The sequence below is a fragment of the Myodes glareolus genome, chromosome 3 (genome assembly GCF_982192425.1).
Source record: "Myodes glareolus chromosome 3, mMyoGla1.1, whole genome shotgun sequence".
Classification (NCBI taxonomy): domain Eukaryota; kingdom Metazoa; phylum Chordata; class Mammalia; order Rodentia; family Cricetidae; genus Myodes; species Myodes glareolus.
The window spans coordinates 14,995,119-15,238,911 of NC_142028.1; the positions used below are offsets into that span (position 1 = coordinate 14,995,119).

Here is a 243,793-nt window from a genome sequence, read left to right on the forward strand (position 1 = left end):
CAGAGATCTGGGAGTGTCAAGGAGCCAAATTTGACCAAGAAAGAAAGAACTTTGCAGAAGCAGCCAGCCTCAGAGTCTCCAGTGCAGCTAGTCACTGGCAAGAAGCTGTAGGGTACAGAAACTGTGGAGTGCATAGCATAACCTGTAGGGTGCAGAGCCTGCAGGGTGCAGAGCCTGTGGGGTGCATAGACTGTAGGGTGCAGAGCCTGTGGGGTGCATAGACTGTAGGGTGCAGAGCCTGCAGGATGCAGAGCTGTAGGGTGCGGAGCTGTAGGGTGCATAGGCTATAGGGTATACAAGGTGAGTTTAGAGTCAATACTCCAGACCTTCAGTTCATAATTTGCCCTATACTCTGAAGTGTGTTGTGCACTTTCTGATGTCTGACACAGCGACCAACCTGTCTCCATCTTCGTTTCTGCTCCCAAGCTTAGAGCTGGGCATGACCACCTCTTCACCCTTCACCTTTAGGAATTCATCCCAAAGAGAACAACCTCCATCTGTCCATTCTCTCACATGTGAGCAAATGCTTTCCTTTTCCCCCTTTTGACTTCCAGGCCCAGATAACTAACGAATCCTATTGTCCCAGCCTCTCTCTTCCCCTCTGCTCCTTCCGTGGGCTTTGGGTGTTACTGTTCAGTTTTCCTTCTCATTCCCTTTAGGCTACATTATCTGCACTGCTGACCTAGCCACAGAGATCCTCCTCCTCCACCTTGCCCCCTCTAATCCACTTAAAATGTTGTCGCCAAGTTAATCTGAAGGGTGGCTTTGGTTGTGTTATTTCTGTTCTTAAAAAAAAAATCCTCCAGTGCTCCACTCCTTTTAACAAAATAAACTTTCATAGCCTTCTATATGCAAAGACCTCTGTGGCCTGACTCCAAGGGAGCTTTTCAATTTTACCTCTCAAAATTCTTTTTATACACACTGTAGTCTCCCTGAGCTATAGCAACGGCACAATTATTCCCTGAACTTTCCCACCTTCATGAAATTGCCTCGCGGACCTGCTTTTAATTTTTCTAGTCAATGCTGTTTAACACCCCCCACCCCGGGCCTCCACAGCCTAGTGCAAATGTTGCTTTGGGATTTCCCCCAAATCTTTTCACTGGAAAACTAGTAGATGATATTTGCTAGCCTATAAAATAGTGTTTTTAATGAAACTTTTGTTATGGAAGCAGGGAGTGCACGTTTTCAGACATAGTGAAATTGGCTTTGTGTGTGTGTGTGTGTGTGTGTGTGTGTGTGTGTGTGTGTGTGTGGCAGGGCAGAGGTGTTGATTCATGTAAATACCAAGGACTATGGACACCTGGGAGGCCTCCACTTTACATATGCAAACTTTTAGCCATTAGCCATGGAAAAAAGGCTAAGGTTGTAAGTGTCAAAGAAATGTTCGGTTGGCAGTGGCTATTCTTTGTGACTTTTCCTGGGGAGACGTGAACAAGTGTCTGTTCACCTCAGAGGGGCATGGATGACAGATCAAAGCACCAATTCTACCCAAGTCCAGCTTGGTAAACCCGCGAGTTTATCAGGCTCACATTCAAGGGTCTAGGTGAGGAGTTGCAGGAGCGCGGGTGGCCCTGACCAGCTGCAGCAGCAGGTTTCTCTCAGCAGGCAAGGCAACCGCACAGAAGCTGCACAGGTAGTATGCCCCTCTCAGTCATGCTTCCACCTCCTGTATCTCCTAGCAACCCGCCCCGCCCAGCCACATGCAGCAGTGGCAGGATTTTGTGCATCTGTGCATGGGAGTGGGGGAGTGGCTGTAAGCTCTCCCCTACTCAGTCTACAAGGGAGTGTCAACATGGCCTGTCTTGTGGGAGTCTTCAGGCAAAGACTGTTGTTCTGCTGGTCAGGTCTGGAGATGGGAGAGGCCATGTCATGCCCTGAGAACAGCACTCCATAGCAATTCTGATATATAGCAGATAGTGGCCGGGCACACACGCTAGGAACTGGGGTTCAGATCACAGAGTAAAGCAAGGGCTACTCCAGTCTGCCACAAAAGACCTGGCAGAATTATTATGCAGACAGTCAAAGTGTGTACAGGAGTAATAAGTTGTTAAGAACAAGAAGCTGCATGTGTGTGGGGGGGGGCATATGTGCCGTCTCAGATCTTGGGAGGTTGAGGCAGGAGGAGCAAAAGTTCAAAGCCAGTTGGATGCAAGGTGACTCTGAGGACAGCTTGGATTGCAGAGTGAGACTTTGTCTCAGACAAAAAAGTAAAAAGCTAAAGTACACAAAGTACACACACATATACACGGACATGGACACACACATGGACACACACCCACGGACACACACAGACACACGGACATGGACACACATGGACGCATACATGAACATACACACACATGGACACACACCCACAGACACACATCCACGGACACACACACACAGACACACACATAAACACACACAGGTGGAAACATGGAAAAATTATAAATCACAATAACAAAGGTAGGCAAATTTTTAACTTTTACACAAAGCAGTAGTTGCTGAAGAGTATGTCTAGAAAAGAACATTAAGGAAGGAAATGTGTACATTGTAAAACTTACACAGGATATACCATGCTGTCGCAAATAACTGGTTATGTTAGTGATACATTTAAGTGTTAGAAATAAACTAAACAACTTTGTTTTATATACATATATGTATATATATACATATATATGCATGTAAGATTTTTTTTATTACTTATCTGCTAAGAAAAAGAGGGGTTGAAGATGTAGTTCATTTGGTAGAGTGCTGGCTTAGCATGCACGGAATCCTGGCTTCCATCCCCACCATTGCATAGACCTGGTGTGATGGCGTCGCCGGCTGTCTCAGTATATATGAGGAGGAGCAGGAGGGTCAGAAGGTTACTGTTGTCCTCAGCTACAGAGCGAGTTTGAAGCCTGGGCTGCATGTTATCGTGCTTCAAAACAAACAAAACAAAACAAAGCAAAAAAACAAAAGAAGAGGGAGGCTAGTTGTTAGTACAGTCAGCAAATTGCCTGCTGCAGAAACCCGAGGATCTGAGTTCAGAACCTGGGTACCCTTGTAAAAAGGCAAATGACAACTGTAACCCTAACTAGTGGGTAGAGGCAGACAGACCCAGAGTTAGATGGCCAGCCCGCCCAACCAAATGGCAGGCACTAGGTTCAGTGAAGGACCCTGCATCAGAAAATAATACGGAAGATCGACTAGACGACTCAGTGCAAGGGAAGGTGCTTGCTGCCAAGACTCATAACCCAAGTTCAATCCCCAAGACCTGCATGGTAGAAAGAGGAAATCCACTCCCATAAGTTGTCCTATGGTGTCCACATACTCATATGCACACAAACAGACAGATACATACATACATACATACATACATACACAAAGCAAAAACATTTTAAAAATAAGGCAGAGGTCAAGAGAGCAACACAGCTGATGCCAACCTTTGATCTACACACACACACACACACACACACACACACACACACACAAGCACTGTTAGGACACAAGGGCTCTAACCGCAGTATTCTTTGCCTTTTCCAAATGCCCGTGGCAGTACATGCATCGCTGGCATGCTCCACATGCAGACTGAACCAGCTATTGCCCCTCCACTGGACTTCACTGGGCTGCATCCTCAGAGGTAAGCCTCCATGTTGATATAGCTTTCTGTCTTCCCAGTGATTTGGGAATATGCATGGGTGAAAGAAAGGGGATGACTAGAACAGGCGACTGAGGTTGAGCAGGGGGAGAAAGAAATAGCAACGTGGGCTGAGAACGGAGCATATGGGAAAGCCATCAAAGGTGAGAAGTACATCCCGGAGTCAGAACACTGGGACAAGGGGCGAGCAGGGCTTGCACGTACCAGAAGGCTTCGCATGCCTCTCTGAAAAGCTTGGGTTTTATTTTTAAGCAGTGGGAAGCCACTCAAGGGAACGACAAGATAAGGCTTATATTTTAGATCAGCGTGCTGACAGGAGACTGGCCGGAGCTTGGGAGATGATTGGATGGCGGGGGCAGGGAGAGCGATGAGGACGCTGTTCGGTTCGGTGTATCAGACAAGACCCCATTAGTATTCGTCCCGAAGCCAAAGAAACAGGCATGTAGAGGAGTGGGACCGTGGCGGGGCTCTGGGAAGTGTCAGGAAACCTGCGATCCAGCACTCAGCGACTAACTTACACAGACGAGGAAAGGGAAGGGAGTCCAGGCTTGCCCTTGGATACTTGAGAGCTAACCCACACCTATAACTCCAGCACTCAGTAGCCACAGCTAGCTCAGGAGTTAGCGGCCCCATTGAGGGACACAGAGAGGCTGCCACAAGACCCTTCCTTTAGAAAGAAAAAAATAAGAAGAGTTATGATAAGCCAATAACCAGCACCAAACGCTCACTGGCCCCCAAAATCTATTTCATAAAAGATGTTTATGTTTACCTCCAAGACGGTCATAAATAATTTTTATAAGACTTGAAATTCCAGAACATGCTACCTTACTCTACCTCTCATTGGCATAAACTTGATTGATGGAGATTCTTTGTTCATTGTTAAAACCTATTGCAAATGGAAGAGAACTCTTTCCTATATAAGACATCTTCTGTGCCAGCCAAATGTCCTGTCACTGTTCAAATCTGGGTCCACCAAGTCTTTCATTGCTTTAAAAGCTATTTTTTAAGATTTATTTTTATGTGTGTGTGCGTGCGTGCATATGTTTGTGCGTGTGTGTGTGTGTGTATGTGTGCGTGTGTGTGCGTGCGCGTGCGTGCGTGTGTGTGTGTGCCATATGTGGGCAGGTTGAGACCAGAAGAGGGCATTGAAGCCTGTAGAGCTGGGTATACAGCACTTGTGAGCCTTCTGACATGGGACCAAGGGTCTGAATCTAGGCCATCTGGAAGAGCAGCAGGCACTCAACCTCTGAGCCATCTCTTTCTGTGATGAACTGAAATGCACGCATTTCCGATATCCTCCTTGGAAGCAAGGATCAGGGTACCAAAGCAGACAATAAGCACGCGTGTGAGAGGGCTGGGTATTCAGTCATTAGTCTCACAGCTGGCAAGAAGAACACCCTGAGTTCCACCGCTAGAACCCATGTGAAGAAAGGCAAAACTCTGGGAACTCACTGGCCAGCTAGCCTCATATAATTGCTGAACTCCAGGTCAAGCAAGACACCCTGGCTCAGCAAAGTAAGGTGGGCAATACTCAGGGGAACACCTGAGTGTGACTTCTGGTCTCCACATGTATCAGCACCTCCACCACCACCACCATCATCACCACCACCATCACACCACCAGCACCCCCACCAAAAAAAAAAAAAAAACCATGCCACTGTTTTAAGTTTTGTTTTTCCAGAAATAATGGGACTCAATCTCTGAGGTCAGACAAACAGATCTTGAACGGTGTCAGTGAAACACTCTAGAGAACAAGAGAACTTCTAAGTCACAAGCAGTATGCACGTACAATGTAATCATTTCCAAACCCTGGAGCTGATGCTGGAATTATCGGTGAAATGGGCCAAAATTTAAGTGTTTGGACTCTCCATGCGGTGATCATCTTAACACATCTCTCGACAAACAACCCGCAGCTGCCAAGGTTTTTGAGTCAGTCATGAGGCAATTGTTGAAACCTTTCCCAGGATCTCAGCATCCTTGAGGGTTACTATACAAGAGTCCAGGACGTTGGGGAAGTACATGAAATTACACTGGAGAATAATTTCATGAAAATACTAATTTTTCTGTCACCTAAACGCTAAGATAGTGACTACAATTTTTCCACTCCTACGACATGCTTAGCGCTAATGATTTTTTTCTTTTAATTCCTGAATTTTTATAAATACCCAAGATATGGGTTTCGATATCTGTTGATGATTATTGCTGAGTGTTGAATCTCTTTTTCCCTGTGTATGGATGGTGAGCACTTTAACATACGAGTTTGAAGATGATGGAAGCCATTTCATATTTCACAGACTGGTAGGAAGCAGAGCCCAGTCGAGGTTAGCATCTTCTACAGTTCAAGCTTTACACTAGGAACTTTCATGTCTATTTAATTGGCTCTGCTTATGTCCACTGTCATTTTGAGAGGCTTCTTCATTTTCTCTTGCTGCGCAACAAGAAACCTACCACAAACGTTGCAAGCTAAAACACTGCCTGCGTATTTGCTCATGACTCGGTAGCATCAAACCCTGATGCTACCTGTTGTGGAGGGTTCTCTGCTCAGGGCTTTATGTAGCTAAACCCAAGGGGCTTGCCTTACGTCTTTTCCTCAGCAGAATCTAGTGACTGTGGTTGGAGAGATGAGGTTTGACAGCTAGCATGATGGCTTATCACATGAAGGTGTTTGTCACCAAACCTGACTACCTAAACTTGATCCCTGGGATCTATATTGTGGAAAGTTGATTTCTGACCTCAGCATGCAGGCTGTGCCATGCTCAAAGACAAGTGTCTACACACACATGCATATACATGCATACACACATATGCAAAGATGTCATTTAAACTGTCTGTAAAAGAAATGAGGCCTGGACTAGGCATGTGGAACATTTTGTTATACTAGCAATTGAGAGGCTGAGGTAGGGGACCAGGGTCTGGGGGTCAGCCTGGTTTACAGTGTGAGTTCAGAACTAACCTAGAATGTGTATCAGGAAAATTGGCTGGGGTATAACTCAGTGTGCTTAACTAATGTGTACAAAAGCCTCGGTTTCATCCCAGCACCCTATAAAGTCAAGTATGGTATGGCCTACCTGTAATAATATAACTAAGGGGGTGAGGGAGACAGGAAAGCCTGAAGTTCAAGGTCATTCTGGCCTCCATAGTGAATCTGAGGTCAGGCCAGCCTGAGATGTGAGAGCGACCTGGGTGGGGGATCAGGTCTGCCTTCCCTTGCCGACATTCGTCCTGGGCTCATATAACTTCCTACATTTCCTGTCACAGTCTCCTCTACTTTGCAGGTAGCAATGGCAGTTACCAGTTTGGTCCAGTATTCCTCCCACTTCTGTCTCTCAGGAAAGGTCAGTCCCTTTTACAGGCTCACCAAATTGGACAGGCCAGCTAGAATGCCTTCAGCATCTTAATGCCAACTCATTTAGGTCATATTTACATCTGCAAAATGACTTCATAATGGTACCTGGATTAGTGCTTGATGGAATGGCTAAGAGACATATGGATTCCAGAGGACTGGACTGTTAGGACCATCCTTGATCATCTTTGCCACAGACCTACAGGTCTCCAGGGTACCAGGGAGGTTGTGTTCGCATACAGACCGAGGAAGAATTGCTTCCAAGCTCACAAAGAATGTTATCAGGATCCAGGCTTGGAAGGGGTGGTGCATGCCTTTAATCCCAGCACTCAGGAGGCAGAGGCAGGAGAATCTTTATGAGTTTGAAACCAGCCTGGTCTACAAGGGCTAGTTCCAGGACAGGCTCCAAAGCTACACAGAAACCCTGTCTCAAAAAAACCAAAGAATGTTATCAGGATCCATTTCTTTTTTGCATTTTTTTAAAAAAATGATTTTTACTGAGCTCTATATTTTTCTCTGCTCTCCTCCCTTCCTCTCCCCTCCCCTTCAACCCTCTCCCAAGGTCCCCATGCTCCCAATTTACTCAGGAGATCTTATCTTTTTTTACTTCCCATGTAGATTAGACAGGATCCATTTCTTTCTGGCTATGGAGTTGAAGGCATTGGCTTTTGTTAGCTGATAGATGGGAAACTCCCATCCATCCCTGCTAAGTAGACTCTTCTCACAAGAAGATGTCCCCAGAGTAGTTGCTTCACTCTGAAGGCCAGCAAGAGAATTCTCCAAATCCAGTATTTGCTAAGACTGGATCTTACCCGGTGTCGTCGAATTGCAAGAGTTCTGCAGGGTCAGGGGAAGTCACGTTTTCATCTCATGTACAAAAAGCAGAGTTTCTAACAGTGGCTGAAGGTCATGGTATGATGTGCCTGACACCAAAAGTCTATGCTTAGTATTATGGAAGAATTGAAAAATTAAGAATTTTTTTAAGGGGGGCGGGCAGGCAGTGGTGGTGTCACACACCTTTAATCCCATCCCTTGGGAGGCAGAGGCAGAGGCAGGTAGATCTCTGTGAGTTCCAGGCCAGGCTGGTCTACAGAGCAAGTTCCAGGACTGTCAGAGCTATTACACAGAGAAACCCTATCTCAAAACACCAAAACCCTCCACTGACACCACCACCACCAACAAAAGAGTTCAGGGAATAGAACATTTGCCTGGAGGTAATATCAGGGGTACAATTTGGGCAGGAGAGTCCACCAAAATGTCACCCAGTGGTTGAGACAGCGTTCCTCAAATCCCGGAGCAGATTCCTCTGAGGCTGAACCCTAACTGTGTCCTGGGTCTATTGCAGCTTAACTCTCCCTTGCCTTGTTTCCTCCTTCCTGAAATGCATGATGGTGCTGGAGTGAATGTGAAGAGATGGCCTCATGGGACCCAGAGCTAGGAGTACCCTCAGGCATTATTTCTACCACTGTTTATTTCCTTCCTGATGAAGGCGATACTGATTACCCACCTATTTATTGAATCTATTGTTAAGCTTACGTGTCTTTCTCTAATTCTCTTCTCATGATATATTTTCTCTAACAGCTATGTTGAGATGTAATTGACAACACCTGTCCAGGAAGCTAGATATGCGCGTACACCTGCGGTATGACCACTGGGAGCGTAAGGATTTGGTAACATCTCTCCTTGTGAAGTCTGATACGGCCCATCCCCATCCGTGAGAGGGTTTGGCGTAGCCTATTCGCAGGAGGCGTGGCTACGTCCTCCCCGTGCACTTGGTGGGGCAGTGAGTGCAGATTTTCCATGCTCTCTCATCATTATGCCAATTACACTTTTCAAACACTTAATTTCCCATCTGCTAATAGGACTCTTGAGAAACGCGAATGTTAATTAGGTCTCCTGTGACACGTTTTAATTATATGTCTCATTCTGTAGCTGAGGTTCAATGGTAGACTACGGTAGGGGGTAATCAGCCGCAGTTTGTAACCGCATGGTCTGTATTTACGTCTATGGTGGTAGAAGACTTTGGGAACTGTCCCGGTCTGTATGTTGGAAGGAAGGTGACTCAAATTTACTGAATTAAATCGAGTTGCACCAATTCTCTGTTTTGTTCTACTCCAGTGGGATGGGAGAAAAATGAGAAAAACTTCATTTCCTATTCCGGGGTTTCCAAGTTGCTAGGGCAACAAAGGCTCATGTGTATTAGCCAGGCATAATCTAATATGGCATAAGAGAGCATCAAAATTAGTTGTCTATTAGTTATCTAAGAGATATGGGAGTACACAACATCTCTTTTTATGACGCTAATTTAGCCCATGTGTGTGCATGTGAGGCCAGTTATTGTGGGAGTCAATTCTCCTTCCATCGTGTGGGTCCAGAAAATGAACTCAGGCCATCAGACTTGGTACCAAGGGCCCTTACCCGGGGAACTATCCTATCTTGCCAGATTGAAATATGAGAATTCAAAGAAGGAACAACTGATGGGGAAGGGCTTCCTATAACGGCCCCGGGTGGTGTTGTGTTAGTAGTATGGCCTCGGGAAGCTGAGTGCTGGAGAAACACTCAGTCTTGAATAACTGAGTGCTGGAGAAACACTCAGTTTGAACTTGGGTTTGCTTTACACGGATCCTCCTCTGTTTACAAGACAGAAAAGGGCACACAATGAAGATTGTTTACTAGCGAGGATGAACGCACTGGACCCTCTAATCATCGTGAGGTACCCTGGGCTTTAATTCTCTAGAAGGTCTTGGGGATGTGGAGATTGCACTGTCTACATAACGCACACGGAAAGTAATGACACAGAGGTGTGGTTATATCATGGAAAATCTGTTTATCCAGTCTGTAATTTTCTAGGTTTGTTTTTTTTTTCTGTTTAACAAAAATATTGGGCTGGTTGGTGCTGTCGCACGCCTTTAATCCCAGCACTCAGGAGGCATAGGCAGGTGGATCTCTGTGAATTCGAGGCCAGTCTGGTCTACAAGAGCTAGTTCCAGGACAGACTCCAAAGCTACGCAGAGAAAGCCTATCTTGAAACCCCCTCCAAATAAATAAATAAATAAATAAACCTTTTACAACCCTCAAAAAGGCATAGCTAGCCTAACATGTAGTTGCAATAAACATCGAGGCAATGATATAGAGCATAAATTTCCTATTCTTTTGAGAAAGACACACAGTGTAGAATATTTCATCTTGTCTTTGAAGTGTGTCTGTTCTGAAGCACCCTGATACCAAGTTTCTTTTGATTTCTACAACAGATCTGTGAAGAGAAATCATGGTTTACACACGGCTCCATTCTATTTGAATAACCTATCTGCAAAGTCACATTTCACTATACGGGATAGAAGAAAGCATCTTAAATGGCTATTTATAACTGGCATTATATCATATGGGACAATATTATTAGTTGAAAAAGTCAGTAAATGAGGGCTTTAATTCATTCATTTATGACCTTACCATTTTGCAGCATTCTTAATACCATTTTTTTTACAAGCTATTGCAAGTGAGATGAAAGCTAGTTAGACATTCTTGAGAGTAGAAGTCTGTTTCTCCCAGCTATAAATTCTTTGTCTAGTAAACAATTTCATCTTGTGAGCGTAAAATAGGAAACTACACTTCTCCTCAGCTGTTTAGTTCATTGTGAATGTGTTTCCTGTATAACTGAAGAAAGAACCATGCTCATAAATTCTCCCCGAACCCCTGGAAGCCATAGCAGGCCCTGCCTACCGAGAATCCATCCTGTACATAGCCCTGGGATCATATTGATTGTGACATTAAATAAGTGGCCTTGATCTTCTTTTTTTAAATGCTCAAGGCTACAAGTAATGGAATTTCAAGGAAACAGAAGGAAAGAGGCATGGGGGAAGGACGGAAGCCAGGCTTACTTCCCAATGTGTCAGCCAATGGGTTCGCTGTCTTTGGACACTGTCTCTAGTCTCCTGTCAGACTGGAGACAAAGGTGAAGCCATTTTCACATTCACTTCTAATCTAGCTAGACTGCTGAACTGGCAGGCTTCTTGGTTTGTTGTTGAAGGTTGTACCCCACCCAGAGAAGCCTACAGGCCAAGAATGTCGAAATTCAGCTCAGACTCGATTTGGCAATGTGGATGTCTGCCTGAGCCTACATCTGAGTGAAGGCAATTGGGGTTAGTTGCCTTTCTGCTACTGAGACAAGTGCCTGGGATGATCAGCTTATGAAATGAAAAGTTCTATCCTGGCTCACAGTTCTGGACGTTTCAGTTCTTGAACTCTGTTGCTTGGAGCCTATGTTTGTACGTCATGATGGAACAGAACCAGCCATCTTCTGAACAGAAAGTGTCAGTGGGAAGGAAAAAGACTGAATCCTGCTATTCCAAGCATCCAAAAGGCTTCCCACGATGTATGGCCTCTTAAAGTTACTACCACCTCCTAACGCTGCCAATCTGGAACAATGCTTTCCAAAGCACATGGCTTGGTGTCTTTCCCGCTAAGGCTGCATGGACCTACGACGCTCTTGCTGGCTTCCAGAGCCAAGGCACTAGCTGCACCCACAGAATCTCAAACTGCTATGATAAGTGTACCTGCATTGACTTCTCTAGTTAAACGTGTGCCCCTCGCTGTGTGAGCGCCATGCAAAGAGCCAAGAGAACGGTCAGCATGCGCTGAGACAGCCCTCACTCATCTCCTTCAGCGGGGAGGACGAGGAAGTGCTCCAGCTGTACAAAAGGCTATGGAAGGTGTCGGTTCTCCCCTTCCTGTCATGAAATGGGAAGAAATAGTTAGCTGCAAGACAAAACATGTCACCGGTCCTTTGCAGAAATCGCATCACCTGTTAAGCAGCTCTATTGTGTCACTTGCAAACGCATTTTGTAATTCCATAGCTGACATTTCTATTCAAGCTCACAAAGCTTTACTTTACAAAACTTTCCCTACCCTTTTGCAAAGCTCCAGGCAAATTCTACTTTATTGAAAACACATTTCCCTTTTCCTTCCTGAACACTGTAATATCCGTGCACTCTGTCTGTTTGTCTGTCAAACAATAGTCACCCAGTTGAGGTGATGCAACCCACGGCCCAGATCCACTTGTGGGGAACAGAATGCCAGTGGTACAGCACCTCAGACCCACTCGTGGGGATCAGAACACCAGTGGTACAGCACCCCTGACCCACTCGTGGAGAACAGAATAGAAGTGGTACAGCCCCCCAGATCCACTTGTGGGGAACAGAATGCCAGTGGTACAGCCCCCCAGATCCACTTGTGGGGAACAGAATGCCAGTGGTACAGTACCCCAGATCCACTTGTGGGGATCAGAACACCAGTGGTACAGTGTGAGGAGGAGCAGCAGCAACAGGAAGAGGGATTGGAAAGGGTGTAACCTTGGCATCCGTGACAGCATCAGGATAACGTTGAGATGAGGAGACTGGTCACTTGGCATAGAAAAACCCACCATACTTCATTCTTCAGGATCCCATAGAAGAGAATTGCCATTAACAGGACCTGTGGACTGACACAGAATCCTGAATCCTCAGAGTCTTCAAAGGATAGGCAGGGAGGTTAGCTAGGAGGTCAGAGTTCACCTGGTGTATATTCAGATATACTTTAGAGACCTGTGCTACGCTATGTGGTTACTCAGGACCTCTTGTTTATCCTGTGTGCAAATGCAGAGTGAAGAGTCATTTATAACCACCACCTCCACCCCATCACCACCACTTCCACCTCCCCACCACCTCCACCCCATCACCACCACCTCCACCCCCAACCTCTACCACCATCACTACCATCACTATCACCACCACCACCATCACCACCTCCACCACCGTCACCACCACCACTACCATCACCACATCACATCACCACCAACAATACTACCACCATAACCTCTGTCATCACCACCACCATTACCATCACAATCACCACCATCACCACCACCACCATCACCACCACCATCACTACCACTGCCACCACCCCATAACCACCACCACCACCATCATCAACAGCACCACACCCAACACCATCACCGTCATCACCACAAGCATCACATCTGTGCCAAAATTGCCTTTGTGCAAAGTTACTGTCCACTCAAGTTTACTGTATAACTATTTTACTCTCCGTCTCCAAACTCACCCTTTTCGCTGATGTTAGGGTACTTTGAGAAAGAGGCTGGAAACCAAACAGACCCAAGCATACAAAACCACTCTCTTCAGCACAGGGCCAGGTGGCATTTGTCTCCCTGAACTCAGAAGGTTGAAGCAGGAGGGGCAGGAGTCCATGGCTACGGTACAAGTTTGAGGCCAGCCTGGGTTATAAGAGTCCCTGTCTCAACAACAACAACAACCAAAACCCCCAAGACCAAACAAATAAAAAGTCCAGCTCCTTAATCCGGTCGGTCTGGAATACACCCTTTGGTTTTCTTTGATGTTTTGTTCCTATTAGTTCTGCCCTTTAATTTCCTCGCCCCTGTGACCTTGTAAAGTCAATCCTACTTTTAATATTTAAATAAAACATTAACACTTTCCTATAGTATTGTATGAAGTATGGCTTTAGTTTTGTATCTAGATACAAAGACAGGCAAGGACTTTCTCTAAAGGATCCTAATGCTTAGGGAAGAATAATAAGACCTAAAAAATGGATTGTATGAAGTGAAATGCTTCAGTGCAGCAAGCAAACAGTTGCAGAGTGAAGAGATGGTTTACAGAAGGGGTTCAACCTTTGCTAGATATCCGACAGGAGATTAATATCTAGACTATAGAAAGAACCCCTCAAACCAGACACCAAAATCATTACCTCAATGGCCCAATCAACAAATAGGTGAATGAAATGAGAAATGGTCAAAGGATAAAGTACAAATGACTAATAATCATAGAAAATGTTAGCCAGGCATGGGGTGACACACACCTTTAATCCCAGCACTCCAGAGATAAAAGCAGGTGGATCTCTGAGTTAGAGGCCAGCCTGGTCTACAGAGCAAGCTCCAGGACAGCCGTGAAAACAGACAGAGAAGGGAATGTCTGATCTGTGGTGCTGAGCGGTGATTTGCAACGCGATGGGATCACTTACCATTGAGAACTACTGAAGAGCACGTGTCAGAGGCGGAAGTCTAGGTCAAACGTAGGACACCCACATTGAGCAACCCAGAGTGTCACTTGTACCCATAACATCCTCAGCAGCAGCAGCACCACCACCACCACCACCAAGTTTCTGGGGTGGATCTCCAGGCAGAACTGAGACAGGCTTTCTTAGTTGGGACACCATGAGGTGGTTAAACTGTATTGAAACACCAAGGTGGTGGAAATCAAGGAAAACAGAACTCATTGCGGTCCATGAAGCTGCAGTCAAGCTTACGTTGAGAACCTGCATTATACCTTTATTTCTAGCTCTCCCCCAAGTATTAGGGATCTTGGGATTTTACTGCTGAGTCAGCTGCGGTGGAACAGCAATCAGGACTGTGGGTAAGAGTAGCAAGATGCTGCCGCAATTGAGATGTAGCCTGCAAGATGGAGGAATCTTCACTGGCACCTTAAGGCTTTTGACCAGCAGAAGAATCTGGTCCTCTGCGATTGTGCTGAGTTCAGGAAGGTCAAACATGCAAAACAGCCATACCACGAAGAAAAATGGGTTTGGGGTCTGGTCTTGCTACGTGGAGAGAACTTGGTATCCATGGCTGTGGAGGGTCTACCTCCTAAAGATACTGGCATTGCTCGTGTGCCACTTGCTGGCACTGCAGGTGGCCCTGGGGTTTGGAGGGCAGCTGGCAGAGGAGTACCAGCTAATGGACCTACTCCCCAAGCTCCTGCTGGATTGACATGCCCCGTCTGGGGAGCTGGAGGTCCATCCCAGCAGGGAAGAAAGCACGGGGGCAGCTGCTGTCGTTGCTGTCTCTGCCAGCGTTGCTGGAGCCCCCACCCAGTACCCACCGGGATATGGAACTCCACCTCTACCTGTAGACAGAGCAACCCCACCTCCAGGAGTTAGGGCTCCTCCACCTGGCATGAGACCACCCACGGGCCACCCATTGGCCTTCCCCCTGCATGAGGGACACCTCCAGGGGTTCCCCCTCGGGGAATGCAACCCCCTCCACCAGGAATTAGAGGCCTCCCTCCCCTAGGAGGTCTCACCAAGACTCTAAGATATGACTGATAAATAGCAGCCGTTCCATTTCCCTGCAATGTGTCTTGGAAGACTGTGTAGCCTGCAAGTTTTTTTTTTTTGAGCTCTCTTGCTGCATTAATTATAGCTAATAAATACGTAGAACAATTGAAAAATAGACAAAACAGAGGAAGCCAGAGGTGGAGGAAGGAGGAATAGAGTTCAAGGTTTTCTCAGTGATGTAGTGTTAGTGTTAATCCCAACTATGGGAGGAGAAAGACCATTGACCGAAACCATGGTCAAATTGATTAAAGCAGGCAATTAATTAAAGTAAGCTTTGTTATTTGTGTACATGCACGAGCTGCCTTCCCCTAAGGGAGACAACAAGCCGCGTGCTTCACTCCCCCAAACAAGTTTGTTTGACCCATGTGCACTGGTGCATAGGCAGGAAGCATGTCAGTATGTATGCTTGTCCCTGATTGGACCTGGTGGGAACTACTTAAGCCGCTGTGAAGCCTGATTCAGGGCCATCTTCTGGAAACCTAGAGATGGAGCTGGCCGGACCACATCCTCCCGGCCAGCATTTAGTTAAAGCTTGCTTCAAATTTGGCTTTAAATTGTGGTAGTGGTCTTATTCTCGAGCAGTGGGGTTAACACACTAACTAGGATGGGACTATTTGGAAGAAGAGAGTTAGCAGGAAGGGGGTGGGGATAGGAGAAGGTAGTGGACGTAAGTATGTCCAAAGCACATCATACCTGAATATAAACGTCACTATGACACCCACCACTCTGTACAGTGGGTCGATGCTAACGAATGCAGAGCTGGGAGTATAGCTCAGTGGTAGAGCACTTGCATAGCATTGGTGAAGCCATGGTTTTGAACCTGGCACTATAGAGGAGCGTGAGGAGAAGGAGAAAGAATTTCTACCATCAGGATCAGACTATCAAAGATCTTCAGTCCACCAGTAAAGAAGGAATTTACTCAGGGTAAGTGTGGAAGGAATGCTGACAGGGGTGTGACCAGCTATGGCATAGCATGCTTTAAGAAACAACGACACTGGAGAGATGGCTCAGTGCTTACAGACTGCTCTCCCAGAGGACCAGGGTTGGATTCCCAGCAGACATGGTGGTTCACAACCTTCTGCAACTCCAGTTCCAGGGGAACCAATTCCTTCTTCTGGCCACTGTGGGTATCAGACTCCAACATGGTGTAGAAACTTACATTTAGACAAAACAATCACACACACAAAATAAAAATAAATCTCAAAAGAAAAAAGATGAGGCAAACTATTTTATTGCCCCAGGGCTGGTGTGAGGAACATCTGTTTTTTGTGTGTGGCAAAGAACATGCATTTCCATTTCCAGAAAGTCTTGCATTGTTATTAGGTGTTTGCACCTCTCAGTACTTCTTCTTTTTCTCAGGGATCTTTTCTTTTTTTTCAGCCAAATGTAGTAATGTGAATAACGTAAAAGCTTTCATTGACATAAATTTATAAAGGAGAGATTGTAATGGCCATGCTAGTCTAAATCCCAAAGTTGGGTTTCCTATCAGAGCAAATTGCTCTTACTGGCGTTTACAGACACAACTCTCAGACAAAACTAAGTTTTCCTCACAATTTGGGAAACAAGTACTCAGGGTTCTTCAAGACACTGTTCATTGCCAGTCACTGTCTGTGAGATGTGACGAGCTTTGCTATTACCTAGGAAATGAAAACAAGAAATGTAATGCAAGTAAGATTTGGATAATTGGGGGTCTTTATGTTTATTTTTATTATCTAAAACTTACATGTAGATGTGGGGTGGGACTAGTATAGCGGGCATGTGGAAGCATATGCTCTCAGAGACCAGAAGAGGTGGTGGATCACATTGGAGCTGGAGTTCCATGCGGTTGTGAGCCAGCGGACGGGGCTGCTGGGGACTGAGCTAGGTCCTCTGCAAGAGCAGTATGTGCTCTTAGTCCCTGTGCCTTCACTCCAACTTCTTGCTTTTTTTTATATTTGTTTTCGAGACAACCTCATATATTCCAGACAGTCCTAAGAGTAGCTATAAAACCAAGACTAGCCTTGAATTCATGATTCTCCTGCTTCTACCTTCCAAGGCCTTGGATTAAAGGCATAGCCTGAGAAATTTCTTACATATTGTGCACCAACTGAGGGACATGATTTGATGAATATTTCGTAATTAGTATTAGAGAAATGTAACAGAAGTCCCATTAATTCTGTTTTATTTAAGCAAATAAAAAGTTTTTGATCAATAATTTAGCAATTGGTCTTATAACACATTGACCAATGTAGTACTGATAAATGAAATAAACAGTAAACTAAGAAAAACTGAAATTGTGTGTGCGTGTGTGTCTATGTATGTGTAGTCCAGAAGTCAACTTCCACTTTGATTTTTTTGGAGGGGATCTCTCACTAGCCCGTAAATCACAATGTGGTTTTGGCCAGTGAGCCCAGTGTCTCATATTCCTCTCTCAGCACTGGGATTAACAAATGCACCATCATGTATGACTTCTCTCTCTCTTTCTCTCTCTCTCTCTCTCTCTCTCTCTCTCTCTCTCTGTGTGTGTGTGTGTGTGTGTGTGTGTGAGAGAGAGAGAGAGAGAGAGAGAGAGAGAGAGAGAGAGAGAGAGAGGAGGGGGGTGGGAGAGAGACAGGGAGACTTGGGTATTGGACTTAGTTCCCAGCTTGTAAGGCAAGTGCTTACCCAAACTGATATATCTCTCTCTTAGTCCTTAAAAACGTTTTAGAAAGTAAGGGACTTGGTTGGTTTATGAAAAGGCCTTTCTTTGCCGAGCACTACTCTGGTTGCTGAGGGTAGAGCTGCCAGGGACACAGAGCAGCTCGGGACTGTACTCCTGTTTTAGCGGAGTGACCCCGTTATGGAGTCACAGATTCTGGAGAAAGATCCTGGGTTTGAGTCAGAGACGAGGACTTCACTGCTCTGACACAGCAGGCAGCGTGGGTTTCCTGTGTGCTCCTGCCAGTTTTCGACAAACCTCAGATTCTACGGGGCAACACCGGGAGGAGAGGCGGATGAACACTCTCGCCGGAGGAGGAACACTGGGTTTGGAGAACTCGTCACTTTCAGAGGCCACGGTGATGAGGTTGTTCCTGGTCCAGGGGAAGACATTACCTCATCTCTCCAAGGTCGCTTGCTGCAAACAAAATCCTAACAGCCAGCCCAGGAGAAACCTCTAGAGCCTCGCCTTTTCACTATGACCAGCACGGCAGCGCAGGGTCTCTCCGGGAGTCGGGAGCAGCTGGCCCGTCCCGGTTAAGGAACTTGGTTTCTGGCTGCCTCTCTCCATCAGAGGCACCACTGGTGTTATCTCTGCACGTGTTTTAGCCTCTTCTTCCTTTTTCACTTTTGTGCTTGCTGTTGCTGCGTCTTCTGTTGTTGCCAGCATCACATTTATGCATCCGTCAGATTTTGACTGCACCCCAGGAACCATACTGCTTCCCTAAAGGCCGCTCTCAGTCTCTCAGTGAATTACCAAGCAGTTTCCTCAAAGTATGAATTCCCTATTCAGGGGTGCTTTTTGCTTCATGAAAGCTGAAGAGCATAGATTTGTGTGGGCCAATATATATCTTGGGGTCTCCCTGAGCAAAGGCTTCATGTCTGAGTTTCCAGACAGCTGTTACATAGTCATCAAAGGAGATGACAGCTGTCTGCCTTTCCATTTCTATTTCTGACTTTAGTTTAGTTCCAGTTATTTTCCCTTCCCTTCCCTTCCCTTCCCTTCCCTTCCCTTCCCTTCCCTTCCCTTCCCTTCCCTTCCCTTCCCTTCCCTTCCCTTCCCTTCCCTTCCCTTCCCTTTCTTTTCTTTTCTCTTTTCCTCCAAGTCTTGTAGCCCCTGACTGGCCTGGCGCTCTCTCCATCGCCCACGCGGGCCCAGAATGTGCCATCATCTCCTTGTCTGTGTCGGCTGACTGCTGGGATTGCAGGCATGCACCGCCACACCCAGCTTGTTCTTCACGGCATGGCTGTGCATGGAAATTTTGCTTTGTGAGATGTTCAGAAAAAAGGAAATATATAGGTTTTTGAGATCTAGCTGGGCAGTGGTGGCACATGCCTTTGATCCCAGAACTTGGGAGGCAGAGGCAGGTGGATCTCAATGAGTTCAAGACCAACTTGCTCTACAAAGTGAGTTCCAGGACAGCCAGGACTGTTATACAAAGAAACCCTGACTTTAAAAAACAAACAAACAAAAAAAAAACCAAAAAACAAACAAACACACACACACACACACACACACACAAAAAAAAAAAAACCTTGAGACCCAGTTATATGACAGTTCGTAAGGAGCCATCATTTCCTGTGCTTTCTCAAGACAGAGAGAGACAGTGTATTTATTACAGGGGGAAGAATGACTGAGAACAGGACTAAGAATTCCTCGATGAAAGGGTCTAGCGGGTGACCCCAGAAGACTTGCTCTCTACCTCAAACGAGATGATGTGGTCCATTAATAAACATGCCTTATTGTTCTCCAGATTCCAGTGGTGCTCATTATGGTCAGCCAGCTTGTCTGCACACTATCCCTGATAATGGGGAGCTCAGTAACCAGCCACAGCGGCTTCCGATAGTGAGGAATATAATTAGGAACATGCCAGAAGAGAGGGAGAAAGGTTGGGAAGCAGGAGACAGTTGCTGCGTTGAGGCAGTTAACTTCTAAATATGTCAGGCTTCAAGTGAATCTGCGCAGAACACATGGTTGAAGGAGATGATTGGATATGTGCATCTATTTTATGGAAACAACTGTCTCTGAATATTAGTCAAAAGATACTACACTAGTTTGAAAAAGCTGAAGCAGTCAGTTTCTCCCTGGTTTCATCATGTCACAAGGCTGTATGGTCTGCGTGGGAAAGAAAATGTTGGGTAAATGAAGGAATTTATGAGAAAACTCCACAATCTCTGAGGGAGAATGAAGATATGCCGCAGAGTAAGGAAAGCAAGGCATGCCGCTTCTAGTACAATGCCTTTGCCGAGTCACGTTAGAAAAAAAATATGTCATCGGCAAGTCAAAGAAAATGGCGTTTGTATTCTAGGACAGCACAAGGGTGTGCATGTAGAACTAGATTTAGGGAGATATGTGGGGTGGGGGAGAAAACTAGAGGTGAGAAAGCTACACGCAGAGAATAACAAATAGAAGAAAATCCAACGTTTTGCTATACATAACGATTGCTAAGAATTATCAGGTTAGAGTCTCAAGGAGAGAGAGTTGCTGACAGAGGGTCTGGGTCTTGAGACCGGGCACTCAAGGTTGTCTTGGGATGAAAATCATGATCTCGGGCGCAGTCTGGCGCCATTATGACAGCACAGCTGTTAGCCATGGGGAGTGCAGGCGTGTGAATTGATCGTATGGAAATCCTTCCCATTTCAGAACACAGAGGCAAACTGTGGCGCTCCCACGTATGTGCTGCTATAGCCTAAACTAAAACACTGGCCGAACAGACAGTTTTTCCAGACTTTCCAGCGAAGAATTTAACCAAGGTTGGTCTTGGCACCACGCGCCTTTAATCCCAGCACTTGGGAGGCAGAGGCAGACGGATCTCTGTGCGTTCAAGGCCAGCCTAGTCTACAAGAGCTAGTTCCAGAACTGGCTCCAAAGCAACAGAGAAATCCCTGTCATGAGAAACCAAAAAAAAAAAAAAAAAAGAGAGAGAGAGAGAGATAAGCCAATCAAGGATGCTTATTAATAAAGGCAACCTCAGAATTTGTCATAAAGCTCCAGGTGGATTTAATTTCTAAATTATCCCATATATATATATATATGATTATCATCAAAATTATGATATATATGATAATTTAGAAATTATACATAATTTATTATATTATAAATTTAGATATATGTATATATCTAGCTTCTTGAGAAACAGTCCTTCATGGAGTGAGGGCTATCGTGGAGTGGCAGAGTGCTTGCCTAACACAAGGAGTTCCCCTAGGCTGGTGCCTAGTACTGGGTTGGAGGGACCACCTTTCTTCTTGGAAAAAAAAGTCACCTCTTGAATTAGATGAAGGTCACTCCCTCGCTGAACTGGCTGAAGCTAATCACCCTTGACATATGGCTGTGACTGTCCAGCTTGCAATGAAGCATTAGATCACTGGTAAGAGGAAATTCCTCCAAGAAAGCAAAGAAATCTCAGAGGCATTAGAGAATTATGAGTCATCTTCGGCACATATGAAGAGCATTGCTAGAAAAACTTTGGGGGCCAAGGAATGGGGGAGATTAGATGAGCATCTACCTGGTCCATCACTGAGGGATAATTGGGCTAACATTGAGTTCCAGTAACCTTTTAGTCAGCTCATCGATGAAGCATTTCTTAAGTATTTCATGTCTTCACGAGTCATGGCGGTCGAACTTGGACTTGGTACGTTAAAGTCATTCTCATTTGTCACAGTCCTGAGCAAAAGGGTGACATTGCTTGCCAGGTCGTCACAGATTTCCCAAGTGATAGGAATAATTAGACCCATCCAGCCCTGTCATCCGGACTCACACATGGGGAGACACAACACACATTCATTAGAAACAACTCAAGAAGTATCATTTCTAAGCACACCCACTTCCCCACTTCCTCAAGAAACTTAAAAGGAGAAGTTGGTGGCTTTAAACACATTTTTTCTTTTCTTTTATTTCTGTCTTATTGCCCTCCCTCATCCTCAGTGTTGTGCTGAACTGAAATGTTTAGATCATGTATAAAGCTCACGGTGATTTGAGACACAGACTTTAGCAGCACTTATGGGGGCAGAGAGGAGCAATCACAAGGAAGGGTGCTGGGTCCCTCATAGAAAAAAACAGGAACCTGGTAACTAAGTAGGAATGGGAGAGGAAGAGGAGGGGTCCAGCAGTCCTTGTCTAGGGAAGGAATGAGCAGAAATTTTGCGGAATGAAAAGGAAAGGCTGCCAAAGAAAAGTGTTGCAGAGATTCAGGACACTAGCATTTGTAAAATGTCTCAAAGAAGGACTTAATTAATGCCTACACAATGAAAATCTAACCCAAGTTTCTCTGTGAGTGTGCAGCTTAATCAAGCAGCTCTTAAAGAGTTCTGGGCTGCTGTGCAGGCCGGCCTGACAACGTGAGAAAGTGTGGAACAGAGGAATTTTACAGAAGGCCTAAACAAGCTGCAAACTGCAAAATCACCTAGTTCACTCTTCTCCGTTTCTCAGCGTGTGTGTGTGTGTGTGAAGTGGAGGATAAAGAAGGATGGCAGAGAGACGCTTCCTGAGTACAAGCTAATCAGTAGCAGAGACAGACTAGACTGTAAGGCCTGCTGACTCATAATTTGTGATCATATCCCCTTAGTCACTGTTAAGAATCTATTGCATCCACATGTGAAATGAAGGCTTGAGTTAAGCGCTCATTTGAGAGTGAAATGCAAAAGGCACGTCAGAGTGCAGTGAGGCACGAGTGGACAAGAGAGTGCTCTTCTAGCATGTGCAAGGCATGGGCTCAATCCCAGCTCTGCCACAGAATAAACAGCCCAACAACACAGCTGGTTTTGCCGTAGTTTCCTAGGGCTTCTCTCACAAGTTACCGTGGGCTTGATGGCTTGTAAGAATGTACATTTCGGGGCCGGGAAGGTGGCTCAGTGTTTAAATTGCTTGCCACACAAACCCTGAGCCCACAAAAAGTGGGCCACATCTGCCGGTGTCTGTAATCCCAGCACTCCCATGATGAAATGGGAGGTGGATCGCCAGAAGTGTGCAGGACAGATATTCTGACGTGGCAAACAACAAAGAGTGTCCGTTACAAACATGGCAGAAGGTAAAATCAACACTAGAAGTTATTGTTTGTCCCCTTTATATGCACTGTGGTGGGTATGTGCCCATACTCACATATTCACACACACACACACACAAACACAAGAGGGGAAGGGGGTTTTTATTTATTTATTTATTCATTTTTTTAAAAAGAAGAATGGAAATTATCCACTCTTCATTCTGAAAGTTCAGAAGCTAGAAAAGAGTTCCAAGGGGCTAAAGTCAGAGTGTGTCAGAAGAGGGCCTACTTCCTCCTCATTCCAGTATCCAGAGGCAGTACTATCTCTCAGTTCGTGAGTCTCTTTCATCTTCACAAACAGAAAGACCTTCTCCTGTCTTTCTGAGTTGGCCTCACTCTCTCACTGGCCCCCTCCACCTGCTATAGACACATGCACACAGGGAATATTCTTTTACACTCTGTGAATATACGTCACTGTGATTGATTGAATAAGGAAGCAGACTGATCAATAACTGAACAGGATAAAGTTAGGTGGGAGAGCCAAACTGGGAATTCTGGGAGGAAGAAGGGCAGAGTTGGAGGAATCACCAGTAGACACAGAAAGAAGCAAGTTGGGCACGCTGTACTAAGAAAAGGTACAAAGCCACATAGCAAGTATAGATAAGAAATATGGGCTTGTTTATTATTTGCTTATTTATTTGTGTGTGCACACGCATGTACATTTCTTATATAAATTATATATGTGCATTTTATATATTATTGTATATTTATTTGTGTGTGTGCATGCACTTGCCCATGGAGAGGGATCGTATCCCTTTGACTGGAGCTGCAGGCATTTGGAATTAACAGTAAGTCTCTATGTCTGTTATTTGGGAACTGGGGGGGGGTGTCTGCCTACACACACACACACACACACACACACACACACACACACTCACTCACTCACGCCAGGTATTACTATTTAGCACAGATTGGCTTCCAACTCATGGTCTCCCGCTTTAGCATCCCAAGTGCAGAGATTGCAGATGTGCGGCTCCTTCCAGTTCCCACTCAGTCACACGCCAGTTCCACCCATTGTGCTACAGCCGTAGGAACGGATAATTGGCTTCCCATCTCTGCTGATTTGACCATTCTGAGCATCTTATGTAAATGGAATCACATATGATGTGTGATTTTTTTTTCATGATTGGTTTCTTTCATTTAATACATGGTTTCCAAAGTTCATCAAGGCTCTAATATGTTTCAGTACTTCATATTTTTATGGTCACATAATATTACATTTCCTTGGCCAGAACATCCTTTTTACTCATTTCTCAGTTGGTAGGTATTTGGATTGTTTTAATTTTTGCTCTAATGAAAACTACTGCCATGAACATTGGTGTACATATTCTTACGTGAGCTTACGTTTTCCTTGTTGTAACATGAGGGGCCGGCTTGTTGGGGTTTCTGCTCCACCTGGTACCCCACAGCCGGCATTCCAAAGAAAATCCCACGTAGTCTACATTAGGTTATAAACTGATTGGACCATTAGCTCAGTCTACTTATTAGCTCTTATAACATATATCACCCCATTATCCTTATCTACATTAGGCATATGGCTTGGTACCTTTTTCAGCTGTCAGCTCACATGTTGCTTCTTCGGTGGTCTGCGTAGAAATGGCGGAGGGAGCTTCCTGCTTCCCAGAATACTCCCAGTCTCTTTACTCCACCCCTGCTTCCTGTCTGGCTTTCCCGCCTATACTGCCTGCCTGGCCAATCAGCGTTCTATTAAAATATGATTGACAGGATACAGACAATTCTCCCAACCACTTTGCCTCAGAGAGAAGCACTCTGTGTGTAACAGTCTGAGGACCTGCCAAGCCATTCACAAGTTACAGTCCCAGGAGTAGCACGCGACAGCTGGAAACTTGTCACCTCGTCCCCAACAGGGGCCACTGTCTAATATTTTATTATAACCATCCCCTTGAGTGGGAAGTGGTGCGTCACTCCAGTTTCGATTGACATGTCTCTGATGACTCGTGCCGCTTATCTTTTCATATACTGATTTTTCTAAGTGGGAAAGAACAAGTCCTTCTAACAACCCCTGCAAGCTAAGCATCGATATGGAGGCTGATGACACACAGAATTTGTTCACAACAATGTGAATGATTGTTGGAGATACAATAGCTCTTTAAAAGATTTTATTTATTTATGTATACGTGTGAGTGTGCATACGTCTCTGTGTGTGTGCGTGCACGTGTGCTTGCGCTTGCCCATAGAGGGAAGAAGAGGGATCGTATCCCCTTGGCTTGAGCTGCAGGCAGTTGTGAATTTTCTATGTGGGTGCTGGGAACTGAACTGCATTCTGCTGAAAGAGTAGCAAGAACTCTTAACTGCTGAGCCATCTTTACATCTTCTAGAATAATCTACGCCTTAAGAAGTATATGTATTTTAAGATGCATATTTGGGACAAAACTGCACAATATGCACGGAAAGTGTTTTATTCAGATACTGAAAAGGGGCAACCGCCAGAAGATTGTTAATCTAACTATGAAAACTCTGACAGCAGCCGCTTGGCAATTGGATGGGCACTGAGGTTGTGAGCGCCAGCAGTGGGTCACTGTAACCAGTCAGCGAAACACTGAGCCGACCTATTAGAAACAGTGAGACAGAGGGATGGGTGCTCTCCCTTGATATTTTCAAACGGAGAGATCATGAAGGACAGAAGTTAAGGAGAAAACAATTATTCTTAAACTGCATTTTAAAAATACAAGCCCGATCTGTATGAAAGATTGCTATCATTCAAATTCACTTAAGGTTTGCAAAAATTCTTTATTAAGTCAATTTCAACTTGTGTAACCCTTGCTCCTTTAAAAGAGTGGTGGTGGCAGAAAATGACATGGCCACACATGGATCTGGGTCTACACAGAGAGCTGTGTGGAGGCCACAGCCGGCTGGAACTGGAGGCTGTGTCCTAACCCATGCTCGTCTTCCAAACACTGCTCCTTATTGAAGAGGGAAATCTCTCTTTATCTGTGCATTCGAAAGGAACCTGGAACATCAGCAGAACTCCAAGACAAGACGCCAAATACAAGTCGCCTTCCCACAGTCTGAGAATGAAGAACAAGGGCACTAAAAGAGTTTGGGGTGGAGTGGGGAGGGGGAAGGGCGGGGATCAAGAAATCTAGGGAGCTGCAACAAGAAAGCTAAGAACAGGGAAGCAGAGAGAAAAATGCCTCCAGCCCTCCCGACCCAGCTTTCCAAGAGTATGGAGGTTTGAATAAAAAATGCCCTCCAGAGGTTCAGGTATTTGGACACTTGGTCTCCAAGTTGGTAAAGCTTTGGGGGACGTTATGGGACATTTTGCAGATGAAGCCTTGCTGGAGGAAGTATGCACTGGGGCAGACTTTGAGAGACCAGTGCTCCACCCCACTTCCAGGTCGCTTTCTCTGCTTTGAGTTTTCAGTCGCAGAAGTGATCTCTCAGCTTCCTGTCCAGCAACCTACTGCCGTGCCTCCCCCACCATTACGAATTCCCTCTGGGGAAACAGAAGCCAAAACAAAGCTCATTCTGTGCATTGCCTTTGGTTGTGGTATTCCACCACAGCAACACAGGGTGATCGCACACAAACACAAGGGAAGCCTGTCGAGTGTAAGCCATCCCAGTGACGACAGACTCCCAGTCCTAGCCACCTGAGCAACCCAAGGTTCCTGTGAACATCGGGTGCATTGTGGAAGCCGGGTGTGGCCACACAGACCTGCAATCCCAGCGCTCTGGAGGCTGATCTAGGAGGAGCCTGCAACCGTGAGAACAGCCTGGGTTCAATAGCAAGTTTCAGGTCAATCAGGACTACAGGACGGGACCTGTTTCAAAAAAGGAAATAAAGGAAGGAAGGCTAATGAGTGGGCAGGGGTTGATTTGAAGAGATTCCTCTTGCATGGCAGGATAGCAATGAAGAAGACATACCTTACATTGCTCCTATACTTCAGAGTGGTGAAGAATGGGGAGCCATCTTCAGAGAGGACCTCTGAGAGAGATGAAGTGACCTTGGGAACACACATCACAGTGACTGGGAGGTGTCACAAGGAACTGATGTGAAGAGGAGAATCTGCTGCAGAGGGAGCAAGGAAGCATGGTGGGCGACCCACAGGAGGACCCTATCCAGATGCTGCTGGTCCAGTGGGCCATCAGTCATGGTTCACTGCAGTGAAGGATGCATAGATGAGAAAGCTCTGACCCTGAGGTCCATGCATTACTCTGTTGTGCAGCTTCCTGATATCCAGAGTGGAGCTCAGTGGTCTGATTGTTTCCTGTACTCTCCAAGGTACCGGGATATACTGTGGACAGTGCACAGACTCCCAGTCTCTGTGGCCAATGGGCACCTGCCCAGCCTACACCGAAGATCTCTAGGACCAGTTGTGTGCCTACTGAAAGAAATACATCCTTAGAGTGAGTTTAGCTCTGTCAAACACAGCCTGCCTTTAACTGGCCCAGGTCACAGGAAACAGCACACTCAAGCATAGAAACACGTGGAGATGAGACTTTCACTTGTATGTAGGTGGTTGATTTGTTGAAGGTGGCATTAGAGAATCTTGGGAGTAAGAGAGCAAGCTGGACTAGCCCAAACTAGTTAGGTTCAGTGAGAGATTGTGCCTCAAAATATAAAGTGAACGAAGACCAATGAAGACACCCAATATCAATCTTGGGCCTCTGCGCGTGCACACACACACACACACACACACACACACACACTCAGAGGTACTTGCATGTGCCCTCATACATATGTCCGTGCATACACACACAGACACACAGGAGCACTTGCATGTGCCCTCACACATATGTACATGCATACACACACACACACACACACACACACACACACAGAAACCTTTCAGCATATTATTAGCACAGGTAAAGATTTCCAGACTAGTACTCTAATAGCTCAAGAAATAAAGAACTGACGTATGAGATTATACCGAAGTGAAACCTTTCTGTATGACAAGACAAGATCGACCAACAGTGAAGCGCCATCTTACAGATTAGGAGCTCAAGAAGATCAATGACCAGAGTATCTTTGTTTTTTGGATTTTTGGGGGGAGGAGTTGTTTGTTTTTGGAGAAAGGGTTTCTCCGTGTAGCTTTGGAACCTGTCCTGGAACTTGCTCTGTAGATCAGGCTGGCCTTGAACTCACAGAGAACCACCTGCCTCTGCCTCCCAAGTGCTGCGGTTAAAGACGTGTGCTACCACTGCCTGGCTTATGTCTAGACTAAAATATTAAAAATTATTTATCTCAGGACTCAGGAATCAGAGGCACCTGGATCTCGGAGTTTGGGGCCAATCTGGTCTACAGACTAAGTTCCAGGACTACAAGGGCTACAAAGAGAAACCTTGCCTTGAAAACCACACCAAACCAAACCAAGGTGTTCAATATGTTTGGTCACTGAAGATATGTAAGTCAAACTACATTGAGGTGGAAAAAAATTAAACAAAACAAAACCAAAACTACTTTGTATTTCCATTTTACTTCAGTCAGAATGCCTGTCATCAACAAAACAAGACATACAAAATGTTTGTGGCAATATGAGGGGGAAAGAGCCCTTGCGTGTCCTTGGTAGAAATGGAAACTAGTGTCATTACTAAGTGACACAGTATGGAGGGTCAGAGAACTAAAAATAAGCCTGCCATATGCTCTTGCTGCAGCACTCTTGAGTGTGTACTTGCAGGAAACAAAGTCAGTATGCATAAGAGATACCTCAGCGTCAGGTTGACTGTGACAATATTTTCAACAGCCTTTCATGGATTCAGTTCAGATGCTTGCTGGGAGGTGAATAGGTGAAGAAAACATAATCTCTGCATATAATGGCGTTTTAGTTAGCCATAAGAAAGAACAAAAGCACATTCTACACAGTAAAATGGATGGGATTAGAGGCCACCGTGTTAAGCAAAGTAAGCCAGATGCAGAAAGACATGCATTTCATATTCTGTTCATATGTGAATTCTAGAATAAACAATGTGGAGCTGAAATTGTAAGGGAACTGCTGGGAAATGGGAGGACAGAAGGGGTGGTGGAAGGAAAGCAGAGAGGGCAGCTGGAGGGGCAGATGCAGCCAGTACACAATATATGCTTGCATGGAATGCCACAGTGGAACTCACGACACACATAACTAATAGGCATTGATAATAATCAATACTAATAATAAGGAGAAAAAAAGCATTAATCATTACCATAAAACCCATGAAGTATAAACAAAATGTATGCTGCTTTAGCTTGTCCTGCTTCAAATAACAACATGTCTGCATGTTTAAAGCATCTGGACACATCATACGTAAAGACTGATTCCATTCATATCATACATGGAAGAAACAACAGTAAAGCCAATGATGACTTCAGCTAAGGAAGGAAAATGAAATACTGTCAGTGTTTTATCCCTTAACACCTTTCTTCCATCCTCAGTGCTTTCTAATCTAGTCAAATTAACTTGCAAATTAATGGGAAAACTAGCTCCTGGCTTACACAATTTCTCACAGAAGGAAAACCACATACAAATCTCGTAGGGCTGCAGCCGATACTATGCACAGGAATAATGGTTCATGGGCCATTCGGCCAGAGAATCTTAGCACACCCTCCCTGGACGAGGTCCTCCCAGTACACAAGCTGCCAAGAGGAAGCTGTCTCAGCAGGACAAAGGGACGGATTCTAAGGTATCCCACGCTATCCTCGCCAGCAAGAACCACGCGGAACACTAGGATCCTTCTGCAGGAATGGCTTTAATACCCCTTGGGAGAGCAAGCATCAGCCAACATGGCCGGGGACCCAGATATGATGGAACCCATCCCTTATATAGGAAACAGACCCTGCTTCGGACGTGTCACTCTTGGATTGGTCCGCTGCTCCCAGTCCTAGGTGATGCCTCAGGAGTAGGCGGGGACGCAGTGGAAAATTACCAACACGTGTGCGTTCACCTGGCGGTGAAGCCGGATGTCAGCGCCATCTTGTGATGGAGAATGTGGCTGTGGCCCTCTACACTAAGGTAGACATTTTCACCTAAGATTCTTAAGAGGACAGAGAGAATGGTGATAAGTTGATGTCTATCCATGAAAGTCTTTCTAGAAAAGGCAACTTTTGAGAGGGGAACCAGAGAGCGTTTTCCAAAGCCAGAGACAGACACGGGGATTGAAGAGATTACCAGCAGGCAGAAAGCATCTTGTATTCAAAGGCCAACAGGACAGAAATGCATTTGGGGAAAGGCCTGTTATCGGGTGTGTTTGCATGTGAATTCTGTGTGCCAGGGCATTGGGCTGGTGAGAGAGAACACTGCCAGGGGAGCTGTTCACAAATCGCCTTGTTTATGACAAGCTCAGAACTGAATTTCCTTTTGAATACACACAGGAAGCCATAACTATCCCAAAGAAATCCTGTAACATGACGGATGTGATTTGGTGTTCTTCACCAAAGGTGAACAGTCTATGGTGACAAATAAGACCACATGAATCAACTTCTATAATCACAGCAGCAAACATGCATATGCCGTTGTCTGTACAGCGGCTACAGTCCCCATATTCTGGGCATAGTAACAGGTCTACTCCAACCATCTCTACTTTGTGTCTGTGGGCTGCTGTTGTCTCAAGAGATATTGCCCTTGCTGACCAGAGGCTCCTTGCTCCATTCAGTTTTTAAGTCTGCAGAGCTTGCTCCTCTTCTGTTTGCCTGAACCGAGACTGGGTTCCCAGTTTCTCCTCACAGACCACCGGGGGTGAGAGTGTAACATACTTGGATCTTGTTGGGATCTGGGTAATTACAGAAGGGGAATATAGACATGTGTGGTAGTTTGAATATAACTGGTTCTCATAAGCTTATAGGGAGTAGCACTATTAGGAGGTGTGGCCTTGTTGGAGTGGGTGTGGCCTCATTGGAGAAGGTGTGGTCTTGTTGGAGAAAGTGTGTCACTGTTGAGGTGGGATTTTGAGGTCTCATATATGCTCAAAATACCACCCAGTGTCTGAGACCACTTCCTGTTGCCTGTGAGTTAAGGCGTTAAAGATTCTCAGATCCTGCTCTAGCACTGTGTCTGCCTGCACACCACCATGTCCCCCCATGATGATAATGGACTAAACCTCTGAAAATCGAAGCCACCCCAATTAAATGCTTTTCCTTTGTAAGAGATGCCATGCTCATGGCGTCTCTTCACAGCAATAGAAACCCTGAGACACCCTGAGAATTACAACTTGCACACACAGTCATAGTCTCATGCCTTCCTGGATCACTTCCTGGAGTGATGTATGTATCAAAGACAATAGCTCATATTAATTCCCCCTCAAACCATTCCACACTTGCCCTTCATTGGGAATCAAAATCAGCCACTTCCTGGCCCAGGTGAGAGACTTGTCACTTGTTGAAAGTCTCAACACTGATCTGTTCCCGGTTCTTGCCTTGATGTTTCCTGAGCAGGACATGATTGGCAAAGAGAGAATGCATCTCCTTTGGCATGAGCAGCAATCTCACTTTTTGCCTTCCTGGCCCCAAGAATGTGAAGGAAACACTTAGTTTGATCCAACCACTGTAATTACGAGACTCGGTTTTGATGTGATCTGTAATCTGACAGATTGAATTTTTGTGTTGCTGCGGATGGATTGCAAATTGTTGCTTCTAGATACCTGAAGTTAAGCCTAGTACCCCTCATAATAGAATGCGAATTTCAACATAATTTAAGAACTTAGTAAGCATGCTACATTTAATATTGCTTAGTTTCATGGGTTTATTTTATTTATTCTGTACAACTTAATGGATTGGTTGTCATGGACGGCAGCTTGACTAGGTGCTCCTGGGGCGTCATGGGTCCTGCCCTTGGAGAATGCATGCTTTTCTTGAGAAACAGACACATGAAAGGTAATAGAAATGCAATCTTAAAAGAGCCATAGCGAGGTTTTTGTTTGTGTTAGGCTCATTAGTAGCACAATCTAGTTAGCAATGAACCACCCGGAAGCAGAGGAGCAGAGGTGAGAGGAAGCTTCCAGGGAAGGTCATGCCTACTCTAGACCTTGACAGAGACTCTGTGCCAAGGAATGAGGGAAGACATTTCACAAAGAAGGTGTGCACGTGTGTGTGTGTATGTGTGTGTATACACATATGCCTGTCTCTGCATAGATACATACATAAGCATGAAGATATGGGACAATTGACAGGTTGAATCTTCTAGGTAGTTATGAATTGCTGAGAGGAATTAGTGAGGAGGTAGTGAAGCAGAGAACGGCCAAGGCCATGCTATGGGCAGCATATCTCATCTGAGCCCAAAGAGAGGGTTGTAGTGTGCAGGCTATAGAAGGTGGCATTTGGTAGTGTGGTAGAGTCACAAGATCTGATTTTCAATTTTGGTCCAGTTAGCCTGGCAGTGGTTTGGTTGAGGGAGGTTAAAGAGACTTCTAACAGCGCACAGGGAAAACTGAGCGGAGGCCTGAAGTACATCAGCAGGACACAGGACGAGAAGAGTGGCAAAACGTGAGCACGTGCCGAGGCAGAACTGATGGGACCTAGTGACCTGGTGGCTGCAGGTGAAGGGAGCAGCTCCTGGTAAATTTAGGAAGAATGACAGCTCGTATTTGGGGTCGCCGAGCTTGCAGGGCCTACAGGATATGCAGGTGGAATAGTTTAAATTTGCTTTTATTTAAAGTGTGTGTGTGTGAGTGAGCATGCACGTGTGCTTGATGTGCACATCTGTGCACATATGCATGTGAATTCCATGCCCACAGAAGTCAGAATCATTATCCCACGGAGACAGAGTTACAGGTGATTGTGAGGCATTTGATGTGGGTACTGGGAACTGAATTCAGGTCCTCTGCAGGAGTGGTATGCACTCTAAACTGCTGAGCCAGCCCTCTGGTCCCCACAGGTAGGATATAATATTGGCTCACAGGTATGGAACTCAGTGAGAATTTCATTGTTGATCTTGAACCCATGCTATCAGGCACTCTACTACTAACCTATACCCCTAACCATCTTTTTACTTTCTTTCTTTCTTTTTTTTAAACTTTTTTTAAAAAAGAAAACAAACTATCTTCTTTCATTATATATACCAATAAAAGTTCCCACTCCCTCCCCTCCTCCCATTCTCTCCACTTATCCCCTGCCCCAGCCCCATCCACTTCTCAGAGAGAATAAGGCACATTGCTTTGGGGAAGGTCCAAGGCCCTCTCTACTATATCTAAGCTGAGCAAGGTATCCATCCAAAGAGAACAGGTTCCCCAAAAGCCATTACAAGCAGTCGGGATAAATCCTGGTGCCGCTGCTAGTGCCTGCAGGCTTTCTCAGCTTTGCAACTGTCAGCCACATTCAGAATGGGCTGGTCTTGAACTCATGCTGTAATCCAGACTAGGCTTGAATTTGTGATGAGAGACCTTCTACCTTCCCAACAAGGTTGAGATTAGAAGTCTGTGCCACCAGGCCTGGCTGAGAAGTTGGCCTAGGAATACAGATATTAAGAGCAATTTTCAGGCTATGCAGAATTGCGGTAGAAGAGAAGCAGGAACAGAATGTTCATAATGTTCTACCTGTTCATAAGAAGCAGGTAGAAACAGGGCATGAGAGCATGAGGCACTGCAGAAGCCACTGGACGCAGGTAGAGCCCGGATACAAAATTCAGTATCATCAAAACCTTTAAGGAGTTGGGGATGAAGCTAAGTAGGCAGAGTATGTGTTAACATGCTGGAAGCCTTGGGTTTACCCCCAGGAACACATAAGCTGCGTGAGGGGGCACATGGTTGGTATCTCAGAATTTGGGAGGTGGAGGCAGAAAGATCAGAAGTTCAAAGTCACCCTCAGTTACACAGCAAGGTCAAGGCCAAGCTGGACTAATGAAACCCTGTCATATATAAAACAAAACAAAGCATTAAAAGAGGAATTCTTAGTGGTCCTCTGGATGATGCCAGTAGGAGCCTTGAGTTCTCGGAGGCTGAGACAACACCCGTGCAAGCACGGCTCGTAATTTCGGTTTCTCACCTCACTGCCTCCAGCGCTCATGGCTAGCCTTGTGCATTGCTGTTGAACAATAACTGACAGGCAATATTAATGATGCCCATAAAACCAGAGAACATAGACTTTTCCCCCAAATCACAGAAACAGGCTGCCTCTACCTCTGCCTTGGTATAATGGGAAGTACAAGAAAAAACCCATAAGAGCTTTCAGTTACTGCGTCATGAAATCTGGCAATTTCTATAAAGTCCAAGCACACCATACTCATAAAGCTGAGAGTTAATTGGAAACTACTTCACTATGCCTCATATTGAGTTAGGGTTAGTCTCTCACCAAGTAATAAAAAATGTCATTTATCTGTCATCAGAAGTTATCTGCTACATTCCATCTACCTCTACAAAGAAAATTCTAATAAACCTTGTAAACTTATGTTTTCAAAATGAAGTTCAAGAATATTTAGCAGATGGGAATTAAAATATTTTTAAAAGGAAAAAACCTCACAAACCTTATTAAAATTTATTTAATGTTGACATGGGCTGGAGAGTTGGCTTAGCAGCTAAGAGCCCTGGTCGCTCTTGCAGGGGGCTATGATTAAGTTCCCAACACTCACACGGCAGATCATAACTGTCTGTCGAGTTCTAGGGGGTCTGGAGCCTTCTTCTGGCTACTCTGAGCACCAGGCATGTTATGGTGCACGTACATGCCTGAAAGCAAAACACTCATACACATAAAATGAGATATCCAAATCTTAGGGAAGAGAGCTGTTTAAACAAACAAATGCCATGGGGAATGTTTCTTCGCTGACTTTGGCTGCCACGTTAAATAATCCAGCAAGGCTGCTTCCCAGTGAGACTGTTATCTCTACGACGGGTTCTGAGCAGGCAACAGGAGCTGAATACTGAACTTCAGTCCCGATTCTCTTGGTAATATTTTTAGTAATCTCAAAAAAAGTTCCCACCGCACCTAGTCTTTGATTGTTGTCTCCAACTGTGTGATAAAAATACCTTTCCCAGTCTAAGTCCTCAGGGCAAAGTGACACCAGAAAAAAGACTCAGGAAAAATTGATACCCTATAATTAGAAACCATTACTAATCTCAGCTCGAAAATAGAAAAGAGATGTTCAAATAACTTTGAAGGGAAATGTCAAATTGTGACTTTCTAATATATAAACAAAATAATCAAAATACATAACTTAGCATCATTTCTAAAACACAACCTATGTAGTTTAATTTTAGATGTATTGACGTTTCCAGCTTAGGCGTTCTTCTGGAACATTTATAAGACTGAACATTATTTTAATATCTGTCCTTAAACTCTGGATACTTCCATTGTGGTTTTAATTTTCAAAACTGGCTATCTTTGGGTTTTGACTATGTTATAAAGGCTCTAAAATGTCCGTGGGAGTAAACTCTGAAAAGAGAACCAGATCTTATCTACGAAGATTAAAGATTAAGGGTGGCCGTCATTCTCCCCACCCCCACCCCATCCCTTCTTTATTCCCATCTGAAGCAGGAACTTACGTCTATTTAGTTTAGGTCTAGGCAGGGTCTGCATCATTGCTTATGTGGTAGAACACAGCAGGCTTGATGCTATGGTAGAGTCTGGGAAACCTGTAAGATACTGACGGTGGTGACTTCCTATGACAACGCTTGCTTCTGGAATCCAGCTGTCAAGCTGTGATGAAGCTGGCACAAGCCCCTACAGGGGTCTACTCATGGGAGAAGGGTCCCAGTGCTCAGACAATAGTCCTGGTGTAGTTTACAGCAGAGCTAGCCACGTGTCCTAGCTGCCATGTGTTTCCCCCAAAGAGACCTCCTGCTATGATTTGCCTTTATAAGAAAAGGAAACACTGTGTCCTGCTTGACTTACTCTTGGTTCTTCTTCCCCAGGAGGACAGCCATCTGTAAACCAGGAAGTGAGCCTTCTCCTGTTCCATCACTCTGGTACTCTGGACTTGCAGCATTTACAACTATGAGCAAGGACAGTTAAGGCACCGCACCATAGCGATGCCAGTGGACTGTCTTGGGAGTGAGTTCATCCCCACTCAAGCTTCTTCAGCAGATATCGGGGTGGCTCAGAGTCATCGCCCTTCCCAAGCCGGCTCACGCTGCAGATTTGTGAACTGAATAAATGGCCACTGTTGTGAGTTGCTGAGTTTGAGGTGACTCAGAAGGTGGACGTGTGACAGTTGTAGACCTGTGTGAGTGTAAATGGCTCTAGCATTTGGACCGAAACTTCACTACTCACATGGTGTGAGAACAGTGTTTGGGTGTTTGTTTTCATGTTTTCAGCACTCTCATGCATGATAACAGAGTCGCCTGTTAGATACTTGGATCTTGAGTGCATAATAGAAACATAGGCAATTAATGCAGCAGATTCAAGGGGGATGGTGCATTAACCGTGCAAAGCTCTCAGGCATGCTGGTGGTGTTAATTTAGTCCCACCGAGGAAAGACTTGGCTGTGAAGCTCAATGACTCATATGGGTGGGTTTTCCTCCCGTGATTTGTGGTTAGAAACCAATGACTTGCCAGGGAGAGTGAAGCATGCCTTTGTGACCGGCACAAGGGAGGCAGAGGCAGGCAGCTCTCCATGAGTCTGAGGCTACTGTGGTCTACATATTGAGTTCCAAGACAGCCAGAACTGTATAGCGTGACCCTGTCTCCAGAAAACAAAAGTACAACAAAATCCCCAAAAAACAATAAAAAAAAAACACTTAGCAAAACCTTAGGAAAATAGAGTTGACTTAATAACAAAGAAATTAAAAAATAATGACCTTGTTGTGGTGGACTGAATGAGAATGACTCCTATAGGCTCAGAGATTTGAAGACCTGACACTATTTGAAAGGACTGGGGAGATGCGACCTTGTCTGAGGAAGTTTGTCACTGGGGGGTGGGCTTTGAGGTTTCACAAAGTCCACTCCAGGCCCAGCGTCTCTTTCTTCCTGCAGATCTAGATGCAGAACTCTACGCTACTTCTTCACCACCGTGGCTGGCTGCGCACCACCATGCTTCCTGCCATGATGATAGTGGACTAAGCCTCTGAAGCCATATGCCAGCCTCCAGTTAAGTGCTTTCTTTTGTAAGAGTTGCCGTGGTCATGACGTCTCTGCCTAGGATTAGAACACTGATTAAGACACTTGCTTACTCTTTTTTATTAAATGTTTATTTTTATTATTTTAATGATATATGTGAAGTATGTCTGTATATGTGTTGTAAGAGGAGCAGCGGGCTGCTTCCCACCACCCGGCTTTAGGCTGCCTGGCTAGCTTATACCCTGAAATAACAACACACAAATTGTATTCATTTAAACACTGTCTGGCCCATTAGTTCTAGCCTCTTATTGGCTAACTCTTACATCTTGATTCAACCCATTTCTAATAATCTGTATGTAACCACGAGCATGTGGCTTACCTGGAAAGATTTAGCATTTCTGACCTGGCAGCTTCATGGCGGGCGGCTCTCTCTGACCCTGCTTTTTTCCTCCCAGAATTCAGTTCTGTCTATCCCACCTACCTATATTCTGACCTATCAGGACAAACAGTTTCTTTATTAATTAACCAATGAAAGCAACACATAGATAGAAGAACCTCCTACACCATATATGTGTAAATGAGTGCAGGTATTACAGAGGCTAAAGACATCAGATCCCCTGGAGCTGGAGTTAGAGGTTCTCAGCAGCCTGATCTGGGTGCTAGGAACCACACTTGGGTCTTCTGCAGGAGCACTAAGTGTTCTTAAAAATGAGTTCTCTCCCCAGTACCTTCCCTTTTTTATCGATTCATTCCTTATTGGGGTCTAAAATAAAACTCATTTATTTGGTGAATGTGACTTTAACTATGATTAAATAATAGAAAAATCCTTGTAATAATTACATAAGAATCAGTCATCTTGCATTTCCAAAATCTGTTGAAGTATGTGGCTTGCTTACATCAAGGCACTGAGAGAATGAAGAGTGTCTGTAGTGTGGACCATGCCGGGGGCAGTTTGAATCTCCATCATTCTGGCAGCTCCAGCTAGGGAGTATGGAAACCAAGTGTGGTCAGGAGATGCTCTTCTCAGCACGGTTTGATCTTGGAACTCGGACTGGCGGCAGTGACGAAACAAAGGACAGAGACGCAGACACACCATAGAAAAGCCGAGTCAGGTGGGCTACACACAACTTGAGGGAGCCACACATGCTACGGCCTAGAACCTCGGTTTATTATGTTCTACACAAAAGCAGGATTTAGCTCGTCTCAGTAGGAGGTTTCTGTCGACCAGCGTCTTCAGGCTCTAGACATCTGGGATGAGGAAGCTGCAGTTGCTGGTTGTGTACACACTGATCAATCATCCTTAAACACTCAACTTTGGACCAGAAGAAGAAGGCGGCTTTGTCGGTTTCCACCCTGACCCATATTGAGAAAGGCTTTGCCAGTTTCCCATGGTTCTAGGGCATTGATCCTTGTCACGGCTGTGCCTATGTCAATAATACATGTTCACTTAGGGCTTCCTCTGTTTCCTACAAATAGCTATGGGGCATTTGTAAAAGGCTGCTGGACAGAAGAGCTCTTTCCTTACATTGTCATAATATGGAGAGGTTGTAGGGAAAATGCTTTAGCCATCTTGCAAGCTCCAAATTGGCAGGGGACAGTGGTGGGAAGGAAACTGGATCCTGTTTAACATGGAAGTCCCCCTTTTTGGGGCACACGCTCATGCAGCCCAGCCTGGCCTCAGAGGATGTCACCAAGGATGGCTGCTTATGATCCTCTGGCCTCCACCTCCTGCATGTGCCACCATGCCTATTATGGGGTGCATGGATCGAGCCTAGTGCTCCCTGCATCACAGGCAAGCAGGTACCAGCCAAGTATACACCCCCAGTCTCATGGTTCCCTTTATTTTTGAAGTGGATCCCTCCAGACTTCTTCTTGCATGAAACAACATGACTCATTTGGTTGAGCAAGCTGTAATAGGGAATTTTGATGTAAAGGTGCCCTAAAGTGATTTAATCATGCTGTAAGCCACCTACGCTGAGCCTGAAAGAGTGGTGTTTGATTCTTATCTCTAAGTGTGTGTGTGTGTGTGTGTGTGTGTGTGTGTGTGTGACCATAAGTCATGTCCAGGGTCTTCATCAATTGCTGTTCTCTGTATTTTTGAGACAGTCTTGCACTGAACCTGGACCTCACCGATCTGCTAACCTGGGTGGCCAGAAAACCCTTAACTTCCTCCTGTCTCCACCCATGAAGTATTAGGGTACCGAGCTGTGTCATTACGCCTGTCTATTTTTTTTAAATATCAATTTATTTTATTTGCGTGCATGCACTTGAGTGTGTGTCTGTATATCACATGCAGGCAGGAAGTCTGTAGAGGTTGAAAGCGGGTCTGACCCCGAGAACTGTTACAGGATGTTGAGGGCAGTTATGTGAGTGTTGGAACTGAACTTGAGCCTCTGGAAGAGCAGTAGCTGCTCTTAGCTGCTGAGCCAGCTCCACTCCAACACTGCCACGATGTCTGAGGATCTAAACTCGGGTGCTCATGCAGGCACTTTACTGTAGGCTGAACCATCTCCCCAGCCTTCCTTACCTGATTTCAGTTCATTCCTTTCGGTTATAATAGCAGAGAAAATATGAAAAATTGTTCATGCAATTAAGGTCAGATAATTCTTAAAGACTCTTCTAGATTTTCAATACTAGGAAAGAAACATCTGCCCATCAAGTTTCCAATCTCAAGCATTCAAACATTGGAGACTAATGAGACACAGGACTTGGTGAAGGGAGAACAGGAATTGAATGGAGCTAAGGATGTATAGACCCTGCAGGATGGGGACAGTGACAGTAGAGGCTTCTAGGCATGGGGAGGGGGGTGGACTGGAACAGGGTTTGGGCACTACGGTGACATATCAATTCTGCCTTAGCCAATCACAACAACAGAGGGAAGTGGCAGAGAGCCTCAGTGGCCTCCCTTATCTCTCACATTATTCATTAATGTGGCTTTGGAGATGAATAATTCAGAGCATCACACCTGTGCAGACTTGTCTACATTGTTTCTCTGCCTCCCTAAGAGTCTGTTTTCTCCGTGCAAAGAGAAGACAATAGGATCTACTGCAGAAAGTCGTGGGATTACATAAAAGAAGCCTGCATTTAGTTTATGTATTTATACGTATAAATTCCTCACAGTTCTTCAGACACAGTAAACTCTAACCCAGGCCACTGTTATTCAAGAAATGAGAGTTGAAAACCCTGTGGCTCTGGTAACACAGTAGTCAACAAATGTAACCCATGTTCTAGGAGATGAATGAGGAAAAAACGGGCTCATTACAAACAAATGACCAACTCTAGCACAGAAAGCACCTGCTTCTTGGCATTTGGAACTCACATGAAATACAGAAGTAAACAAATTGTAAGGTGTTTATGAAGAAAAAAACCTTAATGTATAATAAACTTTTTATGTTCTATTGGGAATTTCTCTTTTGAACAGACATTTTTTTTTCTGGATCAGAATGGTCCTGATGTTGTGGCCTTTTTGGGAACATTGTTGAAGAGAAAACAGGTAGTCTGGAAGACAGCTAGGGAGTAGAATGCGTATCTGATAGACAAAAGGACCTAGGCTTGATGCCCAACACCAGAAACCAGCAAATAACAACACAAATGGAACAAAAATACAGAGGTTTTAGAAACAAACCCTGTTAGAATAATACTCAGAAAAACCTCTGGGTAGAGGGAGGCAGAAGGGAGAAAGACGGTGATTTTTGGCAGTTGATCAGAGAGTAAATAATGATACTATGAAATCACAGAAACTACAAACATGGGGAGAGAAACTAGGAGAGAGCACGAGAAGCCAAAGAGTTGGCGCCGATGAGGAAAAGCATATGCAATGTCTCCCATGCTGTTTAGGAGTACTGAAGGGAAAGAGTCGATTCAATCGTGAGCATGCACGCGAGGTACACTGTGGTGTGCATGCTCATAGCCCAGCGGGGTAAACCATGGTATGTGAGCACACTCATGGCCTAGCAGGTACACTGTGGTGAGTGAGCATGCTCACAGCCTAGTGGGGTACACTGTGGTGCGTGAGCACGCTCACGGCCTAGCAGGTACACTGTGGTGTGTGAGCACGCTCACGGCCTAGCAGGTACACTGTGGTGTGTGAGCACGCTCACGGCCTAGCAGGGTACACTGTGGTGTGTGGGCACGCTCACGGTCTAAGGGTACACTGTGGCGTGTGAACACACTCATGGCCTAGTGGGGTACACCGTGGTGCGTGAGCATGCTCAAGGCCTAATGGGGCACACTGTGACATGTGAGCACGCTCATGGCCTAGGGGTACACTGTGATGTGTGAGCATGCTCACGGCCTAGCGGGGTACACTGTGGTATGTGAGCATGCTCACGGCCTAGCGGGGTACACTGTGGTGTGTGAGCATGCTCATAGCCTAGCGGGGTACACTGTGGTGTGTGAGCACGCTCACGGCCTAGCGGGGTACACTGTGGCGTGTGAGCACGCTCATGGCCTAGCGGGGTACACTGTGGCATGTGAGCACGCTCATGGCCTAGCGGGATACACTGTGGCGTGTGAGCACGCTCATAGCCTAGCGGGATACACTGTGGCGTGTGAGCATGCTCACAGCCTAGTGGGGCACATTGTGGCGTGTGAGCATGCTCACAGTCTAGCGGGATGCACTGTGGTGTCAGTCAATGAAAACGCTGCTGGGGACAGGGACGACAAAGGAGTCCACTAGCAGCAACCATTCACACTAAAAAAGATTGGGATTTGTTTTCTGTTCACACGATCTTCCCTCCCCAAAGACTGTGTGTGTGTGTGTGTGTGTGCATGCGCGCGCGCGCGCGTGCGTGCTTGTCTGAGTCAGAAAAAGAAACCTCAGAATACATTAATTCAAGGCCGTGTCTAAAATGTTTAGTTATGATAAACGTTAGTTTTCAGTTTTCATCACAGGCCTACGTGTTTTTGCAGCAGATGAACTTTCTAGAACAGATCAGGCCAGAAAGAATGCAGTTGTTTGGAGCTCCCAGAACATCTGGGAAATTACTCTGGAGAGCAGGATCAAGTCCATTAACAAAACAGATGTTTTCCACTGTGGCGGGAAAACAGAATTTTTTCTTTTTTAGATGTGTGTTTCATATGGTTCCCATCCACTTTAGAAAACATTGTGTACCCCTCAAAGGGTCTAGGGCCCACGGTGCTCTGGGGGACTCTGCCAACGGCCACTGAGGTGTTTGATCGTCAATGTTTTCTAATAATCTTTTCCACACAGCACGAGAAAACGAGTCTGCGGTGTCTTTGCAAGCTCTCAGCTGGAAAGCTGGCATTGGGTTGAAAGTAACTGGTGATTTGGCAGGACTCTTGGGAGTCCTGAGTGGGGGGACAGTGAGGCGGGACAGAGTAGAATGGCCCAAGAGCCACTGGGGCTCAGTTTGCACAGAAAGAAAAAGGGAGGGACCCTATTCCCACTGACCATTTGGACAGAGTCTCAGAGGTCCCAGGAGACGAGTGTTGTCAAAAACCCAGGCAAATTGTGTTCCAGCAACACAGCAAACGAATCCATTCAAAGCTCATTGAGGGGAAATTTTCCTTTTTCACATATTCTAGGTTGTTTCTTCTGCTCTTTTTGCAAAGGAGGTAAAACTTGTTAAGAGGCACTTCTCTGGCACTGGGAATACCGGCCTTGCCTCTCCCTGGACACTACAGCAAGAGAGATGGCCCCCACCCTTCACCACAGGCCAGGGTGAACTGACTGAGGGCATGCATGGAGGGGAACTGATTTCATCCACCCGCCCGAGGTGGGTGATCCCTGGGACCCAAGCCAGGCCTTGGGTTGACCCACCCTAGCATCTACCCCGTCTAGGACCTGCTGGAGCTGGTGAAGGGATTGGTCCTGTGGAAGGACACCCTCAAGATCTCCAGACTCACGGTAGTCACAGGATATCCCATAGTTCTGGTGAGGACCCAGTGAGGTTGGTGAACCAGAAACCAGAGACCTTGAACCAGATCAGTGATTCATTGTAATAGACGTTTGCCAGTAAAACTGACGGGAAGAAGATGTATACAGTATGACATACTAAAGCCACCATTGCCCCCAAGACAAATGAAGAGGTGTTGGAGAAGCAGGAAAGGAGGAGAAGCAAAGAGATCTTTCTGTTGTTGTGTTTTTTCTTTTTGATTTTTTTTTTTGCTTTTATTCTCTTGCCTACTTACTTTGATTTATTTTCTTACTGGGGAGGGGTGGCAGGGATGAAGGAGGGGAGGATGTGGGAATCAGGAGGTGAACAGAATCAGGGTCTATGATGTGAAACTCCCAAAGAGTCAATGAGTCAATAAAGAAGTTATAAAAAAAATTGGAAAAAAGAAAGCCAGTATACCACATATGCGCACACACACACACACACACAGAGGCGATCTCATTGTAATGCCCAGGCTACCCACAAACTCCTGGAATCACAATACCCTTGCACTTCAGCCTTCCAAATTGACATTCACCGTCACACCTGGCTGAAATAGATAACAATAATAATGATGATGATGATAATAATAATACCAAAAGCATTTGCATTAATCATTTGTCAAAATTTTAAAACAAGGGTATTCCACAGTCAGCTTTGTGGACAAACACTACCGTTCCAGCACTTGGAAGGCAGAGAAAGAAGCATCAGGGGTTCAGGTCACCCTATTAGTGACTTAAGGAGATAAGAAGGGGCTACACAGAGACCACATCGCAAAAGAAGTTCACATTCAACAGAACAATTTTCCTGGGAATTAGAACTGTTTCATACACAACATTTTCATAATTTGGAAATTAGTGTGATGTCTTTTTTTTACATTCTTTTAACCAAGAAAACCAGAAACAGAATGACTTTTCTATTGCAACAAGCAATGCAGAAGTAATTTGTCCAAGAGTGAAATGGAGGAACACTTAACTTGGACAAGTGGATGGAACGGGCTTGGGCTCAGAGGGTTGTCAGTATTGAAAACATTGTCTAGCTAAAGAGAGAGGAGTCTTAGATTGTCCCACATCATTGCAGAGCACATAAAGTTCATAGTTTCACAAACGCATCCTGAAGAGACGGATACCAATCTCTGTCAGAATAAGAGATAGAGATATTGGACTTTTATTTTGAGTGCTGTTACCTGCTGGCAGACTATCATCTGGTCTCTTCATAATGAATACTACTCTCACATAGAAAATAGAATTTAGAGGCTCTGTGTGCTCAGTTTACCTCAGCCTGGTACATATACCTGCCCAAATACCTGCTGCTATGAATGCTGGGATGCGGACCCAGAAATGACTGGGAGCAAGAACGTAAATGGAGACAGTTGTTGACTGTTGGCAGACACATCTTATTTTCCACTGCTTCTTAGCATAATAACCTAATTTATGATACCATCGCCATTCCAATGTTTATCCTCATTTCTGTCTGAAGCTAGCTCATCAGGAATTTTGGAAAGGATGCCTTTGAACCTTAAGCGTTTTAATTATCACCCCGCTGCAGGGAATTGTGAGCGAGAAAGATACAGTAGTTTAGAGAAGAAAACAAAGATCTTTCTATGAAGATTATTTGCATTTGTCTGGGAGATAAGGCTATTCATCTTTGCACTGAGTGCTGTGCAGAATAGAAATGAATACGCAGCAAAGACCTGTTAAGTCCAGAGCTTCCTAATTCCTCCTGAGACACTTCTCCCAAGGATAACTTGATTTTGCTTGCAGTATTGTCAATTTCCAAAATTGGCTGTGTAACAATTTTGATGAAAAATGAAAATGCACCCTAAAGTCTCCAAAGATGAGTTCCATATATTTATTTAAAATTTATTATTGTGTATATGGTGTGAGTGCAGATGTATGAATGTATGTATGTATGTATGCATGTATGTATGTATGTATGTATGCATGTATGTATGTATGCATGCATGTATGTACATATGGTGTGCTACAGAGCCTGAAGAGGCCAGATGAAACCTTGGGGAATTGCTTTTTTCCTTCCACCTTTTTACTTGGGTTCCAGTGAATGGAACTCAGGTCACCGGGTTTGCAAGGCAGGCTCTTCTATCCACTGAACCTTCTCACTGCCCCGGTATCTTTATCTTTTGTTGTTGATCATTTTTATGATTATGCTGAGGGGTAAATTGGAAATGGATGTTGTGTGGATCAGGGAAAGAGTAGATGAAGTTAGAAGTAGGCAGAGGAATGAGAGGATAGGGAATTTGTGCAGCTGGAAGATGGATGCTGGGACTGAGTTGTGCCGTGGCTGGGGTAAGGAGGTCCTGCTCTTCCACCCAACACTGTGGTGCTTCCATGACCGGTGCTCACAGGGAGGACCGGAGAAGACTTCAGGTCAGCACAAGAGCTAAGGCATTTCGGGGGACACGAAGTCGAGAAGCTGGCAGGAAAGTGTACCAGTTACTATCTTAACGGGGCTAGGTCTAACCTTAGTGCATCATTATGGTTTTTTCTACTGTTATTTGCATTGAATCTTTCCCCATCTTTAGGAGGAACAGGATAGAAGGGAGAAAGGGTCACAGAGAAGGATATGACTGTGGGTGTCCTCACTCTTCTCCCCAAAACCTGCAAAGAGGAAGGATGCTATTAGGTCAAACCCAAGACAACAAACACCTCTTGCTCCTGCTGGGAATTAAAAATGCCACAGAAGATTGGGGATATAGCTCAGCGGTAGAGCACTTGCCTAGTGTGTAAGAAGCCCTGGGCTCAAGCCCCAGTCCTAGTCAAACAAGCAAACAAGCATAAACATCCCATGCTGGAATGGGAACCACTAAGAGCTGGCTTGAGCATCATAAGGAAATTAGAGCAGGTCGCCCCTCGGGTTTCTATCTAAACGTCTTTCAAAAAGTTTATGGGATTTTGTTTTTCAAGTGGCATCTTCTCCCTGATCCACGAAGCATTAAGAGTTGTGGAGTAACTGGAGGAGGTTGCGCGTCTCCATCCAGCCCCCTCGGTTTAGGTTTCTCCTCCGCACGTTCGGAGTGTGATGTAAACAGAATCTATTCATTCCTCCCGCTTCACACTTGCTCACTGAAAACACAACATGGCTTCTGCCCCTCCTGGCGGCTTAGTTCCTAGCTTGAGTGTTTGCTGCAGCTGTCTGCACTGGTTCTCGCTACTTCCTCCTCACCTGCCAGTGCGTGGTCTTCCCGTCGACACGCTGTCATGTTAGTTACCTCACAGAGCACAGTCTTCCCTCCGTGGGGTCCTGAGCTTTAGCGTTGGGTAACTGTGTTTTTAGACCCTGTCACTGATGGAGAGAGCCAGCTCGGTGCCTCATTTCCATACCTGTGAAAGTTGGGACAGTAATGGCTGTAGGCAAAGCTCAGCTGGGAGAAGGCTTGGCTAGTGACTATGAAACCCATGGTTCGCTCTCCTGTGCTACATAAGCCAGCCGTGGTAGAGCTTGCCTGCTGATCACAGCACTTGAGTGGTGGAGGCAGGGGGGATCAGAAGTTCAAAGTCATCCTTGGTGACATAGGGAGTTCATTTGTGGCTGTTTAAAGAAAAAACAAAAACCCCCAAATTGGGATATTAATAATTCTTGCTCATGGGGTCAGGGTGAGAACGGAACACACACACACACACACACACACACACACACACACACACATACTCACATGCATAGACACACAGATAGACATAGGCACAAACATATAGAGGCACAAAGAGACACACAATAAATGTACAAAATGTTTTAGATATAAAAAATGTTTTTAATTCCTAACTCTTGATCTCTTAGTACTCTTGCAGGATTGCCATCAAGTAGCTCTGTATTTCCTTCTAGCCCACTCTCCAGCCCCCTCCTGCCCATCCTCCAGCCCCCTCCTGCCCACCCTCCAGCCCCCTCCTGCCCACCCTCTAGCTCCCTCCTTTCTTTCCCATAGTTTTCATGAGAATTTGAGCCTCTTCTCTGTGCATGGATACTGGGGCTCCCACACAGAGCAACACAGAGTGGTGTATTCTCAGGCGTGTGTCTCCAGGAACTTACACCAGTCACTTTCATGATCATATTAGCTGTCTCTTGCTTTCCAGGCAAAAGTTCCAGTCCCTTCCTTGGCCTCTAAACTTATTAAGTGCTCATTTGTTTTGCCTTATCTTCATATCCCACCCTAAAGGTGAATGCATCTGTCCCAGGCTGTCCATGTTATCAACTATGAGTTGTTTCCACCCGTTACAAACATATTTCTGCCCCCGAGTGCCCAGCTTGGGATCGATTCTTTCTCTGATGCCACCTCCTGGTCTGGAGCTGTGAGCAACAGCACTCACCTGGTCCAGGGTCAGCATCCCCTTCCCTCACGCTCAGGGTAGCACGAGTCCTAATAGGTCTTAATAATAAAATCCTGGAGTCAGATACTGGGGAAAATGCTGGGAGATCAGAGAGAAAAAGGAGCGAATCCACAACCACCTTACCTACTCAAGTTCCCAGCTGAGAAGAGACTGAGTTCCTGTCTCCTCCCGCCTTACCACTTCCTCTCTCCGCCAGCCATACCACTTCCTGCCTGTCTGTACAGACCTCGAGACCTCTATGGTTAGCTAGTGTCTAGCTCCATTCTCTGATCTTCAGGCAAGCTTTATTTGTACACACAAGATATCACCAGAGCTCAGGCTCATCCCGCTGGGGGCCAATCCACTTGTTCTTCCCAGGGGGCTTCTCCATTAGCTTTCTGAGGCAACCTCCAAAGTCATCTCCATCCCTGCTTTCCATTCTACCAGACTGAAAGGAAGCCATGCATCTTTCCCAGCCCCTTCTTGTTCTTTAGTTGTTTGGAGTGTGATGTTAGTGGATTGGGATTGCTCTTTAGAGCCCAACCCAACCATTTATTCTGTCATTTATCTTTCACTCATTTACTTCACAGTACTTCCGTACATCCACAGTGTGTTGGGCACGGATCATTTTATGTCCATCTTATAATTCCTTCAGTGTGCCTCAGCGCCTCTGCCCCTAATCTTTGAGCTTCTGTATTCTGTGTTCTCATCACTGATCCAGTCTCTTGACTTACTGCCTCACAGTCTTCATAATTCAGCTCCAATTTCTTCTCCTTCAGTCATTCATCCAGCTCTGCCCAGCATTGGGGACATAACAACAATGACAAAGCCCTGCTCATGTGGAATTTGCATGAGGCAAACAGACACTAAATTACTGACCAACATATCCAGACCATGATAATTAAATGCTGTGAAAATAAAAGGCAGTGTAATGCACAGTGGGAGAGAGGTAGGGGTGGTGTGTGTGTGTGTGTACATGTGCGTGTATGTGTGTGCGCGCGCACATGCATGTGTGGGTACTGTGTATGTGTGTACGCATGCACGCATATGTGCCACGTGTGTATGTGTGTGCGTGTGTGCATGTGTGTGTGTACACATGCATGTGCACGCTTGTGTGCACGTCTGTGTATGCATGCATGCATTGAGCATGCTGTGTGTGTGTGTGTGTGTAGGTGAGGTGGGAATGCCATGTTAATAGTGTGGTTAAGCAGATGAGGTAACATCTGAGCTGAGACCTTAATGAAGTGAGTTGCCAGCTGTGTGGCTTTCTGAAGGAAGGGTGTTTTAAGGCAAGGGAACAGTCTCAGCTCTGGTGTGGTGGTGAACAGCGCTGAGATCCTCAAGGGGCAGCGCGGAGGTTGGAAGCATTCACACAACGTAGTGAGAGTCTTGGGAGGTCACACTCAATTATGCACAGTGGAATTGGGGCCTCGTTTTTCAGTGCTATGGTAGGACTTCGCGCCTGTACAACATTGTGTACGGATGTTTGTGATTATTCATGTCCAACTGCTAAACTCAAGCCTTGAGGGTGGGTGAGGATCTTGTTCTCCCTTTCATGCCCCCAGGCTCTATCTGCACGCTTGGCAGGTGCCTGGACCTTTGTGGAATGGGTGAGTCAGAGCCTTTAAGCTGCACAAGGAAACCCTTGAGTCACTCCACGGAGGCCTGGGCTCCCACTGTTGTGTGTTCTGGAGTAGGGCTTCGGTTGTCTTTCCTGAATTAGCACTTAGTGCTGACGCTTTACCAGCTATGGCTCTTTCTCTCTGGGGCCAGGTACACCCCCTGTGTTGACTTCCAGGCATAGCCCTCCGCAACTCCCCATAGCTCCTGTGTATAGTGGGGTTAAGTGTGACCCGTGGCAGCAGGATTGAAGGACTGACATGTTGGAGCTGTGGGAAGGCCCATGCTGAGATTTTAATAAGTGAGGATAAACGCATGGTGTCGGGGCAATGCACAGGAGAATTTGCCAGTCCAGCAGAGAAGAAAAATACTGGCAGCTGACTGAGATTGTGTGCAACTATCAGCCTCATTTGGTATTTCTATATATGCTTTTTTATTGTCATTGTCTATTATTTTTGTATAATAGCAAATAAACTTTAGACTTTAACTTGATTTTATTTATATGACAGAAATGTCACCTCTGCATATATTAAAATAACACAGCTTCATAAAATGCCCTCTCTAGAAAATACAGCGGGAAGTTGGACTTAGTTTTTTTGAAGATAGCGATCTCAAAAATTGGGAATTCAGATGAGAAATGTGGCAAACAGAGAGGCTCTCAAGACATTCAAGTAGGTGTTATCTATCACAAATGTGAGGAGAGCTGGGACAGCCAAGTACTGTCACTGCGGGGGTTCTTGATGTATTATATCAGAGTGAAATCAGTGAATTGTTAGGATGTGGTAGACAGGAGAAAATGCCCTGACAAAAGAGATGGAAGAATGCCTGACCAATAGGGAGGCAGAAGGACTCTTCAGTGTACACATTTTAAGGGTACAAAATGGTAGCCTTCTAGGGCCTGCAAAACCTAGATGGTGGATTCAGTAACCTGCAACTGTGTAAGTCAACCACATGTGTGCAGTTCCCAGTGAAACCAGAAGAGGGCATGAGACCTGGAAGTAGAGTTACAGGCAGTTGGGAGCAGCTTTATGGATGCTAGGATCTGAACCTGGGTCTTCTACAAAGAGCAGCAGGTAGCCACCTCTCCAGCTCCTATATATGTATTTTGAAAGTTGTTGTTTCATTTGTTTTTTAAATTCCATTCAACGGCAAAGCCTAATGTGACTTGCACTTGCTTGTCAACACATTTGATCTGATGTGAGGTGGCTTATGGACTCCTCATTTGTGTGACAATGTTCTGCTGTGAAAACAACGTGTTAATTACAGACCCTGCTGAGGTGTGAAGAAGACCTGGTGTCACTTTTTACAAAATCCCAAGCATCTGGTGTCTTGGAGAGAGTTTGTGTATGTCAAGAACACTCATAATTAAACAATAATTATATTATTATTGTATAATTATAATACAATAAGATTAATACAAGAAAATAATACAATAAGACACCCTGTGCTTCACAAGGTGAAGAAGTGTGGGAATCATTTTGAATGCATTGTGAAAATGCTTATTCTGTAGATGGGAGATGTTTAGAGTGTTTGGAAAGTCAAAAGCATTCTCAGTATAAAAATTTCCACTTTTCTCTCTCTCCCTCTTCCTTTCCCCCTCCCTCTCTCCTTTCCCTTTTTCCCCCTTCCCGTCCCTCCCCTCCTGTACCTTCTGCTCCCTCTTACTCTCCCCTTCTCCTTCTCTTTCTCTCCTTCCCCCTCCACATTCCATCCTCTCCCTCTCCTCCTTATCCCCCACCCCCGTCTTCCACTCCTTTTCCTTCTCTCTCTCCCTCTCCATCTCTATTTCCTGCTCTGTCCTCTCCCTCTTCCAGTCTAGTGTTTGACCCATTTTACATTAGTTGTAAATGGAGATTGGAGGACAGATTTGTTTTGGTCCCCACCAAAATTTGGATATTGACATCATGAGCAGAAAAATTATCTTTAAAGTTGCTAAAAGATTTCTGAGTGAGGCATCAATTTAGAGATGCAGATTTGCATTTTCCCACCATCCCAGCTTGCAATAGGAATCTGCTTTGTTTTCTTTCCCTTCAGGATTCTGAAGTCAAGGAAGAAGAAAGTTGGAGTGCTAACTACAGGAAACAAGAGTCTGTGTTTGCAATACCAATGAGTGCACCCAAGGGGAATTATTAAATAGCCCAAAGATTATTCTAGCACAGCAAGTCTATAGCTATAAAAACAAAATAAACAAAACCCAAACAAAACAAAACCAAACCCATCCTGCTTTAGGCTTTAAGGTTGAACATAAAAAAACAACAACAACAACACTGGCTGAATGAAAGTTTTGATATATGATAGGAAAAAACATTTAGAAATTCAGTTCACAGAACTTAATAAACTATGTTAACTTTTTTCTACTATGAAACATTGTAGATTCAGAGTTGACAATTCTATCACTGAAGAAACAAATTAACTGAAGGCCTAGGGATACAGTTCAATTGCAGGCAGCTTGCTAAGCATGAATAAAGGCCTGGGTTCAGTTCTCAGAACTGTATGACCTGGGAGAGTCACACAGGCCCCAAATCCCAGCATTTACAAGGTCTGGGCAGGAAAGTCAGGAGTTTAAGGTCATCTTTGCCTGGCTAAGCAGTGAGTGTGAGTTCAAGGTGAGTCTGGTACAGATAAGGCTGTCTAAAATAAAACCAAATTAGGGTTAGAGAGATAAGATGGTCAAGAAGCTAAGAGTGTGTTCTGCTCTTGCCAAGGACCAGTGTGATTCCTTTTTGTTTTGTTACTTTTTGTTACATTTTTTTTGAGACAGTGTTTTCTTTGCATAACTCTGGCTGTCCTAGAAATCACTCTGCAGATTATGCTGGCCTTGAATTTAGAGATTTGCCTTCTTCTGCCTCCTTGCTGGAACTAAAGGTGTGCACAACCATGCCCAGCTGGAGTTTGAGTCTTAGCATCCATGTTATGTTGGGCAGCTCACAACTGCTTATATAACTCAAGCTCCAGGGCTCTGCTTTTGACCCCCTTGGGCACCTGCATTCATGTGCACCCCCTTATATAGACACAGAATTGAAGAAATACGTTAGTGAAAGTAACTCCTATTTTCATTGTTACCCTTTCCTCCAAAAATATTGTCAGTAATGTTCACTAGTATTTTTGAACTGTTATTCTTTTTTAACATAATGTAACTTATATCTCAGAGTTTATTCACCTAACAGATATGTATCTTGCTTCCCATCCAAGACAGGAAGCGATGCCACCCCATAATTCTTTGCAGTTGTGAAGTAGAATTTTATTTTATGCGTTAATGGAATTTAAAATATAAGCACTTTTGATGCTTTTTCTTTTCACAGATATTATCATGTCTATTTCTATCATTCTATTCTATTTCTGTTATTAATGCTACTTGGCTTTTTGTTGTTTCTGTCAACTCTACATAGGCTAGGGTCATCTGGGAAGAAGGAACCTCAATTCAGAAAAGACCTCCATCCGATTGGCGTGAAGGCAAGTCCGTGGGGGTGTTTTATTGATTAGTGATAGATATGGGACAACCCAGGCCATTGTTGCCTGTGCCACCCTTGGGTAGGTGGTCCTGGGCAGCACAAGAAAGGCAGCTGATCTTCAGCCTGGAGAGGAGGGCAGTAGGCAGTGCTCCTTCACGGTTCTGATTCAGTTCCTGCCTCCAGGTTCCTGCCCTGAGTTCCTACCCTGACTTCCCTCAGTGATGGACTGAGATCTGGGATATGTAAGCAAGGGAACTCTTTCCTCCCATGTTCCTTTTGGTCACCATGTTTACCACAACAGTGAAAGGCAAACGAGACTGTGAGGCAAGCGGTGTTTTCAGATGGCAGTTTTGCCATTTGGTGGAAGACACAGAAAAGCTAACAAATGGTGTCTCTTTGAAGGTTGAAGGAACATTCAGGTGTCGCTAGTATGTGGATCAAGAACTCTCAGGTTCCAAAGTCAAATTTTCCTCAATGATGTAGAAATATGACAATTTCCAGTTGGAGTAAATCTTGTCATTAGAAAATAAACTCACACTTCAAGTTAGGAACAGGTTGCCTGTGGTCATGTTGGGAAAGTAGCACTCATGGGCTATTCCAAGGCCATGGGTAACAGTCAGAGACCTTTGGGGGACTGATGTCCTAGTGATTGGATCACTCTCACTGCCAATTAGAGCTCCAATGGCCTAGTCCTGCTGCCTGCCAGCTCCCAGCTTTTCCCTCCTTCTTGCTGTCTCCCTGCATCAAGGTGCCTCAACCGCATGCAGTTTTACAAGGCTTTCCTGGAGAGGCCAGGCTGGTAATTAGGACAGACATACCTGCAGCTCCATACAGACTATCACAAGTTACTTCATTGGTCTCTCTGGCCCAGCCATCCTTAGTTCCCAGAAGTCAGCACTGTCCCCAGCTTTGCAATACCCTTCTGTTTGCCAGCTTATTAACAGAGGCAGGAACTGATGCAGAGGCCATGGAGGAGAGCTGCTTACTGTTGCTTTCTTATAGAACCCAGGACCGCAGCTCAGGGATGGCACCGCCCACAATGGCCTGGGCCCTCTCCCACCAATCACTAATTAAGAAAATGCCCTAAGGCCAGATGATATGAAGGCATATTCTGAGGTTCCCTCCTTTCAGGTAACCTTAGTTTGTGTCGTGTTGACATAAGAGCAGCCAGCACAGTTGGTCACATAGCAGGCTGCCTGCCTTCATTTTGTTACAAGTGATATGTCATCTGTGGTTTGTGTTCTTTAACTTGCGAGTAGTACAGTTAAGTGTTTACAAATGAGATTTTGTCTTCTAGCTGGAAGGTTTAGGGCATTTGTACTGAGATTATTTACATGTTTGAGTGGCTTCCCCTCAATCTTTTCTTTTAATTTTTGCACTTATAAGCAGCTTCCTTTTTGAATAGTGTAAAGAACTCACTGTTGGTCTTGAGTTTTGTTTGTTTATCTTTTTTTTAAAAAAATATTTATTTATTTATTATGTATACAATTTTCTGTTTGTGTATATGCCTGAAGGCCCGAAGAGGGCACCAGACCCCATTACAGATGGTTGTGAGCCACCATGTGGTTGCTGGGAATTGAACTCAGTACCTTTGGAAGAGCAGGCAATGCTTTTAACCTCTGAGCCATCTCTCCAGCCCTTATCTTTTTTTTTTTTTGTACTTCGTTTTGATTTGGGATATTAATTCCTGGACTTAAGGCTTTCTCACCACCGAAGGGCGCCTGTTAATGTGTTTATCTGTTTCACGTTTCTTTTCCCTCTTAGGGTATGAAGAACACAGCGGTCACACACTGATCTCTAGAGTTAGGAGAAACGAGTTGGAGTCTCACCCTCACCATGTAACAGCTACGCAGCTTATGGTGGATGTGTGTGCGTTGCCAATGGAGACTTTCAGAAGATTATTGAGGACTTAAGTGAATAAACGAAGCATTTTCACATTGCAATGTGCTTATGGAAAGGTTTTGTTGCAATGCTACCCTTAATCTTTTGCTTAAAGACATTAAAAAATAAATATCTAGCCCTCTCGAAACAATATAATCAAAACACTTTCACTCTGACCCCGCTCCTCCTGACTGGTGTGCTATGGGCTAGAAGTACAATTATGTCCCTTTATAACCCAATGTATTTCATCCTATTCATTTTTACTCTTTGTCAGATTGCCATAGATAAACACACATTTGTTGACACATCTGTTCAGTTCTCGGGCAGCACCCTCTTCCTCTGACTGTGGGCTCACTTTCCCTGCTCGGCAAGTGGGCTTCAGATGCTCAACTATGAAAGTAGATCTCAAAAGAGATAGTTTTTCTCAATCAAAAAGGTCTGAATTCTACCTTTGTTCTGAAAATGCAATTTTCTGGACACAGTTATAGGTTGGCGAGGACTTTTACTGGCACTGTGAAGACAACTCCCTGTCCTCAGACTCGCTATTGCTGTTAATAATCCTTTAGTTATTTCTTCCTCTTTTATAGAAAATTTTACTTTCTTCTCTTGATCTCTTTAAATGCTTCTCCCCCCTTTGCCATAGTACATACTGGCTTGTTTTCATGTGTATTATAAAAGTGCGTGTGTGTGTACACATACATGTGGGTGCATGTTTTATCCTTTTTTGTCAGTTGTTCCATTTGATACATATATAGCCTGCCAGAGCTCCCCGCCTTGGGCGTTTGTCCTAAAGCCGTCTCAGAACGTCATCAACTCTTCTCTCGTAACCTCTTACCTCCGCCGCATTCTTTGTGCTGTCCGTCAGAGCTTCTGAACAGCTACGCACTATGACCCAGACTCCTAATCTTACCTTCGCATCTCTTCATACCCGACTCACACTGTCCTTAGGAGTTCCCAACCTCAGCCGCTGTATTTCCCCTTACTAATGTCCCGAAGGGTCTTGTCTCATACATCCGCAGCCATTTTCATTGGTATTTTGCTTTGGGCTTTATTTTTTAGTTCCTATAATAGATCATTGCTAATGAGCTTTTTTTTTGAAGCATAAACCTAATCTTTGTTTATTTTGTTGCCACTCATTTTGATTAATTTTCTTATATGTCTTATGATCTTTGTGTATGAATTCGTTTTAACTGACATTAACTTTTGGGAAATTAGAAGATAATAAAGTGAAGTTTTCCCAAGAAAGGATCTGTGTGTAGCACTTGTTGGATTTCTCTGTGTGGTAAACAAATTATTGATTATTAAAAACCAAACAGCCAAAAAGTAAACTGTCTCACCCATGTGTGTGTATGTTTATTTTTAACTAGTAGAGTTTCTAATAGGGAAAGGAGAGGTCACATAGGAAAATAATACTAGTGATATTTCATTTCCCACCATCCTCCACTATTTCATGCACATAGGTGTTACACTGAAATAGTCTGAAGCTGTATCTTCAAAGTGTTTAACAGAACCTGGAAATGCAGATGAACCCAAAGAGTCATAACAAACAGGAAATATAAACAACAATTACAAAATAAGAGTCCAGAATGCCCAAGTGCCTCTAAGTGTGAATAGGTCTAATACCATAGCACTGGGCATGCTCTTTCAAGTACATGTAATAAAGCCAGCGGTAGTCAGATGGAGACTACTTGTCTACCAGATTACCCTTAGAAGACCAAGATCAGATCGTAACACTAATATTCTGAGCTACAGCACCCCTTTTCTACATTTACCACGAGAGATGTCTTATATTATGCATGTTCACAACTCAAAACTGGACTAGACATACAAATCAACTGTAAAACACTTGCCAAGCATGCTCAAGGCCTGAGTTCAAAGCGACCATACTGTAAACACATGCACATACGCACACACGCATGCACGTACATGCACATGTGTGCACACAGGTTGAGAGGCTTTAGATCTACACCCAGTGGCCCTGAAATGACATTCCCATATCAGGTTATAGGGTGGAAGTAGGGAGGGGCATTTGAAAAAGTGAAGGCTACTTCTGATTAAACTCCCCAGATAAAATTCTGTCATTCACAATTTACATATTAAAGAAAAAGTCAATTTTTACCACTTCCATTTGTATCAAAAACAACCAACCAATGAAACAACCTGTGTTCTTAGCATTTGTGGGGTAGTTTTAATATTTTGGTAGAAGTATATTTTATTATATTAACTAAATACAGTGTTTAGCATATATATTTGCAAGGTAGTGATATTTTGTTTGTGTTTTAAAAAATAAAGTTTGCCTGAAGATCAGAGTGTAGAGCTAAGCCACTAGAGGCCAGGCAGTCACACCTTTAACCCCAGGACTTGGGAGACTGAGGCAGAAGGATCTCTGTTAGTTCAAGGCCACCTGGGCTACACAAAATTGATCCAGTCTATAAGAGAAACAGAGCTCACACAAAGGTGATCCCAGCACTTAGGATCCCATGCTTTTAATCCCAGAACTAGGAAGGTGGAGACAGGAGTGATACGGCTGGGCGGAGAGAGAAATAGCTGCGGGAGGAGACAGGATTCACTGCAGTCTGAGGCAGCAGTCTGGAGACGCAGTCTGAAGAGGCCGTCTGAGGACACAGTCTGAGGACAGCATTGCCCCTTTGGTCAGAGCATTGGTAGAGGTAAGAACTCTCTAGTAGCTGGCAACTCTGCTTCTCTGGTCTTCAACATTAATCCCTTTATCTGACTCTGGGTTTATATTATCAAGACCAATTAGAATTCGTGCTACATGTATTACCTCAAATATGTAATATATCTTTGTGATGAGACTATTTAAAATACTCTTTTCTTGCTATTTTGAACACTAACACAAAGTTTTAATACCCCGATGTAGGCTCAACCTATGCCTGGAGTTTTGTGCTTCGGTCCATATTTGGGATGCTTGTCGACTCTATATAATTATACTTATGCTGGCCTACAAATTTTTTAGTTCCACATTCTGACCTTTACACTTGCATTTTTTTCTTTTGATTTTTTTAAACTTTATTTAACTTTATTTCATGTGCATTGGTATAATGATGTCAGATTCTCTTGAACTGGAGCTACAGACAGTTGCGAGCTGCCATGTGGGTGCTGGGAATTGAACCCGGGTCCTCTGGAGGAGCAGTCAGTGCTCTTAACCACTGAGCCATCTCACCAGCCCCCTTTTCTTTTGATTTTAAGAGATAAGATCTTGTATAACTTAGGCTAACCTTGAAGTTGCTACCTAACAAAAAATAACTTTGAACTCCTGGTCTTCCTGGCTGTGTCTTCGAGGTGCTATGATTATGGGCATGGGCCAAACATGCCTAGCAATAACTGAGGTCTTCAAACGTTAAAAACATGCATAGCAACACTATAAACAGTTAAATTTAGGCTGTTATGATGGCTCAGTGGGTAACAGATCTTATTGCAGTCTTGATATTCTGAATTTAGGCCCTGGGGCCTACCTGGTAGAAAGAGAGAATAGATGCCTGCAAATTTTCTTCTAATCTCCACAAGTGTGTTATTGACACATTTACACACACACACATACACACATGCACACACATGTATACACACATGCACATACACACATACACACATACACACATGCACACACACATACATACATATACACACACACGCTAAATAATAGAAATGTGACCAAAAAGTTAAACAGAAAATATGATTGAATCTTAGCAGAATTATAAACCAGATTACTTAAATGAAACAAAGAAGGCACATACATCAAGATATTTTAAGTTTATGGTGCTAGCTAATTTTTATATGAAATTATGCCCTAAAACAAAAATAAAACTTAAAGGGAAAATTAAGATTTAACAATATAGAATTACAGAGAGCATGAAGGTGGAAGATACAGTTTAATTTCAGTTCATAGAACGTAGAGTTGTTCTATTTGACCCTAGATAATCTGCTTGGTGAAAGAGAACCTAATACAGGTTTGGGATGTCGTGCTGGAAGGGTTACTAGGATCAAAGGACTCAGTGACCATTTTAGTGACTTAGTTCCCTACCTAGTGTAGTATAGGGTAGTATAGTGTATATATTTGTATTTATATAGTGTACATAGTGTAAATATATAGTATATATTTGAGAGAATAAAATCCTAGGTCATTTAAGACAGGGTAAAGAGTGGTTTTGACAGGTCACTGCCATTTGAGGATAGAAAAAACTTGAGGACAAGTCTCAAAACACCTCTGCTTTTTGCTTCTACTTTTTCAAGGCTTGTAATGTCTGTAAGGGGTAAGATTAATTTCTTGTTAAGTCCTGTGGGTAGGTCTGGACTAATCTATAGTTTAAGGAGACTTGGTTTCAATTCATAAATCTGTTTATGTAAGCTGTGGAGTAGGCAGGCCTGGATTTTAATTCTGATGTCAGTATTGGCTTTGACATAAAGAAAGAAAATTCTGAATATGATTTTCCCAATTTTCTAAAATGGCGATTCATTGTAAGGGTTAGAAATGATGTAAGAAACTCTCTTCGTCCCTGGCATAGATCGTCAACAAACAATCCTAGCTATTTATCTACACTATTGAGTCAAACCAGCTATTTCCAACACTGGGCATGCTCAAGTGGGTGTTCGTCTGTTGGAAATATTGAACAAAAGATTCTCGACGAAGGCGGGAGACTGAATTTAATCCCAAAACCTATCACTGCTCCCCTTTTATCCCCCAATCTTGGCCTGGTAAGTCAGTTTGAATGTGCTTTTGCTTGCCTCACAAAGCAGGTAGGCCCAGCTATTTAAGCCAAGTTTTATTTAATAGTCTTTCTTGGCTTCTGGAAGTCAATTGACTTGAAGTTAGAAGGGGCCGGCATGTCTGGGGGCGTAGCTGTGACAACGGAGGTATTGTAAAGGGTAAGAAAATGGGAGGTTCAGGAGAGAAGACCGGCTCCGTGATCCAGCAGGGAGCACTGAGATGATGAGGGTGAGCAGTTGGTCCTGGACTAGAGTCTCCCATACTTGAAACTACACTAGGCTCTTGGCAGGAGCTCCCATGAAAAATGGGATCCAAGGCGCCTGGTGAGACGGGTCTGGGCTTGTTGGCTGCATCCAGTGACTGGGGTTTGGAGCCTCTCTAAACCAGTGAAGCCCTTGGGTACCACTTAAACACTGCACGGGGTGAGGGGATGGAAAAGAAGGAAGAGATTTAGGGACACAGGTCAGAGGCCCGGAGAATACCTCCCGCTGGTGGCTGGGTAGGGTAGTGACTCCTGGATTGATAGTAGTCATCTATTGTACCCCAGGACCTGGTCCCAGTCACCTAATACTCTCCCTATCTGGGGCATCACCCCTGTCCCGGGCGGTGCTCTGCAGAAGCAGGTTAGTTCACCTGGAGAACTGTGGACACGAGTCTGAGGCTGGCATCCCCGATCTCCCCTGCCGGGTATCATGCTCACCTTGCCCAGGGCCTCGGAGGGACCCAGCCGGGAGACTTAGTTTCCTCCTAGAGACTCAACTGTCCTCAAGAGCCGGCAAACGGAGCCCTCTCCCGGACGCGCAGGGCAACGAGCGTTCCTGGCTCGCTGCTGGGCATGCGCGGCGCGTGCTGGCTGTGGCCGAGAGCGAGCGGCTCGCACACATTGCCCGGGCGGCGGGCGAGGCGGGCTCGCGGGGCGCGGGGCTCGGGGCAAGCCCCAGTGGCGTCTCTGTAGAGGGACACGGCGGGCTCTTCTCCTCGGGGCTCTTTCTCCCTCGACCACTCGCCACCTCGTGTCTGGGGAGGTCGCGGCACTCCGTGAGGAGCGTTGTGACTCGGAGGGCGGATCCAAGGTAAGAGCCCCTCGGACACCGGTGCGGGTCCTCGGGTGGGATTCCCGCGGCACGGGTTCCGTCTCGATTTTCTGGAAGCGCCTCTGTGCGCCAGGACCAGAGCGGTGCCAGGCTCAGCGGCCGCCGCCGTTCACTTGGACCCTTTGCAACTGGTGGCGGCGGCCAGGTGTGTGAGGGCGCTGCCGCCCCAGCGCGTCCTCGAGCCCGCTCTGCGCGGTCCGGAGCCACGAGACCCGAGCCCGCCGCGACCTGCTCCCCTGCAGTGGGCGCCTAGCGCTCCCCCAGATCCTACGCTCACCTGGGCTGCGCGGGGCGCACCTGAGTTAGGCACACCTGGACTCAGACAGTGCGTTAATGTCTTGGACTTGGGGCTTTCAGTGTGCCTCTCACCCCAGCCCGAGTGGGGACACCCCCACTCCCCACCCAGGAGACCCGTTAGAGATGGGGACCCGCCCTATTAGAGATAGATAGACACCCTACAGTTGAGGTAGTTCGCTGTGTTTGAGTAGTTGTAAATTCTGAATCACTTTCCAAGAAATACCATTTTACTTTGGGGAAGATGGCCTCTCTGTTGCTGTCATTAGGGCTTTGGAGGGGTTCCACACCCACCGAGAGATATTGCAGGCTCCCCGTGTCTCACCCCTTTCTTTCTTTTCAATGACTACAATACACATGCAAAGTCTTTGCAGGGCTCTCTGAGCCCTGCTGCTTAAATCCTCCTCCTCCTGTAGCCCCCAAGTGCTGCTGGCATCTCGCCTGGGCAGGAATCCCTGGTGTTTGGGCTTAAAATCCTTAGACGTTTGGAGCAGCGAGGCTTTAGAAGAGGAGGCTTCCCGGAGCCAATGTTTCAGCAAATGCATGGCTGCTTTTCTTCTCAAGGTTTCACTTCTCGCTTCAGACAGTAGGAACAAGAGACAAAATAGCGAATAAGTTCAGATACAACTTGGTTCAGACACGTGTGAGTACTTTGAATTTTTATTTGGATTTGCCACTTTGAGTAGGAGGTGGAATTAGGATTCCTGGAAGCTTTTTTTTTTATGTTAAAAAACAAAAACCTCAAAGTGACTGTATTGTGGGCTGTTTCTAATTTCTCTCCGTTGAAAGAATGTCATTTTACACTCCTTGGGTTTTGGCCCGCCTGCGCTCAGTCTATAGAACTGTAGATCCTGGAACAGCTAGTCTATTGGGATTAAAGTCAATGATGTCCCGCCTCACCTAGTGAAGATTTCTTTCCTGTTTTTTAAAATTGGGGACCGGAGGTTTCTGGGCATGCTGCGGTAGTTCTTAGTTTGGTGGTGTGGAGAATCTGTGGCTTATGGCTCACACCATCTGCAGACTCGTTACAAAGACGGTGTGATGTAGTGTCACAAGCTAGTAAGCTTGTGTGTGTGCGCGCGCAGAAAGCCCTTCCTGCTCAATAGTAGATTAAGACTGTGAAATTCCACAAGCCACTCACTTCCCTCCTAGCAAAAAGAGAAAACATCTTTTAATTCGGACTGCTGTGAGCTCAGTGTTGCTCACAGTATTTGGGAGGTGCACTTTGTAACTCTCTTCCCTTTCTAAGTGGCACTGAGTATCCTTGTAGTTGGGACGTTAGCCTTTTATTAACTGCGGGAATGCTGAGTGACCTTGTGTTGAGGGTGATTTTTTTAAAAAATAAAATTCCCCAACAGGAAACTGGTGTTTAATTTTGAACACTTTGCTTGTTTGTGTTCAAAGGAAAAACGAGCTCACTTTGTGTGTGTATCTAGCTCTATCCTGATTTATTCTCCCCTCATTCTTCTCAACCTCCAGGACTTTGTAACTGTGACACCCGTTGCCACCCTCTGCTTTCACTGCTTGTATCTGCCATATTTCAAACTGAAATCCCATTTTAAAACCCTACATTTCACATCTCTTTATCTACTCCTTTTTATCCCACTGAATCTCTTCTTCATTCACCTGTTTTTATCTTAAAAACATAAGCTCGTTCGAGCCAGGTTTGAGTAAGAAACTATAAACGCCAGACTCAAAGCTCTTTTTCTTGAAGTTTTATTAGATGAGTTTGAACCACTAACTTTATTTATGTAAATCTTAGGCTGGGCTTTCCAAGCCGTATTAAACGCATTTGGTAGTTGTGTCTCAGCCCTAAACAACCCAAGTATAGCTTTATAAACTTTCAGACATCTGCGGGGGTATCAGAGGGGAAGGGCTGGAACTTTAGCCCAACTGCTCTGGCTATACACGACATCCCTGCTGGGAATTGCTGCACCAAATTGCTTGCAGCTGTGAGGAACTGAAAATGTTTTTCTTAAGAAGCACTGGAGTGGAGTCCTTGCATACAATGTGAACTGAGTATTTAGAAGAAAGTGGTGGTGGTGGTGGTGGTGGTGGTGGTGTTCTCCAGGTCTGTACTGCCCCAGCACCCTCAATCTTTCCCGGGTGCATTTCTAAATGGCACTTTAAAACAGCCCCTAGGGGCTGGGGAGATGGCTAGGTGGGTAAAGTGCTTGCCCGTCCAGGATGAGTTCAGAACCTGAGCACCCACATAAAAAGCTGGGCATGCCTCTGCAGTCCCCGTGCTGCGGAGTGGGGGTGGGGGAGGCAGAGGGTGGATGCTAGGAACCTGCTAGCCAGCTGATCCACCTCAAACGGCAAGTTCTAGGGTCAGTTGTACACACACTTGAGTGCATGCAGACGCACCAATAAAATAAAAATAAAAATAATGAATGCTGAAAGTCTGTGAGGTAGTTAGAAGGCAGAAAAATGCAGCAAGGGTACAGGGCTTATAATAGATTCTCCTATTAACATCTTATGTTGTGTCGGCAATTGATGGGTCACTATTGGTGTTGTGTTATTAGTTATAGCTCATACTTTCTTTACACGTTCTTTTAACCTTTGTTTTTGGTGATCGAACCCAAGGTCTCATGCACAAAGCTCCTCCACTGAGCCACACTCCAGTCCTTCCCTGTTTTTATCTAACTTGCCTTCTCTCTCTGGACTCTGTTAGTCAGAACACTGGTCACATTTGATTGTCACTGTCTCTTCAGCTCAAGCTGACGCTGACCTTTCTCAGATTTTCCTTGTTTTTTTTTTTTTTTTTTGTAACAACTTTGACTACTTTTAGGAGCCTTGGCCATATAAGATTATAGCATGCTTTTCCCCTTTGGATTTGTCTTTTGTTTGTCCCAGGGTTAGGCAGTAATTACGCACACCTTTGATCTCAGCACTAAGAAAGCTCAGGCAGAAAGATGACAGGTTCGAGGCCAGCCTGGCTCCATAGTGAGTCCCTGTCTTAGTCAGAGTTGCTGTTGCTGTGATGAAACACCATGGCCCAAAGCAAGCTGAGAAGGAACGGATTTATTTGACTTCTGCTTCCACGTCACTGTTCTTCTCTGGAGGAAGTCAGGACAGGAACTCAAACAGGCCAGGAACCTGGAGGCAGGAGGAGTGCTGCTTACTGGCCTGCCTTCTTATAGAAGCCAGAACCCCTAGCCCAGGGCTGTCCCCACCCACAATGGGCTGGGCTATCCCACAGCAATCACTAATTAAGGAAATGCCCCCACAGGCTTGCCTATAGCCCAGTCTAATGGAGGCCTTTTTCTCAAAGGAGACCAAGTTGTCTCTGGTGTCAAGCTGAATATAAAGTAGCCAGGACAGACATGGTCACAAAGCAAGGAAACCCAGGCACTGTGGGCTTTTATTGGAAGATGACCAGGGCAAAGTGCCTTCTCCAGCCCAGGTCACAGCACACACCATCTCAGAGTTATCTGACTCATCTTGCTCACTGACTGAGATGGCCTTCGTCAGGTTTTTCTTCTATGTTCCTGGTCTCTACTTTTCCAGTACTGCCTCACGGGAAGGAGCCTCCTAGAGCAGCCTGGTGTTTAAGGAGTGGAGACTTCTGACTCCTCCCCGTCCCCGAGGTGAAATATCTGTCTACAGCTATGTGTTATGTATAGTTTGAATATAAAACTAGCCAGGACAAACCTTGTCACAAAACAAGGAAGCACAGCTACTGTCGGCTTTGGATTGGAAGATGATGAGGACAAAGTGGCTTCTCCATCCCAGGTCGCAGCATATCCTATCAGGAGGGCTATCGGACTCCTGAGGAATTTCCTCTTCTCCTTTACTTAGTTACCTGGTTGCTTGCTGTGAATCTGGAGTCCTGAATACTCACCATGCTCTTTGGGTGTAATTTAACCCTTTCGCAGCTCAGACCCTTACAGCTTGGTTCCTGCCTCCCTTTGATAAGTTCCTACCAGTGTGGTTTGTTTCTTTTTCTAAAAATCATGTTTCCATAAGATGTTCTAGGTTCTTCTTGTATGGTTTCTATCAAAATCAGCCATTTCACGACGTGATTGGTTTCTTAGTGTTTGGAACTTTTATTGGAAAGCCGGGCCTGACCCTGAATGATGGCTTATGCCTGTCATTCCCACACTCTGGGTGCAGGTATGGGAGAATTGTACGTTCAAGGTCGACTTGAGCAATTCTTTGAAAAAAACCAAGGTCTGGATATAGGCGGACTTGCTAATGGAATGCCATTTATTGTAGGCTCTCAGGTGAAAAATACATTTGTGTATAGAGATTTGAATATACACATGTATATGTATGTATATATATTTCTGCATACTGTGTGCATCTATATTAAAGTAGATATGAATTCATACTGGTATAATGCTGATTTTGGTAGATATTATTCTGGTTTCTCCCCTGTTCATCTGGAAACTCCATGCAGCAATGAAGAGAAACCTGGCTCCATCCCTCTGTTTGCTTAGTTGTTCATTTCCATTAAAGAAGTTTAGCAGTATTGTAATTGATAACCCCTGATAGCACGGACAGCCACTTGGCCAGCAGGAGTCCAGTGCCCATACGCAGGGCCTTCTGCTTTTAAGCTCAATCTCTACTCATTTTCACAGTTAGCTCGCTAGCATCTCGGCCTAGATCCTTTTGTGAGATGGTTTTACACACTTCTAGTTACAGTCTTATGTCACAGTCTGCTTTCCGTCTTGGGATCTCTTGACCTTATAATTTAACTTCTTATACATACTAAGATTAATTCTTGGTCTTATAAAGTTCTGTGGGTTTGACATAACTCTCTTGACAGTATCATATCGAATAATTTTGGCATATTAATGTTCCCTGTGCTTTTACCCATCATCCCCTTTGTCTCTTTCCTGTGAAAATCAGTGACCATTTATTGTCCGTATAATTTCACTTTTTCTACGTGTCTTATGACTTTCTCGTACTGGCGTCTTTCACTTAGCATTATAGGTTTACAGGCTGCCTATGTCCTCCGTAGTGGACAGCTTTTTGTTGTTGTTGCTTGTTTTAGTGTTTGGGTATTTTACCTGTATTTATGTCTGTGTGCCTTGTGTGTGCCTGATGCCCGCAGAAGCCAGAAGAGTGTGTCAGGTTTCCCTGGACGTGGAGTGAAACTGTCATGTGGGTGCTGGGAATCAAGCCTGTGTCCTCCGGAGGAGCAGCGAGTGCTCTTAACCACCAACCCATCTCTCCAGCCCCGGTTCATTTATTTTTATTGCTTAACATCATTGCACTGAGATGACGCAATTAGCTTAATTCATCTGTTGAAGGCTGCCTTGGCTGTTCCCAGGTTCTTGCTGAGTAAAGCTGCTGTGAAGATTCTTGCGGGGTTTTGGGGTAGATGTGAGTGTTGAAACAGTGAGGTGCACACCTGTGATTGCGATGACCAATCACAGGCGAGGATGATGTGGTTGGCTCTGTAAGACATGTCAGACTCTTTCCAAAGTGGCTGAGTGCTGCTCTCGCGTTCATGGTAGCGACGTCTCAGTTCCTGTCTTATCTCCTTGACAGTACTTCGTTTTTGGAGATTATTAATTCCCACAGCTAAATAGTAAGATCTTATTGTTATTTTAATTTGCCATTTCCTAATAACATTTATGTGTTAACTTTTGTTCACATAATATTTTCTGTTTATGCATTTTTTTTGATGATAGGATGTCTTTTTACCTACTTTTTAAAAGCTTTATTTCTTATTATTTAAGCCAGGTGTCTGTGTGTGTCTGGGTATGGGTATGTGCCTGAACACAGGTGCTGGTGGAAGCCAGAGCCATCAGTCCCTTGGAGCTGGAGCTACATGTGGTTGTGTGCGACTCAATGTGGGTGCCAGGAGTTGAACTCAGACACTCCGCGAAAGCACTCATTCTTAATTGCTGAGCTCACCTTTTGGTGGGCTACTTCTTAATGAGTTTTTAAAATATTGTTTAGAGTTTTAAGAGTTTTAAAATTAAGATTGAACTTTCTTTTTCAATGTTGGAGAGTAAACCCAGGGCCTTACATGTGCCCAACATTTGCTGATTTATTCTCTAGCACCTAAGAGTTTTGTAAACTGTATTTTGTATATAAACACCTTTTCAAATGTGTTTTGCAAAAATTTTCTTCTAGATTGTGTAATGTTTTTATTCTCTTGCCAGAAGCTGATTCTTGCTTTGTTGTTGTTGTTTTTGTTTTTGTTTGGTTTTTCAAGATAGTGTTTCTCTGAATCTTTAGAGCCTGTCTGGGAGCTAGCTCATGTAGACCAGGTTGACCTCGAACTCACAGTGATCCACCTGCCTCTGCCTCCCAAGTGCTGGGTTTAAAGGCGTGTGCCACCACCACCTGGTACCTTTTGTTGTTTTTCAGTGAAGGTCTCATTGTGTCGTTTAGACTGGTCAGAACTCAATCTGTAGTACAGGCTGGATTAAAACTCATGGTGAGCCACATCTTGCAGCCACCTGAGTGCCAGGATTGCAAGTATGAACTACCATACCCAGCTAGATGCTTAAAAGAATATATTTGTGTGTGTTCATGTTGTGGGTACACCGGTGGTCAGGTGCACATATGCATGCTTGTACGTGGAGGCCAGACCATAAACATGTGTAGGCTCTTATGCTCAGGACCCTTGTCCATTTGAGACAGGGTCTTTAACTAGCCTGGGGCTCACCAGTGAGGCTGGACTGGCTAGCCACGGATCCCCAAAGACCTTCTTTTCCTTGTCTCCCCAGTAGTGGAAGTACAAGTAAACATGGACCAGATGACTTCCTTCTTCCTTTGTGTTCTTTGCTGTGGAGGTTGGGTCCTCGCATTTGGAATACAAGTGCTTTGCTAACAGGCATCCTCTAAGCACTGAGTTTCAAATCTTGACAAAGTAAGTTTATCATCTCATGGTTTATGTCATATTTGAAGACTCAAGACTACTTTTTTTTATTTTTCGGAACCTTATGGTCTGTATTTCGTGCATTTATTTATGTATGTGGGGGGTGGGCTGCATGCATGTGCTGTGGTGTCCATGTGACGTCAGAGCCAGTTCTCTGCTTTCATCATGGGATTCCTGGGGTTTGCACTAAGGTCATCGGACCTGCCAGGAAGTGCCTGTATGTGCTAAGTGAAGATGACTCTTTAGACGGTGTGGTGCTTGAGATCCAAGAGAATATTTTCAGTTTCCCCGTCTACACCCCACTGACAGAGAGGTGTGTGGAACTGGGATGTGTTTATATAGTAGAGTTTTCTTAAACATGAAACTGGGGGATTAGGAAAAATGAAATACAGAATGGTAGAACTAGCTAGTTATTTATTTCTTCTTGTCCTTTAAATTCTGAATTTTTTGATGTCAAGTTCTGAGTCTCAACTCTATCGGCATAGTATCTAGTTAGGAACATCACACCATGTGGGACACACACTCCGAGTGGGAATGGGAGTAGTCCTGACTCAATGCCATTGTTATAGAGGACAGTAAGTGGGAAAGAAAGTGTGTGTGCGCGCGTCCATATGTGAATGTGTGTTTATGTGTGTGTGCACAGTGTGTATTCTTTCCAGTGTAGTAAGAAAGGAAAAGCTCCCCATGACTAAGGAATCATCAGAAATGGCCCATTGGGTGGCTTTTGGAGGCCGAGTGAGTGTCCTGGGTAGGACTGCGGGGCATTCCAGGCAGACAGGTAGATGTCTGTTCAGTGGTGAGTGGGTCACAGTGCTGGGTGTGGTGGAAACTGTGGGCGTTCTCACACCCAGAGCTGACAGAGGAACCGCCAGCCAGTTGTCCTCCATTTTCACACAGCAGCACGAGACCATTGCTTACACTGCAGGAGGGAAGATTGGGGCCATCAAAGCCGCTGAACAATGGTCGCTGTCTTCTCTTCTAATCACAGGGCTGTCTGTAGAGATGTGTCCTGTCATCTGCAGTGACGATATAGTATTTAAGAACATGACATTGGGGATTTTGTGTAGAATCATTCTTACGTTACTAGCCAATCAACTTAAGGATGTAATTGGTGACAAAGGTGCTCTCGGTCCTGTCCCAGCCAGTCCAGAGTTTTGAGCAGTGAACACTTTCTGACAGAGTCTAACCATCATACCAGAATGAACCAAGGTTGTTAAATGAACTATATATTTGATAAGAGGTCAGGCGTTGATTGTTGAAATTTATGTTTTTAATAAAAGAGAAGAAAAAATAGCTTAAGAAAAAAAGCAATAATCAATAGAAAGAAATTTTTACTTAAAAGGGAAATAGAAGCATTCTAAAGTCTGTTGCAAAAGGCTGTTTGGGTTGTTTGTGCTTAGGTTTATTTAGAAAATGTTAAGTTCATACCACTAGAATATTGCTTAGGCTAACTTTAGTCTCAAAATTTGTTCATATTATTGGCTGTTTGTGGGTCTGATAGACCAACAAAGTGTTTCCGATGTCTGAAATACACTTGCAGACATTAAACACTATATTTTTTCCAGATTTCTCTGGTATTTATATTCTATAACATTATAATTATTTATAGTATTTTCATCGACGATTAAGACATTGAGAACAGTTTAGGTGAAAGAATAAGGCTGTGGGGGAAATGAGTATGAATCTGTCTCTTTTAAAAGTTATATATATATATATATGATACATATGTTATATATAAAACATATGCATTTGCATATGCATATGCATGTATACATGTATATGTTTGTTTTTGAGATAGAGTTTCTCTGTGTAGCCCTGGCTGTTCTGTAACTTGATATGTAGACCATGCTGGCCTTGAACTCAGAGATCTGTCTCCCTGTGTCTCCTGAGTGCTGGGATTAAAGGTGTACACCACCACCACCCAGCTACTTTTAATATATTTTATTCTAGTTTTATATAATAGTTCTGTCATTCAGAACTATTCAGTGATGGTGAGTTTAGATAAATGCACAATATGATGGTTTTATGTGCGTCATCTTAACATTTTGAATTAATTTATTTATTTATGTATGTGTGTGCATATGCGGGTGTGCACACCACAGTGTGTATGTGTGTGCATATGCGGGTGTGCACACAACAGTGCGTGTGTGGAGGTCAGAGGACAACTTTCTGGAGTTGGTTCTCTCCTTCCACCATGTGGGTTCTGGGGATTGAACTCAAGTCAAGGTTTGGCAGAAAATGCCTTTAACCACCACACCATCTCACTAACCTTGATTTTTTTTTTGTTTGTTAATTTTGTTTTGTTTTGTTTTATTTTTTGAGACAGAGTTTTGATTGTTTGTTTTTTATAGCCCTGACTGTCCTGGAACACAGTCTATAGACTAGGCTGATCTTGAATTCAGAGATCTGCCTGCCCCTGCCTCCCTTATTATTGTTGGAATTAAAGGAGTGGGCACCACCACCAGGCTTGACTTTTAAGACAGAGAAAACACGCTTGCACCATGAGCAGAGGGCTGTCATATTTAAAAATCTGTGCTGCTTTCTCTGGAGGCTGGAGGAGGGACCCAGGTGTCCAGCAGCTCAGTAAGTTTCTTCTGCTAGACTGTGCAAACTCTACATCGGACATTCATATGAGAAGGACAAGCTTGTTACTGTATCGATGTGAACTGTTCAGTCTGTCCCCCCCCCCCGCCCCGCCCCCAGTAACAGTGTGCTCAGCTTTGTGTGCATGTACACACGTGAGTAGTCTCCAGCCCCTCTTTCCGGTGTGTATGAAAAACCTTCTTAACTCTGTTACAGCAAACCAACCTTCCTCCTCCCTGCTCCCCCTCCCCTCTCTCTCCTTCTCCCACATACACTACCAAATATATATATTTAAAACTATTCCTTTGCAGTGAATTTTCTTTTTGACTTTATCATGTTATCCATGCCATCAAAGATGCTGTTGTAGAATCCATTTTCAGTACTGTAAACTGTAGTCTGTCTCGTTTTCTCTCTTTCACACTCTCTCACACACACATACACACACACAAACTCACGCTTTTATCCACTGAGATTCTTGTCGTCAGGGGTCACAGGGAACATTGTGTTAGTCCTTCCACTTAGCTCTTCTTTGGGGCTTTGCTAGATCCTGAATAATTGAAAAGCCACGGGATTCTTTCTGTGATAAAATCTGGCCGTTGGGCCAACTCTCGTCATGTTATTCACACGACACTTGCTCATGTAAAGCTGTGGGCTGATGCATGGGGCTGGGGAACGTGTGTTGGATTGCTTTTCCTTGTTGAGCAAAATGACTCTTGGCAGATTTTTATGTGCATAAACTCATGGATTTGCCTAAATTATTGTCACTTCTACTTTGAAATAAACGGTATGTGAAGCCAAGCTCCGACAAATGTTTAGAGAATGACAGACAAGAGGCTGGCGAGCTGGCTGCGGAGGTACAGGGGTTGTTGTCAAGGCTGACGGACAGCTTGAATTCAGCCCCTGGGACCCTTATGGCAGAAGGAGAGAACTGACTCTCCCAAGTTGTCCTCCGACCTCCACCTGGGCGTTGCATCACAGATGTGTGCACAGGCACACAAACACACATGAAACAAATAAATACAAAAAATATTCAATATAAAACTTCACTGAAGCTTAGGAATCTTTGGGTTTGTTTTGGTACATTAGTCTGTTTTCTGTGTTTGTAAAATTACCCGGTGGGTCGGAACATCATGTTTCTTTTTATCTTACTTTAATTTTTCACATTAAAAAAAAACCCAGATAACTCGAAAGTTTCAGCATGGTTTGCTCCAGCATCTTCACATTTAGCCACATCTTACATTTCATCATTATCTTAAGCCTTGCTGTGTCCGTGGTCTGGCAAAGAAAATGGTCCTATAGATATCTTGACGCTGATAGATGGCTGTGTGGGTTCCCACTCCACAATTTCAGCCTTCAGCCCCCATCCCTGGCACCTTCTGCAACTTACAGGTAACTGCCATCAAAAGTGTAATTTTCCTAACTTTGATATCTTTTTCCTGTTCCTGTTCACATCTTTCTCACGCCTGGTGAGACACTGGTCATGGAATGGGCCATCTGAATAAAGGAGACATTCATGGTGGTTGTGACAGACAAGGTCATGTTTAGGCAGCTCAGAAAGCTTGACACAATGGAGTGATTGAAGCCCTTGTCACCTGAAATCTTACCTGGTTAGTAAGGAAGTTATTTTGAAAATAGCAAAATCTCATTATGAGAGGTTAAATCCCTTCTAGCATAAATGTGTGAGCAGTGCTTTAACCAGAATGGATTTTTGTATGTTCAAGACAGGGTCTCACTACAGAGTTCTGGCTGGCTTGTAACTTGCAATATAGACCAGACTGGCCTCTGATCACAGGAATCTGCCTGCCTCTGCCTTTCCAGGGCCGAGATTAAAGGCTTGCGCCACCAACTCGTCTCCAGAATGAATCTCAACACCATTCAGTTTTTATGCTAATTAGAAAGACCCCCACTGTGTGTGTGTGTGTGTGTGTGCATATGCACACAACTTATATAGGAGTCCTTTATTCCTGTAAGGAATTATGGAATTTAAATTGAGTTATATCTCAAAGGGAATTATATAAGAGGATGCCCCATGATATTGGAAAGGGTTTTCAAACAAGAGTGGTGAGCTATCTTACCTCCAGGACTTGCCTCCTGTCCCTGTATCCCTCATCTGTGATTAGTTCTATTTTCTCTCTAGGCAGGACAGCTAATGGAACAGTTAGTTAGGTGTGATTTTTGTCGGCTCTCGCTGGACGGAGGTGTAGAAGGCCTAAAGATATGGAGTGAATTAATCCAATAGATACCAGTTATATTTTGTGTTATTTTGTGATTTTCAGGGTCATTGATATAATCAAGCTATTGCTATCTTGAAATATAAAGGTTTAAATAAGACCCTGAACCAGTGGTTCAAGTGGAAATGGTTGGGTAAAAACTGGGGGTAGAAGCTGATAGAGACATACGAACCCAAAGCCGTTTTTAGCCTACTGTGCTGTCATTGTGTGGTCCAGGCACTTTGACCATATGTTATAAGGAACAGTATATTATTTGATTTGACTATATTAAATATTTGTTTGATAAATAAAGACAAAAGGACTTTGAGTCCCAAGCATGGACATAATTGTCCTCGGAAAACTTAACATCCTGCTATTTCTGAATAATAACCTTGACTTTAGGAGGTCAATGTGGACTCTGACTGTGTTTGGGGCATTAGGAGTCAAGGGTGCTTGCTCATGCCGAGAAGGTAGCCTTGCTTGATGTGAAGTCCCGAGAGTGTGGCTGGAAAACTGGGGTGATTTTCAGCTCAACTAACTCCAGCCTGCCCCCTCTTTCCCCTCTTTCCATGTACAGGAGAGCTCAGAACACAACTAAAGACCAACAGAAGGACTCAGCTGGGAAATAACTTTTTTAAAGACTTTAAACTGTGATCCTTTCAGTATATCCGCCCTCCTATGTCCTCTTGCTAACTTTTTTTTAGCATCAATTTTTCTTTACAGATTTTCACACATATATGCAAAGAAACATGGTCTTACCTACTCATTTCTCCCAACTTGGCCCCTCCCAACTTTATCCCCCCCTTTTTAATAACCCACTAAGTCTGGTTAGTGCTGCCTATGTGTGTATGGGCGTGGGATCATCCGTTGTGATATGGGCAACCTTCCCTTGGCCATACACTAACAAAAGAACGATTCTCCCCCTCCCCGCAGCTTCCAGCTGTCACTGTCTTCAGTAAGGTGTGAAGCCTGGAGAGCAGCCCCCTGTCTGTGCTGGGAGTTTGGTTGGATGGATCTTGTGCAAGTCTGGTGCGGTTGCTTTGAACTTATGACTGTGATATCCAGTCATGTTCAGAAGACAGTTTTGCCAAGTTCCTTCCTCCCTTCCTTCCTCCCTTCCGTTTTTCCTCCTTTCCTCCCTCTCTCCCTCTCTCCTTCCCTCCCTACCTCCCTCCTTCCCTCCCTTCCTTTCTTTCTTTTTTTATTTTTTGAGTCAAAGTCTCTCACTGTGTAGCTCTGGGTGGCCTGGAACTTACAGAGGTCCAGAGATCCACCCACCTCTACTCTGGAGTGCTGGTAATAATGGTGTGCCCACCACACATGGTCTGCTGTTGTTTTGCTTATTTGTTTTAACTGTTGTCCACTGCAGTTCAACTCTGTACCATAAGGTTTTTTTTTTTACATGCATTTATCTTTACGTATCTATTTTGTATGTGCACACATGCATACCATTGCCCCTGTGTAGAGATCAGAGGACAACTGGACAACTTGTAGAAATCAGCTCTCTCTCTCTCTTTCTCTCTTTCTCTCTTTCTCTCTCTCTCCACTATGTGGGCTCTAGGATGGAAGTGAGGTTTCCAGGTTTGGGAGCAAGTGCCTTTGTTCAATGAGCCATTTTACTGCCCAAGCAATATTTTAAAAAACAGGATTGTAGAAAAAAACTAGAATGTGTATATGCATGTGTGTGCATGTGTTCATGCATCAATATGTGTATCTGTGTTTTCAGCAGAAAACTTTACTTAGTACCCTGCAAGGCTCAGCAGGCAGTTAGTGCAGGAGTGCTCCAGGACTCACTGAATTACTTAAACTGCACGTGGAGCGCTCCTTTTTATGTGGGGCGTTTTGCCTGTTGTGGTGGTCTTGATCCTGGCCGGTCTCTGTCAGGCATCTCCAGCAATCTTCTCCGTGATGTGCTTCCACGCGATAGGTTAGAGGAGAGGTTGGCTCAGTCATTGATCGACCCTTGATTCGGTACAGCCAGTGTAATTTCTTAAGCTTACAGTTCAAAAATATAGCTTTATTTAGCAGAAGATAGTTTGGTTCTAGTTCATGAGATTTATCCATCATTAGGAAAATATTAAATAATTGTATATGAAATGCACCAAATGGTCAGGCTGGGTAACTAACAAGACAGACAAGGTTCTCATCCGGTGTTGGTGAGCAGTGGCAGAACTTTATGTTGTTTTGAGGTGAGGTCTCATGTAGCTGGCTTTAAATTTGTGCCAAAGCTGTGGATGACCTTGATCTCTTCATCCTCCTACCCCCACCTTTCAAGTGCTCTGGTTGTGAGCATGAGCCATCACGGCTGGCTAGAGTCTTAAACTGCAGAAGCATGGAAACCATGAAAGAAGGTGTGGGCCTGGTGGTGCACACTTATAATCCCAGTATTTGGGAAGCTGAGAGAGAACGATGCCTGTGAGTTTGATGTGAGCCTGGTGGCTATAGAGAGTCTTTGGCTAAAATTATTATTTTTTTTAAAGTAGCATTTTTATGTGGGTAAATGATCAAAATTATGGAAAGTAAGTCATAACCTTTTCCTGGCCTCTCTCTTTTTCTCCTTAATTGGTATCCACATTTTTCTTGTCAACTATTCAAATACTGGTATTTGATTTTCTAGATATATTGATACCGTAGGTTATAAAGCCAGCCCGCTTCCAAACGATGTATGCCTTTACCATAACCTCATGAGGATTATTTGTTATCTAGGGTTTTTTTTTGAAAATGTCTGCATATCGTTCTTCTTATGAGAGCAACCATATAAGATTTTCAGCTGCTAAGGGGAGGTTAATATCAGTGCAGACAAGGGTAGCTGCTGCCATCTTAATAATATACACTGTTCAGATTTCTCCTGGAAAACTGGGGGACAAAAGAGCCTTTATCCTTAAGATGAAGTCGTGCCAGAGATTTTGGGGCTGGTTGGAAAGTGTAAAACTTTTAGGGATGGGGAAGAGAAGATTATCTTGAAATTTGGATGGGAGGAACTTTAACATGGTTACATGAATTGCAAAACTGTCAAATCCTTTTTGCAAGAAAGAAGAAAGAGTGGCTGCCCCCTCCTTCCTTGGAATCAAGCCTTTCGGACATACCTCTTAAGTTACACATCGTTGAAATGATCCCCACAATGCCTTTGGCTCATATGTGTTTCTAGTTAGCTGCTATGAATGAACGGTTTATAACTGTCTGTTTCAAAAGCATTTTTATTTGCATTGCAAGAGCTTAATTGTTTGGTAGCAGGATCGGCAATTCTTTTTATCTTGTCTATAAGTATGGATTGGATCATGTATTCCAAGGAACTTTTCAAAAAACCATTTCTGTGCACAGAGAAGATTCTAAGTGAGCATTTATTGACTTATTGACCGGTATGTTGGCTCTGGGAGGATGGAGATGCCTGAGTTTTTTCAGGCATTTTTGATTCTGTGAGAGCAAACTCAGCTAACCTTTCTCTTATCTCTCCTACTGGGCATTGAACCATGGTATCACAGGGAGGCGGAAGTCATACAAAGTTGCCAGACAGATGGTTGGACTCCCCATGGCAACCCCGTGACCCAATTTCCCAAGCTTTGTGCACCTAACTGGAGAGTTCCAACCTTCACTGTTAGTTCGTTTGCCAGTTGAGGATGGGAGGGAGTGAGGGAGGGCTGGTTACAGAAATCTTCTCTGCTGGTGCCAAACCTACACCTTCTAGGCCTTTCTGTGGTAAGGGACAGTGGAGCCCATTAGTCTTCATCCTGCATAGTCCTTATCATCTCTGCAGGATCTTTTAAAAAAATTTAACTGATGAATTGATGGTGAATTAAAAAATGGTTATTTTTGAAGACTTTTTATTTTTATTTATTTATTTTAGCTAAAAATAGATTTTTTTCATAGTATATTTTAGTGACGGTTCCCTTCCTCTAACTCCTGCCATCATACCCACCTAACCATCTCCCCAGATCCTAACTCCTGCCAGATCATACCTACCAACCCTCTCCCCAAATTTACATTTTTTTCTTGGTATTTCTCATTAGGAAAGAACAGGCATGTTAAAAAAAAGAAAAAGAAAATGAAAGAGAGGGGAAAAGTCACAATAAAATAAGGTAAAATGAAGACAAACCTAAGTAGGACAGCTGATGGACAGAAGGGTGTGCGGGATGCTCTGCGGGCAACCGTGCAGCCGCCCCTTTGCTCTCAGCCGTGGGAAATTCATTTGACGATTGCCCACTTATCTAAATACGATGGCGTGCCTTTTTCATTTAGAAAGTGTTAATAAATACATATGATGGATTTCCAATGGGATTTTATAGTCCTTGTGATAAAGTGGCATGGAAGCTAGGCACTGATACAAATTATAACTTTTGTTCGGGCCCTGACGTCTAGTGGACCCACTGTGTCTGTGCACAGAGAAGAGTCTAGCTTATTGACTGCGTGCTGGCTAACACACATGCATGCATCTTTCTTCTTCACATGCGTTTGGTTTGTGTCATGTGTTCTGTCACAATCGTAATACATTGAGGACATTTGCTGGAATGATAAAATGGGTACAGATCATCACAGTTAGGTGGATTTGAATCACTGCTCTTTCTCAAAAGCATTCATTCTTAGAATATTTATACATTCCTATCATACTGTGACTCTCTTCCCACCTGGAAGACTTTCTTATCTCTTCTCAGTGTTCCTTGAAGGGGCTGCTGAGCTCCGTGTGAGTGTTCCCCTTGTCTCCTTCCCAGCAAGACTTGTAATTGTCCACATCTTTCCTCCCAAACTTCAGGGTGTCTGTCCGTTTCCTCGGCCTTCGAGGATGTCTGTAGTTCAGTGGCCTAAGAATTGCCTTTCGGCTTTCTGCTTCAGACAAGAGAGTTCTTGGTAATTAAGACAAATAGTTATTGAATGAAATTTAAAAAATTTAAGCATCTGTCTGTTGTGATCAGCATTCATTTAAAATGTTACTTCCCTTTCGTGTGACTGAGTCTAAGTGGACAGAGAGCTCCTGATGTCTCTCAGAGTGACAGTTTGCTCTTCTGGAAGATTTTCCTTTTTCATGTCCCTGTGTTCTTCCCATTGTGCTTCCTAAGGAGCCTAGACCTGTCTCCATGTCTTGCTTCTTCTGAATTAGTCAACCCCTGAGTTCAGGTGTCTCAGCTCATGGCTCTGTGATATCGGCACCATTTTCATCGAACCAAAGGAACCATTTGAGGTTTCCTCTTGCCTAGCTTTACTACAATGTGTACCTTAAGCTTTTGCCCTCTCCGGTGAATTTCTGGCAGCTAGAGCTTCTAGTACTTTCTAGACGTGTGTTGAATGAATGTGTGATGTAACCGTCTTTGCTGTTCAAGGCTGTCTTCTTTTCCTTTGACTCTTTTGGGGCTTCTGGCTGCTGGTTCCCAGCTACCCTTCTGTTATCCATATACACTTAGATGTTATTTCAGAAGCTCCGCTCATTGGACGGAACGGGTATCTCAGAGCTGATGGGAATGAGGCGCTGCTCCAGGGAGTTGTAGCACTGTCTGTTGGTACCGACTCAGTGTGTGGTGGGAGATTTTTTTTTTCCCTCTCAGTTAATGAAGTCATGCATTTCCTAGGCACGCACAAGTTGAGAAGTTTCTGGAATTATTTACTCAGGCCTTATCATGTAGCATTCTGTGTTTCATGACCCATTAAGAAGACTTCGGACCCATATTGTTTCAGTCACAACACTAACTCAGTTTCTTATCTGCATCCCATGCCTCTTTCCTGAGAGTTGACCCTTCGTTTCTCACAGGATCCTCTAGGCGTCACATTACCCCCAGAGAAAGTTTTGGCCACCTTCCCAACCCTTCTTCTTACTCCTTCTGCTCTGTCCCTCAGTATGAAGCTGCTGTCCCTCAAATGAATGTGTTAGATATCTGCATTTTCCTAGACCCGGGTTTCTTCCTTTACCCATCATTCCTTCCTTCCGTGAGTAAGCCATCACCAAATTCTATTGATTCTTCCTCCAATACGGCCTACAGACCATGTGCCATTTCCCCCAGTTTCCTGCCAATCAACACATATTTCCGCCTTGCTGAACGTTCTGCCTTGCCCAGTGCCTGCCTTCCGTTCATTCTTCGCCCATGTATTCCATCATAACTTCAGCTTCCTGAGCACATTTAGCCTCACTTTTCTGTGACATCACAAAAGCCATTCCCTCTGCTTTGATTTTCTCCTTGTGTGTATGAAGACCCTTCGTCTTAGGCTCAGCTTGAGGATCTCTTTCCCAGAAGACATTGCTCCCCTCTTCATGGTGCTGGACGGCTAGCTAGCTCATACCTACTGAAATTGTTACTGAGTTACAGATCATGGTTTGTTTACTTACTTGCTTTCCCGGCTCCTACCTAACCTCTCTCAAACACTTGTGAGAGGGGACTGTGTCTGAATAACTTTTTGTCTGCCTTGTACCTTGGCACAATGCAGGGTGCACAGCCCCTACCCAGGCTTTGTTTGGATGTGTGTTTAGTGAACGGGTGCTTCGGCTGACTTCTGGTGCTGGCAGTTCTGATGCTCCGTCTTCCTATGAACAAAGCATGGTAGGAGAACCAGAATTGCCTCGGTTTCCTGCCGAGAGCATCTGGAAGGCAACTGTCAAGGCCCCGGAAACATGTCTGGTGGTTGCGTTTCTCCAGCCTTTATTCCTCGGCAGTTTGAACCTCACATTTGAGTGTTACTTACTCTTCTGCTTAGTGGTTTAGTGCCTAGAGGTGAAGAGGAGTTGCCACCAGGTCAGGTGACACTTGCGTGTTGTGTTTCCTTAGCCTCTTGGATGACTTCCAGACCCATTTTCACTAATTCATTTCTGAAGCCTGGAAAAAGCAAGAGTAGAGAAAATATAACTCTTCCACTGGTGTCTATTCATTGTTCACGGACTGCGTTTCACACCCCTGTTTCTGTTTGTGTATATAATATTCTAGGACCCTGCTCTCCTTCCACATCCCCTACCTTCTTTTTAGTTTGGAAGTTCCTTTTGTGTTCATTATTAGGTGATATAGAGGATTTTTTTTTTTTTTACATTTTGAAATTGGCTCTCAATTTGGTCACAAATAACCCCTTATGGTGAGCTAATTTCAGTTAAACAGTTAAGTTCTAGCGGGAATTTCTTCCTCATTAGAAGGCCATGTCATTATTCCCATCTCTATTGTCTGACATCCTATTGTTGCCAAATCTTGTTTGCATCTTAAAATTTGAATTTTTCATGGTCCCTAAAATGCTGGGGAGAAAAAAGGAACTGAAAAAAGGGACAATGACAAAAGTCATTTTTTCCCCCTAGTCTCTCTGTGCCTGTCTCTGTTCCTCAGTTTCTTTTAGTGACTGCTTTCAAGCCGGTAGCGCTGAAGCCATGTCGCAGATGTCACTGGTGGGCTCCACTGCAGGTTTTCTGCTCGCGGTGTCCTTTCTGGGCTTTATCAGCACCCATACATCCAAATGATCCTTGAAAGTCTGTCATTGTAGACTCCGCTCTCTTCTCTTTGATGTCCCATTCCTCCAGTGTGCTTTCTGTAGCATTTTTTCCTGTCATGTGCTGTAAACTACATGCTTTCTTTTAGATTTCATGTTTTGCGATGAGGTATGGCTAAGTAATCCTGGCTAGCCCAGAACTCAGTATTCTAGCTCACGCTACCCTCAGAATCACTGTCCTGCTGCTCCCACTTCCCAAGTGTTGGGGATACAGACCCCTTTCCCCATGTCCCGTGAGTTTAAGTGTCTTCTCTGATGCCGGATATCGAGCTCTTTTTTCTGTTGTTTTTCTTTAACTTTGGAATAAGAGAGACAAGCACACAGCATTGCTTTTGGCTCTTACGTGTTTGTTAAGTGACATGCGAGAGTACATTTTTTGTCTTGCATATTCCATCCTGAGATTTGCGCCACTTAACTTCTCCAGTTTGCAGTCTGAGAAGGAATTCGATAATACTGGCCACGGTTCTGACTGGGCCTAAAGAGAAACGCCGTGAACAAGTTTCACCAAGATGACAGTGAGCACGCAGCATCGAGGACACAGCCTCAGGCGAGCACGCCTGGGTTTTCAAGTTCTCTTCAAGTGTGGGCTATGATCATTCTCTCTGACATTTCACAGGTTTTGTAAGTAAGTCGTTGTTTTAAAGTACTTTGTAACTTACTCCCCTCCAGTTAAGGAAGACGGGTGTCTTTCAACTCCTACCCTCTTTTTCTGTGCATCCCTGTAAGAGAGGACAGGCATTGTGGAGTTCCTATAGAAATCAGCTTAGGAGTAAGACTTTGAGGTCTATGTGACGACCGCCTGGCCAGCCTTGAGAGGAAGCACCACGGAAGCTTGCCTTAGCCACTTGTTTTTCCAAGCTCCGTTGTGATCGTCAATATTTTAAGTATGAATTGTGTTATCTATCCCTCCCTCAACTTTTAATGAATGTCTTTGCATTGTTTTATTTGGAATGTGAACTAGACTCACAGTCTTCCACTGGGGCATTCATAGGAGATTCCTAATCTAGGTTTTTACGATGAATAAAGCCCAATTAAAATGTGAAAATTGCACATAACGATAGCATTGAAGCCTTCTTGGATATTATTCAGCTGCTAAGAATAAAACATGCCTAAATGCAAAAAATCATAAAACGTGGCTTTGGTCAGAAATCTCAGGCAAGTTTTGCGCTTATTCAGTGTATTTTGCTCTGTAATCAGCTTCTCTGGCGTAAGTGTGAGAGCAAGTCCTGGAAATGTGGCTGCTATTTAGAGAGGTCATTGTCTGGAGCAATTCAGTGGGTCTTGATGCTCTCAGGACATGTGGAATCATTCCAGAGTGATTATTACCAGTCACAGATAATGCCTCTGACAGTTACATCTTAAACTCAGTTTTGCTTTTTCAGATGTAATGCTTAATGCATCTTAAAGAAAAATTAATTTTAATAGCTCACAATATTATTTAGTGCCATTTCATATTTTATACACCTTTCAAAGTTGATTAATAACTTTTATGTTAGTTTGCTTATTTTATATAAGGTTCAGAATAATCTAAAATGTGTCCCTGAAAATGCTAAGTCCTTATTTGTTCTTTCCATCCATATGTTTTTATACATGTATGTGTGTATTTATATACTAAATGTGGCACTTATTTTCAAGATTTATTATTTCTAAAATTTTACTAATGTGTATTTGTGTCTCCATGTGTATATGTATGTATTTGTGTGCCCACAGAGACCAGAAGAGGGAGCTGGTGATATGGGCAGTCATGACCCATGTAATATGGGCCCTGGGAACCCAAGTCAGGTCCTTTGAAAGAGTGGCCAGTGCCCTTATTGCCCATCTCTCTGGGCTCTGTGCTTGGATTAATGAGGATCTATTGATAACATTTACAGAGCAGAATTGCTATTTTGTGTTAATGATGCCAGAAGGACCTGTTACATTTGCATGTTTGTGTGCGTTTGTTAACTGCACGTCAATTTATACTGCCTAAGATATTTAATAGAAGGAGATTGCCTGTTGTTCTTGGGGGCAATTTTATGTTGGCTAATAGAACATAGAATGGGATTTTGGGTACCACAGAGAGTTTAGGTTTGACTTGGGAATATGTGGAAAAGGATAGGGGATATTTCTTTAAATATTTTTCTTTAGTTTAACATGTTTTTAAATATAAAAAGCTTTAAACATTTTGTAAGAGAGCTGTTTGTCACTACAGCTATGAACAGCTCTTATGGTCTGTTTTGTATGCCCACAGGATTTTAACTTCATTTATAGTACGCTGATGAAAGGGTGGTCTAGAAGTGTTTTGGCTCCTTTGACGGTTTGGTTTTTAATTTTCTTTCCCCGCCAGATCAAAAGGTGTCTAAACATGGCAAGTTTTCATTGTTCTAGCCCGCTCCCCGTATCTTTTCTCACTGTGGTGCCAAGCCTTCCTGATGCCACTGTTAAGGTGATTTCCGGTGGTGGCAGGTGTTTGAGGCCTTTAGTAGCCTGCCACCCGTGCAGGCGAAGCAGGAACCTTTGCTCCTGTGCCCAGGTGTGTGGTTAGGTACTCACCATCTGATGGAGGAGGGTGAAAAACTCATTTTTTCCTTACTCACCCAAGCAGCTGGCAGTTCTGTAACAGAGTGTGGAGACCCTACCTTTAGGCTCTGTGCTAAGCGTGGGTGGAGTTTCGAGCTGTGTGTAACTGGTCAGGCAGCTGTCACCTGAGTGTCTCTGCTCCTCCCTTCACTCGACCTGTGCCATTCATAGTGCTGTTCAGCAGTTACTGTTGGCGCTTTTGAATGGGAATCTCCAAGACCCTCCAGCTCCAATAGTATAGACACTGTGGTTTTTATTTCAATCAGTTCTCAGTAGTGATGGAAGAGTAATATGATTCCTATTTGCTATTTCTTTACATTGCTCAAAGGTGAATGCTAACTTCATTTGTATGGTGACAACCACCAGCAAAAAAAAAAAAAAAAAAAAAAAAAAAAACCAACCAAACAAACAAAAACAAAAATAAAAACAAAAAACAATCCATGAAGCTCTTTTTAAAAGGTTTTCTGGGAACACAGCACACAGAATTTACTAAGCAGGGCTCCCAGAGGCTCCCAGAGACTGAAGCAGCAACCACGGAGCCTGCGTGGATCTGCGCCAGGTCCTCTGCATGTGTGTTTTGGTTGCTGACTTGGTGTCTTTTGTGGGACTCCTAACAGTGGGAGTGGGGGTGTCTCTGACTCTTTTGCTCATTCTCGGGACCCTTTTCCTCCTACTGGGTTGTCTTGCCCGGCCTTGATGTAAAGGTTTGCGTCTTCTCTTATTGCATCTTGTTATGCTGTGTTCAGTTGACGTCTCTGAAAGGCCTGCTCTTTTCTGAAGGGAAACAGGAGGAGTGGATCTGGAGGAGAAGGGAGGAGAGGAGAGAGCTGGGAGGAGTGAAGGGAGGGGAACTACAGTTGGGATGTATTGTATAAAAGAAGAATAAATAAATAAAAAAGAACAAAGTAAAAAAAGGTTCTCTGGGAAGAGTCAGTTCTAGAATACTTTTTTCCTATTTGAAACTATTTTTACTTAAATTATTTCTGGGAATCCTAAAACTGACAACTGAGGTCTTTGATAGAGAGGCGATATTGGGAAGAGAGAGCTGACCGCCCATCATTTTTATCCCTTTATTACAGTAAATGCCACAGGTCAGGCTGACAGGTAGTGGTGGACACTGGGCACTAGTAACGTCATTTTGATGTATTGGAAAGGTAGGGCCTTTAACACCACACGCAGAAACAGTATTAGACCAAGTAGGTGGAACCTGTGAGCTCTTGTGCCCTCCGTTCAGTAACTGTTCTAGAGAAGGGATTGATTTCATACCGTTCTTTTTATTTATGTCTGTGGACAGCCTAGTATAGTGTAGAACATAAAGCATGCCTATAAGTTTTACAGCAGAAACAAATGAAAAAAGTTTCTTTTGTCCTGAAATTCCATTGAGCAGCAGACCTCAGGAATGCTCATTGTCTGTTCTTATGGACTTGATGTGTGAGGCAGGTCAGAGTGAATGCTGTGGCTGTTTGTGTCTTATCTTCCTTCTGTTTGGTAGATCAGGCACATCATTTATACACATACACATATACAATTATTATAATATATCATTTATACATGCATACATATACACATATAATCATATTTATCATCATATGTACATACATATAGCCATAACCATATGCACATATACATCATATATACACATATGCACATATAATCACATAAGTATACATGTGTACACATAGACACATATGTGTGTATATGTGCATGTTTTCTAATATACATATCTATAGAGTTATTTATATAGATACAATCATATTTATTTTACTTTTTTAAGGGCTTATGTAGCCCTGGTTATTTTGATACTTGCTATGCAGCCCAGGCTAGCCTTGAACTCATGGCATTCTTACCGATTCAGCCTCCTGGGTATGGGGACAATAGTTGTAAGCTACAATACCCAGTTCATTGACAGGTGTATTCTTTTAAGCCAGCTCCCTTTTCTTCTTGAATCATATATGCGATGTTATTTTTGAGTAGGTATCAGAAGAACTCGTGCATTTCTGTTCTGTGTCATTACCTGCCAGGCCCATGTAGGTTATTAGCTTCAGTCATTGTTTTTCTCCATCATCATCACCATCACCATCATCACCACCACCATCATCATCATCACCATCATCATCACCATCATCATCATCACCATTATCATCATCATCACCACCATCACCATCATCACCATCATCATCATCATCATTACCACCACCATCGTCATCACCATCATCACCATCATCACCACCATCACCATCATCATCACCACCACCATCATCACCACCACCATCGTCATCACCATCGTCATCACCATCATCACCATCATCATCATCACCACCACCACCATCATCATCATCACCACCACCACCATCATCATCATCACCATCATCATCATCATCACCATCATCATCACCATCACCATCATTATCATCATCACCATCATCATCACCACCACCATCATCACCATCATCATCATCACCACCACCATCATCACCACCACCATCATCATCACCATCATCATCATCATCATTATCACCATCATCATCACTTTATCACAGTTATCATTGTGGTTGTCAATGTATATACTTAAACACCAGATATTGGTATTTGTCCTGTGTAGCATTTGTGGAAAGTTTAAAATGTGGGGTCCCGTGGTTCAAGTTAGAATAATGAGGACTGCTACTGAATTTAACAGTGATTCCTTTTGATAATGATGGTAGTTTTAGGTTTTTTAGTTAATCAGTTGGAGACACATTTGGTACCCCTATAAGAGTTATATTTTATATACTTCAGTCTTGGGGACAAAGGTCTCAAAGTTAGCCTTGTTTCCCTTTGTTTGCACACCCCCTTTGGTATTTTGAAATAGGGTCTCCAGTAGTCCAGGCTGGCCTGGAACCCATTATGTACTGGAGGTTGTTCTTGAACTCTTCCAGCTTCTGCCTCTAATTATAAACTACTGAAGAGTATTCATTTTTCTTTGGAGACTTTTTACCTCCTGCAGATGAACAACTAAGAGCAAAATACATACAGCCTTTCTGAGAGTCGTTTAGAATACTAGTCACTACAGCCTAGTGTCCTAAGATGTTACTCCAGCGCGGGGTAGCCATTTCTCAGGCTCTTTGTCCACTCCCAATAATGCCAGTGTCTCACACCTGAGTGTGTGAGTGCTGGCGTGGGTATGCCATGGTACACTTCTGTGCAGGTCAGAGGACAGTTGTAGGTGAAGTTCCCACTTCCCACTTAGTTAGAGACAGCACCTCTCTTGCTCACTGCCCAGTGTGTCTTCCTAGCTGGCCCGTGAGCGTCCAGCTGTTCTGTCTCATTCTCTCATCTCCTTGTGGGGCATGCTGGGATGACAGAGGTATCTGGCTCTCCTGTAGGTTCTAGGGATCTGAACTCGGCAGCAGTTTTCCCGCCCAGCCATCTCAACACTCTTCTCTCTTGCATCGGTTTCCCTCTTCTCCTTTATGTCCCCGCTGCAAGAGACTGCTCTTCCATCCCTCCCCAGCATCTGACCTCTGAAAAACCTGCTTGGATAGCGTGTCAGAGTCGGAGCTGACGTGAGTGCCAGTGTAAATATGGATCTGTGCCTTGGCATCAACAGTTTTTATATGCAGCCCCGGTTGGTACTCTGATCTCTTAGGAAGTGAAGCGGCACGTTACAAGGTGTCAATTACTCTTTGGGAGAGGCCTGTTGTATTTTATGGAAGTGTTTTTTTTTGAGGTTCTCAGAGCAAGTTTGGCTAGTAAGTACCACGATTTGCACATTGGAAAGACTTTAAAATGCTCAAATGAGCCATATTCGTGACCCTCCCCCCATTTCCCTGGTGTCTTAATTTTCCTGTTCCTGTCTATAAGCAATTTGAGGGAGAATAGTTTATTTGGCTTACAATTCCAGTTACTGTTCATCATCACAGATAAGCCAAGGCAGCAGGAACTGTCGCAACGTGTTCCCATGCTACCTCTCAGCTCGCTCTGTCCTTTCTGCTTGGTTCAGAGCCCAGGACAGGAAATGGTGTCACCCACGTTCAGGATGCCACTCCAGTGAACTAGTTCAGGAAATCCCTCACGGATGTGCCCACAGGCCAACCTCTTACTCTAGACAGTTTGTCATTGATACTCCCTTCCGGGTGGTTCTGTACCATGCCAAGACCAGAGTTAAACTAACCATCATACTTGTGAACTTTAGGTTGGTGGTGAACCCAGAGCTCAAAGGGTTCCTCAGGTTAGTTCTCACCTACAGGCATCCTAAGTGTAGCTTAACCTTGGTTGTAGAAAGAGATGCTTCTGACGTGTGTGTGTGTGTGTGTGTAGCTTTATTTTTGTGTTTGTGTGTATGCCTGTGTATGTCTGCACACATGTTAGATACTTGTGGGTGTGAGCTCCCCCTAAAGCCGGAGTTGCAGGGGGCTCTGAGACACCCAGGGTGGGGATGGAGTTCGGGTTCTCTGAGAAAGCAGCAAATGCCTCGGTACAACTGACTGGAAAAATGATTAGTGTCCCCTGCTGATAGAGACGGACATGGTCACACATCAGCATTGCGGAGTTGCAGTAGGTATAGCTACGGCTTCTGAGAAAAGTTGATTTTCTCGTCTTAGCCCCTCGCTCCCTAAAAGCAAAGACCTCAGGTCTCTACTCAGGATGAGTGCTTGAAGGAGGAAGAGGTCAGGGTTCGTGATGAAGTTGTTGAGACCAAACTCGTTATTCCAGGATCTAGCCCCTTAGAATTATTGTCACCATGCCAGGCGGTGGTAGCACATGCCTTTAATCCCAGTACTCAGGAGGTAGAGGCAGATGCATCTCTGTGAGTTTGAGGCTACCCTGGTCTACAAGAGCTAGTTCCAGGATAGGCTCCAAATCTATAGAGAAGCCCTATCATGAAAAACAAAAAATAAAACAAACAAAAAAAATTATTGTTACCAGACATGGACACTGACTGAGAAGAGATGGCTTTACATGGCACAGTTGCTTTTGAGGCTCAGATATTGAGTCACAGAGAAGTTAAAAAAATCCATTATGTTTATTTATTTTGTGTGTGTGTATGTGTATGTGTGTGTGTGTGGTGTGCATGTGTGCACCCGTATCTACAGTGGTGTATGTATGGAGGTCTGAGGATAAATTGTGTTTTTTGGCTCTCAGATGCTCAGGCCTGGCTGTGAATGCCATTGTCCATTGATTCATCTTGCTGGGCTAGAAGTTTTAGCAAGTCAAGAAAACATCTGTAGGATTTGAAGTCTTAGACTCTTGGGGAGGCAAGGTCTTCACACTTCTGTTGCTGTTATAGTTTGCATGAAATCCTTCTCTGGTCCTGATAGCTTTTATCTGGTATGCCCCTTTCTCCTCTGAACCTGGGATATTCCCCAATTTTCTTTTGCTCGGGACTTTGTAGGACTTGAATAGATTTATCCCTAGATTGAAGACTTGAACAGATTGTCTCTTGGTCTTTCATCCAGATACTTCTAAAGCCCCGGTATAGTATTGTTTTTCAACTCCCATTTCAGGCAGATGTGGTGGTGAGCATGTTAGGAATAATGACCACAAAGTCAGTCGTATTTTTTTCATCAGGGAGAGAGATTTTGCAGGAGATAACTTTTGTGTGTTTTGATAAAGTTAAAGTAACAGAAATGAATGGAGGATACTTGGAATGGCTCTTAAGGATTCTTTTCTTCTACCTCTGTGTTAAATACTGTTCTGACATGGAGAGCTGCATTGAAATTGTCCTGACCTGAGCTAGAGAGAGAATGATGCTGCAGGCTGTATGCACACAGCTTCCTGAGAGCTTTGTGTTCTTATCATTTTCTAGTTGCAAGCTGTACAGCCCACATTCTAAATGCTAGGTAAGCTTTGGGGTCTCTGGGCTCTCCTCTGGGAGTAGGTGTCCCGTAAGATGCCAGCACAGCCTGGAGTAGCACTGCCTTCTTGTCCCCTCTGCTCGCCTCTGCTTCTCTAGCTCAAGATCTATATTAGGCAACTAAAGCAAAAGTCAATGTCTGTCTTCCCTAATCAGGCCAGTCTCTATGTTTAGTTTGGAAATGACCCAGATGTACCGCCTATTGTATTCTTTGGCTTTAGGAAATCGACTCGGAAGGCTTAGTGTTTGAACCCAGGTAGCTCCTATTTTCTATCCAAATATGATCATGACCTATCTTCTTAGGGAAGCCAAATCCAAAATCAAAATGACTCTCTATTTTAAAACACAGCTAAGCCTGTAACAGCAATGTCTAGCAATACTTTTTAAGTGGTTTATTTTCCCTCCCTGTGGCTTTATTCGTCCAGCCCAGGTCCTGGCTCACACAGGCGAGTCTCCTAGCATTCAGCTAAACCTGCAGCTCTGACCATCTCTTTACAGTGGAAATGCAGTGAGGGTTCAGAGAGCCCAAGAACTGTTTTTCGCACACAAAATTTAATTTGTAGATGATGGCATTCCGAATAGGTAAATACTAAAGGCAGTAGGGGGCTATTCTGATTATTGTTTTATTCCCTAAAATCAGATTGTGTCAATTCAGGTCTAAATTATGTAAATGTAGATGCTTGCTGCCTCCCAGGCCTGGTGTAACTTCATTTGGCAGATAGTAATACCACTTGCTACTTGAACTTGATTCCAGGTGTTCCTTCTAAAAACCAACCAGGTAAAATACATTCATTGGAGGTATTTTTAGTGTGTGGCATTTCTATGTTGCTTCTTACAAAATCTGAGAGAAAACCCAGGGGATATACAATACTGCATCCTGAAGCATTAAAGAATAAGATAATTCTGACAATGCAGTTTATATAAATAATAATGCATTGTTCTTAGTAGAGCATAGGGAAGACCATGGTCTTCTGTATCTTAAGTTCTTTAATGTCTGAAAAACCTGAACACTATAGTTTTGTACAGATTCCTCATATTTGGCCATGCATGGTGACTTATGCCTGTATTTCGAAGGCCGAGTCAGGAGAATTGCTATGAGTTTGAGGGCAGCCTTGGCCGCGTAGTGAATTCTAGGTTTCAAGTCAGCTGGGGCCACATAGCAAGATCCACTCTCCAAAACCAAAATCAAAACAGAATAAGACAAAAAAACAAAGAAACAAGAATCCCCCAAACAAGGACAGTAATCGGACCCCATTTGTCTCTTCGCCCCACAACGTGTGTGTGTCTCTATATATGTACGTTCTCCTCCACCTGTGGCACTTGGTAATCAACTGCAGATTCCAGGCATTTCTTTGCTGTGCCCTTCCTAAGAACAAGGCTCTCATTTAGCAAAGCCGCTGTACAGCTCTTCACACTCGAAAGCTGTGATGTATAGATGGAGTGCAGACAGGAGCTGTGCCGGCCATTTTGGAATCCCCTCAGTCATATGAAGGCCGCCCCTCTCTGGTTGTGTTACCGCCTCCCCAAGGCAAAGACAGTAGCCTTTGTTTGCGGTCTCTTCAGAACAGGCCTCCTTTAGTCCCCGTCAGTGCTGTCCAGTTTGGTCCATACCAGCCACTTGGGGCCACTTACATAGAAACTGATTGAAAGCTAGTGAAACTGAAAATTGCCTTCATCAGTGACAGCAACCGAATTTGAGTGCTCGCTGTCCGTGTGTGGTGAATGGCTAATCGATAGGACTCCACAAGTAGGGTCTGTTTCCATTATCCCAGAGCTTCCCCACTCTTGCTGTCTTCCATGAAGTCAGCGTTTTCAAGAGGTCAGTCCGGTGGTCTCATGGAATGTTCTGCATTTAGATTCGTCTTGTTTCGTCATGCATTCAGTGTAGACTGTGGCAGACTTTTCTTTCCAAAGATAACCGCGCTGGTACAGTTAGTCCAGCCACATCCATTCCAAATGGTGGGACTGTCGCCTGCTCCCCTTGTCTTGCTGCTTGCCCTGGATTCAGGCACGGACGTGTGACAGCTGACAACAAGGATGAAGTCATCCACAGGGATATAAGACAGATCCTTTCTTACCTAGAGCCACACTCTGAAGATGCCCAAGACTGTGAGCAGACACTGAGCTGGATTCCGTCTCCCAGCATTTACTCTTTGCAGTTGAAGCCTAACCTATGATGGAACATAACTGTGACAGCCAAGGATTGTCAGAATCCCGATGAGCAGAGAGCTAATAAATAACCACTCTTCCAAACTTGTAAGAACTGGAGATTTTTTGATTCAGTAGTAAATAGTGAATGCTCACGTTAAACAGTTTTGCCAAAAGTACAATATAAGTCAATAATCATTGGGTGGCTGTTACTAGTGGTGATGAGTTAGTTGGTTATGGTAATGGCAACCAGATCTCTCTGTCATCAATAAAAAATATTCTTTTTTCAATAAGAAGTAAAATAAAGGAAAATTTAACTTTGAAAAGAGCAATCTTGTGCAGTTACTTGTCAACATTTAATTTTATGCCATATAAAATTATCTATCCTATGTGCATGTGAGTGTACACACTGATGTGTGTGCGTGTGGAAGCTACATGTTGACATTGGATATCTTTTTATTGCTTTCCACGTTATTTTTAAATTCTATTTTTATGTTTTAAATAGTGTTTTTATTCTTTCATAATGTCACACGGGATAGTTTTTCTCAGCCAAATTATATTTTTGGCAATTTTAAAATATAAAATACAATTACATACCTTTAGTTCCCCCTCAAACCCTCCCATATCCACCCTTCCTTCTATTTTTATGTGGATAAGTGAATTTTTTTCTGTAGTTACTACTCTTAAATGCTTATCAGTATATAAATACAACCTACTGAGTCTGTTTAGAGCTGCTTGTATGTACATGGTTTCAGGACTGTTCACTTGGCATTGACTAACCAATTAATTTTTATTTTTATGTGTGTGTCTGTGCTTCTGAGCGTATGCCCCTGGAGGCTATGAAGGTGTCAGATCTGGGAACTGAACTCAGGTCCTCTGCAAGATCAGGAAATGCTCGTGTCCACTAAGCCATCTCTCCAACCCCTATACTGTAGGTTTTAAGATGTGGTCCCTCACTTAACAGGAGGTAGGTCCTTAATCTACAGAGCCATCTCTCTGACCCAGGACAAACCCTGCTTTGCAATTCCTGTTCTTTGATTCAATAAAATGCATCATTAGATAGGACTTCTCAATTTTGTTCTGCCGATAAGAACCACGGCTCTTCTTTATTTCTGCGATAAAGGGATAAGGCACCACTTTGTCTGACTTGGACTGCATAGTGGAAAATTCACTTAAACTTTTTTAAGATCCCAAATTCTATTTAAAGTTCTTGGTATAATATATAATTTAAAACAAATAAGAAGGAAAATTCCTGTGCACATTTCTTGTTGTTTCTCTCAGGCGAAGCCATTTTTCAGGGTTTTTAATTCTCTTGTCAGGTAGATGGTTTCCCTCTTCTTGATGAAATATGAAGACGATGTCTTACAAGTAATTTTCATCACAGGGAAAATCTCAGGTGAGAGTGGATGGATCAGTTAACAATTTCATAGAGCAAATCCGTGAACTACTCCTGCTAATTAGTGCTGTCTTATTATCCAGAGAAGTATGGTCAGAGAGACGACAGAGTATGGGAGGGCAGGGAAGTTCTGCTGTTTAGCGGAGAGGTGGGAAGCTCGAAGACTAGGGAGGGATGCTTATCTCTAGGAGGATGAGGTAAATAGCAGTGGATGTGGTCAGTCTGGAGTGCATCTCTCAGTATCTGTGGAGACTGGTTCAGTTTGTCCCCCCCCCCTCAAGACACAGACATCTATGAAGGTCAAATCCATTCTATACAATGTCATGGTATTTACTTGTAAACCGGCACACACTTCTATATCCCTTAGATGATCTCCAATTACTTAATAACACCAAACACGGTATAAATGCTGTGTAAGTGGCTGACAGACTGCCTAGTTTAAGGAATAAGAAGAAGAAAAATTAGTCGGGATGTTGTTTGGAACAATGTTCCTTTCAGTGTTGTTTGCATCTGTGGGGGCGGAAGTGATTGGTAAAGAGGGATGGCAGTCTGCGAAATGGAGTGACAGGGTGGAACAAGGAGAGGAGAGAGGGAGCATGGGAGAAGTCTTGACTGGTAACCGATGGGGAAGGAGACAAGTGGAGACCAAGGTTATTACATTTTGGAATGAACTGTGGCTTTGGGTACATCGGAGAAACCCATTTAAGCACTTTTTTTGAGCAGAGAATTCGATAGAAGATGTCACTGCTGTTCAGGTGGCTTCTGGAGAACTCGTTTTAAATGTCAAGGAGGAAGGCTTGCTGCCCTCAAACCTTGAAAACAATGTATCCGCTGGAAGTCTTGCAGATTGCTCTGACCATTTCCTGTGAAGGGGCTCAGTGACACTACTCCCGAGAGCTGTAATTTGACTGTATTTTTCCAGCACCTCTCGTCACCCAGATCAGACTGAACTGACTTCCACATGGTTTCAGGGTGTGTGTGCATCAGGCAGGTATGGTGTTTTATAGACAGCCAGTGTGGTGGACAGAAACTGCAGCCCCAAGGGCTTACATTGTGGGGGTGGAGGGGAGCATTCCCTTGGTTCCTGCAGGGTTTTAGCTCCCTTGAAACCTTTATTCTAACTCTTGAGAATGGAGAAAGCTAATACTGTGGCTGTTTAATGTCTCTTTTTCTCTTTTCCTTTCTTCTCTTCTTCCTTCTTCCCCCCTTCATCTTTCTTCTTCCCCTCTTTAGTTATTTTAAAGCAAGTTCTTATGTAACACCAGCTGGTCTCAAACTTACTATAGCTGAGATGGCCTGGAATTCCTGATCCGCCTATCCCCCCCAGGTGTTGTAATTATAGGCGTGTATGGTGGTTATACCATGCCTGGACAACTTGTTCCATTTAAAAATGTATCTTTAAACAAAACATTAAATATGTACCTTTATGTATATTAAGTGTTTGCCTGCATATATGCATGTGCAACATATGCATGCAATGCCTATGAAGGCCAGAAGAGGGTGCATTATCCCCTGGAACTGAAGTTAGAAATGGTTGTGAGCTGTCATGTGTTTGCTGGGAACTGAACCTGGGTCCTTTGGAAGATCAGACAGTGCTTTTAATGGCTGAGTCATCTCTTCAACCACAGCTCCCGGTAAGATGTGTGTGTGTGTGTTGGGGGGGGGTATGTTTGTGTGTACACACACAGGTCAGAGGACTACTTTATGCAGTTGGTCCTCTTCTTCCACCTTTATATGGATCCTGGGAACTGAATTCAGGTCATCAGACTTGTACAGCGAGCCATTTACCTTCTGAGCTATTTCACCTCTTCTTTTCCATCTTGTGGTAGTTTGAATGTAATTGGTTCCCATAATCCCATAATCTCACAAGGAGTGGCACTATTAGGAGGTGTGGCTTTGTTGGAGTGGGTATGGCCTTTTTTGAGGAAGTGCATCATTGTGGGGGCAGGCTTTGAGGTTTCATTTACTCAGGATACTGCCCAGTGAGTCAGTCGACTACCTGTGGCTTCTAAGTCAAGATATAGGACTCTTAGGTCCAGCCCCACCACATCTGCCTGCACGCTGCCATGATCCCTGCTGTGATGAACTGAACCTCTGAACTGTAAACAAGCCATCACAATTAAATGTTTCCTCTACAAGAGTTGCTGTGGCCATGGTGTCTCTTCACAGCAATGGTAAACCCTAATTAAGATACATCTAAATCTTGTAGTTGGTTTGCTAAGGATATAATAGAGTCAGATGTTTAGCAAAAGAAGTAATTACCAGTTGTGGAAAGTTATTTGATTGTCTCTATTGGTGGTAGCAAATGTGATCACTGTTTCCCTGGTGTGTAAAGATGAATGTGGACTTCTAATTCCTCTTTGACTACTGAGCCAGTCTAGAACAGGTCAGCTACTACACAGAGCGGCAGTGTTATGTGCACTTGTCTCCCTTGAGCCACTTTAGGTTTAAGATGGTGTGCAGTGGGAAGGTTCAGGATTTCCATTCTTGCTTTTCACCCTGCTGCCAGGAGTTCTGTCAACTCCAGCTTGCCCTTCATCTGCCTACTGTTTGGGTTTGGGAATTTGCAGAACATGAGTCATTGAAACTCCTTTTCCCCAAATGGGACAAGTGTCTTAATTGAGGTCATGCCAACACCTAGTGCGACAGAATCTTCCCCGTATCCTCCCTTGGCACACAGAGAGAATTTACACAGCCAAAGAATGGTGTGAAATTGTGTCTCCAACTGGGTCCATTGGGATAAGCCAAATGCCCAGTTGGATGCCCAGTGCACAGCTCCCTTGCCAAGTTATGTTATTCTGTTTGGTCCCAGGCCAGATGGCAACTTAGTGGGTGGGCCATCAGCCCTGGCCTTTCCTCAGCCTCCTTGGGTCTAGGATGAAGTTCCCAGCCATCTCTTATTGGGAGTAGGAGTGAGCTTACGGAAATAGAAATTGCCCTTGCTGTTACTTAATATTTACATAGCTTTCTTTACATTTGTAACTGTAGTGCCCTGATGTGGGTTTATTTGGATTATAAAAGCTTTGGGTTGTTTGGTAAAATTCAATGGAACCCATTTACCAGCAATTCGGCAAGATGAAAGAGCTTCCTGGGTGAGCATGCCATGGGAGGAGGTGGACAGGTCTGAATTAGACTGAACCAGTATTATGCTTTGTGAAGTATATGTAGGTACTGCGATTGTTAAACACACCCTTATTGAGCCTGTTAGCATTCAGCTATTTCCTGACGGCCACGTGACAGGGGCACGCTAGGTAAATGGATCCCCTGATTCTCATAATTCTTGGACTTTTGTGCATGGTTTGCTATTATTACACATAGATTGTCCATGCTTTCTTGGAATTTCACTAATGTTCGCTACAGTTGCTCTAATTTGATTTTTAGTCTCATCATAGTCAGATGCACATGAGAAACGATCAAGGAGCAATCCCCCAAAGGAGAGCCAAGCTCATCCCACGGGCTTCCTTTGGGTGCACCTTGCATCCCAACAGTAAGCTTGGCTTTCTGTGAGTACGATATGAATAACATTCTTACAACTCCATTTTATAATTTATTTTTTGCCTTTTTTTTTGTAAAATTACAGAGTAATATGGGAAAAAAAGCCCAACAGCTTTCTTGGTAATATTTTCAGGCACATGACTTTTTGAAATGAAGCTAGATGTGTAGGCAGCTTGGGGCTGACACATGGCTTCCAGCGGCTGCCTGGGCTGCGGTCCTGGCTTGGATCTGTGTCTTTGATGTACTCGGATTTTCCTCAGGCTGCAGGGCCTGCTGGAGCAGGAGTTCTCTAAGGCTCGGTGCTGTCTATGAATGATGGTTTACCCTCCATATGCCCCTTCTCGCAGAGCACAGCTCAGGTGACACAGCCCCTGTTGCTGCTGTGCTTAGGAAGGCACTGGCTCCTGCCGAACCTCCCCCTAGGCTCTTTTCACAAAGAAAGGAGATCAGATTCTAAAGTATTTTAAGTCTTTCAGTGCCAAATAATCAAAAGAAGCAAGAACAGGAGGGACAAACATGATTTCTATGAATGGTTATAATCAACCGACTGACTTTCCTTCTGTTATTGTTGTCATTATTAACATCACCACTGCTAAGGCTGTGACCGCTGGGGTCACCACTGCTAAGGCTGTGACCGCTGGGGTCACCACTGCTAAGGCTGTGACCGCTGGGGTCACCACTGCTAAGGCTGTGACCGCTGGGTCATCACCACTGCTAAGGCTGTGACCGCTGGGGTCACCACTGCTAAGGCTGTGACCGCTGGGGGTCACCACTGCTAAGGCTGTGACGGCTGGGTCATCACCACTGCTAAGGCTGTGACCGCTGGGGTCACCACTGCTAAGGCTGTGACCGCTGGGGTCACCACTGCTAAGGCTGTGATGGCTGGGTCATCACCACTGCTAAGGCTGTGACCGCTGGGGTCACCACTGCTAAGGCTGTGACCGCTGGGTCATCACCACTGCTAAGGCTGTGACCACTGGGGTCACCACTGCTAAGGCTGTGACTGCTGGGGTCATCACCACTGCTAAAACTGACCACTGGAGTCATCACACTTCTCATATCCATGCCCTTTAGCTCCTGATCATGAGTGGGAGGACCACGCCCAACAGCTGTGATGTAGAACTTTCTTTTTCTCTTCTCAGGTAATCTGAAACCTCAGAAATGTTCTGACACCAGACCCTCAGTTGTCTGTCATTCACTACTGGGAATATTTAGCTCTTATTGAAAGTCTCAGGTTATGGGGCTTACTCTACCTGTGAGGGGACGTTAGAGTCCAATATGAAGCTTCTGCTTTGAAAGAAACATTTTATGCGTGTGGGTGTTTTGTCCATGTGTTTATCTATGTACCACATGCATGCAGTGGGTGTCCTAAGAGGCCAGAAAAGCATGTATAATTACCTCGGCCTGGAGTTAGAGACATTTGTTAGCTGCTGAAACTCAAACCTGGGTCTTCTGCAAGAACAGCCAGTGCCCTTAACTACTGAGCCTTCTCTGTCCTCTAGAGCTTCTGCCTTGATATTTACCAGGACTGTTGCTGATTGGATATTAGCCGTGTGTCTTGATCTGGTACTGGGTTTCTGTCAGGTTTATTCGATGGAATCTTGAAATGTAGACCCAGGCAGTCACTTCCTTCCCTCTTTCTGCTCTGGCTCTTGGCTTTGGAAACCTGCCCCAGATGTCCTCAGTTCCTTCAAATCTCCTAAACTTGCTACCCCTTCCTCCTTTCCCACTGGGCAGTTCAGATGGAAGCCCACTTGAGTCTCAGTGTCTTCGACAAAAGTATCGTTAGCGTCTCTATATCGCCTGAACTCTCATTTAAGTAGAATTTGATAGGGAAAGAACATGGACAAAGCATAAAAAAGATTGCTTTGAGTGAAGTTTATCTTCATTGTCAACTGATGGCCTTTAAAGTTACCAAAGTTACCATGAAAACACCTCTGGCTGTGTCTGTGGGCATGTTTTTAGTAAGTTTAACTGCACAGGGATGACCTCTCCAAAGGTAAAGCTGGGGTCCTAGCCCGAATCACGAGGAGACAGTCAAGCTGAGCAGCCAGCAGCTTTCGTCTCTCTTTGCTTCCTGACTGTGAGTTCAAGGTCACCAGCCACCACCTGCTCCTGTTGCCTTGACTCCAGCAGTGATGGACTGCGCCACCTTGAACTGTAAGCAGAGAGAAAACCTTCCCATCTCAAGTTGCTTATTGTGAGGTGTTTGTTGCCACTAATAAGGAAAGCGACTAACGCAGCACATTTTTTCATCCATGAGAAATGCCACCCCACGGCGGACTGTGGCTCTGTGGCTCATGTCTGGAGCTGCGTCTGCATTTAGTCGATCCTGGCAAATATTTGCTGCAAGAGAATGGGGGGGGCACCCTGCACTGGTGGGCCTGACCGGGGGCACCTGGCTGTGACTGAAATGGTCATCAACGCGTTCACTGCTGTAACTCCACATATGTTTGGCTGGATGAAGGAATAGATGTTGGCGATGCTGAGATTGGCATGTGGAGTCTTGAATGCTGAGGTCAGGTTCATTCCTTGCTGTCCCAGGATTGACTGTGACCTCTGGATCTTTTCTCCTCTTTTTGTCTGTTGTAATCAGAGTTCTGTTCTTAGAGTGAGCACCCATTTAAGCTGAAGGATCCAGAAAGAAAATCATTATGATATATTTTTTTAAAGTCTTCTTTTTTATGTAAGGCATGGTTTTTTGAGTAAAGTCCAGGATGTAAATTGGTGGATATGACTCTGAAATATGTCTTTAAAGATTGCTTAAGTGGATAGCTGGCATGTTTGCACATAGCAATGCTCTAATCAATACTATTTGAGTAGAAGTTGTGGTTAAAAGTACCTTGTTCTCTAAGCACAAGAGATGAAATATATCCCCAGATTCCATGCTTGGCTGTTAAGGGGTTAATTGCAACTGAGGCTTCTGAATGTAGAACTGAGCAAGGTTTTCTTGGTGGCATATTCACCTCTTTGTGTACTGGACCTCTGCACTGTAGCCTGGTCCAGTTGATTTATCTTTATTAATTATTAATTAATTAAGATACACTCTTAGGCTGGCCTTACACTGGCTATCTAATCAAGACTGGCTTGGAACTTCTGATATGGCTGCCCTGCCTCGCAAATACTGGGAATACAGGCTTGTACTGCCGTGTCCAGCCAAGTAGATCTGCCTTAGACCTTAAGAATGTTTGCTTTCCATAGATCAATATCCCAGGGAAGTAAAAGGTACGTTCAACACAACCCATGATCGAATCAAGAGGGAGTGTGTGTCTTGATGGACATATGTGAAGTAATTTCATTTTTAGGTTTATCTTCATCAACTATTTGGACTTCTTATGGAGTCCCATTCTCCCAGACTATAATGAGAAGTTTCATATGAAAATAGAGATTTTTTGGGGGTGTGTGTGTGTGTGCATGTGTGTGATCTGTTTGCCATGAGGGCAGAGTGTAAAACTAGGCTTGCTAATCAAGAATAGTGCTTCTGCCAGCTATGAGCTAAAACCGGAGTTGGAATCAGGGCAGGGTCATGCCGAGCGCACACTAGATGCTAGCTAAAGTGGCAGGTGGGTACCCTGCAGGGTGGGAGATCATCGTCAGTCATGGCTTCTTGCTGTCGTCCTATCTTTATCCAAGAGCCCAGCTGGTTGGAAGCAGGTGTCCCCCGCAGGAAGAATCAGAAGGAGATCAGTATCTGAAGTCTTGGACCCAAGGGGCAAAGCACAGGAGGCTTGGGGTTTCTGCAATGAGAATGCCCAATAGTAGGAGATTCCCGATTCCTAGAGGAACAGCACAGGCTGCTAGGCTTTGCACAAACGCAGCTGGCTGACCCCTGTGCAGAGTTGGAAAGCAAGAAATAAAGGAGACTGAAGGTTCGCAGTCTCCGGTTATGAAGTTGGTCTCTTAATTTTGTGTTCATTTTGATGTATGCTGTCTCGGTCAGGTTCGTTTTTCTCCTTGCTGATACCATTACTGTCATCATCAAACATTTACTGAGTCCCTGCTGCGGACACGGTTCCATTCCCAGAAGCAAAGGGAAGAGAAATAAGGGAGAGATGCGGTTTCTTCTTTTAGGGAGGTTGTTTTCTGTTTGGAACTGAACTTAGGCACTAGAAAAGTTATGGCATTTATTCATTCTCCAAATGTGTACTGGCATAGTGCCGGCTGTGCGTTCCAGGTTCTGGACTCAACGTTTCAGAGGTGAGTCTAGAGGTGTCCTTCCTGCTCCTTGTCACCATCTGGATAGTGATGGTTGGTTGATTGACTAGTTCTTTCATTGCTTTGACCAAAATGCACAAGGACAAACAACTTAAGTAGGGAAGGGTTTATGTCTCTCATATGGCTCGAAGGGTGCAGTCCATCATGGGAATAGTACTTAGGGTAGTGGCAGGAGGTGGGGGCATCTGGTCACATTGCATGTATGATCGGGAAGCAGAGGGCAGACAGGAAATGGAGCTGGGATAAGACCTCAAGACCCACCCCCGGGATCTATTTCCTCCAGTGAGACTCCGCCTTCTAAAGGTTCCCCAACTTGTCCAGACAGTACCATCAGCTAGGGACTGTGTTTGAACATGTGTGGCCACTGGGGGCATTTCACAGACCAAACAACGTAAGCAGGTGAGAGTTTTGATGTGTGGCCTGTCAATGAAATACCACAGACAGAAATGACAATAGTAGCATGGTGTATTAAAATAATGGGCCACTAAGACATACATGGATCTAATCTACGTGGGAGGTAGTAAAAGACAAGATCTCCTGAGTAAATTGGGAACCTGGGAACTATGGAGAGGGTTGAAGGGGATGGGAGAGGCAGGGAGGGGAGCAGAGAAAAATGTAGAGCTCAATGAAATCAATAAAAAATGGCTTTAAAATAAAAAAAAGGGTCACTGTATGAACCTCAAAAATATATAGTTTTTTTTAAAATCTTATTTGTAAGGAGAACTCCATGCAGATTGAATCAAGCATGTGTGTGTGTGTGTGTGTGTGTGTGTGTGTGTGTGTGTATGGGAGGGGTGAGGTGTTGTGTAGGGGTACACCCATATGTACATGTGTGGAGACCAGCAGTCAATGTAGGATTTCTTCTATGGCTCTCCACGTTATCCTTTGAGATGGAAGCACTCATTGAACCTGGTAGTTACCACTTGGCTAGACTGGCTGACTGTGGGATCCCCCCATCTCTGCCTTTCAGCCCTGAGATTACAGGTGGTTACCATCATGGTAAACTATTTACAGGGGTGGAGTGGGGTGGGGAGGCTAAGAGGTGGGGGTGGAAGAGATCAGGACTCCAGGCCCTCATGTTGTCACAGCGAACACCTTGTCACAGGAGCCATCTCTCCGGCTCGAAACGATGCTGTTTTAACCACGTATTTCTTATGTTGCTTTTCAGTGGCAGCCTTGGGTATAATCACAAGCAGACATGCAATCCTATGTCTCATAAACAATGGGGATACCCGCAATTTATCTCTTCCAAAGAACACTGGTGTGGAGCTTGAGAACAGTTCTGTTCCCTTTCTGGTATGGGTTAGAATTCCCTCACCGCTCGCCTTCATCAGGCGCTTGACAGAACAGTAACAAGAACGTGCAGCGCTGATGTTTTCTGTGTCATAGAAGAAAGCATCCGAGAGCTTTGGTTAGCAGGTGTCGGCATTAGCATTCAATCATGAAAACTGAAAAGTCAGATTTCTCCTATTTCCCCTTCCGGGCTTTGGGCATTTATCCCTTCTCAAGGAGGAAATCTGAAAGAGAAAAAAATAGAGTCTGTTGTGCGGCATGCCTTTACTCGCTATAAATCGTGTTGCAGAATAGAATCAGGGTGTCTGGTGTTTTCAACCAACTGGGGGTATTTAATTTTCTTTGTATCAAATGGGATAATACCAAGAACTTGCCTGCCTACTTCTCCGCTGCCCAGGATGTTCAGATCCGTAATAAAATACCAAGGGAACTGCGGAACCTTTCTCCCTGGGGAGTTCTGTGAAAAGGTGTTCAGACACTTAACTGCCTGAAGTAATTGTGCAGAATTTTGCATGTCTTACTTAAAACAAAGCAAAGCAAGATGTGGAAACTGAGACTTAGAAAATAGGCATGATAAAAAGAATTCTTCTCTTTCTACTCTAAGCTTCTCCAATTTCCCAACGGGGTAGGTTAGTTTGATAATAGAAAAATTTGTTAGACTTGGTGAACATTGGCTTGTGACTATGGCTTACATAACATCCAAATGTCTATTTGTATAGCATTTTGCAATTTTCAAAACACTTTCATATTGTTCCACAGTGGGCTTATTCCAGTGACCACATATGATTGATAAGGACTCCTAGGCCAGGAGGTGATGAGTCTTGACATTAACTATGGGTTATTAAGTGATGGACTTTGGAATAGGCCTCTTGACAGCAAGTTCACTTCCTTCCTCAGTGTGCACGAGGTGCTACAGTCTTTCCTTAAATATGACCATTTGTCCCGCTCAGTGTGAAAGTCAGGGCCCCGCAGGTTCTGGATCGCTAGATGGCACTTCTGTCCCAGTGATCCTTTTGACTGGGAAAGAGAAGATTTTGAGGGGAGACGGGATCTCCCTAGGTTATTTAATCACTCATACTTTTTTAAAAAAATTAATTTCGTTCTTGGACACTTTCATACATGTGCTCTACTGGAGGCAGACTTTTCTGTCCTTCCAGCCAGTTTCCAAATAACCACACAAAGACTTCTCGTTAATTATAAATGCTTGGCCAATAGCTTAGGCTTGTTTTTAGCTAGTTCTTCTAACTTAAACGAACCCATTTCTATTCATCTGTGTGCTGCACCAGGCTCCTTTACCTCATCTGCACACTCTCCATCCTGCTCGCTCTGTGTCTCATGGTGTCTCCTCATACACTGCCCTTCTTCCCCCTAGCATTCTCTCTGCCCCAGAAATCCTGCTTGGCCATTGGCCAGTCAGCTTTGTTATTAACCAATGAGAATAACACATATTTACTGCGTACAGAGATTGGTCCACAGTACTCTACAGTTTCATCACACTCTTCCCAAACCCTGTTGTCCGTTTCCACTCACGGTTCTTTTATTTATTTATTTTTTATTATTTTGGTTTATGACTACTTCGTTTAACTAGGGACATCTGTGTGACCATTGAATCAAGGATTATCCATTAGAGCCTGGTAGGGTCACCAGTGGGTACATTACTGAAGGCTGTAACTCCCTGAATCAGTCCACAGGAAATAGCTCATTGGGGCCCCAAACCCTTCCTCAATCCTTGCCTCGCTGTTGGTGAGCCATTCTTATACAGAGTGCAGGCTTCTGCAATAGCAATGGATTTGTGATCACAATGACTTGCCCAGAACATGACATTTTGCAATCCTTCTCCATAGCTTTCGGCCCTTTCATACTCTCTACCCCCCTTTATAATGTTTGCTGAGCTTTAGCGGAGGTGGTGTACATGTCTCTGTCTAATTACTTTTTCTATTGCTGTAATAACACACTATAACCAAGGCAACTTATAATAGGAAACATTTGATTTGGAACTTATGTTTTTAAGGAGGCTAGGGTTAGACCATCATGTCTGGGAACATGGAGGTGAGCAAGCAGGCATGTTGCTGCAGCAGGAACTGAGAGCTTTTATTTTGAGACACAGCCATGAGACTGAGAGAAACTGGGAAAGGTGCTAGGCTTTTGAGTCTTCAAAGCCTGCCCCCAGGCACGCACCTCCTCCAACCCTTCCCAAACAGTTCTACCAACTGGGGACCAAGCATTCAAATATGAGCCTGTGGGAGCCATTTTCATTCAAACCACAGCCTTGTTTAGGGCGGAGCACTCATCTGCTCATCATTCTCTGTGCTCTCTGCAGCCCCGAGTCTCTGCATTCACTTACCACCTTCAGTGGGAAGAAGGGCTCCCCGCATGAAGGCTGAAGACACATTCATTAGTCTGGTGCGGGCTGCTGTTGGGGACGGAGTTCATGGAGAGCTACTCTCTTAACTAACACATTGTTGTTCATGTCGAGGGGGTTTCTCAGCACTGCTTCCCACAAATATCGTACTACCTACAAAATTTTTAAATTGGTCCTATTCAAGATAACCAGCTACTCATAAAATCGTGTGTTCTGATGCTTAAAAATGTGTAAGGAACAAGCTTGTTTATGTATGAAGAGTAAGTTCTTCCATATAACCTCACCGACTGTGTCCATTAACCACTTCAGTTCAGCATTAGTAACTGGACTCTTTACTTCAGAGAACCAAATCAAATCACTTAATCAACTAAAACTTTACACCCGAGCAAAGAAGCTTCTGAGTTAACAGGCCCACGTGTGTTCACCAATTCATTATCTCTAGGAAGAAAAGCTGGCGTGTCATGGAGGGCTACTGCGCTAGGCATCGTTTGCCGAGGTGACCTCTGTCACTCTGTGTGGGAAGTTACATCCCCCCCCCCCACACCCAGCACTTACTCCATATGAATTGACTCTAAAAGATGCAGGCCATGGTAAGAAAGCAGCCCTTGTTAAAGCAGCTGTTTGAGGATTTTTGAGGCCAGAGGAGAAGTTTCGGAACAGTCACTGAGTCCACTGTTAGAATGATGGCCATCATACGGGAGCTCCTGACCGTAGATGAGTATGGCCCCAGGGTCAGTCTCAAGTGACTTTCAGAAGCCAGATTTTCATGGACTGTGGGCTCCAGACTGTCCTAGTTTCATTTCTGTTGCAGTGATCAAACAGCCCATCAAAAATCAACTTGAGGGAGAAGGGGGTGATCTGACTTATAATTTCAGGTCATGCCCCATCACGCTTGGGAAGTCCCAGCCTTAGGAATGCAAGCAGCTAGTGACATCACATCCACAGGGAAGAGCAGAGAGAATGAAATGCATGCATGCTTAATACTCAGCTTGAATTGTTTACTGGGCCACAGTTTGGGACTCAAACCCAGGGAATGGTACCACTCACAGTAGGCTTGTTCTGAACTCAACTCAGTTAAGACAGGATCTCTCTTATCTGCTGATCAACCTGCCTAACCAATCCCTCGTTGAGACTCTGTCCAGGTGACTCTAGGTTGGTTCAAACTGACAGAAGTAACCATCACACAGGGGGAGAAACTTGTCTTGCCTCAGCATAGGGCACGCTAGAAAGCTGGATGCTAATTTAATTGTGCAAACATTGCCAATCTTGAATTATTATTATTGTTAGGAGGCAGGGTCTCTCTGTGTGTCCCAGACTAGCCCAGAACTCCCTGTGCAGCAGCATGAGGCAGCTTCTCTAGATCATGAGGACTGCCTTGTAAGACCGCATGCCATGTACAGTATAATTCTACAGTGTCTCGGTGTGACTGCTGCTGAGAGAGAGAGAGAGAGAGAGAAAACCACCACCACCAAAATGTTAATATATGTGTTGCTAAATGATGTTACCTGGTTAAGGAACTGGTACAGACTGGTTTGCCTCTGGAAGACCTTTGCTGGCCCTACATTCCCAATAAAAATATCACTGAGATTTACAGTTCCATCAGTCACCGCCACAGTGGCTTTGTGAGATTGTATAACATGAGCACACTGTTTGTCACGACTGTAATGCAGTTTAGTCGTGTTAGCCAGTTTCATTTGGGCAATGCATTCGTCATGGCCATTCGTCATTTGTTGTTCAAAATTGTATTTCTCTCTTCCTTCCTTTCTCCCTTCCCTTTCTTCCTCTCCCTTCTTCCCTCACTGCTCCCTCACTGCTGCCCTTTCCTCCTCTGCCCTCCTTCTCTGTCCTTCCCCTTTTCTATCTCTTCCTTTCTCCTTTTTTTCTTCAGATGTGGTTTACTTTATTTTTTATTCTCATGGATTCAAGACTGACCTTGAACTTCCTATGTAGCCCAGACTGGCCTTAAACTCGCGGTGATTCAAGCCTCTGCCTCCTCAGTGCTGAGATTATAGGTAAGCAGCACCCGACCTGGCAGCTGGAGTCGGATGCAGCAGCAGCTGATGTCTCTCTTAGAAGCTGGATAGCCTGGGCTATCTTCTGTAAGGTTCGTGGAAAATTTAAAGCTAGGAATAGTGACACTGTTACCTTCTTAGGCCTGTGAAAGGGTACAAAAGTCTATTTTGTTAGCAGTGATTGCTAAACAGCCTTGTTTTCTGGGGGGTTGTTAAAGGGTCTTCTCCGGAGGCTACCTAGTCACAAAGTTTTGGGCTCAGAGGGCCCCCACCCCCAGAGTGTCTAACACTTAGTGTTCCAGCCATCTGGTTCTCTGTTCTCCTCGTAAGTCGGTCTTGGCTATTTGCAGTGAAGATGGGGGTTTCCAGGCTTGTAGTTCCACGCTGGAGTGAGATGGTAAATATTGATGTCTTTTATGGCTGTGTGCTGGGGAGTGTCTGCACAAATGCTCGGACAAGCTTCCGTCTTCCAGTCTGTTCTCACACAGGGATTGGTGTATGTTGAATGATTAACTCAGCCTGTGGTGAGCACTTAGAGGTCTTTAAAGTCCTCTAAAGTCAGTTCTTTGAGGCAGGTAGCCTTTCCTCTGTTTGTACTATTTAAAATAGGAAACGGCTCAGCTTTTAGTTTACAAAAGATCTCGTGTGTGTGTGTGTGTGTGTGTGTGTGTGCGCGCGCGCGCGTGCGTGTGTGTGTGTGTGTGTGTGTGTGTGTGTGTGTTGCTCTTCATGGAAGCCAGGGGCAGCACATTGTGGCTTCCTGTATTACTCTCCAGTTAATTAGTTTCTTCTTGGACAGGGCCTCTCACTGAACTGGAGCTGGCCATTTTTCTGCTAGCTGCCTAGAGAATTCTGGGGGTCCTCCTTCCGATTCTACCCAGTGCTGCAGATCTGGGCAAGTGCCGTGCCAGTGGGTTCTGGGAGCTGTGCAGCAGGTACTTTACCCACTGAGATATTCCTCCAGCCTTCACACATACATGAAACAATATTTACTAATAAGAGCTCAGAATCTAATATCCTTTGTTTCTCCTGACCATTATCCATAACAACTTGTAACCAACATTCTAAACAAAGGCAAACATTCATAATCCATTTTTTGGGAATGTTGGTGCAGTTTTCCAGAGTATTTCCTGCTGGTTAGGGGCGCTGATAATCTTGTGGGGGACCTAAAGAAAATTTAGAATTATGATCAAGTCCTGACTGGAGTATCCTGTGAGGCTTGATCATCTCAGGCAGCAATCTTTGAATTGTTCTGGATGTAGAACTCAAAGACATCTGGGCCATTCTTCCTATCGGAAAATTCTCAGGGGGTCTTCCTTGGTCATACTTGATTGTTTTTAACACAGAATGAACCCACAGTCCATCATTTCCTGTGGAAACAAAAGCAAAACCTCTTCTCCAAAGTAACATATCTTTTGACTTAAATTTTAAAATCAAAGCATTTTCAATATATATATATATATATGATGGAGGAGGGTTAGCTGTCTGTGTGTTACTTTCATTGGTTAATAAAGAAACTGCCTTGGCTTTTCTAAGGACAGCAGCTTAGATGGGTGGAGTAGACAGAACAGAATGCTGGGAGGAAGAAGGCAATGAGGCAGACGCCATGACTCTCCTCTCCCAATCAGCCGCAGGTTAGAATCCTCCTGGTAAGCCACCACCTCGTGGTGCTACACAGATTACTAGAAATGTGTTAATCAAGATGTGAGAGTTAGCCAATAAGATACTATAGATAATGGGCCAAGGAGTGTTTAAAAGAATACAGTTTCCGTGTAATTATTTTGGATAAAGCTAGCCGGGAGCCAGGTGGCAGGATACAGCCCGCTGTTCCATCAACATATATATTGGATTAATCTAGCAGCATTTATAATCAAGTGTCCTTCCTCAGTAATCAAACAATTTAAAGACAACACAATAACACACAGTATCCAGATTCTCTGTGCATTTTTCATCTTTATGTGGATTTATTTTAACCTCTTATTTCTTTGGCTTTTTGAGACAGGGTTTCTCTGTGTATTTTTGGCTGTCCTGGAATTAACTCTGTAGACCTGGTTGTCCTTGAACTCACAGAGATCTGTCTGCCTCTGCCTCCCAAGTGTTGGGATTAAAGGTATGCACCACCATACCCAATTACTCTCTCTCTCTCTCTCTCTCTCTCTCTCTCTCTCTCTCTATTTTAAGAACTTTATCCTTTTTATTTCTCCCAAGCCTACATACATTTTTAAAAACACAGTAAACTGTTTAGAGGTTTTTCTTCATCTTTGAATCTTTTTACTGTATATCTCCCTTTTTCTGACCACATGAGTCTTTAATTTTCTAAGTGATATGACTAGGATTAAAGGCCTGGCTTTGATAGCTGGATTCAGCCCATTCCTTAGCTTTTTTCTGAAAGTCTAGTCTCATGGCAGAGGTACTGACCAGGGCCATGCTTATTGCCACAACTCTATGGTATTACATAGTCCCTGCCACCACCAAAAAGTATACAGTCAGTTTTTCATCAACACTATTTAAGTGTTTCATGGCAGGACCTCTTAAAAGAGCTGCAAGGTTTTGCAACTAAAGCTGAGTCAGGAAGCCTCTCTTAAATGAGATGCACTTGCCTCTAGCAAAGAAAGCAAACCTGAGAAATTGCTGCTACAAAGAAGCCATGTTTAACACTATTATTTTGTGTCTAGAATTACTTCCCAAGCTCACTCAGATTTTCTGTAGATGCTTTTGTCCACACATTGGGCACCATTTGTTGACAGAGATTTCTGTCCCACCCAGTCCTGCAGTCGTTCAATCCCAAAGAAATACACAAAGGTCTATATTAATTATAAACTGGTTGGCTTAGTATCTCAGGCTTCTTATTAACTCTTATAACTTATATTAGTCCATAATTCTTGTCTGTATTAGCCATATGGCTTGGTACCTTTTTGGGCAAGGCAGTGGCTTCTTGCTTGCTCTGTGTCTGGGTGACAACTGTAGACGGAATCTTTTCTCTTCCCAGAATTCTTATTGTCCCACCTCTACTTCATGCCTGGTCACCCCGCTTATACTTCCTGCCTGGCTACTGGCCAATCAGCATTTATTTAAAATACAAGTGAGAGGGTACAGACCATTGTCCCACAGCAGAGCACCAGCGTTCCTCCTGCTTCCTGATGTCACAAGAAGCATGGCCATCACATCCTCCTGCTGCCACCATGCCTTCCCTACTATGCATTATGGAATAACCTTTTTGTACACTGTGAAGATTGTCTTTGCCAAGGCGCCTTCTGATCGGATTAACAAAGAGCTGACTGGCCGGTAGCTAGGTGGAAAGAAGTTAGGTAGAAAAGCCAAATTGAGAGGATGCTGGGAAGAAGGGCGGGGTCGAAGGGGTCTCGAGGAAATGAGGAGAGAAGCCAGATGAAAATGCTGTGCTGGAAAAAGGTACCGACCACCATGTGGCAGAGTGCAGATAAGAAATATGGGTTAATAAGTTGTAAGAGGTAGCTCGTAACAAGGCTAAGTGTAATTAATATTAAGTCTCTGTGTGTTTATTGGAGCGCTGTTAGTCCTGAGGGAAAAACTCTGTCTATAATCATGACAGGCAACATTTTCAAGCCTTGAGCCCAAACAAACCCTTCTTTCTATAGCTGCTCTTTTGTCAGGGCAGTGAGAAAAATAACCAACACACCAACCTAGAGAACTGTGATACCACAACCCAGCTCTTCTCCCTGCTCCCCAGTCACAGACCCTGATGTGGAAGAGGCCAGAAGTGGGGCTGCATGCGAGCCTGGGTTCTAACCCTTGTGCTGTTGTGACAGGCACAGAAAGCAAGCTCAAAGGTAGATACAAACAATGTGAAGGTAGACGCCAGCATGGTGGGGCTCCCACCCTTTTGAAAGCGGGTGCCATGTCTCTAAGCACAGACGGGGCCTCACACCTGCCTGTGCAGGTCACACTGATGCACAGTTTTCTCAAGTCTTTCTTCCCAGGTGAAGAAAGAGTTACCTTCTTGATTGGTGTTCCTCCGGAACATGGAGGCCTCTGAATATATTTTAAATGTTCCCTTTTGCCTATGCTGTAGATATGCCCCAACTGGCTGTAGACACCATGATGTGTTACTGTACTTCTCTATTCTCCCGCTAAGAGGATGACTCCTGTCTTTTATGTACGTGGGAACTGAGCTCGGAGTGCTAATAAGTGGTTTCCTAAAGTAAGGCAGTGATCAACAGAACAATAGAACCTGGGAAAGACCGATTTCTTCTCGAGCTTGTGCCACTTCTCCTGGCTTTAGGCAGACTTCCAGTGGGTATCTAGGTTCTGGGGCAGCTTTGTACCTCAGAACCTTCTTTCTGTTAGCTAATTTAGTGTGTTTGCTTGCACATAATCGACAGGGTTCTTTTTAGCGTTCAAGATTTATTTTTCTTTTTAATTACATGTCTCTGCGCAGGTACATGCATATGAGTGCAGAAACCTGTGAAGGCCATAAGAGAGTCGCTAATTCCATGGAGTTCCAGGCTGTCCTAAGACACCTAACATGAGTGTTGTGAACCAAACTCAGGTCCTCTAGAAGAGCAAATGCCTTTACTCTCCAAGCCATTTCTCCAGCCCCATGATCTACAGTTTTTAAGCCTTACATAGATTTTAGTCGATACTGGACTTCTATGGAATGAGATGGCAATCTACTAATTTGAATTTTTCTAGTCTGTAGTCAGAGGGTTTCTTCCTTTGAGCATGATTTTCCTTGTCTACTTAGCTGCCACCCGAGACTAACTCCTGCTGCCCAGTGGTTTCTGTGTGTCAGAGAAGGAGCAGTGTTGGCTCCCACAAGGCCACTAACATGGCTGTTTAAAAGCTCATTAACACAACCGAAGTGACCTCAAGGGACCTTTCGAGGTTTTTGTGACAAGCTTTGTTTACTGGTATCCTGCTGCTTTAGTCAGGGGTCTCCAGAGAGAAGGAACTAAGAGCTACAGAGCTACAGACGGATGAGGGGATTTGTCTCCCAAGACTGCAGGCTCTGACAGCCCACCACAAGCTGTCTTCATGTTAGGGAACCAAGGAAATGAGTAGCCGTGACAGACAGTACAGAGCTCCAGTACTGGGGAAGACTAAGGGGCTCCTGAGCCTGGGATGGAAGACCCGAGTCTCAGTGTAAAGGCCAGAGAACAGGGAGCTCTGACATCCAAAGGCAAGAAAAGATACACATCCCTGATCCGGAAGAGAGAGGAGGAACTCACTCTTCTGCCACCTCAGTGTTCCAGATATACCTCCAGTCGCCTGGATGGTGACTGTCCACAGTCAGGGTAGATGAACCCCTCTCAGCAGACCTCAGAAACGATGCCCCACCAGCTCACTAGGTATCCCTCAGTGCAGTAAAGTCAATGCCCAAACTAACAATGTCCTGTTCAGGAGACAGATGGAGAATGTGAACTCCGCTGTCATGCAAATCCTGTTCTAGGACTCTGGGACTGACCTTGGGCAGGTTTTAGAACCTCCTTAGACCTCAGCTCTTCACTAGAACATGAGAGTAATGTGTACTCCCGAGTGACTGGTGACTGTGAAGATAGCATGCTCCAACATAGATCATGTGCCTGATGTATTGCGTGTGTAGAATCCTGGGGAGAAGACCTAGCAGTTCAGCTGTAGTTGCCTACATAGGATCTGTCCAGGTAAAGCCGGGAAACATTAGATAGTGGGATGGAGGGGCTCATGAGCCTCCACTCCAGCCGAGGAGCAGTGACAATTGATGACTTCTCTGTGAAGGGGAGTCAGTTTTTTTTTTTTGTTTTTTGTTTTTTTTTTTAAAAGCTGTGGCCCCTGATAAATGAATAGCTTCATACCCATGATACGGACAACACATATTGTACTTGGTGGGTCACTAAAGAAAAAAAAAACAATACATGAAGTTGGGAGGGGGTGGGAGTATGTCTAAGGATTTGGGGGGAAAGAATTGGGAATGAAAATAATCAAAATACATTGATTGTATGCATGTATGAATTAATTAAAATATTTTAAAGGAGGAATAAACATAAGTTACTGCATATCGAAGGTTCTAGGATTGGAAAGGTCTGACTGCAGAGACATAGTCTGTTCTGGTAGGAATAAGCGGAAGAAAATGTGGTCTCTGTGAGTGAGGGATAGAAGCAAAGCTCAAGTGAAAGTCTCCTGAGGTTCTAATCCCAGATTGGTAGGTTTCCACATGTAATATTTAATTATGCACCGCCTCCTGAGTTTCTGTTACACATCTACTTTCTGATGCTGTAATAAATACCTGGGGTTGGATATTTTGCAAAGAAAGAGGCTGATCTAGTTCATGGTTTTAGAGGCTGAAAGTCCAAAGTGGGGCAGCCTCTTGATCCAGCCCCTGGTGAGGGACTTGTGACAGGCCACGTTACAGGATGGGAGTGTTTGTGACAGCAATCATATGGCAGGATAGGGAACAGAGAGCTTCAGCAGACAGACTTGCTTGTTTTCTGAGATGAGCTAGTTCTCTTGTGAGACCAGCATTAATCTCTTCTGAGGACAAGGGTCTGCCCCCACCACTTAATCCACTTACCATCCACAGAACTCTTAGAGGTGAACCACCAAGCCTCCTGCTGTGAGCATCCAGGAGACAAAATCAGGCCATGTCCAGCCCACTGCGGATTTGATCCACAGGTCCTGGGAGTGGGTTGTGCTCACCCCAAGCATTTACTGAACACTTCCTGCTACCAGGCTTTCTTCAGGAACTGCTGTCAAAAGAAACTTGTCTGTCTTGTTCTCTCCTTTTGGCTCTTATATCTGACAGTGAGACAGAACTGCAAACAAATGCTGTTTGCTTCAACATGATGGAAGTCCTGTCACTCAAAGAAAGCTGTTCTTTGCTACCACTTTATTTCTGAAGGTGGGGACTTTCTAATAACAGGAGGCTGATCTCTGAGTACAGTTAATTATTTAGGTATGTTTTAATCTAAGTTCTTCAGGTGTTCTTTGGGTGTGCAGTATTGTAACTTTGGGTAGATCTACTGCAAGAAACCATCCTACTTGCTTTTCTGTTGCTGTGACATTGGCCAAAAGTAACTGGGGGAGGAAAGGCTTTGTTTGGCTTAGATATCTCATTCCAGCCCATCACTGAAGGGAGCCAGGGCAGGAACTATAGAGGAAAGCTGCTTGCTGGAAAGTTCTCTCTCTTTTCTGCCCTGTCTTCTACCCTCCTTTCCCCCTTCCTCCCGTTTCCTTCTACTTAAGTAACTTTCTTATGTAGCTCAGGATCACCAGAATGGATTGAGCCCTGCTACATCAATTAATCATGAAGATAGCACCCCAAAGACAACCTAAAGGCTGCTCTAATGGAGACAGTTTCTCAGTTGAAGTTCCCTCTTTCCAGGTGTGTGAGCATGACAGTCACATCAGCCACCAAAGAAGTCTATATTTAAATTTTTCTAGTGACATTTATGCATAGACTACAATTTAGATTACAGACAAAACCTTGTTGGTTACATAAGGTCTACTCATGCTTCAAATGCATTTCTTGATGTTCATTTATAATCATGGGGAATATTGCTCGCAGTTTTAGAACTGAGTATAATTGAGCTAGTCTAAGAATTAAATTAACTATTAGAACATGACTAGATGCTGATAATTTGAAATTTTGCTTTAAATATTTAATGTTAGGTATTGAGAATAATGCTGCTTATATAAAATATTAAAATATGTGAGATCTGTCATGTATATAATGTTCTATATTTAAGCATGATTGCACACAAGATGGTGAGGATTCTACTGTTGTCCCCTGATGGAGACGGGTCATCTGTCTATGTGTTACTTTCATTGGTTAATAAAGAAACTGCCTTGGCCCCTTGATAGGACAGAAAATTAGGTGGGTAGAGTAGACAGAACAGAATGCTGGGAAGAAGGCAATGAGGCAGACACCATAGCTCTCCTCTCTGAAATGGACGCAGGTTAGACTCGTCCCGGTAAGCCACAGTCAAGTGGCAATATGCATTAATAGAAATGGGTTGAATCAATATGTAAGAGTTAGCCAATAAGAGGTTATAACTAATTGGCCAGGCAGTGTTTAAATGAATACAGTTTTCGTGTAATTATTTCAGGTAAAGCTAGCTGGGAGCTGGGTGGCGGGACACAGCCCCGCCGTTCCTTTTACAGAGTGGCGCTTCAACGTGGTAACTAACTCCACATAAAATCTAAGAGGGCTTAAAAATAAGGGAAAAGCTAGCCAGGATCCGGGTGGGAACTCAGCTCGCCACTCCTTTTACAGTCCCCTGGATTCTGAGTCACCACATTGAATGCTGACTCACCATATTGAATACTGACTCATCACATTGAATGCTGAATCACTACATTGAATGCTGAGTTGCCACATTGAATGCTGAGTCACCACATTAAATGCTGACTCATCACATTGAATGCTGACTCATCACATTGAATGCTGACTCACCACAGTGAATGCTGACTTACCACATTGAATGAAAGAAAAATTTTCCACACTTGTAGGTGAAAGATCTAGAACCTGCTTGAGATAGTAAAAAGCTCATAAGGGGTTAAACCAAAATTGGACTTCAAAATCTTTGTTCTTTTCACCTTTTTATGTACAATTCTAGCTCATCATGTCAAACGTGTTTATAATAATTTAAATGACAATGCATCATGGAATCGTGAAGAATGTAAATCATTACTTACCATTTAGTTCATCTTGTGTCCTTCAGTAGGTATTTTGTGCCAGTAAAAGGTGACTAAAATTTTTGGAAGTGAATGGCACCCACAGGGGTCGGTTAGGAGCACTTGCTGAATTGACAGATGAGCCAAGTGTGGTTTCCAGCAGCCATGTTGTGTAGCTCACAACCATCTGTTACTCCAACTTCAGGGGTTCTATCACCCTCTTCTGGCTTTTCAGGTACCTGCGTTTACATGTACACATACTCTCACATAGATACACATGCATATATATGAAGAAATAATAAAAACAAATCCTTTTAAAAAAATCAACCACCAACAAAACCAAACCCCTAGAGCCTGGCAATTTTCTGATAGTTTCAAACAGCAATTACTTGGCAGTGAAATTGCTGTTTTTGATGTATCCATATTCCTAATGAAGACATCAGCTGTTACTGCAGGCACAATGCAGCACATCAAGCAAGCTATTTCAAGAAATACCTTCTAGCTGAAGAGTAGGCTACTGTTATTATTTAGTGAAAGCAAATATTTTACCTTCTGGGAATATGTGGTTAATTTTTAACTTATTTTTTTTTGTTTCTATTTTATTATGTGGGGTACCAGTTTTTGATGTATATTTTCTTGTTTTTTAAAAGTCTATATCATAGAATAATTCATATATATATATATATATATATATATATATATATATATATATATGTATGCTGTGGGAGCGCCTTCCGCTCTATCAGCCAATAGCTGCTGAAATACCAGCCCACTGAGGCGTGGTATATTTCTCTTTAAAAGAAGAGCGGCAAGCTCTGCTGGGCCTCTTGGTTCCGGCGCTTGGTTCTGGCTTCTGCTCCAGAGACTAGACTCCTTTCCTGACGGTTTATGGTGTATGTAAGTTTACCCCCCAAAATAAATACCCCTTTAAAACATAACTGGTGTTGGATTGATTCGCCATTTTATATATATTAGAATAATAGAATGAACCCAGTGTAAAGCATAGATTAGAAAGGTTGCTAATCCTTGACACTTTTTGCTTTGTTCCTGACCTGCTTCAGGTGGTTGTTGTTTGTGTTTGAGTCAAGGTCTCACCATGTAGCCAAGGTTGGCCCTGATCTCACAGTCCTTTCTCAAGTCTTTCCAAGTGCTGAAGTTACAGCTATGTGCCATGATTTCATTTATGTTCTCCCTTATGAAGTCAAACCAATTTCAACAATATTATTGCTTTTGTAAATGCTTTGTGATTTGACTCTAATTTCATTATCATAGCCCAAAGATTCCTAGGTGTTAGTGAACAGTGTGTTAGTAGTTTCATAGTGATCTTCTTGGCATAGACTTCGAGCCACCATCCTGACGCAGCCTTCTGACTCATATGAACTGGAAATGTCTCTCTGATTTCCCACCCCTCTATTTTTCCCATGGTCCACTTGCTGAAGCATCTTCATTGCACTGTGGGATTTCCTAATAGTCAGTGATTCCAGTCACCTCTTGAATAGTTTAACATGTCCCTCTCTCCTGGGTAAACTCTCTCTCTCTCTCTCTCTCTCTCTCTCTCTCTCTCTCTGTGTGTGTGTGTGTGTGTGTGTGTGTGTGGAGAGAGAGAGAGAGAGAGAGAGAGAGAGAGAGAGAGAGAGAGAGAGAGAGAGGAGAAAGGTCTAGAATTGAAAGCAAATTTGGGTTCTTTTTCCTTCCTCTTTGTTTCTGTTCACCTCTTTCTTCCTCTTCGTCTTGCTCTTTCCCTCCATGTCTTGCATCAGACTTGAAGCACAATACACTGCCCAGTGGATGCCTCCTTTCCCAGAGAGAAAATTTTGTGTGGTTGTTTTCCTCTGTCACTCTGCTGTCTACTCTTCTGCCTAATGTCTACTCAGGCGTTAGGGGTTGCCAATTTTGATATAGCCATTGCCAAGCTAACTCATTTTTTAAAACCTGGCATACTTTCATATAAAACTTTATCATTTGTTTCAGTAATGTGCAGCTTATAAGAAGGAGAATTGGATACATGCTTGACTTTTCATTTCTGAGTTTTTTTGTGGTAGGAGGTATGTGGAACCTGACATATTTATGAGAAGCACTCATGGAGTAAAGTCGTAGAGTGAAATTCTTTGTAAGGGTGTATTAAGAACTGATAGGACACTGGAAAAGTGTTGGTTCTGAAGGGACATGAAATTGTGCTGATAATAGCTTACAAGTCCACTCAATGTGTGTTGAGGAACACAGCTTCTGTAAATACAGTGACACTGCCACCTACTTAGTCAGCCCCGGGACCAACTGTGGAAGCATGAGTTCTGAAGACAGACTGTCCTGACTTCACAGTTTAGTTCTGTGGTGACCGTGGCCACTTTAGACAAGTGACTTAATGTTTGCATGCCTCATTTAGTCTTTGGCCACATCAGGCTAATTAAAGAGTGTAGTAAGGAGGCTGTTTGATCATCCCAGCTGCCCAGAACTGAAAAAATCACACAGAAACTGTAATACGAGGGCCGGCTTGCTTGGGGTATCTGATCCTCCTAGTACCCCACAGCCGGTAAGCAACAAAGAAAATTACACACAGGACTCCCTAAGATTATAAACTGATTGGCCCATTAGGTCAGGCTTCTTATTAGCTCTTATAACTTATGTTACCCCATTATCCTTATCTACATTAACCACACGGCTCAGTACCTTTCTCAGCTGTCAGCTTACATGTTGCTTCTTCAGTGATCTGCGCAGGAGTGGCGGAGGGAGTTTCCTGCTTCCCAGAATACTCCCAGTCTCTTTGCTCCACCTCTACTTCCTGTCTGGCTTTCCCGCCTATACTGCCTGCCTGGCCAATCAGTGTTTTATTAAAATATGATTGACAGAATACAGACAATTCTTCCACACCATTTCCCCCCTTTATTTTTAAACAAAGGAAAATACCCATAGTCCATTTGTTGGGAATGTGGGCGTAGTATTTCAGGCTACTTCCAGCTGGTTGGGGGCGCTGACAATCTTATGGGGACCTAAAGCAAATTTAGAGTTATAATCAAGTCCTGACTACAGTATCCTGTGAGACCTGATCATCTCAGGAAGCGCCTTGAATCTGTTCTGGATGTAGAACTCAGATATCTGGGCCATCTGTTCCTATCGGAGATTGCTCAGGTGGTCTCCCTTGGCCAAAGATGATTTTTCTTAACTCTGAATAAATCCAGAGCCTCTCATTTTCTGTGGAAACAAAAGCAAAATCTCTTCTCCAACGTAGCATACCTTTTGACTTCAATTTTGAAGCAAAGATATTTTTAAAATATCTATCTTAGATTAATTCAGCAGCATTTATAAGCAAATATCTTTTAGCAGCTGTTGCTCCTTCCTCAGCATTCAAGCAATTCAAAGAGAGCATAATAACATACAGTATCAAGATTCTCTGTGTATTTTCCATCTTTATGTGGCTTTATTTTAACCTCTATTTCTTTTATTTTTACTTTTACTTTTTGAGACAGGTTCTCTGTATATCTTTGTCCTGGAATAACTCTGTAGACCAGGCTGTCCTTGAACTCACAGAGATCCCACTGTCTCTGCCTCCTGAGTGCTGGGATTAAAGGTGTGTGCTACCACACCTTGAGGTCACAGAGGTCAATCTACCTCTGCCCCTTGAACTCACAGAAATCTGTCTGTCTCTGCCTCCCAGGCATTGGGATTAAAGGTGTGTACTACCACACTACTTCTCTCTTTCTTTTTTCTTTTTAATGACTTTAACCTTTAACCTGTATATATTTTTAATACACTTTAAACCATTTAGAGGTTTTCTGTGTCTCTGAATCTCTCTTTACTGTATATCTCTCTTTTTTTCTGACCACATGAGTCTTTAATGGAGAGGAATAAAGCCATGGCTTTGACGGCTAGATCCAGCCCATTCCTTAGCTTTCCAGCCTCATGGCAGAGGTACTGCCAGAGCCATTTTTATCGTCACAACTCTACAGTGTTTCAAGGTCCCTGCCAGCAAGCAAGCTGCAGCATTCTGCTCACAGACCACACTCAGCCAGACTGCCTGCTTGAAAGAGTCAGAGTTTGCCCTGGCAGGACAGCCCAGAAAGCCAGCATTTTAAAACGGCACAGTTTTTTTTCCTGCTACGACTGACAACCGAAAAGCATGCGTTCAGCTTTTCGTCAACACCTTTTAAGTGTTTCGTGGCAGGACCTCTTAATGAGCTGCAGGGTTTTGCAGCTAAAGCTGAGTCAGGAAGCCTCTCTTAGATGAGAGCACTTGCTTGCCTCTAGCAAGCAGAACAGACCCGAGAAATTACTGCTACCAAGAAAACGTGCTTTGCTCTATTTTCCCAAGCTTTCTCAAGCTTTCTGTGGATTCAGTTATCCACATTGGGTACCATATGTAACATGAGGGCCGGCTTGTTGGGATATCTGTTCCCGCCCAGTACCCCACAGTCGGCAAGTCCCAAGGAAAAATCACACACAGGACTCCATAAGATTATAAAGCTGATTGGCCCATCAGGCTACTTATTAACTCTTATAACTTATGTTACCCCATTATCCTTATCTACGTTAGCACATGGCTCAGTACCTTTTTCAGCTGTCAGCTTACCTGTTGCTTCTTCGGTGGTCTGTGCAGGAGTGGCGGAGAGAGTTTCCTGCTTCCCAGAATACTCCCAGTCTCTTTGTTCCACCCCTAATTCCTGTCTGGCTTTCCCGCCTATACTGCCTGCCTGGCCAATCAGCGTTTTATTAAAATATGATTGACAGAATACAGACAATTCTCCCACACCAAGAAACTGTATTATTTAAATCACTGCTTGGCCCATTAGCTCTAGCTTTTTAATGGCTAACTCTTACATATTAATTTAACCCATCTCCATTAATCTGTGTATTGCCACATGGCAGTGACTTACTGGCAAAGTTTTGGCATGTCTAATTCTGGTGGGGGCTCTATGGCTTCTCTCTGACTCTGACCTTCTTTCTCCCAGCATTCAGCCTAGCTTTCCCTGCCTACCTAAGTTCTTCCTTGCTATAGGTCCAAAGCAGTTTCTTTATTCATTAATAGTAATCACAGCACACAGAGGGGACTCCCACATCAAAAGAGCCTCCTGCCCAGGGCTGTTGTGGGCACTATGGAAGTCATGCATAGTAACCATGTGGGGCTAAACTCACACAGTGCCATGCTCAGTGTCTCGTGCTTTGTGGAATAAAGAGAGGGATCCTCTGAAGCTTGATTCATATATGTTCCAGGCTGCTTAATGCTGGCATTTGCAACCCTTGAGTTGAAATGTGTAGACATTGAATATTAGTAGCTGTTAACACTGTTACAGACAAACCTCATGCAGCCTCTTGCTCATACTCTGTTAAAGTACCAAGAAGTATTAAAATTTATGTATTTATGTCTTTGGCAGTATTTATTACTGAGCTGTGAGCTATTTGGGGGGAGTCTTTACTATAAAATTGTTTATAATGCATTGCTGATTCTAGTCATTGAGCTGAGTTCCTATTAATTATAGCAATGTCTCATTTTCAGGTTCGTCTAGTAATATGATTTTTAGATTTACAAACAGGTAGATTTTCTAGATATCAAGCCACACAAATTAAGATAAGGTTTTTGAAATATGAGAATTTCAAGATGATAAATAGTTTGTGATGTGCGTATGTCAAGTGTCTTTTCTGAATACTCTTTACCTTGTTTTTTAACACATAGTTCCTGAACCTAGAGCTCACTGAATTGGGGAGACTGGTGGTTCACAAAACCCAAGGATCATTCTTTCCATCTCTTTCACTGAGTCCACAGCGTGTGCCACTGTGCACAGCTTTTCCATGGGTGCTGGGGATCAAACTCAGTTTTTCATGCTTGTATGGCAACCAACTGGGCTGTTTTGCCAGCTCCTTAAAATATATTTTATAATATAAATTACAACAAAATAACATGAAATTTTGAAACCATGATATGTAATTTAGATAATTTTGTTGCTATGTTTGTCTAAAGATCTTGGGTCAAGCATACCTGTGTGGTTGCACATGGGACATATATAAATAGGCCTCTTTTACTTACAGTTGATAGAATGCTAGGAAACACTAAAATATGCAAATAAACTACCTGTTGCATTTAGGGTTAGACGTGCATTGAAATGCCACTTTAAATCCCAGTTCATGTGGAACATCTCAGATCCAGTAAGGATCAAGTCAGAGAGGATTCTGGGGTGATGAGCTAACCCCGGTACCTCACCCTTCGTGCTTGCTTTCCTCATAGTAGAAGAGAATCAAGCACTTAGCATGCAAAAGCAATTATTATTTGCATACTATCTTTCACAGTGATCATTTTATCATTGCCATTTATTTCTGTATGCAGGCCACCTATATGCAGCACTCACTGGATTGAAGGAGAAGCACAAGACTTGGAAATTCTTTTCCTCTTGAGGTGAGTCTGCTTATGGAATAGTTGATAAATTTTCTGAAAATGTAGCTCGGTGGGTAGCTCAGCATACACAAAGCCCTGGAATTCATCAACACTGCAGAAACTAGGGACGGTGGTGCATACCTGTTAACCCATCCATAGGGAGATAAAGGCCAAGGGACCGGAAGTTCAAGGTTATCTTTGACCACATAGAAAGTTGGGCACACTCATGAGACCCTGCCTCAAACCATAAAAGCCACTTGCCAGTTCTTTGTATTTGCTTTAAAATCGATGGCTTCGTTCATGTATAAGGTGACTTCTAGTTCTCTTCATACCCCCGTTAGCCTCGCTCATCCCCTCTGCCTCTCCCACTAAAGCCCCTTTTCACACCCGTCCCCTCTTATTTTCATGTACGTCATGTGTCACCACTTCCATGAGCATGCGTGGGGGATTATTTACTGGAGCTTGGGGAACTTACCACAGACGACACCACAGAGGAAAGTGATGTCTATTCCTCATCGTCCCTCCAGAGGCAGTGAGGCCCCTTCTCTTACCCATCTGTAAGGGTGAGGAAATGTTGATGTTGATGGGTCTAAACTCATTTTCTTCTTGGAAAATTTTATACATATATGCAGTAGATTCTGATCATATCTACTCTTCACTCTTCCCTGATTTTCCCCAGAACATCTCACGCTCAACTTCATGTCCTTTCTTTCTTTATTAAAATAAAATATAACTCTCTGAGTTCAGTTGGTACTACCTGTCTGTGCAGGGGTGAGGCCAAGCAGTGGGCATAGACAGCTTATTGGTGGTCACAGCCCCAAGGAAAAGTGAGTACTGGTAGACACGAACTACCAACAGCTCAGTTGGGTCCTGTGTGCTCCTTCTCCCTCTATGCTGAACTATAGACTGGGCTGATCATGTATGGGTCTGATGCAGGTAACCATAGATGCTGTGAGTTCATGTGTGTAGTGGTCCTGTCATGTTCAGAAGGCATCTCTTTGTTGGATACTTCCCTGCCGTCCGATTCTTTGGTTCTCCCATTCCTCCCTTTTCCATCTGATTCTTCGGTTTTCCCACTCCTTCCTTTTCTGTGTCATGGACGAGTCCTTAGACTGCTTTGTCATTTTCATGTGCTAAAGAGCACATTCCACATATCTACTGGATGCTGTTATGTGGATGCAGCTGAGCACTGCAGGCTGAGGGTCCACAGCTCCTCATTAGAACCTGCCTGCCGCCTCAGATGCTCCTTGCCATTGTCACTGAGGGATGCTGGCATCTTTGTCTCAGTGCATCTGTTTTTAACATGGGAGGGATATGGTCATTCTCCCCACTTACCTTGATAATCTGTGAGAATAAACTGATACTATCCATTTGGAAAACTGAGAGGTGGAGGCATTAACATTGCGAATTGCACAGCGGATCCAATGAGAGTCAGCAGAGAAAAGGCAGAGACTCTTTTTCAGCATGGAAATTTTCAGTGTTATTTTATTCTACTACCTCTAGGCTAGTAGTGAGGTGGGGTGTCTAATGCCCGTCACTAAGTGTGTGTGTGGAGCAGAAGAGGGCAAGTGTGAAGCGGTGTGAGGAGAGCAGAAGGAGAGGGAAATGTGAAGCGGTGGGAAGACAGGAAATGGACTGATTGCGTGGTCCTGAACTCATGCTCAGCGCTCTTAGAATTCTCTTACTAGGAAATACTAAGGGAATTATCAACCTATAGATTATGAAAAATAATTTGTTAAAACCCCACTCATGATATTTTCAGTGGCTTTCATTCGCCTGCTGTGGGAAAACACAGACTCTGCCTTTTTCTTTCTCTGGTTTGCACCATTCATCTGGACGCCTCCAAGCGTATACTACGAGGCCTAGGAGGACCAAGTAGGCGTTTCTTATCACCGTCAATATTTTTGTTTGGCTTCTTTTTACTTCCTTTACTTCTGTTGGTGTTCTTCAGCCCACTGAGCACATGTGGTCTTCTGTCTGTGTGGGCTCAGATTTTCACACATACCCACGCTTCCTCATTCTCTTAGAAGGTATGCCTAAGATTCAGAAGTGTGCCAGATTGTGTTTAGTGGGCAGGCTTACTCTAGTTCTTCCCAGTAGTTAGTTTCCTAGCACTGCCCTAATGACAGGAAGCCTCTTCTGAGACTTGTCATTCCTGTGTAGACAGTTGGTCTGGTCATCTTTTGTCTAATGGACTCTGTGACTGTTTACGGGTCATAGACTAGAACAAAATGTTACATTGTTTTCACGCAGTTTACCTGGTTCCTCCTTGAGGAACTGAGGAGTAGTGTTCAGGCTTTTAGCAACAACTAACACAGTGGGCAGTGTACTTAAGACCAGAGCAGGCTCAGTGGTTTTAGTTCTTTGTCCATTGACCTTCTAAATTATTGCTTGGCTGACTCATCTGGTAACTTTTTTGTTCTCTTTATGTTGTTGCAAACTCGATTCTTTTGTATCTTTAGTAAGTGTTGATTCTTGTCTCTTTGTGTTCTCCCAACCTGGAAAGAAAGAAATGGTTGCCTCAAAGGAACAGTTGTAAAGGTCATCCGCATTTTGCTCTTTTATTCAGATAATGAGTACGAGATGGGGGGGAGGGGCTTGGTTTCACAGTCTCCTTTATCAAATACTTAGAAAGCTTCTGGTATACACCATGTCTGTCTGTGGTGTCATAGCTGTAAGCCGGTATCATGTGTGACGTGGCGTGGCACGAGGGCAGCCTAAGTGTCAGAAAGGATTAGCACTGCTGGCCCGTCTTCTTCATAGTGGTTCTGTGGGCGGAGCCAAAGGACGTTCTCTTTAGGCGGACTTGCTCCAAATGGATGAGGCGTGCTAAGGAACAGTCAGTTCAGTAGGTCAGCTTGAGAGACGGTGCCTGGTGTACCATCTTATGTTAAGACAAGGAAGTTCAGGCCTGGCCACATGTCTTCTTACCTGACTGACATTACTGCTGCTGCAGAGAAACCGGTTAATTGGTCACTTATGAGCTGTGTGTTTGTGGCTCATGTTGACCTTATATGAGGTACACAGCTTAACCTTAGGTTTCCCTTCTTCCAGTTCAATATTAAAAAGGTGGACTTACCAACTTAAAAAAAATAACTTTAGCTCATTGTTTTTTTTTTCTCCACAAGATGAAAATTTCCACCTCAGACTCTGGTTTTTAAAGAATAATCATAGGGCTCAGACTGTAACTAAGAGGTATAGTGCTTGCTTAGCATATAAGTCCCAGGTGTCATCTCCCAAGAAAACACACAACAAAAACAACAGTACAAAATCCAGACCTATGGTGATTAATCGTGCAGCTCGCTTTGTCTACGCACAAGCGCAGATACACAGTTATCTCTGCCCTGCATATCAGGCCCTGAGAGCGCAGGCTGTAGGGTGAGATAACTTCACTGCTGCAGTAGGGCTGGCTGGAATCACCGACTCTTGCCAAAAGACAAGAGGAAATCATTTTAGCAGGAATACTAGAAAAATATCACCTGAAAATAATTTGGTACTTTGAGTTTTAGCATGACCTTCATATAAGTCTAAAAATCCTGAAAGCCAGCAGAGACAGTACTAATGGTAGAAAACAGATTTGAGGTTCTGTGTTTTCAGTTTAATTCCAAAATTCTTGAATGTTTTGCTTTCAAGATCACAAGTGTTCTATTTATAGGATTTGATAAAACTAGCAAAAAACCCGCATGTTATAAATTGCCTAGAATGTTTCAACTATTTTCTTCCAAAGATTCATTTCCTTGTCATGTGAAGACCAGCCTTTAGATCCTGTGATGAATATTGTTGACAGAGCTTTTTGCCTGAGAGTCATTGCTGAAATCAGTAAATGGAATATAGTGACTGTCATGTGGGGGCTTATCATTCATGAATTAATTTTAGAAGCAATAGCATTTTGTGCAAGTGAAGATTTGTCTTATTTATATGTAGATAAAGAATGATATGCAGTTGTCTCCACGTTTTCGGTCCTTTGGAAGGGGGACCTGTTTTCTGAAAGGCCAGAGTAGATGTGGGCTGTATCATAACCTGGGAATGTGATGGTTGTGGGGAGCTTGTTATAGGGACAATGGGAAGTGAAGGGTTGATGGGTAGCAGAGGACAGCGCACACTGGCATTAATTAGCAATGTGTCTGACCATCAGGTCTGTAATTGCCCTTAGTAACCAAGGCAGCTAATGTAGAGAACACATGAGAGGAAACGAAAACTCCACTTTGAAGAGTTCATCGTTTCACACACAAAATCAGGGCTGTTTGTCCCAGAGTTTTGGTTTTGAAGCTACCTCCAGGTTCCAGTGATCTGTGGCCAGCAGGTCTTGTTAAAGTTTGATTTTTCAAATTGTCTTGGCAGCTGTGGTGTATGATACTTCGTACTCTGAACTGGCAACATAGAATCAAATGCTGAGAGGCAGAGTTATTCTCACAGTGGCTGACAGTAGACATCTGAAGATGTGAATTTGAAGCCTGACACTGGCAGCGCCTGCCCTCGGGCAGGAACAAAGAATTCCAAGCCATTGCTTCCCTAGTTGCCAAAAGTCAAGACCAACACACCTGTGTTGTTGAGTGGATGTCTTAACAAGTTTCTGAGCATGCGTAGTCTCAGATATTGGTTAAATGATAGCTATAATTATCAATGTGATTTTTAATAGCCAAAGTTGAAAACCCTATAAAAATCCAGTTACAAACACATCATTTTAACATAGCTAGATCAGCCCTTTATAAACCAGGCTTACCCAGATGCTGTATTTTATGAACTTTTCATAAAAGCAGAAAATGGAAAGATACCTTAAATGAACTATTATTTGGTAATGAGTAGGGCCTGGTGTATAGATTCTAGAAGTTTAAGTCCCTCAAGACTATAGTGTGAAGGTCCAATAGGGATATGCAGTATATGTTGAAAGGATGTATGTGTATGTATGGTGTGGTAGGGCCCAGATACTAGGACAGAGTTCTCGGGGTCCTAGAAGTGTCCTTGGGATTTTAGTAGAAAGAATAAAATGTGAGCTAGGCTTGTAAAGGCAAAGAGGATAGGAAGGAAGATGTGGAAGGAGAAAGGTAAGAGGGAGGGAGGGGGAGAGAGATGGGGGAGAAGGAGAGGGCTTAATCATAGCCAGTAGGGGGCTATTTAAGGTTCTACGTCTCTGGAAATGTACTGTGTTGTACACACACACACACACACACACACACACACACACACACACACACACTGGCTTGAGACAAGGTACCACTATGTAGCTCTCACTGGCCTGAACTCACCGTGGAGATTGTGCTGGTCTTGGACTCATAATGATCTTTCACCTCTGTCTTGAATGTGCTGGAGTTACAGGCATGCTCCATTGCTCTTGACCCAGGAGAAATTTTGAAACAATACAGGAAGTGTGTGTGTGTGTGTGTGTGTGTGTGTGTGTGTTTGTGTGCAAAACTGGGGAGTTAGTCATATGAAGTGGAACTTTAAATGAATACCTCTGTACAACGTACTGGTTGAGATAACAGGGAAAATATACGTTGAATACTAAGGAATTTACTAGAAGTTAGCAGCAGAAAGATGATAGGCAAATCTCTAAAATGTTCTAAATAAACAATATGTGTCTCAGTCTAGGTTAAGAAGAAAGTCACAAGAAATAAAGTATGGACTAAGGGGTGACTCATGCCTTATGGCCACGAGGCCCTGAGTTTAGATCCCTAGCATTTAGGTAAAACTGAGTGCATCAGTGTGCATACTGTACCAGTGCACCAGTGTGCGTGCAGTGCCAGTGCACTAGTGTACGTGCAGTGCCAGTGCATCAGTGTGCGTGCAATGCCAGTGTATCAGTGTGTACAGTGCCAGTGTATCAGTGTGTGTACAGTGCCAGTGCATCAGTGTACGTGCAGTGCCAGTGTATCAGTGTGCGTGCAGTGCCAGTGCATCAGTGTGCGTGCAGTGCCAGTGTATCAGTGTGTACAGTGCCAGTGTATCAGTGTACGTGCAGTGCCAGTGCATCAGTGTGCGTGCAGTGCCAGTGCATCAGTGTGCGTGCAGTGCCAGTGTATCAGTGTGCGTGCAGTGCCATTGTATCAGTGTACGTACAGTGCCAGTGTATCAGTGTGCATACACTGCCAGTGCAGCAGGGTATGTGTACAGTGCCAGTGCAGCACTATGCATATAATATCAGTGCATCAGAGTGTGTACAGTGCCAGTGGATCAGTGTGTGTACAGTGCCAGTGCATCAGTGTTGTACAGTGCCAGTGCATCAGTGTGCGTGCAGTGCCAGTGCATCAGTGTGCGTGCAGTGCCAGTGCATCAGTGCCAGTGCATCAGTGTGCGTACAGTGCCAGTGCAGCAGTATATGCCTTGAGTGCAGGGCAGCAGAGTATGTATATGGTGCCAGTGCAGCAGTGCATGGTTACAGTGCCAGTGTAGCTGTATATATCTACAATGCCTCACACACACCCATGAACGCGCATTCCCCTTCTGCACATACATACACACACCCATGAAAATACATCCTCTTCTAGACATACACATTATATACACACACACCCATGAAAATACATCCTCTTCTAGACATACATACTATATACACACACACCCATGAACATATGCTCCCCTTCAGACATATATACACTATACAACATACACCTGTGAACTTACTATCCCCTTCTACAGACACATACACACAGACACACATAGACACACACACATACACATACGCTAAACCAAATTCAAATGAAAGCAGGATATACCAAATTACTCAGATCTGTAGGATAAAATTAAAGCTGTGTTAGAAATAACAAAAATGCTGTATCAGAAATGCCCTGTGCCTTTGACTCCTTTGCTTCCAGAAATAGCCTGCTTGAAGCTGAAGAAAGAATCTTTGGACTTGAAGAAGGAAATGGAAACTTTCCAAACTGAGAAGCAAGGAGAGAAGTGAAAAAACAATATTGAGCAGAATGTCTAAAACTTTGAGACACCCAGAGAGGCACACCCACGTATAATGAAAATATGAGAAAGAGTCAAAGAAACATTTGAAATTGAAATAGCTGAGAGTTTCCCCAAATCAATGGCTGTCATCAAGCAGGGGGAGGCGGCCTAGCATCCACAGGTAGCATGCATTCTTCAAGGTACAGGAAGAATGTACCCAAAGAGAAGCTCTTGAACAGAGTCAGAGGATAGGAGACAATGATACTTTTAGAAGGATGGGGTGAGAATTTCATACCTCCATTTTCAGAAGCTCTGAGGAGCAGGGCTCTGTAGTATCAAACCAAACACAAACTGGTGGCATAGAATTTGATATACAGCAAAATTATACCTCAGAAATGACAGAGAAATAAGAACTCCTTCAAAGAGTCAGCAAGTTGTCATCTGACCTCCATGTGTATGCCTTACCTGTGTGTTTACACACACACACACACACACACACACACACACACACACAAAATAAACACATTTGAAACTAATATTTAACAAAACCTCTCACAAACAGAATACTAGGAGTACACTAGGAATTTGTCATGAGTGGAGTGTATTCCACCTGGGGCGAGATGCTGAAGGAAATAAGATTTGTGCCAGTTTCTTCCATTCTGAGCGGCGTCTGTTTTGTTTTCCTAGCTGCGTGTTTCCAGCACATTTTTATTTACTTGCAATTGACTTTCAAAGCCTGGTAAACAAATACACCATACATTGAGCATTTCCGTGTGCACCATCTCTGCAGCCGAAGTGATCACCTCCCTGGAATTTCAGATATTAAACATTGTGTTTCAGAATCAGAATAAATTCACTGGACTGAAATGCAAACAGGAGAAGCAGTGTCCTTGGGCTTGGTGCTTTTGTAAGAAGTGATATGTTCTCCTTGGAAGGATCCTGCCTGGTGCTGAGAGCAATGCTGACCCTCCAGAACCCCCCTCAAGTTCAGAGGATTAGTATAGCACCCAGTAGGGTGCTCCCAAGGAACACTCCAAGAGTCTTTCTAGTAAGAAGCCAGTCACCTATCAGGACCTGGATTGTTAGAGGGTCACTGCTGTGGTTCTTCACTTCTTCACCTTCACCTCCCGGGTTGTCTGTACTTTGGCCCAGGGTACTGTGCGAATTGCACACACACACACACACACACACACACACACACACACACACACACTTCACTTCCTGGTTTCAAAATGGTGCCTGTGAGCTGAATTCTGTGTCTGTTTCTGAGCTTGTTACCATAGTGATGAATTATCTGCCCAGTTTAGAGTTGGCCCGATTCTCCTGGCTTGGGTCACCTGTGTTTTCTTATTACCCGTTGATCACCCTTTGGGCAACAGCTAAATTTCCATCACTAAGGAGCAAGGAGGCAGAGGGCCAGGCTAGCGATTTAGAAGACCTAGCTGTGCCAGTGCTTTTAATTCCTTGATGATTTCTTTTCAGTGGCAACTCGCAGGAGCTTCACACGTCCCGTGGTTCCTAGCAGCTCAGACCTGGTAGAGAATGGTCGTTCCCCACAGCTGATACAGAGTTGCTCTTCTTTGTAGAAGCCTTATGGGAGAAGCAAATAAAGGCTGCCAGTGGCGTTTGAGACAGGAAACTAGATTGCCCATTCTTTGTTTTAATGAGTCAACACCGAAGTTTTTGCTTTACTGTGTTTATATAAGCTGCGCTAGTGAGTCAGTGGCTTTAAAGTCTATGTGTGCAACATTAAAACGCACGTTAAAATAGGACGTAACAATGAGAGGCGTGAGAAGTAAGACCAGGCCTCCGAGAGGACAAAATAAACTCTTGAGTTTGGGAGATGTGTTCATCCCATCTGCCAAAGTGAGAGCTACCTGGCCAGGTCTCACTGGTGGTACAGCTAAGCTGCGGAGACCCCTTGATTTTTATTCACACAGACACCGGATAATCCGGGAGCCGCAGGTGGCATGGGGAACTTCATCAGTACAGGTGTGGCTGTTGAAGGGTGACTCAGAGTGAACCGAACAAGTTAAAAAACTGGGCGTGACGGTGATTTAAGGGAGCTGGTGAACTTTGAACTCTGAAAAATGTCACCCTCTGAATTCCAGTCATTGTTGTCTCCCCAAAAGTCTGTCTCTATTAGCCCATTGTGGATGTGACACATCTCCTCCGGCTTGTAACTCAGAGCACACACAGTGGCTTTCCTATTTCCCGTGCTGCGTCATGGACACTAGTCACCTTTACCTTCACTTCTGCATCATCCATGGAACGCAGCAATTATTTCTATATCCAGGATGACCATGTGATGTCATCGTTACCCAAGGCAGCATCAGCACAAAGGACTGTTTCTCAAGAGTCAGAAATTTAGGCTTTTGGCCAAACCTGGCCCTCCCCCCACTTTTTGAATTTTTAACACTTTTTGTTTTTTGAGACAGGGTCTTTTAAAAACCAGGTTGGCCTCACTATGTAGGCAGAGGTGGTCTTAAACGCTTGATTTTCCCACCTCCACTTCCCATGTACTGGGACTATAGGCATGTGCCACCACAGCTAGCTTCTGGATCATTTTTGTAAACCATCTGGCTGGTGTCATCATTGTGGGCCATCACTCAGGATGTCCCTGGAACTTAGGCAGCTGTCTTAGGTGTGTTGAGTCTGTGTTGCCTCATTCAGGGCTCTGCTTGTAAGGCTCTCTGCGCTGACATCACAGAGGCAGACTTAACTATCCCTACAAAGAGGAGGGAAACTCCAGGTCCCTCTCCTCTGGAGCCTGTCACTGGCAGTTCCTGTCCTTGCCATTGTTCTTGTTCATGCACTTTTCTGTGTAGGTTCTTTGTCCTTCGTATGAAACACCTTCCCAAGCCTTCCCCCATCTCCAGTGTTTTGGTTTCTGTTGGGAAATAATCAGATACCAACTCCCTACAGTGCCTTCCTAAGCTTACAGGAGGAGACAGTTGGCTTCCTGAGGCCAACTTGATGGTCCACTTTGGCTTCATGACCAGTTCTCAGTAACCATTGTGCTAAAGGCACTTCTACTGTCTGCTCCTCCTCACCCTCTCCTTCTCCTCCTTCTTTGAGACAGGATCTCACTAGGTAGCTCCTTGGATGACTCCAAATTTCTGGGTCTTTTGGCTGAGACTGATGTCATTGGTCACAATGCTAAGTGTCAATTTCTTTACCTTTCTTTATTGGAAGATTTTATCCTAGTGTTTTATTTGTAGGTGTGTGTGTGTGTGTGTGTGTGTGTGTGTGTGTGTGTATGTGTGTGTGTGTGCGTGTGTGTGTGTGCGTGCGTGTGTGTATGTGCGTGCGTGTGTGTGTGTGTGTGTGTGTGTGTGTGTGTGCGTGCGTGCGTGTGTGTGTGTGTATTCATGCGTGGGCCCCACATGTGTCCATGCCCTTGGAGGTATAAGGGAGCTGGATTGTAGGTGTAGGTGGTTGTGAGCTGCTGGGTGTCAGTGCTGAGCTGAACTTGGATCTCCTGGAAGAGAAGAAAGCGCACTGGACCATCTCTCCAGCTTTACGTCTAAATACAATTCCATCAGACTGGTGCTTCATTGGCTCTTTATTCTGCTCAGTGTTCCCATGCTGTTTGTGTGCTTCTCTCTGTGTCTTTTTGTCTGTGTTTTTGGTTAGCCTGAAGGGCGATCCCATGTCTTGTTACTACAGCAGTCATCCCACTCATAGGACAATCTCAGCAAACGCTTAGGATGCCTATGAGATAAATATACAATAAACCCATCTTCACTAAGGGAGCTGTGCTTTTCCTCGCCCATCTCGTCTTGGAAAGTGATGAATCAGGGCTGTTGTGATTACATATCTAATGACCAAAGTCAGGGCTGCATAATGCGTGAATTGCTATGTGACTAAAGGCCATCACATAACAACCCTTCTTTGTAATCTTTTATAAGGCCAAGTATATGAGTGTTAAGAATAATTGAAATGTGGGGATGGAGATGTAGCTCAGTGGTGAAGAACTGACTAGCAATGCAATGCCTTGACACACACGCACATGCACGCATGCACACATAAATAATGAAAAGAAAAGTACTGTGTATACTCAAGATGTGTGCTCACACATGCTTTTTTTTTTTTTTTTTTTTCGAGACAGGATTTCTCTATGTAACTTTGGAGCCTGTCCTGGAACTTGCTCTGTAGACCAGTCTGGCCTTGAACTCACAGAGACACGCCTGTCACTGCCTCCTGAGTGCTGGGATTAAAGGCTCACGCTTGCGCTTACACACACACACACACACACACACACACACACACACACACTCCCCGCCCAGTTTGCACATCTTCTTTTGAACCCTCTGTGATTTTCAGCAGTGCTGTGGGGTTCCTGAAAGTCTCCACAGAAGAACCGAAATTGCCTTAATTGCCCAGCAGAGGAGATCTACCACCTTCCGTAGATTTACTCCGATGAGGACAGCACTAACCCACTGGAGTAGAGACTAATATTTGCCTCACCGTAAACGAAGTATGTTTAAAAAGAGCATGTCCCACGGGAATACTGAGTTATGGGTGGTCACCTGTGATGGTGAGTCTTATTTCATTGTCATGAGTCAAAGTGACTGAAAATGAACTGGAGAGAGATGATTTTCATGCGCTTATGTTATTTTTTAAGCCTTTGGAGAAAAGAACGTAGAAGATTGGTAGGCTTTTAAGAAGGAAGCAGTCTGCATTCTTTCCATACTGTGCTGTCTGTTAGCACACCACCTTGCACAGCGCAGTGTTGCCAAGAGAGTTGTGTGGGTGTTCCATAAGTGCGCATGGAACCAAAGAAAAGCCTTCTTAAAAATCCACAGTGGCCATTTAATAAGTACTTACATCGTAGCAGTGGGCAGCCACAGTTTAAAATAGAATTATTGCGATTTGGATCAATGCCTCCATTAGTATTTAAAGACACAGCAACTTTGACCGAGCTTATCCATTTTCAAAAAAGCAAACTTGTCCTTTCTTACCTAATCTATAAATCTCCAAATTTTACATTCAACTAATGGTAAAAAAGACATATTTTGATGACATTTAAAAATTACTATAAAAGAGTGACTGTTGACATCAAATTCTCAAAGTTCATAAGTCTGAGGATTGATGGACTAATTCATGGTCAAGATTTTGATTTTAAGTTATAAAACATTTCTGTTATGTCAAGAAAGACTAGAATACTCAAACATAATAAGAAATAAAAGACAGCCCCACTGTCTTTTTTATCTGCCACCCCACCCCCCCTTTTTTAAGCAATGTGGAGGAAGGATTGAGAACACCTGGCATTGACCCCTAGACTCCTCAAACACCGACACACATGAACACATAATCACTCAACATCCAAAACACAAGGCTCCCCATAAGGTCTTGGGTCTACAAGCTAACCAAGATGGGCAGTTGGGTGGAAGAGTCACCATTTTATCTCCCCCAAATGAACTTGAAAGCGATGTTTAATATTTTGATCTCAGGAAGTCTTCACCATATTAACTTCCGGCCAAGTTTAACTGCCTGCTGCTGCCTGAGCAAATATGGTGGCGTGGTCTCCAGAGAAACCCTGCCGCTTTTCAGCCCTCCTGTGTTCTGTCTTCTTTCGGGCGACAGCCCTGTTGTGCTGCCAACTTGGCTTCCCTGATTTAAGCCTTCTCTGACTCCCTATTTATTAGTAACACACAAGCTTCAAGGAGCATTTGATGTGCAGATCTAATGGCAGGGTTTATTTTCAAAGGATGGCTTGAGTTGTATTGTCCCAGCAACTAGTGACACAACTTTATCTAGATTATGACTCTGAAAGCAGGTGTTTTGCTTTGTTTATTTCAACACTACCCGGCTTAATGTTTCAAGACCATGTGCATGGTGTTTGCTTGTTGAAACGAGTGAATCTACAGAACGATATTTTGCAGTGCTTCAATTGGTTTGTGGTTTGAAATTAAGCTTGGGCATTTTGCCTGACTCCCCCTCCTCCTCCTCCTCTTTTTCTCCCCCCCCCCTTGCTAGGATAACCCCACCAGCACGCACAGGCCCCTTTTGTATTCAGTAACCTGCCTCCTCTCTCTTCCTCTCCTGCTTCCCTTCCAGTGCTATCAAGCACATGATTGTAGACAGAAGAGGTTAGCGGTCACTGTGCAGCTAATGTGACACCTTTCTGACTGGATGAGTGTTGAGGTAAAAATACTGCGGCTTTGCTAACCTGTGTAGATGCCTCCGCTCCCCAGAATCTGGTTAGGGCCTCAGAGCACTTCGATTTTGATGGGCCAAAGTCAGAACATCTATCATTGTTTAAACGCCTTTAACATTTTGCTGAAAGGATGCATTTAAAATGATCGTGTTAAACATGTGATTTAACATGGGCAGTTCTGTGGTTCCTTTGATGTGCGTTCCCTGAGCCAGCTGCAGGGACACGGCCATCCTCTGTGTCCAGTGAGCTGAAGAACATGAAAGGAAACGGGCAGGGAAACTGTGATACCGTGTCCCCGAAGCTTTCATTTTCCTCCTCTCAGAAGTCCTTTGTATGCGGCCTGTTTCATTAGAGGCTGTTTAAAGGGACATTCTCAGCTGAAACGGGAGGGTCTGTGAAAAGGGTTATTTGACCGTTTCTGAGGTGAATTTATACGTATTCTCCTCATGCGTTTTCTTCCTCCAGCCTCTGGCTTTCAGAGTATTTGGGTATTTCATTTTTTTCCCCTTGAAAAATTACAGTTTGTTGAAGAGAGTAAAATTGCCAACCATTACTGCGTTTATCACAAAATCTAATGGAGCAGATTTTCTCTTCTCAAAATTGAATTGAGAAAATGTCTTAGAGTGTTAGCGCTCAGTAAGGCTTACCAACCAGCATCACATTGCAGGAGAGGAGTGGAAACTGGTAGAGGGCACCGCCGTTTCCCCAAGGTTGCAGATCTCTGACATAAACGCAGCCTTGCTGGTGCTGAGCCTCTACTTTCTGACCTGCTGTAGCCACGGCACACAGATGGGAGCAAGGCATTGGTTTCTCCTTCATTTTCTCCACTTAAAGAGTTGCTGAATTCTAGATGAAATTGCTCCACGAGGCCCCCCTAGCTTGCTGGAGGTGTACTGTGACTCTAAGGTCGAAGGTGGCTTTAAAGTCCTCAACTCACTTTACACTGGATTTCTCTGCAGAGGCGAAACTACCATCCTGTTCACTTATGTGTGGCCGTGTGACTTTGCAGTTCATCTTCCTCAGTGTCTTTGTAACTTACCAGTCTCATGCTTTCTGTAGACAAAGATTTAATTATGGTTTCACTCTTCTGAATAATGTGCAGATTGCTGAATTACGGTTTTCCTCCTGGAGTCTGTATATTAATGTATGTAAATATAACCAGAAACCTTCAATTCGGGTTCTGCGACAAAACCCTAGCTCCAAAGCCATTGTGACTTGTCTATTCTTTTTATATGAACATATTGGTTCTTCTTATTTTTATGCCATATGTGTTTGTTCTTTTTTATGTCTGTACTGTATTCCTAGCTAGAGATGATTCTCTCCATTTGTAACTTGTATTGGATATCCGTTTATCTTCAGATAGGTGGCATTTGATTTATTGGTCAGCTACCTAAGGTGAGTTAGGTAGTTTGCATAACATTGAAAGCTGGCAAGTATATGGTGAGGCTCTCCTCGAAACTCCTTTTACATTTATTCTTTCATTTTATTTGCGCCTCAGTTTCTCAGTGCCGTCCAAAGAGGTTTTAATGTGGGATGAGAATTAGAAATTTGTTTTTTTTTTTTAACTCTGCTTTATTCTCTGTGCGTGCATACATGTGTGCATGTATGTGGATGCTTGTGCATCGTGGCATGCGAAGGCCACTCAGGACATTTTCAGGAGCCAGTTTTCTTTCTACCATGTGAGTGTGGGAATTCAATCTAAGGCAATCAGACTGGGCAGCCAGCACTCCCCCCCACCCACCCCACCTCCAGCAACACCACAGGCCCCTAAGGTTAGAGAAGACAAAGCAGGTAGTGAAGTGAGGGAAGAGGTAGTGAGAGACAGTGGTTAACTAGGACCAGACCCCCAGGAGGGAAAAGGGAGGCTGTGCTTGTCCTGCTCAAAGGGTGTGTAGGCATTGTCCATCCATTCTGCTGGACTTTTTTTTTAAATTTTTATGAATTCTAAGGTTTTTTTTTTTTAAGGACTTGTTATGTTAAGTTAAAAAAAATGACATTGAATTGAATGTGGACTAGGTAACGGAAACCATTCGGGACAGCTGTGAAACTCCCTGGCATAGCTGTACTCTGATTACTTCAGAAGTGTCTCCGTGCTCTTGATTCATTTAGGAAAAGAACCTGTAAATACTAAGGTACAACATACTTTTGATTTATGGAAGAAAGATGATATAGAGAAAGATAAACACTGTTTAAAACAATGTTTTCCAGTTGAAGATAAAATTGTGACAGACCACTGTTGAGTCTGTGAGCTCTGCTACCTCGCAAGTCATTACTACAGCCTACAGGGCTCACAGGGGGGAAGCCTGTTGGTGATCCACCCTCCCCACCAGCGACTGGCATCACTCCTGCCACTGTGAAAGCTGGTCACCAGGAAGGGCCCTCCCTCGTCAGTACCAGCTTGGTACCTCCATGTTCTTGACCAAAATGTGTGGTGTCTTCAGTAATCGGGTCCTAACACAGCGTTCTGCTGGGCAACCAAGAGCAGTGGGAGCAGAATGTATCGCTTTGAGGATGTGCCTGGGGCATCCCCACTAGGAGCTTGGGGAGTGTCCTAAATACCTGGCCCTGGATTTTTCATTTGTCGCCTACGGCTTTTTGAAGTATCATTATTCCTTAAATTTGTTCTCTTTTTTATTGTTTTTATTGAGTTATATATTTTTTTTCAATCTCCTCCCTTCCTCTCCCCTCCCCTTCTACCCTCTCCCATGATCCCCATGCTCCCAATTTACTCAAGAAATCTTGTCTTTTTCTACTTCCCATGTATGTCTCTCTTAGGGTCCTTATTGTTGTCTAGGTTCTCTGGGATTGTGAATTGTAGGCTAGTTTTTCTTTGCTTTATGTCTAAAAGTCACTTATAAGTGAGTACATATGATATCTGTCTTTCTGTGTTTGGGTTACCTCATTCAATATGATATTTTCTAGATCCATCCACTTGCCCACAAATTTCAAGATGTTATTATTTTTTCCCACTGTGTAGTACTCCATTGTGTAAATGTACTGCATTTTCCTTATCTATTCTTTTGTCAAGAGGTATTTAGTTTGTTAACAGGTTCTGGCTATGACAAATAATGATGCTATGAACATAGTTGAGCACATGTCCTTGTGGTACGATTGAACATCCTTTGAATATATACCCCAAAGTTGTATTGCTGGGTCTTGAGGTAGGTTGTTTCCTAATTATCTGAGAAATCACCACACTGACATCCAAAGGGGCTGTACCAGCTTGCATTCCCACCAGTGATGCAGAAGTGTTTCCTTTTCCCCACAACCTCTCCAGCATAAGTTGTCATCAGTGTTTTTGATCTTGTCCATTCTTACAGGTGTAAGATGGAATCTCAGAGTTGTTTTGCTTTGCATTTCTCTGATGACTAAGGATGTTGAACATTTCCTTAAGTGTCTTTCAGCCATTGCAGATTCATCTGTTGAGAATTCTCTGTTTAGGTCTGTACTCCGTTTTTTTTTTTAATTGGATTATGTGTTCTTTTGATGACCAATTTCTTGAGTTCTTTATATATTTTGGAGATCAGCCCTCTGTCTGATGTGGAGTTGGTGAAGGTCTTTTCCCATTCTGTAGGCTGCCGTTTTGTCTTGTTGACCATGTCCTTTGCTTTACAGAAGCTTTTCAGTTCAGGAGGTCCCATTTATTAATTGTTTCTTTCAGTGACTGTGCTGCTGGGGTTCTATTTAGAAAGTGGTCTCCTGTGCTAATGTGTTCAAGTGTGCTTCTCACTTTCTCTTATCTGAGGTTCAGTGTGGCTGGCTTTATGTTGAGGTCTTTGATCCATTTGGACTTGAGTTTTGTGCATGGTGATAGATATGGGTCTGTTTTCATTCTTCTACATGTTGATATCCGGTTATGTCTGCTTGACTGTCTTAATATCACTTGTAATTGGCCTCCAGTCATTTTGATGTGATGGTTTCAGTTGCTTTGTCATACTGTAGTCATCTTGTGTGTCTCTATAATACAGTTGCTGAGGAGGAGGTAGACAAGGTTACCAGTAAAGGTGCGTGTATTCAGCTTCCAATACTTTCTAGAAGGAAAAGAAACCTTCAGTAACCAAACCTGTGACATTCCAAGTAAGTAATATCGCATATGATGTCTTCCAGTAAGCAGTCTTGTTTATAAGAAAGATAAGGGAGTCAAGAAATACCATGAGCTTTGTTTGTTTGTCTATGTTAGCTTTCTGAGTCCACAAAGGCGTGGTTACCAATGGTCTCTGCCTCTGTGTTTTATTAGTATTCATGACAAGGACAGCTATATACCACTCTCATCCGCCACTAAAACATCACTCACTACTTCCTGCTGACTCAGAGGCAGAAAATGTACCAGGATTTTATCACTTTAATGCCAGTGGGTGGATCCTAGGTCATTATTATTAATCTGCCAATATATAGTTTAAACCATTTCTTTAAATATTATTGTTTTTATGTGTGTTTTTCTGTATGTCTTTGTAGATGTGTTTGTGGGTAAGGTCCTGTGAAGACCAGAAGAAGGTGCTGGATTCAGCTGCCTGATGTGGGTTCTGGGCACCGTACTCAAGTCCTCAACAAGATCAGCACTCTTAACCTCTGAGCCAATTAATTTGCAGTCCCATTTCTGTTTGGCATTTGACAAACTGAAGGGCCTGTGAGACATTTTGAAAGTGACGGATTGGAATTGGGGTGACATCTCAGATCTCCTTCAGATCTTAAGTGTGTTCATGCTCTGAGATGTTGGCTTGGGATGTTTTGGTTCTGCTGAGCACCCCAAGTACTCCGTTCACTTCGGAGGCCCTCTGTTACACTCCTTTGAAAATTGTTCTCACCAAAGAGACCATGTTAGTGCTTTCTCTTGTTCTCCACATTGCTTTCAAGACTCTAAAGGTCCTTTCTCTCTATGTGTGAGTTAGTTGTCCTTACAGCCCCTCTGTTGTGGTTTGTGTTCCCCAGGACAGACTTTGAAATAGACGTGAATGTATGGGAAGTTTATCCAGAAGGGCCCTAGGGATCAATCCCGTGGAAAGGAAGGAAGGAAATGTTACAGGGTGAGGGGTCAATTGGACTACTGTGTAGTGACACAGATCTAATCCTAGTGGACGTACAAAGCCGGGACGGTTCTTTGCCACTGTCCTCATTCAGAAGAAAGGACCATGCCTTCATATTCCATATGACAACCTCCCTCAGTGACTGACAAGCCATCGCTGGGCAGGGGAAGAGGACCTGATGCTGGGAGAGGCTACAAGCCAAGGCTGTTAGCTAAAGGCTGCAATCTGTGTGTAGCTTCTGGGGAATAAAGTCCTTTCCTAAATAGGAACCTTAGAGGCTTGTCAGAATGGCGCAGCACTCTAGCCTTGGGCTGAACCACGGCTTCTAGGAATGAGGCAACGGAGAGCAGAGTGGACAAGAGCTGGGAGCTGGTGGAGGGAAAAGCGTGGAAGGCGGAAGCTCATCCAGACAGCTCAGCTGTGGCTTTGATGGCTGTTTTGAAAGTTCTAAGTGCAGAAGTACAATTTTATGTCACACAAACCTGGTAAAACTTGGTGCTTTATGTGCGAAATGTTCTCTTCTTTATGCAGACAAACTGTTCTGTAAATAAACCTGACTTTTTCAGGTTTTGTACATCACTGTTTTCTATTCTTTATATTTTTTCTTCTTCCATATCTTTAGTAATTTATTCTTTTGTTGGATCTTCATATCACACAATCAGGTGGATATTAGTTTGCTGGGCATATCTGCCGGTGCTCAAGCACAGTGTACCACTTTATTTACTTTTATGTTTATTTATTTTTATAAGTTTATTTATTTTTATGTTTATTTATTTTATAAGTTTTATGCTTCTCTCCAGGGACTTTTGCATTTTGACTATTTTGGTTTGGGTGTTCTGCTCTTGCATGCATGGTCATTTATGTCACTTTGAAATGGTTTTACACTTGCTCTTTGGGGCACATCCCAGGGATTCATTTGTCACTGACTCCATTTCTAGCATGGGAAATTTTAGCTTCTCAGCTTTGTCACTTTAAAACACTTATATTACAGGTTGGATGTAGCCTTTCTCTGCCTTCCCCATTTCTTAGAGACAAGCACTCATGAAGCATGACCAAGACAGTGGGGGGACTTTGTTCTGTCTTCTCACCATATTTTAGCTGCGAACACAGCACCTCAAAATAGGTCCTGTTCTATGGACTGTCTTAATCCCAACTTTACATTCCACATGACATTGATATATTTTTATTTATTTACTTACTATCTTTATTTTCTGTGTGTTTTGTATATGTGTAGGTGTGTGTGTGTGTGTGTGTGTGTGTGTGTGTGTATGTGTGTGTATGTGTGTATGTATAAGCCATAGGTCAGCCTTGGGTGTTGGTCCTCAGTTGCTATTCACTACGCTATCTGACGCTCTGGACTTGGGTAATCTGGCGAGGGTGGCTCCTAGGACCCTGAAGGATGCAGCTGTCTCACTTGTCTTATGCTGTCATTAGAGGTGTATATATCATAGTGGGCTTTAAAAGCAAACACAAAAGGTTTATTTATTTGTTTTTATGTGTATAGTGTTTTACCTGCACGAATGCATGTATGTGCACTGCATGTATGCCTGGTGCCCTTGGAGGCCAAAAGAGGGCATTGGATCACATGGAAGTGGGGCTACAAGTGATTATGAGGTACCGTGTGGGTGCTGGGAACCCGCCTTGGTTCCTCTGCAAGAACAGCCAGTGCTCTTAACTTCTGAGCCACCTATCTAGCTCCTGCCTGACTTTTGCAGAGTAGATTCTGGGGGTTCAGCTGAAGTCCTCATGCTTGCCCAGCAAGGACTTAGTGGCTTCGCCATCTCACCAGCCTGTAGGGCGCCAGGGTCTCTATGTGCGGCAGAGGAGGCTGTGCACCGTTTGGATGGAAAGTAAGGCCAGAAATCTTGTATCATTTTACTTCCTTGAGTAAGTATTTCAGGAGACATGTTATCAATTTGAATGCAGACTTGAATGTTCTTAAATGGCCGACTGTGGCTCCCCACAGCCACAGCTGACAGTGTTTGCTCTGTGTACCACTTTGGCCACTAGATCTAGCCTTGACATGGCGCTAGATGATTTTCTCTGTCATAAGTAAAGCCATATCCTTCCTTTTAAGGAAAGATTGTGTTTTTAGATATGCATGTATGAATGTGACTTTGTGCTTGTGAGCGCAGTGCCCTAAGAGCCTAGAAGAGGGTGTCACATGCCCTGGAGGTCCAGGTGACTGTGAACTGTAGAATTTTAATGCTGGAAACTCAATCCAGGTCTTCTACAAGAGCAGCAAGTGCTGTTACCCATTTACTCAAATCTCCAACTGCCCTAGAGACATTTTTGTTATGCTTGCGTTTATTTTCCCATGGTTCTGGTGCGAAGCCCTTCTCATTAGCTCACCATGCCACCGTACTGCTGCGCCGCCCTGGGTTACTCAGTAACCCTCAGTTCCTTAGACTCTGTCTCTCCAGTATGGAAGTGTCCATGGTAATCATGTCTAACTTTAGTGCAGCCCACGGAGTGAGTTCTTGATCAATGCTTCCCATTGTTGCTTGCCGTTTTGTTAGGCTCCCCACCTTGGGCAAGCACTCTATGTTCTTGGTGGTAGCTGTTTCCTTATTAAGAAGAGGAGGAAGTCTTAGTTAGTTAAGGCCTGGGAGAGTCCAAAGGAGAAACTCTGTTGAGTATAGCGGAATACCGAAACCTAAGCAGAGTCCCACCCCGTGTGCCCGAACCAAAGGTCACTTGACATAGCCCTGAATGAGCGATGCTCTATCAGCTGTTGCCTTGAAGATCGCTTGGAGCAGTTTTGCCTGGACACTTCAGGGGAGAGGGTAAGTTGGAGTTCGTGAATAGTTTCTTTGCTAATAAGGGGTTTCAAAGGCATGTTTATTACAGAAGATGTTTGTAGACCCTGAAAGGTAGTATTATTTTTTGGTTAACTAGGCCCTCTTGAGAGTTTTTTTTTTAAAAGTCCCTTTGACATTCCCATTGACTTCAAAACCTGGTAAAATCTTGGGGGTACCTTGGTGTCCACATAATCCTGCTCTTTCCCTCCCTGTTTCATCGCTTATAGGCTTGTGGATTTAGAGGCCTTTCTCATGAGTCGTGGAGTTCAGGAGCCTAATCTCGCTGTTCACCTCAGAGCTAAGAAGGTATCCGATGACTGTTAAGTTGGGAACCTTCAGACAGAAAGTAAATCTTATGTGCAAAACACCTTGATTATCCTGTAAATATTAACTGATTTGAATTGTTTGTTCAGTGTTAGTTGTACTATGAAAATTTGCTTATTACTCAAATTTAACCTTCATAGGTTGTTGTTGGCTCTGAGCCCATAGACTGAACACGGCCAGATTTCTGTACAAACATTTTCCTTGGGCCTGAAACTGTAGCTGGATATGTGTATTTGGATTTTTTGTTTTTTAAATCCGTTGATATTAATGGAGCTTGCAAATGTTTAAATAGTCAATTAGTGGAAGCTTTAAAAGAAGAGCTGTTTTTAAACTCTCAAAGCTTATAATTTTGGTATTTTGGTATTGCATTTGAGTTTAGTGACAAGCAGGATTGTCACTGTGTAGAGGCCTCTGTGTGCCTTTTTCTTTTGTGGTTATTGGCTTGCCATACTTCATCTGATTGGAGGAAAACCTTTTCTTCTTGCTCTATTACCAGAAGTTAAATACAAAGCTAGGATTGATCCTATGTGAAAACTGTATTTATAGGTTAATCAAGGTCTTTTGCATGTAAGATTCGCTTTAAGTCTGTAGGCTCCCAACTATTAATAGTCATCTAATCCCTTCTTAGCTACGAGGTGAACAAGGAGATTACTCGCCTAGCTTCTAATAGTGTAACTGAATGTTCCTGACAGAGGGCAAAAGTCAGTGTCTTCCTGAGTGACTCTGGTGGAGTGGGAAGTCACGTTCTCACTTTAAACCATGGTGTGTGTGTGTGTGTGTATGTGTGTGTGTGTGTGTGTGTCTGTGTGTCTGTGTATGTGTGGTTGTTGTTGTTGTTATTGTATGTACATAGTGAGCCCCTGCATGTGCAGGTATCGGTACAAACAGAGGCCAGAGATTCCTGTAGATGTCTCTCACTGGAGTAGACTGGTTCTCTTAGACTGGCTGACCAGTCTGTTCCGGGGATCTGTCTGTTTGTCTGCCTCTTAAGATCACAGGTGCATGCTACTACCTCTGACTTTTCACGTGGGTATTACGTGTTGGACTCAGGCCTTCATGCCTGCCTGGCAAGCTCTTTACTCATCGAGTGAAGCCCCCAGCCCCTAAGTGTTGTTCTTTTGAACAGCATTCTCTCATGTGTTGATTCTCCTGTAAAGTGTCTGTCATATTTGCCTTAAAGACGGTAGACATTCCAGTCTTTGCTCACGTGACCTTGCAGAGCAGAAAGAGGGTGAGGCTCCTGGGGATGTTTATGGTCTGATTTGTTTTTATCTTGGTTATAAACTTTTGTCCAAATTCTAAGGCAGATGTCAATGGCATGTGGACTTTAAACTCGGTGTATATTCTGAGAAAGGAATGTAAAACATTTTGTTCTTTGACCCAGCCGTTCTCCTCCCTGTAGGGAGGATACATGTGTATAGGTTGTGCCTGAGTTTGTTTAAAAGAAGTTTCTGTTTTTCAGCAACTCAATTTGGGCACTGTTTTTCTCAATTTAACTTAAGTAAACTGTGTATTGGAGGAAATGACCAGATACATGAATATCTTTTGAGTCTCATTTCTAGTTTAGCAATTCCAAACTGAAGTCTGTAGAGACGTGCCTGTTAGGTCACAGTCACTTTGTTGCTCGTCCATTGAGGTCAGTGTGAAGCGTGTGTGTGTGTGTGTGTGTGTGTGTGTGTGTGCATGGAGGTCAGACAGTGTAGGGTATCTTTTTCTCTCTGGTGCTATCCATCTTGGCTTTTCTGAGACAGGATCTCTCTCTGGCCTGGGACAAACAGACTTGGTGAGGCTGGCTTGGCAGTGATCTCCAGAGAGGCTGGCTGGGCAGTGATCTCCAGAGAGGCTGGCTGGGCGGTGATGTGCTGCCATCACAGGTCCATACTCAGCTGTCGAGAATACAGCTGGGAGCTGAACGCAGGTCATGCGTTGATGACTCACCAAGTCTTTGTCATAAACTCCTGTAAATTTCTAATGTAAATGACTAAAAAGTTCCAACATCTTCTTCTTTTTTTCATGCTTTGTTTGTTCTTTCTGGTTTTTGAGATAGGGTTTCTTTGTGTAGCAGCCCTGGCTGTCCTAGCACTCTCTTTGAAGACTGGGCTGGCCTCGAACTCAGAGACCTGCCTGCCTTTGCCTCCCAAGTGCTAGGATTAAACCACCATTTACCAGCTTGAAATCTTACTGTGTCTTCATGTGGGTTTGTCATATGACTGCAGTGCCCGCAGAGGCCAGAAGAAATGAGACTAAACAGATTGCCCATGTATTTGGCCATTTCTTCTAATACATAGAGGGCATTGGGTGCCCTGGAATTAGACTTCATAGGGATTTGGGAGTTGTTGGTTGTAGGTGTTGACAACCAAGCCTTGGTCCTCTGCAGCTGTATATGGTGTTGATTACTGAGCCATCTTTCCAGATCTTCGTCCCTGCAATGCCACACCCACACCATGTTTTAGAGTTTACATCTATGATATGTGTATGTGTGTGTTTATGTGTGTGTGTGTGTGTGTGTGTGAGAGAGAGAGAGAGAGAGAGAGAGAGAGAGAGAGAGAGAGAGAGAGAACGTGAATGGCCTTTGAGCTGTATGCATATAGAATCTTATGCTCCGAATGGGTTAACTAGATTTATAAATTTGATTATACATAACTCAGTTTTAATTGCAATATTCTAAACCAGAGTGATTTGTAAGCTAATTTTATTCTGTAATTAGCAATATTAGATTGACCAGAATGGCATGTGAGTTTCTTACATTTGCTTTCTATCACATGTCAGCATTGGTCTACGAAGGCTTTGGTTTAAGACCATGGCTGTACATTTTCTTTTTTTACTGAATCATTTTTTTATTGTTTTTAACTGAGCTATATATTTTTCCCACTCCCCTTCCTTCCTCCCTTCTTTCCTTTCACCCTTCTCCCTTCCCCCAACACTCCCAATTCTCTGGAGCTGTGGATTATAGTCTGGTTATCCTTTGCTCTGCTTTATATCATCTGCCCACTTACGAGTGAGTACACACCATGTTTGTCTTTCTGGGTCTGGGTTATCTCACTCACGATGTTTTTTTTTTCTAGGTCTATCCATTTGACTTCAAATTTCATGATATCATTGTTTTTTACATCTGAGTAGTACTTCATTGTGCAAATGTACCACATTTTCTTTATCCATTCCTCGGCTGAGGAACATCTAGGTTGTTTCTAGATTCTGGCTGTAATGAATAATGCCGCTATGAATACTGTTGAGCAAGCCTCCTTGTGGTATGAGTGTGCATCTTTAGGGTAGATGCCCAAGAGTCACTGGGTCTTGAGATAGATTGATTCCTCATTTTCTAGGAAACCACCATACTGATTTCCAGAATGATTGTACAAGATTTCACTCCTACCAGCAGTGAAGTAGTGTTCCCCTGACTCCACATTCTCTCCAGCATAACCTGTCCTTGGTATTTTTAGTCTTAGTATTCTGACCATTTTCTTACTTATTAAAAGTACATTGTGGGGTGCTGGGAAGAGTTCAGGTAGTAAAGTGCTTGCCTAATGAGCATGAGGATTTGAGTTTGGATTCCCAGAACCCACATACAAGACTGGCCATGGCAACACAAGCCCGTAATCCTAGCAGTACAAGATGGGAGGAAGATGCAGGAGGATCTTGGAAGCGAGCCTGGCCTACCCAGTGACATTACAGGCCAGTTGGGGATGCTGTCTCAAACACAAGGTGGAGGGCATGAGGCTCACTGAGCCTGTTCTTTAGCCTCTATGTGTGTGCTATGTATACACACACTCATACTCACATGTGTGTAGACATACATGAACACAGACAACATAAATACATTGTGTCAGATATTTAAATGTAATTCATAATAATACTAAATTTGCTAAGATTGTATATAAATCTACAATTTTGAAGTCCCTACTTATGACTGTCATATTCATTACTTTCTACTATTGTTTTCTTTTTTTTAAAAAAAAAAAAGCTTTCGACAATATGCGGATAATTTCCATGTAGTTCACAATTTCATCTGATCTGCCAGGCTAAGCGGCATAGTCTGCGGTGGGTACAGCAGCAATCATCTTTGTTGAACGGGAAACCCGGGCCTGGGGTGGGAAAGCTCTCCTGTCGCTCTGTCTCGGCATTCCCAAGACTCAGAACGAATCCTCTCCACTAACTCAGGGTCAAGATTCTCGGACTCCAGGCCTGCTTCCTTCTCCCCATTTTCAGGTCATCCCCCTGCCCTGCTCAGGCAGAAAGCTGCTGTGGCCTTGTCACTCCCCCTGTGTAAAGATCATCGACTGCGTGGCTCGCAGTCATGTGTGGTCACCTGTTGTACTTGCTTGGCCTCTATCCTATCTTCCATTTCCTGCCTCCCTTTTCTTATTCAGCATCTCTCATTTATAACCAAAGTCCAGCTCTTTCCCAATGTCTGCTGACCACCGTTGTCGGGTTTCTTTTGGTCCTGTCTCCCTCGATTGATTATAATGCTTCTGCATTTGCTCCCCGTGTCCTATGTTGTGTTCATTTTCATGTGCTCTCTGATATTTTGCTCCTCCCATGTTACCTGACTTTAAACAGTGATATCGTCTCACCCTCTGTTACTCTGATGGGTTGTCAGTGGTTTGGTCTGATTTCTCCTGTGTTGCCTTGCATGGAATTTTTCGCCCGTGAGCCACTCAGTAGCACACACCTTGCCCTCTGTTGGAGTGGATATTTGAGGGTTCCTCTAAAGAAACACAGAGTGGCTTTCTGAGTTATGGCTGAAGCCACTAAAACTGTGGTTGAGAATGGCTTCAGATCTTGCTGTGTGGTGTCTCGGGTCTCTTTCTAGATAAATGCCAGGCAGGGAGGAATTGGGAAGTCATCCAGGCTGTGTAAGTCCTGACCACAGCTCTGACTCACAGGACATTTCCTTGAATTCATAGTGGAAAGAAATAGAGTTAGGCTAGAATGCTGGTTTGGGGAAAAGAGATTGACATTGTGGATGTAGCACCTGCCTTGTTGTTTGACAAAATGCCTGAGACACAGTTAAGGAAGAAACAGGGACTTCGTTTTGGTTCATAGTTCGAGGGCATGATGCATCTCGACTAGGAAAGAGTGCCATGAGGGGAGAGGCCCTGGCCATGGCAGCAAGGCCCAAGGTCCATCACTCATAAAAGACAGGGTTGGCCCTGAATCAAGTGTCGCCCGAACTGAGGTCTCCGTGGGCCCTGAGAGTGCCATGTGGGTTGTACATTAACAGTCACGCCTACATTATCGCATCCTGTGCCCTTGGTGACACTGCTGACCTCATCAGGTTAGGGCAAGAACTGAGACTGATCCTGATACCCAATCTTGAGCTTCCCCAGGGGCTTCTATGTAAAAGGTCAGGACACACGGCAGTGAGTGGGGCTGCAAACGGGAAGAAGTGGTTGTGATGGAACGAACGTGGGAGGAGGTGGTGGGCAAATGTTGCCTCAGTGTGAGAGTGAGAGGCTGCTGGGGAAGGACCTCCTGTCAAGCCAGAAGCTGCTGTCAGTGGGAGACTGTGGACGGGGGACCAGAGGCCACCAGCGTGATCTGTGTTGTAGGTCTGGAATAGTATTAGACTAAGAAAATCAGAGGGGAGAGCGAGAGGTGTGGACACCATGGGCAGAGCCATCTGAGAGCTTTGTGTCCAGCGATGTGTCATACCCGCAGTGATGGCCCCAGAAGATTATGATGGGGCTGAAAGTTCCTGTCAGCTGGTCCCAGCATTGCGTGGCGCTGAGGCGCGGTGGTGACAGTGGTGTGAGCAAGCCTGCTGCCTTGCCAGTTATCATACAAGTAAAACACAGCCAGGAGTGGTGTTCTGCTCCCGCAGCTATACGAGTGATGAGGCTGATGCAGGAGGGCTGCCCAAGATTGAATCCAGCCTGGGCTAAATGTCAAGACTGTTGCTAAAAATATCAAACCCTAAATCGACAGTACAGTGCGGGTGATCGTATACAGGCTGCTTGCTATAAATGCTTTAACTGCTGTCTGTATCTCTGTATTAAGCCTTTCACAGCCCCGTAGAGGGCACAGCTTCTCGTTGTTTGTATAAAGAAGGGTTAAGGGTAAGGCAGCCTCTGGTGGGTCATCGTGGGGGCAGACAGTCCCATGCCTGTTGCTGTCTGTTAATACATTTAAGGGGACAAGACATAAAGGGCAGAGAGGGTCATATGGGTACTTTGACCCTCCCCTACCACTAGTGTGTTTAGTAAGAGACATTCAAAAAACAGAAACAAGAACATAGGCAAAGCTTATCGGATAGGGATACAAAGGAACATTTTTATAAAGCTGTATAGTGTGTTTTAGGGTAAATGTTACTACAAAAGACTCAGAAATTTAGAAAAAAACTAAAAGGTTTATGAAATGAAAAGTTAAAAGTTATAATGACTAAGGTTAATTTATTATTGAAGAAGAAATTTTTTAAAAAAATGGTGGGAGAGACGGTTCAGAAAGTAAGAGCTTTCACTGCGCTTCCGTGGGACCCAGCTTGGCTTCCAATCCCAGATGACTGATAGGTCTCTGTAGCTCCAGCCTGGGGCTTGATGCCTTCTTCTGACCTCCATGGGCCCTGCACACCTGTGGTTCACATATGTGCATACGTGCAAGCAAACATGCATCTATAATAAATACATAAGTAATAATCAAATGGCCGAATGAATGAATGCGGTGTTGCCTAGTGTGGTGTATGACGCCCACAGCAAGGCACAGCGATGGCCTCTTCAGATCCAAGCTCCGAGTGACTGCCCCAGAACAAACCTTTCCTAATAACGCTCACAATATGACTCCTTTCAAATTCATGTGTGCTATATTTTTAGTGTAACCCTTTCTCTGTTTAGATGTATTTTGGCATAAACACTTGCCAGTTTAGTATGGTGTAAGTTGTGTTGCCCGAAGTGTGTGCGTGCACTCGGGGTTGTTCACAAAGCGATAGGATCCACTAACCTACCTCTGGACAAGCAACCGCACTTAAGAAGTTTTCCTCTTTATCTTAATTCTGTGTGTCAATATGTGATGTGAGCACAAATAGCCATGGAGGCCAGAATGTGCTGGATCCCCTGGAACTGGAATGACAGGCAGAAGTGAGCCACCTGCTACAGGGGCTAAGGATTGAGGGCTGGTCCGCTGCAAGAGCAGCAAATACTCTTAACCTCTCTCCAGCTTCACAGATGTTAAAACTGTCTTCCCCCATCCCATTGCTGTGTGTGTGTTAAGGTTGGAGGACAACTCACAGGAGGTTGTTCTCTTCACCGTGTAGCTTCTGGTGATTTAACGTGGGTCACGGGCTTGGAGGTAAGCACCTTTACCACTGAGCCGTCTCTCTGGCCCACGATTATATGCTTCAGCACGGATGATGTCTTTATTTTCCTCGGTAGTGAGTTGTCTCACGGGGCTTCACATATAGAGAAGTGTGTAGTCAGTGTTTCTTCAAGCGGTGCAGCACTCAGCGAGGTGTGGACTGAAATGAAGCAATGGTAGACTAGACCTGGTGGATATTTGTGAACTGAAAGCAGAGAGAAACAAGCAGCCAGTGCCCATTTTCCTTCTGCAAGCCAAGAATGTCTTTTATTTTGTGGGGGAGACTGGGGGATAGATGCGCAGGATCCAGGCTGGCTGCAAACTTACTGTGTAGCTGAGGATAACTCCTGATCATTCTGCCGCTATTTTCCCAAGGCTGAGAATATCAGAATGCGCCACTACTCCCGGATGTATTTTTCTTTTAAATTTCTGTTGTACATTTTAAGTAGGTTATTAAATGCCAAAGCAAGACTGAAGAATGTTGATAGAGATAACACAGCTGGGCAAAACCTGAAATATTTACAACCCAGTTTTTAGAGAAGGTTTGTCACTTCTGGATGATGGAGAGGAGTTGGGGTGTGCTCCCTTTCGGGAGTGTGTGGATAAGACACACAGAAGGTCACTTTCTCAAACTTTTACATTTCGCACATACAGAGAGGAGTTGATCCTTCCCATAGGAGCTTTTCTGTGGGGTTTGTGTCTCTTCCACTCTTCGTGCCCTACAGAAGTGTTTCAGCCTCTGTGCAAATGATGGAATGAGGCTCATTGGAAAATCCAAGCAAACTTCAGATATCACATTTAAACAGGAAAGTGTGCATGACTTAAAACAGTAGTGAACAAAGTTTGCTAAAATGAGCTTGGACTTAAAAATTTTGGGCTAAGTATGAAAATATTGGTGATTTTTACCTTGGTCTCTAAGTTAAAAATAAGACAAGTTATACAGTCAGGATGTTGCTAGAGAACTCTATAATTTTATTAAAATCTGTGCAATGAGGAATATCTTTGGTATGATGTATAAAGAGTTATAAAGAAACTATGGGATATAAAGTTCACAACTCATTAAAAAGTGAGATATTGTTTACCCATAAGAAAAATGAGACTTAAAATTCTCAGTATAAAGAATAAAATGGAACATGGACTGGAGAGATGACTCAGTGGTTAAGAGGACCAGCAGCTCTTGCAGAGACCTACATTTGGGTCCCAGCATCCACATGGCAGTTCATAACAGCCTGTAACTCTAGTCCAGGCCCCAACACCCTCTTCTGACCTCTACCGGTTCTAGACACACACATGGTAGACAGGTATGCGAGTAAAGACAATTTTATGTTGCTAAGAAATGTGTCATCTAAGGGAGACTGGAGTTCGGGATGAGCTTTTCAGCTGGGAGTCAGGAATTAGGGAGGAGGCGACGAAGAGGTGACTGTTCTAGACAGGGCGGATAGTTCTCGAGGAGACAGGTGTGGCTGGGGAGATGCCACAGAAGCATCATTGTGCATCTCACATCTGAGGACAGGCGTTTCCCTGGTTCCTTTCACTGTATGTCCACTGTGGATAGCACAGTCCCTGCTGCAAAGGGGTGAACTTTCATCGAGGCTTATTGAAAAAGCAAGAATAAACGGGCATTTTCTGGAGATCCCTGGTGTGACCCCAGGTACAGGGATTGCTCAGGGAACAGTGCTCCCCTTCTCTGAAGCCAGACTTGTCCCTTTACCTGAGAAGATGACAGTTACAGGAGGCTGCTCGGACCACTTGGGACATCTTCCTAAGCCTCTGTTGTTCCAGTGTCTAAGTGGAGTTTGACCCAGAGGCAGGAGGCTTAGAAAAGTCAGGAAAACAAAGGCAGAGTGGTCTGACTGGATCCGGATCTGCTCTGAGATGATCTGGAGGCTGCATGAGTGCACTATCAGGACCAACCTGAGACAGGATGAGTGTGGCCATGTTGTTAATTAACCAGCTGAGGCAGGGTTGATACCCATTATCATGGGTACCCTGGGAGCTTGCTGACAAGCAGACGGCAAGGGTGAGCAGGTTTAGAGCCGAGTAAGGTTAAAATACAACGCTGAGGAGTGCCTGTCTTTTCGTGAGTGAGTCTGAGCCAAGTTGCGATGACTTCATCCTGGTTCCATCTGTAGGCTTAGGCTCATGAGGATTTCGTCAAGTAGGGCGAGAAGGCTGAGTGTTCCCCAAATCTGTGCGATAAGATTGTGGCGGCCACGAGAAGGACTATTTTAAAAGATAGTTGCCATAAAATAGAGGTTAGTTGTGGATTTGCAAAATTAAGGAAGAAGGGGGTAATTTAGAAGAAAGGGAAAGCAATCTGAGATGGAAGGGAAGGAAGTATACCCACAGTTTCTCCTTTATCCCGTTGCTTGTTGGTTTTAGATGGGGTTGAGCTACTTCAACCTGGACTTGAACTCACTGTGTCCCAGGCTGGCCTCACACTAGGATTGCAGGTACGTGCCACCACATATGATGTCACTGTTGCTCTTGTGTGTATGACAGGTACATGTTTGTGTGCGTGTGCGTACAGACCGCAGAAGGAATTAAACTCTCTTTTTAGTCAGGGTCTTACTGAAAACGGAGTTCATTCATTAGTTCATCCTTTGCTGGTTAATTAACAATGTGACCACACTCATCTTGTCTCAGATTGATCCTGATAGTGCACTCACGCAGCCTCCAGTTCATCTGGTCAGGTTGTCTGGCCAGTAAATGTGTAAACTCGCCTGTCTCTCTTTGCCCAACACTGGGGTTTTGGGTCTACAGAGCCATACCCAGCTTTTACATGGGTGCTGGGATCTGAACTCAGGTCCTCATGCTCGTACAACAAGTTCTTTACTGACTTGAGCCATCCCCTCAGTCCCTGTCGTGGATTATTAGGGTGTGCTTAATAATCAATTTGTCACCGTGGAAGTGACATAGGTGTGCTTTAGTTTATTTCGTTTTTGAAAGTAATACATGTAGTTGGGGTGCTCCCACAAAAATTAAAGAATTGGATAAAATTTTCTCAAGTTTATCCAACTCTGAGCCCCTGAAACAACCACCCCTCCCAAATACCCCCGCTGTTATTTTCTTAAACACTAGTAATAAATGGATTGATGGTTGTCATTGGCCTTAACATTTCCAAAGATGTTCCCCAGATGCTGCACAAGGTCCCTCGTGATCAGACTTTTGTCCATTCTTCCTTCCTTCTGTAGCTATCTCTGCCATGGCCACACAGAATAAAGTGCCTCCCAGACCCCTGGAGCTCATGTCCCTAGTGTACGATGCTTGGGGTATGCCCGGGATGCTCTGGGACTGGCCACATCCGTGCTAATGGGAACACTCCTGTGCCTTCCAACACTGGCTCCTCTCCCTCTTCCTATAGGATATTAATCTGACAGTTGTCATAGGCTGTTGGCTGGTATCACAGTGAATGCATTTATTAACACATGCTGCCCTTATCTGTTTGCATGTATGCTTTGCTAACCCGAGTGTTCCTGCAGACAGTAAATCATGTTTGCTTTGTATGCCCTCATGCAGGGCACGTCTTGTGGGCCATACATTTCCCCCAAACAAGGTCGTTAGGGTACCATGTAGTACGCTTCCCTTTGGTAAACAGTCATTCCGTGCATAGCTGCTGTTCCTTTCACATTTTCCGTAAGATTTAGCTGCTGGCTCTGGTGGAGAATATTAAACAGACATTTCTTTTTCTTTTCCAGTAGCTCACTACTGCATCTGTTGGAGGCATATTTCATCTTTTTCTAGGGACACTGGCTCCATAGGCATTTGCCCCCCTAGAGTCCTCCTATTTTGGCAAAATTATCTGATAATTCTTACTTACATGTTTATGGCATAATATATTATTGCTCTCAGGAGCATTTATGGTTTAATAGCAGTTCCTAGGGACAAAAATGTTTAACTTGAAAGAAATGAATTCATTTCCTTGAGTAGATTTGCATCCGCTGCGCAGCTTGGGTAATTGATATGTTTTAAGGAAACAGGGTGGCACTCTGTTGGCCCTAAAATCACAGCAGGCATGCTGGCTGACAAGTATCCATTTATATATTTAGTACTTCCCCGAGGAATAGGCTTTTCCTTCGGCTGCTGCTCTGAAGACTCTCGCCACCTTGGATGAACTGCATCTATTACAGTTCTTGCTCCCTATTAATCTGAAGGTCCCCAGGCCTTGGCGTATTTCAGGGCACTTCTGCCTTACCTCCCCGGAAGTTCTTTCACCAGTTTGGCTCTAGAAATGCATGATCATCTAATATTTACGCCAGTTCCTGTGAACTTGTTAGAGATACAGACCGCTTCTCAGTTGCTGACTTGATGTGTAAAAAGATAGTTTTCCTGCTGAAAGTGAAGTTCTAGAGGACTCAGATGTTTGAGCTCTTTCCAGGGCGAATTGCTCAAGAGGAAGCAAACAGCACGGTCCTGTATAATTGCTTGTTGTTTGGAAGGCGGAAATGTTATGTGTATTTTTCTTCCCCAAGGGCTGTGTTGAGGACAGGATCCTGTCGGTGTTTTTAATAGGTCTGTGGGATATTGCCAGTACGTGGAACTCACAAACAAGCGAGGCTGATATCCATCCGTTTGCCTGGACGGTGAAGCATTCCAGAAGGATTCGGTTCCCAACTGACAGAAAAGTCACATGGGAATTTTTAGATGATTGTATGGGAAAAAAATCAAATGAATCTAGGCTTGTTTTATATAAATATGAAACCCAGCTACATCTTTGTGCATGTGTAATTGTGTGTGGGGTGGGGGCATGCGCTTAACATCTTAGCTGTCCTAAAAGGCGTGGCTCATAGACCAGGACAGAATCTGGATACTAAGGGCTTAGACTTTTACACTGATCTGTCTGTTTAACTGTGCCTAGCCTCTGTGATGGTGAACCAGGTCCCTTGCTTCAGTTTCCTGTAAATAGAGATAATGGTTCACGCCTTCTAGAGGATTTGTTACTATTAGCCGTATTGACACATGACTAAGATGCTATAGCAGTGTTTGTCACGTTTGTGGGTTTGATATATATTATTTGTTGTTTTTGTAAGCTGTTCTTAAATGGTAGCATTATACAGTTAATTCAGAGAGGAGAAAACAATTGCTTAGAAAATAAAGGCGAATATTTTGGGGTCCGAGGAGATAGACAGCTCATTTGGCAAAGCATTTGCAGACGGCCTCAGTTTGGTGCCAAGAACCCATGTTGAAACAAACTGGGAGCAGTGTGTGTTTGTAATCCCTGCTGGGAAGGTGGAGATAGGTGGATTCCTGGAGCCTGCTGGCTGGTCAGCTCGGACTACTGGATGAATTCCAGGCCTGTTGGAAACCAGTTTTCCTTACACACACACACACACACACACTAGCATATACGTACACCTCCCCCACAAAAGAGTAAATCTTTTGAAGCCCAGAGCAGTGTATAGTTTAATGGCAGACATGGTATGGGTGTCTCTTTATCCACGAGAAGTGATTCTGTGGAGAGGGGAGCAAGCGAGGACTCCGCGAGGATCCCTTGGTTGTTAGTGTTTGACTGACCGTCTTCCCCCTCAGGACCAGATAACAGCTGCCTGTGGAGCTCTCTGCTCTGAAAGCTGGCTGGCTTTGGGGAGTTCACGTCTTGGGTCCGTCTTGGGTCCAGATGCCATATTGTCTAACCCAAGCTGGATGGCAATGGCATCAGTGTGCCGAGTCCCTTCCAAGGAAAACACTGGGCGTCTCAGGAAGTGGGCGGGTGAGTCAGAGGACAGCACTTTTCCTCTTAGTCAGTCTTGAACTTGCTGGAAGCAGGCTGACTTTCACCCAGAGTTCTGCTTTTCAGACCGGGTGTTCACTCAGCGGACAGCACCACGCTGACAGCAGGACTCTGTTAGTCTCTGCTCTCAGCCCACACAGTGAGTCTTAGCAAGTGTGGCCGGTGAGTTCTTTAAAAAAAAAAAAACATCTCAGTTCAGCTCTCCACCCTTAAGCTAGTTTCCTCTCCAGGACAGTTTCACTTCAAGCAGGCGTGACACGAAGCAGCTGTTGGTGTTAATTTTAGAAGGGAATTGGTAGTGACACTTGTTTTGGTCACAGCATATCCCATTGTTCTTAACACAAATACTCTTCCCTCTATAATATTCTGGCAGCATGGGGATTACTTTTCCAAAAACTGTACTAGTCTGCGACACTCTAGAGTGTGTAGAAGAGAGGTGAAGTCCTCAGAGTGATTCTTCTTAGTAATATTTAAAAATTCTAAGTTCATGCTATGTGGTTACTCAGTGAAAAGATGAGGACACGACCTCTCCAAGGTATGGTTAAGAAGATTTTATTGTAGCTGTGAGGAAGAGCAGTTACCAGATGACTAGGTGTCCATGCCATTGAGCTGGTTAGGAAAGTCTTTTAAAGGGGAGGTGGAGGCAGGTGGAGAGGTGGCTCATCAGTTAGTAGCACCTGCTCCTGCTGCTCTTCCAGAGGACATGGGTTGGATTCTCAGCGCCCACACTGGGCAGCTCATGGCTGTCTATAACTAGCTCTCGAAGATCCAGTGCCCTCCGGAACTCATTGTGTAGCCCTCACACTCAGAGAAATCCCTCTGTCTGTGCTCCTGGGTGCGAGGATTACAGGTGTGCACTATCATGCCCGGCTCTGGTCTCCCATCTCTGTCCCAGGAAACAGCAGCAGTGCTCCATGTGTTTTCTCAGAGTAAACTGCTGTAATTTGAGCCCTCTTAGGTCCGTAAGGCCAGGCAGATAGGCAGATAGATAGATATTTTAAATCTCAAGCACTTGGGCTTGGATTAGCTGAAACCATTGACCTTTCTCTCTGGCTCTCAGTCACTGTAGGTTTTATCCTGTTTCCTCCCAGGCAGAGAATATGCTGGCTCCTGGCAGCCCTGGGCGTCCCTGAGATCTCAACAGTTGTTTCTGTTGAGCACCAAAGAATGCCTCTCCTATCTTATAAAATCCAAATGCTTGTTTCCTAGAAAAATTTCGTTTTTATCATCCTGGAATGGAATGGCTTGGCCCTTGGCCCAGCAGCGAGTTCTCAGCTAATGACTTTGATCATGGTCCTGATCATTCAGGTCTTCTCAGGTCTGCTGAGGAGCGAAGGTTTTTGCAAAATCAAAGCCTGAGTCCCCAGTGGCCACTTTGTATTATAGGCTAGCTTTGTGGAGACCCAGGAGAAGAACACGTCTGTTTCTGTTACTCCCTCATTCCGGAGATAAGATATTTTTCTACTCTGTGCTTTCTTTCTGCTCTCTACGGGCAGGTGGTCTGAGCAGGTGAACTCACATGCAATGAGCAGACCACTGAATTAGCCGTGTGACTTTTGCTGAGTCTAATGATGTGCATTTGGAGACTGCACAGCACCTGTGCAGAGACCCTAGCATACTGTTTGATCCACACTGACTGGAAGCCCACGAGTGAACATGACACATCTATGAACAGAGATGGGAACATACTGGAAAACCAGGGGTAGTACTGGCTTCCACATTCCATGTTCTTTCTAACCTCGGTGCAAACTCATATCACCCTGCGGTCTGAGATGTCCCATGAGGGTTCAGTAGCGGCTTTCCTCTTGTGATGGGTGCTGCTGTCATCACACAGTGGGGAGAACTGGAGAGGGGAGAGGTTATAATTGCAGGAGCCTGGTAGTTACTCCTGAGCCACTGTGACTATAGTATCCCACTGGAACTACTTAAGGAACGAAAGGTTTACTTTGGCTCAGCGTTTCAAAGCGTTTCTGTGGGCACAGGGACTGCATGCAGGAACAGGTCAGTGTGGGAGTCTGTGGCGGAGAGTGTTCATGACAAGGAGGGCCAGGAAGCAGAGAGAAAGGCTAGAGCCAGGACTGATATAGCTTGCTTTCAAATGCACACCCTAATTACCTATTTCTGCTATCTAGGCTCTGCTTCGTAATAGTTCCACAACACATGTGTGCGAGTGCACGCGCGCGCACACACGCGCACACACACACATACACACACACACACGAACAAGTGTTAAAAACATGCACCTGCAAAAGGACATTTCCGTTTCAAGACATAATAATGAGTTTATTCTAACGAGGAAGGTAGCTGACCAGAACATCGAGACAGAGGGAGCAGGAGGGAGAAGCCTTGGGCAGCATGGAATAGAATTGACAATGCTGATGGAGTTCCTGATTGACCATGTTAAGCCAGGTTTTAAATGTATTCTCTTTATAATTCAACTCAACATTTCCTAATACACACACACACACACACACACACACACACGCATGCACGCATGCATGCATGCATGCATGCACGCACACTCTTTTTGAATACTTCTACATTTTGTCTCAGGAAATTTGAAATAAGTAAGCATCTTCACTTGGCCAAGTAATTTGGTTAAGTAACTCATGGAAATAATTTTCTCTCTTCTTCAAAAATATTATTTATTATTCTCTCATACAATACATCCTGACTACAATTTCCCTCCCTTCACGCCCCTCAGTCCCCTCCCCCTGTGCACACCTCCCTTCTCCTCCACCTACCCCCTACCCCCATTGTCCCCCCAGAAAAAAGCAACCCTCCCAGGGATGTCAGCTGACTGTGGTACAACAAGATGCAGTAAGACTCCATGCAAACCCTCACATCAAGGCTGGATGAGGCCACCCAGTAGGAGGAAGGGATCCCAAGTGCAGGCAAAAGAGTCAGAGATACCCCCCAAGATGATTTCCAAAAAAGGCTTTTGTTGGTAACTATAGATCTGTGCTGTTTTACCTCATTTAACTAGTATCATAAAAGTTTTAAATATGTATATTGTTCATAATCATTCTTCTGTCCCCATGCTCTGCCAAGGCTAGATCAGGATGGCACATGCCCCTTTAGAACTCTTGCTCTTGCAGGACTGCAGGGTGCATGTCCGCATCCTGTACCACCCTTGCCCTTACCTCATCCTCTTTCCAGTTGTCCCCAGTGCCCCTTACCGCTCCCCGCCTCCTAAGACTGCCCAGGCTGGAACTCTGTTCTCCTGACAACCGTCAGACCCTTTCCAGGAAATCTGTGGGATGTCATGTGTAATGAGTGTGTCACAAAAGAAAAAGATTCTAAAATTATTGATCTTTTTTTCTTAAGTGAGCATGTGGTTTGGGGGCGGGGCAAAACCGCCTCCGTGACTTTCCTCTGTGTGGCAGACTGGTTGAGTTTATTCCACCTTCTCCCTCTAGTTGTTTTTTAGGAACTCCAGGCATGGGCTCGTTACTCATTACTGATTCCATGGGCCTGATTGACCTGCTGAGTGCAGACAGCGGAGTTCCTACTTTTTGAGATTATGGTGACAGTGGCGGATGGTGGTGCATGTGAAGGCACCGCACTGACGAGCAGTGTGGCTCTTCCCCTTCCTCCTCAGTGGCCACTCTTGTTGGGAACACTGATAAAGTTTAGTCCCCTCAGTGCGTTGATTTTATCAACTCATTTGGCTAAAAATGGGGGCAGTTTTCTTACTAAACAATGCCCAGTTTATTTAATGGAGAGTTGGAATCAATTTAGAGAGGTTTTTATGTAGAAAAGTTAAAGCCAACTTACTAGTCTTTAAAAAAAGACTTATTCCTTTTAAAATATTTATTTTTAATTATGTGTGTATACGTGTCTGTGTTGGTACCAGTGCATACAGACTTCAGAAGTGTGCATCAGATCCCCTGGATCTAGAGTCACAGATGGCTATGAGCTGCCACATGGGAACTGGGAATCGAACCCGGGTCCTCTACAAGAGCAGCCAGGGCTCTGAACTGTTGAGCCATCTCTCCAGCCCTGACTTCTTATTTTTATTTACCTCATTTTAACTAAAATGTTATGCGTTTCTTCCTAGGTATTTCGTTTTTGGTTCTACATCCATTTTCTCAGTAGCTTAGAGAAGGGAATTATAGGAATGGAAAGAAAGGACTTGTCTGTCCTGTGTCCCTGACCCTGGAGAGATTTTCCATGTTTCTGTCTTCATGCTTGCCCGACAAGTCCACCGTCACACCCTGGACAAAACCCACACAGTATGACCAGGAGCGTGCCCTGCCTTTGTGTTTCTCTCTCTTGCTGACAAACGCCTCTTATTTTGCATCTTTTAAAGAGCTGCAGAGTGTTGTGGGTTTACTCTGTTAATCCCAGGTGCTCAAGTTCAGGAATGGAATTCCTGGCAAATATTTCTCGAGGGTTTATGAATTGACACTGGCTGCGGAGTGGACATGCTGCCATGGAAAACAGTTCCATTTCTGCCCGAGGGGAACAGGAGGTTGATTGTCCCCAGTTTCCCGATTCATCAGACTCAGACACTTGAAGGTGATGTACGATGAGTTAGCGTTTCACATTTAACACTAGCTTTTTGTGCGATTTTCACCCGTTTGCCTTCATTCTGTTGTTTATTTTCAGACAAACACCAGAGATCAGATAAGAGCAGTGTTCTGTGTCTTAATTGCGCATTCAGTTTCTTCTCAGTAGAGTTTCAGGTCTGTTGTACCAGCTGAGAAACATCGAAAACACAATAAATACATACTTTCTTCATGCCAACAATTTGCTACTTATCCTGAATTTGAAATGGGGAAATTCTGAAATCACGTTTTCCGAATTCCTTTCTCAGTTTTAGACTTGTTTAAAGTTTGTAGCCAGATGCACGTCAGCATGCATTTGTATATTCTTATCAAGGCTGACTTCTATAGTTCTTTTGCTTCTAAGAAAATGAGGCTATTTGCAATGCTCTGTGCTGGTTTATGTAGTTCATGTTGCTCTCTAGCTAGCATCTAAGTTCCATGAAGACAGGAGCTGTATTAGTGGGTTCCCATTGCTGTAACGAAGAACCTGAGATAATCACTTTACAAGCAAGAAAGGCTGTGCTTTTGGGCTCAGAGTTTCAGACCATGGTCATTGTCTCTGTTTCTTTTGGACCTGGTGCCTGCACTAGTCAGGTTTTCACTGCTGTGACAGAAGAACCTAAGGGTAGGAGGTAGCCACGGTTTGAAGGTATAGTCCATCCTGGTGAGGAAGGCATGGGCGTAGGAGTGTGAGGCAGCTGGTCACATTGCCTCTGCCATCAGGAGATAGAAAAGAGTTGGCTGCTGGTCCTCAGATCACTTCCTCCCTTTTATTCAGCCAGGAACCATAGCCCATAGACGAGCCACCTGCATTCAGGATGGGTTTTTCACCCTCAGTTAGGCCTCTTTAGAATGCCTCACAGTTACAATGAGAGGCATGTCTCCTAGGTGATTCTAAATCAAGATCAACCACCAAGGTGATGTAGTCCACTGTGCTTGGAGCATGTCGCAGGAGATGACTGGAACAGAGGGAGGAGCAGGGAGAGAGCAGGTCTCACCATGTTAAAAAAAATTTAAGGTCCTGACCCTGGTGGCCCAATGTCCATCTATCACATCCCTCCTGAGATTCGTACCATCTCCTAATAGCACCAAAGGCCAGTGGCGGTGCCTACACACGGGGCCTCTATAGGGAGCACTTACCTAAACCACAGCAGAAACCATGCTTGTTTTCTCTCCTGCAGAATAAATGTATAGAGCTGCCCTGACCTTCATGGTAGGCATTAGTCATATTAGCAATTTAAATTTAAATTTAAGCTAATTTGGTAAAATCTAAAATCCAGTTCCTCATGAACTGCATTGAGTACTATTAATATAATAAATACATCAATTAAGAGCCTGTCATTGTAGCTCATACCTATAATCCCAGCACTCAGGAAACAAGGAGGGGAATCATTGAGAGTTCAAATCCAGCCTAGTGAATTCTGGGATAGTCTGAGCCACAAAGTGAGACCCTATCTTACAGAGCAGTCACAGCAACCACTACCACCACCACCACTACTACAGCAACAAACCAGGCCGGAGAGATGACTCAGTGGTTAAGCGCACCTGTTGCTCTTGCTTAGGACTAGAGTTCTGTTCCCAGCAACAACATCAGGTGGCTCACGACTATCTGTAACTCCCGCTCCAGGGTGTCCAGTGCCCTTCTGGGGCTTCTGAGGGCAATGGTGCACATATATACATGTAGACAAGCATTTATACATATAAAATAATAATAAATAAATCTTTTAAAAATCAAGAAAATAACACACACACACCACAGAGTCTATCTACTAAGAAAGCTGTATTGGACAGTGTTTGTCTAGAGCTCAGATAGGCACTTTTGATGAATGGGTGAGTTAGAATTCCAATTGACTGGTGCTGATCAGTGCTGATCGGTGCTGTGTGAATGGCCTTTTAGCCCTGATTCACAAAGGTCATTTTGACTAACATTTTTGCTATTGGCATTGCCCTAGCCAATGTCACAGTATTGGATTTGTCATTAGCAAAAAGAAAATACCAGTTGATAATAGTCCTTAAAAGCATGACATGGGGTAAGGTGTTGAGTCCTAGCCCTCTTAAAGCTATTGACATCACAGCCAAGCTATTTTTTACTTACATAAATAACTTTTATAAACCCCAGATTCTTCATTAAAATGAGAATAAGAAGTGTTTATGACCCCTTTCAGTTGGTAAGAATTAAGTAAAATAACACAATTTAAGTACTTGGCACAGTGGCTGGCATACTTAAATTCTAAAGAAATGAACCTTAATGGGCTTACTCTAATGAGGTGGTGAGCTGGGACTGTGTTTACCTCAGGTCATGTATGTGGAGGTTTCTGCACACTTAGAAGTGTGTTGAGAGGTCTATCTTCCTGCAGTATTAAGGGCAACATTTACGACTGTTTATAAATAAATACAAAATGTTCAGTAGTTAAGAGACTTTATTATTTTGTCTTTATTTTTATTTGTGTGTGTGTGTGTGTGTGTGTGTGTGTGTGTGTGTGTACATGGGTCTTCATCTATAGTTAAAAGTGGCTATGAGTCACCTCATAAGGGTGCTGGGCACCAAATTCCTGTCTTCTGCAGAAATAGCAAACACTTTTAACCACTGAACCAGTTCTCTAGCCCTCTTTCTTTAGATGGTTTCATATATAAACGTGTATATACATGCATACATGTATGTGTACATACATACTTTACAGAATGTCTTATATTATATGGCTGTCTATTACTGTATGGTATCCCCTTCCTTTGCCTCAGTACCTCTTCTTCTCTATTAGTCCCCCAGTGGCTATCCTGATGTAGGATTCCCCTTTGTATGCTGTGAATATTTTATTACCATTGCTTAATAAAGAAGCTGTTTTCGGCCACTGGCTTTAGCAGAGCAAGACCAGGTGGGAAATCTGAACAGAGATGTAGAGGGAGAGAAGGTGAAGTCAAAGAGACGCCATGTAGCTACAGAAGGAGGACACACTGGAACCTTAGAAACCCTACCGGTAGACCACAGCCTTGTAGCAATACACAGATTGATAGAAATGGGTTAATTTAAGATGTAAGAGCTAGCTAGTAATATGCCAAAGTCATTGGCCAAGCAGTGTTGTAATTAATGTAGTTTCTGTGTGATTGTTTGGGTCTGGGCAGCTGGGAAACGAACAAGCTGTCTCTTACTGCACTCTCCCATTAGGAAATGACACCCTTTCCTTCAGCAACCATCAACAGCCATTACCTCCTCTGGAAGGGGTGGGGTCTCATGGGTACCTCCTGTATCCATTGATGGGAAGTTGGAGGGCCCAGCCTAGTGCAGGTACCATAGCTACCATGGGTTCATGGTTTCAGTAGTCATGTGGTATCTGGACAGCAGCATCTCACGACACTCTTCCCCATCCTTCAGCTCCTAAGTTCTTTCCACTCTGACTTTCCTGTGCCATGGAGCAGGCTGAGTGGGCTGTGATGGATCCCCCGGAGCCTGCGTGCTCATCAGTCACTCATTCATCGCTCGGACCAAATGCGAGTCTCGGTGTCCACCATCACCTTCTGCTGAAAGTGGCCTCTCTGCCCCAGGCTAAGAGGCACATTCGTCTGTGGCCGGGCTCATAAATATTTAGAAGGCACTTTTGACCTCGTACTCAATAGGCTTTAATTTTTTTCTTCCATTGTTATGACTGTATAAATAAGGAAATGCCCCCTGAAGATTTTCATGTGACTTTGGTTGGCAGTGTAATTTAAAGGTGAGCTCACCAAGATCTCTGGGCTTGTTTGGGGTTAACTCATGAAGAACGTGTTCCAGGTTTTCTTCCCTCATGTGGGCTTTTCCTAACACACACAAGCAAACCAGCAACAAACCTGATAATCAGAATATGTGAATTAGCAATTTGCTACCCAAGGGTGAATTTCAGGTTTCATTAATGCTCCCAGCTCTGGGGCTCGTTTAAAGCTATGATTTTGTTTCTAGAACAGGAGCCGAAGCTTTTTCGTCAGCAGTCATCCCAGTTGAGCGAGACTGTGCCTCACTTGTGCCCCTTAACTTTTTCCTGAGCTCTGAGAGCCGCGTCTATTGACATAACAGCAGAGGGTCGTTCAGCATATACTGGCGTCAGCTGACTCTGATGAATGAAACGTCCTTCGGTCTCTGTGTTCCTTCCTCTGGTTGCTATGGCACCTTTATTTTTAGTATAAACCTGCACTCCTATTTCATAGTCCACCTGAACTGCTCAGGTTCATAGGAGAGGTGACTTTCCTCTTGAACTTTCCGTGAACTACGAGTCAGTGTTTAGACTACCACAATATGCTGCAGAAAAGAGTTGACTAGGACCATAAAAATGCAGGAACCCGGCCGGGAACCAGAGGGAACTGAGGAACCTCTGGGTTGTTGTAGTAAGACTGGGCAGCCTGGACTATCTCTGGATGTTAAGCTGAAGAAGTGACCCAGAAAGTCGGATAAAGACACTAGGATGCTAAAGCAAGAGAAAAGGTAAGCATAGTTGGCACTCATTCCAAGAGCCTTTCTTCTGCACTGCGGAAAAGTTTAGAAAAAATTGCGATGAGGAAGAAAAAAAAACCTATAAAACATTGCATTTTAGGTGGACAATAAAGGGAGGTTATTGATGATGCATAGAAAAACCAAGAGATGGGGAGCAGATACCTTTAAAATAAAGGGCAAGGCATCTTATGTGAAAGTGTTGCTTGAGAATATGAATGAAATTCCCATAGGAAAGCAGACGCTTGATTTTCTTTACCTAACAAAAAAGAAAAATCTTTCTGACACACTTTTGGCTGTTACTAATAGTGTTTGACACAATTCCTTTTTAATGTAGTCTAGCGCAGCCTTGATCTGACTGCTGTTTGCGCTCCGTGATGCTTATTCTCTTGTACCCTCCAGCCCCACCTCTGGCTTCCTGGAGCTGAAGTCAGGCTTCAGGGATTACAGTGGAGGTGGCTGGGCCAGGCTGCTCATTTTCTTCCCCATTCTCCAGGCTTGAGTCAGCCAAGACTCATGGCCTATGAAAGGAGGCTCTTCAGACCCAGTGTCTGGCCCTACTCAGCTTCAGGGTTCCGTCCTGCGTGGTCTGCCATCAGTGCTTGAATGTCTTTCTCGCTGTGCGTTATAAAATTATCTTGCCTTTTGTTGGTTCAGTTGTTTTTTGAAGGCTGTTTTGCTTCTAGATCCATTTTTGCTTAGTTCTCCTTGAATTTTGTGCTTTGCTCTCCTTGCTTATCTTTAGTCTCAAGGTGTGTGTGTGTGTGTGTGTACTTGCCCACAGAAGCCACAAAAGGTATCGGGTCTCCTGGAGCTGGAGTTATAGACAGTTGTGACACGCCTGCTAAGAGTGCAGAATTTGATCATCTCAAAGAATTGGAAGTGTGCATAAAAAAAAATCAAAAGATTTATTTTTATTGTTTTAAAATGGTATGTGGGGGGTATGTATACATGTATATGTAGTTGCAGCTGCCCATGGGGGCCAGAGGTGTTGGACAACCACCCCATTCCCCCAAGCTGGAGTAACAGATAGTTGTGAACCCCTTGACATTTGTGCTGGGAACCAAACTCAGGGCCCCTGGAAGAGCAGGAAACTTAATTACTGAGCCATTTCTCTAGTCCCTACACTCTTGCCTCTGACCCCTCCCTGCAACATTCCTTCATAAGATAAGAACATTTTAGAGGAGCCTATTTGCAGTTCTTAGCCCTCAGGGGAATGAAGGAACTGCCTTGGATTTGATTTGCCTTCTTAGTAGGAAGGAAACTTGCCCACCCCCCTTTAACCTAGCCAAAGCTAAGTTAAACAAAGTGATTTTTTCCTTTCCTTTTCTTTTTTTCTCTTTTGTTTAATCTTTATCATACTAGTTTCTTATTCTCTCTCTCTCTCTCTCTCTCTCTCTCTCTCTCTCTTTCTCTTTCCCTCTCTCCCTTCCTCCCTCCCTCCCTCTCTCCCTCCACAACCCCTATTTTAACCACCAGGTTCCTAACCACTGAACTTTGGAGCCCTCACTTGGTTTCTTTTTAAAAACGTAGTGAGCATTATTTTGTGTACGTGGGTGTACTGTTTGTGTATTATGTATGCATGGAGGGAACATGTGTGCTGTGGTATGTGTGTGTGATATCCTGACAATGTTTGGTTGCCCATCAAGTCTCTCTTTCCACCGTGGGGTTCAGAGAACCCCATGGTCATGGGGCTTGTGGGGCAAGCATGCGTACCTGCTGAGACATCTCACTGGCTCCATGTGGGGACTCCTGGATACATGGATGTCCACAGACTTAGAACATTAGACACTCTGGGCTCAGCACACTGATATCTACAGATTCTGCTCATAGAGCAAGTGCTGCCCAACATTGCCATAATGCCAGCGGCTGCCCCCGTAGAGCCACGTGCTGCTGAGGAGGGGCAGAAGTAGCAGTTGCGGCCTAGTCTGTCATCAGAATGTTTAGTGTTTGAGTAGGATGGCAGACAGGAAAAGATGAACCTAAGCCACAAAGGGCAAGGAATCTAAACCGTGCTCTACCGCTAAACTACCCTCCCTGCTGGAACACAGCATCTCTTTACACGATCTATGAGAAATTATTGGGGGTGATGTGCACATCATGTATTAGGATGCTATATGAGGCCTTATTAACATTTTTAAAAGATGGAATTTTGTGCTTTGGAAAAAGAAGTCTGTGGTCTAGTAATTGAGTTTTAAATTGAAATAACCTCAGGGGAGTACACTTAGGATTTAGAAAAATGGAAAGGCTTCAGAATACCAGCAGCTTAAAGGTGGCAGGAGCCTTTCTGTAGGCTGTGATCATTTGTGTGATGCATAGTGCAATCCAGGCGATATGACTCAGTCTGCGATCCCAGCAGTTGGGGGATTTCTGAAGCAGGGTCAGCATGAGTTCAGGATTAGCCTGGGCTACATACTGAGTCCCAGCTAGCGTGGGCTGTAGAGGGAGAAAGATGTTGTTTGCTTTGTGAAATGTTGTTGATCACCACAAGGAAGATTTGTGTTCGCAATGTCCTTTGAGTTAAGACAATGGTTCTCAACCTGTGGGTCATGACCCCTTTAGGGGTTGTATAGCAGACATCCCCTGTATCAGATGCTTGAGTTAAGATTCATGACAGTGGCAAAATTACAGTGAGGAAGTAGCAATGGAATAATTTTGTGATTGGGGCTCAGCACAACATAAGGAGCTGTATTACAGGGTCACAGCATTAGGAAGGTTGAGAGTCACTCACTGCTAAGGTCCCTTAGAGGAGACAGTCATTCGGAAAGAGTAGATTGATAATGCCTCTAACGACCTATGACTTTCTCTGTTAGAATCCATTTAGCCTATCAGGAGGGGATATGAATTCAGGCTCATCAGCCTCCATGAAGAACTTTTTGGAGCATGTTGCCCTGCCTTCCTTCCTCCCTGTGTTCATCAGACCCTGGTCGTTCGCTGTTTGCCTTTGTTGAGGGAGAATGTTGAACTGTACAAACGTAGTTTGTGTCCTTGCCAGGGAGAAGGTGCCCCCTAACAATAATGATGTGTCTCAGGAGATCTCTGGTGACATTTGGTATGCGCTGCTCAATGGCATGAAGGTCAGTGGTAGGGTCTCTGCAGGGGACCTCACATCGAGCCAGTGAGTACTGTCCCTCAAAGCTGGTTGCAGAGAGTGGAGATTGAAAACAAAGCATTGGGGGATGAGCTGGGATGAGGGGTGATTTTACCCCTACTTCTCAGTCCTAAGTGCTAGTCCCCCAAATATGTATGGTTGGAAAATGAGTTGGAACAAAGTCTCGCCAACTTCTGGGAGAAGACGCCCAGTGTGCATCTCCTGCCTCCTTGGGAAGCTGAACAGAAGAACTGTTCACGTCTGGGAGAGTTGAGCTTCTCAGATGAAGCTTCCTTCTTAAAATTCTGCTCATCTCGTGGTAGTGCTTGCCCAGGTCTTTTGTTCAGGTTTGGGTCTTGCCCATGTCCCGGTTCTCCTTGCTGCTGTTTGGAAATTGGTATTCCCTGCCTAGTGCAGAACCAAAGTATAGCTCCGTTCCTTCCTGAACCACTTGGAATAGGTCTTTTTCACAGGAGGGAAATAATTGAGTTTCCAGCCAATGAATCGGAGCCCCATTTTATGCATTTTCATTATTTCAGCTTAATTTGTAAAGGCCCAGAATAAAGAAAGAAGTGGGTGAGAATAGAACACTCTCTCATTGAAGAATTCTTAGTAACTCCCTCGTTGAGTAGTGGAATCTTCCCGAGAAGCAAGAGCCTGACTTTCTACTGTTTTGATCCACAGAGCGGCTTCTTCCCTAGAGCCGTGCAGTGGGAAGGAGATAAATAACAATGGGAACCCAGATAACACCTTAGTCAGTGACTGATATGACCATGAAAAGCCATGTCAGGCCAGTGTAGGTAGTGTTGATGTGACGAGGTGAACTAACATCTCTGTGTTTCTCCTGTGTGGAGCCCTATAGACTGTCAGGATACAATATTCCTCATCAGAGAGTCAAGATCATTTGTATGGGTTGAAATGGTCGCACTTGTAGCATGAGGGCCAGCTTGTTGGGGTTTCTGTCCCACCTAGTACCCCAACAAGCCAGCAAGTCCCAAGGAAAATCACATGGAGATCTCTATAAGTTATAAAGCTGATTGGCCCATTAGTTCAGGCTTCTTGTTAACTCTTATAGCTTATATTAACCCATTATTCTCATCTATGTTAGCCATAATGGCTCCGTACCTTTCTCAGCTGGGCAAGTTACATGCTGCCTCTTCGGTGGTCTGCGCAGCAGTGGCTGAGGAACCTCTCTGCTTCCCAGAATTCTCCTGTTCTCTTTGCATCACTTCTACTTCCTGTCTGGTTTTCCCGCCTATACTGCCTGCCTGGCCAATCAGCGTTTTATTAAAATACATGATTGACAGAATACAGACAATTCTCCCACACCACGCACTAACCTCTCTATGTATGTCATGTGGGCAGGCATGTTGCCGATGTAATTCAGATGAAGTCAAACCGGGTCAGCATGAACCCTAGTCTAGAGACTGCTATCCCTAAAAGAAGGGGAAAATGTGGACAATGACTATTTAGAAGTTCTATAAAGATGGAGGAAGTGATGCACCTACCAGTCACAAACTGTCGGAAGCTCAGCCTACAGAATCTTCCCTTTCAGATCTTCAGAGACAAGAGTGAAGGGGTTTGAGTTGTCTTAAGGTGGTTGGTAATAAGCTGTTTCTAGCAGAACTAGGAGGCTAACAAAGTCTCCAAAATCTAAGGTAAAGGAGAGATACCTGTCTACAGGAGTTAAAGAAAATGTAAGGACTCAGTGTAGTACAGCACAACTGAGATAGTCCTGGAACTGATGGAGAAGTTGGGTCAATAGCAGAATGAGATTTTGGCTTCAGAGAACAGTCGATATTGGCTCACTAGTGTGTTTCAAGCAGCATCCTAATGTGACATTAACAATAAGGCCACGGCATATAACAGAACTCTATGGACTAATATCTTTATAACTTTGATGAAACAAAAGCTATTTTAAATATTTAAGATTTATTTAACAATAATAATTTATCTATAGCTCGAGTAGACATTAGGTTGGTTTGGTTTTGGTTTTGTCTCATGCTGAGGACCAAATCTAAAGCCTTGTATGTCTACACAAGCGCTCAGCCACTGAGTTACCCTTCCAACCCCTCACAACATTTTTGTATTTGTTTTAAGACAGTTTTACTATGTTACCTAGGCTGTCCTTGAACTTACTCTATAGCCCAGACAAACCTCGAACTCTCAGTTTCCCTGTATGGCCAGTCTAGGCTTCATCTTTTAAGTTTTAAGTAAAACCATTGGTAGAGAATATCATAAAGATTGGGTTGAAATTGGTGGGTTGTAGTTAGCACATGCCTTTAATTTAGTACTCTGGAGGTAGAGACAGGGGGATCTCTCTGGTCTCCACAGTGAGCTAGCAGATATACTTTCTACTATGGATTTAACTCTTTGGTTTAGTCTGGCTGTAGCCCCATTTCTTTCTTCTTGGAATGCATTTTCATTGCCTAAATATTTTCATCTTGGGCTTCTTTGGTGTGCTGTGTCTTGCCTTTGTTATTCCTATCTTTACAATCACCAAAGGATGTTATTTTGCTTAGAAAACAAGGAAAGTTGGAATAACTACGACTTGAGAAAAGTGTTTCATGGGGAGATTGAAGTGACAATCAAATCCGACTCTTTGGCAGCTATTGTGATGGGTTTTCAGTGCTCCTCAGTAGAAGGAAATCGGTACAATTAGCTGCATCTGTAAGTTCAGAAAGTGGTAAAGACTGTGAAAATGAAAACAGCCTGTTTTCTTGGTCAGAGCTGACTTTTCTCCTCTGTCCAGGTGCCACGTAGGCATTAAATTGAGCATATCTTTAAATGCCTAACAGAAAAACCCCAAAACACAGCTTCCTTTTGGAGGAGTGTTCTGTGATGGCTGTGTTTAGACATCTGAAGCCCCCATGTGGGACACCACCTGACCACAGTGACAAGTGAAACTACAGTAGCCCAGTGGGACGACGTTCTATATTTGAAATTCAATTTAGCAAATTGACGTTTTTCTTCTCTTTTCTAATGCTCCCCGATTCTGACAGATCGCTCTTTTAACACAGAGCACAAACCACGCATTTATTAGGCTCCTAGGAAGAAGCAAATGCAGGAGAGGGGATGCCCAGGCTACCACTTTTCATTAAAACCAGCTGCTGTGGTTTTGAAATGCAAACCAGATCAAAATCAGCACGAGGCCCAGGGGTTTAATTTATATTCTGAATGAAGCAGGCTGCTGTGAAAGACTATTTCTTCTTCCTTTCTCTCTCTCTCTCCCTTGTAAAGAAAACTTCTGAATCAACTTGTGTCTGCCTCATTTGATGTTTATACCAGCCACATGAACTACAAAAAGAAGAATCGCCTCTGTTTGTGACAGGGCCCAGAGCCGAGACAGGCTTCATTGACTTGACTGAGCCAAACAGTAGGAGATAATGCATGTTAGGATTCCAGTCCTCAGTGGCAAATGCCTGAATCCTAACCCCTTCGTTTTAGATCTGAAGGGCTAGTCCCAATCTGGAATGCAACAGCCCAGTGTTCTAGTTGTATCCTGGCCACTTCTGAGAGCAAAATGGGAGATGCTGAGCACTTTTGTAAACTGCTGAATCACCAATAGGGTGGGTGTGGATATTCCTAGCATGAAAATCAGTAAGCTTCTCCCTGATTTGCTTATGACTGTACCAAGGAGTACATCAAAGTCAAAGCCTAAACAAACAATAGAAACAGCCACGCAATCTAAGTATAAGTCTATAAGAGCCGTGCTCACGTAGAGTAGATGTGAATATTGTGTCTGTGTGTGCACATGTATGTGCACCCATGGGCATTTACATTTCTGCGTGTGGAAGCCTAGCTCAAATGCCATCCTCAAGTCCTGTCCATCTTGTTGTTCTGAGGTAGCGTCAAGCCAAAGGGATCCGGGTATTTCAGCTGTCTATCACTAGCATGGTAGACATGTGCCTCTTGGCCTACTGTCTCGCCAGGGTTCACTCTGGTCCCCATGCTGGCTGTGCAAGGACTATATGGCATAAGCTCCCTCTGTGGCCCCTGTCGGGAGCAGCATCCCCTGCGCTCTTTAGTTCTTGAATGAACTCTTTACCTGGATCTCGGAACCAAATTAACACACAAGATGAAGAGCAAGAGAAAAACCTAAGTTTTTATTAGCTTTGCAGTGCCCTAGGACCTCACAAGAGAGTGACGTCAGAACAAAGGACCCAAGTGTGATGCTTTCCTACCTTTTAGACGGAAGACCTGTGACCCTGGGCAAGAACATCTGGGCAAATGTTTGCACCCCGGCAGAAAATTCTTGTGGTATTCCTGAGAGATACATGTGTAGGGGTTGGCAGCGACTAGCGGCAAAGAAACTACTCCTTCCGGTTGCTCATTTAGATTCACCGAAATGCCAGTTGTCAGCCTCTGGTGGTCAAGGCTCTCCCCCATCTTCATGTTAAGTCCACCCCTCCCAGAAGGGGAGGGCCACTGTGTTTTGCTGCCTATTGGAAAATGCAGATCACAGGATCTGCTGTGTAGCTCACTTCCTCAGAGAAATTCAGCTTGTGAGTCAGTGTAACCTTTTGGTATGCTTTGAGGTGACACATATCTAACTTTCTCTGCTCCTTTATCTAGACGTGTGTCTTCAAGCAGGAGGCAAATAGGAAAACATTATCAGGGAGCTGGAATTCACTTTAGTGTTTGGGGGATCTATAAATTCCAACCTTTACTTAAGTACAAGTCCGTCTCTTCCAAAAAGACTTTTCCTCCCAGGAAACTCTACAGGGTTTTAAGCAGAGCCCGTTGAACAGGGACTTAATTACTTACGTCATTCGGTACAAAATTAACATTGTCTAAGATCATATGTTCTTTGGAAAGAGGGACTCAGGCTTGTCTTCCTCCTCGATTTGAACTACTGTCTAATGGACACCTATTGAATGCCTAGCGCTCTCTGAGCGTTTGAACAACAGCAGTCTCCAACAAAAGTCCTTGCCCTCTGAGAACCGGCAGTGCGGTGAAGTCAGGGATTAACTAACAAATGAGAAGCTACAGCTGCTGTCCGAACTTTGAAGGTTTGTTTGTACTGTGAGGAGTATCTGATAATGTGGTTCTATTTATTCAGGAGAGTCAATAAGAGCTCCCCAAGGGCATTGTGATTGACTGAACTGAGATGAAAGAATGAGGAAGAATTAGCTGGAAATTGCCAGGTCTTGAGTATGATTTCTTTAATATCGTTTTGATCTGAATTATTCCCTTCTTATATACGCCTATAATAACCCTGAATTTTCTTCACAGCGGCAACTGCATTTTATAATTCTATATTTTTTCAGGAAGGGTCTGCTTTTATCACCAGATGTGTGGCTGAGGCCACATCTAATTTGTTCTCCAGAGGAATCCTAGTGTCTGTCTTAGTACCTGTCACCAACTGAGCACTCAGTAGCTGCCTGCATCTCCCACCCGGGCTCTTGTCTTTTGGTAAAACTAGGGGATGTGTGTCCCCGACCTGAAGGTTGGTTGGAATTAGCAATGTCAATGCAAGGACAGGGTAGAAAAACAAAACAGGATTCAGGGTGGGTGAGTGGCAGAGAAGCCAGGGAGGACTGTGGATCCAGTAGTGAGTAGATATTAATTAGCACAGAAATATCTTCATCTTTCTAGGGAAGAAAGAAATGGCCATTGTACTGATAACGCAAGGATTTGACTTGTTTTTACTCATTTGTCTTGTTTGAAGGCAATTTTTTTAAAAAAAATCATATTATTCTTATTTATTATTAACTATGGTGTGCATGTGGCATGTGTGCATGTGACAGCATTGTGTGGAGGTCAGAGATCAACTCTCTGGAGTCGGCTCTCTCTTTCCATCATGGGTCCCAGGCACAGTACTCTGGTCCTCGGATGTGTGTGACAGTGTTTTGACCTGCTGAGTCTTCTCTCCCACTCATTTGAGGGAAATTTGTTCCATTTAAAAAAGGCACTTAAAATGGTTTCTGGAGTTTAATACTAGGTGTTGATTTTCACAGTTATTTTCTCATGAGAAGAAAAGGGATGTGTAAGAGAAACTGTCTTAAACAAGAGATGAATCCAAGTGTGTAAGAATCACAAACGAGGCATTGTTAAATGTGCAGGGAAGGAAGGGAGAGGAAAAGGAGGGAGCTTGGAGTGTGCCAAAAGGCAGACAGGTGACCTGCAGGCTACTGCATGGCTACGTTGGATTGACTCTGGTGTCATTTTGGTGCTGGGGGTCGAACCAGGGCCTCACACATGCTAAGACAGAGCTCTCCGTGGTTCTCTTTAAAGAGTCTGGTTTTCCTCTGGGTACTTCTCTGTGTTTTATACATTTTCATCAGTCGAGTCTATACTACTTTTATGATGCAGTAAGAGAATGGCACCTTACAGAGCTGACTGGAATGGGCAGAATATGGAATTAGGCCGTTCACTTAGATGACTAAGGGTTCTGTTACAGGTTTTTCTTTAACTCACTAAATTAGCTTTTTTATTAGTCATAAAACCCAGCTGGGTCCTCATATACATGCCCTTGCCTTCCTCTGAGCCTGCGTGCTTGAAGGCGGAGACCTTATTGTTTGCCTTTCTAGTATCGGTCTGGCAGTAAACCGAGATGTCCTGACTTCTTTCTTACCTTTGACCTGTGTGCCTTTCTATTTTTAGAACCGAGGCGTGAGAGCCGGCATGAATGGTCATATGTCTAACCCTCCTGGTGGTTATGGAATTTACCCTTCTCAGATGAAGTAAGTTGAAGAGTTCATGTATAATTTGGGCAGGGGTTTGATGTGGTGTTTGCTTATTTTAGGAGATGTTCTTACTCTGAAACCCAGACTAGCCTAGAACTTTCTGTGTAGTCTGATCTAGCCTTCATCTTACAAGCTTGGCCTTTCAAGAGATAGTGTTTCAGTCCTGTGTCACCATGCCTAGCTACTTTTAAACATATTTTAAATGAAAATATTATTTATATTTCTTTATGCAATCCATTCCTGATTCATTCAGAAGCAATCTCCTTTTTTTGTTACTAGTCTGTGTTATTATTAAAAGCTATTATTAAAAAGGCTAAGTAAACACAAGCCTCAGAGATACTGTCAAGGAGTCAAAAGATATTTGAGGCTGGCATTTTATACCTACTGCCTTTTGTCATCAAATGCGTATCATACAGCAGCTTCGGGTATCTCTGGAACATTCTATTGTTATTTGTAAAGTAGAGCTGAGGAATGTTCATTACCATTTAGTCCACACTATATAGATATTTGCCATTGTATACAAGAACATAAAACAAAATCCAGACAGAGCCATTCCTCAAGTCACCTGCTACCAACTGAAACCACAGGACCGAATTGAGGGGCTGTTACCTTCTATGGCATGCATAATATAACTTTTTCATATCTACCATCATGACCCATGTTCCACTCCACATTTTTTAGAACAGGTTATATTTACTGTATGTAGGAAAACACATTTAATTATTAAATAGGACGTAAGAGGTTTCCATCTACGTTGCTTCTCCAGTGTTCCTTTCTCCTCTGTGGTTGAATAACAAAGGTTTGTATCTAATAAGGTGGTTTCCAACCCTGATTCTCTTTGCTGTGGTTCGGACTTGGCATTGAGAATGGGCTGAGATGGGCACCATGGTCACCACTGGCATTACTTGTTTAATATTTCTGTTTATTCATGACTTGCCTGAGCAGGAACTTGTTCCTATTGGCTTACTCAATTAGTGTAAACTCAGTATGTTCCTTTTTTAAAAAATGGTGCTTGTGGTACATTGACATTTTAAATTTTTGGTTTGTGAATTTTTATTACCCACAGTGGACTTTAACCCGAGACAATGAATGTTTTCTTTTATTATTATTACAGTGGCTACGGATCTTCACCACCCTTTTCCCAGATGGACAGAGAGCATAGTTCAAAATCAAGTGCAAAGGCCCTGTATGGTACGTATGTCTATGTGGCAGGCTGCTTCTGTGTCTACCTGCTTAGGGACCCATATTTTTAAGCTCAGAACCTGCTGTCATGTCTTTGAAATGACAGAGCTAGCTAGATAATGCTACTTTAGATTCTTTACAAAGCCTAAGCTATGAACTCTTTTCTTCCCTACAACCTGAAACTTTGTCTGCAGTGTGGTCATTGATTTAAAGAAGTCTGCCGCATGGTGCTGAGACCTCAGGAGGGGTTTCTCATGTATTATTTGTAAAATGAATGTTGCCTTGTGGCCAATCCTGCTGACGATTGTGGGACCGAAGATGGTGCACTGTTCCGCTTAGAGCTATTGAACATTTGTGGTAGTCAGTCAACATGACTAGTTACCTTGATAGAATTTCTCTCTAGATCACAAACTAATAAGGTGTTCTTCTCAGTCCTTCTGGGTCTTCCGTTAACCTCTCTATTTTGTTTTATATGTGCATAATTTTAGTTTTGAGACAGAGTCAAATGTGTCCCAGGTAGCTTTGACCTCACTAAGTGGCCAAGAATAACCTTGAACTTTTCATCCTCCTGAGTCCCACCATTTGCAGTCACGTGTCATCATGTGTCACCATGTCCAGCTTCTGCAGTGCCCAGGACTGAAGCTGGGGCTTTGTGCAGGCGAGGCAAGCACTCCGCCCACTGAGCTACATCCCCAGTCCTCTCTATTATTCACTTCAAGTCACTAAGAAGAAGCTGAGTATTCTTGAGGCACATAACATTGGAAGACATTGGAAGTTTATCATTTATAGAGGATTTGTATGAACTTTATTATTGTCTAGCAAATAAGCTAGAAATGTGATTAACAGCAGAGATGCCGGTAAGAATTCCCACATCCAAATACAATTCTTCCACACTGGAGCTGTGTGGTCTTGAGTGACACCTGGGTGTACCTCATTTTCCTCACCTTTTCCATTAACACTGTAACAAGAGCTAAATGATATACAGTAAACTGTTTCCAAAGTAGTGTAGGAGCAGAGAGTCCTGTAAATGTTTCCTATTATTATGCCTATTATCATAGCTACTCTGTGTTATAGAAACAGTAGCATTTTCTAAGTTTGAGAGTTATTATACAGTATCTAGGCTTATGACCTTGGTGGCTAAGACTTACCAATCCTGAAGTTTTGCAATTTGTTTTTAACAACTGAAATCATGCATTCATAAAATGGGTTTAATACTATATATAAATGTGTTTCTCGACGGCTATGATAATGCTGCTAATGCTGTTTTCAACTTTGTGTCCTATCCAGACATCCCTTCTTCTTTCTTCATTCTTCCACAGTTTCATACATGCATATAATGCATTCTGACTACTCTCACACATCCTCTCTTATCTCCCTCCCATACTATTTACATCCCCCACTACTCCCTACATGTCCCTCTCCCAAGTTCATGTCTGTGGTTGTTTTGTGACCCGTTGACTTTAACCAGGGCCATGTGGGTAACCACTACGCTAGAACTGTCCACTGGTGCCTGGTGGGGTCACAAGTGGGTATGCAGGGGAAGACAATGGCTCCTCATCTCCCCAGACTTATCAGTAGCTAACAGTTGAGCAGTGAGGACTGAGGCCCCTGAGGCCCTCCTCCACCCGTGCCTGGTTGTCACGGTCCCGTTCTCGTGCCAATTCAGTGTAGACATTGGCAGTTTCTCTGAGTTTGTCATCGCGGCTGTAGCATCTCTCACAGAAGATTGCACTTCCCAGCCTTTCCCTATTGTTCAGCCCTCACGTCCGTTCCTTTCCCTCGCCCATGCTGCTCCCTGAGCCTTAGGGGCTGCGATGTAATTTTTTCAGGCTGAGCCCTGCTCGCTCTCATGCTTGCACCCATCCCTGTTCTCAGCACCTTAAGCAGCTGTGAGTCTGTGCATTGGAAAGAGAGGGTTCCCGATTTATTGAGAATAGCATTTGTCTATGGATGGAGACCACATTGAGACATTCCTACCACAGCCTAGTCACTTGCGGTCGTCTCTAGAGGATGTATTCAGCACATACTTATTTGGTGATGAATATGTGCTCAACCCAGTACCGGTAAAGTCTGATTCCTGGCTCTAAGGGTTTTGTGATATAGAGATTGGCTTGATGAAACTGAATAAATGAAATGGAGTTTGCAAGGATAAAGCAATCCCTTCAACCTTCCATTTCTAGACTGACATTTATTATGGACTATGTAAGTCCATTGGTGTGCTGCATAATCGCCATTACCTTTATATCCATGCCTCTTGAGTCGTTGCAAACATAAATGACGTTATCATAGCCAGTGTGAGTTATGGTGAGATAGACTAGCAGGAGCTATTTTCAAATACTTGTGGCCATGTAACCAAGTAGAACCAAGAGGATATGAACAACTGAATGACTTACACACACGGGGGATGGCGGAGAGAAAGAGAGAGTTAGAAGCAGCTTTTAAAGCTTTCAAAGTCTTTAAGCACAGAAGCACAGGAGCATATGGATTCACTTTTGAATTCTGTTAGACCTTACAAGAAGAATTACCACCAAGAACCAAGCCCCCCCACACTGCCCCCCTAGCAGAAAGGGAAGGAACACCATCAAATTATCTTTATGAATCCAGTGTCATTCTGATAATAAAATTGGAGAAGAAATAACAACAATTAAAACTATAAATCAGTTTCCTTATTGAACATAGATGCAAAATTTCTCAATAAAATACTTGCAAAGTAGAATTTAGCAACACAGCAAAAAGATCATAAACCGCGGACATGTTGGCTTCATCTCAGCAAGCAAAAAGGTACATATGTACATAAATACACATAAAACAACACATAAATAGAATCAAAGGGAGAAATCATAAAATTGTCTCGATAGATGCAGAATAGCTGTTATCAAAATCCATCACCATCATTCATAGTAAGAAACGGTAAAAGAAAGGAGTGAAAGGGTACCCATGCAAGAGGAAGAAGGTGAGGTGTCCGTATGTGCGAGAGAAGAAGGCGTGGGGTCCACATGTACTAGAGAAGGTGTGGTGTCCACACGTGTGAGAGAAGGCTGGGATCCACATGTACTAGAGAAGGTGTGGTGTCTGCACGTGTGAGAGAAGGCGGCGATTGCCCATCAAGACTGCAGTGCCAGCCTTCAAAGGCAAGGAAAAGCTAACCCCAAGATACATATGGAAGCATCAAAGACTCCAAGTAGCCAAAGAAGTTCTGAGAAGTAGAACAAGCTAGGGATAATGGAATTCTTGAAATCAAATTATACTATAGATCCGTAGTAACAAAAGCAGACATGCGACCCAATGGCTTAGAGTAAAGGAACCATAAATTAATCCCACACAGCGACAGTTATCTGAGACCCAACAGAAATGTCCAAAGTATACACTATGGTTAAGACAAACGCTCTTAACAAATGTTCCTGGGGAAACTGTATGCATATCCATATATAGAAAACTATCGTAATAAAAGGCTAATAAAATACTAATTAAGTATATTAAATAAATACCTATTAAACATATTAATAAATATATGCCACAAATATATTCCATAGTATAAACTATAAATAAATATGTTAATAAGTACTAAATAAAGGTAAACAAAATATTCATGGGAATATATTTCAAGTCTGCTTGGATGTCAGAAAGTAGATGGTCGGGAAAGCAGGTTTATTTGATGGGGTGTGGTCAGCAGGGGTTCCATGGGGGACCCGAGCCTTGAAGTGTGCGCTGAAAAGTCAGCTGTGTTTTCCAGACACCGTAGGGGGTGAGTAGGTGGATTCGGTAAGAAGCAATGTGAATCTCCCCTATGCAGTCAGCCCGTGACAATGGCCTCCATTTGTCCTGGTCACTGCAGGGTTCCCTGTGCTTATTGATCAGTGCAGTGGTTAATGGATCATTTATGCCCAATAACTACTTGTAGAATAGATATAAAGAATTAATGAACTGCTGAGAGCTTGGTGTTAACTGGAGAGTGTAGGATGAGGAGAAAAAGGAACACTACCATGTTAAGACAAATACCAAATACTTCGAGGGGCAGAGAAATGGCTTAGAGAGTACGAGCTGCTGCCGCCATGACTGAGGATCTGGGTTTATTCCTGCGGATCCACATAGAGCCTGGAGAAGATGGGCTCCTGCAAGCCGTCCTCTGGCGGTCACTTTTGGCCTCCCTCCCTTTTTATGCACGCCAAAGATTTTAAGCCATAAAAATGATGTGAACATTATTTCAAAATAGCAAGCAGCCCTTGGCAACTTTCAATTAGGAAAGAAGGGTGAAATTGGTCTTGGGTTATGTATGCTATGACTGAACCAGGTTCATCAAAAGTTTAAGTAATATGAATAAATTAGATGTCCTGTTCCATTGTCCTCTTCTAGCTTCTTCAGGCAGGAGGCACAACATGGGGAGATATAACACACATATCTTCCTATGTGAGGTGTCTACTGACACCAGATAAGGAACCCTTGATAGACCAAAGTACAGATACCGCCGAAGTCCCATTTGGTGAACTGAGAGTTTTTTTTAGGATTGCCTACAGGAATATGGGTGAGAGGTTACTTACAGGAGCAGAAATGACTCAAAGACAGCTGCATCACCAAGTCCCACCCCAGCACTGGTGACAGCTCACAAAGCTGGGAACCTGGAGCACACTGCACTGCTGCAGGTGGCTCAACAGGTCGAGGAGTGTCCTTCCAGGGAACCCATTGGCCTAAACCTCTTCCAGGCAGCTAGACTACTTTCTGCCTCTTCCCATCAGCTGGTCTGGTCTCACTGTCTCTTTTGCTACTTGGCTTGTTGTATGTGCAGCTCTGCTTTTCTCCCCTGAGAGAATTTTAGCTTTTCTTGCTTACTCTGGCAGGGAGGTGCCTAGTGAATCTCGTCAGTTTCAGGGACTTCCTGTTATTGGTTGTAATTTTTGTTGCTAAGACTATGGCAGTATGAGCCTCAGTCCCTTGTTTTATCTAGGTCAAAATATTCTTTGTAACTGTTCTTTGTCTTTCTGTTGAAAGGTTCAGGCCATTACTTTCTGAGCAATGCCTTTTTAAAGAAAAAGTAAACATTTTTAGTCTTAGTATTGTGTCTGAATATTAGCTCTTTTAAATGAGCAAAGTAGATTAAAAACAAGCTTCACCAATGCCTGCTTACCTGAGTAGGTACAGTTGTACAAACTAAACAGTTGAATAAGCTTACAGTGTAATATGTCTGGCCTCAAGATCAGTTTGTGTAAGAGCATATCAGCTCAGTGCTAAAATGATCTGCAAAGAATTTTCTCATTGGTTATTGAATCTAATCTGTCTGAATGTGCTTATGTGTTCTGTTCCACAGGATTAAAGCTAATAGCAAAAAAGAAAAAAAAGTTTTAGCAAAACTAGTGTTAATCAGAGAAAATAAAATTGTACTTATGTTTTAAAGGGACCAGCATCAGCACAACACACCTCAGGACCAAGTTCTGAGCACAAAGGAGATGTGTTTGCCTCAGAGGGACAAAGGGCAGGGATAAGGGACAAAGACAGGAGATAGGGAACAAGGGAGAGGGGGTTGAATATTTGCTGTGGGTGGGGAGGGTTCAGCAGACTGCCTCTGGGTAAATAGACAGTCTTGATCCATGGGCAAATGGCAGTTTATAAACAGAAAAGGGGAAACTCTGTGTTAGGAGGAGGTGTCTAATTGTAATTGGGCATGTTAATTAGGTCAGCCTAAAGGGGGCTTTTGGTTGCTGGACTTCAATATTGTGATAGCTGGACCTTGGTGGTCTGCCGCAGGAGGAGGAAGTGTCCAAATAAGACAATAGACCTTGAGGGCTAGCTTTAGGAAGGTAATCTAAGGGTTTTTAGCAAGGCAGAGGACCTGCCAGGGTCATATGTTCCCACTGGGGCTGGCTAGAGTCCCTTCATGTATAATTTTATTTTGAGATAGAGAAAGTAGGGCATGGGGAAGGAGAGGAAAGAAAGCAGAAAGGGAAAAGAGAGGGAGGTGGGAAATGGAGAGGCACTGGCTTTTGTATGGGCAGTTGAGAAACTCCAAACTCCACACCCAGAGTTATTCAGTTATTATTTGATATGCCTTTCGACTGCTGTTTACATCCTAACATGAACAGCAGTAGCATCCCTCGAGGATACACTGCCAACAGGTTGGCTTTCTTATGGGTTCTGGAGTGAAGGTTTGCATCCCAGGCTCTACATCACAGTTCTCTGGGACCTTTATAGATCCCAGTGGCCTGGTGAACCCTGGACCAGTACATGGGAGTCTTTAGGGTGTTTTTTTTTTTAAAGTCCTTGGCCTTAGGCAGCCAAGGATGAGAACCACTGCCTTGCTCTTGATGGCTTCATTGAAAGCCTTCGTTCATTCTGAGTCTTGGAAAGTTTTTAGCTTAGGATCCAGAGTGCTATTTACCACCGAACGTATCGGTGTATGGGATTCTCATCAAAAGAGACACTACATTTGACTTTCAGGTGTGTCTTTTCAAAACTGCCTATTAAAGTGTTAATAATGGACTTTGTCTCCTGACTTTGTATCACCACAATTCTTTTCTTTCTAAGTCATTTTTAGGACATTAGTACATTTTTGGGGGCCTTCTAAGGTACTTTTCAGTGACATGTATCTTATTTCTTGTGAAGCATGGTAAAGAAGGCAAGCTAGGAATATTGGGAATGACAGCTCACCTTCGGGTAATCAGTCAAAAGGAGCGGTTGCCATCAGCAACAATCATTTCTGTTCCTATAAATTATGTTTTCCTGGGGTTGAAATACTGTGTGTCCTGAGATCTGGGGGATGAACTTTTACTTCTTCCAAGTAAAAAGCCTACGCAGTATTTGGACCCTTTACTTGTATTTGCCAATCATTTTATCTGGAAGGCCCAGCCAAGCATTTGAATATGCTGGAGCCACCGTATTGTCTTGCCATCAGGTACCATGGCAACCGCTGCCGTTCCCTCTGTTATCCGAAGGTCACATCAGAGGAGACAACCACTGTCGTGTTCCGGCGCTGTGCTGGAGAGTTGAGCAGGAAGCTGATAACCCTGTGATGTTGAAGTGGTGGTCCCTGCCAGTTGTCTTCAGGAGTCAAACGCTGCGTTTCATGCCTTACCGAGGCTTTCCCATGAGCAATTGATCGTGTATTAATATCCCACGTTAACCCTCAGCTAATAGAAAAACTATGGACCTCTTTGCTAAATACATTAGGTCCAATCACAGGGGAAGAGGTGTGCTTTGAAATGCTTGGGAAAATTGTAGGTGGAACCGGATCTTTCTTGTGACCACATTATTTTGGTAGGAACAGACGGAGCGTACTTCTTCAGATCCTCCTCCAAGCAGAAAAAGAAAGGTAGCCGCGGCTGGACTTTGTGGTGTGTGTGCTTTTATTGAGTGACTTTAATGCTGCAAAATCAAAACCAGAATAGACGGGAACAACGTGAGAGGCGATGAGAGGGACACGGAGGTTTTCCTGGGTGAATCTGGACGGAAAGATCACTGCTCTCATGTATTTGCAAAGCATTCATTTGTCATGTTTTTAAAACACTGGACTTGAATGTTTTGGGTCTGCCTATGTACTTTATATTTTTCTACTTGTTCTTCAATTTTTATAGACCTTTTTAGTATAGAGACATCTAAGCATAAAAAGAAACATGTTTATAGTTAAAAAATGCTGGCTGGTAGGAAAACTATACATATCTAGTGTCTATATTTATATAGATATTTTATATATGACAATATATATGACATTTATCTACACACACACAATCACAAAACCTAGGACAAATACTTAAGTATGCCAATGGTTTTTAGGTTTTTAAGGACTTTACCTTTTACTTGTTTAAGTATTTTACATGTAGTAAATCTCCGAGACCCAGGCCCTTAAGATTCTTGCCTAAATCTACTTTCTTACGTACGGACAAACTCAAAGCTGGGTCTTGGGTCAGAGAGTCCCCTGATCACCTGCTAGGTTCCTTTCCACCCATACATTCTACCTGAGAAGAAATAAAGCAAACCTGAATTTCTACATAAAGCACTTGATTGGAAACTAACAAATACCAAATACAGATAATGCCTGGACTTGGTTTATGTTTGGTTTTGCAGCATCTTCAAAAGGAAAGGTCTCTTCTGCCTGCTGAGGGGTTTGATGCAACAGCTGTCTATCTAGCGCCTCATTTCCCTGTCTGTTTGTCCCTGTATTTCTGAGTATCTCATTTGTGTGTCCTATTGATGTGTGACGACTGTTAGTCTGTGACAGTCCTCGGAGCTGAATCCGTTTGGGTGTGTGGAAGGAGACGGTCCTTGCTGTGTCTGTCCATCGCTGTCACCTCCCACATGTCAATCAGCACCCACAACAGCGCTCACAGGTGCATTTTGACCTTGGTGCATCCGCAGAGGAAATTTGACAAATACTTTTTAAAAATCTTTTTCATAAATAGTAGGTTCCTGATTAATAAAGCCTGAATATTAAATGGCTTTTTTTTTTCCTATTTGAACACTTATAATGTGGGAGCCGGAGGGACGACTTTGCCGGCAAGCTTGTGTATGGTTCTTGTGGAGGGCCAGAGCTTGGTTCCCAGCACCTACACTGGACAGCAGCACATAACTGGCTGTAACTCCAGCTGCAAAGAGTCCAATGCCTTCCTCTTGTCCTCTTTGGGCTCGTGCATTTATATGCATATATTCTCACAAACATGCCTGCATATGCATAATTAGTAAAAAATGTTTAAAACCTAGGACATTTATAATTTTGGAGCTCTGATGGTTTCTGAGGGCTCTCACATAGTTAGTCTTTCTCGTGACCTTGGGATTGGCTGGGAATAATGAGTGTTTTCAGGCACAGGGCACAATAAGGACTTGTCAGTGTCTGTATTCATATGTGAGGCAGACGAGCTTCGGAGGTGCCATGTGACTCCAGCTATGAACTTGAGCCTATTGGTAGCTCAATCATGTCTTTTCAAAACTTCTCTTTCAGAGCAAAGGAAGAACTATGCCCGAGACAGCATCAGCAGTGTGTCGGATGTGTCCCAGTACCGGGTGGAGGTGAGAAATGCTCCTCCTGCCAATGTGAAGGATGCCTTTATAGGGGCAGAAATACAGGGGGAGAAATCAGAACTGTGTTTCAATTCATTCGAATAGAATGTCTTTTAAGATTTTTTGTTTGCTTGTTTTTGTTTGTTTGTTTGCTATTTCTGTTATTTTGAGAAAGGGTTTCACTATAGCTTTGGAGCCTGTCCTGGAACTCACCTAGACCAGGCTGGCCTTGAACTCACAGAGCTCTGCCTGTCTTTGCCTTTGGAGTGCTGGGATGAATATGGATCTTTCCTTTAGATTTTGTTTCAAACTGAGCTGTTACGTGTGAAGCTATTGAGAAAGTTTATGTTCTAGTTTCGTAGTAAATACATTAAAATCACAGCTGCTGTTCGCTGGCCTTTACCAGCCCAGTTAGAACAAGAGAAAGGCTTCTACTACACTTTGCAATTAAGCTGTGGTGCACCAAGTCGTTCAGCTTTATATTCAGCCTCCTCTAACGTCATTATTAGTTCTTAGTAATGCTAGTCTCTTTTTAGTTTTGAAGGTATTTGCTTTTCATCGGAATCAAAACAACCCCAGTTTGTAGCTGAAGATATGTAAGCAGGGCTGTTTTCGGTTTGCTGCTTATCTTGAGTATACTTAATTAAATCTAAACCACTTTGTTTCAGTAAAGTGGTTGCAGGAGAGGGCAGACTTGGCACCTGTTACAAAGCGGCACCGTTGTGCGGCTCACGAGTAGGTGTCTAGGATGTCGCCGCCACCGGGAATGCTGCCATTGTGCCGCATTTCAATAGCTGTCTGAGTAAGGGGTGATCTTAGTTTAAGGAAAATGCTGTTTATGGGTTTTTACTGCTAAGAATTTGTTTTTATTCCATGCTATTGTACCTCCATGTGACCCAGCATGAAACAGGTTTAAGAGATCTTACTAGTCAAGACATCATCTTTCTGTGTTCAGCAAGGCCCACTCAACTCCGTCCTCTGTGGAGTAACTGAAGTTGTGGTGTGCTGTGCTTGTCCTTTGATTCGCTGCCAGTTAACTTCCATTAGGCCAATTCTTCCTTTGGGAAACTACATACAGAGAATGGTTTATTTCTGTGCTGAAAGTTTTTCTTTTCTTTCTCCTTTTGCTGACCATCAGCACCTGACCACCTTTGTGCTGGACCGGAAAGATGCTATGATAACCGTCGATGACGGGATAAGAAAGCTGAAGCTGCTTGACGCCAAGGGCAAGGTGTGGACTCAAGATATGATTCTCCAAGTGGACGACCGGGCTGTGAGCCTGATAGACTTGGAATCCAAGGCAAGTGTGCGGAGCTTGTGCTGCTCTATCCCTCGGGAGTGGGAGTCAGGACAGATTCACGGATGAGTGGAAGGTGGACACTATCAAACATTTACTTTTTTTAATAGAATGAATTGGAGAATTTCCCACTAAACACAGTCCAGCATTGCCAAGCTGTGGTACATTCATGCAGCTATGATTCCATTCTTGCCTTGGTGTGCAAAGAACCAACCCAGAACAAGCCGGATCTTCATCTCTTCCAGTGTGATGAGGTTAAGGTAAAACAGTGGTTCAACCTTCCCATTATTTGTGTGTGTGTGTGTGTGTGTGTGTGTGTATGCATGCACAACTGTGTGCATGTGTGCGTGTGTGTGCAGGTACCAAGAGAGGTACCTAGTAGAGGGTGTCAGATCCCTAGGAACTGGGATTATAACTCTTTGTGAGTTGCCTGATAATGGGTGCTAAGAGCCCAGTTCCCATCCTCTGCAAGAACAGCAAGGCCTCATAACTGCTGGGGCATCTCTCAGGTTCCAGTTCATCCCCCAACCCTCTTACGCAATGTTCTGCAGCTACCAAATGACCCATCTTGGTCATACAACTATTAGGAGCTAGGGTTTAAGATTCTGAGACTGTGATAAGGAAAACTCGTACCTAATTGCCTTCCTCAAGTTTCCACTCAAGTAAACAAAAGAGGTAATCTGATTGTTATTTTTAAAAATACGGGGTGTGGTATGATAGTTCCTACCTGTAATTCTTCCACTCAGGAGGGTGAGGCAGGAGGATTGCAGAAAGTCAGAGGCCAGCCTGGCCCTCAGAATGATACCCTATCTTAAACTGTCAAACATAGATGTGTGTTGTTTATCTTTATTTACAAAGTATAAATGATGTATTAGATTCTCATCGGGCCTTGCACATATAATTAAAATTCAATTGTTAAAAAATCATGCTGGGCAGATAGACAGTAAATACTTACGCTACAAGTCTATTTTGTTCATCGCTAACCTCAGAGCTCGTGTTCTTCCAGTTAAATAGTTAGATTCTCCCATGATATTGATTTAAAATTTGCCATTTAATTATGTGACTTGAAAAATTTCTCCAGGTTTGTAATCCCTAAGTGAAATGAGAAATAGTTGAGCACAGTTACTAATCATAGGCTAGAGCCCCCCAAATTTATATTTAGTACATGCTGTAATTTCCAGATGATTATAATTTGTGATTAAGCCTTAGAACTTACCTTCCACATTGGTTATTATTATTTTATGAGTTGATTTCTCTAAAAGAGAAATTACTTTGGTTGAGCGGCACCTTAGTTTCTCTCCTGTCACTTGATAAAACACTGATCAAAATCAACATAAGAGAAGAAAGGGTTTATTGAGGCTTAGAGTCCCAGAGGGATTGGCATCTGTCATGTGGGTGTTGTTGTTGGTCTTTTACTGTTTGGACTTTTTGACTCTTTTGGGGGCCGCCACCCAGCTCCCCAATAATCACACGTGGAGCCTTATTCTTACTTATGAATGCCTGGCCTTAGCTTAGCTTGTTTCTAGCCAACTTTCCTTAACTTAAATTATCCCATCTACCTTTTGCCTCTGGACTTTTTCCTTTTCTTGCTTCTGTATAGCTTACTTTCACTCCACTCCATGGCTTGCTTTGTAGCTAGGTGGCTGGCCCCTGGAGTTCTCCTCTCCTCTTTCTCTCATTCCTTGATCTTTTCTTCCCAGATTTCTCTATTCTCTCTGCTGCCAGCCCCACCTATCCTTTCTCCTGCCTTGCTATTGGCCATTCGGCTCCTTATTAGACCAATGAGGCACTTTAGACAGGCAAAGTAACCAAGCTTCACAGAGTTAAACAAATGCAGCCTAAAGGAATGCAACACATCTTTGCATTGTTAAACAAATATTCCACAGCATAAGCAAATGTAACACACCTTAAAATAATATTCTACAGCAGTGGGTTGGCATGACAACACACAACCGAAATGGTGGCAGGAGAAAGAAGCAGAGAAAGCCAAGTGGAAGTGGCCAAAGACTTTTAACCTCAAAGCTCTCCCCCAGTGCTGGCTTTCTACAGCAAGGCTGTGTAGCCCAATTACCAAACAGCACCACTGACTGGACACTCAGTCTTTAAATATTGGAGATTTGAGGAACAGTTTTCTATTAAAGCCCTCACAGTACCTTCTCAGAGCAGCAGGTTATTTTTCTTGTAGAGAATTTGTAGACCCGCACAAAGAAGCACTTCGTCTCCTCTTCAGCATGCCTTTGACATTAAACCATGGCATGTGAAGACTATCTTTAACAGGACAGTTTGCAACTTTTTCTAACTTTAATTTATTCCATAGATGGTAATAAAAATGTTACTTGAAAGGAATTGTGTCATTTAAGTAACCTGCAGTTTGATGTTCATCAACTTTTTATGTACTGTAGTGGTTTTGGAATCTGTGAATTATTTTAGTGATTTTTGAGGATTTAGATATGTTAAATCAAAACTTTTAAGGTGATTATTTTGCTCCAAAGAAGAGCAAAACTTTATCAATAGATTTTATTTCTTTAATTTTTATACTTATTTATTGAGGAGGAGTGTCTCATATGGAGGTCAGAGGATAATTTGTAGGAGTTCATTCTCTTCTTCCACTGTGTGAGTTCCAGGGAATCACTCAGGTTGTCAGGCTTGGCAACAAGTGCCTTACCCACTGAACCATCTTGCTGGCCTAATTCAGAGGAGATGGATATTTGTCTGTCTGTCTATCGTCTGTCTGTCTGTCTATCTATCTATCTATCTATCTATCTATCTATCTATCTATCTATCTTCTTCATCATCATCATCATCATCTATCTATCATCTATCTATCATCTCTATCTCTCTGTCTATCTATCTATCTATCTATCTATCTATCTATCTATCTATCTATCTATCGATCGAGAATACTGAGTCAAAAGACATTTACATTTTGTGTCTGTGCCCATGCTTTTAAGTACTACTTGAGAGCTGTTAGTTACTATCCTGAGTATGGGTTCTGAACTTCAGCTTCTAGGATCAAAGGCTTTCCTTTTCTATGGGACTGTGCTAGTGATAGATTTTCTGGACAATGCTCCGTTCTCACCAAAGCTCGCAACCACTTACATGATGGGACCCACTCACTCACTGATGTCACACTGCCTCCATGGGGCATGCTTTCCTTGCTGTTTCAAAAATACAGGCACCTTGGTATGTGGTATAACTAGTGTGTGTACAAAACATCCTGCAATAACACTTTTTGAGTTTAAATTTTTATGATGGGATGCCACATTGGTACATTTGCCTCCTTAAGGTTGGTAACATTTCTCATAGAAGTTTGAGGTTCTAGACACTTCCAGTTTTAATCCTGTATTCAGTAGAGACCTTTGGCTTTATGTTGGTCATCTAAGGAAGTGTTCTAAGGAAGTGACACTGGATTGGGAGCCATCACAGTGTTGTCACACTGTCAGTGTCACTCAGGCCTGGTCTCCCCAGAGTATTAACCAACCACAAAGGGCTGGGAGATGGTTCCGTAGATGAACTGCTTGCTGTGCATTCTGAGAACCCAAGTTTGGATGCACAGGACTTATGTAAAGCCAGCTGTGCAGTGTGCACCTGTGCTCCTCACATACCTCCAGGAAGATGGGAGACAGAAAACAGAATTTCTCCAAGCTTGAGGGCAGCTGGCCCAACTTATGGAGTGGTTGGGGACCAACCAAGGGCCCTAGCCCAAGCATGGTATAAGATGAGAGACATCACCTGAGGTTGTCCTCTGACATGTGTACCCCATGTGTACCACTGTGCAAACGCACCCTCCCACATCCTCCTCCCCACCTCTCTCAAATGGACCAGATGATCTTGAAGGTTCCCATCAGTTCTAAATTTTTATACTCATCAGTGCTTACTGTTAAAGACTATGTGACTCATATATCTGAGAAAAATATGCATAATTACACAGAGCGAGCAAGCACCAAAATAGAAGATGAATACATGAGCAACAACCTCATATACCATGATAATTACTGGCTACAAATAAATTCCTTAACCAAGCAACATTAACCCCTTAGCTACAAGCCTGACATGGGTTCCCAAGAAAATCTAATCACTGGTCTTGTTGGAAGAATGTTGGGAAAGCTCGTGGTGACAGATAGTTCATTTTCACAAATGGAAAAATGAAGTGCTTCTTAAAATGGGTGTAATCTACAGCTGAGACTCTACCTATGGATGGAGAACTGTGTGAGCTTTACATGCTGTGGCAAAGCATGCAAGCTGGAAACCTTATAGAGGGAAAAGGTCTGTTTCCCTTGTGGCTTCTGGGGCTGCGGCTCATGGATATTTGGTACATTGTCTTTAGGCCTGCAGTGGAAACGTCCATGACAGCAGAAAGTGTGTGGTAGAATTGCTGTTCACTTCATGGAGAACAGGAAGTGGAAAGAGAGAGACAGGAAGTATCCTGCAATCCCAATGTCCTCTTTAAGGGCACATCCCAATGACTTCTCTTCTACCGCCTCCCAATAGAAGGCTGGTAGCCAGGCCTTTGGCATATAGGTCTCCAGGCACACTGCAGACCAAAGCCATATGAGTAGATTTACCTTAAGCTCAGAGTGTCTGAGTTGGGCCTGGTGATTGTTTTGGTGACTTATAGCTGCCCCAGAGGAGGGAGGAGAAAAGGAGGACTCACCTATGTCGTTTGTGCATTTGCCTTATTTATTATCTTATTATACTGGGCTCTTGGGCAGGAATCTGTAAGCGGAATCTGGACCTAGGTTAACCTTAAAGACAAGTATTTGATTCTGTTATTATAACATTCACCACTAAAAACCAGAGTCATATTTTTAAGGCATATGTTTTTTAAAAGTCTTTTTATTTGCTTCACACTGTGAATTTAAATATTTTTTTTCTATTTCTATCTTCCTATCAAAACCCAGACAAGCCTCTGGCCTTCCCTCTAACCCGTCTCTCCTCGCAGGCGAACCTCATCAGTGAGGATATCGAGAGTGCAATCAGCGACAGTAAGGGCGGGAAGCAGAAGAGGCGGCCGGAGGTCCTGAGGTGAGAGCATTGAAAGAAATTGGTGAGCGGGAATTTGATGGTGTGTCTATGTTTTTTCTCCTGAAGCTTTACAGAAATTATGTTCAATAGAGGTGAATTATTCTGTTTTCCAAACTACAAGCTTTAGTCTCCATTCATTTGCTCTCGCTGGCTTGTCGGTCCGTGTGTGTCCCTTCCTGTTTCTCCTTGTATCTGTCAGCTGTCTCCCACAGAGCTTCTCACACATGTGTAGATATCCCGGACAGTTAAAAAATATGGATGGTGTCTTAAGAGATGACCCAAGGTCGCCCCATGTATAAACCATGTGCCCATTGGCTTTTCAAATCTCATGCAACCCAGAGAAAAATTCAGTGTGGTTTCCCAGGGAATTTTAATTTCTCTGTATTTCTGTGTCTCGGGAATCTATAGGCAAACACAGCAGGGTTAGCCGGGAATCCTTATCTCCTTGACTGTAACTCCCGGGGCTGAGGGGCAAACAAATCCCACCAGCTGAGAGAACTGCTGTTGCAGAAATGGGTATTGTAAAAGTTCAATTTGTTTTTCATTCTTAGGATGATTGCCAAAGCAGAGCCCGGCATCCCGCCTCCTCCCAGGGCTCCTGCCCCTGCACCGCCAGGGACTGTCACTCAGGTGGACGTTAGAAGCCGAGTGGCAGCTTGGTCTGCGTGGGCCGCTGACCAGGGGGACTGTAAGTGCCTATGCTGACCCTACTAAGGATCCACGTTGGCTCGTGATGTCGTTCCTTTGTTCAAATTCTCATGTGGATTTGTGGGTTAAAGTTAGTTTTAAGGAATTAAGTCTTGGATACTAGAAAGTTAAGTCTTGACTGCTGTTAAGGCTGTCCCTGAGAATTCATGCCAGTCATTGAAATAGATACTCTTAGGATTACAGCTATTTCTGTAATACCAAAAGAGGAAGCTTCACCCGACTCACAGTGACAAACATGGCAAAGAGAAGCCCGTTGGGGTTTTTTTTTTTTCCAAAATATTTTGCTGCAGAAACTTTCTACTCATTGGATAGTTCTTATATGTTCGTAGAAAGGGCGTCAGTAAGGACAGTGGCAGGGAAAAAGGATCTAGCCTTGGCTAACCTTGTCATATGGGCCCTATGGCTTTGCCATTTTATTATCTTGACAGTGCTTGCAAAAACAGTTACAGCCTGCCTCTAAGTAACTTAAAACATATATTTATTGAGTATATGTGTATGTGTGTGAGTGCAAGCATGCCACTGTATGTAGAGGTCAGAGGACAACGTGTGGGCTCGGTTTTTTCCTTCCACTGTGTGGGTCCTGGAGACTGAACTCAGGTTGTGAGATTTGGCAGCGAACATGTTTACTGCTGAGCCATCTCACTGGCCCAAATGTAACTTTTTAATGTCATAATATTCTTCTGGAGTCTGGAAACCTTAATGACTCCATATATGGTTGGTTCATTTTCATAATGTCCAGGAGTGACCTAGCAAGTCCAAGTGGATGATTTGCCTTATGCCCAGAGGGGCGTCCGTGTGTGTGTGTGTGTGTGTGTGTGTGTGTGTGTGTGTGTGTGTAGTCTGTGTGCGTTTGTATATGCATGTTGCATGTGTGTGGACATGTGTGTGCATGTAGAGGCTATGACCTCCCCAGCTGTGGGCTCTTGACCAGCTTTAGAGAAGCAGGCATGAGTTCCCGTCTGTGGAGCAGGTATTATATCTAAGCAGAAAGTGGTTGGTGGCCCTGCAATTTCCATGCCACTATTGCCCTAGATGACACATTGTGCCTGAATGGTCATTGTAGTTCTCTACCAGCAGCCTGCATGGCGCCTTCTGTAACTCTTCTTGTGGCAGGGAGGGAGAAAACCTCCAGTTTGGTTTCTCTATGACTTAGGACTGACATGAGTCCTAATAGGCTTTAATAGGAGGTGGACTTTGGATCGTGTGGGTCAAAAATCGAGGCCTGAAACGAGACCTGCATCTCTCTATCCATATGACCATGGGAGAGCCTCGTTTCCCACTTCAGCTGCATCTGTAAAGCGGGCATAAGGACTCCTAGGTTTCTGTGACTCCAAAGGCGAGCGATGCTGTAGTCCTAGGGCTACATAGGAACACGGGCATCACTGGCAAAGCACATCAACTTCTGCTTTAGCGATTACGTAGCTTCCTACCAAGTCTCTTTGCATCTGGACTGGTTTTTCAAAGACTAGGGTTTTTAATGACCTGTGCTTGCTGTGGACTTAAGGTGGGTTTTGCTGGTGTTGTTTTGGTGGAAAGGGTCTGCATAGTTGTTCTGTTGTTTGTTGTTGTTGTTGTGTGTGAAAGAGAAAGTGTCAAAATTGCCTTGACATAAAGAGAAGACATCTTAAAGACATCCTGAACAGAGCTGTAGGAATGAAGGTGTATGAAACCTAATATAATGTTACAATAAAAGAATGTATACCCAGGTGTTTTGAGCTCCTCTTAGATTTTGAGTAAAATGTTTCTGGCATTGTCGTGTGTCGTGTGTTAAAATTGCAAAGATGAGGTTCAAATTCTTACCGCTTGTCCAAACAGAACTCAAGACGTGGTGTACAAAGTTCTGTGTGAGTGCCAGAGAGTCTTATTAGCAATCCCCTGAAGGAGACTCTCTTGGCTCCCTCTGAGGATTTGCTCAGCTCTGAGTGTTGCCCCTTAGAACTCAGAGGTGGAGTAACCTTGTCTTCCACAAGTGAGTTCATCAGAATGGTGGCAATGGTGCCTGAGACTCCAAAATGTTTAAGAAATGAGTACCTTCCACTGACTTTGTCTCCAGATGGTGTTACGGGATCTCTGAGAGATCCCTTCTCTTCCTCATTGGAGACATTATCTTCCTGTGTAGCCCTGGATGCTATGGGGGTGGGGAGTGTTGCCACATGAATAATAAAAACCCAGAGACAGATATTGGGGTTCAAGCTGAAGATCAGAAAAGCAAAGCAGCCAAGCTACTAGAGAGATCTTACCTCTGCCAAGTCTCAGACAACAAAGGGGTGATCCTGTGATGCTCTCCGCCAACCTCAGACTCCATATACCACTGAGTTCCTATTCCTCTCTCCCCTCAGGCCATATTGCTCCTGTCGCCACCTCCCTAGTGCTGGGATTAAAGGCCTGTGATCCCAAGTCCTGGGATCACCTTTGTGTGAGCTCTGTTTTTCTTTTAAACAGATTTAATCTTTTGTAGTCCAGGGTGCCTTGAACTCACAAAGATCTGAATGTCTCTGTCTCCCGAGTCCTGGGATTAAAGGTGTGTGCCGCCACTTCCTGGCCTGTATGGCTGACTAGTATGACGGCTTTACCCTCTGATCTTCAAGCGAGATTTATTTATTAAATATATTGAATTTTACTTAATTTATTTTTTGTTTATTAAATAACAAATAATATACCACTACAGGGTGTCACTATGTAACTCGGGCTAGCCTTAAACACATTATATCCCTGCCTTAGCTTCCAGAGTGGTGGGATTGCAAGCAAGACACACACACCCCGCCCACACACATACACTTTTGACCCTCTTTGGAGTTCAAGTTCAGTTCCTGACTTCTGTGATACACTGTACCAAGCAAGCCGCAACCCTGTGTAAAATAGCAACTAACTGGCAAGCTTTGCTGCACACAGATCGAGGAGCTTGTATAATTATATCTAAGAATTCAGATTCCTTTTTCTCTTTGCGCCCTGCTCCATGTCTGAGCAACGCTAGCATAGAGGAGGCATTGAGATTCTGAGTTCTCAGTATCTTTTGCCAGTTCTCTGCATTAAACCTCGTGAGTCATGGTGATGCATCAGGAGCCTTATCTCCACTCCTATGATCTATTGCTCCTGTCCCAGCCATATGCCTTTGAATTTAATGTTCTCTGAAATACTTGTGTTGACAGTTACCATAGTGCTAACTGACTCACCTCAGGAAGGAGTCTGTGAGGAAGATCTCATGGTTAAACATGCACATCTGAGCTGCCTGAACATTCAAAATGCTTTTGAGAAATGTAGCCTCGATTCTAGAAATTCCTGAAGGTATATCATTTAAGATCAATGAATCAAATGTTGTTGGTTTTATGCTTAATTACAAGAATTGAGAAATCCCTGTACTCTCAGATCTGAAGAACCTTTTCTGTAGTCACAAGGTTGGGATGTAGAGGAACTAGCAGCCCAGTCCATGAAGATAGTTCGATTGGAATTGTGCTCACCACACTAGCAGGAGGAACTGAATTGCATCCGTAGTTCTCAGGGGGAAAAGCCAGGTATAATAGCGTGTGCCTGTAATCCCAGCTTGGAAGATGAGGTCCCTAAGGCTTGCTAGACAGCCAAACCTGCCGCAGGAAATGGCCACTTCCGGGTTCAGTGAGAGCGAGATAGAGATTGATACTCAAGCTTGACCTTCGGCATTTACATGCCTGCATACACATGTGCACAGGCACCCCCTCCAAGCATCTTCATGCATGTAGACACACACACCATACCACACCACACCACACCACGCCACACCATACCCCACCACACCACACGTGTGCTTGCACACACACACACACCATACCACACACATGAAGCTTTGCAGCTCTGTTGCATTGGAACTTATTTCACCGTATTTCACAAGAGATGCTTAAATGCTGATTTGTTTCTTCTGTAGAAATTGGAGTGCTGAGTCAGGGTTGGCTTTGTTGAGAGCTGAAAGAGGAAGAGGTGAAAGGAGGGGGCATAATAGCTGAATGAGTCTCGTATGGGTGAGCAGGGCAATTCCTAGCTTTTCCCCAGACTCCTGGTAACTGTAGCAAGGGTGTAGCAATGGACCACGAGTATCCAGTATCATTTTGACTTCTTTATTCCAGAGAACCTCCCCCCACCCCAGCACCTGAAATTTTTTTCTCATCATTTTCACAAGTTCCTTTCTATATCAGCAGTGTTTCACCAAACATGGGAAGTCTAACAATTTCCCTTTCTTTTCAGTTGAGAGGCCCCGGCAGTATCACGAGCAGGAGGAGACTCCTGAGATGGTGGCAGCCCGAATTGACAGGGATGTGGTGAGTGTGGCCAGGTTTAGTTCACCAGCGCTTCTGTTTTGTAGAGGGGAACCCAGACACTGAGATGAGAAGGATTGAACAAAATTGGCTTGCAGAAATTGTGTTTTCTCTTCTTGGCGATAGTTATGTCCTTTGAATTCTCCCTTAACTGCTTTTACCTCCCTCCTGATATTTAACTTGAGTTGGTCTCCTGTAGAATACTGGTGACTTAACCACTTTACAAATGAAATGAACCTGAATTAGCAAGGTTTGGGGATGGTGTAGCTTTCCTTTTTTCATAGTTGAGGTGTCCTTTTGACATTTATTCTTTCGGTTTATTAAGATATTTAAGGCTGGGAAGATGGCTGAATGGCTAAAGTGCTTGCATTGCAAGCATGAAGACTGGTGTTCAGATCTCTAGAGTTGACAGAAACATCTGATGGGTGGTAGCCTGTGTGTATAAGCATGCAAATATTAATGTTTTATAAAGAATAATGCTGAATTTAATTCATTTATTCATAGCAATTAACTTATAGTGTGGCTATAATCTGACATTTCAGAACTTAATTTTTGAAATATTTTTTATATTATTATTATTTTATTATTATTATTTTGATTTTTCAAGACAGGGTTTCTCAGTATAGCTTTGGTCCTGGAACTAGCTCTTGTAGACCAGACTGGCCTCAAACTCACAAAGTTCCTCCTGCCTCTGCTTCCCGGGTGCTGGGATTAAAGGCATGCGGCACCACCACCAAGCAAGATTTTCCTTCTTAACTATGTGTATAAGATTGCATGTGTGTGCAGGTGCCTGAATAGGTCAGGCATGTGTGTTTTCACGTGTATGCAGGTACCTGCAGAGGTCAGGTGTGTGTGTTTGCATGTGTGTGCAGATGCCTGCACAGTTAGAAGAGAACATGAGATCACCTGGAACTGGAGGTACTGGTGATTGTGGGCTGCCCAGTGTGGATGCTGGGAACGGAACTCTGGTCTTCTGCAAGAACAGAAGACACTCTGCCGCTGAGCCATCTAGCTCTCTAGCCAGCCCTAGAATTTAATTTTTGTATCACACTGTATTTTACTTAAATGTTTATTAAACACTAGTTTCTAGTCTTTTGACATGAAAAATCCTTCGTTTCAGACTAGAGAAAGCTAACTGAAGTATAAAAAAATGATCAAAATGGTCTCATGTACATTTGTTTGTTAATTCTACTCTGGAGAGCAGTCACCTTAAAGCTGTATCACTGCCTTTTGTTGTGTGTGGCTGTGTTTGTAGGTTCTCTCAGCGTGCTATAATGGGTACGAAATAACTTCACCAGAGCCTTTATGGGCCAGTTATTTGCAAAACAAAAGTACCCTGTGTTCTCCTCACAAGACAGTTTCTCTGAATTCCACCCCCAGCTTTGTGTGGGGAACACAGTGAGGAAATCAGAGTAATTTAAAGTAATTAATAATCTGATTGCATGGTGTGAATGTTTCCCTGATAGCACTGAAGATGCAGCAAAAGTATGCTTAAAAAAGGTATAGAGGTAAGACTATATGTATATCAGGTATATACATGTTTTCTTAGGATTAATGATTGACTTGGTTGGGGTGGTCATTTTCTTTCCTCATTTTCTCTCCTTTACTAACTAGCATCATGCAGCTAGAACAAAATTAGTTTTGTCTTTGTTTTATGTCTTGTTCTGTTATTTCTAATTCCAGCAAATCTTAAACCATATTTTGGATGACATTGAGTTTTTTATCACAAAACTCCAAAAAGCAGCTGAAGCTTTTTCTGAGCTTGCTAAAAGGAAGAAAAGCAAAAAAAGTAAAAAGAAAGGACCCGGAGGTGAGTGAGCCTTTCTTACTCTAGGGGTATCAGACGAACCGGGGAGTGGGCATTCCTTACTCTAGGAGTATCAGATGAACCGGGAAGTGGGCCTTCCTTACTCTAGGGGTATCAGACCCACGAGGGAGTGAGGCTTCATTAGTCTAGGGGTATCAGACCCACGGCGGAATGTGACTTCATTAGTCTAGGGTTAGCAGACCCATGGCGGAGTGGACCTTCCTTACTCTAGGGGTATCAGACCCATGGGGGAGTGTGGCTCATTAGTCTAGGGGTATCAGACCCACGGCGGAATGTGGCTTCCTTACTCTAGGAGAATCAGACACACAGGGGAATGAGTGTGGCATCCTTGGTCTTGGGGTACCTGACCTATGTGTAAGTGGGGCTTCCTTACTCTAGGACTATTGATCCTTGGGTAAGTGGGACCTCCTAAGGCTACCAGACCCATGGGCAGGTAGGGCTTCCTTACTCTCTGGCTATTAGACCTATGTTTGTGTGTGACTTCTTTACGTTAGGGCTATCAGACCCACGGGTGAGCGGGGCTTCCTCAGTCTAAGTCTGTCAGACCCACGAGTGAGCAGGTCTTCCTTACTCTATGGCTTCCACACCTGTGGGGGCGTGGGGCTTCCTTATTCTGCAGCTATCAGAACTGCAGGGCTGGAGGATCCCGGGTTCTAGTAAAGAGCTACATTGTACTGATCTTAGATCAAGGCCCTGTAGCTTTGGGCACCACCAGAGGTTCAAGTGGACAGGGAAGAATTCATGCTGGTTTCAAGCTGACTGCGCCTCTCAGTCACAGTGACTCTGAGATCACATGGTAGCCACCCATCTGTAGACTCAGATCAGATCATATGGTAGTCACCCGTCTGTCGAGTCTGCATTCACATGGTAACTACCCATCAGTAGTTTTCATCAGTCCATTTACATAGTTGGTTTCTGCTCAGAACACTGTTCCTTTACTTAGAGTTCTTTCATTTTAAGCATGGAACTTTTTTAACGTTAAAATTGATTTTTCTCATCAGAGTATTTTAAAATACCCATGGATTTGAACCTATTATCACAAAGTCCCCAACAGTTCATTCATATTCATAGCTGCATAGAAGCTGTTGAAGAGCCAGTGTTTGTAATGTCTTTAAAAAAAAAAAAAACTGGGCCTGGATTCCTAGAACTCAGGAAACTGATGCAGGAGGATTATTCTTAGTTCCAGAACAACCTGGATATAGAGTAAGACCTTGTCTTAAATAATAATAATACCAAATGAAACCAAACTGTCTTGGAATATATCAAAGTCTAACTGTAAGGGCAGTGACCTCCTCTGGCAGATGGCACAAACTGGACATGTAATGAGAGCTAGAGCAAGTCTCCCTTGACCGCTGACTTCAGGTCCTTCTGTAGGTAATATCTGTATAGTCAGAGGGTGCAGCCTACAGTGTTGTCCTGGATGTGGGCACGTGGACATTCCTCTCCACGTAGTCTCAAATGAAGTGTGTGGCATGGTGTCTCAAGCCGCTTCTGATTTCTTATGCTCGTCCCCCAGGTCCCCCAAGTTCAGAACCACAGACTCCAGGTCTTCTATCTCTAGCAGATCCGCTGCTTTGATTTTCTGCACACGAACTTTCGGACTGCCAGCTCACAAACAATGGCATGGAGACATTATTAATAATGAATACTCAATCTTAGCTTAGTCTTGCTCCTAACTAGTCCCTATAACTTAAGTTAACCCATGTTTTTAAATCTACATCTGGCACATGGTGCATTACCTCATCTCTCCATGCTGCCCATCCTGCTTCCTCCTTATCTGGCTGCAACTCTGCCTTTTTTCTTCCCAGAGTGCTCTGTCCAGCTGTCCCGCCTATACCCCCTGCCTAGCTATAAGCCGTTCAGCTTTTTATTACACCAATCACAGCAATACATTTTACACAATGTACAGGAATATTGTGCAACAATTTCCCCAATTTCATCTATATCCATTTTTTTATTCTCTTGGCTAGCATCCAGTTGAAACTGCCATCCGTGTTGACCCGACTTGAAAGCAGTTTTTGGCTCTCTAGTGTTCGGTCCTGTCAGGAGAATCAGTCTCTGGGACAGGGTTTTCTGGAGCTAGCCTCAAAGTGGCTGTAAAATTCCTGATTCTTCTGGCTCCGCTTCTCAAGCAGTAGTGTTACAGGTGTGCCACAGCCAATAGGATGCCCTTCTTAGAATTCCAAGTTGTAGTCGTCGCTCTTCCGTTCCAAAGCACACATAGTTCTGTGGACTGTAGATTCAAATGTCACTTCTTACCTGGACATTCAAGATCACCCACAATCCAAACTGTGTCTGCTTCTCCCTTCTCATGTTTCTCTGAATTCACATTACTTGTTTTGTATATATGCAATTTCTCTTTTTCTCCATGTATTGTTTTAACCCTCTCATGTTATTTCCAGAGACTACTCCGGGGGCAGGGGTGGGAGTGGAGGGAGGTGGGCAGAGCTTTTCAAATCCCATCTTAAAAGTTACTGGAAGGAATTTTCCAGAATTCCTGTTCCCTGGTCTCCTGCCCTCTCACTCGGTCGCTACCCCTGTTACCCTTCTGATTCATTTCCTCTGCAAGCAGGGCTTGTCTCTTACTCAATTTTATAGGCCTTATAATGGTGACATGAGTTCTTGGAACATAGGAAGGCTTCAAGTCATATTTATAGAATTGAGTCATTGGGAGTGCCTGAGGGTAGAGGAATCCGTTCAAACTTAAACACTTAATTTATTGTAATAAGAGATGTTGTAGAGTAAAGGCTCATGTCTGGCACACTCTTCCAGCTGTGGATACACATGTAGATTTTATGTTTTATTTAATAAATTTTATTATGAATCTGTACTCATCTGCCCTCTGCTGTTTTTTATTTCCTCAGAGGGTGTTTTAACGCTGAGGGCAAAACCCCCACCTCCTGATGAATTTGTTGACTGTTTCCAGAAGTTTAAACATGGATTCAACCTTCTGGTAGGTGGACTTTATTTATATATAATTAGAAGAAACAAATGGAAAAGATCAAAGACCAGCCAGAATGCTCCTGAAAATTAAATTAAGAGACACAGTTGTCCCTGTAGATTTTGGGTGTGTGGTTTGATTGTCCTTTAATTATAACACCTGATTGCAAGGCATGCGGGTCGCATAGGCATGCTTAGCTGAGGAGTAATGCCCGTGCTTCTTAGCTGAGTGTTCCTCTGCTTCTCTCCACACTGCTGGGACCCTCTAAGCATAAGCATTAGGAAGGGATCCACCCGGGGCTGCCCTGACTTCTGTGTGAGTGTCCATCCTTGGGGTATTGCACTGTGGTAATGCATTTGTTTTCTGGTATCACAGGCCAAGCTGAAGTCCCATATCCAGAACCCAAGTGCTTCAGATCTGGTTCACTTCCTGTTTACGCCACTAAATATGGTAAGAATTTATTTATTAAGCAAAGCAACTCTTCTTAGCATGACTTCCACCAAGGGTCTAAATTGCCTCACATGAGTCCTGTTTTTCTTACCATGTGTGTAAACTCTAGACTGCGAAGTTTGAGAGTAGAAAAGGACACACACCTCACTTATAGCTGGGGACGTGGCACACACACATGGACATAATAATAGCAATTTATTGCAACCTAGAATTGTTACAAACACCTTGTTCTCCAGAACACCTGGGAAGATTGGATGGAGTCATGCTCAGGAATTCATACACAAAAGTACTAGATTTTACAAGGCAAGGCAGAAAAGGAAACATGTATAGTGGTTGTAAGGGCTCATTCTAACCAAAGAATAAATGACGTCAAAGAATTTGTTTTTACATGTTTGTGGTGTCTGTATGGTGTGTATGTGTGGGACTGTGGGGGTGTTGTGTGTGGGGGTGTTTTGTGTGTATGGTGTGTGTGTGTGGTTTGGTATGTAGTGTGGTGTGTATGTGTGGTGTGTGTGGTATGTGTGATCTGTGTGTGTGGTGTATGTGGTGTTCTAAGAAGAAAGAAGAGGGTCTCAGATCCCCGGAGCTGGGGTTATAAGCAGCCGTGAACCCCTCACTCGGTTCTTTGGAGGCACCATACATGCTGTTAGCAACTCAGCCATTTCTCCAGCCTGGCTTTTTTTTTTTTCAGTAGGATGGCAAAGCAGCATGAAAGTCGTTCTCAACGTGTGATCGCTCTATCGTAGATTTTTTTCCCCTAAAGAGTAAAGATATAGCCATACAAAAGACACATTTCCCCATATTGATTTAGAACATATGAAAATTTGTTTCCTTGGATTCTGTACGTTAATCAAAAACAGAGAAAATTTAGTATTTCTCATACATTTTATTAAAGATTTTAGGAAAAGAGAAAAACTAAGAAAGCAAAGGCATGAAAGTTATACTGCCCTCCCAGAACTGACTGGGAGAGCCCTGACGGAGAGTTTGAGTCTACCTTTGCATTGCTAGCAGACAAGACTAAGTGACGTTGTCAGCATGAACATAGGAGTGACTGCTAACAGATGGGGGCAGGGCCAATGACTGTTGTCCAGACGGCCTTCATCTTTGCTGGATGCATCCATAGATTGTCCAGTATTGAATTTCTGACAACCTAGTTATTGCTGAATTAATAATATTGAACTACTCTTTAAAAAAATTAGAACTCCAGGCGGTGGTGGTACATGCCTTCAATCTCAGCACTTAGAGAGACAGAAGCAGGCAGACCTCTCTGAGCTCGAGGACAACCTGGTCTACAGAGCAAGTTCCAAGACAAGCTCCAAAGCTACAAAGAGAAACCCTGTCTCAAACCCCACCCTCAAAAAAAAAAAAATTAGAACAAGTTGAGTTTGGTTCTGGAAGTTGGCAATTCCAAACTCCAGAGGCCTAAAATCAGGAGTTCAAGGGCAGCCATGGCTCTACAGTGAGTTGAGAGTCAGCCTTGACTAAACAGTAAGCCCCATCTCAAAAAATAAAAGCAACAGAAACAATAAAACAACGAGATCCATCTCATCCAAATGAGAAGAAATCGACACAAGCTCACTTAAAAATATTTCTTTTAGCTCCTAGCTCCTTTGATGCTCTCTTACTATCAGCACATGCTTATAAAGCAGCTGTGTCAGGACCTTTTATTTTCACAGATCTGAAACAGGGATCTAATAACCACCTCGTGATGTCCCCAACTCACAGTTCACCACTGTGTTCAGCCTGCCTATCTAAAAACATCTACTCGTTGTATCTTTGCCTTTCTCAAAAAGACAACTTATCAGTGTTCTCACCACCATGATCCTGTTGCTCCGTGCAGGGCTGTAAACATTTTCCTCGGGCAGGGAGCTGGGGAAGGACATTCATTTAGAGCTTCCTGTAAGCCAGGCAACGTTGAGTGTCTGCTTGCAAGTCTCTGTTCTCCATGTTCATCATGCTACACAGACATAGCCACAATGCATGGGTGTGTGCACGTCTGCTGCAGTTCTTGATGTGAGGTCATGGCCTGTAGTGTTAGCTCTTTTTCAGTCTCTTTCCTTTCCCCTCTGCTAACCCAGAGAGCGTGGCATTTCTGCTCCTTCGCTCCTTTAGTTGTCTCTGCATGCTTCCTGCAAATACTTGTAGGGTTGGAAGTTAAAAGCCACAGTGGCAGAGTTGGGCGTGGTGATGCCTGCACCTTCAGTCCCAGCACGAGCTGGTGTGATGGTGCCTGTGCCTTCAGCCACAACTTTTTCAAGGCTGAGTTCCAGGCTAGCCCAAGTTCCATGGTAAGGCCTTGTTTTGAAAACCTAAAACAACAAACCAAAAGAAATTGAACCTGCCACATTGGCTCACACCTGTGCTCCCAGCTCTTGGGATCCTGAGGCAAGAGGATTGCTGTGAGTTTGAAGATGGAGTGAGCTAGGTAGAAAGTGTCAAGTCAGTGTGGACTGCAAAGTGAGACCTTATCTAAGAAATCCCAAGATGCAAGACTGAATGGCAACCGCAGTGCTGACTAGTCAGGGCAGGTTGTGTTCATAGTGGAGTTGGTACAAGGCTTTCACCCATTTTAATGTCTGCACTGGTTCTCCAATGTTGTGTCTTTTGCAGTTAAAGTCAGTTACATGAAGAAGTATAAAGTTTGTGTTACAATGTAGTGTGTCACTACTGTGCACAAATTGACAGCAGTGAGTACCTGGGGAGCCCTGTATCACAGTCATGCTGGCATTAAGGTGCCTGAGTTGGATTCTGGAGGACCTGTCTTCAGGGTTACTAGAAAATCCTGTGTTTATAGAGCCACGAAACAGCATGGCCTACCCAGAGCCCCTGACCTGAGAAACATTGTCTCAGTCTAGAGCCATTCAAAAGAACTTAAAAAGAAAAAGAAAAAGAAACAAAAATAAAAGACCTTTCTTCCTGCAGCACATCTCTGAGAAAGCCAGATTCTAAAAAGTTTCTATCCAGCCTGTCTGCTAAAAGATAAGGACCCTCCCTCAGCCAGGACATCACCCCTGGGAGGCAAACTTGAAGCTGTCTTCACACAGACTTGTCATTGTTTTGCTTATCAAAGTGTGCACCTGTTTCCCGCTGACCATTAAACTGTCCATATCAAATCAGGGAAACTTACTAGAATTGAATTCTGGGGAGTGTGCGGGGGGGGGGGGGGGACCACTTGCCCTTGTAGCTTTCCACTTCCCTTTCTCCCCTCCCTCCCCTTCCTTCCCTCCCCCCTCCCATCCTCCCTCCCTCTGGGTCCTTTTCCGTTTTCTTTAGCTCCACAGGCATAGCATGAACTGCTGACTGGAGGCTTCTTTCTCTCCCTCTCCAGAGTATTCATTCTGGATCCACAGTTTTCAGTTTCGACACAACAGATTTGCCCATTGCAGTTGGTATCTTTAAAATAACAGAAAGTTAAGGAAGTGATAGATGGTTAGATCAGCCAATGAGGGCTGTCTGCACTGCCATTAGTATTTTGCAGGGAAAGTAATAGATGCTTATAGCCAGTACACAGGTACTGTGAATGTCCTTAAACTGTTTACGTTTATAGAGTAATGCACCCTCATTCTGAATAGGTCAGTTTGAGAAGATGTTTTTTACTCTCTCACTTTTAATTTTAACTTATAGAAACAGTGCTTAGTTTTGGAGTTGATTTTTGTGCCTAAATTTCAGATTATACAAATAATCATTTCTTCTTTTTTTTGCTAAAAAGATTTGTTCTCCATCTAGGTGGTCCAGGCGACAGGCGGTCCTGAACTGGCCAGTACGGTACTCAGCCCACTGTTCACTAAAGATACAGTTGATTTTTTAAACTATACAGTCACAGCAGATGAACGGCAGCTGTGGATGTCGCTGGGCGAGACTTGGCTGAAGGTCAGGTAAGCACACGAAAGCTCCGTGTTTAGGAGCTGTCATGCCGTGAGCGCTCTCAGCTGCACTAACCAGGAGACATTTGGGTAAGGCTCTGTGTAAAGAAGTACCTGCTGTGGGCCGGAGAGGTCAGTGTCATTGAAAAGCTTGTTGCCAGGCGGTGGTGGCACATGCCTTTAGTCCTAGCACTCAAGAGGCAGAGGCAGGCAGTCCTGTGAGTTCAAGGCCAGCCTAGTCTATAAAGCAGAGGCCAGGAAAGCCAGGACTGTTAAACAGAGAAACCCTATCTTAAAAACACCACACACACACACACACACACACACACACACACACAGATGAAAGAAAAGAAAACCTCGTTGTCAAGTTTTGCCAGAGAGATGGCTCATCGGGTAAAGAAGCTTGTTGCCAAGCCTGACACCCTGAGTCCCATTCCTGAGATCCATGGGGTAGAAGGTAGAACTGACTCAACATTGTTGTGCTATGACTTCCAGATGTGTACCATAGCATGTGTACACCCCCTCCAACATGCACGCATGCACACATACACACCATGCACACACACACGAGTTGACTAAATGAATGCATTTTTAAAAATTTTTTAAATTAAAATTAAAATCACGTTGCCATCTGAAGAAAGTATACTGTATGCAGAAGGGGAGGAGTGTGGCATAAGCAGACTGGGACCCATTAGCCTGGTGGAGTGATGGAAAAGGATTGAGGGAAAGGGGCATCAGGAAGAGCTGGTATTTCAAGCCAGCAGCTAACAATCCAAGTGGGAATAGACACACACACACACACACACACACACACACACGCACGCACATCTACAAGCACACAGTGTATGCTCTGTCTTCTTCCATGCGTTTTATAGAGATATGGTTGTTTCTGTTTCACAGATGAAGAAATAAGGCTGAGAAAGGTCGACTCATTTCCTTAAAGTCATATAACATCTTAAGTGACAGAGCTCCAGAGTCAGGGGTCCTAATCCCCTTGCTAATGGGCCTTTCAGTAGGATGTGCAGGGTTTCTCCAACTAGAGAGTGACTGACAGAGAAGCACAAAAGCAGACAAGAGGCAGTGAGAGTTCAGAGATGAGGGAGGAGGGACCTGGGGGAAGTTGACAGTTGTGGAGAAAGGTTGGGAGAGGCCTGGTGTAAAAACAGGAGGCATCCAGAGGTGAGCGGGTTGGTTAGGATGCCAACCAGATGTGCTGAGGAGCAGATTCTGAAGGTTGTGGAGAATGACCGACCTTGTGAACAAGAGTATGACATAGACGTGTCCATGTTCTCCCCCTCCCCCTCTCTTTCTTTCTCTCTCTAACTTTGAGACAGGTATTTGCTAAGGTGCTGAGTCACCTGCCTAGGCTAGTTTTGAACTTGTTATCTTCCTGCTTCAGCCTCTGAAGGAATACACTGCCAGTTGCACTACCAGCCAACTGTTTGCAGAGATCAGTCTGCCAACTGGGGCCACTTTGACCAGGGACAGAGCCCTGGGGTTAATGGTGTAGCATTGGCTCCTTAGTAATTGGCTCTCTCTGGGGTTAGATGTGGGCTAATTTTAAAATCATCATCACTTGTCAATAAAGAGGTTGAGAAGAGCAAACTGTTAGCAAAGGCTGACCCATGCCGAGAAGGGCTGGTCATACATTTCCAGCTCCCTGGGATAGCCCTTAACAAACTTTGTTTGGCCACACCTTTTTCTTTTCCTTTGCAGCGCGTACAGATAACTCAGTGTAGTGGCCACTTAGCAACTAGCCTCTGGAAGTTTGTCCTTGTCCCCCTGAAGGGCTAGTCCAAAAGACACGGACTAATTTTTCTTTTATTGAAACACACAAGATATCCCCGCTTACTTACTACTGTGTGGGAATATCTATACTCTGTTTTACCAAACTGAAATTCCTTAAGGTTCTGTGTGCGTCTTTTCATGCTGTAGACAGTATTTGTCTTTGTGTACTTATTTATAATATCCATGTACCAGAAGATCATATTCTATAGTTTTCATGTTATTTATATCTTCATTAAAAGATTAATAGCTTTTATTTTTTATCCATATAAAATTATTATATTGAGTAGCCATAGGTATGTATATGCACCACATGCATGCCTGGTGTACCCGGAAGTCAGAAGAAGGCGTTGGATCCCTTGGAAGTGGATTGACATGTGGGTGCTGGGCCCTAAGCCTGAGTCTCCTGGGAGAACAGCTAGTGCTCTTAATGGCCGGATCATCTCTCCAGCTCTTATTTTATATCCTTCGCTTTCTTAAAGTGGCTTAAATATACTTGTAACATGCTAGGTTTGTGCCAGTTGTGATGTTATGACAAGCTGAGGCCAAGTCTAATTTTTTTCCCATAAGGCTTATTAAATCTGTCACATCTCATAGAATACAAAAATAGCTTGAGGTCTTCAGTGACTTTGTTTTGAGCCATACCACAAAACCAGGAAAAAAAAAATGTAATGATGGTTTAAATAGCAGCATCAGAAGTAAGGATATAATTAGCATTTAACACAGGAGACAAAGGGTCATTTCAGGTCCTCACTAAGGGTATTAGGCACTAAATGAGGATTTAAAAACCCACGAGAAGGGACAGGATCAAGAAGGCACCAAATAATTTGAATAAGAGGGCTCATTTGATCGTGGTAGACCTGTCACCTAAGAACATGTCATGTGTGGAAAGAGCACAGTGGAAAAGCAAAGCTGTCGTCTCCGTGGTAGCCTCTTCTGTGACTTGAGACGGACGGAGCTTGTGTGAGCTGACTCTCGGCATTAGCTGCCGAGTGGGTGTTGAAGCTGACCACAGAGCAGTTGACTGTCCTAATTAAAGTGAAGTTGGTGCTTTCAACATGTAAAGTTGGTCATCTGCTTCATTTTAGGAAACTTTGGAATTTAAAAAAAAAATCATGAACCTTCATAACAGTCTTGGGTTTTTAAAAGTTTCTGTTTTTAAAGATACTCCCACTGCTGTAAAGGGAGAGCTTAGGGCTCTTTAGGTTCTGCTGAGTTCCATGCTTTAAATGCTTCCTGCATTTCCCTTCTCATGCACACATGTTAAGAAACCTGCACCCATGCTGAGCATCAGGCTTCAGGGAAAATTAAGACAAAGTAGAGAAATGGATAGTACAGCCGAATCGAATCACTCTCTCATTTTATTTGCTTGAACTACTGGAATAAATAGGTTTCCTTTCCCCTCCCGAGACATAGAGTTGTTTTTGTGTTTGGCTGTACAGGTAGAAAGGAATTGTGACTGAGAACACATTGTTTAACATATAAACTCGATGTCACCCTACAGATCAGAATGGCCGAAGGAACAGTTCATCCCGCCCTATGTTCCGAGGTTCCGCAGTGGCTGGGAACCCCCGATGCTGAATTTCACGGGTGCTCCCACGGAACAAGACATGTACCAACTGGCCGAGTCCGTGGCCAATGCGGCAGAACACCAGCGCAAACAGGAGAGCAAGAGAATGTCCGCAGAGGTCAGGATCCACGGCGTGTGATTTCTGTGGGTGGTGGTGGTCACCGGGTGAAGGGTGTTCTGGAACCAGTGATGGAATGTTACCCCCTCCTCCACTGGGAGTCGTCACTCACTGAAGGGTGTTCTGGAACCAGTGCCTGAATGTTACCCTCTCCTCTGGCTGCTCTGCATCCTACCAACTCTTGTGTTGGTAGGATCTTGTGTTGATGATGGTTACTAGGTGCTTCTCTTACTGGATCCCCCAGCTGGGTCCCTCTGCCACAGTCTGTTCCTCAGTCCTCCTGGTCCCATTTCTGTCAGGGGCTTGTCCTCAAGCGCTGTTTATTCTCTCTGTTCCTTTCCCAGCCATCGACCCTCCAGGCAGTTCCTGAGCCTAGATTTTGTTGATTCCATGCAACTCTTTCACAAGTACCATAATTCCACCCTCTCTCCCTTCCTCTTTTCTTCCTTCTCTTCCTGCCACCGTCCTCTCCACCCCTCACCCACTGCTCTTCTCTCTACCACTGTGCCGCTTCCTCTCTCCCTTATACTGTGGCTGCCCTCCAGCTCCCTCTTCCTATTCCAATCTTCCGGAAGTGTGTAGAGGAGCAAGGTTTGTGTGGACTTTATTCTTTTGACAAATGCGCACGACAGTGTGGCATCTGCAGAAGGCTGTAACATATTTTATTAGTTATTGATTAAGCTATAGCATATCCCCTGTTGGAGGAGCACATGAGAGGAATGAAATTAGGCACAGGGTGATGTTCTTGGAGCATGGCTTTTCTGTGACTTTTCTTCCCTCTTGGAAAGGAAAATTGAACAGTTTCTAAAGCTGGACCAAGTACTCATGGGCCGCTCAGAGCCATGTAACCATGAGGATAAGAACTGGCGTGAAAAGCAGCAGTGAGTGGCAGCTAGCTGCTCCTGAAGTCTCAGTCTTTCCATAAAATTCCTTTGCTGAGTGGCTTTGTAATTTGGCAAACACACTAAGAGGAAAGGCATTAACAAATCACATTATCTCTCTGACCACTTTTAGGAAGAAGCATTCATTTAAGTTAAATAGCTTAAAATTGTTACCTTGGGCAAAATTGTTCTTTGGACAGGAATATTATATAGGAAATTTGTTGCGCTCTGCAGGCTGGAGATATGGCTGATGGGGTACAAAGCCTTTGTGCAGGCAGGGGGACCTGTCATCAGCTCCAGGCACCCACCCCCTCGTGTTCAAGTCTAGTGGAGTGATGTGTACTTGGAATCCTAGAGATGGGGAGGTAGAGACAGGAAGATTTCTGGGGCTCACTCACTGGCTAGACTACCCCGTCGGTGAGCTTCTGGTTCAGGAGGTGACCCTGTCTCAAAAATAAAAGGCAGGAGCAGTAAAAGATGTCATCAATGGGGGCTGGAGAGATGGCTTAGTGGTTAAGAGCATTACCTGCTCTTCCAAAGGTCCTGAACCCAGCAACCACATGGTGGCTCACAACCATCTGTAATGAGGTCTGCTGCCCTTTCCTGGCCTGCAGGCATATACACACAGATAGAATGCTGTATACATAATTAATAAACAAATAAATAAATAAAGTCATCAATGTCAACCTCAGGGTCACATATGTGTGCACACGTGACACACACATTAGACACGCACAAACACAAAGTTTTCTCTACAAGGCAATCTGTCACAATCTGGAATTTTCAAAACTAAAGCTAACACACTTCTCTGATGTCCCCTTTCTGTGAATGGGACTGTTTGCCCTCTGGCCACCTGGAAGGGAAGACTGGACTTCATACCTGGCCTTTGGTCTAAATGCCTGATGACGGCGGCGACCTCCTGCTCTGTCTCGTCACAGGCTGAGTAGCACGTGTCCCTGCCTGAGTTTGATAGTTCAGACCTCATGACTAAATTCTTCCATTTAGAGAGCAACTGTATGTGGGGGGCGGGGGAGCAGAAGGGGATACAAGCACACAGGAAATGGTAGTTCATTTGGAGGTGGGGTAGCAGAGGGGGTATATAAGCACACAGGAAATGGTAGTTCATTTGGGGACGGGGTAGCAGAGGGGTACACAAGCACACAGGAATGGTAGTTCATTGGTGTTGCCATAGTCACAACTGTTTTTAAGTCACAGAAATGTCCAGCTTCAAGAAAATATGCCACTTAATCGTGTGCACTTGAGAAGTCACACCTTTGGAAGTCCCTTCACAGTTCCTGTGTTTAGAGAGGAACCAAATATGTGTTCTCGGCTGCAGTGCATACATCTGTCTACTCTCAACACATAATTTGAAAACTTATTGCAGATCCTCCCTTGGCATGAGTTGTCATTGTCCTGCTGTAAAATATTTCCCATTTCATGATTTAAGTGACCACGCAGAGGCTTATGCTGCCTGCGAGATTGAGATTTTACGGGAAAGGAGCGCGGGTGGTGGTGACTCAAAGTGCGTGAGAAGCGTGGTCTGGCTAGGAGAGACTTGCTGGTATTTTATTGCTACTATAATAGATGTGCTGACAGCAAAGATGAGCAGTTCAGGATCAGGTGATTTGGTTTAGAGTTGAAAAAGGCCTAGGTGGCCCTGAGTAATGAGAGCAGGTAACACTCAACTCGCTGCTTCCTCGGAACCCTCAGCAGCCTCAGCCCAGCTGTGTGGATGCCACTCAGTCACGTGGCCCCTGGTCACATGGCTCCTCCTTGGCTTACCCCGTCACACGGTCCCTGGTCTCCTTATTCCTCACCCTCAGGACCTGTGACTTCTTACCGGCCAGGAATTGTTCTTTCCTAGAAATAAGCAAAGGGTGGGAATGACTCTAGCAATTTCTGGCCCCAGTTGTTCAAGTCTTTGATTTTTTTTTAAATTACCCAATTGAATTCCATATGTCTGCTATCTTGGGGAAATGGTTAGTGGAGTTGACTGATCCCAAGTGTTTCAATGGCTGGAAAGTATCTATTTGTGTGTGTTTGTGAGGATCTGCCCTCAGTCTATATTCTAGGTGGATATGTAATTGTGGTGTTTGACATCCAACGCTGCCTGTGGGGGATTCAGCCCTGTTCTTCCCAGCCTTTTCATTGGAATTGCCCACTGTATCTATCCAGCTTAGACGCTTCCCAAACCTTCCCTTGTTCAGATCATTTGCTCCAGTGAACCCCAAAATAATACAACTCCAGGGAGTTCATCAACTCTCTCCCATACTTCTCTTTACATGTGGAGACCCTGTGAAATCTGGAGGTGACCTAGTGGGTTGTTTTTCAAACAGTCTGAGCATGTGGCCCCGGGGCTTTAAAGCCACCGTGCTCAAAGGTCACAGGCATCAACTCTCCCTTGGTAGCCACCAGTGATCTAAACAGGGTTAACCATAGAAAAAAAATGATTACAGAATTATGTGCTCCGGGATTCTTGATGAATAAGGTCAAAGTTCTGCATGTATTTATAGTTACTGTTGCAGTAACTCCGAGAGCAGTCCAGCATTGGTCACAGAATTTTGAAATGGCATTTGGGGGTACTTTTTAAAAATGGGGGGGAAAATAGAGTGATGTCATTCTGTTATAATGCAGACGATATTTATTTCAATAGAGTGTAACATGAGGGGCTGACTTGTTGGGGTATCTGTCCCGCCTAGTACCCCACAGTCGGCAAGCAACAAAGAAAAATCACACAGAGGTCTCCATAAGTTATAAAGCTGATTGGCCCATTAGCTCAAGCTTCTTGTTAACTAATTCTTATATCTTACGGTAACCCATAATTCTTGTCTGTGTTAGCCATGTGGCTCAGTACCTTTTCCAGTGGGGCAGGTTACATCTTGCTTCTCTGTGGTCTGGGCAGGAATGGCAGAGGGAGCTTCCTGCTTCCCAGAATATTCCTGTTCTCATCGCCCCGCCTCTACTTCCTGTCTGGTTGACCCACCTATACTTCTTGCCTGGCCAATCAGCATTTATTTAAAACATGATTGACAGATTACAGACAATTCTCCCACACCGCTAGAGTGTTGCCTGTTCATTACACAGGAAGCAAAGGTTAATGGTCATCTCCCAATTTTATTATTTACATTGTTAAAGTCTATCTAAGATCAAAATCATCTATTGCTGAAATTCCTCAGGAAAGAACTTTCTGCTTTTCTATGTAATATTTTCAGAACTAAGATATAACCTGGACACTAATGACAAAAATGAACCACCCTTGTCATAACCTAATAGCCCAATGAGCAATGCCATGACAATGGGAACCTGTTGTAGGGCAGGGTTCTGGTTGACTGACGGGGAACTCATGCCAGTGGTTCTTGGTGACACTCCAATGTAATTCTGTCTTCCAGCATTCCAGCGTGTCCGACTATTCTCCAGCCGATGGGTATGCATTCAATAACAGCATGTACAACAGAGGACCACATCTGGACCAAGGGGAAGCTGCCGGGGCTTTCAAGTCAACTCCCAACCGTCATGTAGATAGGTAACACTCGGCAGATGCCCTGTGGGGCTCTATGGGTCATCCTGGGTGACTTAGGGTGTGGGAGTGGAGGATGGGAGGTAAGGATAGGATGGGAGAGGGGCGGGCTTTGCTTTGCTGGTTCTCTAATGGTTTTGTCTGTTAATGACTTGATACGGTCTCCATAGTTCCTTACTAACTGGCTTTGATGCTCAGGAGAGTCAGGGCCTCTAGTTAACTCTCAGTGCCAATCCCACTGGGTGACTTCTGCTCTCTTAGAAGGTGCTTCTGACTGACCCGTAGAGGAAGGTGAGAGAATTATCTTTAAACCCTGCTGCTTGTCCCCTTCATCCCTACCAGATAGTCCCCAGAGAGCTTTCCCAGGCAGAAGAGGTGCTCAGGGAGGACAGTGCTGGCTGCACAATCATGAAGGCCCAAGTTCAGCTGCCCAGAACTCACAGAAACCAGACCTATTAGCTCCTATCAGCAAGACCAGAGCGCCTTCAGTGAGATAGGAGGTAGAGACAGGAGGATCTTTTGAAGCCAGAGGCAGGCTAGCTTTCTATGCAGCATGGGGCAAAAGACCCTGTCTCAGACAAGGTGGAAGGTGACAACTGACCCCTCACCGTGCCATGGCCAGCATTCACCCGCACTCACTCCCCTACAATGAGTTGTTCTAAGAGTCTTCAGTTCAGCAACGTATAAAGTAAACAATTTCTACCTTTTCTGCATCTACCAAAGACTAAAAACAAAATACAAAACCTGAAAATCCCCTTTTATAGAGAGAATATTAGACTCATCAGAATAAACCAGGTATGGCGGCATATGCCTAGAATCCCAGTGCTTGAGTTGGCTGAGGTGTGAGGATGGTGAGTTCAAGGCCAGGTTTAGCTACGTAGATTGCTCTGGGCTAGCCTGGTTTATTGTCTGAACCTCTGTTTCCATCTCATTTCTACTCTCAGCACGCCCCCCCCGTGTGTGTATGTTGTGTGTGTGTGTGTGTGTGTGTGTGTGTGTGTGTGTGTGCATGTGCATGCATGTGTTTGTGTGTATTTGCACTAGATCTAATTAACTGTTTAAATAGAGGTCATACCTTTCCATTTTTTTACTGTTTCCTTGTATTTTCATTTCTTAAAGATTTAGTTTAGCCAAACATGGAGAATTGGAAATCTAGAAGAAATAAAAGAACTCCATGAAGTTCCCTTTTTTTTATAAACATGTTGTTTCCCAGCAGTTACAGTTGCATAAACACTAGCCTAAACCAGAAGAAGAAGAAATAATGAGATGTTGTATCAGGGATGGAGAGGGATAACACATTTATTTAATTTGGAGAATGTGCAAGCATCTCTCTTATAAGGAGTCGCTTTTCCAATATATTATTTACCTGTAGAATCCGAAAGCTGGGGATGTTTCTTAGGCCGTTCATTGCTTGCCCAGCATGCAGCCAGTCCTGGGTTCAATCCTCAGCATCACAGGAAACCACGACATGGCACATGCCTGTCATTCAAGCACTTGCAGGTGACGACAATGGGGTCAGAAGTTCAAGGCCACCTCAACTAGTCCCAGGCTAGCCTGGGATGCATGGCACCCTGTCTCAAAAGAAGGTGGGGAAGATTTGCTAAGGATGACAGAGGGTAATCCTTGGAAACTGTACAGGTGCTGCTCTAAGGGCACCAGTAACCTAGTAAATTGAGTTCAAAGAAAAGTCAGCAATGAATAATGTATTTTGAAAATGCCCACATATGAATATAAGTTTTAATTATTTAGAAAATGATCAGTGAATGGGAGATGACTCAGTGGCTAAAGCTCTGGCCTGCAAGTATGGGAAGGGAGTTTGGATTCTTAGAACTCATACAAAAGCTGGGCAGACACGGAGGCCATTTATACATCTAGCATCTGGGAGACAGAAACAGGGAATCCGCAGAGCAGCTAGCCAGCTCCACAAGCCAGACTTGAGGATCTGTGGGCTCAGAGACAGACACCCCCCGCTTCAGTGTGGAAAGTGGGGAGTGATAGAGGAGGACTCTTGAATTAATTTGGGGTCTCCATAAACCTGAACACACACCTGTACGTAACCTTACCTAAACACATGCTCACAGGATAAGCACAAAGGTGGTGGCCTGAATGATTAAATGGTTGTGTCTAGCATTTCAGTCTCTACCTGCCTGCCAGGTCACCTGAATCTGTAAGGTCCAGCATCACCTGTTACCCATGGCTTGGCCCCTGCCATCAACTGTGGTAGTGCGCTTCCCTTCGGTGTCTTTGAAAGCTTACCTTGTTCTGTGTGATCTTTATAGGCTCTCAGGGGACTATGTCTCTGATTTATTCTCTCAACCATATCTTTCCAAATTGACTTAGGAAGTTAAAGTAATGCTGTTACTGTAATGAAATAAAATGTAAATTTAGAAATCTGTAACAGAGAAGAGTTTGTGAACTTTAAAGATTAGCATTATGATTGAATTTCAGATTTGCCTTTGAGAATGTCCAAAATGCAAGGCTGGTCTGGGATACATGATGAGTACCAGGCCAGCCTTAGCTACGTAGCAAGACTTGATTTCAAAAGCAAAACCAAGGCATAACCAACAGAGCAGATGTAGAAGCAGCAGTAATCTCAGGACTTCTCTGTCAAACCAACCGCACCAGCTAACAATAGACCATAGTCTCTCAAAGGCCAAAGTCAGCTACCTCGTGCTGTGACGATTCACACAGCAGCTACTGCATTTCTTGCATATAAAAACAATTGCATTTAGTCATAATCACAAAAGCAAATTCAAGACCCTTGTGTGTCTCACATTAGATCAGGACTTCCTGATGGCGTTTGCAATAATAACACATTTTCTTTGCTACATAGAAAGTTAGTGATCCCAGGCACTGCCCACCATCCTAGTTTAAAGTGATGGCATCTGTCAGGGACTGTCTGCAAATTCTTTACCTGGCCCAATGTGACCCCTCTGAGGCTCCTGTCTCCTTGTATTACTGCCATGGCTGGCCATAGCTGGTTTGTTTTTTTTTTAAACAATAATTCAGATAGATGTAGATACTCAGTTGCAGGAAGTTTTCAAATCTTTCTTAGAATACAGTTCACTCTCTCTTATTCATGATAGTTCTTTTGCAAATAATAGAAGGGAGAAACGGGAAGAAAGGGAAAGAACAGAAATTACTATTTTCTTAATTTTTGGGATGGGTGGATCTTTTTATTCCCCAATTTTCCCATATATATTAGAATATATCTAATCTTTATACTATAAATATATATTATATATTATTATATGATAGATAAGTAATGCACAACATATATATAAATGTATGATGTATTTATAACAATATATTATGTATAATAAGTTATATTTTATATATACAGAACATAAATATTTGTTATATATAATATAAATATGTAAGTTATAAATATGTAATTTAAGGATTAATATATTATAAATATGTAAGTTAATCTTAATATAAATATACAAGTATATAACATATAAGTGGCAAGAGAATGTATTTAATGTTAATATAATATAAATGTATAAGTTAGCTAGCGGCAAAACTATCACAGTAGAGGTTGGGATATAGAACCTAAGAATAACAGTCCTTAAACTAAGATTATTCATAACATATTAATAATAAGCCAGGTGTTGGTTCATGTAATCCCAGCACTCAGGAGTCTAAAACAATAGGACCCCAATGAATTCAAGGTCTGTCTGCGTTAACAATGACTTCTACACCACCCTGCGCTTCTGTATGAGACCTTATCTTAAAAAATATAACAAAAATGTGTAATGCAGAATGATTAGTGGCATAATTTCACCTTTTATTTTAATATATTGAAAATGGCTGGTCATCGACACAGCTTGGAAGACTTCCTTTGCTCTGGTCCCCCACCTGATGGAATGACCATGGAGAGACAGTGGAGCTCTCTGAGGAAGGGTGGCCCTGTCTCTACACACCATGGAATGACCGTGGAGAGACAGTGGAGCTCTCTGAGGAAGGGTGGCCCTTTCTCTACACACCATGGAATGACCGTGGAGAGACAGTGGAGCTCTCTGAGGAAGGGTGGCCCTGTCTCTACACACCATGGAATGACTGTGGAGAGACAGTGGAGCTCTCTGAGGAAGGGTGGCCCTGTCTCTACACACCATGGAATGACCGTGGAGAGACAGTGGAGCTCTCTGAGGAAGGGTGGCCCTGTCTCTGCACACCTGGTCTCTGAGGGCCCAGGTGTGGCGCAACATGCCAGCAATCCGCGTGATGAGCATCTTTAGCCTGCGCCTGTTGATTTTTCACAGCGTTTTGTGAGGAAACATAAAAATGTGATTGGAGGAGGTCGGGAATAAAATCATTCAGACTCAGCATTATCATTTTATTGTTGAAGCAGAATGCCAGAGAAGGAGATAAGAATACTATTTAATGCATGAAGTTTTGTTGTTCATGTAAAAAGGTAATGTTAAGTACATTATTAAATCTGTTAATGCTGGATTATTGGAAGTAGTATTTGGTTTTTAAAGACGATGTGCTTTTAAGAAATTGGGCCCATACATCAGTTATTATAATTTAGAAAGCTTGTGGAGATATAAAATTGTGTTTTCCTCTTTGGTTGAGAAGGATGCTGGCTATATACTTGAGGGATCCCTTCCCTTGCATTTTTGGCAACTGAGCAAAGGTTTCTTTAAAAATGGTCCCTAGACATAATTTTTAGTGCGTTTAGTTGTTTATGAAATGTTGCCTGAGTGAGTGAGTGAGATCAACATTTAACTGAAGTTCTGCTGTGGGCGTTGTCTTCAGTCTGCTCATTGCACATGTTCATTCTGTTCCTTTCACGGTCCATACGCTGACCATCGGCAGTCTCTCGCATGTTCTTTCTTCATTCCTTCTGAGATGGGATCTCACATAGTCAGGATGACCTCAGACTTGGTGTGTAGTCCACGATGACACTGAATTCCTCCTGATCCCCTTGCCTCAGCCTCTCACATGCTGGGATTCTAGGTATAGAACCCCATGCCTGACGTGAATATGTATGTGTAATAGACAATTCGCAGGTATGGAGTCTACATTTGGCACAGTACCAACTAGCTTTGGAATTTTGCATAATTTTCCTTTGACCGATAGTTTGTTCTAGAAAATAACAAAAAACAAACAAAAAAGAAACAAAAAGTCATTTCTTCATGTGTGCGTGTCCACTCACCCCTGCATGTGTGCGTGTCCACTCACCCCTGCATGTGTGCCAGATGGAGGCCAGAAGCTAGATCCCCTCAAGTTGGAGTTACAGGTAGTTGTGAGACCCCCAAGGTGGGCACGGTGAATGGAACTCAAACCTCTGCAAAAACAGTGCCCTCTTTGACCTGAACCATCTCTCCAGCTCCAGTCTATAAGAACACAATGGTTCCTTTCAGTTCTCAGACTTTGAAAGGGTTGGACTGGCCCTCATGTTTACTTCCGTACTTAGGCTTTAGAAAAACCAGGAGAATTACAGAGTTCTTCCTTTCTTTTTATAGGAATTATGAGTCTGTCAAGACACAAACCAAGAAATACGCCAAATCCAAATATGAGTTTAGGGCAAGGAACAGCAGCGAGCTCACGGTTCAGAAGGATGAAGTCTTAGAGGTAATTGATTCTCACCCTCTTATTACCCTACGAAAGTAAATTCTCTGTGTTCTTCTCATATGTGTCTGAGCTGAGACCAAGGACTTGTCTCTCTGTGCACAGTCCGTCCTGGGCACCTGTATCTCTCTAGAAATATCAGCTACTTAGTTTATCTGAGGCCATAACAGTGCTGCGCATTCAAGTAGGAGAGACCTAGAGCACGGCGGAAGAAGGAAGTTGGTCTCTTGGCTGGCCTTGTTGCCCTCCCTTTCTTTGGGATTTATTCAGTTTGGAGCCAAGGCTAATCATAAATTCAGTGCAGAGGAATCATGACAGTTTGAGCAAATATAACATTTCTTCTTTCTCTGAGCATCCTTGTCATGTCAGAGCGTCACACACTTGGTGATCACATTGAGGGTAGTGTTTCTTAGGTTATAGTTTAGAGCACATTTCCTAATGCATACAAAGCATTTTGTTAAAAATAGTTCTCATATTTTCCCTTTCTGTCCCACAAATGGAAATAATAGAACCCTCTAGAGTGGGCATCTTATTGCCCTTGGAGTACCTCAAATGATGCAGGTACATTTTGAGGACAAAGTCTATATTTGGGTTAGATTTGTCATAACTATTTCATGGATTTCAATAATTATAAGTCTTCATGTAATTCCTAAGAATGTCAGTCATCCCAACACTCAGGAGGCAGAGACAAACTGATCTCTGTGTGTTTGAGGTCAGCCTGGTCTACAAAAGCTAGCTCCAGAACAGGCTCCAAAGCAACACAGAGAAACCCTGTCTCCAAAAACAAAACAAATTTCAGTCACTCATATGTTCATACCCAGTTCTTTATCTGAAGTAAAAATAATTTTCTTGGTTAAAATTTAGATATAGATTTGAATTTGCCCTTGAGTGGGTTTTCCTACCCAAACTGCATTTTTCGTCCTTGCATACTGACAGATACTTGATGACAGGAAGCAGTGGTGGAAAGTTCGGAATGCCAGTGGGGACTCTGGGTTTGTGCCAAATAACATTCTGGATATCGTGAGATCCCCGGAATCCGGCGTGGGACGTGCTGACCCCCCATATACCCATACCATACAGGTAACTTAGGTTCTGGGCAAAAGTTAATGTTTACAGATTTCCATGAACAGCAATAAGTGCCTTTTGTGTATGAACCACTTTGAGATTGAATTGGTTATATTTCTGAGAGCAACTGAAGAGCCACGTGGGGAGGCAATTGAGAATTATGCATCATGTTTTCTGACTCATTTCCTAAGGAAACTGATAAATGCCCAGCAGTAAGTTACTGCTCCTGTGAATGCTTTTTATACCAATTTGTAATATTTCTAACAAACATAATTTTTTTTCCTTTGCCCATTGATGTGGACACAAGACCGGCTGAAGGGTAGAATTCCATCTATTTCAGCCTTGACCTTCAGGGTCTATTAAATGTGCAGTGCCCGGCAGCCTGTTCGCACTCAGCCTGCCTTCGCCCATGCGTGGATAGGTGTCCTGGTGTCACGGTGTTTCCCCTTTCTTTACAATAAGGTTAAATGTATCTATGATGTACACGAAGTAGTACAGGTTCTTCCTAATAACCACTGAAAACTGCCCGAAGCCCACACACGCCCCATTTCAGGGTTTTAGTTGCCTGCCATTTATCCATTTGACAGGTGTATTTGCTTGAGCTGGCACTCTGGAGTGAGGTCCTGAAAGAGAGCTAGAAAGGATGACCTGTGTCAGCATAACCTCCCAACCCTAGTGGCTTAGGGGAAAAGCCTTCTAATTTTCAGTTTTGAGCAAAACACCATTCCTGGCTCCATTTTTACTATGATTTCGTTAGCATCCCTGGTTCGTGCACTAGCTTCATGGATGTACTGTGAAGCAGTTCATTGTTGGCCACGTGTAGGTTGGCCAAGTGTCTAAGCGTTGAGTGGAGTCCGTTATCCTGGCTGCCACACTTGAGTTCTCCGACCACTTGGGACTCCTTGTGATCCTTGTCCCTTCCCAGAGGGTTTTGGCCTGATTAGAAGCCACAAGTCAAGCAAATACATGATATAAAGAAGTCTTATCCCTCGGTGTGGAGACACATTCCATCTTCCCAGACCTGGGGGGACAGAAGCTGGATCATCAGGACTTTGATGTCATCTTGGGCTGACAGAGTAGGACTCTCTGACTCAAAAAAGAAACAGAAAAAGAAGACAACACGTTGGTGTTTTCCTGTATGCTGTCGCCATGTAAAGTGATGGCGGTAGAAGTCTGTTTCCTGTGCTCGGTATCTTGTTTTGTTTTTTTCCCCTGTGCTGACATGATATGTGTACTTATTTATGCCAATCATTTGTCATTAGCTTTTGATGCCAAAGAAGGAATTTGAATTATTCAAGGTATGGTCTGCTGTGTTTCCCGTGGATTTTGCAGTGACTTTTCTAACTTAATTTTCCATACCTCTTCCTTTGCGTAAGTTCCTCCTTTTCTAAGTGTGAGATGTGGTTGTCTAACGGTGATGTAAGGCCTCTCTGCAGAGGATGCGTGCCAGCCCTCTGCTTTCTCTCCTGGAAGGCTTTTGATCTTATTCTTAACAGTGAGGTCATAGATGCTTGAAATGTGTGCCTGAAATATCTGCCCTTCAAGAAGTCAGTATTTTTCAACATTCTAACTACTGACAAGGTGTTTACAAAGGGGTATCCTTTGACCACATGGGCAAACAGATCCAAGAGTTCCTGAGTATGAGTATTAAAAACAATTGTTCAGATTGAATTTTGTTTGTGTGCATGGTTCCTAGAAACAGATTAAATTGAAAAACAAGGTAACTTAACTGAACTTGCAAATAATGTATATTCTGAGTATCTGCCCCTACTAGGGACTCCCTGAGAGAAGTCAGACTCCCATTCTTTCCCAACTTTGGGCTTGCCTTTTCCCTCAGCTGTGACTCCTGGCCCGAACTGTGTGTTGACTTTCCTGTTTCAAGCTTGCCTCTGGCTACAACGAACCCAAATGATTAGTACACTCCACGGGCAAAAACAGTCCTTGGAGAGAACACAACACCCGCCCTCCCTTACTCTGTTCTTTCACAGAACCTCGTCTTAACATTTTTGTCAACTTTGGCACAGTGACGAGTCTGTTTTTTAAGTGTTCACATGTACCAGGAGTCTATACTGAAACTGTGTAAAGAGACAGTTGTGGCTGCGGAGGAAGGTTGCGTGTTTTGGCTGTTCCCACAGTCTCACTGCAGAAATGTGTGTGGAAGAGTGCTTGTGGGTGTTGTGGGCGGGCATGTGCTCCTCCCTCTCTTCTCCCTCCTGTCCCTTCTGCCCTCTCCTCTTCCCCTCCCCCACATCTCTTTAACCCCTGTGTTCTTAATCTGCCTGCTGTGACATCCCTGCTTCTCTCAAGGGATTCCTGTTTTTAATGACCTTGTAATCATTCTGAAAAGAGTAGAGTAGGATGGGAAAGAAAAATCCTCAGAACCATATCCCACCCTCTGTCTATCTCTGTGGCCGTATCACAGACTTCTTTATCTGAGAAAACCAGCGCTCACTGCAGAATGGCAAGGCCCCTCCCACGTGTTGGTAGAGTCCAGGGATGCTCAGGCCCTCCCTGTATAGAACTCAAGTAGCTTTCGGTTCATGTCTTTCTCTCTTTGCCATTCTTTCATTCATGGATTTGTTCAGTACCAGCATCCAGCTGTCAGTAAGAAGAGTGGTAGAGAAGCCAACACTCCGTGGTTCCTTTGCAGAAGCCAGCAGCACACCTGTCTCCAGGTCACCTGTCGCTTCATCACGTCCTTGGTACAGGCAGCTCTTTGGAGAGCAGTGACTTCCATCACAGCCTACAGATCTCTTTCCCCATCCACACACTCACACTAAACTTCCGACGTAAAGGAAGATTTGGTGACTCATAACCATCATCCCTATACCCGAGAGGTGGGAGCAGGAGGATTTCTGGAATTTGAGGCCAGTCTGTACTGCAAATTAGTTCTGGTTCAGCCTGGACTACAGCGCATACAGGCTTGTGTGCTATGCCACACCACACCATGATACCTGCTGAGTCATCAATAAAGCTGTCAGTCTGAGCCCGGGATTCTTTAAGCTCTCCACACATATGTCTCATTGAAGTCCCCCAACAACCCAGTAATGTAGGTACATATCACGTAGCCAACTTGGGCACAGGAGAAATAAGAGGCTCTGAGTTATCATTAGTATGAAGCCAGGCCTGGGACCCAGCCATGTGGATCCAGAGCTGGTGCCCTGATATACTCTCATTATTCCAGGGAGGGGTCCCGAAATGTCACCGTCTCTTTTTGTTTCAGCAGGGTTCTGTTGTCTAAGTACTCGAAGGGACACAAACTCTGAACACATCTTAGAATGACTCTTCCCCCGCCCCACCCAATGAATACATCGATAGTATTTATATGTCCTTCTGTTTTTTCAATACTTTTAGAAAACTGTGCATATGGTATGATGGACTGGCGAAGTGGGCTTTCTGTGAGTCTCAAGAAACGGGAATTGGCAAACTGCTGCTGTTCGGCATCTCTGGCTCACTCGGTTTTTAAATGGATGCCCTCCTGCTTCTCATCTTCCTCCTGTTCTGTGTCTGGTCCGGAAGGATTCTGGGGAGCAGTCCCCAGTGACCCAAGGGCAGCAGCACTTGTCTGTTGTCTGGGATTCTGTTCTGACGGCAGGGGTCCTCACACCTGGAGCAACAAGTACCAGGTGTTGAATTGTCACCTGAAGTCCCTTGGAGTCTCGGTGATTTGATAATCCTCACATTTGGAGTGATTTTTAACAGCTCTCTCAAGACAGATTCCTCCCCATGGCTTTGGCAGCATTTTAAAGATTCAAGAGAAAGAGATGTGATGGAGAATTTACAAATGTGTGTGTGGTGGTGTACGTGTATGATGGTGTGTGTGTGTGTGTGTGTGTGTGTGTGTGTGAGGGGGGGTATATGTGTATGATGGTGCGAGTATGTGTGAGAGAGATGGTGTACGTGTATGATGGTGTGTGTGTGATAGTGTATGTGTATGATGGTGCGAGTGTGTGTGATGGTGTGTGTGTATGATGGTGTGTGTGTGTGTGTGTGTGAGAGAGAGAGAGAGAGAAGGAGAGTGTATGTGTAGATGGTGCAAGTGTGTATGATGGTGTATGTGGATGATGGTGCGAGTGTGTGTGATGGTGTCCATGTATGATGGTGTGTGTATATGATGGTGTATGTGTATGATGGTACGAGTGCGTGTGTGTGTGTCTGTGCTTCAGTGAAGCCACCAGAGAAAAGTGGACTGGTTTTCTGTTAAAATGTAGAACTCAGCAGAGCTTTGTGGTCTCTTGTCTGGGCCCCAGATGGTCCCCAGGTGCTTTCTTTTCATCCAGAATCTACTGCCAGTGAAAGTTTTTTGATTTTTTTTTTTTTTTACTTGATTCCCAGGCTAGCACTGGCCATCTCGTGGATGGACTTCTTCCCACGGATCCCCTGCTGTGTGAGGAGCAGAAATGACTTCCTCCCCGATCTTATTTCTGACACTGTCACAGCTGGGCTAAAGAATGCTTCTGTGTATTGTCAAGTGCTGAGTTTCTGTGTTTGTTATTTCTGTAGTTTTTCTTACTCCATCAAGGGGGAAATAATGACAGCTGTCCAGCCGTTCTAAATCTGTTGACTCTGCCACCCACCCTCTCTTGGCTGTTGTGGTGTCATGTGAAAAGCCCACTCTAGTGATGTTTGGTCTTTATTCTGGCCTCGGTTCTGTCACAAGCTGTGTGCCGTTAGAGAAAGAATTTTATTTTTCGCAATCCCCATGGGCTTGGCTGTGAACTAGAAGTCTGGCTACGCGTCATCAGATTTTCTTCTCTTCTATGGATCTGTTCAAAGAGCCCGGAACTGAAAGTGGGAAAAGTCTCTACAGGTGACTGTTAAACCACCAACGGTAGCATTGATTTTAGCCCGGCTCATCCTTGCCTTGTGAAAACTCAGTCCAGATGCTGGAATAACCGCTGGACAGAACATGGCATCTTGCTAACATCGCTCACCTTCCTCAGCCAGGCCAGCTTCCCTTTAATACATATGCTTACAAGTTGTTCTGAATTATTTATGGAGGCCCATCAGGGGACCATTAGTTAGAGGCAGCTTCTTAAACCAGAATGGCTGTCATTTTTGTTGAATAATCACATTTTTGCATACATACACACATGTATACGTGTACCTATACATGCACAATATACAAACAATGTTAAAAGTACACAGACAATAAAGTAAAATTATCACCAAAGTAATCGAGTGAAGATAACATCTCACACAGCTCCCCACTCTCACCACAAGAGCAACCGTAGCCCGCCCAGTTAGCAAACCTGATTTCAATGCTTGGGTATCGAGAATGACCCTCCTACCGCGCTTTCGGATTTCGGTTCACACTACACATCCACTGCTTCCTGTCATAGGGCCTGTGCCCCTCCCCCTCTCTTCTGTGCCTACCACCCCAGTCCTGTGATCCCAATCTCGCTGGGGTTGTGTGTTTGACTCCGAGAGTGTCCTTTATAAGCTGTGGATGAGAGGAACCTATCATACTCTGCACAAGACGTGCCAATGCTCTGAGTGCTTACCGAGGTCTTCTGTCTCTCTGTGCTGAGCTGGAAGATGGGTAAAGAGGGATGGGGATTAATTATGTATTTACAAGCTCCTTTGGTGGCTGACTTGTGGGTAGGTAATTTTGCTGTCAAAAAACAGTCTGTTCATGTTTTCTGTTGGTTGATGTGAATTATAATTGATATTCTTTAAATTCCATCTCCTGTGTTAATTTTCTCATTTAATGTGATTTGCTCCATCCCTAATAGCAATTACTTGGCGAGCTGTCAGAGGTAACTCATCTCCGTTCCCTCCTGGCAATTCCTCTTCCTGTAATTTTTATTTTTTTGGATTCGGTTTCTAGACTTAACACCCTCCAAATAGTCCAGCTGTGCTGTTTTCATGGCAGAATTTCGGAGAGGCCAAATTTAAAGGGGGGAAGGTACAACTCAGCGTAGGACGGCGTTTTAAGAACAGTTCTCTCTGCCAACGGCTTGGTTGGCTTTTACTTGCATAATCTCCTCTCTGAAGCAGGACGCTGCACGAATCCAGCACTCACCTTTAATCACTTTAGCGCTCGAGAATTTTCACTCTGTTTTGGTTACTGAAGAAAAGTGACTCACTCCAACTTAACTGTCAGTAGGAAAGTACATTTCTTATGAGGCGGAGCCACTCTGACTTCCTTCAGAGAAACACACAGGATACTTTGTTTACAGTGGAGCTCGGCAGGCATTCCTGAGTGAGAGTGATTGGGACTCAGGACATGACAGTGTTACACAGAAGTGGGTCTATAGCCTGATGATGCAGCTGCCACACCTGAGGGGTCTATGGAGATGCAGGATGTCAGTGGTGGTTCCTGGGAAAGGCCCAGAGCAAGGCCTCTTATAGGACCCAAGCCTCGGCCTCCTTGGGGCAGGAAAAATGGTTCCAAACGAGCCATGCCCAAGAAAGTCTTCCATGGCTTGAGGTGTGGGAGTCACTAGGTCTGTACCTCCAAACAGGAAGAGCCATGCGCAGGAATATGAAGGAAGAGCAGGCATGGGCGGTAGATAGAGAGGAGCAGAGCTGATGGGAGGGGCTTAGGACAGAGGTGCCAGGGACTAGTACTGCCTGGGTGACTTTCAAAATGAGTTGCAGGGATTTGAGGTCTGTTCCTTTTTTCCCTTCTTGTCAGAGGTTGAAGGCATGAGGCAGGCAGAAAGGACTAAGTGGAGAGGGAAATATGCAAGTAAATCTAACTCTGGCCGAACTCATGCAAAATGTCTTTCTATGGCTTTGGACGTTTCCATAGGGGCCTAAGTTTTTGACCTGTTGTTGAGTGAGGTCTGTTGGCACTGTCGCCCTGTGCAGCAGAGGAGGGTGAATGGCCTGAGACCCGAACACGTGGCGAGCCCGTCTCTGGGCTTCACTATGACACTGTCATGGTGTTTTGAGCTTCTCACAGAATGATTCCACAGATAGGAAACACTAGCTGCTCTTGTTTTTCTGCAAGCAGAAAGAAATGAATCATGTTGTGGCACTCGAAGCTTGTAGCTTTTTTTTTCTTTGGCATAAGCTTTAAAAACAATCATTTAAATTTTGACACTTTGGAGACATTGTCATGATTTCATCAAACCTTTAAAGGACAGGCTTGTCTAGGGGACGCAGCATGTATATTAATTGGCTTTGGCGTGTGCTAAGTAGTACTTTTGGTGATGTTTGCTATATTTGATTGCTTTAGATATTCTTTGGCCCAAATATAAGAGAAATATCTTGTGGGGTTTATAGTAATACAGCAATGCTTTCTGACATTATTACTGAATATATGAGGAGCATCTCTAGGTGTTGGGAAAAGCAAAAATCCGTTCCTCTCATGCTAAATTCTGTGGCTTCCCCACCTCCGGCTCTTCCTCCCCTATCGGGCAGCGCGGTCTAGCCCTCTTTCAGTGTTGTGCCCTTCCCTGCATGGACCCCTCCCATCCTTACTGCTGGCTGGTGTGTGAGCCATGGCCCTGGAGAAACAGCAGCACAGGCCAAGGGCCCCTTCCCACGAAGCTTCCCACAGCTATGAAGTCTCTTCCTGGGAGGGCACCCTGGCGGTCAGTGTGTTGTTTTGTGAGTGATGATTTAAAGTGTGTGCTGTGTGCTTCTCTGGTTCCGATCTCTGTGGAAATCTGGAAGGACTTGCTTCAAAATCAGGGTTGTCTTATATTTGGGCCAGTTTGGAAGTGAAAAGTAAATACTGTCTTAACACAAGATCCAGATTTCCAGAAGGTTCGCTCTTGCAGGTTATGTGCCAAGCTTCAATGTTAATTGGAATTGTGCTGACGCAGTATTTAAACTTCACTTCCATCATAGCTTTGCATCTTTGGTTCTGCAAAGATGTGCCTATCGAGACCTCGGAGTCTCTTACCTGTAGTTACCTGTTCGTTAGTTATGTTATCTATGCTTAAAGCCTTGGATATTGTGTTTAATAATAGGAAATACACAGAGATACTGTTTTATCATAGCCCTGCTTGTGTAGTTACATCTTCTTTTGAAAATATGGATCCCCAAGCACACGCCTTCCTTTCCCCCTCCCCTGTCTTCCCCTCCTACTCCATTTCCCCTTCTTCTTTTCTTTTTTTGTGGGCCCAAGGGTGGAGCCAGAGCCTTCTGCATGTAGGGCAAATGCTCTACCGTGGATCTTTTCCCCCAGCCTGAAGGACTGATTGTGCCTTTATCCTTAAAATCATCCACCCTATGTATTCCCACTTAATAAAGGAAATTTCTAATGTGAGTCAATTACCAGTAAGACAGTGGTAGAAAGGGCCGTGCAAAAGTTTCTAACAGCAGCCTAGTGCTTATTCTAAAACCCAGCTCCGTTAGTCTCAAGTTAACACCTTGTTCCTCTCAAATCTCCTCAGAAACAGCAGAGTTAAAATCCTTTGACTGTAGCCTACCTTAAAAACAAGGAGTAAGTGATGCTTAATGTTCTTGATTTTCTACTCCATTGAAATGATTATTCGTTTAAATTGTGAAATAGAGTATTTTTAACCTGACCTCGTCTTCTGTAAGTTTATGCCCAAACTTAGTTTTCTTGGACTATATTTTTTTTATATTTATTTATTTTTTTCTTGTCCTATATTATGACATTATTCACTCCTGGTTTAAGCTTCTCGTGAAACTCACACTCTGACTTTGAACAAATAGTAGAATATTTAAGAGATGGTTTTAATAAAGATGATATCATACTGGATTAAAAGTATGTATATACATGCCTACATTCTTTAGGGAATGGCACAGGAAACTTTACAAATAAATCTCCAGTGATGCCCTGTCAATTTGTACCTCATTTTCCAGTCTAAGTTCATATACACATGAGCTTGCGTGCACGCACGCACACACACACACACACACTAACTCATTCATATATATTCATATATATTTATTCACACATACATATTTCAAGTTAACTATTGTCTTTTTGTAGAAACAAAGGATGGAGTATGGTCCAAGATCAGCCGAGGCTCCCAATGCCCCATCACCTCCTCCAACACCAGCCCCCGTTCCAGTCCCCCTCCCCCCCTCTGCACCAGCACCCGTTCCTGTGCCCAAGGTTCCCGCAAACGTCACCCGTCAGAACAGCAGCTCCAGTGAGAGCGGGAGCAGCGTCGTGCGAGACAGCCAGCGATACAAACAACTCCCAGTGGACCGTAAGTTGCCCAGGGCCAACCCAGTTCACTGCGTCTGCTCGTAGTAAATGCTGTTAGAGGTAAATAAGAATCACTTCTACTTCGTGGATAGTTCCTCCTGCCTTCATGATCTCTGAGTATCTCTGAGAAGCGGGTCATTTTCTCATCTCTCTAAGGTGTGTGTCTGTACACATTCTCCTGTGTTGTGGCCGTTTAATATAGACTTGCTTGAATCAGACATACTGGACTGATTCGTGAACGTTACTTCCTCCCTGCATATTTCAAGGCTTCAATGATTTGCTCTGTATTTTAGCTTGTAGAAAGTGGGGTAAAACTGAAGCTGCATTTCTTGGGACAAGTGTGAAGATTTGAGATGATACATACAAAGTATTTAGTGGGGGTGGGGGGTGGAGGTGTGTGGGGTTGCTCAGTCTCCCTCTCCCTGAGGAATGTTTTGTTGTCTTGGTTGTCACAAGCTACTGACATCTAAGCAGAAGTCAGGGGTGTTCACCAATATCCCGCATCATGCAGGCAATTGGAAACGTCAGCGATGCGGAGCTTGGAAACTGGGATTGATTTTGACCAGTGTAAGCAGTCAGAAAATGTCTGCTGCTGTCATTGTCGTCTGCTCATCGGCCCCAGCTCCCTCTGTCCGCTCCCTAGTGTCTTCCTGAGAACCGACACCAGCTTAGAGCTACGTGCAAGGTCACTTGCTCACTGGTCAGTCATTGTCACATTCCTATAGCCTGAGAGAAACTACGTGACTTTACATGTGTTAGGAATATGGGTTGGGCCTTGAAAATGTAACATAGAATTGTCCAGAGTTTGACTGTGAGAAGCAGGCCTAAAAGCAGAAGGTAGAGGAAAAGGCAGAAGGCAGTCATGTAAGGAGCGGAGAGCAGAGGCGGCAGATCAGGAACGGCCATGTTGAGAGAGAGCTGGGTGGGAGGGAGAAGCGGGAAGATAAAGACTAGGGTAAGAGAAAGTCAGTGAACGGAGAAGGAATGAATGACCTAGCAGTATATAGAGAGAGACAGGGAGGGAGAGAGCGCTGTGTGGAGGAGCTGCTGTGTAGCTGTGGCTGTGTGCGGATTTGTAACCATGTGGAGGCCACAAAGATGAGGCCATCTAGAAAAGACGTAGAGGAGAAATGGATGTAAAAGAAAGATGTGTGGTCATGTTGTCCCTGAATATTGGAATATGGATCTGAGCAGGGAAGAGATGGCTATATGTAAAAGAGATTGTCAAGAAAAAGACCAAGTTGAAGTAAAAGCGTGGGTCACCGTCAGGAAGCATGTGCGTGTCCCTTTTCCCTTAGGTTACCTGCAGAAAGCATGCGTTTCTTCATTTCCCCTTAGACAGAAGTCTAGTTCTCGCTGCATTCGTGGATTTCTCTGCACTGCAGGTGCCCCCCCCGTCAGCTTAGGTACATACATGATTATATTAACATAAACACAAACCAGCATTACCTTCTATTTGCTTCCAACACAGATTTCATGGAACTTGAACTTCATATTTTCACAAATTAAAATAGTCTCTTTTTTAAGAACCACAGGACGATAAGCAAAATTAAAGACATGATAACTTCAGTTTGTCTGCTTTGTTGCTGTTGTAGTTACTTTAGAAGCTGAGAGTTTTGAGAGTTTCTGAGAGCTTTGCTGCACCTTGTATATTATACATATCTGATTCAGGTCTAATTACGTTTATACTATGTTTATAAAGCATTGCAAGTCAATTTGCCTGACAGTAACTCATTACAGAAAACTTGGAAAGTCAAAACCAAGAAGCCATTTCCTGTATCTGAGGCTTGATAGAAAGGGGACATGCTGTGTGGAGAACAGATCGGCCATTTTGTCTCACGGCCCCTCCCAGGGTCTGGATTTTTCTCACTTTATAAAATTACTTTTCCTATAAGTGATCATTCTGTTTCCATTTCCTTCCATACTATGTTGACAGAACAGGAATGATCTACAACCTAGCCTTACTGCAGAACCACATCTCTGATATCCAGGTTCCTGTATCCAACTTTAATCTCATAGCTGATGTCATAGCCAGAGGCTCCAGTTCAAACTACATTCCTAAATTTTCAGTGCCATTTCCCCCCCGTGAGTCATAGCTGCATGTGAAAATAGTGGGTAGATGTAATAACTACACGCCTGTCATGTATATGATTGTCTTTCTGAAGTATGAGTGATTCAAGTCATCTTTTTAGTCATGTTTGACCTCATAGAATAATACAGAGGGGCCAGCAAAATGACCTGGTAGAAAAAGGTGCTTGCCTGACCTGAATTATTCCCTGGGACCTACATGGCAAAAAAGAGAGAACCAGCTCCCTTGTGTTGTCCTCTGGCCTCCTACCTACCTATGCGAGCGCGCATACACACACACACACACACACACACACACACACACACACACACACATGCTCCCACACACACGCCCACATATATGTACATACACGTACTCACCAATAAATAAATACATGAAAAATATAATAAAGCGAAAATAAAAGAATTAGAAAGCAACTAATTCTGTATCAGACATAGCTGTTTATGGGTGTGAAAGCGTGTTTAACCAATTAAATATGCCACTAAATTTTTAAAAATATGTGTGAGCTTTTAGAGGGATGCTTGTTTTTCACAGATACCAGAGAAAGAGTTTTCAGATGGGAAAGTTCTATGAACGTATTTTATTTCCCTGGGGAACATTCCCTCTGAGAAACAACTGCTCTTTTCTCCTTCCCACAAGTTTGCACACGTCTCTGTGTGACACATCAGCACCGTGATCTCTGACACAGTGGCATTCTGTTCCAGGCCTGGGGTCAGAGTTCAGAGGCATCCAGCCCCCTTCTGGAACAACACATGACCTGGAATGGCTTGTTCTTTGTCCCACTTGAAGAAATGCAGAACCTAGTGGGGAAGAAGCATAGTTTGAATTCTTTTACATGAGTGGACTCTCCTGATAATTGAGACTCATCATAATCAAATCTGCTTTTCATACATGAAAAGGTCACGGGATCGGTAGACTAGAAACGTGCTCCCCAAATTAGCACAAGGGCTTGTTTCCTTAACATAATTTGCTCTCATAATTGCTCATGTAAAATCCCTTTTTAAAATATCTCCGGAGTGCGAGAGTATAGTTTGGCATTAAATAAATTTATTTCTTTGTATAAAATGAATATTTCCCGATAGCATATTTTTGAAGCAGTTTTTTTTTTTTTTGAACAAAGGCCAGGGCTTTCTCATGGTCATTTAGCAGATGGTATAACTGTGTGCATTTTGAGGTCCATGTTTCTCTCAAGATAAGCTCCTTGCTACAACATTCTTTGTTTGTTGCCCAAACTTCTGATAAAAATAAAATGAAAAGGCCAAAGAAGTGGGAACTTATGCGGATATTATGGCCATAGACAAGGCCATGATGTCAAATGTCTGTTTTAAATTTCAGCAAAGGGTGGGAGGTGTGTTTGCGTAGAATGTCTTCCATGCAATTTGAAGGCCTGAGTTTGAGCTCCAGCACCCACGTGAACAGCCAGGCGTGGCCATTAGCTTCACTCAGGCAGAGACAGGCAGATCCTCAGCTCGCTAGCCAGCCAGCCTCAGCAGCAAGTGCCAGGTTCAGTGAGACCCTGTCAGAAAATGTAACTTGAGAAGTGAATCGAGAAGACATCTGGCTCTTGCCCTACATAGGAGCATACAGGGTACACAGCACAACCAAGTTCACATGCATCTCTCTCTCACACACACACACACATGTGTCACACACTTGCATCGCGTACATCATATACATGCATCACACATGCATTACACACACATCACACACATCAAATTCTTCACACACATCAAATGCATCACACACATCACAAATACGCATCACACACATGTATCACACATAAATTGCACAATACATGCATCACACATCAAGACGTGCATCACACACATGTATCACATGCACACATCACACGCACATGCATCACACACATGCATTACACACATGCATCACAATCACATCTCACACACACAGATGGCACACACATGCATGACACATACATGCATCACACATCACAGACATGCATCGCATGCATGCATCACAACCACGTCTCACACACATGCCTGACACACATATGCATCATACACATATACACATGCAAAACTCACATCACACACACACATGCATCTCACTCACACACACTGCAGGAGTGAAGTCACCTTTGCTGCAGTGGAGCATTGTGTAGAGGAGCTGCTTGGAGGTAGGTGGAGCCAGGCGTCACATAAGCCATTCAGATTAGTTTGTCAAAGATCTGCAGAGCATCCCCTCTTGGTGCTTTTGAAGGTGCCCGCTTGCTAGTTTGTTCTCATTTCTTGATCAGTCCTTTGACGTCTGAGCTCTTTGACTTGAGCTCAATCTTTTGTAATCAGAGCTCTCACTATGGGAAGGGGTGTGGTGTTCATCTTCTTTGTTGTTAGGAGAAAGCTTTGAAAGTGAAAACCAAACCCTGGAGCATTCTAGAAAGAGGTTTCTCTGTAATGCCCCGAGGAAGGCCACATGGACTTGTGGCTTCTTTGGTGGATAAGAAGGTGTAGTGGTAAATCAGTGGAGTGGTATTTTCTCTTTTTTGCTTTGAGGCAGATCTATTTCCTGCATGCCAGCATCCTTGGTGATTTAAAACAGTTAGCTACAGAAGCACAGGTGCTGTTTTACTTATATCCATCGACAGTGTCCCTTCCCTTCTTTCTTCCTGCATTTTTCTTTTGCTCTTTCTTAACTATTTTTTCTTTCCCTGTTTGGGGAAGGGATCCCCTCTCCCAGAGGCTGTGACAGCCGATGACTGATGAGGGACACGAAGTCATTGTCTTTAGAGCTGTAACTGCTGCTGAGTTACCAGTGCTCCAGGGGCTAGCTTCACCCTCAGGCCCATGTGAGTGGTCCTAGGTAAACCCAATGGTGCACAAAGCAAACACAAAATAAAAAGACCTCAAGGCAGAATGAATGCAGGAGTGGGGGAGGGTAACGATTAGGAAGGAGAGGGGAGAGGGATGAATATGAGCAGAATATATCGTGTACATATAAGAAATTGTCAAAGAATAAACTAATTAGAAATGTTTCCTGCATACTCAAGACCTTAGGACAGATTACACTCTATTAACACTAATTATTTCACAGTTCACTTTCCAAAGACACCAAACACCATCTCTGAATGACATAAACAGTTCCCTCAGCTACCAGGTCATTGCCACCTGCCAAGGTAATTAGTTAATTGGATTATTATATCAGTTCTGAGTTCTTGCAAACAGTAACAGATAACAATATACCTAAAAGGTGCACACATGTATTCTTTTGATACATAGAGGTATAATTTCATTTCCTTGACATTTTTCTCATAACGCCATACTCATTCATAAGCACATGGCTAGGAGTGAAGGATGGTGGGAAAGATAGTCAAAGGTGATTTCAGGGATCTGAGTATAGAACAGACCTGGGCTGAAACTCAGACCGCCTGGTTCTAGCCAATTTCTCTCTCTAATTGACAATGTTGTTTAGATCATTTCTCTTTGTTCTCATTTCCTGACCTGGTTATACTGTGATGGCTGTAACATGGTGGTTGTCAGGGTCTCAGAGACAAGGTCAGAACATGCCCCACCCTGCTCCATTCACATCTGGTGGATCCCTGTTCCAGATTGGGTGCGGGAGCAAGGGAGACAGAGTGGGACCATTTTTGTCAGCAGGCTGACGTCCCTATGGTCAAAAGTTTGGGGGCTGACATAGTTGTGTGGACTTAAAATGCTCTGGGGAAGAAATCACAATTTGAAATAGGACCGAAGAATCTGAAGGAATCAATAAAGGAGCCTCGTGGGTGTGGTGGTGGAGGTGGTGGTGGTGGTGAGGGTGGTGGGAATGGATGGATGGATGGTGGTGGTGGTGAGGGTGGTGAAGGTGGTGGTGCTGGTGGTGGATGCGTTGGTGGTGATAGTGGTGGAGGTGGTGGTGGTGGTGGTGATGGTTAGGGTGGTGGGGATGGTGCTGGTGGTGGAGGTGGTGGTAGTGGTGGTGAGGGTGGTAGGGATGGTGGTGGTGATGGTGGTGGTGATGATGGTGGTAAGGGCGGTGAAGGTGGTGGTGGGGATGGTGGGGATGGTGATGGTGGGGGGGTGATGGTGGTGAGGGCGGTGAAGGTGGTGGTGGGGATGGTGGTGGTGATGGTGTGGTGGTGATGGTGGTGAGGGCGGTGAAGGTGGTGGTGGGGATGGTGGTGGTGGAGGTGATGGTGGGGATGGTGGTGGTGTTTCCAGGCAAAATAGTCTAGAATGTCCAATATCTTGGGAGACACCAAGCAAACAACACCGCTTCTGCTAGGGTAGTGATCTGGAGGGGAGAACGACATTCTCCTCTGACAGGCAGAGGTCAGGCAGCACCATGACTAGCAGTGGCTGGGAGCCCTGGAGCTGCAGGCTGTGAACGAACCATTGCAATCCGTCTGTTAGCAGAGGGTGAAGTGACAAGGGTGGTGTAGACGATGCGGACAGAGGCCTGCGCTGATCCCTCAGGATCAAGCTGTACGCGAAAGACAGAATGAAGTGGGACTTGGGGTACATTTTGAAGTGCGGAACTAATGGGACTTATTAGTGGACTCTGCGGTAGAGGTCAAAGGGAAACACAGGGTGGTTCTGAGACAAAACAGAAAGGTGAAATTGTCATTAAAGGGTGAAGAAGTGTAAAAGAAAGAAAGCTAGTAAACTTGAGGGACTTGGAACCTTGGAATGACGAATTTGGGTTTGGATGGGTTACCTTTGATGTACATTGTGGACACATGTGAATGTGGGCAGCAAATGAATGTGGTTTTTTTTTTAAACAAACAAACAAAAAACAAAGAAAAACCAGTGATTTCTACTTCTGAATCATCCAGGGCTGGGGAACTAATTCTGTATCATCAGATCTAACATGATCCAAGATGAGGCACAAGGATGGTTGATGAGGGGGGAGCAGGCCAGGAAGAAGTCCCAGGTCTGGGCGCTGCAGCGTTTCTCCAGTATTTCAATAACTGAGAAGATTCAGATATGTATGGACACTGAGAAAGAAGGCAGAGAGACAGAGGCAAGCAGAGAGATTCCATGGCCCCTGGGAGGAAGCACTTTGAGGCAGAACCACGTGACACAGGCATTGGGTGGAAGGAGGTGGCATCTGGGAAGGAACTGGCTGGCTCCTGGAGTTCAAGGGCAGGAGAGAGAGAGAGAGAGAGAGAGAGAGAGAGAGAGAGAGAGAGAGAGAGAGAGAGAGAAGCAGTGATCCTTAAAAGGAAGAGGGGAGCATGGATTCCTGATTACAAGGGAGCAGAGAAGTGGGGAGCAGCTGGGAGGAAAACATGATCCAAAAGAGAGAGACAACTAAATGAGGAATGTCTCTGCGTGGGGGTGAAATGAAGCAGGAACGAGGGAAATGGATAAGACACAGGATAATTAGGAGATAAATTACCTCCAAGGGTTAGAATAGGCCTTGAACACAGGGTCTAGTGCACAGGGAGGGACTGGCCTGAGAAGTGCAGGCTGGGAAGGGGTGTAGCTCACCAGTATGATAGGGAGGAAGCCAGTCTACAGGAGCAAGTATTGGCAAGAGTAACCATTGGGGAAACCTGTGCAGATTAGTCTTATTTTTGAGTCAGGGTCCCACTATGCAGACCAGGCTGCTATGGAACCTTTACTGTGCAGTTTTGGGGGCTCTCTTTTATATACTCTATTTTATTCCTGAGTTAGGAAGTGAGGTCATTAGGGTGAGGATCAAAACTATGTTGGAGGTCTGCAGAATAAGCCATGGACATTAAATAATCACTCGAGGAGGAATGATTCTATATGGTTCAATCTGTTCTGGGAGGCTTGTGTGGGCACTGTACGGGATGTGTCTTGAGTTCCAAGTGTCGACCTGGTGCAATACGACAGCAGCCTTCTCTCTTGACCACTGCCATCTTTGGCCCCCAGAAGGATGTCTAGACAAGTCTAGATGAGATCTCCTTGTGTAGAATGATCATCAGGGGCTTGACAGCCTAGCGGGGATCCTGCTCAATAACCAAACAGGAGGTGTTCAACTGCTGTCCCTCATGCAACTGAGCAGGCGCAGGCACAGCCTGTGGAGACTCCTGAGCAAAGAGAAGGGCCTTAGAGTCGCTTTAATAATTTATCATGCAATTTATACCGGGTTGAAGTGCAAGTGAGGGCGGGTGGCAGGAACCCGGGATTGCAAATCCCTCAGGGGTCTAGGGATGATTAGGGATGAGGTTCTAGAGGGGATATCACGGCAGAGATCTTTGAACATGTGTACTCCCTTCCGGCGTTCAGGAAGAAAGTCTCAGATGGAAGAGGTGCAGGATGAACTATTCCAGAGGCTCACCATCGGGCGCAGTGCCGCACAGAGGAAGTTCCACGTGCCTCGGCAGAACGTGCCGGTGATCAATATCACTTACGACTCCACCCCGGACGAAGTCAAGACCTGGCTGCAGTCGAAAGGATTCAACCCTGTGTGAGTGTCCCATGCCTCCTTCGCAGCTGGGCCCCTTCCACGCCACCCCTACTCTTCAAAGTTGTCAAAGCCGAGGTGGCTTTCCCTAGGTGGCATTCTTTTTCCTGTATTCAGGAAATAGCAGCTAACTTTAAACGCAAAGAAGGTAGAACTGGGAAAGGGACGAGACTAATTCTGGTGCGTCTTCAAGCTGATAGTTTATTTTCTTCACCAGTCTCTTGGGCAGTTGTTACCAGCTGGGAGGACTGTGGGCATTTGATCCCTTCTCATCAGTTATGCAGGGTAAGGTGATGTTTTGCAGGACCATATCACATAGGATGTGTGACGTAAGACTTCTTGTGTCTCAAGGCTGTCAATCAGAGGTATCTTCACTGCTTTGTATACCACTGATCTAAAAGTCTGTAGATGTTTTGTGTATGTTTGGTACCAGGAAATGTTTGAACAGTACATGCCTGGGGGATCTTAATTTAGAAACTCGCTCCCTTGGCATATTTGACAGCAAAGCTCAGTTGTTAGTTGCCATGTTACGAGAAAGTGCTCTGTTGCTCCTAGGAACAGGAAAGAGAAACCTAAGGGAGTCCGTGATTTAGAAACCCCACTGCATCCTTTTAGATGCTTGGTCACCAGTCATTTTATGTGAAAGGAACCTCTGGGTCATGGCCGTGGACGTCTCTTGGTATTTCTTTATCTCAACCCTGCAGTGCCTTTTAAGGCTATGGAGCACACAGTGATGGCCTGTGCCTGTCATCCCAGCACTTGGGAGGTGGGGATGGAGGACCTGCAGTTCAAGGTCAACCTGAGCTACTTACAGAGTTCTAAACCAGCCTGCCTCAGAAGTGAAATCAAGTGAACGCTCAAAAAACAGATAGATAAAGGGTGGGTGGATGGACAGACAGACAGACAGACAGACAGGCGAGCTGGAGAGATGGTGTAGCTGTTAAAGCAAGGCTCACAATGACAAGCTCGAAGCAGGATAGAAGCCAGGATAGAAGCCGCAGCTGCTTTGCTCTTGCTGGCATTTGCAGCCCTCTGGTAACTTCCTCATGCTCTGAATTTCAGGACCGTCAATAGCCTTGGGGTGTTAAATGGAGCACAACTCTTTTCCCTCAATAAAGATGAGCTGAGGTCCGTCTGCCCCGAAGGTGCCAGAGTCTTTAGCCAAATCACTGTTCAGAAAGCTGCTTTGGAGGTAAGACCGGTAAACAGAGCTGGTGTTTGTTGGCTTTGGAAAGTGAGAACTGGCCCCTGGCAGCTCTGGAGCCAATGTTCGTGTCTATGTTGGTCAAATTCTCCTCACTGAAAAGATGAATTTAATTTGTCCCAGCTTTTCCTTCTCTGCTACTAGATACCATAGGTAACTGTTTTCAGAAAGACTATCCTTCAGGCTAAGTAGAGATTTATTAACAAAAGCACCATGTTCTCATTTTGTGGCATGGGCTCCTATAAAAACTTCAATTTTGCTAATAAAAAATAAATTCATACATGAATTGAGTAACTATCTGGGAAGCATGTCAGTACAATGAATAAATAAAACCCTAGTTGTGGGGTGCTAGAAAGATGACCCTACTGTTAAGAACCTGTCCTGCTTTTATGGAGAACCTGAGTTCTGTTCCCAGGACCCACAAAAGGTCACACATAGCCATCTGTAACACCGGCTTCAGGAACTGGACAAAATAAAAATAAAAATACATAAAACCCAAGCTAGGCATGGTGGTGGTGCATCTGTAAGCCAGCCCTTGGGAAGTGGAGGCAAAAGAATGCTTAGTTCAAGGCTAGCCTTAGCTATATAGTGATTTCAAGGACTGCCGATGCTCCCAAGATCCTCTCTCCAACAAACCAAAGTTCTGGTGCATGTCCCGAGCCTATTATTCACCTACAGAGTCATCAGGAATGCTACGAAAGGATATTAAGAATGTGTAGCTGTGGGGTGGGGAGACAGCTAAGCAGCTAAGAGTGTGTAATTATGAGGACCAGGGTTCCAGTCCCAGCATCTGCTTAATCAGGCAAACATCCCACAAATACTTCTGACTCCAGTGCTGAGGGATCTGTCACCTGTTCGGGACCCTGAATGCTCGCAGGCAGACCTGTGTGTAAACACTCCACATGCAAATATAATACACGCCCGCGCACGCACACACACACACACACACACACACGCACATAAATGAAATAAATCTAAAGGAAAGGAAAATATACAGCTGCAGGAAGTGTTAGAGCTGTCTGCACAGCAGCTGAGGAGTGAATGGACGTCTGTTTAGCAGGAGGGATTCAAGCTGTCCTCTTCAAAGTTGGCTCTGTAAGAGTTAATAGTTTTGTGAAAATTATAGTTGGCCTCAAGTAAAAGGATATAAGATTCAACATGAAGCTGATAGCTAATTATCCCTAGCAGGTATATTATGTAAATTGAACAGTTAAATAACGCAGGATAAAATAGTTTCGTGTGTATAATCCTGTGACCATTCCCCATCAAGCGAAATTCCATTATGCTGAGAATTCTCTTCTACAACATTGATCTGGAAGGTTTTATATTTGAGTTTGATGATTGCTTTTCTGTGTGGAGTATGAATACGAATTATGTGTTCCCTAAAGCAGTTTTCTTACCATTATACTTTTCAGTCTTGTTAAGAATGTATAAATTGCTTCTCGGGGGTACATTAGAAAATTTTGTATCCCTAATGTTTCCGGATCCCTTCCTTCCAGGACATCCTGTTACTATGTTTGCCTTCCCAGCCTACTTCCTGCTGCTGATTCTTTTGGGCTTTGACTGAGGCGGAACTGATACAGTTTCCAAGAGTTTCTTGACCACTTTCCCCCCTCACCACTTTCTTGGATCCAGTTCTTCACATAGTTTTTCACCATACCACACCCCAACTTGTTACCAGAGCCTTCAGTCATCAGAGGAACTGAGGACAAGGTCCCCAGGGATTGTAGGGAGACCTTGGAAGGGAGAAAAGCTGGCACGATCGGGGGCAGAGTTTTTGGAAGGAAAACGATGTGTTCCGAAGACACCCTTTAAAATCTCTCAGTGGCAACGAGTGCCTTGCTTGACTGACCTTCTTTGGAGGGTGTGAAAAGATGATTCATTTGATAATGTGATTGTTGTAACCATGAAGACCCTAGTTCAGATCTCGAGTGCCCAACTTAAAGGTAGACATGGCTGTCTAAGCACGGGGGAAGCACAGACAGGAAGATTCCTGGGACTGGCCAGGCCAACAGACCAATGAGCTGTAGTTGGAGCCTGCTCGTCCGTTCCTGGCTGCCCAGACGAGAAATTATTACACAGAAACTCTATTAATTAAATTACTGCTTGACCAATAGCTTTGGTGCCTTTTTAGCTAGCTCTTCTATCTTAAATTAACCCATTTTTTTTTATTTTGTATTTTACCATGATGCTCATAGTTTACCAATACCGGCACATGGGCCTCTTTTTCCTCCAGCAGCTACGTGACTCCTTGGCTCTGCCTTCTTTCCTCCTCTATCTGCTTGGAATTCCTGCCTTACTCAATTCTGCCCTGCTGTAGCTTTGTTCATTAACCAATGGTATTTACAGCATACAGAGGGGAATCCCACATCAGTGAGTCTTAGGTGCAGTCTGAGATTCTGTCTCAAAAAACTAAGGTGGAGCTGGGTATGGTGGCACACCCTCTTAGTCTCAGTACTTAAGAAGAAGAGGCAGAAGGGTCTCTATGAGTTTCAGGGCAGCCTGAGCCATGTAGTAAAATCCTACCTCAAAGGAAAGAGAAAAAATATTAATGAGAAGCCACCACACACACCAGTAACTATGATTTGATGGGTACAGCCACCACACATGCCAGTAACTATGTTGTCGGCTCCATGTTTATTTTTCAGGACAGTAACGGAAGCTCTGAGTTACAAGAAATCATGAGGAGACGTCAGGAGAAGATCAGCGCTGCTGCCAGCGACTCGGGAGTGGAGTCGTTTGATGAAGGAAGCAGTCACTGATCAGTTGGACGCCGCCATCCTTGGCATTGTGGGACATGCTTTGTTTTAAGAAGCCTGGAAGGGAATGTCGAATCGATTGGCCTGGTCTATGTAAATCATTGCCGTAGAAGGAAGCAGTGTGTACTGAGCGAGCAGAGGGCTTGCTGCTTCTTGGCCCATTGTTTTGATTGAAAGCTGAGAAGTGGGCAGGTGAGCTTGGTTGTTCAGCAAGTAAAAGTACTTGCCGCCAAGCCCAATGACCTGAGTTCGAGTCCCTGGACCTGCGTGGTAGAAGGAGAGAGCTAGCTTTTCCAACTTGTCCTCTGACCACCATACAGAAATGAGCAAATTAACAAGTGTCATTAAAAGAATTTTAAAGATAATTTAAGCTTAGAAGAAAGCGACTAGACTGTTTTGACCTTGGGAAACACTTTTTTCCGTTTTCCTGAGGTACACTTCCCTTCGCTCCCTTAATTCTGTCAGCCTCATCTGGTGATCTTTGTTGGGTTATTTTGACAATGGAAAATTTACTCAGTGCAACAAGGAAAAGATATGGCCATTGAAGACTAAGTCTACCCACTCAGCTCTCTGTGACTGGGATGCCTGTCATCCAGGGAGGAGGCTCAGTGAGACTACCCTCTGCTTACGTTAGGTCTCTCCTCTGACATACCTAATGACAGCGTATTTAGGTGTATTTAAAGTTCTTAATGCCAACTGTTTAAAAATAGCACATTTGAATGAACTGTACAATATAGCCAGACCTTGAACGTGCAGATAGGAGACTATAGTACGTTCTCAAGACACTTTGTTCCTTGAAGCTCTGTCAGTTGCAAAATCTTGCATAGATTATGCTTTGATTTAGTTTAAATTCTGCTTATTATGTATACTGTGTAATTAAATATGAGAAAGCACAAGTGGGAAGAAGTCACATACATTCACAATCACTCAAACAGAGTAACCCACGCTGGTGTTTATTACAGTATTTTGCTTAATGAAAGCCTCAGTTATAAATATTGATATAAGTAGTAAAAGGATATCGGGCCATTTTATGTGTGTTATCTGTGTAACAGGGGACACTTAATTTACATGTACCTTAACCCCATGGAAGAATCTAGATAGGAAGAAGAAAAATAGCTGACCTTCAACAAATGTTATTTTTGGAAACACGATTTTTGTCATTAAATGTAATATTATTTCACATTTATAAAGAAGATGTTATGTAAGAATGTTGTATATTTTAACATAAATCCATTTAGAGAGATTATCTAGATTCATTAATTTTTCATAGTGCCTTTTTCACTTGAGTCGGCTGGAAAGAGTCTGCAATAAACAGTATTTGCTGTATATTAATAAATAGCTTCTATCTCATCCACACGAAAATGTTTGCTTTGTAGACTGGGCACTTGGGTTAAGAGAATGAGAGCAGATGTTCCTTACACGGAAAGAAGGCCTCAGTGTGTGTCTGTAGAGCATGACCTAGCATGTTGTCCCATGCTCCCCTGGTTTCATCGTCCACGCTCTCTATCATCGAGCCACAGTTGCTACCAAGAATGAAAACTCTTACACACTCTGTTTTTGATCACTGCTCCAAGCAAATTTGTATCTGGAAATCTGCAGTGACAGTGAGCAGCTTCCTAGGGACCAAGTTTGCAAAGATGATGAAGGGAATAGCAGCCTTCACCACCCATCTGTCTCCCCATCATCCCGAGCAGTTGTGAGGCGACAAAGGAGAATCTAGTTAGATCTCTTATATTCTGTAAACCCTGCCTTCATTAATAATAATAATAATGATGATGATGATGATGATGATTCTGTAAAGCAAAAGCAAAATCAAAATACTTAGATAACCTGGTTGGGAAGTAACAGGTCCAATATAGAAGAATTGCTGTGATTTATATCTGTATACCCAAAGATGCTGGGATGTTCTGGTGGAAGCTTTGCCCTGGCACCTATAGGCCCCAGCCATGACAAGCTCAATAGAGGCTCAAGTCTTAGTAGTTTACCCTAAAGCAATACATGGTTCCAAGAAAGACCACAAACTGAGGCCATCCAGGCACCACCCAGGAACAGGCTATCCAAAGGAAATCCCTAATTTTCCAACCATTATAGATGGGATCACCGGCCAGCACACACCAATCACTTTTTACCAGAACACCCTAGACAAATGTTAGCCAATCAGGGGTTGTGAACCTTAGAAATCCCTCACCCCAGCCTCTGCTATTATAAAACCCCACCCTCAATGGAGTTCAGGGCTCTCTGGTCTTACATTGGACACACAAATGTTGTAGGAAAGCCACTTGTTTATCCCGGCCACCCAGAACCAAAATAATCACACAGAAACTATATTATTTAAATCACTACTTGGCCTATTAGCTCTATCTTCTTATTGACTAACTCTTATATCTTAATTTAACCCATTTCTATTAATCTGTGTATTGCCACATGACTCTGGCTTACCGGCTGAAATTCCATCTGGCACTGGCGGGGCTACATGGTTTCTCTCTGACTCCGTCTCCTTTCTCCCAGCATTCAGTTTAGTTTTCCCTGCTTATCTCTGTTCTCCTTTAGCTCTGCTATAGGCTCAAAGCAGTTCCTTTGTTAACCAATGCTATTTGTAGCATATAGGGGGAAATCCCACATCACATCCCCTTTTCGGTTTAAATAAAAAGGAAGGTTTTAACTTTAACATAGTAAAATTACATATAACAAAACAGGTATCAAACAGGAATTATAGTTACAATATCTGTATCTACTTTATCTTTTATTATAACTAAAGAAAACTGTAACTATAAATTCTTCAACTCCATCAAAGACTCCAAAAAGATATAATATTACCTAAATAAACAATAAGTTCCTTGTAAGCAACTGCCAAAACTCTAGAATTGACAGGAACATCTCACTATCTGGACAGTCACCCAAAGTTCTGTACTGTTAGAGTACCCATCTTCAACCTACTGACCCATAGTATCTGGCAGACTTTTCCATGAAGCAGGAAATTTCAAAGACAGGTCTGCTAATATTGGCATTTTGTCAGTCACTTTCTTCTGTATCCTGCAAAATGTATGGCAGACTTTCATTAAGCTGGAATCCTAAAGGATGGTCATCATTAGGCAAGTTCAGCAGTCATTTCTCTGTGGGTTCTGCATGTCCAGTTCATCAAGCAGTCCAGGCAAGAGCAGTTTCATGCCCAAATAGCTAACAAACTCCATAAGGAGCCTCTTCAATGCCCATCTTCCTCTTCAAGTAACTGGTGCTGCCAGGAGCAGACGTGTCTCATTATCATGAAAAGTCTTAAGTTATTAAAACATTTTAAATGCCATATTCTGTTAGTCTCTGAACGGTTTGAAGAATGCCTATCCATCTGAGATATATCTCTATATATCTAGAAAGTCTAACTAACATGACTACAAGCTTGACTATTATAGATGACTCTCTGTTAACTTATATTTCTTAATTATACATCACATTTTTAAATGAGCTGCACAAAATAATACCTTAATCAAGAGCAGAAATATATATATATATATATATATATATATATATAACAGAATTTACTTTAAATTTTTATCAATAAACCAAGATTCATACCAATGCCAAAGTATTCATCTTTATAGCACACAAAGAGTCTGAATTATAACTTGAATATGAATAAGTGCTCTTTGCTTTTACATGCAGGACTCAGTCTCCTAGATGGTTTTTTGGGGACTCCATGATCGGGGCATAACAGCATCCAAACAGCATCCATATACTCAAAGTGTCTGGGATGTTCTGGTGGAAGCTCCCCGCCCCGTCCCTGGAATCCATATACCCAAAGAGTCTGGAATGGTCAGGTGGAAACTTCATCCCAAGCTCCCTATCCCTCTCCAACCCCTGCTGCATCTCAGAAAGCCCGCCAAATGATGAACCCTTTCCCAGAGATGCTCAAGACCCACAGGGTATTTATACTGCTCCCAGAAAACAGACATGGTTTTCTAGTCTTCCTTTCCCATTTCCTCTCGGGGGGATTGGAAAACCATACAGAAGCATTGTATCCATTAAACCTGGGCTTTTTCTAATTCGATTTTAGTTGGTCTTATTTGGATTGCTGTGTCAGCAGAGAGGCTTATCAGAGTACAGAAATTTCTCAGGAAGTGTTGCCCCAATGAAATCACCTGGATGGCTTTTCTGGCATATTTTATTGAATACTTGAAAAACAGACACAAATTCAAAACTCTTCAAAATCCTGAAGAGCGAAACATTGCTTAGTTCATTCTATGAGACCTCCATTTTCCTCACACCAGAGCCAGAGAACCCACAGGCAAAAAGTCAATGTCCCTTATGAATGAGATTGTAAAACTCTTTGTTAAGATACTACTCATGAATATGTGTCCCCTTGTATTTTCGTTTTGAGACAAATTCTCAGCCAAGCTACCCAGACCAGCCATGAACTCCCTGTGTTGTTCAGATAGACCATGACCTTGTGAGCCTCTAGCCTCATTCTCCTAGTTGGTTGTCCTACCAGGCCAGGCTCAGCTAACTTTTTCATTAAGTAAGGCAAGCAGATCATAATGAGATCATCAGCTGTGCTCACTATAGGTGATGTCTAGAGAAGGGTAATGTTCTACAGGCCCTAGACTCAGTTGTAGTATGTGTCCTCTTTCCCTGCCATTCTTTTCTGTAGAGGGAAGTTTCTGCCCTACCCAGTCCTTCTGATTTTCAGTCCCAGAGAAACACATAGAGGCTTATATTAATTATAAACTGTTTGGCCTATTAGCT

General features: G+C 44.0%; 1 protein-coding gene and 1 pseudogene across 4 annotated transcripts; both read left to right on the top strand.

The window, feature by feature from the left end:
• Positions 1–14,431: 14,431 nt before the first annotated feature.
• On the top strand, positions 14,432–15,074 carry LOC125399353 (small nuclear ribonucleoprotein-associated protein N pseudogene; annotated as a pseudogene).
• A 44,479-nt stretch (positions 15,075–59,553) lies between these two features.
• On the top strand, positions 59,554–240,406 carry Eps8 (EGFR pathway substrate 8, signaling adaptor). Of its 4 annotated transcripts, none has more exons than XM_048432469.3 (22): positions 59,554–59,693; positions 119,343–119,411; positions 172,315–172,394; positions 173,512–173,588; positions 182,503–182,570; positions 183,700–183,861; positions 183,969–184,118; positions 188,801–188,883; positions 189,435–189,571; positions 193,807–193,880; positions 195,561–195,687; positions 198,570–198,658; positions 199,022–199,096; positions 202,823–202,971; positions 206,249–206,432; positions 210,703–210,836; positions 216,302–216,410; positions 217,344–217,487; positions 226,390–226,612; positions 234,916–235,096; positions 236,156–236,285; positions 238,946–240,406. In XM_048432469.3, the coding sequence occupies exons 3-22, from the start codon at positions 172,336–172,338 to the stop codon at positions 239,057–239,059; spliced, it is 2,469 nt and encodes an 822-aa protein (XP_048288426.3). In that variant the 5' UTR covers positions 59,554–59,693; positions 119,343–119,411; positions 172,315–172,335; the 3' UTR covers positions 239,060–240,406. The 4 variants fall into 4 exon arrangements, with proteins under 4 accessions (XP_048288426.3, XP_085543400.2, XP_048288425.3 ...); XM_085687274.2 differs by lacking the exons at positions 59,554–59,693; positions 119,343–119,411 and adding exons at positions 140,016–140,254; positions 150,263–150,333; XM_048432468.3 differs by lacking the exons at positions 59,554–59,693; positions 119,343–119,411 and adding an exon at positions 140,017–140,254.
• Positions 240,407–243,793: the final 3,387 nt, after the last annotated feature.

What these genes read in the sequence shown, in the direction of transcription:
- Eps8 (XM_048432469.3), top strand. Translation starts at nt 172,336, where the DNA reads ATGAATGGTCATATGTCTAACCCTCCTGGTGGTTATGGAATTTACCCT. An exon ending in CCCAACCGTCATGTAGATAG is followed by an intron (nt 210,837 to 216,301) that starts GTAACACTCGGC and finishes TTCTTTTTATAG; the next exon opens with GAATTATGAGTCTGTCAAGA. An exon ending in CAAACAACTCCCAGTGGACC is followed by an intron (nt 226,613 to 234,915) that starts GTAAGTTGCCCA and finishes TCCGGCGTTCAG; the next exon opens with GAAGAAAGTCTCAGATGGAA.